The 288,358-nt window shown below is 38.6% G+C and overlaps 3 protein-coding genes and 3 long non-coding RNA genes across 11 annotated transcripts in view; 4 read left to right on the top strand and 2 right to left on the bottom strand.

Moving 5' to 3' along the window:
* The first annotated feature begins 91,412 nt into the window (after positions 1-91,412).
* On the top strand, positions 91,413-113,553 carry LOC116041215. Its single transcript, XR_004102869.2, has 3 exons — positions 91,413-91,599; positions 99,823-99,827; positions 113,543-113,553. It is a non-coding gene; the product is annotated as an uncharacterized LOC116041215 (long non-coding RNA).
* Positions 113,554-120,172: 6,619 nt separating this feature from the next.
* fam135b (family with sequence similarity 135 member B) lies at positions 120,173-185,337 on the bottom strand. Of its 2 annotated transcripts, XM_031287181.2 has the most exons (20): positions 185,109-185,337; positions 175,078-175,174; positions 168,991-169,070; positions 152,507-152,646; positions 148,302-148,372; positions 146,817-146,990; positions 144,444-144,570; positions 137,970-138,129; positions 137,271-137,320; positions 135,690-135,845; positions 132,909-132,982; positions 132,670-132,824; positions 130,602-132,579; positions 128,582-128,748; positions 128,010-128,101; positions 127,777-127,874; positions 126,463-126,614; positions 125,098-125,208; positions 124,397-124,510; positions 120,173-121,779 (listed from the first exon to the last, which is right to left on the bottom strand). In XM_031287181.2, exons 2-20 carry the CDS (start codon positions 175,152-175,154, stop codon positions 121,574-121,576), a joined length of 4,182 nt encoding a protein of 1,393 aa, XP_031143041.1. In that variant the 5' UTR covers positions 175,155-175,174; positions 185,109-185,337; the 3' UTR covers positions 120,173-121,573. The 2 variants fall into 2 exon arrangements, with proteins under 2 accessions (XP_031143041.1, XP_035849072.1); XM_035993179.1 differs by lacking the exons at positions 175,078-175,174; positions 185,109-185,337 and adding an exon at positions 172,738-172,813 and having other exon boundaries at positions 121,574-121,779.
* LOC116041289 lies at positions 146,906-161,722 on the top strand. Its single transcript, XR_004102894.2, has 3 exons — positions 146,906-147,014; positions 159,781-159,909; positions 161,611-161,722. It is a non-coding gene; the product is annotated as an uncharacterized LOC116041289 (long non-coding RNA).
* On the top strand, positions 177,322-178,186 carry LOC118493430. The gene is made up of 2 exons (XR_004895384.1): positions 177,322-177,490; positions 177,956-178,186. It is a non-coding gene; the product is annotated as an uncharacterized LOC118493430 (long non-coding RNA).
* Positions 185,338-190,245: 4,908 nt separating the features above from the next.
* On the top strand, positions 190,246-230,624 carry LOC116041288 (collagen alpha-3(IX) chain-like). 3 transcript variants are annotated; one of them, XR_004895382.1, is made up of 39 exons: positions 190,246-190,448; positions 194,548-194,633; positions 197,594-197,665; positions 198,636-198,765; positions 200,556-200,952; positions 201,935-202,015; positions 204,380-204,397; positions 205,210-205,299; positions 205,399-205,434; positions 207,016-207,087; positions 207,184-207,228; positions 207,332-207,367; positions 207,469-207,492; positions 207,595-207,648; positions 209,277-209,348; positions 210,292-210,330; positions 210,469-210,525; positions 216,746-216,799; positions 217,070-217,123; positions 217,229-217,282; positions 217,425-217,478; positions 218,720-218,773; positions 218,863-218,916; positions 219,014-219,067; positions 219,480-219,533; positions 220,079-220,123; positions 220,585-220,638; positions 220,748-220,801; positions 220,946-220,999; positions 222,216-222,287; positions 222,396-222,431; positions 222,545-222,589; positions 224,322-224,354; positions 224,650-224,796; positions 227,612-227,666; positions 227,782-227,976; positions 228,474-228,560; positions 229,708-230,209; positions 230,242-230,624. XR_004895382.1 is itself a non-coding variant. In XM_035993180.1 (38 exons), the coding sequence occupies exons 1-38, from the start codon at positions 190,420-190,422 to the stop codon at positions 229,908-229,910; spliced, it is 2,850 nt and encodes a 949-aa protein (XP_035849073.1). In that variant the 5' UTR covers positions 190,246-190,419; the 3' UTR covers positions 229,911-230,624. The 3 variants fall into 3 exon arrangements, 1 of the variants encoding a protein (XP_035849073.1); XM_035993180.1 differs by having other exon boundaries at positions 229,708-230,624; XR_004895383.1 differs by lacking the exons at positions 190,246-190,448; positions 194,548-194,633; positions 197,594-197,665; positions 198,636-198,765 and adding an exon at positions 199,968-200,115.
* A 46,247-nt stretch (positions 230,625-276,871) lies between these two features.
* col22a1 (collagen, type XXII, alpha 1) overlaps positions 276,872-288,358 on the bottom strand; it is an 89,428-nt gene continuing 77,941 nt past the window's right edge. For all 3 annotated transcript variants that reach the window (XM_035993219.1, XM_035993218.1, XM_035993220.1), the window contains 6 exons: positions 288,110-288,154; positions 284,135-284,314; positions 283,583-283,649; positions 283,293-283,475; positions 279,805-279,882; positions 276,872-279,712 (listed from right to left, as the gene is read on the bottom strand). In XM_035993219.1, coding sequence (XP_035849112.1) covers positions 279,519-279,712; positions 279,805-279,882; positions 283,293-283,475; positions 283,583-283,649; positions 284,135-284,314; positions 288,110-288,154 — 747 coding nt within the window. In that variant the 3' untranslated portion in view covers positions 276,872-279,518. The remainder of the gene's footprint in view (positions 279,713-279,804; positions 279,883-283,292; positions 283,476-283,582; positions 283,650-284,134; positions 284,315-288,109; positions 288,155-288,358) is intronic.

Below are 288,358 nucleotides of genomic sequence, written 5' to 3' on the forward strand. Positions count from 1 at the left end.
ACGTTTCCGTGACACGCGGGACAAGAACGGGACACTAACCCCGGCCTCCGTGGGGGAAAGTCCTGTGTTGTTTGACCCATCCACCACACTAACCAACCTCCCTACGCGGAATTTCGGGCTTTCATACTACTCGCTACCGTTGTCGCTCTAAATACTACGTCATCTTAAAGCGCCGCGGAGCTGCTGCTCTGCTGCTGCTCTGCTGCTGCTACTCTGCTGCTCTGCCCAGTGCGTTCCAAACACACGCTGAAAGGTGCTTATTGCGTCGAATCTGACGCTGAGAGACACTACCCAAGCGTCTGTATTTTATGATTTGGGAGTGAGAACGGGTTGTCCAGACACAAAGCCAATACATAAACACACACTGAGATTTAACCATCATGTGCAACAAACATTTAAGTGGAATTGCTCTAACAAACTTAAACTGTGTGTGAGCAAGTTTACAGTGTTAATGTGATTTGCTTTGATACAGACTGTCAAGTAAGTAAGTAAGTAAACTTTATTTATATAGCACCTATCACAGACAGAATCACAAAGTGCTTTACATGCAGCAAGATTAACAATTTAAAAAACATCATACAAACATAAAAACAATGATAGCTCAGTCAAGTGAAAGCTTGTCTGAATAGGAGTGTCTTCAGCTGTTTTGTAAAATAAACGATAGAATCGGTCACACGCAGCGACAGGGGCAGGGCATTCCACAATTTGGGAGCAACTGCCTGAAAGGAGCGGTCTCCCCGAGTTTTGAGGCGGGTTTTTGGGACCATCAGGAGATTTTGACCTGAGGAACGAAGCGTGCGGAAAGAGGAGTAAGGGGTCAACAAATCAGCGATATATTTCGGCGTCTGTCCATGTAGTGCTCTAAAAGTTAATACTAAAATTTTATAATCAATTCTGTATTTTACTGGAAGCCAGTGGAGAGTAAACAAAATCGGGGTATTGTGTGCCCTTCTGTTTGTTCCTGTTAAAAGCCTGGCTGCTGCATTTTGCACCAATTGAAGGCGGCTCAGCGAAGATTTATTAAAACAAGTAAAAAGAGAATTGCAGTAATCTAACCGTGAAGAAATAAAAGCATGAATGATCATCTCCATGGTAACTTTGGGTAGTATTGTTCTCAATTTAGAGATATTTCTCAAATGATAATAACAGTTTCTGACCAACTGTCTAGAATGACCATCCAAAGACATCGATTGGTCGAACAAAACACCAAGGTTTCTTAGGCTGAACTGGAAGGAGGAGTCCAAGGAACAGAGGTGTAGTTTGATTTGGGGTAGTTTTTGTTCTGGAGCAATGATCAATGTTTCAGTCTTTTTTGTATTCAGTTGTAGATAATTGTTGTATAACCAAGTCTTAATGCTATCTAATGCTGTCAGTGAGGAAATTAAACAGGCAGAGGAGGGAGACAACTCTTGGCACGCGTTGGATAAGTTTGCATGCTTTCTGCCTGAACACCTGTTCAATCAACACAGAGATAAGCATTGCACACCAAAAAAAGAGTAATTTAAGAGCTGTATATACCAGAAAGACGGTGACCATAATACGTTCGTCCGCCTGTCTCTGTTGCAGTGTTTTGGCGTGATAATTGTTTGGGTAGCGTGAGAGCATGAGACTGAAGGTGAAAGCTTGTGTCACAAGCCAGAAGCATTAGAGTTGGAAACCCTGCTCTAACCAGCGCCACCCCTTGCCTAATCCAAACAAAGTATTTCCAGGAAGTGAGAACGCATCTGACAATCTCTGCTTGTGTGCTACATGTGTGAAAGGGAAACTCCGGACTTTGTAGGGACGTGATTCGGCTTACTGGTTTTACGTGAGAAAACAGCTTAAGTGAACGCATCACTGTTCGTTGCAACATATTCTTACTCCCAACTCGTCCAATACTGACGCTTGGTCAGGACCCCTTGGCGTCACTTTTTAACACCCTGGGTCAGGGGTGGGGCTAGTAAGGGGACACAGGGTGGCACTGGCCCCCCCTGAAATATGTTGTTACTCTCTGCTTCTCACCACAGGGATTCTCACTAGCGCGCTTCGGAGTAGGGTCTGGCAAAGCGAGACTACAAATGTATGTTTAAGTGACAAACGGGACACAACTGTGTTGTTTGACCCATCCACCACCCCACCCAGCCTCCTTCAATACTACTCGCGACCGTTGTTGCTAGTAGTCAAACGACGAACGCCGTGCAACCAGTAACGAGTAACATAGCTCAAACACAGCGTTCATGATTCGACTGCTCATGACTGTTATCCAAAATGGCGGCTGCATGTAAACATTAACGCTACTATCTTTATAATCTATCTTTGTAATAAACTGTCTGTACACTTACAAAGTTCTCAATGCTTCGGTTTGCATGTACGGACCCTCATTATGCTACCGTTTAAGTGTGGTGCTATTTTGAGCCTTGTTAGTGGTGTAGAAATAGTGATTTACCCTGTGCCCCGAAAGCTAGCTAGCTAAACACCGGTTTGCGGTAGCTATTTTCAAGCTACATACACATTCGATTAGCATGAAAACATGTCCCAGAGAACGTTCGACTCGGTACACATATGTTATTAACCCCTAGATTCATTTTGCGGCGGAATTGTCCTTTAAGTTATGAGGATGAGTTGGAGTTATCAGATTCTGCTTGATTCTGTGCCTTTAAGGGTCTTTTATGTATATAACCGTAATGAGGAAGTAACATAGTGTGCATCACACTGAGCCGTAAAGCCAATAAGTGAAGCTCCACTGCTTAAACTGAACATACTGATTCCATCTGTGACTATGATGTTTCAGTAAAGTTCACGTTGAAGATTGGGTTTTAAAGATGTGTTCACACATGTACCTCTAAATTAGCGACTAAAATACTTGGTTAAAGGAACACGCCGACTTATTGAGACTTGAGCTTATTCACCGTATCCCCCAGAGTTAGACAAGTCGATACATACCCGTCTCGTCTCCGTGCATGTCGTAACTCTGTCTGACGCCCCCACCGCTAGCCTAGCTTAGCCCAGATCCTGGAGGTAACCGGCACCATCTATCCTACTGCTCCCAATAAGTGACAAAATAACTCCAACATTTTTCTATTTACATGTTGTGATTTGTATAGTCACAGCATGTACAAATAACAAGGTCACATGAGACACAGCCATCTTCTAACCGTATACATACTGGGAACTATATTCTCTGAAGGCGAAGCACTGCTACTTCTGCTACTTGGGCGGAGTGATGTGCTCGCAGCACCTGAGAAGCCCCGTGGTGAGAAGCAGAGTAACAACGGTGCTTTTCAGGTGTTGCGCTAATCACTCCGCCCAAGTAGCAGTGCTAAATCAGGAGGTATAATTGTCCAATATGGTCGTGATTCCTAGGGATGCTGGGCTTGAATCACTTGTGCCCTAAAAAGCCAACACAGTCTCACGGCAGTTCGTGTAAATGTCACGTTATTCTTAATCTATTGATACGTGTTCACGGAGACGTTTTTATCGTTTTTCTCGGGGAAAGGACGCCGCGAGGCGGCCGAAAAGGATGCTCCATAAGCCGGGAGGCGCCCGTGAGGCGGCCCACTAGGGTCGCGCCACAATAACAGGATGGCGGAGGTTGGGTTTAGGTAAAACCTTACGGGGAAAGGGCGCCTTACACACCGGGAGATGCGCCACAGTACCACGCGGGACAAAACGCCACACGCAGGAACGCCATCCCCGGGAAACAAAGCGCCACTATCCCCGGGAAACAAAGCACCACACGCGGGACGCGGTCCCCGCTCGCCCGGGTGAAAGTCCTGTGTTGTTTGACCCATCCACTACCCCGACCAACCTCCCTATGCGGATTTTCGGCTTTTTATATTACTCCCTACCATTTTTGTGCTGTGGCCACGAAATATGCTTCCCATTGAAATACATTACTTCACATTTTCGTGCTGTCCACCACGTAAAAACCGACAAAAACGTCTCCGTGAACACTTTTCAATAGATTAAAATAACGTCACATTTACACGAACTGCCATGAGACGGGCTGAAAAAGCTGAAGACATTAAATCCATGACCAATTCCAGTGCAAACCCATTTTGGCAAAAACTCTGTATTCAAATAAGTGTCTGACACAGTCAGCACACAAAGGGAGTGTTTATTCTCAACTTTCTCCTATCACACCTCCTTTCTTTTTTGGGGTCTTATTTACTATGGTATGTATAACAGTAAAAGCACAATTTCTACAAAACACCTACAGATGAATCCACTTCAACTCATGCTAGGGGCTTAATGACAGAGCAAGCAGACATCTGAGAGGAGACATTATCATCCCGGAGGACGAAAACGCTATTATGAACTGATTAGGTGGAGGAGAGCTGGATGGAAATCACTCTTGAATCTTTTTTTAACCATTAATTAGTGGTTCTGTCAGTGTGGTTCATCCGGCGGGGATGACTAATGCATAGAGCTCTCCCACTGCTCTTCATGACCAGTTGGTACATTGCTGTCACATTTGCATATGTAGCTCTGACAGCAAAAGAAAAATCCCATCGCCTAATAATGTAGCTGGAGTTCTGTGTGCAGTCGGTGCATTCCAGTACAGACGTAGCACTTCTCTCTCTGAAACAAGATGACATAGCCTACCAAGCAATAGGATAACCGCCTTACATCACTAATTGGTTGGCTGTAAAGTGACAAGTTAACAAATGCTGCAAACGTGCTCCTTTTTTGCACCTGCACTCCTACACTAAGACATGAAGTGTTGTACCAAACTCTATTTAGATTTAATATAAAGTTGAAATATAATCTGTTTCTTATGCTCTCTGACAAATAAACATTTCCCTCTGGACCCCATTAGCTGAATTATGAGTCTGAGAGGGTTCCGAAACCCAATGAAAAACATTGCTTAAACCTACTGCACAACACACTCACTGCTGTCCACATGTCTGATGTAGGATTTCTTCACGGACTACATCAATAGACTCTTGCTGTGATTTTATTTTTTAGATCTGCAAAGTGTTTTAATTAATCAAATTCCTTTTATCCTTAGCTTTGACTGTGCTTTAAAAAACCACTGAACTCAAAATTGAGTTTTTTTCTTCTTTGGATGTTGAACTTTAACTATAGAATACTTTCTAAATCACTGTTCACTAGATGTTTTCTTTTTACATCCCTCTGCTGAAGATTGAAGGCTTCTCTAAAATTCAGTGAAATCTATGTTGGTGTATTTGTGACAGCACAAATGGAAGCAAATCGTGGTCCACTGTGCAAATACATGTACATTATACGGAAGACTTGATACCCCCCATGTACATACACAGACTTTTGAGCGAAGTGAGAGTGGTATAACAAGTAAACATGACAGTTTTAGGCAGATCGTCCTCAGCCATAAAACGGCCGCATACGTCGATTGTGGAAGCAGCTCATAGAGACTTATATTTACGTTTGTTGTTAGGTGGCGACCTCGCGAGAGCAAACGAGGTGACAGAGTATAAGATCACCAAACTTTGCGTAAGGAAGCAGGTTGGGTTGGTTTATGGTTAACAAAAAACACAGGACTTTCACTCAGGAGACCAGGGTTCATGTGCCGTGTGAAACTAAAAGTCAGCGTTAAATAGTTGAACAGTCATGTGTTACAGTCACGTATTTAAAACTGCCACCGTGCGACCGTAAATAGAGCATATATTTTGTTTTGCCATTGATCTTGAGCTTGATCTGAGACGAGAAATTTAGCAAACAACAAAAAAGTAATAACACATTTGCAGAACAAGCACACTGCAATTGCCGACTTACAACAGTTTATACAGCAGAGGATAACTGAACAGTGGCTGTTGTGTGTGAACAAATGTGTTGGCAACACCATGAAATAGATCAGTGATATTATAAAATGCTGCTAGATGTTTGATTTAGGTGTGAAGAAATGAATTACCCAATGGAATTTAGAAGCTCACCGCACAATTTCGAGGGGTTTATTTCTTAATCTATTCTTCCCAAAAAACAAGTTGTCAGTGGCAATACTGACATAGTTGTGCCTTTGCTATGTCTGCATATGCACAATAACTACATTTCTGATCAACTAGCTTTCAAATCTTTGACAGAAAGGTGACCAGAGATCTTCTCATTTATAAGTTTTGCATTGATTGCCCCAAGTAATGAGGGTGCAAATACATTGTGCCAGCTGTGTGGTCCTATAATGGATGGATAGATAGATAGATTGATTGATTGATTGATTGATTGATTGATAGATAGATAGATAGATAGATAGATAGATAGATAGATAGATAGATAGATACAGCAGGGAAAATAAGTATTGAACGCGTCAACATTTTTCCCAGTAAATATATTTCTGATGGGGCTATTGGAATGAAATTTTCACCAGATGTCAGTAACAACAACCCCCTATTAGTGCAAATTAATATGGATTAGTCATAATTGATGGCGTCACTCAATGATGGGTAAGAGCAAAGAGCTGTCGCAAGCTTATTGTAGAAAAACATACGGATGGCATTGGTTACAGAAGAATATATAAACTTCTGAAAGTTCCAGTGAGCACTGTTGGGGCCATTATCCAGAAGTGGAAAGAACATCATTTCACCATTAGCCGGCCACGACCAGGTGCTCCTCGGAAGATTTCTGACAGGAGTCCATAGAATACTTAGAAGAGTTGTCGAAGAACCAAGGACCACTCGCAGAGATCTTCAGAAAGACCTGGAAGAAGCAGGTACAGTTGGGCCCAAGTGAGTCTGTGATATAATCACAACATATCACAGACTGAAGTGAGCTATTGCCTTTATAAAACGGTCATCAAGTATGGCAATATGAAAGTTATAGTCACATTCCAATTGAAATAGAGTTTTGTTAATACATAATAATGTTCACAATAAAATAGGCCCTCCTGGGCTGGCTACCTGCACATACCTACCGAGGCGGTTGCTATGGAGCGCAGCGCAGGTAATGTTAGCCTTTACTAGCAGCTAGCCCAGACTTTTGGCACAGACTATTTCCCATGCTCAGCGCTAAAGAAGGGCACACAATACCAAAAACACAAACAAACTAACCGATCCAGACAGCAGTAGAAGAGCAACTTCATGGCAGTGTGCGTGCAGATGAACGTTCTGCCTCCGTGGCACTAGCTCTGTTTGTTTTTCAAAAAAAAAAATTATCAGACACAAAGTTATACTTATTGTGCGAAGGAATTTGAATCAAAGCCGTTGTATGTGGTTATTATATCACGGCTACAAACTAATCAGATTGCTTGAGTTAGCTAGCCGTTTTAAAATGCAATTCTAATACTTATAAGGTTTGAACCAACATATATCAGATCAGACACTGACTGGTACCTGATGACTAACTGCGGATCCCAGGGACCCCTAAGCCTGTGCAAAGCCACAGTTTGTGTTGTCTGTATAGCCTCAGGGTCTGGAAAAATTCACTGCAATCCCACCTGCCAGGTGAAAGAAGCAGCATCCCTCTCATTATCCTATACAGGGACAGCTTTATTATAAACCAGAGAGCTGTGTGAAGATAAGCAGGCCGGTTGCACATCATGGCTCTGTGTGCTGGCTGAGACATTCCTGACAACCCGCCAAATAAACACATTCACTGAATCCATACAGTACTGTCTCAACATGCTATCAGCACCAAATCCCAATGGTTTGGTTTAATATGTAAGGCATACACTGTAATACATCTGTGATGGTATGGTGGTAAAAAGAGATTTATGACAGACAACAAGCTATTAAGGAGCTGTATGTGGTGGGGTAATCAGGAGGGGAAATGGGGTGGAAATTCTCTTCTTCATGCCACATTGATTCATCCTTCACTGAGAGAACCCTCCCCATTATGCACACCTCATCTAAAAGGGCCCTAGGATGATCATTGCGGGCCCACAGTACACTGATCCCAGGTCTGCTGTGAGGTCAACGGAGGTCCTCCCCGCAGCATCTGGACTCTCGGGAGGCGGCCATAACTGCTTGATCCATGGAATGTGTTTATAATATCGCTGCATGACCAAAGAGTGCGAGGTGCACCAACATGCATCATGTATTTGTCGGCAAAGGGAAGGGAAATCTGTCTCACAATATCTTCGCCTCATGTTGTAGTCAATATGAACATTTCTCATACAAGGTGCATTTAAGTTAAGTCTTCTTTTTAAAAATAAAGTTTAGTTTTTTGTTTCTTGAGTGCACAAAATGGTCATAATGCAGTTGAAAGTGGGTAGTCACTGACTCAATGATTACTGTGTCCAGTGCAAATCCCTTTAACATAATTGGCTAATTGCATGAACGGTTTCACCCACCCGTCTGGCTGTATTGGTGTATTGGTTTCACATTCTTGAGCAACTAGCAGCAGTTAAATCTATCAAGTGGCCTTCAAGAGTCCTCACATGCTTATTCACCAGTTCCATGTAGAGCATTTGTTTTGATTAGTGAGGTACAGGTTGTGTCCAGGGTGTGATGGGTCTGCAGTGATGTTACCAGCCAGTTTCCTGACTCTGGAGGAGTATAAGTCCTGGATGGAGGGTTTCTCTGCCGTCCTGTGTGTATGTCTTTATGTATGCGTGTGATCGACTAACGGCGCCTATGGTATACTCTGCATCTCACCCAATGCATGCTGGGGTAGGCTCCACCGCCCTGTGACCCTGCACAGGTTTTTTTAAAATAGATGGATGGATTGAAATAATTTGTGATATTTATTGCAATTATGAATATTGTAACAGTGTTTTGAAAAAACAGACTAAAGGGGTACGAATGCTCAATGAGTTGTGTTGAGCATTTCTGTATGTTTTTTGTTATCAGTCTGACACAGCTTGTAAAAGGAAGTATACATTCCTGGAAGATGCTGAGTGTCATTAGTCAAAAAGAATGTATGTATCATGATTCTTGTCATGGGCTGAACATCTTACTCAGAAGATACATGTTGGTATGTCCATGTGGTTTAGCATATATTGGACAAACCAAAAGACCTCTCAAACAACGAATATCGGAGCACAAAACTGCAATCCGAACAGACAATATGGATTATGCAATTGCAAAACATTATGCTGAAGCAAATTCCAGTTCAACCTCTTCATTGACATTCTGTGGGATTGAGAGAGTTACAACGCCTAACTAGCCAAATGTTTTGGTTATACACACTTACAGGGTGTGATTTGTGAAAAAAGCAGAGGGGGGATGTTTTTTTGTTCATGCACAACAAAACAAAACGTGCAAGAATGAAATCCCCCTTTCAATACCATGGATATAGTGCCACTTGGCCGGCCATGCCAACAATTATTTATGAACTTCAACATCCAGTGGAAAATAATCTCAAAATGAAATAGCACAACGTGGTGTCAACATAAAACACAGCGCTTTCAAGCCGGAGAGTGGAGTTCAAAATACTTTTACCCAGGAAATGCTTGTTTGTTCCTCAGGAGGGTTTTAACCATGACCTTTTTCCGAAACTTAACTAGTTGCTTTTGGTGCCTAAACTTAACTGTCATCGCCACACGACGCTCACTTTTTCTGGCTAAACTCCACTACCATGGCCTGTCATACCGAAAGGACCGTCATCTGGCGGTGCCTGTAGCCAGCTCGCAGTAACCTATTGACGGCAACAGCCGCTGGTAGCCGGCGTCCTGGAGCTCTGTAGCAAAAACTGCCGCTGGTAGCCGGCGTCCTGGAGCTCTGTAGCTGCTAAATACAACCAGCAACTGCCAGGTGGATTATATTGTTTTATATATGGTCTATTGGTAAGGTAGCATTGATCACATTGAGGGGGGGGATACATTTTGTTCCCACTGGGGATAAAAATAATTCAGCAGAGGCAGGGATATGTAGACTATATCCAAACCGCACCACCAAACCAACAAATCTCACCCTGCACACTCAAAACCATGACACCAAATGGACTTAATGATGACTATAATTTGAAATGCTTTCTGGGTTAAGTCTTTTTGAAATATACTGTATGTCTATTTAATCCCAACCAACATATGGTCCCAATGGTCAGAAATTGTGGGCTGTAGAACTTTATGCTCAATTGTACGTAATGGTGTTTGAATCACAGGGGTGGTGATGGCGCAGTGGATATGACACATACCTTTGGTGTAGGAGATCTGGTTTCGATTCCCACTGCGACACATCAACCAATGTGTCCCTGAGGCACGGCCTCTGACATACATAGCAATTGTAAGTCACTTTGGATAAAAGCGACAGCTAAATGACATGTAATGTAATGTAATGAATCACCTGTGATTTCCCTGTGTCTCTATGGAGCAATGGGATGGGATGAGGGGATTGGTTGTTGAATAATTAGGCCCCAACTCCAAGCTGTAGTGACTCTGCCCTTGTATGTACATCTCTGAATTGAACCTGACTATTTTAAACGCTCCGAAGAAGGCTTTGTTCCAAAACGCATCAGCGTTGATTTATTGTGACGTGTTGTCAGATCCCTGTCAGAAACCTTTTGTTTCGGTGTGCCAGTTTATTTTTTGGGATGCCTGGTCTTTTGGTTCCTCAACGGTTTTTGGTACCATTTTTGCCTGCTTTTTTCAGGACTCCTTTCTTTGTATCGCTTCTTTATTTTAATAAATCGTAACATAAACAAGTGAAATGACAGTATGTTGTCCTCCTTAACTTGGAAACTTGACATGTGCTACCTTTTCCTTACTTTTCTGGAATTAATCTCATTCAATATTTCACTGACTCAATTTGCAGTATGTCCTCCCACTGTAGAGAATAGCGGCAGTAAATACACTTCACTCAAAAATCTAAGCCCTGTGGTAAAGACCATTCTCTATCCACTCTGTGATTTGACATTTCATTTTATTATTTTTTGCCACTGGGTTCGCTGCACTGTGATGGCAGGACGACATTGGAGGGGTAATACTGGCACAAAGTGGCCCTCGAGCACATCGATGGCCAAAGCTCAGAGCAGAGCGGCCGCTGCGGTCAAGGTTACGATGCAATGAAAGCCATTTGCCTCGTATCCCTGCGCTTTAGGCCACTGTGGAACAATTCCAGGGCCATGCTGCTTTGTCCCAGACCCCTAACATGTCATTTAAATTCTGACTGTGGAACCAGTCAAAAGCTGCTAAAGCCACAACCTTGCAGGACTAAACTGACAGATTCAGTTGATGATGGCACCATGATACTGATTTGTAGTCAGTTCACTACAAAATGCCTCACTGTTGGAATTCTGAATAACATCCGGTGGCTTAATATGATCTACTGTTGTTTCATTCATCTAGTTTGGAGCCGTTTACTGCTTCAAAGTTTCTAATTAACTAGATAGAGATAGAAAAAAAAAAACACTCTTCAAAGTGAGTATCTTTAATTAATACTGGAGAATTAGGAGAGAGGGACCAGGAGCTTTATTGATCTTTTACCACTTTTAATTAACTAAGTGACTTATTTCGGCTGCTGTGTTACATTCCTTAAAGCAGCTTATTTATATAGCATAACACCTGATTAGTTTTTAGGTCAATCTCATATCTGATAAAAGTATTTTCAATTTCCTTTTGTGTTCTGTTGTTGTTATTCCTAATGTTAACTATGTTCTTTTTTGTTGATCTGAACTAGTGGGATTATGGGTGGATATGGAGCTACAGTGTTATCTGTAAAATATTTTACGTGTCTATTAAACAAATCAAGTTGTCTTTGCATATTATTCCCAATTTATATCATGCCTTTTTTTTGGTATGGAATCTAAACAGCAAATGTGGCTTTTATGGATAAGGCTGGCTGTATTTTATATTTTTCTTATTGCCAACAAATCTCATGAACAGAGCAGAACCAACAATCATATAATGTGTTTTTACTGCTTACTTACTTACTTATACTTTTGGACTTTCCCACTCTGTCGGTGGTTGTCATGATACTTGGCTTTTGTTAAGTCTGTTTCCTCTTTTATTTTGAAGGTTCACTCATGTGTCATGTCTTGTTTGACTTCCTGCCTTTAGTATTGGGAAAGGGTCATCAAAGAGTCGACAAGACCTTGTATATGATATTCTTCTGGCAATTACAGATGTGAAAAGGAGAGGGGTAGAAATATTATTAGTATGGGTCCCAGCTCATTTACTGTAGGTATTGCAACAAATGAAAAGGTTGATAAATTGGCCAAGGAAGCTGGTCAAAAGTAAACCATAGACGTCAACATAAATCTATCCAAGGCGGAGGGTAAATGTATTGTGTGGCAGGAAACAATTTTAAAATGGCAACAGCTCTGCGAGCAAGAAAACAAAGGGAGGCACCTATTCTCAATATCTAGGTAACAGACTCAGTTAATGTTTGTAAAAGAGGGGAGGTTAGACATAAGGAAGAGGTTATTATTTCTAGAATGAGGATTGGTCACACGTTTCTGAACAGCACTTTATTTATTTTAGGAAAACACCAGAGTGGCTTATGTTCATGTCAGGAATCTGAGACAGTGCAACAGGCCGCAGGTGAGATCTTCTCTGGACCCTCTACAGTTTGCCTACCAGCCTCGTCTGGGAGTGGACGATGCTGTCATCTATCTTCTGCAGCAAGCTCATTTGCACCTGGATGGCGATGGCAGCACTGTGAGAATCACATTTTTTGATTTCTCCAGTGCATTCAACACCATCCAGCCACTGCTACTAGGTGAGAAGCTGCAGATGATGGGTGTCGGTGCGTCCACAGTCTCCTGGATCACAGTTTGTCCGCCTGGACATTGTTCTGTCTGATGTGGTGGTGAGTGGTACGGGGGCTCCACAGGGGACTGTGCTGTCTCCTTTTCTGTTCACCTTATACACCACAGACTTCCAGTACAACTCAGAGTCATGTCACCTACAGAAGTTCTCTGATGACTCTGCAGTTGTTGGGTGTATAAGGAATGGACAGGAGGGAGAGTACAGAGCGCTGGTGGACCACTTTGTGGAGGGGTCTGGTAAGAATCACCTGCTGCTGAATGTGGAGAAGACCAGAGAGATGGTGATTGACTTCAGGAGGAAGGGAACGGCTCCGCAGCCCCTTTGCATTCTGGGTGGAGATGTGGACATGGTTGAGGAGTACAGATACCTGGATGTCAACATCGACAACAGGCTGAACTGGAAAGTCAACAGCACTGCTGTTTACAAGAAGGGGAGGAGCAGACTCTATTTCCTGAGGAAGCTGAGATCCTTCAACGTGTGCAGCAAGATGCTGGAGATGTTCTACCAGTCTGTTGTGGCCAGCGCTCTGTTCTCCTCCGCCATCTGCTGGGGCAGCAGCATCGGAGCCAGCGACACAAACAGACTGAACAAACTGATCAGGAAGGCTGGCTCGGTTATTGGCTGCAAACAGGAGACATTTGAAGCTGTGTTGGAGAGGAGGTCACTGAACAAACTGTTATCTATCATTGATAACCCCGACCACCCTCTCCACCCCACACTGGTCCAACTGAGGAGCACCTTCTCTAAGAGGCTCCGACAGCTTCGATGTCGCACGGACCGCTACAGGAAATCATTCCTACCACAGGCAATACAACTTTTTAACACGTCATCTCTGAGTGTTAGATAAGACTCATATACATCACAACAGCACTGAATGCACCTTGCACAACCTTGCACAATCATTACCAGTGAAACAGTTGTACATTTTTACTCCCCAACTTGCACGTTAAGTTTATCTATATATCGAAACAGTTGTACATTTTATTTCCAAATTGTATATATTTTTAAATATTGCTAGTGTATTATTCTATTATTATTTCATGTATATTGTTTCCTATTATTTAATGTTTACTCTGTACGTGTGCTGTGTGTCTGAAATTTTGCTGCTGCAACAACGTTATTTCCCATTTTTTGGGATCAATAAAAAATCTATCTATCTATCTATCTATCTATCTAACCAGGTAAACTACCCAAGCACCACCACTGATGTGTTTCTAATAGTTTTTAGACAACAATGGAACTCTACGGCACAGAGGAAGAAGATAAATCAGGCTTTGATACACACACAATATTTTCTTAAAGTGCCCATATTATGAAATTTGGGATTTGGGGTGTTATTTTGTTTCTCTGGTGCTTCTACACACATACAAACTTTGAAAAAAAAAAACATCCATGCTGTTTAGAGTGAGATACGGTTTCTGAATGTGTCCTGCCTTCAGTCTCCGGGTGAGCTGTTCAAAATCTGCACGGCTCTCTACGTAACTAGCCGAAATGAGGGGCCTAGGGGGCTAACCGTTAGCATGCTAGCGCTAGCATGCTAGCTTGTTCTCAATGGCAAAACACTGCTACAACACACATGAATTCACCCTAATTTACAAAATAAATTGTATAGAACTACTTACATGTCCCTGTTCTGCAGGTATTCCACACACAGTTGGAAGTGCGCCCTTGTTTAGAAGAAGTCTCCCGGCTAATCCTGCCTTGTACAGGCCGAAGTTGCACAAACACCTAGCTAGCTCATGTAATCCTTACCTAGCTACAGGACATGTGCAACTGACAACAAAGATGTTAGAGAAGTTGCGAGGTCTCACTCTGTATCTAAAACAGAGACCTGAACACAGGGTGAAAAGAGGTTCTGCAGCAATGTGCAGTACAACAAAAATATGGTGTTTTTTGAAAATTAAACCATGTAAACCTATTCTGATACAATCTCAAATTACAATTATGAACCTGAAAATGAGCATAATATGGCCACTTTAATACATTTATTGTTAGTTTGGTCTTTTCATGGTACTTGAAAAATAATACTCGACAATATCACAAGCTTTATATTATGAATGCATCCTACATCCTACAGGCAGTGTCCTATAATAGTCTTCAAATATAGCTCAGGTGATTGACAGGTGGTCATTTGTGCTTTCTTTAATAAAATGTAATAATCTGCTTTTTTTATATTGCTGTATGTATAACATAAAGGGATACATAGCAATTGGTGATAAAGAACACTTCCAAAACACAAATCATTTTGGTGGCATGAGCTGTTTCAAGCTGCTCAATTTGAGACAGATATTGCATTTGTGGTCATGTTCGTCATGTCGCTCCTGCAGAGATTCCCCTCTGTTTCAGGAGCCAGCCTGCTGAGACCTTTGTAAACCAGAACCATAAATACAGCTGGACTCTGTGAGGGGTTACTGCCAAGCTGGAGCCAAACCAGGCCTGAGCTGTTCATGCTCACTGGGTTTTCTATCATTTTTAGGGTTTGGGTAAATAAAAACAAAGGCAGTAAACTATCAACTAGTGGATCAGTCAGTGAATACCATTAGGCTTCACGTCAAAGATTTTGAATAGGAATGTTCAAAAACAGTGTTTTTAATCTGACCAGTGGTCATAAAATTCAAAGGGAAAGCATGAACATTTAATGGCCTATTCCATCATTAAACTCTGTATCTTGTGTTACAAGTAGAAGTTTAGTTCTGAGGTTGGTGCTACAAAAAAAGCTCACGGAGAGTCCAAAAAGAAAGGAAGAAAGGATTTATCCTCTGGCGAACATGAATGGCAATCTGACACTGAGATTTTGACATTTCTCATGTACAATTAGAAATTCGGACCCAATGGTAGCACAAGATCTCAACAGGACAGGTCAGGGACGTCCTCTTGGAACCATGATCTTATTTAAAATGTGATGGCCAGTAGCTGTTGAAATACCTTTCTTTGAACCAAATGTTGGACGTTGTACGTAAATCTGGCCAATAGACCATTATTGGTGTCTTTAGCATCAATGGTAGCAAGACAGTGGGCTCTATTTTAAGGATCTAAGCACACAAAGTGAAGCGTGTGGTGCAGGTGCATTTAGGGCGTGTCCAAATCCACTTTTGCTAGTTTGACGGCGGAAGAAAGGGTCAGTGCGCCCGACGCATGGTTCAAAAGGGTTGTACTTAGTCTCTTCATTAATTCATAGGTGCATTTTGGGCGTAACATGCAATTAACCAATCAGAGTGTCATCTCCCATTCCCTTTAAAAGCCAGGCGTGTTTGTACCATGGCGCAATGCTGTTATAATGGCGGATTTGCACCGTAATAGTTGTAATCTTTTGCATGTTTGCGTGCTGCTGCGCTTCCCTGTGTGTGTGTAACAAGTATAGTGTGCGCATGCTGTGCATAAACCTAGGCACATTTTACTAATGCGCTGTTAAAATAACAATGAAATGCTGCACTTTTGACTTTAGACCAGGTTTTTGTTGGTCAATGGCGCGATCACTTCCCGCTGCCTCAAGATAGCAATACGCCAAGAATGCACCTGAACACACCTCCCTGTAAGACCAGCAAGCCCATGGGTGCAAAGATGGGCGCAGGTGCATTTGCTATTTAAACGACGTGGCCGCTGGACGGTCTTAAAATAGCAAAGACATTTGAAATTGAAATTGAAATTTATTGTTAAGAGGATAACCCCTTGAGATGAAGCATCTCGTTTTTGAGGGGGTGCTTGCGTCTGGCTTTGCGCGTGCTGCGCCAAGTGCAAGATAGGGCCCAGTGAGTTTAGGGGGGGGGGGGTTCACTAAATCCCATATTTTTGTTACCTCAAACACATGCTGAAGTCAAGGCTTAATTAAACAGTGTAGTAGATTTGCTTTCAGTATATTAAATCTGCTTGAGACAGAGATTTATCACCTGAATATGCAACTCCTCTTACTGTACATAAGAGAAGTTGGCCAAGGTAGCAGTACAAGTCTAATTAGAACCCAAAATTCCAGGACAGATTGGTGGAGTTTGGTGCGTGTGGCTTCTTACAGCATTCTACATCGGATACACCAGAAGTCCAAAGTGAGCTCTGAGGTGGACTGTCACGCTGACTTCCTGCCTCCTGGAAGCATCATCGCACTCTGCTGTCAGCAGCCTTCTTGCTCTAGAGGAAGACATCCACTGAGCTGAACAAAACTTAACAAACACTCCTCCTTTAGTCTGGATCAACAACAGTTAATTAATCGGATAATCGCCAGAACATCCCCTCAACTTCAACTCCAACTTTATTTGTGTACCCGAAAGGCGATTGGGTGTGCAGCAGGTATAAAACGCATACAAGGATATACATACAAGATAAACACACAGTCACAAGTGCAAAACTCTGTTTGTTTCAGGAAAAAACAAACTTCGAGCTAGCAAGCTACATGCTAAAAAGGTTTCGAAGAAAATTTGGATCGGGCAACAACGCAGTCCTGCTTGGTTCTTTCGGGGAATGATCGTAAAAAAAATATGTTTACGGCATTTACTCTCTAACTGGGATGTTTTGGGAATGATTGGTGGGGATTGCTGTGGACGAAGTACACACAGCGAAACACTGGTAAGAGCAAATTACTTTTAACCATGTATCCAGCTGATTTAAACAGCTCCTGTTAGTGTATTGTGTGAACAGTTAACTTCATTTAATATTGTATGCGACGTTTTCTGTTGCAGGGTGCAAATATTCCACCAAAACAAGTTCCTTCCTGAGACTATTTTCGCTGCGATTGTAATTCGTTTAAAGAAATGCAAACAACCCAGAGCGTTTTTTTTCTCCTATCCTGCAATGTATTTGTGGAGGGGCCAGACCTTTCTTCACAGCGCTTTGGAGTAAGATCTGGCAATGCGAGACTACTCCTTAAATCCTCCAAGCCACATGACGAGGAGCTGCGTACTATGCAATGCTTTTGAGACACGCCGAGATAAGCCAGGTAAATAAAGAGCACAAACGGTGGCTTTGAAAACCCAATTTCCACCAGGAGGCTCCATTAATGTGGGTCATCAGCTAACATCAGAGCATCAGCTCTGCATAACTAATTCAAGCTTTGCATTTATTTGCAAATGTGTGAATGTTTTCAGCCAGCCTGCTCTAACAGGAAACAGACCTATCAGATCTAGGTCATTTCTTTTTTGACTCATTTCTTGCTCATATCTTCTTATTTGAAGGGATACAGTATGAGAAAGTTACTACTACATATGTTGTTGTGTGTCTGTTTTGACTGGCAGTATGACGATGGATAATCAAGTGCACTATATATACTGTGGCTTAATGTAGACCATGTTGTCATTCAGAAACACATATTAGAAATGCCCATGTTCATTATACAGCACTGACTTTACAAATGCATTTCAAATCTCCCAGCAATCACAGCGGCTGACATTGTGGACGTCCACTATATAGCAATATATAAAACTAGACAAAACGAATAGAGACACCAGGGGGCTAGTTCACAAAACCTAGATAGGGGATTAAGCCGGGATTTCCCAGTTATCTTGGCTCAGTTAAGCCTCGACTCGGTTTCACAAAAGCAGAGTTACCATGGAGATTTATTCTGTGCAGCTATAGCCTGCTCTGGACCAGGCTAACAGCCAGGATTTATTCATCCTGGAGCCTTTTCTCTTCACTCAGTAGTGCTTTTTACCTTATTATTATTATCAGCCCGCATTAAAATACAACAGGTCCATATTGTTGTTCAGTAAAGCACTGTTATATAAAGTTGTGTGAAGTTTTATAATTATTCATGTCACAGTCATCGTTAGTGTTATATTGCTGTATGAAACGCTGTTAACATGTTGTTAGAAGTTTGATGGATATATTACGGCAGTTGTTGAGCTAATTAGAAAAGGCTAATGAAGTCGCAAATGTGTTTTAAATGAAGTCTGTTCCTAAGGGCAATACATAAAATGCTGTACATGTGTGTTTCTATAGTGGACCAATGCACCTTCAATTATTTTAGTTAATCAATTTTTTTGTATTCTTTAACAATAAAGGATCATGTTTGTTCCACTTTATGTGCATTGTATTTGGCATTCTTAGCACACAATGTGTGTTGTCCAGTAAACTGGGACTATAATTTGGAAGGATTTTACAATTTAAAGAACATATCCTAATTGTAATCCTCACAAATTATAGACTTAGTTCACTGGACCAGTAACTATATAGCGTAGACTACTGTACATTCATGTGACAAAAGGGAGAGGACACTCCAATGGTTTTTAACCGTATATTTTGCTGGATGAATATACTCTGTTACATTCATGTTTATAGTGTGCATTAAATTTATCACTTAATTATCTTTATAGTTTCTAGATTTTAGAGTCCAATTTCTTCAGTGTCTTTATTTTCTATGTTCATATATACAAGGGAGCAAGGCATATAATATGTAGAGAAGGAAACTCGGCTTCTGTAAAAAAAAAAAAAACGAGAAAAAGCGTGGCAGATAATAGTGGACCGACTGATATATCTAAAAATATACATTTATGAACTACTGCTCTTAACTGAAACCATTCACTGAATCACTTGACATTTGCAAAAAAACAGTTTACACTTTGCATTAAAAGCGAGCAGTGGAAGTTAATATGACTTAGGTAATTTATATTTTAGCCCATGAGAGAGAGGGAGAAACAGAGTGAAAGAGATATTTACGTATCATATTCTAGCGTTGTAGAAAATTGATCTTCACGATAAATTTCCTGAGTAACATTATCTTCTGCTTACCTTTGAGGGCAAAGAGTACAACGGTTAATTTGTGCAAATGATTAGTAACCTAATCCTTGAATGGTATGATTATGATGGTTTAAATTCAGAGCAGTGGTCAGTTAATGTATATTTTTAGGCTGCTTACGCATTCAGTCGGTTTGCGATCGTCTGTTACGCTTTCTCTCGCTGTTTCATTACAGCGGCCGTGTTTCTTCTTTTCTTTTTCTTTTATTTTCAAATAATGTGTTTCACGTTATCATACTTCCACAAGAAACTGCTGCTCACTCTGTATAAAGTATGAACAATGCGTATTCTCCATTTTAGCATCAGTAAATCTGTGATCAACCTCGCGGTCTGTTGAGGAAAACCGTGAATGCGTATCTATCCGAATGACTTCATCCTGGCTCGACCTAGTCGCTCCTCCTCAGCCTGACTCGACCTAGTCGCTCCTCCTCAGCCTGACTCGACCTAGTCGCTCCTCCTCCTCAGCCTGACTCGACCTAGTCGCTCCTCCTCAGCCTGACTCGACCTAGTCGCTCCTCCTCCTCAGCCTGACTCGACCTAGTCGCTCCTCCTCCTCACCCTGACTCGACCTACTCGCTCCTCCTCAGCCTGACTCGACCTAGTCACTCCTGCTCAGCCTGGCTCGGCCTTCGGGAAACGCACCAAGCCAGGCTGCACAGATTAGACCAGGTCAAGCCTGGCTTTATCGGTTATCCTGGATTTATAAATTCTGCTTTTATGAAACAGCCCCCTGGACAAAGATTGTCTGAAAGTAAACATATTGAAATAAATTGTTAAATATTTGGATCACTGTGTCACAGCAAACTGTCTTGTCTTTAGCCCTAGTTTCAATGCAGCAGTTAGCCTAAACAAACAAGTTAATAAGCAAGAAGGTAGTGGCTAAGTGAGGTACATCATGTTTTAACTGAAGCCGTAATAAAATCTTTTTTTATGTCCATGTTCAAATTTAACTAGAACTGCATGCAGTAATGACGGGGTCAGAAAATATTTCAAGGTGTAAGCTGCAAGGTCTGTAGTAAATTGAAAATGCAAACACCCCATTTACATTCATTTTACACATCCATTCTAAAAGCATCAATGCATTTTTTTGGGGTGTAATAGGCCACACCCATTTTAATCAGTACAACATTGTAGGCATGGCCTCTGCAGTTGCATGGCAAACACGAATCTTAACTTTTGCGTTGATAGCATTTACTTTGGCCTAGATATGCAACGGTTTGTGTGTTGGTCGCTTGCTTATTAATGTGGCACACCCAGTATTGCTGATGCACACCCATATGGCTTGAATGTAATGGTTAAAGGACAGTGAGAGGAAATATGACAAATGCAGTTCAAGTCTAACTGATTACACTTGATGAATGCAGTACTTGTACCTTTTCTAGTTGTACTAGATCTACATTGTACTATAGTGAATGGGCTGGGCCACACAGTGGCACCTCCCACTTTTGGATCCACTGTCCAATAGATTTGAAATCCTGTTCAACCAATTATCCAAGTTGAATATCACTGCTTTGGCTGCATGCAACTGGAAGAACTGCAGAGAGCCCTGTTTCGGCGCACAAAATCAAGTAGGTTGTCACATGTTGTGACATTATCTATATTATCTTGTCACAAAACCAACTGTATAATTGTTCATGCGTATTTTCACAGATCTTGTTTATTTTGTCTGCCTAGAACCTCTTGTGAATGAATGAAGTAACCGCAATGTGAGCTCCTTCCTAATTCCTAAGAGCAATGTGTTTGCTGTGTGTTTGCTGTGGCATATGAAAGGTAATCTGATCCAGGTCTAATGAACCTCTGTGTAGTTTCTCTTGTGCAAACCATAAAAAAAAAAAAAAAAAAAAAAAAAAAAAAAACCTGTCCACCAAGTATACTATCATTGAAACCCACACTGTATCTGAAAGCTGCCCCAACAGATAGGAGTCCTCCATTATGTTGTTGAGACGCTGTATATGATAACCTCCCCGTGCCCAACCTGACCCTTTCTGCTCCCTAGATTGGTTATTGATCCTGCTTTCTTTACGCATATTGCCGCGTGCCCTTTTTTTCTCTCGGCCCGGTCTTTTATGTGGAGACAGTCTAGCCGTTGGGTAGTATCTTGTTGCATGAAAAATGCTGAACGGGATGAGCCATGTCACCTTCTCCGGCTTGTCCCCTCCCATGAATAATGATCATTTCAGAAGTCCGTCAATTTAGCTTTGTAGAGCAATATTTTCAAAAGCATTTATTTTTCCAGTTCAATAGATCCTCACATTTCATTACCCAAAGTGGCATAACCCCCCCCCTCCCATTTTCTCCTCTCTGAAAGGACAGTATGGCCATGTAGCTTGAATCCACAACACACCGAAATCCAATCAATAGACACGATAAAGAGACTCTAATCAATCAATACCACTTTTCTCCTGAATCAATCAGATCATAGGATTAGTATGCAATGGATCTTTTCTTATAGATTTTCTCATTCTTAAACATTTTACAGAGGGGGTGGACACTTAGTAATGCAATCCAGTGCAAAAGCTTAATAATAAATATATTTCGAGAGCTTACATTGTGCCATTTTTGTTTTTATGTTAACCCTTGTGTGGTGTTCGGGTCTGTGGGACCCATTTTCAATGTTTGCTAAAAGAAAAATTATGCTATTTATTATTTCTTCTAACTCAAACTCATTGGCCTTGGCTCATTTTCTGTGAAGAACATAAAAAAATGTCAGTGACTGCACAACTATGTTGTCTTTCTGCACCTGCTATTCCCACACAAAGTTACCAGATTGTTACATTTCAAGCACTTTCACCTGTTCTGATTAAGTTCTAAGAAATAATCACCAATAATGATCAAAAATCTTTTCTATTTTTTTTTACCTCTTTTATAATTGAATTTCCTTATTTTCTCACAAAAAACGAAAATGATCATATGATCATAAATGTGATCTCACAGGGATAAATGGCAAATATGAACCACAAATGATGTATATATCATTGGTAATTGAGCTAAAGTAAACATCTATTAAGTATCTTTACATAGATTTTATGGCTGTATTGATTTAAAAGCCTAATAATGTGGTGGGTCCATCAGACCTGGGAACATTGGCTGTGTAACAAAAATATGAACACCACACAAGGGTTAAGCCCTAGTTGGTGCTGCTGTTGTATTACACTGCATTGCAAGGGGGGGGATGTTTTAGCATTTCAAACTTTAATTATAACACACTATCTTTTTTTTTTTATCATCCAACAGCAGCTATCTACAATGCTAACCTTTTGTGGAGTGTAGCTTTATTGTGTTTTCTCCCTCTAATGACTGTCTGTGCTTACAATGAGCTATGAGATTGTATGTGTGGGAGTATTCTTGCATTCCAATATCACTCTGCTGCACTGTAGTCACAGCATTCATTAAAATAAGGGAGGAAATGGATGGTGATTGGATGTTGAGGTGGTCCATTCTCCGGCAGACAGAAATTTAGATCCTCAGTGTTTTGTCACTGAGGTATCTGGAAAAGTAGCTGGACTTTGATCATGAATGAAATGATTAATAATGTTGGATTTCCTTTTGGGAATCTTGCTTGGTAGCAGAGGCACGTCTTTTGCTTTAACCTCACTGTAGAGGAGCCATAAAAAAACCCCAAAAAGGCACAAATGTGTGAAAGAGATCAACAGTCGTGAGCCGAAAAAGGTCCTGGATGTGCTTCACTTGCTCGGATAATGAGTGAACAAAGATGCTAGCGAGCACGACAGTATCACCTTGCAAATGTGGGCTTTTTTTTTGCTTTGTTTTGAGCGAGCATACTCATATATCATTCAGCCATCTCCTCTTGACAGGCAGCCAGCTGTGTGCATGTCAGTATTCTGTCAGAACAGCAGTTCTCTTCAATCAATCATCTCATTACCCATTCCAACATTTTGAAGATGAAAATGACGCAGGGCATTAGATTGGAATTGGTGACTCCGGTAGAATTAGCGAGCGCTGAAAGGGCAGGGGAGGGGGCTCCCGCGACTGGCCTGGCAACACCGGCTTATTACAAAAACATAATTGGGCTGCTGTGACACTTCACGGTGCCCACCCCCTCTGTTTGTTGGCGCCTTGCTGGGAACGTCCGTGATGAGGCGAAGCCTCGCCTTGTGTCTTTTGCTGTCGTACAACAAAATCAATGATTCGTGAACGGCGCCCGGTGACCCGGAACATGCAGCAGTCGGCGCTGGGTGTCAGATAGGCACCCCTGCCACTACGCGCAATATGATTATACACAGCCAAATGAACACCCAAGTGATTCACTTCAATGAAAAAAAAATGTGCGACATGACACACACACACACACACACACACACTCAGGAGCCCTGAGTGTGTTCAGTAATTACTTGATCTTGCAGTTCACAGCCTTTGGTAACACACAGGCGGTAAGCCACCCAGACATCCATAGGGTAAATGATCGCTCTACAGCACAGTGTGGAGCTTCATACTGAGCAGCCGCTGTGCTTCGTCTCTCCTCCTAGTGACTCTCAAAAGTCCTTTGCACATCCTAACTTGCCCTAACTGACAGACCTATAGTATGCTCTCTCTCTTTCTCCCTCTCCCCCTCCCTCCCTCCCTCCCTCTAAGACCCTGGAGGAATGGAGGTCTGGCAAATGCTGCTCTACGTTGAAAGGGATTAGAAAGATTTGTAAGTGCTCAAGCTGACTACTTCATGTCAGGATTGCAGCGCTAGCTGGAGGGCTGGGGTCGGACTCATTTATTTTTTTTTAAATGGCGCATGCCACTTCTTTTATCTGCCTTGCTTATCTTGGCCGTCCTGCTGAGGCTAATGTGAGGCGGAGAAGCAGGCTGACAAAAGCCACAATACCTCCAGGCCCTGGCATTCCTCCGGCGCTATACATCTCTATCTGCTATCATTGGTGGATATGTTTTGTCTGTGGGGTTATGATGTTGTTAAGACACTTTTCCTGCCGTAAAGTGGCTGCGCACCGTGGTAATAGTCTGTTCACTTGTGACTGTATTATTCCTCCCCTGAGGAACTTTGCGTTCAATTCCACTCAAAGGCATACAGTATTTTGCACAGGCTTGGTAAAGTTTCAAATCAATTTTTCAATTCTACGCAGCCTGAAATAGTTGTCAAGCGGCCTAGTTTGAAAATTCCACTGTTCCCAGAAGAAATGCAGGATGTTATAAATACAGGAAAAACATATTATCTATCTTACACATGCAAAATGCAAGATTTATCCTGACTGAAGCCCTCTGGCCTGCGCCTAAATCAAATGATTACATGTGCACCCAGAAAACCTATTTGTTTCCCCTCACTCTAACAGTCCTACCCATGGCTCTTTCCAGCCCTGTGATCACTACCTTCAATTTCATACATGGCTCTCTGCGACAGCCCAGGTTGTATGAATAGCATGGGTCAGGCACATCCCATCCAGCGTTTCATTATTCATTGTTCTCATTTTCCTAGAGAGATTCATTTCTTTTCAGGAAGTCATCTAGAAAGCATTGAATGCCTATTTCCTGCCGGCCGGTGCGAGAAGGGGGGCTGTGGGCACAGCAGGGGCGGGGGGTATGGAAATCTAGCAAATGGAGCTGACAAAAAAAAAAAGGCTGCCTCTACACAAATTGCCTGCATTTCCCGTTGATAGGAATCACAGCGTGTTTTTGTTGACCATGGTTGTTCATTTCTACATGCAGAGATATCTGCTCACCCTAATACCTCAGTTACTTCATCCCCCTTACATTCTCTGCCAGAAAAACAAACAAACATCTATTTTTATATTTATAAAAAGAACCCAAATGGGGCTGGGCATAATATATTAGCTTGGTCAGCATGCTCATTTTGTGATTGCCTCTAGATAGCTGAATAGTAGCTGATTTGATACTTGTGCATGCTTGTCTACAGTAAGACTGATGCATTGTGGGGACATGCACTGTATTTCAGTTGACAAGACAGGAATACATCAGCAGACAGCAATGTGACAGTTGAATTTAACCAATGAATGAATCATTGTGATCTTGATCACAAAATCTGCTGGAAATATTAAACATGTTAGAGCAAAAGTAGCACAGAGTATTGGAGTAATGGGGAAAGCAAGGCATGCATTGAATGAGAAAGCACTTTATATTTTGTACTGTTTACTTGTGTAACCGTTTTTTTTTTTTTTAAATGATTGTGTTAAAGTATGAGGCAACGCCTACAAAACCACCTTACTATCCCTTAGCACACTTCAAAAAGGAGCAATTAGGATGGTAAAAAAAAATGTAGGACAGCATGAGCATACCAATATACTGTATTTAAAATTACACACCTTAAAGTTCAAAGATCTAGTAGAATTTAAGACTGCACAAATAATCTATGAAGCAAAAAATAAAATAAACAGCTGCCTGGAAACATACAACAGCTGTTCACAGATGAAGGGAGGTTATAACTTTGATTTGTGGGGTGCTTTTGTGGAATAGTCTGACTTCCACCAACTAATCAAAGTATTCTTGTTAGCGTAGAATCTGGTCTGCAGTTAGTTGTCACCCATTTCACAAGAGCTGTAGTAATTTTTTTCGCATTAATCGCATGCCGGCATTTATTAATTTATTTTACACTTCACTCGGCTTTGCGTCGTGCCTAACAGGCTACTATTTTGACTCTTTGCAGCACCGTTACTTATCATCAAGCTGCCAAACTTCCTCCTGCTACAGGCTGCAAGCCTGATGGAGAAAGACGGCAGCAACACAACTCTGAATGGCGCTTTTTATTTTCCAAAACTCCCAGACCGCTCGTAGACAAGTCGAAAGCCAGCACATTGTGTAAAGCCGAATTAAAATATCACCGAAGCACGTCAAGCTTGAGCTACCACCTACGAGCTAAGCAAGTACAGTTAACGTTGATGCTAGCCGCTAGCATGCTATCCACTCAGGCAAAGAACTATTTTGGAGAGTGCTACTTGCCGACCTGTGGATGAAACCAAATCCAAAAAAATTACTACAGCTCTTGTGAAATGGGTGACAACTAACTGCAGACCTGTCAACATCGTATAGAGGACTCGGGTCTTAAAGACGTACTACGGTTGGCATGTTCTGACCCGTCTTATACACTACCATCGAGGGGGACAGTAGTTTCACCATACGCAGCCTGTACCACACGGAGAAAGCAGCCACACTGGAACTGCTGCAAGGTGCAAACGCTGTCTCATTAACCGGTGATCACTGGACGTCAGTGAGTAATCAACATTATTTAGGAGTTACTAAACACTATATTGACTCTAGTAAGGATAGGGATGTTTAGTTTTTTAGTTAGGTACTTGGAGGAATTGTGCAATAATGACAAATTCACACATTTTTCTTTTGTTTACAGTAAATAAATAATAAACAAATACAAATCTTAAAGTCAAGTTCATAAAGTCACTTTCTTTGTATTCATTTGATTCCCAATCAAGATCCACTGGTAAGAATGGCTTTCCATTGTTAATATGTACTGAAAAACAGTTCTGAAATGCAAAATGATAGAATTTTAATCATGTGTTAAAACATGCGATTAATCGTGATTAACATTAAAAATTTTTTATTGTTTGACAGCCCTACTTCAGTGCATTGATCCATGCCCAGTGCTGTCATTGTCTTTACACTATCTAAACATGACTTCTTTGCAGAATGCATCCCTCTCTGTCCTTAAACCTACATTGTGTCATTTTTTGAGTTGATTCTTAACAAAAACCCCTTTGTTCTTCCACAAATATGTGCTCATTCATGTGCAATTACTTCCACCAACTAATCAAAGTATTCTTGTTAGCGTAGACTCTGACATTTAGAATCATTCAGAATACATACGAGCGACTCGCTCGAATGACGGCCGCCATGTAGCGCCTCAATCTTTAAAATACATTAGCCAAAGAGGGACATACCTCCGCCTTTCGCGCTTTTACACTCACACGCACCGTGACAAATGCCAGGGAAGGGGAGAAGATTACTCGCGACTGCCGGCAGATTTGAAAGCCTGTTGAAGATGGAGGATCACACCTATTCTCGAGGACACGTAACAGAGTAGACAAGGAAGTTAAAAAGATAATTAAAACGACAACAAGACCAAAGTTAATGTTGGAGTGGCTTTTCCAAGATGGAAAGAGCTCATAAGGAGCAAGGATTTTAAAAAGGGACGCCGAAGTTGCCTGCTTTCTTCTCAAAAGGTAATTCTGCCTATTTGTGTAAATTCAAAGTTTCATAGTTGCTTGGCTAGCATGGTTGTGCATAACGTCGTGATTTCCCTGGCAGACAACTCACGTCATGCAGTTGTAACACAGACAGCTAGAACAGCTGCGTGTAAACGATGGAGATACTAAGAGCTAATTTCGGGTTTGGCCACCGTAGGAGTTAGAACGCGCTCGGAATGGGGGTGGCGGCTAGAAAGTAATATTCAGTTGGTTGTCATATACAATTTCACCACTAGATGGGAGAAATTCTTACACAATGTAGATTTAAAGATGCAGATGGCCACTAGTAATCTTCAGTTGCTTTCAATTTGAGGCTAAACTAGCTGTTGGATGGTCAGTAAATCCCCTCCAAGTTGTGGGATTGCCTGCTTGTTCAACCACAATGTCTTGTTTTCTATTTCTACATGTTGTTAAATTCCAAAGATGCAACTTGTGGGTGATTTGGAGTTGAGAAATGAATGTAAAGTAACAAGCATGAGTAATTAGTAATGTAATTAGTAGGGCTATCAATCGGTTACAATTTTTAATCGCGATGAATCGCATGCGTGTCTTAGTGAACTCTTGATTAACTGCAAATGAATTGCACATTTTTTTTATCTGTGCTACATGTGCTTTTAATAGGGATTTTTTTCAAGTTTTTAATGCTCAAGTGTTATTTGAGACTTGACTACTCCGGTGGTAACTCAGTTCACATCGACAGTACATGCAAATAACTTTAGTCTTGTCGTGAGACCCATCTGGAAGGGCTTTAAAACTAAACTTGCCATTCAAAACCCTTTTTATTTATCCATTTCTGCTCAAGGAGGTTTGTTTCTGCTAGCTATCCACTCCCGTTCATGGATGTATTATAAGCCCCGTAAAACCTGCTCCCGTTCCGCCGTCTGTATGGCTGCAGGCAAACCCACCCTACTTGACTGCCTGTACAGTGCTGCTGCACAAAGGGACAGAGGGGGAGAGAGCTGTGCTGTTTAGTGTTTAAAGGTCCAATGTGTAGGAATTTCTCCCATCTAGCGTTGAGATCATATATTGCAATCAACTCTCTCGCACCACGCGGTTCAAAGTACGTATTACAGCTACGGTAGCCTTCACGCTTCAAAAAGCCGGTCTCTTGCTCTTTTCAATATCCTTTTTCTTTTTCTGGGCGAAGAAGAAGACTCCTGTTCCTGAAATTTGGATTTTGAATACGTGTGTTCCTCCATGTTTCCTGCTTCAAACTTGCCGGGGCCGGGAAGCTACGATACCCATTAGTACGGTGGCCGACAGGGGCAAACGCCCTGCAACTTAAGAAAACACACGCAAATAGACAAAACACAAGCAAATTAAGAAAACAACTTCATTCATTTGACAACACATGTGCAGCATTCAGCAAACGCGCTGCAAATACCACAACACAACCAAATACATAAACGCACTGCAAATAAAAAACAATGCAAAAAGAAAAGCACGCAAACCCCGAAAAAAGAAGCGATGCAAAAAGAAAAACTTCATTAATTTGACAACACATGCGCAGCATTCAGCAAACGCACTGCAAATATGAAACGATGCAAAAAGAAAAGCACACCAACCCAGAAAACAAATGCAACAAAAAACGCTGCATCCAGATTACACAACGGAAGTTCTCCAGACCTCTAGAGGGAGCAGCTAAGTGGAACAGCTGGATTTTCGACCGTTATTAACCGATATTAAATTCATATTATTTTTATTATTACTATTAATAACATAATATATTATTAATATACAGTCTATGCTCCCGTCTCATGCACTCCTGGCTGGTGCCGTCCCCGAGCTTCGGCTTTTCAAAATAAAAGCTCGCGTCTGGTCCGCTATGTGTTTGTACTTTGGTGTGTTGGGTGTTTGTGAACTAAACAGTACGGCAATCATGCTGATGAATACAATAACTCTAACTCTAACTCTCTCTCTACAACACGTTGGAGTTAGCAAAGCAGTTTTGTGTTTATATGTGCGGACGGGATTTATTCAGTTTGATAAATCCCACGGTAAATTGGCTGGTTTACTAACAGGGAGGGACTAGAAATCCTGTCTGTTTTTTGTATTTCAAGAGCGAATTGCTCCACAATATGAATACAGATTGATCACTTATTTTGTTGGTAACCGTTGTTGTATAATCACAATATTACACTTGAGGAGGCCTATACTTCAGTAATTTCGGACCTCGAAATTAAACCCTCTCATGTGGCTTAAACAAACATCAACGTTAAACGCTGATGCAGTTTTAAATGTTTTATCACCACGAGTTTACAGACGTCTCTGCTGATTGAGTATCAGCTGGGACCTGAGCCGAGACACACCCACCAAACAAGAGAAAACATATCTCAAACATAGATTTAATATTTACAGTCTATGCAGTCTATGCAGTTTCTCTCTCTGTCTCTCTCTCTCTCTCTCTCTCTCTCTCTCTCTCTCTCTCCCTCCCTCCCTGTGAGGTCGAAAATCCAGCTGTTCCACTTAGCTGCTCCCTCTAGAGATCTGGAGAACTTCCGTTGTGTAATCTGGATGCAGCGTTTTTTTTGTTGCATTTGTTTTCGGGGTTTGTGTGCTTTTCTTTTTGCATCGTTTTTTATTTGCAGTGCGTTTATGTATTTGGTTGTGTTGTGTGTATTTGCAGCGCGTTTATGTATTTGGTTGTGTTGTGTGTATTTGCAGCACGTTTGCTGAATGCTACACGTGTTGTCAAATTAATGAAGTTGTTTTCTTAATTTGCTTGTGTTTTGTCTGTTTGTATGTGTTTTCTTAAGTTGCAGGGCGTTTGCCCCTGTCGGCCACCGTACTAAACAACTACTTAACATTTACTGAAGTAGAAGTGATATAAAACATGGAGCACAACTTCTTTAAAAGGTCCCATATCATGCTCATTTTCAGGTTCATAGCGCCTATCTCCCACTCTGCTCGGATTGGTGAGCGTTTCTGAGTCTTTTGTATCTGGGCTCTCAGCGTCTCCACACCATCATTGCAGCCAGGGAATGAAAAACTGTTTTTTTGTTGCATTTGTTTTCGGGGTTTGTGTGCTTTTCTTTTTGCATCGTTTCATATTTGCAGTGCGTTTATCTATTTGGTTGTGTTGTGTGTATTTGCAGTGCATTTATGTATTTGGTTGTGTTGTGTGCATTTGCAGTGCGTTTGCTGAATGCTGCGCATATGTTGTCAAATTAATGAAGTTGTTTTTCTTTTTGCATCGCTTCTTTTTTTGGGGTTTGCGTGCTTTTCTTTTTGCATCGTTTTTTATTTGCAGTGCGTTTATGTATTTGGTTGTGTTGTGGTATTTGCAGCGTGTTTGCTGAATGCTGCACATGTGTTGTCAAATTAATGAAGTTGTTTTCTTAATTTGCTTGTGTTTTGTCTATTTGCGTGTGTTTTCTTAAGTTGCAGGGCGTTTGCCCCTGTCGGCCACCGTACATTAGCAGTATTAGCAGCGCCTGCGAGTTTATCATTGACAGCGAAAACGCAAAAGGCGGAGCAGTATATCCTGTATGTCCCTTACTGGCTAACATATTTCAAGATGGAGCATGAATATGGAGCGTCTACCCCAGTTCATGCAAATGAAAATGTAAAATTTCAAGCCAAAAGGAATACTTGAATTGATGGTGGTGGTAAATATTCATGAAAAAGGACATGTTTGCGTACGGGCAACACAGATTTTGATAATGACCAACTAAACACGTTACACACCGGACCTTCAACCGAGGATCTGTGGACTGCATGCATGGGAATGAAAATATATATATATATATAAGTCGCTAGTGAGAAAGTTGGCAACACTGTCCACAACATTACTGCTGCATCGCTTCATGTGAGAGTGAGTTAACCCACCTTGGGTGGTAATATGACATTTCAAAACTTTTAAAGTGTGTCAATATGCAAAATTTATGGAGCAGCCCAAAATATCCATGTAGGCTCAGTAATGTTGCGATCCACTGACACTGATTTACTGTAACAGAGAGAGACCCCACTTCCCTTCACCTGCACTCACCATTGGCTCAGCTTCGGTCAAAATGCATTACTGAAGCTACTGCATACGGTATGTTTAATAAAAAAAAAAAAATTACTATTTTAAAAAAAGGAGGTCAACCGATTTGATTTTTTTCACTGTTAAAAATGGAAGAAAATAGGTGTTATTAGGGCCAATAAAATGGGACTACCTTTAATGAATGCTGCCTTCTCCGATTTACATTATGCTTGACATGTTCTTCCTCTTTCTAAAATATAAAAAAACAAAAATGACCAGTTCAATTCAATTACATTTTATTTATAGTATCAAATCATAACAAGAGTTCTCTCTCGAGACACTTTACAGATAGAGTAGGTCTAGACCACACTCTATAATTAACAAAGACCCAACAATTCCAGTGATTCCCCCAAGAGCATGCATAAATGCGTAAATGCGACAGTGGCAAGGAAAAACTCCCTTTTTAGGAAGAAACCTCGGACAGACCCAGGTTCCTGGTAGGCGGTGTCTGACGGTGCCGGTTGGGGATGTGCTGAACAGTGGCAATAATAGTCACAAAGATAGTTGAACAGTGACTACAAATGGTAGTCGTAGTAGTTCATGTCATAACAGGGCACTGAAGGGCATTACAGGATGTAGCATGGCACAGCACAGCATGGGTGGGTGTAGCAAGATGCAGACACTTGGCAGGACGCAGCCGGAAACGGCAGAGCATCGCCAGACACTGCAGGGCATTGCAGAGCGTTGGACCACAGTGACAGCTCAAACCAAGATCGCGGTGCCACCCTAATCCAAGGGAATATTCTGTGCGGGAAAAGAAACATAAGGACTCCGGGGAGTAAACTTCCCAGAGCTAGGTTAGTAACAAGCATTTCTGGGGCAAGGATGCACACAAATGGAAACAAATGGAAAGAGAGAGGAGAGAGCAGCTCAGTGTGTCACAGGAAGGAAGGAACCTACCCCGTAGTCTAGAACTATAATAGCATAACTAAGAGAGGCAGGCTAAAGAGAGGTGCCTGGTCGGGCTAGAACTCTCCCCAACCGAATCGGGCTGTACCAGTGGACTCAGTTCCATTGTTTTCAGCCCTGCCACTGAGTCACACGGCATTATCAAGGAGAGAGAGACTGACTGTCAATGTGTATATAAATGCATATATGCTGCTGCTACTTTAACTGAAATTGTCAAACTTTTTCAGCTTGCCGCCCCTCACTGCCCACCATGTGACCATAGCAACCATGGGAACCATGGGAACCATGGCTGGGTTCATCTCAAGCTTATGAGTCTACAGCATTCTGAGTTAGCCAAATCAGATGGTTGTGTTTGTCCATGTAGTAACACATTGGTTAATTGCTGACGTTGTGTCTCAAACCTATGAATATTGTATTAAGATTAGAAAAACGTAGACCCCAAATGGGAAATAAGTCAACTGAATTAGCTCAATTGCACAAATGTACAAATATATCAATAGAAAAGAGGACTTTGAGGAAAACCACTAACAAGGTTGGATTATTTGGTGTGGGCCAATAAAGAACATTTTGGCAACATTATATTGGAAGGTAACATGCTGGACAGGTGGTCGGGCTACAGGACTGACACATGTACACATTACATGTTGAGATAAGAACAGGTGGAAAGATAGCACAATCCTGTCACCTATAATTACATTTACACTGAACAAAATTATAAACGCAACACTTTTGTTTTTGCCACCATTTTTTATGAGCTGAACTCAAAGATCTAAGCCTTTTTCTATGTACACAAAAGAACTATTTCTCTCAAATATTGTTCACAAATCTGTCTAAATCTGTGTTAGTGAGCACTTCTCCTTTGCCGAGAAAATCCATCCACCTCACAGGTGTGGCATATCAAGATGCTGATTAGACAGCATAATTATTGCACAGGTGTGCCTTAGACTGGCCACAATAAAAGGCCACTCTAAAATGTGCAGTTTTACTGTATTGGGGGGGTCCGAAAACCAGTCAGTAAACAAAAAAAAAGAAGTTTCTGGATATTGGCAGGCCTCTCTAAAATGTGCAGTTTTATCACACAGCACAAAACCGAGTGACTCTATTCACTCCCTTTTTGATCTACAGAACATGACACATCCTGGATGGGTAGATGGAGCAGATTTGGGGTATCAAAGTAGAGTTGTAGCAAAGGTGATGTGGTGACGTTCAAGTAACTGATACCCCATGAGAGCCAGCTTCTGGTCTGTGAACTAGACAACAGCGTGGATCTGATATCAATCAAAGTCACATTGAAAACAATCAGCTGATATGATACACCTGGAGCAGACCGCAGGAGAGATCGGAGGAAGCGGCTAAATGGTCATGCCGCTGGTGTCTGCGTGGTGTGGGGATCCATTATCGCATCACCTCTTCAGAGGATGTCACCTGCCATTTTACACTACTCAGGGTATTGATCATTTTGCACCACATTTAGAAGAAATTCCACCCAAGGTGACACCAGAAAACACCAGAGAGAGGGTAGGGGTAGGACTTAATCTTTTCCTTTGCAAATGAGCTCTTAGATGAGTTAATTTAATCCCTGAACTAAACAAATTAGAGTTAGGATGTATCATGTTCTCTGCCAAGTCCTAATGGCCTCATCGCTTCTGAAGCACCATGTGAGAATGGGAGAGTCCCTCAGCACTGCCTCATAAAATGCATCCACAGAAGAAAGTAAGTTGCTTTCTCATCCATTAGTCACACAGCTCTATCTAATGGATACGCTATGAATAGACAGGAATTGCTGGCAACCAGTGTTTAAGAGAAACACACTTGATACTTGTTTATGCAATGAATAACTACGTGAAGATGTTTCTAAAATTGCTGTTGGTTAATACATACTGTTATCCAATTACTAGCTAAAATGACACTGTTTTCCATACAGATATTTTACTTGGCTGATTAGTTTATTATTTCATCCTGTCAGAAGCACCTTTCACGGGGTAGGGGCCACCAAGAGCATTCAAATAGTCTGTCAAACTATTTATTCAGACAACGTTAGTAATGTACTTACAGCATAAATATAAATTTTTTTTAATGAGCATGCATATACAGTAAATAGGCTTCTTGAGGGCCCGGCCCATACCGGGGCCCTGTGTGTGGTAAGAACAGCATCTCTCTAAGACCTATGGTGTATTTAACCAACTCAGTGGTGGCCCCACATTTGGTAAAAAAAAATAAAAATAGGCTCAGTACTCAAATACCAAATAAAAGACGGCAGTGATCGGAAGCACTCAGAAGCATTTGGGAGCACTCAGACAGCCACAAGTGCACTACTCAAATCACCGATAACTGCTTTAAGATGCTGGGACTCTGGGAAAACACAGCGTTTTCTCCCTCCTCTGTAGCAGTGTGAGTGTCTCTATTGCAGGCTAAGTATGAAAACATACCAAAATGACTGCAATCTCTAGATCAACATGAAAAGGTGTAGTTGTGCCTTTCAAACTGCATGAATCACAAAAGTAGTTGTGTGGCAAATGTACATTATAACCTCCCTGTTAGATCAGAGTTTAGACGTGCATTTAGAGTTTCAGTGTGGGATTTGGTGACAGCTGATAGAGGTGAAAACTGTTGGCTTTGGATGGAAAATGCATCACATTGTAATATTTCAGAAAAATCTCTCTTTTCATGATCCTTTTGTGGTTGATAAATATCTGGGATATTTTAAGGAAACGGCAGGACTTGGGATTTTCGTACATGCTGACGTTAATTTTATATCCATAATGGGAGGGTCCGGCTCAGAATTTCTTCCTTATGTTAAAAAAAATGTTAATGCTAGAATTTTATGCTAACATTACTTGTGTGAGGATGGTTACTTGGGTGATGTTTTGGGGTACTCACGGTTCTCACTACCTGTACAGCTAACTTTGTGCAGTCTCAGTTAGCATTAGCATTGCTACTGCCTGGCGTCTGTCACTGGAATTCCATGACTCATGTTGGCTAATATGTGTGAGGTGAAAAGGTTTGGAATTCAAGAACAACTGATCCATTCAAATTGTACTTCAAATAGCGGTTTCAACTAGTTTCAAACAAGTTTCTTCATTTCTAAATGTCGAAAATGTTAATAATCCGGCTATCATGACATATTGGCAACGTGCTTTCTACGCCCCTGGACTGTTTGTGAACGGGCAGGGGCGGATCTAGAAAAATATTTATGGGGTGGCGAGATGGGGGCAGGAATTTTTGAGGGGTGGCAACATATGGCAGGTATATATACTGGATTTTATCACAGTTTGATGAGAAATAGTATGTACACACTACAAAAGGGCACAGGCTGCCATTTACAAACTCAGACAGACAAACTTAATCTCATGCAATCAATATCTTGCATTTGAGGTTTTTTTTGAAACAGTTCATATTAGGAATAAATGACCATACAATGTGATCTCACTTAATAGGAGAGAGAAGTATGATAGAAGTAAGGGGCATTATCACAGGAAAGGCATTAAGGTAAGACCCAGGTGATGAGTGGCAGATGTGTGAGAGGGGAAGCAAACAGTTTTGGACTGTGTCAGAGAGGCAGCGTTGCAGGTAGAATTTGTACAAGATTAGGAACTGTCATTGATTAGTTATAACCATCAGACTGTGTTAATACACACTAACATGTTAGCCTGGGAGAGTATTTTTAGGTTAATTTGTTTAATTTTTTAATTTAATCTGAGCAATAGATCTAAAATACATTCTAAACAAAATATAAAAACTCATCTCCCCATCTCATCACACTTTCACACTGACAACTTTCCCTAATTATTCATATTTAAGCAACCATGAAGTTTTATATTTATTTGATGTCTAAGCAATGTCTCTTAAATTTTATAAAAATGTCCATCTTTGTCATTTGTTGTTCTTATTCATACGTAACTTAGTATATATGCAGCAACAGTTTCCATACCATGTGGACCAGCTCGACTGGAGATCGTTGGTGATGCCCCAGGCACTCTGCTTTCCCTTTCACTGTCTGAGCCCTGCACGGTATCTTGTCTCTCGCTTTCTCCCTCCTCATCTTGGTGATGCTCTCCCTCCATATCTTCACCGCTGTGGTGTTCTCCACCTCCTCCTGTCCCTGGTCGCCTTGGCCTTGTATTCTATCTCTGTCACTTTTCTGTTCTGTGCCCTTTTCTCTCCACCTCGTCTTCGTCTTCTCTCTCTCCTTCCACCTCTTTTCTCTCTCCTTCCACCTCATCTTCTCCGTCTACCTTGCTCAGTTGTTCATTTTCTATTTCTCTCGCCTTTCTCTTTGGTGAGAAAAAAACTACATATGCTACCTTTCCTCTTCATTTCTGTAAGATTAAAAGTAATTTTACAATGTTTTCCTTGACAGATGTTGAATCAATATTAGCTTTTGTAGCCTACTTTACACGGAACAAACGTCAGACCTAACTAACATTATATGTATAGTTAGCAAAATAACGTTCTTCAACCCGATTTTTATCATCTCAAAATCAGCATCGCAACTATGCTAGCACTGTGCTTTTGTTATAATTTAATTTCTTGATAGATAGTTAATCCGTTTTGACCTCTTTCCTCCTGTGTCTCCTTTCCTCACGACTCCTGGCTCCCTCGCTTTGCGCCACTCAGTTTTCCAAACAAATCAGGCTCTTGCCGCTCTGGCGTCATCTCGTGCTGCATTCACTGCAGTTGGACATTGGAGATTCGCGCTCATAAATTGTCAAATTGGCCATAACCTTTAATTCGTTGCTGCCAACTGGGGTGGCAGCAGGGGTGGCAAGGCTTTCTTTTAGGGTGGCATTTGCCACCCTATGCCACCCCGGTAGATCCGCCCCTGTGAACGGGAAATGTCTATAGAACATACTTTAAGTAAACCTTGTGTAGAATGCATCACTTTTAGTGCAAAGTCTAAAATGTGGAGAACACAAGTTACATCAATGCTTTAATTAAAAGACATGAAGAAGTCCCAGTTTATGAAAAATGTATCGGGTACGAGAGAATGTTCTTGAGCTTTCTCTCTGTGGAACGATTTCCATCTTGCTTTGATGAAAGGAAATTCTGTGCTCGGAAATGTACTGTACTTCTCTTACTTTTACTGCAGAGCATATTTGCATTTAAAGGTCCCATATTGTAAAAAGTGAGATTGCCATGTCTTTTTTTTAATTATAAAGCAGGACGCGGTGCTGTATAAATACTGTGAAAGTATCAAAATGCTCAAACCACAGAGAAATGCACACAGCCCGTATTCAGAAATTGTGCCAGGACTTCCGTACGGTTCTGATGGCACAACTATACTATAGTGTATATACTGTAGGTAGAAAGTTCCGCTACAGTGACGTTACAGTCATTCCCTGGCTGCAATGATGGTGTGGAGACGCTGAGAGCCCAGATACAAAAGACTCAGAAACGCTCACCAATCCGAGCAGAGTGGGAGATAGGCGCTATGAACCTGAAAATGAGCATGATATGGGACCTTTTAAAGAAGTTGTGCTCCATGTTTTATATCACTTCTACTTCAGTAAATGTTAAGTAGTTGTTTAGTACGGTGGCCGACAGGGGCAAACGCCCTGCAACTTAAGAAAACACATACAAACAGACAAAACACAAGCAAATTAAGAAAACAACTTCATTAATTTGACAACACGTGTAGCATTCAGCAAACGTGCTGCAAATACACACAACACAACCAAATACATAAACGCGCTGCAAATACACACAACACAACCAAATACATAAACGCGCTGCAAATAAAAAACGATGCAAAAAGAAAAGCACACAAACCCCGAAAACAAATGCAACAAAAAAAACGCTGCATCCAGATTACACAACGGAAGTTCTCCAGACCTCTAGAGGGAGCAGCTAGTGGAACAGCTGGATTTTCGACCCCACGGGGAGAGAGCGCTCTGCCTTTTTATTTGAGTCAGGTATGGCTGCATAGTAAAAAGAGAACTCCCGTCTCATGCCCTCCTGTCCATAGACTGTATATTAAATTCATATTATTATTATTATTATTATTATTATTATTATTAATAACATAATATAATATATTATTAATATACAGTCTATGGTCCCGTCTCATGCCCTCCCCATGCTGTCCCCAAGCTTTGACTTTTCAAAACAAAAGCTTACTGGTCCCTATGTCTTCGTACTTTGGTATTTTGGATGTTTGTGAACTCGACAGTACGGCAATCATGCTAATGAATACAATAACTTTTTCAGCAGATGACTTAGTTACAACATGATGGAGTTGGCAAAGTAGTTTTATGTTTATGTGCGGGCGGATTTATTCAGTTTGATAAATCCTACAGTAAATTGGCTGGTTTACTAAACAGGGAGGGACTAAAAATCCTGTCTGTTTTTTCTTTTTTGTATTTCAAGAGTGAATTGCTCCACAATATGAATATAGATTGATCACTTATTTTGTTGTATAATCACAATATTACACTTGAGGAGGCCTATACTTCAGTAATTTCGGACCTCGAAATTAAACCCTCTCATGTGGCTTAAACAAACGTCAACGTTAAACACTGATGCAGTTTTAAATGTTTTATCACCACGAGTTTACAGACGTCTCTGCTGATTGAGTATCAGCTGGGACCTGAGCCGAGACACACCCACCAAACAAGAGAAAACATATCTCAAACATAGACTTAATATTTACAGTCTATGATCTCACCGTTGCACACCGTTTCACACCGGTGCACACCATTCTGAGATTGAACGTGTCCCGGCTCGCTCTCTCTCGCTCTCTCTCTCTCTCTCTCTCTCTCTCTCTCTCTCTCTCTCAGGGTCGAAAATCCAGCTGTTCCACTAGCTGCTCCCTCTAGAGGTCTGGAGAACTTCCGTTGTGTAATCTGGATGCTGCGTTTTTTTTTGCATTTGTTTTCAGGGTTTGTGTGCTTTTCTTTTTGCATCATTTTTTATTTGCAGTGCGTTTGTGTATTTGGATGTGTTGTGTGTATTTGCAGTGCGTTTATGTATTTGGTTGTGTTGTGTGTATTTGCAGTGCGTTTGTGTATTTGGTTGTGTTGTGTGTATTTGCAGCGCGTTTATGTATTTGGTTGTGTTGTGTGTATTTGCAGTGCGTTTATGTATTTGGTTGTGTTGTGTGTATTTGCAGTGCGTTTATGTATTTGGTTGTGTTGTGTGTATTTGCGGCACGTTTGCTGAATGCTGCGCATGTGTTGTCAAATTAATGAAGTTGTTTTCTTAATTTGCTTGCGTTTTGTCTATTTGTATGTGTTTTCTTAAGTTTCAGGGCGTTTGCCCCTGTTGGCCACCGTAGTTTAGACTTCTGTCTACCCCTGTTCATGACCGATGAAGAGTTATTTTATATTATATCCTATACTGTAAATAGGGGATGGGCAACTGGCGGCCCCTGGACCGCATGCGGCCTTCGTCCTCACTCAGTGTGGCCCGTGAATCAATTTCCATTGTTGGTTTCACAGGTATTCGTAGCAAGCGGCCTATTACATTCCAATTGTAATTATACTGTATACTTATAATATATAATATAATTACTATATAATTATACTGTTAGATGGCGCTCCTTCGAAAGGCAAGAGGTTTGTTGCCAAGCAACTGCGGCCTCGTCATGGTCTTGACTGGCAAACCTCATCCGCGACCACAAACGGCACGAAGAGAGACATAAGCTGCCAAAAAAGATAACTGGACCAAGAGAATTGTGTCTTCCAGGCGAGACGGGAAACAGATGATCATTTTACGGAATTCAAAGGCAAACCTATGGGCTTAGTGTGCCTGGAAAATAGAAAATAGTTGTACCATTATTGAATGATGATTTTTGTCATTGGACTGCAATAATTGTAAATCACTCAGGAATGTGGATGTTTTGTTACTGTGTTAAGTTCATTAAATCAATTGAAGCATTACTAAATGCATTTGAATATGAAAAATCAAGATGCTGGTTAAATAAACTTTATTAATTAATTAATTACCGGTACACATTTAGTTGTTTTCATTAATTTAGTAGCTATACTTGGCGAATGATAAGGATTACAGTATCCTACAGGTGGAAGTGCACAGTCACAATCTGGCCCTTAGGTAGTGAGGATAAAAATGTTGTGGCCCTCTCTATAATCAATGTTTGCCATTCCTGCTTATATGGTTAAATATTATAGCAACCTAAAACTGTGAATACAGTATGTTAGGCCCTCACCTGCATGTTAAGCCTCAAGCAAAAATTCACAAATAGACGCTACACACCTCAGCCTGCTCAAAATGTCACTGTCTGACAAGTTTAAGCAGCTTTCAGCATCTTTTTTCTGAATCGAGCCGACACCTGCCGTCTTGATTAAAGAAATAAATCAGTCTCTCATATTCTAAAAATATGCTGAATGAACATAACTGCTGCTTCCCAAGATCTATAATTAATGTGGTCACATCCAGCGCGGGACGAGGAAATCTGATGTTACCCTCTCCCTCTTCTCCTCCTCTCCAGCGCCGTCGTCCTCGGCAACCCAATAATCCCTGAGAGAACAAAGCGAGCTGCGAAAGCATAAATATAACCGTAGTATCAAAACTTTCAAATCTCTGCTGCTACTGTTCTGACAGCTGCCTGCACTAATTAGCCATCAAAGGTCTCCCTCTTCCACCAACAGCTAACGCCAGTTCAGTATCATTGCCGCTGTCAGAGAGTGTTTGCATGTTGTGTCTCTTTATATCGGCAAAATGTAGGTAAAGGCAAAAAAACACATTCTTTAATGACTGGGAAAGCTTGATTTGACTGTGCTTTTATAATCAAATATGTACCCCAGTCAGGAGTCAGGATATGAATGGATAAAAGGATGGTAAACCGTTAACGGATTGAATTAGTACATGTTTATTGGGGCCACAATATGTGTAACCACCTTCTTTGTCATGGATTATTAATAGGCAAATGCGAATCACTGTCAGTCCAAGCAAGGCTAAAGTGATTATTTGTTTGCTTTGACTTTATCAAAGCGTCTCCCGCTGTGCCAGGTAGACCACATCCTGTACATTTGTCACTGATGATAAATATGGCCCATTTAATCCCAGTCATCCCGGGGAAACCAAAGAGGAAGACAAACGACGCCAGAGTTCACTACTCTAAAACTGAAATCCTCTTACAGGTGGTGATTCACCTAACTCGATTTAGAGTCTTTGATGGTCTTGACGCCATCCAACTCTGGGGCCACGGGGGGAGTAAAAAAACGTCGCATTAAATCAGCTGCTCGAATTCCTGAACCCGCCGCATCGCCCTGCGAAACCTCTCATCTTAACAACTGTCACTTTCTATTAACACAGCCTGCAGACAATCTGATCAATTATGTAAATAGTGAATAATGGATTCTATTCAGCATGAATTTCTCATAATATATGTCACATTGACAGAGAGGCTCCTGTGTAACTACTGTAGTCTGGTTTGCACCTATCAAAAGCTAATAAGAGCATTTAGAGATCCACCCTTTTGATTTCTCCTGTGTGATGCAATACAACTGTCAGAAGCCATGATTGTTACTGCTTTAGGTATTACACTGAATTTGATCTAATTGCTTTCCAAATCTAATGCACTTTATGCAGTGTGCACCAGTTCTCTTTTTCATGATGTCACACTGCAGATGACAGTCAGTCCAATTAATAGACGGGTGAGTTAATGTCCCCCTTGGCCCTCTATTATTCCTATACATGTCATCCCAGGCTTCATGCTTTTATACTTGGCACATTACAATGTGTTGACAAATCAACTTATGAAGGCTTAATGGCATGCAACAAGATAATGTCACACTCAACAATAATGTCAACCACACTGAAAAATAGGGGTTCCAGAAAGGGAGTAGGAGGCACAATATGTTTCAGCAGTTAGGAAACTAGATAATCTTTTCAGATGTTAATGATTAACAACATTTCTCAAGAGCAATTTTTGAAGCGGACACAAATATATATTACAGCGAAGATTGTACTTGTATATATGTGTAGTTTTGAAACTCCAGTACTGTAAGTAGGCTGGCAAAGCTGTTTTATTATTTTTTAACATTGGATGAAGTGATTCTTTTCTCTAATACATATGATGCTAAGTCATTGATAAATTGGTCATTAAAGAAATTATGATAACCAATGTATTTTTCCTTGAGTCCGCTATGTTGGCAAATACAACGTTGCTAGCTTGTTTTGGGACCTTGTTTAATAGCTCGTACCACTACATACTAACACGGCGATAAGCCACGGAAAATATTGCAATACTATGCTGTGTCTATTTTTTTCCTCACCCCTACTCAGCAGGCAGCTGCTTTCAGCAAAAAGCTCTAAACACTATGTATGGCAAAGTTAGCTACTAGCTGGTGACTACAGTGCTGCATTAAGCTAACCCGTTCTCACTCCCAACTCATTACATACCGCAACTTAGTCAGGACTCCTTGGCATGAGGTTTAACTCACCCAGTGAACCTCACCCCTTTAGCATCAGTTTTTCACATGCAGGGCTGCCTCTAAGGAGGAATTCAGGTGTTGTAGTAGAAGGAGTCCGGGGTGGATGGATGGGTCTACCAAACACAGCACTTTCACCCATTAGACCGCCGTTTGTGTTCCATGTGAAACCAAAAGTCAACGTTGACTTATTATAACCCAATACATAATTTGAGTTACGTGACATACGGTATGTACTTATTCTATCCTATACCACAATCTCGCTCCGGATCTCATCTCTCTCGGCGGCCTTCCAGGATACCGCGCCATGGGACCCAGCTGCCTGCCCACGCCCATCGTCCTGCTCGACACCGGTTATCAAGCCACCCTGGACTGAGGTGGTTTGCGGCCGAAAGAGAGCCTCGGGTAGGGCTCCATCGCCTCCTGCCCTCAGCCTCTCCAACCGCTTCAATGCTTTGTCGGAGTCGGAGCCGGTGGTGGCCAGTGCGGCTCACCGGGCTCGCCCCGCTTCAAAGCAGACTGACCAGCCGTCGTCACGGAAGACGATTGCTACCGCGCGGCGAAAGCTTCTGAGGGATGCGGTAGTCAGACGGTCCGGTGGCCTACACTGCCTGGATCGGCCAAATGACAACGTTCCTCAAAAACAATCTCCACAACCGAACGGTAAGCATTCTTCCTCTTCTTTTCCCTGCCCATCTGAAACCGACACTGACTGTTTTGCTCCCGTCACCGGCTACCCACACCCCCCCACTCCTCGTCCGCTCTTCCCCCTAACCACAGTAATTATTGGGGACTCCATCACTAGAGACCTACGGTTTCATAATGCTGTCACACACTGTTTTCCCGGAGCCAAAGTTGCAGACATCCTGGCTAAAGTTATGGACCTGATACCCTCATTTCCGACCTCTATCAAACGCATCGTGGTCCATTGTGGACATAACGACATGTCCACTCGGATTCAGGAGTGTGAGCGCACAAGGCGAGACTTTACCACTCTCATTGAGGCTTTAAAAAGCACTGGGAAGTCGGTTTTTATTTCGGGCCCACTTCCATCTCTAGGTCGCGGATCAGGCCTCTTTAGCAGACTACTCTCCCTTAACACCTGGCTCCAGCTCACATGCAGTATTCACAGGATAGGTTTTATTGACAACTTCAATCTGTTTTGGGAACGTGGCTCCCTGTTCAGCAGGGATGGGATTCATCCCAATACACGCGGAAGCCAGATGCTACGTGGAAATTTGCACCACGCCCTGCATACCCAGACCTCTGATTGACTGTTTACATCCCGTAAACACTCCCACAAGCACACTGACCAGACACACTCTCCCAAAGTCAATAATCAGAGATACAGCGCTATACGCCCCTCTGTGCTCCCTTCAGAGCAATCACCCATTCATAATCCCATAACCACCGTGTCTGTCCCCCGACTGAGACCGTTTAAACCAAACGCTAACAAAAGAGGTGCTATACTAAACAACCTAATTGGAATTAAAACAACCACTGCAACGACAGAACAGAATAGGAAAATCAAATGTGGACTATTAAATATTAGATCTCTGTCATCGAAAGCATTATTGGTAAACGAATTGATATCAGATAACCACATTGATTTATTCTGCCTCACCGAAACCTGGCTGGGCCATGACGAATATGTTAGTTTAAACGAAGCCACTCCTCCCAGTCATAATAATACCCAAATTCCACGAGGCTCAGGCCGAGGAGGGGGAGTTGCAGCCATATTTGACTCGAGCCTGTTAATTAATCCTAAACCTAAACTAAATTATAACTCGTTTGAAAGCCTTGTTCTTAATCTTCAACACCCAACATGGAAAACAGTACAGCCAATTATATTCGTTGTTGTTTACCGAGCACCAGGTCCATATTCTGAGTTTTTATCTGAATTCTCAGAGTTTTTATCATGCGTAGTCCTTCAATCAGACAAAGTACTTATTGTAGGTGATTTTAATATCCATGTGGACATTGAGAGCAATAGCCTTAGTACTGCTTTCAATTCACTGCTAGATTCTATTGGTTTCAGTCAGAGGGTGCATAAGGCCACGCACTGTTTTAACCACACCCTCGACCTTGTGCTAGAATATGGCATCAAAATTGACGATTTAATAGTATTTCCGCAGAATCCTTTATTATCAGACCATTTTTTAATAACTTTCGAATTCCTACTACCAGACTATACGAAATTAAATAAAAGTTTCTACACTAGATGCTTATCTGACAGTGCTATAGCTAAATTTAAGGAAGCTATTCCAACAGCACTTAACTCAATGTCATGCCTTAATATAACAGAGGACTGTTATGTTAACTCTAGTCACTCCCAACTTGATAACTTTGTAGACGCTGCTACGGCCTGCCTACGGACTACTTTAGACTCGGTTGCTCCTCTCAAAAAGAAGATGATGAAGGAAAGGAAACTAGCACCTTGGTATAACTCCCAAACTCGCAAATTAAAACAAATCTCACGAAAACTTGAAAGTAAATGGCGTTCCACCAAACTGGAAGAATCTCGTGTGGATTGGCAAGATAGTCTAAAAAATTATAGGAGGGCCCTCAGAAATGCCAGATCAGACTATTACTCAACACTAATAGAAGAAAATAAGAACAACCCAAGGTTTCTTTTCAGCACTGTAGCCAGGCTGACAGATAGTCACAGCTCTATTGAGCCATCTATTCCTATAGCTCTGAGCAGTGATGACTTCATGACCTTTTTTAATGATAAAATTATAACAATTAGAGAAAAAATTCATCACCTTCTGCCCACAGCTTCCAACGACTCACCATTGGGCGCAGGAGGGCTAGAGAGAACGATAAGACCTGATACTTATTTAGACGGCTTTTATCCTTTAGACCTCCAACAATTAATGTTAAGGGTCTCTTCAGCTAAGCCAACTACCTGTCTCTTAGACCCCATTCCAACGAAGCTACTTAAAGAAGCACTACCCGTGGTCAACACCACATTACTAGATACGATCAATATGTCCTTATTAACGGGTCACGTACCGCAGTCTTTTAAAGTAGCTGTGATAAAACCTATTCTGAAAAAACCCACCCTCGACCCTGAGGTCTTAGCCAACTATAGACCTATATCTAACCTCCCGTTTCTCTCCAAAATCCTTGAGAAGGTAGTCGCTAATCAATTGTGTGACTTTCTGCATAGAAATAGTCTATTTGAAGACTTTCAGTCAGGATTTAGAATGCATCATAGCACAGAGACGGCACTGGTGAAAATCACTAACGACCTTCTAACTGCTGCTGACAAAGGACTTGTCTCCGTACTTGTCTTATTAGATCTTAGTGCTGCATTCGACACTATTGACCATACCATCCTCTTACAGAGACTGGAACATTTAGTTGGCATTAAAGGAATCGCACTAAGCTGGTTTAAGTCCTATTTTTCTGAGCGATCCCAATTTGTTAATATTAACGATAAACCATCCAAATACGCTAAAGTTAGCCATGGCGTTCCTCAAGGCTCAGTGCTTGGACCAATTCTATTCTCTTTATATATGCTTCCTCTAGGCAATATTATTAGGAAACACTCAATTAACTTTCACTGTTACGCAGACGACACCCAATTATATCTGTCAATCAAGCCAGACGAAAGCGGTCAGTTAGCTAAACTTCAAGCGTGCATTAAAGATATAAAATCCTGGATGACCCACAATTTTCTGATGTTGAACTCAAACAAAACGGAAGTTATTGTGCTGGGACCCAAGCACCACCGGACTTCATTATCTAAATATATAGCTACCCTAGATGGTATTGCCCTGGCCTCCAGCACTACTGTCAGAAATCTAGGAGTCATTTTTGACCAGGATCTATCCTTTAACGCCCACTTAAAACAAACCTCAAGAACAGCCTTTTTCCATCTTCGTAACATTGCCAAAATCAGGAACATCCTGTCTCAAAACGATGCTGAAAAACTAGTCCATGCATTCGTAACTTCCCGGCTGGACTACTGTAATTCTTTACTATCAGGCTGCTCAAATAAGTCCCTCAAGACCCTCCAGCTGATCCAGAATGCTGCAGCACGTGTTCTGACAAGAACTAACAAAAGAGATCACATTTCTCCTGTATTAGCTTCTCTGCATTGGCTTCCTGTAAAATCCAGGATTGAATTTAAAATCCTTCTCCTGACCTACAAAGCACTAAATGGTCAAGCACCATCATACATAGAAGAGCTTTTAGTACCTTATTGTCCCACTAGAGCACTGAGCTCCCAGAACTCAGAGCTACTTGTGGTTCCTAGAGTCTCTAAAAGTAGAATCGGAGCCAGAGCCTTCAGCTACCAGGCTCCTCTCCTGTGGAACCAGCTCCCAACTTGGGTTCGGGGGGCTGACACCGTCGCCACATTTAAGAATAAACTGAAAACCATCATCTTTGATAAAGCTTATAGTTAGGGAGTGAGGAGTTGCAGCATAGTAGAGTAGAGTAGAGGGAGGCAGGAAGTACAAGCCCGTTCCGGCAGGGGAGAGTATGAGCCCGGTCCAGGGCCCCTCTCTTTAGCCTGCCTCTCTTAGTTATGCTATTATAACTCTAGACTGCTGTGGGAAGCTCCTTCCAAGGACACAATGAGCCGCTCCCTCTTCTCTCTTTTCACTTGTCTCCTTTTGTGTGCATCTTAGTCCCAGAAATGCCTGTTACTAACCTAGCTCTGGGGAGTTTTCTCCCCGGAGTCCCTTTGCTTCTTCTTCACCCAGAACATCGCCTTGGAATTGGGTGGCACCTACACCGGGGTCCTGGGTGCAGCTGACGCTATGGACTTACTACACCCTGCTACGCTCTGCGTTTCCCCGCAGTGTCCGACTGCGTCCTGCCGCGTCCAACCGCGTCCACCCAGGCTGCTGTGCCACACTACACCCCGTAACGCCCTGCTGTGCCCTACTATGACATGAACTACTATGACTACCATTGTGATCACTGCTTCACTATCTTTATTATGACTATTATTGCCACCATTCACCACTCCCCCAACTGGTGCCGTCAGACACCGCCTACCAAGAGTCTGGGTCTGTCCGAGGTTTCTTCCTAACAAAAAAAAGGGAGTTTTTCCTTGCCACTGTCGCAATAGCTACTGCTAATGCTTGCTCTTGAGGCAACCACTGTAATAGTTGGGGCTTCGTAAAGTACAGAGTTTGGTCTAGACCTACTCTATCTGTAAAGTGTCTCGAGATAACTCTTGTTATGATTTGATACTATAAATAAAATTGAATTGAATTGAATTGAATTGAATCTCTTCCTAAGCCTAACCAAGTAGTTTTGTTGCCTAACCTAACTAAGTAGTTTTTTGTGAATTTACAAGTTGAAACAACAACAGAGCAACATTTGCATTTATTTAGGGTTGTGTGCTAAGCCACCTGACAAATGTAATTCCAGTATTCGCTCTCGTATAACCTCTGTTTTTGGTCTCCACCAACTCCTGACGGAAATATCTGGCTATCTGCTAAATGCTTGACTTTCGTCACCTTCGTCTGTTGCTTGGTGCTGGGCAGGTAGTGTACAGTAGGTTGCTGCGCATTATGCAATGCATTGTGATATTCTGATGGACTGCCACTTGGTCACTTTAGGATTTTAGAATATGACTTTTTTATATGATACGTAGTACTGTCAGGATATAGTGACAGTTTCAGCAAATAGGTCAAAAAGTTTATTTTTTTAAATTTACTTACTACACCTTTCCAAGAGAGAGATTTCTAAAGTAGTGACAAACTGTCAAGTGGCACCATTTACAGGCAAGCAGTATTCCCAGTTTAGACTCATCTTATTTATATTTATGTACCTGTAAATAAGCAGAATATGTGTCTGTCTGTGCCCTCTGCCAATGACTAAGCCTGCACAGTAATCTTGTTACTGCTGGAATGGAACTTCTTGTACGATATTGAGTCTTGGCTGCAGAATATGATCTCTTCAGAACTTTCCACTGCAGCCCGCCTTGATCAGTAGCTTAGTTGTAGAGGAAAGAATCTTACAACAAACTTCAATAAATTGCTTCCTCAAGCAGGAATATTTAAGTCTTTTTCCTTTTTAAGTTTCATTTGCAGTTTAGAGGTAAGACGACCTGGACCTGGCTATAGCCATAACCCAATACATAATTGAGCTTGTCTAGAATACCATTAAAGGTAAACTTTGGGTTACTTCTTTGAAGAAAATAAAAATAAAAACAAATATCATCTACAAGATTCTTCAAGAAAAGATTTCAAGAAATTAAAGACATGCTTATAAAAGCTGCATTAATCAATATTCTTTATATTTCATCAGAATACAGCGTAGAAAATCTCCTTAGAAATATAATAAATATTGGATAGGATAGAACAACACAATGTAATTCTGCTAAATAAAACACCACAGTCATTATTAGTTTCACTTGTTATCATTTTAAACAAATTGTATATCCAAATACAATGCACATGTTCTATAGGCTCAGTCTGCCACACAAACATTCCAGTACTGGTTCCATGGTATCAGAGTTTTGGATTGTCGTCATGGAAACATTAATTGGTCATATGACAAGGGCTGGGAAAATTGGCAGGTACAGTAGCCAAGTGACCAATGGAAATCACAATTGTCTTTAACAGCACTCTGGCCCAATGGATGGGGGGGGGGCAATCATATTTCAGGGGGGGTCGGTGCCACCCCATGCCCCCCTTCTAGCCCCGCCCCTGACTGCTGATAAGAAGCTCTTGTGGTTGTGCAATTAATTACGGTGAGGAATGAGGTTGTTATAAAGCAAAAGCATGTCTTAGAGAAGAGATCGGGGTGGATGGTTGGGTCAACAGAGTATTTGTTACTTTGAGACGGAGACTACTGTTCTAGCATCATGGCTTTAGAGTCGGCATTTACGGTCAGTCGCTCGGTCAGTCAGTTGGTCCAGCACTTTCCTGGCTGAAATATCTCAGCCATAATAGGAAGGATTGTCGTGAAACTTTGTACAGACATTCATGGTCCCCAGAGGCTGAGGCCTACTAACTTTGGTGACTTTTCGTCTAGCGTCATCGTGATAATTTTGGTTTGGTGAGACCAGGGGCTGCACGGAGCCAGTGCAGACAGTAACATAGATTTGGAGAGCGTATCTGATACGTGTGCGATCTAGGCAATACTTTGCTTAAGTACAACCTGTCACACGTATAAGCGCTTTCTGTTGGCTTGGAAAAATAAATCTGTATGAAATATACTTAATGTGCCTTTTAAAAATTGAACACATTCTTAAAGGTATAGCTGTGGGGTTGTTTGTATGTTTGGTAAGTTTAGTTTCTCAACTGAATGTTCATGCATGCATGCGTGAGTCAAGAGTGAGAAACGGCTTCTAATCTTCCCTTCAGATACCAAGGTGAAATGAGACTGTAAAATAAAGTGTTTTTGTTTTTTTCTCCCATGACATTACAAGGTTATTGGCATATCCTTTACACATCCACAGCAAGAACGAATAAAGCAAAGACCTGGGATAAATATACAACCTGAATATTCCTTCCCAGCTACTAAAATGTGTTTATTTAATAGTTACAGTGTCTGGAGGTGTGTGTGCGTGTGCGTGTGCGCACAACACAGCAACAACATCCTTGGAGAGCCCAAATGTTTGAATCCTTTTATTCTCTTTGGCATTTACCCTTGTATGCAGCAGATCCTGTAACAGTGCAGGGATGAGCTGCTTTACTCAGAGTGTAGAGTCTGACAGCAGGATGGGGCTTTTGAGCAAATAAAAGCCAACACATCCAGATGTAAGATGACACGGCGCTCATTTGCTTCAGAGGTGAGAAATACTCAGGGCCACGGTGCCGAATGACTCTGGCAGTTGTGTCCCCAGGGAGAAGTGAATTAATTGCTAACCTTTAGATTACATCCTCTACTTCTTTCTCTTTATTTTTCCAGGAAAGTATTTGCTTTTTATACAGCAGTCTAAAGGAATTTGTTTGATAAGTTTACACATATTTTAAATAAGCTTTCAAAGACAGACTTTACCTCGACTGTGATAGTCTTATGTAAACATTAGGGGTGTAACGCAAAGCAACGTTATTAGAAATCATCTTTACTGCCATTTACACTCATTTAATGTTAATGGTATAATATACTAAATAGTATATTGTATTAACATGTATCTAAATTGATCAAATAATCAAACATGACTTTTATCTGAAATCCACCCATAAAGAAGAAAAGAATCAAGGGGTTTTAAGAGTGGAAACATACAAAGTCAATACAATTAAGTGCAGGGTTGTTAATGTTGAAAGGCTAGCAATATTTGAAAGTAGCATCTCCTTCGGGCTCTGTCCAACCCCTCCCCATGATGCTCTCGGGGCTCCGTCTAACCCCTCCCACGTGCATGAGCACCGCTGCATCGCTGCAGAGCGGAGAAAGAGCCGCATGTCTCATTTACCGGTAAGCAAACACCTGGTCTGATCATCCCAATGTTCAAAACAAACATGAGAACTGTTAGCAATGTAGCGATGGTGCGCTTTGAGCTCACGCTCGTACACGGGAGGGTTGCCTAATTATGGAACCCACTGCAGTTCTAGGCAAGACCCGCCCTATGAAGCAGCCTGATTGGTTGAGGTTAGGCATTGACCTTGAGTAGTTAAGGTTAGGACAGCTGATTGGTCAGGGGGTAGGAACTGAACAAATCAGGTTCCGTTACCTCACGTGAGCATGGACGCCTGGCCAATCGTAGCACGCGAATGCTATCGAAGGGCGGGTCTTGCCTAGAACTGCAGTGGGTTCCGTAACGCGAGAGGGGTAGAGTACGCTCAGCAGGGCGAGGAGGCATTTCATTGGTTCTTTCCAAGCATTATTATATTTATTTATTTATTGCAGTCGGGGTGTAAAGACCATTTCAAACGATGTATAAAAAGAGTGTATTGGAAATAGTTACCAACCCTGCCTTTAAAGGGCCATATTGTGTGAAATTTAAAAACTGAAGGATGTGTATGCAATGGGAGTATGTGACACCACAGCAAAACCAGTATGTTGACATGGCTATGCATCAGTGTTGACTAGTGTTTGGGTAGGGGAAATCGTATCCCCCTTCCCCACGGAAATTGGTTAGAGTGGTCGCAATGTCAGAGTGAAGAAGGAAACCGTATAACAGTTAACAGTTCTGTCTGATGACAGGCAATCATAAAAGGTCATGCTACTTCAGCTTAGTAGCTGCTGTTGGCACCATAATCATTTTGCATTATTTTGATACTGAAGAAAAGTCTGAGATATTTTTTTCTATGATTTCCTTTATCCAGGTTGGATATTCACAGTGAAGACTGAATTCAACTTGTTTTGCCTTGTGTAGAGGAATTACAAGTCAAATTATGTGTTTCAGTTTGACTCTAAGAATACATGATGTGTTTGTGGCAAATTGTGTCAGCAAAATTCATATGCTGTTGGTATCTGTTCAGAGTGCATTAAATGTCCATATCCAAATAATGTATTTGCTTTCATTTACATCCCTAGTAACTACATATACCGTAATGAATAAGAGCAACAAAGCTCCTGTAATTCATCCTTTTTTTTTTTTTCTCCTTCCCTATTGAGAGTTTGGCTGCTGACGGCCAACCCCCGAACCATAATGCTTCTGTCACTCACCGCGCTGATTCAATTTACTCTCACTTCCCGGTGTGTGGATGCCAAGGACATAAAAAGGATCAGATCAGTCCAGTGGCAAGCGTCTCTGAGCATAAAAGAAGCACAGTCAACGAGCACAATATCAACTGGGAACAAAGGAGAGGCAGTAAATGACATCACATAGTAATACATGGCATGGAGTGACATTTATGTGCAATATGTCACAGGTGATAAAACAAATCTTCCCCTCAAAACACATTTTCAGGCAGGAATCATCAGGATGTCATGGCATTCACTGGCCTCTCAAGTCATCATCAGTAGGCTACTAACCCTAACCCATAATGTTAACATCACACCATGTCCTACACTTCACATGTAAATATTTAACCATGTATTTTGCTCTTACTGTCAATATTTTATTGATGCAAAAGTGGGTAAAGTTGTCGAGATTGATCTGAAAATGGGGCACCTAGACGGCATTGGGGTGAAACTGAGTTCACCAAGACAGCAGGGACAGATGGGAGTTTTTCCAGAAAAACACTTCCATTATTTATCAAATTCATTTCCTTTACTGCTCAACTGCTTCTATACAAAGTCAGACAGCCATACCTGATTTCACGTAAGGGGAATCACAGCAGGTGAATAGGCAAAATATTTTAACTAATCGATATCACCATGACACTTCCCCAGTTGATTACTTACATTAAGACAAATATGTTTTATATTACAAGTCTTCTGAAATGGTATGTTTAAATGTGCAAATTAGGCATCATCTTGTTAAATATGCGCCTATTTGCGTACATTTCCAGAACACAAATCTGAACATTGGATAAAGCCAGGTTCGAAATTCTCATTTTATTTTGTTGACATATTAAAGTCAAAGGTTTTTACATAGGTTTTTTTTTTTTTTTTTTTTAAACTGCAGAATTTGGTGTATGTAAGTGCTACTGAAGTGGAGATTTCTGGCTCAGATTCGGAGAAAAACTTATTTTTTATATATATATATAGATATGGATTGTAAAATTCCATACATTTTGCAAGACAGTACAAATGAATAGGTTATAGAATTTTAACTCACAGAAATCAACATGACACTTCCACAGTTGATTACATACATCAGGACAATTATTTTGTATTAAAAGTTTTCTGAAATGTTTATGTTTAAATATGCAAATAAGGCATTATCGAATGCTAACTTTTGGTAAATTTAGGAGCTATTTACAGGCACAAATAGACAAAGTGTAGTAAAATAAACATCTAAATGTGTATTGTGTACTTAAGGTTTTTCTTCTTTAATTCCCATAGCTGGGGTTGATTCAACTTCTTTGTTTTTCACTACACCTTGTTACCCTGCTGGTATTTCCCTCTACACAAACTCATATTCACTTAGCTATAGATGTTTCATTGCAGCCGCGTCTAGGAAATATTTTGCCCTTTAAAAGAGAACTAATGCAGGGAGTGGATGAGGGTTCTGCTGCTCAAATTTGCTTCCCCTTCCTCTCCACTTTTAACAGAACATTTGCATAACATTTTTCTAGCCGGTGTGGGGCTCTGATGAGTCGCAGGTCACTTGTGGAGAAGAATATGGCAAGTGAAGTGTGAAATAAATCAGCAGATGAGATCTTGTTACATCGAGGTGGGGTTACAGGTACCTGGAATACAAACTGAGTAAATATCTAGGCAATTTCTTTCTGTGAAAAAATGTATTACTTTATTAAGTCACACATCTCTGAGGAAAGAAATATCAGCAATGTGTTGTGAGCAAACAATTGCCTAACTGTACTGTGATCATACTATATCCCCATGTGGAGTCTTTGTAATAAAAGTAATTAACCCATTTTCCCATTGTGTATTTTAAAACGAGATGATGCTAAAGATATACTGGCAGGTCTATTTTTATCCAACTCGAGTCATGAGGGGAATGTGAAATCTCAGCGTAGTTGCACTGTGTAGTCACGTCTGTGTGATTCACACTTAGATCATTTTTAGTAGCTCATTAATCATATCAGCGACTACCAGCAAAACCCCTCAACTCCAATATACATTTATGCTTCTATCTTTAAATTCATATCTTCATCTTCAATTATGTGTCTCTAATCTTCATCTAAGTTTGGACTTTCTGGTGTTCACATTTCTTTTTAGATGCTTGTGATTTAATTTCTACTTTCCAATGTCAAAAACAATTTCTAAGTGGTGTTAGCTAGCTAAATTTGTAAGTGTTAGCTTGCATGCTAAAATGTTTTAACTACTGTTACAAGTCTTATTACGGTGATGCTAAAGTAGTACACAGTATCATGAAGATGACCCCTGTTGTAGTTTTGTAAAGAAAGTTAGCTTCAGGTCGCTATCTAGCTAAAATGGGTTGTGCTACCAGTGTTTTCAGGTAAGCTAGCTAGCCACACAAATAAATGAACAAATAAATTAGCTAGTGGAAAAAATGGAAGAGGTTAATGAAGTACATTTAACTACATGTTTACACTCTGTTTAAATATTTAAATTTTATATATAGGCCTATAGATTTTTGACTTGTCTGATAACCCGTTCGTACATTGTCAGCCTTGGGCTTCATATACTTAAAGTATTTTAAGAAAGAAAATTGTGTTGAATACAGAATTCAGTCATGTTTCTATGGAAGAAAAAAAACATAGCAAAGGTGCACTGCAAAAAAACACAATTTTCTATATTTCTCTCTCAATTAGCTCAAATAAGATGTCATAATAGTGAATAGGGGGGGGAACTAAAAGTCGTATGATGACTCAGGAGCCATTATGTGATTAGACCACATACGTGCACATTAAATGAAAATTATGATCCCCTGTCATTTGTTCTTTGAATCGAGAGAAAAAGGGTCGAGATTTTCCTACAATGCACAAGTGCGAGGGCCTGTCGAATGGGCACTGCTCTCTAATTAAAGAGTCACTGGTATCAATCACCCTGCAGTGGCAGGCTAATTTTTTCATCATCAATTACCTTGAGCATGTTGGACGCTGATCAGACGAGACCCGTCTTAAACCTACTGCCGAGCTGTCATTGACACTAATGGAATTTTAAATCCTCCCTCACAGTGGAGTTCTACTTAAGTACAAGTCCCAATTATGGGGAGGGTAATTTAGCTAATCTCCTCGAAAAGCGACGATAGGCTGCGATCAATATCAAAACATGTGCCTTGTTTAGGAGCAGGCACATTTCCTTCTATTCTAACACACCAGGTTGCCACTTCAGAGCTCAATGCAATCCACAAAAGGTAGGGAAAATGTGGAATCAAATGGTTTTCTGTTACATTTTCTTTGTGGTTGTTTTGCCATGGGTAAAGGAGTAACATGGCATTTGTATATCACCAAATGCCATGTGATAGGGGAAAAGAAAGTTCCACACTTGAGTGTAAGCATCATGATATTGGTTGGTGGGTCTGAGGACTCCCAATTACTGATCAGATTGCCTTGAAATTTGGAGAGAATAATAATTGTGGTACCTAGGAAATTATTTCAAAGATTTTAGGGACCCGCTGACCTATCCTCTAGCACCATAATTAAAATGTCCCCTGGGAAGGCACTGTTTCTCAAAAACAAATAATAAGAAGATCCATAGTCCCCAGAGGATGAATCCTACTGTTCTTTTTTCCAACTGTGTCCCTGTAAACCTTGCCCTAGTGCTACCTTCAGGCCGACATTTCCACTTGTGCACAAGGCAATGCATTCTCATGAATGCGCTCGTATGATATCGTGTGAAAAGTTATAGCCTACACAATAAAATGTATGATATGTGAAAAATAGGAGACCGCCGGCTGGTCACGTGACATCTACACCCCCCAACCCCCACCCCCATTTCAGAAACAGTCATTTAGACTATGCAGACTGTGTCAAGGGCTCAATGATTATTGCAAAGTTACCATTCTCTGTGCAGCCTCAAATATCTCCATCTGTGATTTTCTTTTTATTTACATGTTGTCGTTTACCACAACCGAGTCTTTTCTGCTTTGATTAGCAAAATTATCAGTGTCTAGTTCTTTCTGTCTACTACCTTTTTGTATTGCTTTGGACATTTCAACATGTCACCAGCATTGCTTTCTGCTGCTAGTAAGGCTTTGGATTCTTAGTCTTGTTAAATTACATTTTATATCATGATATCAATAATTTACAACTCTTAGGAGTGAAATATTATAGGCTTCTCAGTTTAGTAGCTATTATATTCCTTATTTCTCAACATGACAAGCTACTGTAGAGCTTCTCTCTATGAATAGACGTCATATCATCTCTCATCTCTATTTCTGTTCCTCTTAAATTGAGCATCAGGTTCTTTTGATATGAATGCACGATTGACTCTCTGTCTTCTGTCAGAGTTTAATATTTGTAATCCATAACCTCCGAAGACGCACCGATTTATAAATGTCCTCAGCATTCTGTCTACAGCCGAGCTTTTTAGTTATTCCAGACTCGTTTTGCCGTCCGAACCACATTATATTCTGCTTTTAAGAGTTTAAATACTGCCTCGAGGAGATGTGAATCACCTTAGTGAAAAATCCTTGAGTGTGACCTGTTGGCGATGGCACAGAGTCACTGCCGAGGCTGAAAACAATAAGTCTGGATGTTGTGGCAGTCAATAGAAAGGAAATTATAAAAAGAAATAAAATTTAAAAAAAATACATAAAAGAAAATATATTTGTATGAGATGTTGTTTACTTCTGGAAGGAAATTGTGTTTACATGGTCACAGTAACTTAGCTACTGGCTCAATCCAATGTAGGTCTTATTCAGGTTAAGCTGTTTATGTGAACTTTCGATGCCCTGTTATTGAGTGTCTCTATTTCCATGAATAAACCAATGAACACAATATTTCCTTCCCCCGTCTGACTGAATGATAGCTCAGTCTGTATACAACATATCCTAGCAGTAAAGATATGTCCAGTGCAAGTGTGCAATGTGGTTTTGTTGGAATGGAAATGTGTGTCTGCCTGAGCTCGTGCAAAACACAGAATTGAATAGATGTTTATTCAGAAACCAGTTTATTAATGTTGACAGAATACTCTCACCACGAGGTACGTATAGAAGCCATTATGGAGCTTTCTGTCATATGAAATCATTTTCATTATTTTTTTTTTTTTTCATTCTCATGGAATTATTTATGAGCACTTTAAAGTGGCTACATGTAACTTTCAGTTTGTGTTGATTCTAGGGGGCCGCTTTGGACTTTTCTTTACGGTGCTGTATTGCCCACTGTATATTACTGAGTTAGCGTTACCGGGAGGTCATATAGTCGTGGTGAATGTTTTGCTCAACCATAAAATCATTCATTTACAATAAGAGAATAAGTTACAGATGCATCGTTGCATTTCAAGTGTTGCATACTTATGCTGGATGTATGGTGAGCTAAACTGGGTATCACTGTCACTGTGTCAGGAGCCTAAGCATTAGGAGTTTGTTGAAGGAACCAACGTTATAATAACTTAGATTAATACAGCGCATTATATGAAACCCACGGACACTTTACACAAGTGCAGGGGGGACAAGGGAAAAGAAAATGGTAGGCCAACACAAACACGGAGTAAAAGGAATAACACATCTGCGCTAAATGGAAGGGGGACGTCATTTAATGTCGGCTACTGACGTACAACCACACGTCCATCTGAAGTTATTTTATGAATGAAATAGACATATTACATACATGAGGGCCAATTCGGGGACGTTTTTGAATCATTTACAATCCTGTAACTGTCTCCATCTGTTGAAAGCCTGACTGAAGTTGACTCAGGTCCCCCCCCCCCCACGTTGTCTTTAACTGTCACTTTCCCTTTTAGCTTCACTTTCCCTTTTTTTTTTATCTTTTAGTTGTTCTTTGTTTAAGTTCCTTCTTTCCTGTCATGATTCTGCCCCAGTATCAGCCATAACTACAACAGATATCTTCTAAAATAACATTAAAACACAATAAGGCCTAGCCTTGGATACGGTAACAGGCTTTTCCGGTCAGCCGAAATCAGTGACCCATCAGAATGTGTTACTGTAGGGCCGTCTACCTGCCGCAAATCATTCTGTGACTACGCGGGGAAAAATCAAACCCGAGCAATGGCACTAATTAAAACTATATAAAAATAGTGTTCTTTTCACTGTTAGTCTTGTTTGCTGTTACAGGTCATTTAAGACCATTGTATGAAAAATGTCAGAGCTTCAGAAAAACTACAAAGTTACTAGGGCTGTCAAACTGTCAAACGATTACATTTTCTTAATCGCAATTAATCATTGAATTTCTATAGTTAATCGCAATTAATCGCATGTTTTATCACATTATTAAAATTCTATTATTTTGTACTTCAGAACTGTTTTTAAGTACATATTAACAATGGAAAGCCATTCTTACCAGTGGATCTTGATTGGGAATCAAATGAATGCAAAGAAAGTGACTTTATGAACTTGATTTTAAGATTTGTATTTGTTTATTATATATTTAATCTAATCACACATTTGAACAAACAACTTTGAATGCACCACGAGGCTGTAAATTACCAGTTTCTTGAACGCACCGTCTGTGTTTTTCCGACAACAGCAGCTGCAGATTGTTACATCCAGGTGTCGGAATCCTCTACAGTGAAATGCAGACAAACTTTACACCGTTTAGCGTTAGCTGTCAGCATTGTAACCCTGTTTAATCCAGCTACTAGCTAGCGGTAGGGTAACGTTAGCTGCTGTTGAGTATAGTGTTAACTAGCGTCACGTGCTGCAATGTTTGTGTTTCCTGTAACGTCTGTTTCAGAGCATCAGAGAGAAGTGCAAGCATATCAGTGGCACCAGAATGAGGCACCGAAATCCGCGTTGCTATTCGAGCAGGATGTGTTACGAGGAAGTACGGCAAAATAGTAGCCTGTTAGGCACGACGCAAAGCCAAGTGAAGTGAAAATAAATGAATAAATGGCGGCATGCGATTAATACGATTAAAGAAAATTAACGCATTATGCTCGGCCCTTAATCGCATCGCGATTAACGCGTTAATGCTGACAGCCCTAAAAGTATAGTCACTTTAAGGAACTTTCATCAACATTGGCTTCAAAGTTGAGCTTCAAAGATGATTATTGTTGTTGGAAAGAGCAGTTTACCTGATAATGATGAATATCATGTGATTTAAATGAATGTTGTGTTGAGATTAAACATCTCTGCTGGTCAGACTTTGCAGGAAGGACCTACAAGACAATTGCAAAAGCTTTCATTGATCATTTCAGTATTGTGCTGTGTATTTGTGTTTTCTTTGGAGTTTTATATAAAAATGTTACTGATTGCTGTTAACCCTTGTGTGGTGTTCGGGTCTGTGGGACTAAAAGAAAAAAAGATGCTATTTATTATTTCTTCTAACTTAAACTCATTGGTCTTGGCTCATTTTCTGTGAAGAACATAAAAAATAACTTATTTTCAATGACTGCACAACTATATTGTCTTTCTGCACCTGCTATTCCCACACAAAGTTACCAGATTGTTACATTTCAAGCACTTTCACCTGTTCTGATTACGTTCTAAGAAATAAGCACCAATAATAATCAAAAATCTTGTTTCAATTTTTTTTTAATCTTTTTTATAATTGAATTTCCTTGTTTTCTCACAAAAAAACGAAAAATGATCATATGATCATAAATGTGATCTCACAGGGGTAAATGGCAAATATGAACCATAAATGATGTATATATCTTTATGGTTTATGGTGGAGGAAAAAAAAAAAGGAAAAAAAGCAACATGGAGGCCAGTGGAAATGTTATGGTGCTTACTTCTTTTTTATATTTTATACTTGTTCAGTCTCTCTTTCAAACTCTGTGCCGACTAATTTCAAGCGAAGTTCGAACGCTGCTTGCGCAATTAAACGGACCAAATTTGAGATAGCAAAGAGTTGCAGAAGTGATTGTCCACACGGGTGTCATTTGTCCAACCCTGCCGGACGGAGCTGGCGCCGATATATACCCGTGACTACTACAGTTGTTTGTGCTGTGAACGAATGCTGATTTTAACATTTCCTGCTAAAAGAGAGCCAAATGTTAGTGGGTGTGAAGGCTGATTCATGGTTCTGCAGAGGCTCCACGTAGAGCTTTTGGCATAGCTTATGTAAGTGGCCTGAAGTTTATACTTGTGCGTTGGTGTGTGCGTCGATCTCTTTAAGAGAATAGCAGGGTCGGCATATGTGTGTGCATGTGTTGTAGAGCGAGAATTAATCTCCGTTTAAACTAACACGCCCAAACCGCATAGCTCATCAACTTTCTCATATACTGGGCAAGCCCATGCCGGGGTAAACAGGAGGCAGCATGTACTGTATACTCCGCCTGTTGCTCGTAGTAACCATCGTAACGTTAGTAGCTTAGTCTCAGAGAACGAGACGTCATAACCGATACAGCCTATATCCTTGACGTTCCACTTCCGGGATTGCTCCGGTGCCGCAGGAAATTTCGGCGGATGCATGCATTTTCCATTTCCTTACGCTTTCTTTGTGTTGGAATTTTAAACTCTGGTTAACTGTTCCTCAGATCTCTGCATGGTAAATTGAGACAGCTAGCTAGACTATCTGTCCAATCTGAGTTTTCTCTCGCACGATTATTTTACAGCGGCTCCGTGTGGAGTTTAGCGCCGCCCATGACGATTCTGATTGGTTTAAAGAAATGGCAATAAACGAGAGCACGTTTTTCACCCATCGGAGAATCCCATAATGCTGCGTGGAGTAGCCAGACCCACCTCCACTCTGCAGCGTGTGGATGGTCTGGCACGCGAGACTATGACCAATAAGACCCAATCAGGCGGCGAAACATTGGCGTCAGTGTTGGTAATGCCAAAGGTCTCTATTGAGACTGCAAGTCAACCCCGCAGATTCCAAACCAAAACGGGGTCAGAAGTGTCTCTGGTTTAGAGGCTCTGAAACGCCAGAGCAGTGGGAATGCAAGGTGTAAAAATAGCAAAAGATATTAGTTTTAAACCAAAATGTAGCAATGTAAATGTAGCCCAATAGATACTAGGAGTATCTTGAAAACAAGCCATTCTATGGTAGATAACTGCACTAGAATTAATGCAGTGACACAAAGGCGATTTACATTGGGAACAAATAAAATGATCTTTCATCCGAGGAGTGGATGACATTAGAGAGTAGTCAGCCGGATGAGGCTAACATTTTGGGTCATTGAGAGAGTTGAATGGTGATTGAGCACAGTGGGAAGGGGGGGGTCCGACAGAGAACGTCGGCCCCCGGGGCTCCTGCTGGGATAATCCATCCTCAATAGCAGGAATGAATATTATTCTGATCTCCTCCTTATCTGCGCTGACTCTTATTACTATTTGGATGTATGCAAAACACATTTTCTCCTTTATGCACCTTAGGTTCAATTCACAAAGTCAGCATGAGAGTATTTAAAGTAGTTAATTAAAAACACACACGCCGTGCACACGTGCGAGCACACACACCAATGCTAGAAAATGAACGTAGTTAGAAAATCATCACGTTATGCTCGATCAAGCAGAATCTCACCCGATTGAAACTTATTTGTGTATACTGAGGTATTGATTTTGTAGATCATAGATGTAAAATGCAGAGAATGGCTTAGTTTGTTACTGGTCCTACTTCAGTTACAGTTACGCACCTTCTGAACGTGTTCCCATTAGTAAAGGTTGCCGTCGTCATTATGCAGCCCTTGCTAATGAGTTTTGAAACTGTGAAAGTAATCACGAATTGAAGATCCCACAAATTAATACCTCAATCTCACTTTTTTTTTACATTGCTCTCATGCGCTGCGTTGTCAGCCCTTTATATAAAAATGTAAAAAAGATCACTTGCTTAGAGGATTAGAAAATCTTCGCAAAAAATCAAAATGAAGTAAAAAGTGCCAAGATGTTTTCTGTTTGGATTTCTGAAGAATGTTGGATTGTACTGTATTAATGAGGTCATTTTTTTTTATTTTTTTTTATAAACCTTGTTAGAAAGCCTAAATAGTTGAATATGTAGTGTAAGTTGCTCTGGTGTGGCCTATGTTATAATTAATTATTATAATTAATTGTGTATGCTATCTTATTGTTTTATTTTATTATATGACTTGTTTAATCATAGTATTTATTTCAAAATAATGTACTATTGTTTACACTTATTAGCACAAACATTTTTATTTAATTACACTCATATTTGCTTATGTAATGAATTAGTTTTTAATGCCTGGTAACCATTGTGTGTCATTCGATTTGGCGTTAAGTTTATTGATCTTTTTTTTTATTTAAAGCTTTAGTGCATAATGTTTTGATATTAATGAACGTCCGTTACATTTAAGCCATTACCTTACATTATTATTATTATTATTATTACATTATTATTATGAGTTGCTACAAAGCTCATTAAGACTATCAGCTCCACACAACTCTCTCTGTATCTCTCAGTATGGCAGCATGTTTAGAAGATTGTGGCATCTGGCGACTTTCCTGTGCAGAAACTCAAATGAAGATAATTACCTCTTCTGGAGAGTCTATCATGTTTTTTTAATCCTCCATGTCCTCCTTGGCTACTAGCAGCTATGTGGAGGAGGGGTGGGGGTGCGTGCGTGGTCACGGAAGGCTTGTATCATGTGGACGCGCCGAAACTGTTGTTGTCGTTACTTAGAATTCCTCATGGGGGCGACAGAAACTACGCACTATAGGTTTAAAAGACCAATGTTTTAAAGCAAATGTGCATCGTCTATCTTGTCACATGTAAATCGGTAAACTATGTGTTTATTTCAACCAAAACTAGAGTTGTGATGGTTGGAAAAGTGGAAAGACCATCCAAAACGACGTTTTGTAGTTTTATTTTGTTTTGGTCGAACTTTGAATGAAGTGTATTTTTCGATGCTAAAATTACTGTTTATTTACGTGGAGTCCGGTGGGTTTAGCGAACGCAATTCCGCGGGTGTTTATGTGTTTAAAAAAAGGATCTTACTCTTTAACAGAAAGGTCGACCTCCTTACAAATCCTTTCCATAAAATTGTCAGACACTTTATATTATTATTATATTAATCTGAGCCTGTCAGCGGCAAAACGAGGAACTTTTGTGAACGTAAATAGAAGGTGCACTATTGGCCTATTAACTTACATTGTAGCTTGTTTCGCGCTGCCGACTGCAGCGATCTCGCTTAAAACTGGACCAATGTCAAAGATTGTTGTTCCCATCAGTCACTTAGACACAAAAACATAGGAAAATAGGGTGCAGGTTGATGCAAAACAACAAGTGGGTCATTGAATGCTGTCTTTCAGTAAAAAAAACACACACACATGCAGAGTGAGAGATCAAAATAAAAATGTTCCCCATAAAGACTTATTGAATCACTGGACCTGTCCATGCAACACACCTGCTTTACAGCTGAAGTGTATAACTGTCATTTAGCAGGACCTCGGGCTATAAATGAAATGTAAATTGTACTCGCATCCAAGGGAGGTGTAGCTCATGCTGAAACATGCGAACACCGGGAGGACTATCTCCTCGGTATTGGCAGCAGAGCAGCGATCAATGCTGGAACACCTCACAGGTGGATTCCAGAGAGAACAGAAACAGTAAAAAAAAGCCTCACTCCAAATGTGCAAAGGTATTATCACACAATGTCTGCTATCATAATCTCCATTATTCTATTAATGGAGACTTGGGCGGACTTCTGATTAAAATGTCAGCGCCACGAAGGCAAAACCTCGCCGTGACCTCCCTGAATTTGAATTAATGAGATATTTAGAGTGTGGTTTTCTTTCCCCGCACCGCCCCGAGGGCTGTGTGATTATCCTAAGCTGTGGAGTACATCTGTGTCTATTAATTTTTATCCGACACTAAGTAGGCAGGCACGTCTTCAGCAGACATGATGGTCACACGTAGCGGAGCTTTGAACCCACACGCTGTGGGTCAACAGACAGTTTGGTAAAGCGGAGGAGCTCCGAGAACTGTTGGCCGCTCTGACATTTCTGCACCCTGAGCACGACGAAGCACTGTAGCTTCTAGCTGACTTTTTTAAGCACATGTCTCGTCACCTTTAGAGGATTGTATCGCTTGGCTGTTATATGATTCTTAGGGCTTGTTCCCACTTGGCATCTTTTTTTGACACGAAAAAGTTGACTAGGGCGCTTTTGTAGTTAAAATAGCTTTAGCTGGCAACGTTTTGGTTCCAAAAAGCAGCCCACGGTGTCTTTTGTTGCTATAACAACAGATACTGCTTCAGTATCCATGTTAGCTTACGGGCAATAAAGTTTTGTTAAGATGAACCAAGGATCTGTCAAATTTGTGCCCACACAGCCATTATGGTACAGTTTTGCGGTCATATCATTTAACTCACTGTGCTCCGACACTAGCACAACTAGCCTTTCTTTCGCCACCTTTCCAATTTTTCTTGTTGTTATGGAAACGACAGAGCTTGCTACTCTCGAATTGATCAGCTGTCAAAAAAGAGCTTGGCATTTTTTTTTCAGAAAAGTCAACTTAAAAAGACACCTTGAGCTGCAGAAAAAAAAACGTTGCCAGTGGCGTTTAAAAAGGCGCTCTGGACTTTTTTGAAAACATGGTTTAATCCGGATAAAGGATAACAATGTAAAACAGACGCTTCAAAAAAGATGCCAATTGTGATCATTGCCTTGCTTATGTTCTTATAATATCACAGTACTGTACTGAATTGATGATATGAATGGAAGCTTCAAAGTTTTCACTGTACAGGAGAATACTGAAACGGATCAATGTTGAGGTAAAACTGAGGCCATGATGTGAATCCACAAGGATTACAATGGACAGCCCCCACTGCATGCCTGTCTCCTCCCTGGCACTAACAGCAATCACAAATCACCTGAAACGGGTCCACCAAAAGAAATGTATCACAAAATGCCATTATAAATGTATTTCTTGCAAGGAGTGACATCATTAACTCCATGTGTCTTCCTGCAGTGGTCCTCCTGCATAATAAGCCTGCAGGGCAGCACTGAATTCAGGCTGCAATCATTAGGCTACATTGTGCCACTTATAAGACCTTAAGCCTCTATGTGACTATTGTAACACACTGCCATTGTAATGTTAGTTATTAAAGGTCCCGTATTATGCTTATTTTCAAGTTCATATTTGTATCTTGGGTTTCTACTAGAACATGTTTACATGCTTTAATATCAAAAAAACACTTTATTTTTCTCATACTGTCTGTCTGAATATACCTGTTTTCACCGTCTGTCTGAAACGCTCCATTTTAGCTGTCTGTCTCTTAAGCCCCCCTCTCGAAAAAGCCCAGTCTGCTCTGATTGGTCAGTGTTTTCCGGGTCTTCCGCATCCCCGCTCTCAGTGTCTCTGCATTGTCACTGCAGCTGGCGCATGACTGTAACGGCACTGTAGCGACACTTTCTACCTATATACAGTATAGTACGGTTGCGACATCACAACCGTACGGAAGTCCTGACGGCTCGTTTAAAGGCACAGTTTCTGAATACGGGCTGTTTGCATTTCTCTGTGTATTGAGCATTTTGATACATTCTCAGTGTTTATATAGCGCCTCAACCTGCTTTTATAATTAAAAAAAGACATGAAAACCCCACTTTTTAGTAGCCTGGGAAAACCCTGACGAACTTCCGGCAAATTTAAGATTTGCTGTTCAAGTCCGTCTGGCCAACAGCCCATTCAAGCCCATTTCCAATTTTTCCAAATCGAGGCACCAATCACAACCGTTGAGGCGGGCTTTACACGATGACGATAGCGCAGCGACGTTGAAGCGTCATCTCCTTCATTGCTCTGATTGGTTGAAGGACTATCCAATTGCGGCCAGAGGAATTTGAGCGCCGTCCGTTGGTGACGCCCCTTTGGAAATGGGCTGTGAATGAACCTTCCCCAGACCCACTCTCAGTTACAACTGAGAAGGGTCTGGTGTCAACCAGGCTAACTTTTTACAATATAGGACTTTCACTGAAAGGTTTGCCCACTCTAACATCTAAGTCTGCATCTGCAAGTGTTTGTTTACTAGTGGGGAGAAATAACGGCCATTGGTGAGAAATAGTTTTGCTTCTTCAGGGCATAGCTTAAAATGCTTACTTTTTCTTAGAATTGTCTGTTATGCTTAATCTGTCACAATAACACTTAACTGACAAAAGAAAAAAGGGAACAATAATTATGTTTCCCCCAAAACGTTTCAGGCACAACTATTTTTTGTATGTAAAGGTATTTTTCAGGAGAAGGGTTTGTAAAGTGAAGTGTATCAGGGACCCAGTAGCAAAATGGATTCTTGCTGCAAACACATTTAAGGGTTTCGGATCTCTGAGGCTATTCAATAATAAAGTTAATTATAAAACTTATTTTACATTCTAATTACATTTCTCTTTCCTGAAGTTATAAAATGTAGATTTAAAGAAGAGATATCCCACAAAAGGTAACAGGCGTATACAGTTTTCATTTCAAAGCATTTAGCCTCCTCGCTCCACTGCTCACATTCTGAACCGTAGACTATTTTTCAAAGCTATTAAACTTGTAACATGAAAGGCAGCACTGTAAATGGGCCAAAACATAAGCATTATGGTCATATTGATATGAGGACTAGCATAAATCAAATCCTAAAGAGAACAGCACCACATTGACTACATTTACATGCACATAATATTCTGGTTTTTGCCTTTATTCCAAAAAAGACCAAAGATAGTAATAATAAAAAATATATACATTCCACTAATATTCCTAATTACATTCAGCCGGGCAGAGTTTTCCATTGGTGGCGGACTTGTTTGACCATGCCAACACAGCGTCGCTCTTTCATTCCTGCAACCATCTTCTTGAAACTGTCGGCGTTGCGATGTTTGTGCATATCCAAAAACCTGTTGATATCCTAATAATCATAATGTTTCAGTATAGCTGTGTTTTGCCTTCTTTTCTTTTGGGCATGTATCTGTACTGCAGCCTTGCAAACTGTTGGCTAGTTGGTTTGTGTACAACAACCATAGCAACGCACAGAGCTGACTGTAAGGCGTAAACAGGCAACTGGCCAAAAACTGCGGTAAGATTGAGACGCATAATCCAAATGCGCAGTATACATGTCAAAAGAATACTCCTGAAACCTGAATAATAACGGAATAACATACATGTCTTAATCAGAAAATGCTAAATTCGGGAAAAAGGCCTTTTTCAGAATATCCAAATGAAATATGCTGTTTACATGACCCGTATCAAATTCGGAATTTTGTCATATTTGGAATAATAGTGAAATATTAGTGTGCATGTACACATACTCACTGTCATTACAGAGATTCTCTCACTGAATGTTCTGCAACACAAAATTCCTGTGTCATGTCACTGCAACAGTTCATCAATTTGTGATGGAGCCACAACAGTGCTGTGTTTTTGTGCTGACTTTGTTCGCACCTACCGACTCACTTACCTAGAATAACCCTCTGTGTGAGAGTGTATTCTTACTAGCTTGCGTGAAATTTTTTTTGCAATGTTTTCATTTTAATTTTTCATCCTCTTGTTAATCACATATCCATAACCAGGTTTTACTTTAGTTTGTTAAATTTGATCTATAAAAGAAAACGAAATATTGAGAGGCAGAAAACCCACACAGGCAACGTAGCTTTCCTCTGTTCAATCCACAAAAAAAAATGTCTTTGGAACAGTGAAGTTATACAGTACAATCCTGGCCTATTTGTCTATTGATTTCCCTATGGATGCCAACACAGTTAATTTTCTAACGTGAGAGTCAAAGGGAGAGAGATAAAGAGCAGCAAAGAAATGGAGAAGTAGGAGAGGAGAAAACAAGCAGCATAGTGCTGAAGTTAGTTGCCATTGGTTTTCCAGTAACATACTGTTCGTTTGATGGCAACCGCTGCTAATTTGATACAGAGTTCCTTTCAAACACATCATTATGTTGCAGAATGTGTCATATGGTGCAGACCAGAGGTAAATGGTTGTATAACAATGAAACGGGCATTCATTGTTCAGTTTGATTGAGACCTTGAATGCCGCAAAGGTGGGAATACTTAAAAGATGAATGTGGAGTCTGTAGAGAAATACAGACAGAGGTTCCCTTGCTGATCCAAGAAGGTTAAAAAAAGAAGGAAAAATTGATTGGAGCATGCAATTAAAGAGGATCCTGAGCAAACGAGAAGCTATTCTATTTACTATTTATTTATCTATTTACCTGACTGTCTGGCTCACAGTGGGAGTCGGAAGAAATGGAGACAACAAACCCCCATTGTATATACTGTCTATGAATGAATTGAAGCCAAGTATTTACAGGGTTTCCCGCAGCACTTTGCAGCTAAGGCGGCCGCCGAAGCAAGACACGCCTGCCGCCTTAACTACGTCGTTGTCAAAAAAAAAAAAAAATGGTATATGAGCGATATCCGCCGTGTCTCCTTTTTATTCCAAACCACATAGCTGACAGCCTGCAGGAGGAGGCGGTGGAGACAGGCTCAGACATAAACGCCACGGGCTGCTGTGTACTTGTCAGCCTCGGAAGCGGTTTCAGGAAAGTGGCTGCATGTGTCCGACAATACACAGAAAATTAACCGGTACAAGCCTACAGTGTGTGGAAAATGTGTCAGAGTCTCCCGGACGTGTGAACTGAGACTCTGTTTCCTGCTTGTCGGTCAACGGTTAACGATTGGTTAACATTTAATTTCATTGTTCTATTTTTTAGACGGCTGGCTGCCAAAAAGGGTTATATTAGCCTGAGGTAAACGCTAGCTATCAGTAAACAGAAGTGCCGTGGTGGCTGGTGTCTGGTGTGTGCGCCAGTGTTTGTTTGTTTGTTTGTGTGTGTGTGTGTGTGTGTGTGTGTGTGTGTATGTGTGTGTGTGTGTGTGTGTGTGTGTGTGTGTGTGTGTCGGCCCGCCCCCAGCGAAGCTCCAACATGCAGACAGCAGAGCAACAGAAGAAAATATAGCTGCACCTTCGCCAAAATGAAGACTGAAAAACAGAACTATTTTGTACTTCACCGCCAATGAGGCGGATAGCCACATAGATATAGATCTAGATAAATAATAATATATAATTAATAAATAATATATTATAATCTGACGGCGAACCCCACCCTACCACCTTAACTAACTAATTTTCTGTAAATAACCCTGATTTATATTAAAAACTGGTCAAATATTGTGGCCCCGTTGGATCAGTGGGTAGAGCGGGCGCACATGTACTGACAGGTTTATGTCTCAACGCAGAGGTCCAGGGTTCGAATCCGACCTGTGATGATTTCCTGCATGTCTTCCCCCTCTCTCTCTCCCCTTTTTCACCTAGCTGTCCTGTCAAAATTAAAGACGGAAAAGCCCAAAAAAATAATCCAAAAAAAAAGTGGTCAAATCTTTAAAGCAAACTGAAATTTTGATGTGATGGTCATGCTAGAGGAAAAATCAATCACGGAGACCAGTGAAGGATATTAGAAGCACTTTTCCGGTGATGGCTGAGCGTTACTGCGCAGCCTCCACCTGAGAGAGACGACGTAAATGTGACGTGAGCAACCTGTCTGAAAGTTGGAAGTCTTCTGGTAGCTGTGCCAAGAGAAATCTCAGTCATTCCCAATCTTGCAGAGACGGAGGGCGTAGGTATATGTAAGGAGATAACATAGGCACAGGCTAATTATTGCTAACTAAAATGCTAGTTAACATTAGTAATTAAACTTAAACAGCTAATATAAGTCGAAACTGCCTGCGAGCTTCTCCTGTACTGGACAGTAATTCCTCTACTGTGCGACAGTAAGTCACGTGGTTATGACACAATCGTTAGCCTATTTTTATAAAAACGTCTACTACGGCGCCATAATGTGAGATAAAGGTAATGGAGCCTTTTATACAAAAAAGTCTTTAAACGCTTCAGATGTAAAGTTATTCGCTGTCAAAGTGGCGCCAAAATGAATGGCAGTCAATGGAATGCTAACGTCAGGTGATCGTTTGGTAGCATCAAAATGGCGCCATAGGAGCTACGCTTTCCAGACGTTCACTTAACCCCTTGGTTAAACCTCCCTCATGCCACGGTCCGGACCAAACAGACAAAAAGACGAAAAGAGGTGGTCCTGGGCCGGATCAAACTGAACCATGGTCTGGTTGGTTTCTGGTGTAAAAGCATTTTTTGGATGGTTCAGACTTTCGTATGTAGTGTGCGGTTGAGCAAGAGAGTGACTGTGGATACGCTCAGAGCAGACAGCTGTCGGCTATCAGAGCAAAGAATGTATCTGCACTTGTTAATTGGTAGTAAATGTACAGTGTAGGTTTCAGTTTGTCTCCGAATAATCACTGCAGCTCTTCAAAACCCAAGCAAAGTTCCTGTGTTATCCTCTTTTCTCAACAACGCAACAAAAGCCACGGTAGCACGGGGAGAGCAGCAGTCAGTTGGAAAAAACTCATAAAAACTCCAGAGAGAGAATACAAGAGGAAGGGGAAGTCGTATACAAACCAATTAATTCCAAGTATTGGGAGATGCATCTCACGGGTGTGATGATGACAGGACGTAGTTGTGTCATGTATAGTTCTTTAGTGGGCTTGCATAACTGCAGTGTGGAACCAAAACAAACTGGATCAAATGTATACAATGTAACAAAAACATGAAGCTTTCAGGTGTGAAAAGGCCCTCAGTCTTAATACAAGGTTCCAACCTATATTTTATTCAGGGTAATGATTTCCCTCACTGTGCAACCATAACAATATGATTTGGTTCGTTCGGTTGGCATACGCTATGTGAATGTGGCCTCTGTTTCATATGCAACTGAAGTTGGAAAAGAAGGAACGCAAACGGCAGTTACAACTGTACAGAGAGCGCATAATTTGATTAGGGGGGGGCGAAAGGTTTAACTGTTGCCAGTTATTGTGGATAGAAGAAGAGGCCATAGGGGGTCCAACCAATCTTATCGCTAAACAGAGACTGTGACAAATAGCTCTGACAATCCTGTCAGTGGTGCAGAGTGTGTGAAACTGAATGGAGACCCGCCAGGCCCTGCATGACAAATTGTCAGACTGACAATTTGTCTGCATGCCCACAAACTTTCAACTGTCAAATAATGTGGAGACAGTGCTCTGAGATTATGGAATAAATACCATTTTTTCAACCAACTTTTTTTCTCTTCCTGTTTTCTTTAAGAGAGTTGCTTTTACACCTTTTTACACAAAAACAGGAAGGCTGACTCAAATATTAGATAGAATAATTGTACATTATATTACATATAGTACCTAAGCTACTGGTAAACAACAATGTTTGGATTGATGGAGACATACAGTAATATCTAGTTTGCAATTTGGTTCAAACAAATATGTTCTATCTTTGGTAACACTTTACTTGAAGGTATCGACATAATCGTGCCATGACACTATCATAACTATGACATGACACTGTCATGAACGTGTCATAAACATAAACAAGTCTGACTTCTGTCATTAAGTATCATTCAGTCATGACAAGTTGACATTGTTTGGGTTGTCTTGATTATGACAACTTGACATTAATCAAAGTGACATTTTTTTAAAGGTCCCATGACATGGTGCTCTATGGATGCTTTTATATAGGCCTTAGTGGTCCCCTAATACTGTATCTGAAGTCTCTTTCCCGAAATTCAACCTTCATGCAGAATTACAGCCACTAGAGCTGGTCCCACAATGAGCTATTGAGGAGGAGAGAGGGGGGGCAAGGTGGAGGGTGGGAGTGTAGCCTTGACCAACTGCCACTTTGCTTGTTTAAAAGCCATGATGTCTCTCTCTTTCTCATGGGCGGGCCAAATTCTCTGGGCGGGCAAAGCAGAGAAAGGGGAGGTAACCTTGCTCCTTATGACCTCATAAGGAACAAGATTCCAGATCGGCCCATCTGAGCTTTCATTTTCTCAAAGGCGGAGCAGGATACCCGGGGCTCGGTTTACACCTATCGCCATTTCTAGCCACTGGAGGACCATAGGCAGGCTGGGGGAACTCATATTAATGTTAAAAAACCTCATAAAGTGACATTTTCATGCCATGGGACCTTTAAATTCTGAGCAATTTTTATAAAAATTTGCAAATGCCAAAAACTGATGAGCCGTAACCATACACAACATACAGACTGTAACTGCATAAGGAAAGAGAAACAGTGGTCACTATTTGAAGCTCACCAACTGGGAAGCAGATAACCGTCTGACTGCTAAATGCTTCAGGAAGCATGTATAGGTGCCACTGAGTAACCAGTGGTGCTGCTGGAGCCTCATGAGCAATGGATATAATGGAAGAGGTTACACATACCAGGCTTAAAACCAACAACAAATTAAACCACAAAATGCATTGTTTTTCTGATATTTCACAGCTATGGTTTAGTTACAAAAACAACTTGGTTGGGGAAAGTGTTGGTGTAGTAATAAATTACTATTTCCTTTTAAAGTTAGGTGGTATTTTAGCCTGACAAGCCAGACCCACATCAAGTGGGTCTGGGAACACACCATTGGCAGGGCTCAATCCGAGGGGCGGGATAAACGGTTGACTTCAGTGCCGTTCTTTGTTCTTTTCTCAAAGAAAAGCTTAACTCCAAGTCTTCCAGAGTCGTGGCCAAAGCCGATTCCAAAGACCGCTGTTCGCCAGCAGCAGCAGCCATCTTCTTTGTTTTCAAGTAGCAGGGAATTCACGCGGAACCGTCGTAACTGCCGTCATTATGTTAAGCCCGCCCACCGACTCTATAGACGATGTGATTGGCCACGCGTAGAGTTTGGCTTTTCCAGCTCGCAAGCCAACGGAGAGTTGCTAGACGACCCTGGCTGCATTTTACATTTGCTGCTGCTAGGATGCATCTAAATTTCTAGGCTAACGTCATCATGGTTACAGTAATGACCAACAGAAACAACAATGAAATGTAACCAGTTTAGTTTTAGTTTTAGGTTTACTAGTCTAACGTTTTGTTGACCCATCCATCCACCCCAACCTCCTCCATCTGCAGACGTGGTCGCTCTTTAATAACACTCCTTATTTCCCCCATTGATCTCGACAAACCCAGTCATCATCATCAGTACCCATGGCCACTAGAGGGCTTTACCACTTGAATGTAAACGTGGTGTTTTGGGGCATTTTCTCAGGAGGACAGTGTCATTAAACCACATACCAGCCCTGTCTCCTAAAAATTACATTCCCATAGAACGAAACTGCAGTCTTAATTTAGTTTTTAGGGAATGGTATTTTCCAGCGACTGGAGCATATTGTGAAACACATTAATGTTGTAAATTGAAAAGAAAGTACTTCGTTAGGTTTAGAAAAGGATTATTTTTGGATAAAAATAAGTACCTTTTTTATGTAATTCAAGTTGCGTACTTGAGTTAAGTTAGGTAGGTTATTTATGTGATGTAGGTTAAGTATGTTACGTAAACAAGTCAAGGTTGATTTTTGGTTTCACACAGGACACAAACAGCGGTCTCCTGGGTGTAAGTCCTGTGTTTGTTTGACCCAACCATTCACCCCGACCTCCTCCCTATGTGGACTTTCGCGAACTTTGATTAAAAACGTATTTGTGATACGTCAGGACAAATATATATTTATATATATATATATATATATATATATATATATATATATATATATATATATATATATATATATATATTTCCCTCTAAACGTAGTTGAGGATGCAGTTTTTGTTGTATGGGTATGTCATTTTTAGGAGATAGGGCTGCATATACCGGACCAGTGCAATGACTTTACTGGCATAAACAATTCCTGCAGAGCACTTTGCAGTTACATTAAGTACAAGGAAACGTTGTCAGAGGTTCGAAATGCGAAGTCTGACTCTCATTTTTTGACATTGTAAACAGCTGTTCACTGGATTTGAACCATAAACCAATAACAAGCCTCCCATTCTGTTCTGCAGCCTACAGTCAGTTAAATGCAACTCTTTATGCAAATAGTCACCTTTCTGTAGTAGAGTTATGTAAAAGTTATCACTTTATATTGTCACTGGAATACATACTTTATAATGGTGCAATTTACCTAGAAATGCCAAGTATATTAAGTGCATACAGTTTTTTTCAGGCTAGATGAAACCCTGAATATGTTTTGACAAATAAATGCTTTACATTTAATTTAATCAGAATCAGACTTTATCAGAAATGTGGAGGTAATACTTCCATTGTAGTATAACAAAAATCAAGGTGCTCATCCTCTACTTGTTAAAGATGTAACAGCAGATCTGTTTCCCAAATATTGTCTTATGAGTCTCACTCTGCTTTCAGACAATACTCCTGACTTGCAACTATAGAGCCATGGTGGGACAGAAAAATAACATTAGAATTAATTAAAGTCAATGTATTTGAATTAGAGGTACCACAGCACTCTTTTGAAAAACTCAACTGCAACATATCTTTATAGAAATAAATGGTAAATGGACTGCATTTATAAAGTGCTTTGTTAGTCTTAACGGCCACTCAAAGCGCTTTACATACTACATAAAGCCTTGGTTAAGCTGGAAAATGCACTCTGGGCAGTTTTTACTAAAAGAAATAGTCCAGGATTCTGCAACAGCAAACTCTGTTAGGCAGTGTTACTTTACATAGCAACACTATCTAGGTTCCCCTGTGTTGCCATAGCTGGCGATAATCTTAGGAGATATGTAATGAAGGACATTCAGCTTTCCGCTCACAGGCTAAACAAAGCCTATAAACTCAGTCTTGAAGGACCAGAGGCATTCACTAGCAGTTTTTCTTTCAGATTAAGGAAAAATCATTCACTGAGTAAATGAAAAGAAAATCCAAATAAATACATAATCCAGAATGTCATAATGGAGGCACAACTTAAGTCTGATATAATATTGTCCAAACAAACGTCTCGGTGGGTTCTCTACTAATAAAACAAAATGACACATTTAAAGATAATAACATCAATGAAATGCATGGTCAAATAAGAGCAATGATCATCATCAGCAATGAAAATGACTCACATTAGCAATGGAGACAAATGTGAAAGAAGAGCTTGTCAGAGTGAAAGCTGTATGAGTGTCGGAGCCTAAAGGATGGATTTCCAATATAGCACAATGACATTAACTTGAGACTAACGTCTGCATTTCCATAGATATGAATGGTTTTAATAAAGCTTTAATGTAATGTGTGTTACACAGTAGCAACACAGATGTTTTTTCTCCATCAAATTAGAGGAGGCCTCATTCTGTGCACCCTTTTGCAGATTCAAGATCTGGAGAATGCCCTTTGTCATTAACCCTCTGGGGTTGAGAGCTCCGCCGGCAGAGCTCAGCAGGATTAGAATAAATATGTCATGTATTTAGATTAATAGCGCCACGAGTTTTTATCATACAACCATGGTAATATTATTGACATAAACCTTATATTTTACACTTTACTAAGTGTCCACTGCCAAATAATATGTATTTTTTTATTTTATTACGTGACTTAGATAAAACATAAAACTTTTCACATGATTCAGTCACAGCATGTAACATTTTACAGGGAGAGTGCAAACCCCAGCCCCCTGTATTTGCATCTCTATTTACATGCCGATTAGTTTTGGTATTACGGGAGAATTTACGTCACACTGGACTACGCCCATGGGCAACCAGATAAAATGCCATGCAGCTTCAATCATAATTCATTTGGATACAAGCGTTGCGTTTTGGAAGATGGACGGCATTCTGAACGACATTGTCCGTGTGTGACAATAATTTAATAGCGGTGTACTGCTACTTCTAAATGTATATAGTGGAAACACAAGGATACATGTATGACCCTATCATTGGCATACATCTAAAAATATGTTGCAAGACATGATCCTTGTAAGTCATAACCTGAAGAGAAATGGGCCAAAAACAGAACCCTGTGGGACTCTTTTACTCTCTTAGTAACAATCCATAAGGAGCCATTCAACATGGCCCCAGCATGCTTGCAGCATACAATGTTGAGGCTACACAAATTTAGACTAGTCCAATCCAGCTGATACCTCCAACTTTGCCTGTAGGAAATCTTCAAATACACAGCTGCCAACAGCAGAGAGAACCACTTAGTTGCACCATTCATAAAGGATGACCAACATGTGCGTGCAGCATCCAAAATGAAGTGAGGGCGTTCTTTGGTTTCCCTGATGAGCTGACTGTTGAGACCAACAATCGACTGAAAGGAAACAACAGTTACTATATACCTAAATCACTGCACTCAGAGTACTTGGCAGTGTTAAACATATTATGACTCAGAGGAGTGGAAGCAACAAAGGAAGGACATGAGAATGTCTTCTGGCCATCAATAAGTGATGACATTGAGAAGGCATCCAGAGTTTGTAACAGCCAGAAGCTCCATCAACCAAAGCAACGGCTGAAAGTTTACCCAGTTCCTGACCTGTACTATCCTGTGCTTCTTGATTCATATTTGGCAGCTCAAAGGTCCTCAACGGTTGTACTGTTTGATGGCACTCGATAAGTCCCTTACAGACAAGATGTGGACTTATTTCAACCAACATTTTTTTGCAGCAGATTTTTCAGCACATCACCTATGTTTACACCCCAATTTTGCAGACTCCTTGACAGCCGTCCTCTTAAGGATCTTACACCTCTAACACAGGCGTTTCAAAATTAAAGCTTAAACAAAAATGCTCTGGAATCTATATACTGTATGCATCCAACTACATACAGTCACAGTTTATATTCCATTTTACAGTCAATCATACACTCTTTTCCTAAACAAATTTACTATCATCAGCTCTTGGTCCCAGTCTGATTGTATCAGTAAAGATAAGAACAATACATATTGTGTATTTTTTTCTTGTAAAATTGTGACTTTATTCTCTTAGTATTATAGCTAATTCTCAAAATTACGTCTTTAATATGATATTGGAAGAATATCTTTAATATATATATGTTTTAATTTAAATTACATTTTAAAAACGTACCTACTTTATTTTCCAAAACAAATGGACATCCAACTTTTTTTAAATGTCTTTCAACTTTATTCATCCAACATTATGATGTTTTTTGTTGCAATACCGGTATATATTTCTTATATAAACTTAGCACAAAAAGTAAGGAAATTTGTGTTTGGTAGATTATTTCTCTGTGGTAACAATGCTTTTTGGCAATAAATCTTATACCGTTGGAAAGCCCCATTTGTAAGGAACATGTATTTGTGGGATGAGCAGCAGTGCTGAGTTTGTGGAAAAATTTGCCAAATCTTCTCTGCCAATGCTAAACAGCTTATTCTGCCATTAACTCGTTTGGTGGATTGCATGATTGAAGTTTGAAGAAACAAGACATATTGGCAATTGAAAAATGTATTCATTTCACAAACAGGAGCCTCAGTAGCATGTGGAAGAACCATACACAGCCACAACAGCCTGGCACCTCCTCCTCATGCTGGTCACCAGCCTGGTCACACACTGCTGTGGGATGGCATCCCATTCTTCAACCAGCATTTGTCGCAAGTCAGCCAACGTGGTTGTGTTGGTCACTCTGGCACGAACTGCACGCCCAAGCTGATCCCACAAGTGTTCAATGGGGTTGAGGTCAGGACTGCTGGCAGGCCATTCCATCCTCTCCACTCCCACATTCTGGAGGTAGTCTCTGATAAACCCCGCCCTGTGGGGGGCGAGCTTTGTCATCTTGGAGGATAGAGTTCGGTCCCAGACTGTGGAGATATGGGATTGCCACTGGTTGCAGAATCTCATCTCTAAATCAGGCACCTGATTGGCAGCACCTGGGGGGTACCAGAAGCTCAAAACAAGTGTCAATAGCAACAGCAAAATAACCTGTTTGGCAATGGCAGAGAAGATTTGGCAAATGTTTCATGGGCGCAACCCATACACTCAGTGCTGCTGTTCATCCCACAAATGCATGTTCCTTACAAATGGGGCACCATTTGAAAGGGAACTAAACAGGCTTTCCAACGGTATAATATTTATTACCAAAAGGCATTCTTACCACAGAGAAATAATCTACCAAACACAAATTTCTTTACTTTTTTCAAGTTTATTATTCCGTGTTATATTTTTTGTTTTTAATATTCCTTCTTGGTATCACAATTTTACCCCTAATTAAGTTTTCCTCCAATGGTGATATATTATTTTCATAAAAGTCCAATTGTCATGTATTACCATGTAATTTATTTTTGAAAAAATTGAATTTCATTCCGCCAAGATTGGCCCTAATACTCCCAGACAACTTAAAGCTGTCTAGTCCATTATAGCTGAGTTCCTCTTGTTTGAATATCATGTGTTGCAGCTTATCCAACTGAAATTATTTTTGTGGATGTGTTAGGTTTAAACGCACATAGACTTTAAAATTAGTGAGGGTTATTCATACATGTAAAGTCAATGGAAGGTATTTTACTACACTGTGTTTTGAAAGATTTGTGAGAATAATGAAACTGTAAGAAGACAGAATTTGTTGCCTTATATTGAGAAATGGATATTCAACAATGATATTTCATAAATAGCTTTTTGAAGAATGATGATGTTTTGGTATCCAAGGTGATTTAAGGAAACCGGAAACAGCCTCATGGTGTAATCCTTTGACTTTCATTAGACATTGTGTGGCCTTACATGTGATATGATCAGCGTAAAATGTGAGGATTTGGAGAAAACAACGTTTAATGCAGTGTACTCGTACAGCAATACTAAGCAAATCATTTTATTTTTTTGTATTTATTATGTCCTTTTAAGTCTAATGTCCTTTTTTTAAACTCACTTGTCTATGAATATGTAAGCTTGTCTTACTCTCCCTCTAGTCCAGGAAGTCGAGCAATTATTGAGTTACTTAAAGGAAAATTGAACAAACTGTTCTAAATTGCAGAGAGAAAGGCAACTTAACAGAAGGTCACATTTGCATACAATTTCCCTCTATTGACTTGTAACCTGAACGTCAGTGGCTCCGAGAGGTGAGCGTTTCCACCGGCAGCGGCAACATGCTTGAGTGCCGGCGAGGAAGCCCTCGGCTGGGTGAAGTGTTTTTCACACATGCTGAAGCTCCATTTTGTTTTTTTCACACAACAGGCCTTCCCTTTTCTTCAGAGCGACACAGGCATGCACACCAACAATAACAAAAGAGTGTCTTTGGTGCAGAAATGTCATGCAAATTGATTCGTTACTGAATCTGGAATATGCAGCCACAGTTGCTCAGGTAAAAAAAAGGGGCAGAAAGGCAAAGCCATTTCCAGCATGTCTCTGCAGATGAGGAAAATGGGGCATTGATGCCCGCTGCCCTCTTTCTTTTCTTGACACAATTAGATCCTGAAATAAAACTCCTTAAGCAAATTGACTTTTGCATAGCAGCCGATTTATGATTTAAATTTTCTGAAAAAAAATTCCCTATTATGGCCTGGGTGTTGTCTTTTTCCCCCCTTATTATTGAGATGTATTTTGAGCTTCTTGCCCCCCCCCACAAGCAACATTTAACCGTCTCCCATTAATTTAGTCATAGACTTCACCCATGGTACTTATCGGTGGGTCATGCCCCATTATAAATACAGTTTTCTCTATTCATGCACACAGGGATTCCCAGAAGGGTTGAAGAGTATGTGATTAATATGATTGGCTTTCCCCTCCGGCGGTACAGCCGCAGACTTGGCGAGAGTTTTTTCATTGTGCTGAGCAGATGGGAGCTGCTGCCGTGCTCCTCGTGAAATTTTATGCAGGTACAATCTCACCTCTGTGCAGCTCTCCTGGTGTAACATGTTTTTTTTTCTAGTGATGGAACTAAACACTCTAATATGTAATAATAATAATAATAATAATAATAATAATAATTTATACTTTATTAATCCCACAAGGGAAATTACAATGTTTTCACTCCGTTGTTATTATTGTATGCATTACACACAGGCCTGAATTACACACACATGCTCAGTACCTATACATGCACTAATAGAGAGCTGTCAGAGTGAGGGGGCTGCCCATGGAAAGGAGCCCCGAGCTGTTGGGGGTTCGGTGCCTTGCTCAAGAGCACCTTGGCAGTGCCCAGGAGGTGAACTGGTACCTCTGCAGCTACCAGTCCACACTCCGTACTTCGGTCCGTATAGGGACTTAAACCAGCAACCGTCCGGTTACTAACCCAACTCCCTACTGACTGAGCTACTGCCACCCATGTATAAGAAAATACTGTAATTGCTTTGCAAAGACTTTAACGTAACCCCATGTGTATAAACTGGTAATTTATTTGTTAACACTCAGAAAATCGTCAGCAAATATATTATATATCTTTTTAATTGCTTATTCAAATACTTATTAAAAATAAATGTCAATCCATATCAGGACATTATAAACCATTTTAATGAAACTAAATCAGGCCAAACAGGGATAGACGTCCGTGTGGTAGAATTGAGCACAAGTATAGCGTCACTACTCAGGATTACAGACTATACATTTCCTTGTCTGTGAATGACTTTTTGGCATCTGTTTGTTCGGACAAAGCCCATATGATGTAAAAACATGATATATCTCCATATCTTGAGTAATAACAATTTGCTATACTAGAATTATAGCATTATACTATTCTGTCATTTTATTTTGCCACCTTCATAAATGTGCAAGCCCCGTGTTGTGGCAAAGGGAAGAGTTGCCATGTCAATATTGTGGTAAGGTCAGAAGAAAAGATGAAATATTTAAAGTGAATGGCCGAAATTGCAATCATTATTATCCACACATGACTTATAGCAGTAAGAAAGTAAAGCCTATCCAAAAAAAAAAAAAACAAGGGTTTATTTTGCCATGCTCTTGAAATTCAAGGTTGTGTCCTGTGTGAAACCAAAAATCAACCTTGACTTGTTTACGTAACATACTTAACCTACATCACATAAATAACCTATCTAACTTAACTCAAGTACGCAACTTGAATTACATAAAAAAGGTACTTATTTTTATCCAAAAATAATCCTTTTCTAAACCTAACGAAGTACTTTCTTTTCAATTTACAACATTAATGTGTTTCACAATATGCTCCAGTCGCTGAAATTCTGTCAGCATTATGAGCGTTGTCTCTACAAAACGGCAAAGTTATTCCGATAACTCAGTAGACCTGATTCTCAGAGTCAGCAGAAAATGCACTCTGACTTGGTGTATAAATAATGATTGTCCAACAGAAAACACTCCTGGAAAGTATTTTACATATACATATATACATACAGACATAGGCGTCATATGAAAATTTAGGCCAAAAATGTTCTCTCTTTCTACAATTTTCTAGTATTTTATAGTGGGCAATTTACTAAATGATTGTGGACATGCACAAATAATTAAAGCGATAAAGCAGTTTAGAATGAATCCCAATCAAAAGATATTTATATGAATGATTCAACCAAATATTTAATATTGTGTCATGTTTTATTAATAAGCCCAGCCCGCATGGGCCTATAAGCCAGGACCAGAGTGCAGTGTATACATTTTCAAACAACAAAGTCCAAAAATAAAGAAACAGCGAAAGTATCTTTCACGATCCAATCGTCAGACCATCCTTGAGTGCGACAAAATGTATAACCACTGGCAGAAACCTTTACTATGTGAGACAGGAATAATATAAATGAATACTAAATAAATTGTCTATTTTGCCTTTTTTTCAGGCTTGTGAGACAAAGTTACCTATAACTTAAACACGTTTTGCTTATCTGTACACCACCAGAATTGTTCAAGGTTTTATTTTATCGAGTCATTTCATTAACTCTTTTAAATCATCATATGTGCAGTACAAAAAAAATATCGGAACCCACTTTCTACTTCACCCAAATCATATAGCTCCCACAATCGGCATATATTGACTTTTAACAATTCCACAATGTGGTATAAAGCATTTATTAACTATGCACATCAGGTTAACAACTGTTATATATGTTTCAAACTGCAAGACATACAATTTCATACATTCACAGTCACGCGTTATCTCACTTTGAATAGCTGTTCATACACATCTTATGGATGCTTTATGGGTTATGTGAAAGTAATCTACAAATGCATTGATACACTTAAAAATATCTCCTTATGTCTACTTACAACAACACTATAGTGTGATAAGAAACATGAATTACTTATATACTTCTTAATATCATAAGCAGAGAGTAAAAAGTGCTTGTGTTTAATTAGGATTGAAGGATTGTTTCCTATTTCATTCATCCTTGTCAGCCTGATGGCCAGTTTGCTTAACCCAAAAAAATGCAAAAGGCTGCCTCATGTAACATGACACCGTCAATGTTAACCTGAAGAGAGAGATAGAAGGAGGGAGAGAGAGACACCTGCATCTATGCATATCCCATTAATCTTGCTACAGTCCGGTCCTCTCTCTTACTGTTAAATATGCATTAAAAAGAATGGAGTCATTGAGTATATTTGGCATATAAAAGATATGGGCTCATCATTAAAAATCCATGTAAGCCCTTTAAAGCTGAAGAGAGGTGATTTCATGCTTGACTGCATCCTTTCCTAGCTGCTACACTCCACCGCCATCGCCACAATACAAAACACACACACACACACACACACACACACACACACACGGGAACACACACACATACACACACACACACACACACACACACACACACACACACACACACACACACGGGAACACACAAGGCATCAGATAGTGACGTCCTTGGTTCTGCCTCCCCCGTGCGAGGCTCGGCGGGATGGATGCCGTGTCTGAACTAATGGAGCAGGGAGAACACAGGCTGGCTGTGAATAGAAGGAGGTGGAGGAGAGATCAGGGTGCTCTTGAAGCGCCTCTTTGCGTTCGCACAACAGCAGGTTACTGTCATCATGGGGTTTTTTTGGAGAGTGGAGGAATATTTAGTGGCGAGAGCTTGCCGGATCTTCCCCTGGGGGTTTAGAAGCAGGGGGACTCTCCCTCTGGACTGGGGAGCAATTAAAAAAAAAAGGAAAAAAAAAAGGTCCCTTTGGTTTGTTTACATGCGACTTTTACGCTCATACATCAACTCATTGCTGAGAATAGGCTGCTAAATCAGACTGGTGCGCTAATGATACAAATGTGCCAACAACAAAAAACAAGTCCCCCTAAAGAACATCTGCGGTTCCATAACCATAAAAAAATCATTTTGCTTCTGATTAATGTGGTATTCTTAGGCTCATGGCTCTCCTTAGCAGACCACCAGACGAGATGTTCAATCAACTATGCATGACTTGACCTTAATGGATTTTTCACTGGAAGGCTTGGGTTGGTTATTAGGGAACCAGCTCATGTGGAACAACCTTGTCCCCTTGGGAGGGGAATTACACCAGTTCAGAGGAAACCCACATTACGGCATGAGGAGAATAGAGGAAAGCACCATTTCCTCTTGGCTCGCATACATCTTTCAGTTTTAAAATGGGCCTACTGTGTGATCTCAAAAGAAAATGTTCCATCTGCTTGCTTGATTACCAATTCCCAATGCTTTTCTCTTTGGTTTATAGTTAGTGCTGCTGGCCTTTTGACTGTGGCACTGTTTTGTCTTCCCAGTGTTTAATGTCAACTATTGTGACTTGCTTGCCCCATCTTTTACTAGATATTTCTGACATTAAAATCAGCTCCTCGTTACATCGTTACGTGCTATTACGTGCTCACGATTGACTTTAATTACCCGCATGCGTACAAATTCCACCTGTGCTGATTAGACCTTGTGCATTTCTTTTTTTTTAAAGTCGCTGTGGAAATGAAATGGTGGCATTGTGCATCTGGTTAAAGCGAAGTGCGTTATTGCAGCGCCAACCAGAAGCCCTGATCGCCAAGCTCTGTTTACCTTCCATTCCAATTGGCACACATCGGTAAATAAACAAACAAAATAGCCCGGCGTTGAATTAATTTTCTCCTCCAGCTGTGTACTCTAATTGGGATAATAAGCTGAAAGGTTATCAACACTCCGTGAGGCATTCAAGCACCTAGCTCAATCTCTGGTCTCCCTCCCCTCGTCCCTCTTCTTCAGCATTGGAGTGGGTCTGTGCTACAGAGTGGGAAATGACAACATCTCCATCTATGCAACCATACAATAAACATTAAAGGAGGGGGGGGGGGGGATAAATGCTTATTGATTTGAGGTTGGAGAGTCAACTGCATCGATTGGAAAAGTGTGAATCAATCAATTTCTACCTACTGATAAGAAACCTATACCAATTATTTTAGAACTACTGGGCTGGACTAGCTAATTCTTAGGAAATGTATGTGGATTATTTATTGTGCAGCATGAAACATGAAGGCAGGAACGTGTAGGCCTATGCCATCTACACATTCACAGTATGGTAGGAATAATCATAAGTTATTTGTAGTACTAGTCTATATCCTTGACGTTCCACTTCCGGGATTGCTCCGTTGCCGCCAGATATCCGACGGATTTCACTCATTTAGGCCGAAAATCTGTTGCCTTGGGCTTCCTTTGTGTTGGCATTTTAAAGGTCTTTGGTGTTTTTTGCTCCCAACGTCTCCTTCCAGGCAACGCGGCAATGGTTATGTTTAGGGTTAGCTGCCTGGAAGGCGCTGTTGGAGGCGAAAAACACCATCGAGCCATTTTAAACTCCGGTGGATTTTAGAGGACTATGGTTACCTGCTCCTCAGTTCTCTGCAGGGTAAATCCAGACAGCTAGCTAGACTATCTGTCCAATCTGAGTTTTCTGTTGCATGATTAAAACAACTTTTAAACGTACACGTGTTCCTCCAAAACAAGTTCCTTCCGAGCCTATTTTTCAGCGGCGATTGTGATTGGTTTAAAGAAATACCAATAAACCAAAGCACGTTTTCCTCCCATCCCAGAATGCTATGTGGAGTAGCCAGACTCTCCTCCAGCGTGCTTTGGAGGACGGTCTGGCAAAGCGAGACTATTTGAGAAGGGACATTTACATGTTTAATTACACAATGTTAATTGACATTCAAACAAATATAAATGTACCCGAGTTAGCAGAAAGGCTAGTTTTCATCAGCAGTGCTTTTGCCTGATGTTATTGGGCATCCTAGAATAATAAAAGTAATGCAATTTGCACGATAGTTAAATTGCTGTGTTCTCTGCAGCTAAAGTTTTGACTTGAAAATAGGTCTAAGGTTTGTGTGTTTATGTTACCTGAAACCATTCAGTTAAGGAGTTTATATAGGGTAATATAAACTGGTAAAACGCATCACACGAGCTGCTGCGCACAAAAGTCGCCGGACTACACCATTTTGTAAACCTAGCCATACTGAGAAATACAGAGAGCGTTTTGTGGAGCCGATAGGCTTGATTAGCTTTGTATCAACTAATATGGCAATGGGTTGAATGTAACAGACGGTCATTAATATAAAATAGGCGCATATAGCTTTAACGTGCTATCGTTAGCGTGTTAATATGCACGATTGTCTAGCATGTAACATCAAAAGTCACATTTCATCTAAAAAGTGGTGCAAGAAGAGACTAATATAGCCACATTAGCAGCCCTGTAGGGCTATAATGCTCATTACACACCAGAAAACCAAACTGTTGTTTGCATGAAAAATTGCTTATCTTCTATCCTCACTACTACAGGTTGGCGCCAGAGAAAAGGCAGTATCTCTGGCCTGAACCGTGTTTTGCCAACATTAGCTGTACTTACAGTCCTCATCAATGTTTCCCTACCTTTACATAAAGATATTTCCAGCATAAATTGCTTCAGAAAATGGTAGAAAAAGGTGCATAAAAATTCACCAACACTGCAGGAAATTAAGTGTTTAATGGTCAAAGTTTACTGGGGGAAGACCCCCACACCCCCCAGATCATATGTCACCCCACAAAATCTGGAAACAACACCTATGGCTTTGGGTTGCCAGGCAAGGTGTGATTAGGCCAAATGTTGTGCCATCTAACTAACATTTACAAACTGAGCAGCTGAAATGACCATACACTGGCTATTGTGAGCTGGCTACAGGCACCGCCAGATGGCGGTCCTTTCAGGGGCCACGATAGTGGAGTTAAACCAGAGAAAGTGAGCGTCATGCTGCGATGACAGTTAAGTTTAGGCACCAAAAATGACTCGTTAAGTTTAGGAAAAAAATCGGATTTGGATTAAAACACACCCCAGGAACGTGTGTCCTGGGTGAAAGTATTTTGTTTTCCCGTGTAATGAACTCCGCTCCGCTGTGTTTTATGTTGACACATTGTGCTATTTCATTTTGAGATTATTTTCTATTGGATATTGAAGTGCATAAGTGTTTTGGCATGCCTGGCCGAGTGGCACTATATCCATGATATAGATTTAATTCTTGCATGTTTTGTTTTGTTGTGCATGATCCAAACCCCCCCCCCTCTGCTTTCTTCACAAATCGCACCCGTTCAGCCAACATTATGTTCACTGGGTCTTGTGAATAGCTATCAACAGCGGCTCTGTTTGATGAAGTGATACTAACATGATAACAGACCACCCAAAATGAGGTACATCACTTATGAAAAGACGCGAAGCTCAGTTGCATTACATGATACAAATCAGAGACATGGCATCCTCCTGCTGCTGTAATTATACACTGCAATGGTGCCAATGCATGTAAATCAGCCACATTATTACAACTGACAGTAGACTCATCTCTTCATCACTTATTCAGTGAGAGGCAATTGTCCAAGGCTTCCCCAGATGGTTGTCAATTTAATGCAAAATTGGAAAGAGATCCAGTCCAGCCAAGCTCAAATTGATATCTCCAAGTCATAGGTTGGATAGTTATGTGAAAGCCTTGAAAGAATGTATTGGGTCTTGGTCTAATATCTATCTGACAAAAGTGACAAAGGAAAATACATGTTTTCCCACAGATATCTAGATTTTTTTTTTTTTTCAAGGATGACAAAACATCCTAGCTGGCTTTTATGGAGCCATTTATTCCACTTTAACATCACCCACACTTTTAAGGGTCACTTAGATTGCCTTAAAAGTGGCCATTAGCGCAGCTTTCAGAGACAGGGACCTCTTGTATGAGAAGCACCACTTGATACAAAGAGCTCTTGTCCTCTGATCTTTCTGTCTAAATGCAGTGCTAAAACAACACTAAAACAAACAAATCACGCAGGGTTAAATTAGAATGTGTCCAGATAACTTATCTCTCTATTGAAATTCGTAAACACTGCACGCATCAATGTATTCACTCTTCAGCAGCTTTATTTTTTTTGTATTTATTATTATTAAGTAAGACCTTCACACTGAGTGCGGTGCTTGATGATTTCTATAAAAACCTGACACTGAGTCTTGCTGTGCCATTCTTGCACATCTTCTAATTGTAGCTACTTTATGACTGTGATTTGTTTTCCCCCTCTGGCTTTTTTAACTATGTGGTCTTTTTTGAGTCCATTTGTGTCAGACTCCTTTGCTTAAAAGCCCATAATGAATATGTTGGACTTGATCTGACTGAACTGCTGCTTTAACTGACATCCAGTGATTTGAACTAAATGGACCACTGTAATGGAATTGCTTTTCTCAATTATGTTTGTTGTAGCAAATAATTTAAAATTACTTAGCTCTGTACATTTCAAATTGTGGAAGATTGTAACAAATATTCAACATCCCGCCAAACCTAATCATACAACATGGCACACATTAATCAGCAAGGCCATAGATAAGAAATGGCAGCGAAATTGGGGCAAAAAGAGAACCAAGGCAGTACAAGTTTTTGCTCAGCTGTGATTGGTGTAGTGATGGAATGAGGTGGTGCTTTGGATTGGTCAATTGGCCCACAATAATACTAAAACAAATACAGTCGCAACGGATTACCAATGGTTATGTTAAAGTAGGATTTAAGTTACCTCTGTATTTGCTCATGGGTGAATAGACGTTTCTAATTTTTTACATTTATTTAAAATGTGACAGCAGGTTTACAGAAGCTGGACCGTGTCTTAATATCACATATGCAATAACATACGATGACTTGGACGAAACTGCAAAAGATTCTCAACTCAGTTTGTACCCAGGAGCTCTTTGGAAAAAAACTGCTGTAAGAGAAAGCTAAATTATCAGTATTAAGTGGACTAGAGTGAATTCTGTGCATGCTGTATCTGAAGCAGAGTAGTTTTGATGTTGAGTTAGTCACAGTAATATCGGAATTATACTTGCACAATCACCAGGAATAGATGGAATTTTTCCATTGGATGTTGGATTGTTGCAAAAAATAGTCTGTGGCAAACAAAAGTTTATGATACTTGCACGTTTTGTTCAGCAAGATAATCTGTACCACTTTTATGATTTTTGACGAATAAATACAATCACCAGAAGTAAAAAGCTAACGTTAGGCTATTACGAAACTACACAACTAGCTTTCAACCGCTTGTAGTTAGCTGCTTGTTAGCATCCGCCTGTTTAAAGACGAGTACAAGCTTCAACATTCACGATTGGGGTATTTATGTTGTAGAACAAAACAGGAACAAAAATGAAGGTTGTGTTAACCACAGACCTTATTTCAGTCATCTAACCAAAAACCCATTCAAAAAATTCTTGGACTTTGAGACAAGAGAACCGGAAGTGCAAAACTGCAAACTTGTTTCCGGGTTTTAGGTCTCATTCCTGCACCACTCTATAGCTGGCTAATATTATATTGCATGTATTTTTACTTTGTATTTACCCAATATGCATCTCCAAACAAACAAACTATAGAGGAATAGATGTTGTATAGACTGTACATTTTCCCACACACAAATCAGACATGTAGGTCTAATCAAGCAATATCAAAAATGATTTCCACACCTTCATTAAGTATTTTTGTGCATTCATTTTGTTGAAACAAATCTGTTCCATCTTAGCCATAGAAAGCATTTCATTGAGCCTCCTCCTGAAACATGGGGACAGTGATCTAATAATTGCCTTCTGATGTGGAGGAAGGACCTCCGTACAAAGAGCAACAAAGAATAGCCAGATTATATTCCGGCTGAACATTTGTCTGGCATTATTTGGAAATATGTCACTCCAGAAATGACTTAAAACTGGACTGTGCTAGAATACGTGTGACAGGGATGCTTCTGCAATACCACATCTGTCACACAGGGAGGGAAACTAGTCTCGCATTGCCAGACCTTCCTCTACAGCGCTGCAGAGAAGGGTCTGGCTAGTCCACACTGCATTCCGGGATGGGAGAAAAATGTGCTCTGGTTTATTGGCATTTCTTTAAACCAGTCACAGTCGTCTTGGGCGTCGCTATGCGCCGGACAGAGCCACGGTGCCGCTGCAAAATCGCCTCTGGAAGGAACTTGTTTTGGTGGAACGTGTGTATGTTTAAAAGTTGTTTTAGTCGTGCAACAGAAAACTCAGATTGGACAGACAGTCTAGCTAGCTGTCTGGATTTACCCTGCAGAGATCTGAGGAGCAGTTAACCATAGTCGACTGGAGTTTAAAATGCCAATACAAAAATAGCCCAAGGTAACGGACATCCGGCCTAAATGATGGACATCCGGCGGAATTTTGGGCGGCAAATCCGGAGCAATCCCGGAAGTGGAACGTCATGGATATAGACTAAGGGGAAACTGATTAAAAAATCTTGTTAAGTTTGGTTTTGGAGTAATGCAGTCTGTGTAAGACTTTAAAATTTAATTAATCTCAAGCGTTGCTTTTTGACACGCTGGGAGTGAGAATGTGTTATTGTCTCACTCAATAAAGCTGTTTTTATACCAACCTCTCCAGTCATGCTGTTGACCTGTGCTGAGCCGTGACCAAACATAGAATTGTTAGTTCATAGTGACCATACTAACAGGGTTAACATAGAGTAACCAAGGCAATCCTGCGCAGACCTGCACACAATATGCAGCTGGCGAGGACTGGTTTGTTTCAGCAGTGCTCCGTAATGAAAGACTCTGCTGAGAGCCACAGAGGTTTATATATCAATGCGATGGCTATAAAAGATGCTGTACCCTTTGCTTTGATTTATTAGCTACTGTTCAATGTAACTGTACCCACATTTGAAAGGTACATATTGGTCACAGCAAGCTATCGATTTTCTTCAACAGTTGAATGGATGACTTTGTTTAGCAGTGAAAAAGTGAGCAATTCAAGCTGTTTAATAGTCCCAAATCTATATTTCATTAAAATTATGACACATTGCACCCCTAGCCCTCTCCTACAGTAACTCTTGTTCTATTGATCTCCAACAGTTTGGGCCTTGGAGAGAATAATAAATCGTCCCGGCACTCTTTTTTAAACACTCACCTTCCATTATACATGTAATGAAGCACAGGAATTACACAGTGACATGAGAGAATTTGAGGTCACCGTGCAATTAATCTCTCAAGATGTGTTACTGTATAGAGCAATTTCTCCCTCATGATTGCCATGCACAGCAGACGGACAGTAAATACCATCTAGGAATGTTCTCGCATGATATACTGTATTTTCACGAACAGAGGAGGAGAATCCATCTCACTTAGCTGCTCACAGTTCCCTCATTTTTTTGTGGATAACAGCAAGGAGCGCCACAATCAATTGTATTTTCTCTATTTTCCTGTACTCGAGCTCTTCTGCTCACACGTGCCTTGAATGAGCAAAGGGAAAATCCCCTGCTTTTTTCTCAGAGGTAGAAAAAGTAACAAATTACAATTACTCACGTTACTGTAATTGAGTCGTTTTTTATATACTTTTACTTTTAAAGTAGGTTTTAAAATCTGTAATTCTACTTTTACTTTAGGTGGCTATATGTACCTTTCAGTTTGTGTTGATTCTAGGGGCGTGGTTTTATCACGTCTGCTGTCGTAAAGATCTTTTCTTTACGGTGCTGTATTGCCCACTGTATATTACTGAGTTAGCGTTACCGGGAGGTCATATAGTCGCAATGAATATTCTGCTCGGACAGAAAATCATTCATTTACATTAAGAGAATAAGTTACAGATGCATCGTTGCATTTCAAGTGTTGCATACTTATGCTGGATGTATGGTGAGCTAAACCGGGTATCACTGTCACTGTGTCAGGAGCCTAAGCATTAGGAGTTTGTTGAAGCAACCAACATAACAATAACTTAGATCAATATAGCGTATTTCATGAAACCCACAGACGCTTTACACAAGTGCAGGGGGGACAAGGGAAAAGAAAATGGTAGGCCAACACAAACGGGAAGTAAAAGGAATAACACACCGCACTAAATGGAAGGGGGACGTCATTTAATGTCGGCTACTATAAGCGTTCTTTTCACTCTTAGTCTCGTTTGGTGTTACAGGTCATTCATGATCATCAGATGAAAAGTGACACAGTTTCAGAAACATTAAAAGTTATTTATTACATGGCTTGGTTGAATTCTAAGGCATTCTGCCATCTGTTATTTTCTTGACAACAGACCATTGGTAAGTATAACACACCGTTGCCATGCATAGCAGAGCGTTGCCATGGACGCAATTCTGTTCACTCTGGAGGACAGCTATCAATCCGCTGAAAGAAGTCCGGATAATTTATCAGCTGTGGCAAAAAGTGGGGAAACGTAGATCAACTTCTGTCCTCTAATTCAAGCAACGACAGCAGAGCTGGTGAGCGTCTGTCGCTACATCTTTATATATGGTCTATGATCGCTGAACTTCAGCCGTAGGGACAACAACGCTAATTAGTTAGCTTACATTGCAACATGTTTAACGTTACAGGTGTGTCAACTGCAACGGCTGTGCAAGAAGGAAACAAGATGAATGAGGACATAAACGTCAACATGAATATTCCCAAAGAAGTCATTCACCGTCACTTCAATGTCAACAGAAATGTTCAGTTTAATGTGAATTAGAGCAGTCGATAGCCCGCTAGCTCAATGCTTCAGCTAATGTTGTGTCAATTCCTACAGTGATTAAAACAGCAGCTGGGTAAAAATATACGGCTACTACCACAGCCCATAAGGGGGATAAAATGCATGCCCGGACCGGTGGCTTTTGCCAGAAATGTATTCGCTGCAGGAGGGGGAGATACTGTGGTGTTGAGTAATAGACGAAGGTTTTGCATTAAACAGCTACAGAGTTTCCGTTGCTTTGGACACAGGATTCCAACCGTAGAGACGAAACAGACTATTTTCTTTAGCGGAGCAATACAATCGTATTTAAATCAATAAACTCCTTCTTAAATCAATATTTTGTGTCAAATTATTGATTTATTTGGTAAGTAGCCATGTAATAAGCGGGATAATGTAGAGCGAGGCGGTTGTTATAGCGAATACAACCCCTTCAGGCTGATTCAAGTCCTGATCACCCTGACGGGGTTGTATTCGCTATAACAACCGCCTCGCTCTACGTTATCACTTACGTATACCGTTCATTAGGGCTGGGCGATATGGAGAAAATCAGATACAGCGATATTCTTGTCCTAATAGCTCGATGCCGATATTGTGGCGATATTATAGGGTTGACAATTGGTGCTTTAACAAAATATCTTCACAATGAGATTTAAGAGAAATAATCTTCAGTAATGTAGATATAGGTGAGTTGTGCCAGTTTTTACTCAAAGTGACTTTAAAGTGAGGCCATGACAGTAATGCCTTTAACTTAAGGATGTACATATATTTGAGGATGTATGCATCCCTGAGAACAATAACTTTGGATCTGAAATAAATTGTTTTAGAAATATAGCTTTTGGGAAAAAAGTGGTCTCGTGGCACAACTTGCCCCTGGTGCGGGGTAGGTTGTGCCTTTGGGGGAATACATTGCGGTAAATTGTGCCAGTGATTTCTGAAGTAAAACAAAACATTTTAATGTTATGAACTGTAATGCTATATGAAAGCAAGACAAATTCAATACAAAATTACTCAGTTAAGGTTTATTTAGATATTGTCACCCTATTAAACTGTTGGAATAAGTCATATTTTGTAAGTTTTGGGAAAACACAAAAAAACTTAAATACACAATATATGATATTTGTGAATCATTTCAGGCAAAAAGGCTTTGGCAATAGATGCCTGTTGACATACATAGAACGCTGTCTGTCAATTGTGTAACATATAAGAATAAAGTGACTAGGCTAATTTCTAAACATCCTATTGTGACTTAGGCCACTTAAAAACTTAATAAAACTTCTCTTAAATAACATAGTGCAAACTCAAAACTGAAATCAGTGTTAGCTAAATCAAACAAATGGCAAGTAGGCCTAAATCAAACACTGATGAGGCATGCCAATCTCCTCACTTCTCCAGATTATCCCCTGTGAGTATATAGGTCTATGTGGTCTGGATCTAGCCTACTACTTAACATCCCACTTGTCAATGCTGCAGGGGAATATAAATGTCTGCTCCCTTCTGGCTGTACCACCAAGTTTTTGGGGTGTGGGTAGTTTCTTGAGCACATCACCTCTAGGGATGACTCCTTCATCACTGGGACAACTTAACCCAGGCCCTTTGGCACAAATCACCCCAGACCTACAAGTTTGAAAAACTAGCATGATCCAGCAGTTAAAAGCTAACATCATGCTAACTCTATAGACTCATTGTGTAGCCTGCTAAAGCACTAAAACATGTGTGAAATGTTTTCAAACTTGTCTATAATTGTTCAGACACTACAATCAAAAAACCTTAATCATAGAAATTTTACTTTGAAAGGAAAAAAACAGTTTTTTGAGCTAAAATGTGCTTAGCTCTCATGCCATGTGTCTCTTTTCTTTGGAGGATGAGTAAAATGGATGGCTTTTCAAAATGATGTGGTCACATGACCAATTTCTTCTATGGTTTTCCAGAAACAAGGAGTGGATCTACTTCCCCCCCTGGCACGAATCACCCCACTCTTCCCTAATGACTAAGTGGTAAAGGTAAAAAATAATATTAGAGCTAGAACAGTCTGGTAACACAGAAGATGACATCACTTTACTGTAATTCAGCTTTTAAAACCAGGAAAAGACAACACTTAAGCCATTTATTGATATTACGATTTCCAAAATCTAAGACGATATCTAGTCTCATATCACGATATCAATATAATATTGATATATTGCCCAGCCCTACCGTTCATTTTACTTGTACTTCAGTAAAAGTTATTCAAAGTAATAGTATTTTATTTAAGTAGAATATTTGTGTACTCTTTCCACCTCTGTTAAAGCAACACTATGTAACTTTTCCCGCTTTGGCCCCCCTACAGGTTGTCTCGTTGGAACTACAGCTTGCGCTAAAAGTTACATAGTGTTGCTTTAATGTTGTAGGCTTGCAATCTGTCGTTGTTCATGACTTCTACTGTCCCTAAACACTGTGTAGCGTTTAGCGGGAGTTTTCCTGCAACTCTTTGCTTTCATTTTTTTTATTTTCACACAATTAAACCCGAAGGGGCCGGAGCGTCTCAATATGGGATGTGAGGGAATGTTTCAGTAATGGGAACCTGTTGTGTTTACGATGAATACTGGCCAATCTGTCGACCTCTGGACGGCAAACACGTTTGACAATTGCTGTTGACCTTATCTCTTCTATTAGGCTGCTTGTTTTTCTGACGGAGATGGATAAGGGTTCTGTTTCCTCATTTCATCATATAGAATGATGCTGGTTAAAAATATGTCCTTGTTAGGTCAAGGCATGTTCATATTTACATGTTTCACTGGGACTGTCATATTTGTGGTGTGCTCATAATGAACAGGAGTTGTTCTGACTGCAGGTCACCTGAAAAGAGAAGACAGCAATGTAAACTTATCTTTTTTCCATTTGAAACATCAGTGTGTCATGATTTTAAGCAAATGGCATTTTGATATAAATGAATATTTATTTTGTAGGGGTGTAAGGATACATCGACCTGGATCGATATATCGATATATCAATTAAATGATCCACTTTCCAATATCATTGATGCAATGTGAAAATATCGATACACATCTGTCTGTAAGGGCCCTGACACACCAACCAGACGGGCCGACCGTCGGCAGAAAAGCCAGTCGGACTGATCAGTCGGGTCCCGAGGTCCAAAAAATGCCTCAGAACACACTGAGGCGACGGCGACTTGAGCGTACGCTCTGCGCGTGCGCGAAACGTAATACGTCTCCATAGCAGCAGGCGGCGCTGCTCTGTATTGTTTCCATTAACAGTCTGATTATTTCCCAGAAAATGAAAACCGGCAGCTGATTGGACGAACGCGTCACGTGGTTCTTTTTTCTCCGGAAATTCACAGCCAGACTGTCATGGCGGCTTGTTGATCTCATATTGTACTAAAATAGTTCACCGAAACGTGTTTCTGAAAACATTTTAAGCGAGAAATAGGCTGTGCAGTTGCTGAATCTGTCTTCATTTCAGATTGACAAAGGTCAGTTTAAAAGATTTTCGTCAGATTTTGAGCGGCTCATCCGCTCCCCATTTCCGGGTGAGTCCCGACTGCCCTGTCTCCGACTGAACATGTCGGGTCGGCCCAAATGAAGGCTGACGGCTCCTCGGACGGCCGATGGCACGGGACACACAGAACAGACTCGAGTCACGGACCTCGCCAGACGGCCCGACGCCCGATTATCGGGCTGGTGTGTCTTCTCTATAAGATGCCCATTTATTTTAGATTCCCACTTCATATTTATTCTTTTAATTAAAACAAAAAAAGTAGTTTGTTTTTAATTTAAATGTCTGGAAGAGCGCAAAAATAAAATTGTCAAATCATATTTTAGTTGCTTTTGTGAGTTACTATAAATGTAACTGTGTCAAATGGGCATATGATATTGTCTCATTTCACTCACAGCCCCTTGAATTGAATCGCATCGAAATCGTATCTTGACAGACTTTAAGATATCAGCAAATATCGCATCGTTGTCCAAACAATCGAATCGTATCGTGATTAAACGTGATTTACACCCTTACTATATGGCCGTTAAGATAAAATATGGACCAAGGTCATACAAAGCTTTCGCTGGATTATGGTTGACTTTTACGTTGAAAACCCCTCAGATGCACAGGGAATTAAAAAAAATGCAGAATAGCCAGTTGGCCTGAGCAGCAGAAGCTACTTTAGCTGAACACAGTGAAAGAAAAAAGTGCTGCTACCTTCACAAAGTCAGAGAGTTAATCAAAGAGACATCCCAAACACACTGCTTGATTGACAAGTGACCTCTGGGAGGTGCAGTGCAGAAACGCCACAGCCAGATGCTAATCAGGATTAGCACCTGAGGTCTGTGGCGTGCAGCGGCAGATAAAAGAATGGACGTGGAAATTTGACCCTGACTCACCCAGACATACTCCACCAACCATCACATAATATGGAACACAGTATTATAAAAACTTATGGTGATTCATATATCAATAAAAAATACATCAATTAATCAATTAATTTGTCACATTAAATCATATGAAATACAATTCCATGTGTGCATTAAAACAGTAATAATATATGATTGGAGGGGGTGTTGGCCTGAGGGTAGAAGCTCCTTTTGAGCCGAGCCTCTCAGTGCTGGCCTGGTGTTTCCAGTGCCTTCTTCCCAACCTCAACAAAAGGCTGTTACCCACCGAGTAGTCTATATCCACGATGTTCCACATCCGGGATTGCTCTGTTGGTGCCAGAAATTCCACCGAATGTCCCTCTTTTCGGCCGGATGTCCGTTACCGTCCCGCTTTCTTGTGTGTTGGCATTCTAAACTCCGGTGGATTTCTGAGGACTATGGTTAACTGCTCCTCAGATCTCTGCAGGGTAAATCCAGACAGCTAGCTAGACTATCTGTCCAATCTGAGTTTTCTGTTGAATGACTAAAACAACTTTTGAACATACCAGTACACTTTTGATCCAGCATTTGACAGGTGGATAGGTCTTTGGGGAGAAAGTTACAAATTAATCAAATTCCATGAGTCCTCCCCTGCAAACTTTACGCCGCCTTCACATTGGCACAGTAGATACGGCTGCGAAACAAGCGGAAGTCATTCAATTCCTATGGAGATTCGCAGGCCGCATGCGAATGGGTCCGAACCGATGTGAACGAATGCGGTGCTTTTAAAGGACAACCCATCAACATAGCTCAGTGGTTCCCAACCTTTTGGGTCTGTGGTACCCCAACAGCCCTGTCAGATGGACTCACGTACCCCTTCATCGATTCCCAATGTATTTTCCAAATGTATGACACTATTCATATAAAAGTGGATATTGTTTCTCATACAATTGAACTGTTGGTTTGGTCAGCAATCATACTACTAGCCTAATAGGTTACTCCTACTTAGACTGAAATTGAATATTTGACCATTTATCCATTAACATTACATTTTTTACTGTAAACAACAATTACAACCATTTATCCAGCACTTATAACTAATCATTTGAACTGTTAGCCATTACTTTTAGCTACCTGTTAAAACTTCTGTGCTCGCTTGCTAACCAGTTTTCTCTTACATAACTGCAACATGTTACAGTTGACTTAATGTTAATATGTGGATATATTTTTTTTTAATGAAATCATAATTTCAAAATTTGGCAACTGCAGAAGTACCCACTGGGGTACACATAGGGCTGGGCGATATGGAGAAAATCAGATATCGCAATATTCTTGTCCTAATACGTCGATGTCAATATTGTGGCGATATTATAGGGTTGACAATTGGTGCTTTAACAAAATATCTTCACAATGAGATTTAAGATAAATAATCTTCAGTAATGTAGATATAATGACTAAGTGGGTAAAGGTAAAAATAATAGAAGAGCTAGAACAGTCTGGTAACACAGAAAATGGCATCACTTTACTGTAATGCAGCCTTTAAAACCAGGAAAAGACAACACTTAAGCCATTTACGATATTACGATTTCCAAAATCTAAGACTAATCTAGTCTCATATCACAATATCAGTATAATATCGATATATTGCCCAGCCCTAGGTACACGTACCCCTGGTTTGGAATCACTGCCTTAGTGAGTTAACTGGCTTGCTAGCTGTGTGCCTACATATGCTCTCTTTAAAATCTAGCATTAATCAGCTCAAGTGCATCTTTGTTAAATGAATGTAAAATGGAAGAGTAGTTTGTGTACTTAGTTGATTCATTTGTGTTCACAATGTGGAAAATTGTTTCCAAAAACATGGCATCAACAAAATGGCATGGAAGCAGCCTATTCAATGAAATAAATCATTATAAAATATAGACGAGGAAGCTGCACAATATAGCGTAGTTAGGGATAGTTTCTGTGTGTTTTTACAAAATGGCATATCCACTGCCATGAAACTAGCATAATAGAGAAAAAACTTTAGTGCCACATGTGAACATTTTATTTCAGCCCAGTCTCATGGCAGTTCGTGAAATGGTCTAAATGGAAATAGGCTTACGTGTACAGGGACACGTTTTTCTGTTTTTTATCGTGTTGGTGAGCACGAATTTTAAACTAATGTATTTTAATGGGAAGCATATTACGTGGTAACAGCACGATTATGGTAGCGAGTAGTATTGAAAAGTCGAAAATCCGCGTATGGTGGTAGGTTGGGGTGGTGGATGGGTCAAACAATGCAGGACTTTCACCCCGGAGACCAGGGATCGCGTCCGGCATGTGGTAGTTCCTTTACGCATTCTTGTTCTCCTAACCATAACCTTTCCACGTCTCTCTTTTCCTAATCACAACCATCCCGTTGTTGTAGCGCGTCCCCCGTTGTTGTCTCCCTTTGTTGTCGCCGGCGTGCGGCGTTTAATTTCTCCGTTGTTGCGTCCCCCAGAGACCGCGTATCGTGTCCTGGCGGCCGTTGTTGTCACTGTCTACCGCATGTGGCGTCACTGTTTTTGCATCCCCCAGAGCAGGCCAGTGTCATGGCAGTTGTCGCCGCCGTGCTGCGTTTAATTTCCCCGTTGTTGTGTCCCCCAGAGAACGCGGATTATGTTGTCACCATCTCCCCCAGAGAAGGCTGCAGCCCAGTGTCATGGCAGTTCGTGAAATAGCAACGTTCCAATTTTGTGGTGACCACCACGAAATAAAGTAGAAAAACGTGTCCCTGTACACGTATCAATAGATCCAAATAACGTGACAATTTCACGAACTGCCGTGAGACTGGGTTGTTTATTTGAGTACTGAGTTTTAAAGTCGGAATTTAAATAAAATCCTTTCATAGCCCTAATCCTTTTACATACAAATGTCACTGAAGATGTATCAAATAGTCTATATTTTTCAATGTATTTATTTTTTAAAGCTGCATGAATTGATCATTCTCTGTGGGTTGTTACTAAGAGACTACCTTGCACGGCAGGTAGATTCCTGCAATATTGTGAGAACACTTGAAAATCCATCCTGTCATGCGTTTGTGTTCGGATTGGCTATATAAAGACTATCTAGCGTAGATGCTGCAATAGCATGAGCTATATCAGAACTGAATTATCTTGAAACAAATAAGTATACAATTTAACAACAAGAAACAGGATAGATTTACCAACTGGCTCTGCTCGTATAAGAAAAACTACATCACCTGGTTCGTAGGTATGACTGGTTGAAGTTAGCTCTCGATAGACAGTAATAGACAGATGCTTTATCCAATCACCTGCCATGTATTTTTTGAAAGTGCCTGCCCTTTTCCAAACAGTTTCCAATGACGTCTTTTCAGATGGTTCTATGTGACAAACCATCTGGAGCGTCAGGTTAACTCACGCCGCCTCTTGTCTTTATACATAGTCATTTGATCCATTGATAAAATCTAAATATTAATCAGAGCAGCTTTAAGGAGCAACACTAAGGCATCAGGGTCATTTCAATTGGATTTAAGTCAAATGCCTGTATTGATTTGGATTATCTCTATGCAGTTACAAACAAAACTAAACAATCTAGAAAAGGTTTGTATAAGTGCTGATGAAATAGTGGGCATTTTCAAGCATTCTGCCATGTGTCATACATTTATCATGCACTACAAAGACTTAGAAGTGAGAACTCTCAACAAATGAACAAAGAAAGGTTTCACAACCTGAGATCATCATCAAGGGGAGCATTCAAGATAAAAGTGCTTAGAGAAATTGTAGTTTAATGACGTACAATTAATAATTTAAATAACAGACAAAATATGTTTTAGTTATGCCAATTGTATAACCCTTGTTTGAGAATTATTGCTGGTTATGTCCATATTGTACTGTATTGGCCAAGGTTAACATTCCTGATTCGCTTGCACTTTTCCAAGCTTTTTGAATGATAAACATCTTTCTTTTGTCAGTTCAGACTCTGGGCCCTATGAGAACACATTACAAGGCCCGTGCTTCCACCTGAACCCTGGCTTCGATTACAGAAAGGAGCAGGTGTGAATTAAGCGGGTGCAACAGGATAGCTTCCTGTGAATAAATGCATTTTGATTATGAGCAAACATTGCCCTCCTTTGGCCCTCATTATGCAAATTAGGAATTGTATTTTAGGGTAAGGGAAGGGATGGAGGGCGAGGGTGATTTGTTTGCAAGAGGATTTTGTGCAGCCTGGCAGTCACATATTGTTGATTAACGGACTAATGGACAGGCAGCAGAGTGGGGTGAAGTAATTTCATACCAATCACTATTCATTACTTAATGAGAGATGATGACTTGGGGCACTCTCCGGCTCCCAACGGCAGCGTAAGGCAAAGTTGATGAATCGTAATAAAAAAATCATATCATTATTTACCTCTTTAAATTCACCGGGGCCAAGGAACATAATTAGGAGGCACATGGGAGAAAGATGGAACCGTTTTTTCTTTACAGAAAGACAATCATTTATCATGACCTAATAGGATTTTTGTTTAGAGCTCGGGCTATCAGAACAGCTATAGTCTTTACCTGTTGAACCAATGCATAATCAAATCAAATACACCCAGCTACAATATACTTCACTTTTGTAATGCTGCTCAGTAATGTGAGGCTTCCCATTGACTTTGGAGATGAATGAACCAGAAAGAGTAATCTTATTTAATGAATTCACTTAATTAAATTGTACAGAATTTTATTTTAATGGCATGTTATTTATGGAGTTTGTGCAGTGGATAATGAAAATGGCTGTAATCTTAGCAATGATACATGGGAACATGTTTATTTGATCTACTGAAATGGACAATTTTGTCTTTAGTTAATGGATTGATAAATGAAGCAGAGCTCAACTTTTGGTCACAATGTTATATTACTATAATGAAAACATTGTTTGCCATGCAGTGGTTGTAGTTATTATTATAGGCTGTATCTGTCTTATCGCTTAGCTTTACCCCACACCCCTGAAGCCCCGGAAACTAAAACTACTTGGTTATGGTTAGGAAAATAACCACTTTAAAAGACACTGACATTTATGCAATGCAAATGCTGTTGAAGTTTGCCTAAAGTAGTCTGGATCATTTCAGGATAAAGCCTGACAGATGTCTAGCAAGTTACACGCTGAAAATGGCAAGTTTTGAAGACAATTTAGATCGTGCAAGGCAGGCCTGCTTGGTTCTTCCGGGGAATGATTGTAAAGATTTACAAAGAACATGTTTGCTGCATTTACTAACTGGGACGTTTTGGGACCGATTGATGAGATTGCTATGGACGAAGTACAGGTGGCGATAAACCAGTAAGAGAAAATTACATTTGACCATGTATCTAGCTAATTTAAATCACGTTACTGTATTGTGTGAACAGTTAACTTCATTTAATATTGTATGTGGCGTTTTCTTTTGTCGGGTGCAAATGTTCCACCAAAACAAGTTTACTTCCCAAGACTATTTTGCAGAGCCACCATCGCTGCGTCCAGAGCTTAGTGCCAACCAAGACGATTGTGATTGGTTTGCAAAGAAATGCAAACAACCCAGAGTGTTTTATTTCTCCTAACCCTAGAATGTATGTGTGGAGGAGCCAGACCTTACTCCACAGCGCTGTGGAGATAGGTCTGGCAATGCAAGACTAGTCTAAAGTGAAGTCTTTGAATAGCTTTTGACTGACCAAAAGTCCAAAAACCCAAAGACATTCATTTCACAAAAATATACAACAGAGAAAAGCAATATATCCAAACAGTTGGGAAGCTAGAACCAAAATGGCTGTTTGGCACTTTTGCTTGATCATTGACTTAAATTAGTAAGTATGAATTTGTTTTCTGTGGGCATTAGGGGCCCACAGTTCATTTATGCCCCACAAGCAGGTTAAAGCTATAGTGCGTAGTTTCTGCCGCCCCCATGAGGAATTCTAAGTAATGACAACAAAACTGTCGCGTCAACATGATACAAGCCTTCTGTGACCGGGCTCCGCCCCCAGTCCCCCCAACCCCCTCTCCTCCACACAGTTGCTAGTAGCCAAGGAGAACACGGAGGATTAAAAAAACATGATGGACTCTTCAGAAGAGGTAATTATCTTCACTTGAGTTTCTACATGGTAAAGTCACCCGACACCACTATCTTCTGAACATAGCCATACTGAGAAATCCAGAGAGAGTTGTGTGGAGCTGATAGTCTTAATTAGCTTTGCAGCAACTCATTTGGCAATGGCTTAAATGTAACGGACTTCCATTAATATTAAAACATTACGCACTAAAGCTTTAATATGGTATTTTTTAAATACATTATTTATAAAGTAATGTAATGAATGTCCTCTGTGCTGAGATCAGTGAGTAACTTGTACTCTTAAAGACACTGTGAAATTTAAAGCAAAGGTGCCTTTTCCAGAACAGATGTCTAATTTCACCTGCTTAAATCCAAAAAGCTATTAACGTGCCATAACTCAGTTTCTGTTTGTTAAAGGTCTTCAGGCATGGTGCCGTTTGCAGGGTTTAAAAAAGATTTGTGTTTGATGTCTCCATTTTTATCATTTTTGTTTTGTTTAAGGAGAAATATGGTGGATTTTATGAGATTTGAAGCAGCTTTTGTGTCTTTCCTGCTGGTTTTTATGAGTTTTTCTTGGAGAGCTATGTGTAACTCAGATTCAGAAGGCGCACAGATGAAGTGCCGAAGGGCATATGGTCCAATAATCTAATCCATATGGGTGAAGTTATTCCTCATGTAAACATCCAATTAAATATGCTCTCTCATTCTCCTCACAGTGTTGATCTATCATTACTGAACAGGTGCTGTTTGAATAGTGAACTGTGTAAATTTTGGAGCTTGCTGAATCTCCTCTCCCTTGACAGTGACGTGCATGTGTGTGTGCGTGCGTGTGTGTGTGTGTGTGTTTGTGTGTGTGGTTGTTGGTCTGAAAAAGAAAAAGGGAAGTAAGTCATTATTCGGATCACTTCACCAATGCTCAATATTGCACAGTGGGAGGGAGATGGTACGCCCACACCGGATTGATTTTGATCATCACAGTAGATCACATTGCAGCCTCAGTAAATCTGATTTATGCTGCCACAGTATAACCCACTTAAGACTCCCAACTGTGGTGCCGCCCGCTTTACACTGTCCAAGTCTTTTATGTCTAAAGCCCAGTTCAGACCAAAGATTCTTGAAGAGACAAATCCATTTTAGAACTTTGCAGGGAAAGGTTTCAGCGGTCTGAACCGGCCCGTCTCAGCTAACCCTAACCCAACCCATCATGCCACCTGATGGCGTCACCTCCGACTCAGGTTGTCAAGTCGTCAGTGGCTGGTTTTAGAACGTAAGATATGTCAACTGTTTCAACAGCCAATAGCGAAGTCAGTTTGTAAAGTCAGTTACAAACAATAGAAATAAAATGATCCACAATCCATTTTATTTCCATGTCTACAAACTGTCAACTGGTCGAAATCGCAGAGTTTTAGACAGTGGCTCAACTGCCACCTACGAGCACGGTATGTGGTCGAGAAAGCTATAGATTGACTGTAGAGAGCGAGCGGCCTTAGAGCAAAGCAGTGAATCAGAGAAATAAAACGTTTTGCCGATTCATCACTAGAAATGCAACTGTAGCAAGTATCTCACTATCACTAACGTCATCCACATTCATATCTAGATGCAACAACTGATATTTCCAGCTGCTCTATATATCGTTGGATATATACGTAGTTGTTGCTATGGAGATGATACACCGTCTCGTCTCGTCGCATTGGTGTAACCTGGCAGGTTTTAGAAAGTTGCAAGTAGTTGCAAGTTTCAACAAGTAGATTGTCTGATCACTGCAATTCCATTGGAATGAAGTGATTTCACCGGAAACATTCTGGTGTAACTATGCCTTAAATCTTTGTATTTAATCAATTCTAACTGTAAGTGCCCGATAAGCATTTTTATTTGTAACCTGTATGTATTAAATATTTACACTGGAATTGCTAAGCTGTAAACTAAAGCACTACCACATTCTCTAGTTCAATACTTGTGCAGATAATAACTGATGGCAAACAAAACAACCTTTTAAGTGAGTGTTACTCTGAATGTTACTGCTCTGCATTGACTTTAGAGCAACAGGTATCAGCCTGCATGTGCTCAGCCATCCTCGCTGAAGCTTTGCAGAATTAAAAGTTTTTGACATCCTTCCACAGTAAGATAATGAAAAATGCATCAACAGTGATCTCCTCTCTGTTGCAAATCTCGCACAACGTCGACTCCCTTGAACAAACTGTCCTCATTTATTTCTGTTATTCCCTCTTTGTCCTACCTGGTCGCCATTAAAATGTAATCCTGACAGTTAGATACCCCAACATCAAAGCCGCTTCTACCCAAATGAGATGAGGCCTCCTTTCAATTAAAACCGACTACTGACTGTTCCTTTGTTGGACATTGTGTATTCCCTGTAACCCTTTCATCACCTGCTCCTCATTAATTCACCTCACAGGGGTTTCATTCTATTTCTTCTTCGTTTGCTCGTGGGCAGCACCGTAGCTTAGCCTAGAAATTATAATGAAACATAGAGTGGTCACAACAGGCCGCTGTCCACATCAGAGTGCGTAATGTGGGCTCCGCCTCCATCAGCAATTCCAGCAGGTCACTTTGCTCTGCGAGAGTACATTGAAGCCTGTGCTGAAGAGGCCAAAACAGCTCTCTGTTTTACCCTCCTTTCAAATTCATTAAGCAATCTCCCGCTCTAGTCTTCGCTAGAATCTCTGCTGGATGTCTCCACTGAGAAAAAAGGCTTCATGTTTAATAACGATCATTTGATTCCTGTTGCAAGCATTTCCGCCAACAATGCAAACTGTTGCAAGAAATGGGAGGAAGCATCTGTATCCTGGCCTAATGCAGACCTGTTGCTTTAACCTCTGTAATGATGGAATGCTTTGAAAAATCAGCTAAGACATACCTAAATCTTAACATTTCATCCAACCTCAATCTGCTAAAGTTTGCTTATCGTCAAATAGATCTGTGGGAGATGCTGTATCCACCATAGATTGTAAAAATAATGGACAAAGCTTCCAGGCCTAAAAAGTGAAGCCAAAGCCAAATCCGAAGTGCCTTCAACCTGCATTCTATCTAACTTGCAGCAGGGGGCAACTGCACTGTTTTCAAAAAGTCAGTTTCTATAGAAGTCTATGGGAAAATGACCCTACTTTTACCTTGGTTTATTACCTCAGTAAATGTTTTCATAATGAGTCGCTATTTTCAAATCTTCTTCAATACAGCACGATGTTCATTTCGTAAATTATGGTCCCATTTATTTCAAATTTATTTTATAGATGATAAAGCAGCCGATTATTTAGGACGCTGACTAGTCAATCAGGACAGAGGCTTAGCAATGCTAACCATGGCACTGTGTACATTTAAATAACCATTAACTTGTTTTTGAGTGTTGTCCGTGTTTTCGTCTTAAACTTGGACCCTCTCTCTGTGTGTTTTTACTTGATCAAAGTTAATTGGAACATTTTGGTTGCCGAAAAATGTCTTGTTCAGTGTTCTGCCAACCAAGCTAGCTAGCTACCGCTAGAGTGAGCTGGTAATCTAAGAGAAAGTTTTCTGATTTTCTGTACTGCCGTACATGAAGATGAATGGCGGCAGTACCCAGAAATCCGTGTTTACCAGCAGGTAAATCTCCGCTGGATGACTCGCTTTAGAAGGGTTGAAAATCTGCAACTTTCCCTCTTTAGCGTTTAGCTTAGCGCAGCGCCATTGCAACCATAAACAACACTGGCTTGGCCACTTCATCCTACCCAGCCCAACCTACCCTCTTGTCAAAAATTGTCACATCGGGTTGCAAAAAATGAAGATGGCAGCACATGTATCGCCAAACTCGACACTTCAAAGCGGCAATCCACAAACCAATGGCTGATATCACGGATGCTAAGTCCACTATTTTTACTGTCTATGGGCCCGACCCTTCATAAACCTGAATAGTTTCTGTCCAAGCCCAACCCGAGCTATATATCGCATATATAAGTCAACTTAAGTCTTTTTAGTGCGGTAGGAGATATTTTTGACACAATCTCCGACACACGCCTTCTCGAATGTTGCTGTCATATGCCATATTAAATAGAGATTGTATAATATTTCTCCTCATTAATGAGAGGCAAAGTCGAGAGTCTCTGGACTTTTTATCAACTGCTGTCAGACTTGCGAACAGCAGCGAAAAAACTGTGAGACGATAGTCAAATGTCAATACTGACATTATGTAAAGTTGTTCATTATAGGAAGAAAAATAGAAATTAATAAAAACACTGGCACATTTGTGTGAAAATGCCCATGTCATGAATGTTGTTTGTCGACTATAGCTCTGCATTTAATACCTTTCGAAATCGATGTTAAAGCTTAGGGACCTTGGTCTGAAAAATGATAGGAACATCACTGCCACAGCTTCAGGACATTTTCACTTTCTGCTGCAGAAGAAAGGCTCATGGTCTGTTCTCATTCCTTCCCTCAGGAAAACATTTACAGAGCATCAGAGCTTGGTCCTGCCTCCTCAAAGAGGTTCCCAGGCGGTTAGATTGTCTTTTATTTATGTCACATATATACATTTTAGGGCTGAGAGAGCCAGGGCAGATGCATTTCATTGCATTTGAATGTAAAATTGTACTTTTTAATATGACAATACACTTAAACTTGACCTACATCACACGGCCGCAAAGGAGGACATTTAAAAGTAATCTCTGGTGAAATCTTTTGACTCGACTATCTTTACAGGGAGTCCACATCTGCTAGTGATTTAACGGTTCTATAGCTTTTAAAGATTAGCTCAGAATCATATTACTTTTTATTAATAGACTTCTCCCTCGTAGACTCGAGTGAAAAAAACTGTTTCTAAACTGGAAAATGGAATGGAAAGGATGAATAGCCAACGTCTCAATTCATTTCTGAAATTTAATCAAATTGCCAATTAACTGTATTAGCAGGGGAGGCTACATGTTTGGAATTGATGGATTCCAATTGCTCCTCTTTATTTTTCTTGATGTAACTGTAAGGCAAGTGAAGTCTTCTGAGGATGACCTTCCTTCACTGAGTAATCTGAATTAGACTTTGATGCTTTATACTTTACCTGCATATGTACAGCTAAATATCCACAGATTATGGGAGGGGAGCACACAGTAAAGATGAGCAAATTTGTGTACCTTGTCTGATCAAGAGGTCGTGCAGACTCGACCACCCCAACACATCTACAGAAACCCAGGCTACAACTATTACGCCTCATCCTTCCCCATCTGTCCCTCACTCCATCTCAATCCACCCTTCCCCCATTTATCCCTGTCCTAGCTCATGTGTCAAAATGAGGTGGACAAAAGCATTGAGTAAAAAGACCAAAACTCACTTTCACATTTTCTTTTCATTTGTCCTTTTCTCTCATGCCAAAGTTCAGTTACAGGCCTGCCATAATGCAATAATTTTATTTGCACATATTTAATTTTGTGAGATCATTATTTGTATTTGGTAGCGAGTAGTATGAAAGACCAACAATCCATGTAAGGGGGTTGCTTGGGATGGTGGATGGGTCAAACAACACAGGACTTGTGCCGCATGTCAGTTAAACTTATGTCCTGACCCAGAGTGTCGAGACGACACAAGACTTTTTTTCTATTGTCTGGGACTTTTCTTGGACTCGTTGGTATTTGCACTCTGACTCAAATATTCTAGTTGGTCTTGATCAAGTCCAGCACTACTGTATATGATGAAACGCGCTTGTTCAGAAAACAGGTATTGGTTTAATTCAAAACTGTCTCTCTCATCAGAGAAAATAAAATTAATTTAGGAAATTAGAGTTATTATTATTTATTTTTTGCATTATTACGATTAAGTTGGTAGCAAACTGTCTGTGTAGAGTTTATTTGTAGTTGTTACAGTTTTGAGTTTTGTCCACCCCTAATGTGTCAAAATGGTTTGGCCAGCCAGGAGATATTGGTGCATTCCATTTGAACTGGGAAGTCGGAATTTTCGAGTTCCCAGTCAGAATTGTCAGCTGGAATGCCCGTCTGAAGTCGGATTTCCGACTCGGAAAGTTGGGAGAACCTCACCATCCCCGACATTACAATCCAACATGGCTGCTCCAGGCAGCAACAGTAGTGAAACCTGTATGAATATACTGTTTATTAACACTTCTATCTTATTTGTTTCTCATTAAGTCAGTCGTGCACACAGTACTGTCCATCTTCTGTCTGTGGACATGTTGCTACGGTGTTTGCAAACATACCACATAATGCGTTTCTTGCTAACAATAGCTAACCTGGCTAAAGTCTCCTTACCCCATTTTATCCGACATGTTACTGGACCGCGTTTAACTCAGGTTTGACGTCATCCCCAGTTCTGACTGCCGAGATAACGCAGCATATGCTCCCCTGTTTTGTCTTTACGTTATGGTATGGTATCATTGCTGTGGTACTTCGTACTAATATGCATATGACAATAAACATGAACTTGAACTTGGTAGTCAGGTTTTCACTTCTGTTGCAGTTTAATTTGCTGTATTTTGCATCAAGTTCTGCTTTATTGGTCTCTTGCAGGGCCTAATATAGTTAATATTAGCTTTTGCTTCATCTTTAATCTTATTATCTGGGTAAATAAAAACCCATTATTTTGAAATTTAAAACCTGAGTCCTTGTGTCTACTCGCTGGGTCCCATCCACACTGACTGAGTCATCTGGTATAGGAAGTATAGTTCCTTCTGTAATCCCAGGCAACAACAGATCAAAATCTCCGCGAAAAACAAACTATATTATACAGCAGTGAGCAAGTACTGTATCCAGAAAAAAGCTGGACTCATCAACATTAGATCTGTCATCTCTTTCCACCCTTTGTAACACTTGTAAAAAAGAAAATTTGTATATAAAGAAAACAAATAAGCCACAATTTGGTTTTGATGATCTTTTGAAGTTTGATCTTTTCAGCCACGACTTTTGGGTTTCTCCTAAAATGGCATATATAAATGACATGCTGATATTATTATGTCATTGTCAATTATCATCAATTTCCCAATTAAAACCCTCATTTTCAGTCTTTCACCTGTTCCCCCTCACCAGTGTCTGCAGCCTGAGGCTGGCCTACAGGGCTGACTGCTGCAGCTCCATTAGAGGGAAGTTAAAGGAGTTTACACCTTTTGCAGCTTCCACATCACCGGGGAAAGAAACAGGTTTGAGACTGCAGCGAGAAACACAAGTTTAACAAGAACGCATCTGGAGGACAAATGTCGCGCGAGAAAGGAATCTGATTGTGCCTCGGAGGAGTTTTTGCGATGTTCAGAGAAGGATCACAGCTGCCACTGACATCTGAAGACGGCGTCGTTCATTCCTGAGACTCCTAGCACTGCTCCAGATCAGGAGGCAGATCATGATGGGGGAGGAGGGGGCGGTGGGAGAAAAATGGGTATGAATACATGTGGCTGTGATGTTGGTTTTGGATGCATTTCAGAAAAGCACACCATATGCACTTGTCACTGAGTGGATAATCCAGAGATATGTGGGATCGAGGTTAATCTGTGGTTAAAAATGAAATGGATTCAGAACATATCAAGACACAATATCTCTCCCTCAGCATGTTCGGGTTTTTTGCCAGTGCAGCACATTTTGTTGAAGGGACAAAGTCACGACGACTTACTCGAGAGTCCACACATTAAAGCCCATATGGATATTCCTTCCTGCACAGTATATCCTCTTTCACCTTTCTTTCAGCCTTTCTTTTGCATGATAGAGAGTGGATCTTTGGAAGGATCATCTATCATTATATGGGATTACCATTTCTTTGCATGCTGGTATCTCTTGGGATTACAGGGAGATTACTTCATTTTTTTTTTTTTTATTAACCCCCCACCCCCCGTGCCAGATCTGTTTTTATCTTTTCCATCCAGCAGTTTTTGGTAAGACACTGAATCTCCACCATCCTGAATGCTTCTCAGAGTTTTTATTTCCACTTCCTCAGCATTAGTAAAACCTGGGATTTATGTGCATCCCTTTCTTTATTCCATCTTTTCAAAGACCAATATCAATTTACAATATATAAATTTTTTATACTGATTAACCAAATAAGCTTCAAAATTCCCTCAAGACTCAAACGCTGTGGCTTGTTATGTGTCCCTAAGGCTTTGAATGAGATACAGTAGCCGTGCTGTGAAACAACGCATCATTAACAATGCAGCAAGCTATAATGGGCAAATGTTAAGGACATGTTCTGATGACATTGCCATTATGGACTCGACATATTACATGGAATAAAGAGAATAAAATACGATGCATGGAAATCTTGTCACCAAAAAGGCATGTGAAGCCAACATAAAATACAAACAAATGCTACTTGAAGCAATAATTGAACATTTTGGGAAATACGACTATTTGGCTTCTCTCGGACAGCGAGAATATTAATATCAATGTGTGTGTTCCTGGACTTGATCTGACTAAAATATTTCAAGTGACTACAACCCAGTGCTGTAGGGCATTTTTCTATTGTCTCAGGCTCGAGGCACTGTGGCTCCGTCCGGCACTTAGCGCTGCCCAAGACGATTGTGATTGGTTTAAAGAAATGCCAATAAACCAGAGCACATTGTTCTCCCATCCCGGAATGCTGTGTGGACCAAGGGGATAAGCGAGCATCCGGAAAGCGTACCTCCTATGGGGAGATTCTGAGGCTAACAAGCCATCACCTTCCGCTAGCATTCCATTGACTCCCATTCATTTTGGCGTCACTTTGACAGCGAATAACTTTAGATCTGAAGCGTTTAAAGACTCTATTTGTCCATTGTTTATTTCTAAAGAAACACGACAATGTATAAAAGGCTCCATTACCTTGTATCTCACGTTATGGCCCCGTAGCAGCAGTTTTTGTAAAATAGGCTAACGATTGTGTCATAACCATGCGACTTTCTGTCGCACAGTAGAGAAATTACCATATAGTCAGGAGAAGCTCGCAGGCAATCGGGGGGGACATGGAGGCAAGGAGTCAAGGGAGAAGCCCATAGAGAGTCCATGAAAGCATCGGAACAAAATATTTCAGCAACGTTTTGCTCCTGCTCCTACGCTCATGGACAGCTCCTACTCACGCTCTCCGTCTCTGCAAGATTGGGAATGATTGAGATTTCTCTTGGCACAGCTACCAGAAGACTTCCAACTTTCAGACAGATTGCTCACGTCACATCTACGTCTTCCAGCTCAGTTTGAGGCTGCGCAGTAACGCTCAGCCAACACCGGAAAAGTGCTTCTAATGGCTTCACTGGTCTCCGTCGAAGTCTATGGCGTCGCTGTGTCCGTTTATTTTACTGTCTATGGTGTGGACTAGCCAGACTAGCCATGCCCTGACTCTATCTTCATACCCAATGCCCAAAACGAGATTGATATCCATCTTCTCATCTTACTGTTGGAAATAAAGCAAATAGCCTATTTCCCAACATGCTAAAGAATTTCTTTAAAACTGCCTCGTTCAACATAGTAGTAACCATTTCTTTTTCCCTATCTCTGCCTCTTAGCTTCTCTCTGTCTTGACAGCCTGTCATCTCCTACAGATATATATCTTGTTTCAGGATTCACTGACCTCTACAGTTACAGCACACCCCATCAGAGAAATGATATGGATGTGACTGGCCAAGTGTGTTTACCAGGAAGGCTACAAAATTGGTGGGTATTGTCGGAATCGCTTTTGCAAGCTATTTTCCAACACCAGAACAGGTTGATCACCTTGAGGAAAAGGTGAAAGGAAAAGTTCAGTTAACGGGCTCTCACTAGCTTCCTGATGCCCTAGGATCGATCGATATGATGTTGGTTTTGTTTGGCCTTCTACTCCCACTTTTGTTAATCACAAGTTTTTGCTTGTCCTCTTCACTACTTGCTGGAGAGACGAGGCGGCATCTTGACACTTTATTGCCAGTTAGGATGCTACAGAAAATGTTAAACGTCTCTGGGTCGATATGGTTGTTGCCAATAGCTCTGCACTGTACCGGGTCTCTCACACTGCTCTGCTCATCAGACATGTGTCTGACCTATAGGCAGACATCAGCTCCCTGGCAGCGGATAAAGCTACAGTACCTGTAGCGCACATACACGTGCATTGTCCTGCAGCTCATGTGTCCAGCTCCAAAAGTGCCAAGACAGGATCTACCTAACGATAATCAAGCAAGACAATCTTCACATCACAACTTAAAGGTCATTGTGTAAATTTGCTGTCTTATATTACTGACAAACTCATATTACTGACAAAATGGCTTCATTGCTGAACTGCAGCTTGTTTCACATAACGTGTGAACAGAGAGTAGTACCACCATCTGCTGGAGAGACTCCTCATATCAGATTATGGCCATGGCAACAATGTTATTAGAGTTTTGAATTTTCAATCAGTTCTCTATCTTATTTCAGTTTTGACTTTTTTCTATTTTATTGTAGTTAGTTTACAGAGTGTGTTTGCTAGTTTTACTTTAGTTTTCAGTTTTTCAAAATATTTAGTTTTTGTATATTTAGTTTTAGTAGTTTTAGTTGGTTTTGTTAGGGCCGGATAATGTCTCAGACGTGTGTAGCTATACGTACAACATACCTGCTTGGAGTACTTTATAGGAATGGCCTTGATGATTAATGTCTAATCTTTGATCTACTTTAGTGTCCAATGGGAAGCAATTGCATCACAGCACAATCACCTGGAATGTCAATGCCAAGTCTGTTCAATTTTTGTAAAAAAACAACTAAAACTGAAATGACTTACATTAATTTTTATTTGTATTAGTTTCTTAGTTTAAATGTTTAGTTTTCCTTGAAAGTTTTACTAAAAAGATTGTCCACTGCTTATTTTAGTCTTAGTTTTAGTTTACTATAATAACCCTGCATGGCAAGTGTAGAAATGGGAGAAATAATGGAAATATTTATGACCTAATATGTTGCAGTATACTGCATATGTGAACGTTTATGAAAGATGCCACCATCTAATGCTCATTCACAATGAATTCTGACAGACCCTGGTTTCAAAGAGGAAATGAAAAAAAAGTGCTATAAAAAGACTGATGGACATGACATCTCTGGAATATGCAGAATAATCTCTGGCAATTACAGTCCCTCTTGGAATTGTACTTTCTCTGTGAAGATTACACTGATAGATTTCCTGTAGGGGGCTAGACACTAATTGTGGAGTAGACATGGACTTCTGTCTGAGAGGATCTCAATCCATTCCAGTGATGAGTGAAGTTTCCATTTTTAAGAAGCTGGAAGTCCTCTACTTTATAACAGGCTGGACGTCAGCAACATAACATCTGGTTCAGAACAGCTGGAGTGATCTGGTTGGTAAAGTCTAAAACAGCATGTTTTAAAGTAAAAGTCAAATTCTTTAACTGAGCTTTTACAATATTAATTATTACATTGGCAGGGAGCATAATAACATCAGTTTATTAGTGATGAGTCACTAGTCACTACTCAGCCTGTATACGCTTTTGTAAAATATCTGAGGCTCGGCAAGAACTTCAGAGTCTTAAAATGATCGGTCTACAGAAAACATCACACCCAAATTTCTCTCATTGGCATCAATGCAGGTTGAAGTTTTTGAACACTTTCTTTGAAATGAACTATGATATTCAAATGGCAAGGCAGACTTTCTTGCCATTTGAACATCATATCAGAGTAGGACAGAAAGTTAAAGGTTACTTGCTAGTATTAATTTACATCCCTGTCATCCCCCATTATGGTCACTTTGTGTTATGGAGCAGTGCCTTATATGAAAAAGGAGTCTAGTCTTCACTGTCTGCTGGTCATAATAACACACTACACTTGTTTTTGAAAGCATCTACTTTGTGCCGGGGTTTTGATGTCCTCAGTCATCAACGAACAGCCTTTCAAAGAAAAGATTTTCCAACAAACATAATTGTGCAGGAAGATCTGTGGCGATTCGCTGTCCCCTGTTGCATCTTTCACTCTTCCAGATTAAAAAGACATCTTTCAAAGCAGGTTCGGTTCTGCTGTATTTGTGCTGCTTTATCCTGGTGATGTTTAGGTGTGAAATCCTCCACATTAGTGTCATGGGAGATAATGAGACCATGTGAGATCTGATTACCTTCAAACACTGACAGTTTCATGCAGCAATAATTACTCCCACTGGCAGCTTTCTCATTGACGATGCCTGCCCAAAGTATTACTCTGGGACTAATGGTCTCCCTCCTTCACAAGGCAAACAATGGAATGAACACCGCTTCAATCAACTCAGAGTGATGGATTTAATGACAAAATCATTTTCCCTCCACTTTACGGGCGAGGAGGAGCATCCCATGCAGAATAAGATCGGTCTCGGAGGGGATGTGTTTGCGCGAGAGCTGAGCTGTAAACAAGCGCACTGCTTTTATTTGCCGTGATTTCATTGCGTTTGATGATAAGTGAATGTGACCAACCAATTGCTGTTAACTTGTAGCAAAATGAAATGCATTACTATGTGTGAGCGCGGCTCCCTCATCAGTTTGCTCCGACGGAGTGATGTCTTTAGGGTCCGGGTGGAAAAATGAGCTTTATTGATTTCAGGAAAGGGAGGAAAAAGCAAGTAGAGGGACTCCAACTAGCCTCTGTTGGATCGTGAGTTCAACATGCAGTGACAAATGGACGGCGGAATGAGAAAGAACACCCTGAAATCAAATTGAGTATGGATTGTTGTGGCCTAGATTTATAGCACTGGGGTATCCCAAAACCTGGAAGTCATAAATTGATGCAGTTGAAATGGGGCATCAGTGGGGGATTGCTGCTATGATTCGTTTACTGCGCGTGTCACTGACCGACAATACAAATAGTGAGTCATTGTTGTCCCATAACAGGGCTCGTTAATAGAATATACACAGACGGAAGTTAAAGGCCGTGACAAATCTGCCTCTGTGGACCCTGTGGCTCAGGGAGCCAGGAAACTTCCAAATACCTGCACACGGCACAAGCACCACTTAGGGACTCTGACACTGACAGGGTGACAGCCTGGGTGGGACCGGTCTACCTGCAGCTAGAGCAGGGGTCTTCAACATTTTTTAGGCCAGGGACCCCTTAGCTGAAAGAGAGACAGAGCAGGGACCCCCTACTACATACGTATATTGTATACAATTGAGTTGCATCCAATGGGCCGAATAGATGAAAAATAATATGAATACATCATGTTTTAACGTTAAAGATACAATACATGTACTAGTTACTATTACTATCTCTCTATCTCTCCATGTATAGAGGTATTTACCTATGCACATTTACCTGTCTGGAAATGAAACTTGCAAACTGCTGACCCATGTATGCCCTACAGTATATCAAATAAATATCAATGAACAAAACGATGAAGAAAAAAAAACTATAACCATGGGTAGGCCTACAATATGTTGGTTTAACTCAGATGTTGTCCCATCAGGTTAAACTTCTCAATTGGAACAATGTAATACTTAGACAACGTGTAATACTTAGACAACGTATACTAATATGAGTTCAGAAGTTGAGTGATTTTATTCGGAGGCATCTTAAATGTGCATGGTTGTATGTTGCCTGTGACAATAACCAACAACTGTAGCTGTATACTCTAAAAGTACAATATTAGGAACTACGTCAATTTGAATGGCACTCTAGACTGATATATATATGAAGATATGTGCAAATTAAGTTCATTTAGTATGTTGATATTTTAACCCAGTCCAAGAAAGTGTTAATCAAGTTTCTTAGTTTCTAGATGAAATGTCAATTTTTTATTTTTTTTTAAACTGCATTTTAATTGTCTGAGCCCATCAATATTTGTTATAAATGTTAAACTAGATTGAAAGTGGAAAGGGAAATGTCATAATTGATAGGAATACTGGCTAATATAAAAATAAATAAAAACAAGTTCAAAATGTTTTGAAGCAGACCGGAAACTGAAAGCCGTTGCACAAACCCAAACAGCGAACAAGATAATTATGCAAAAGGAACATTTTTATTGTAACATCATATCAGTTTATAATAATACTATACTATACTATATATATATATTTTTGTATTTATATTTTTACATAGAACACAAGCTACTAAGGAATACATACAGTCAGCAACATAGAAAAATATTTGAGTAGTATTGGCACGGATGAAGTAGTATTTACTGTACTTTATTTACATTCAGCAAAAGAAGTGCAGAATGAAATAAATACATGTTCCTCACAGTGAAGTCAATTTTTTTTTTTTTTTTTTTTTTACATTCAGTTCAAACGCATGAAGGATGTTCCAGGAACGAGCAGACATTGATAGCACGCACGCATGCACACAAACACGCACACACGCACACGCACACGCACACACGCACACGCACACAAACAGGACTCTCAGTAAAGGGTAATCAAATACAAAAAGGTTCAAGTCAGCTAGTTTTGAAGGTTGACAGCACTTGCAAGGATCTATTGGATTTATGGATCACCTCTAAATTCACTCTCAGTTACAGACATTCTCAGAGACACATTTAGTCATTCAAACGAAAACAGCATGGAGATCAGCGTAATGTAGGAGACTCTCCTCCCCCCCAAAAAAACGCTCGCAGACGTCGTTTGTACAAGCAGCAAGAAATTCCGACCCATATTTACGTTTCTCGTGGCGGGAGCAAAGCAGGACGTAATGCGACGAAATACAAGAGCGCCGAATTTCCGCGTAACCTTAAGGAAGTGAACTACTGTCTTTTTTTTTAACCCAAAACCACGACCGTTTTCTAAACTTAACTAATTAGTTTTGGTGCCTTAACATAACCAAACTGCGACGGTGGACAGTTTTTTTTGTAACTTTACAAACGTCACATTGAGCGCCACGTGCGTAATCGGAAGTAAAGGAACGTGTGATTTTAACCCAAACCATGACCTTTTTCTAAACATAACCAAGTAGTTTTGGTGCCTACACATGACCAAACTGCGACCATTTCACAACGTTAAAGACGTGTTTAAAATCGCGACCTTTACGTTCAAAACCGCGACCGACCTTCTCTGGTTTAGATATGAGGTTGTATTCCTGCTACCCCTAGGGGTGCTAATTTATGAAATGCTCCAGTGGGGCGTATTAGAGGGTGGGAACAAACAACTCATATCGTCTTATGGTTTGGAGGACTTGTTGTAATGTAGATGCAATTCTCTGTACTTATTCCTAGGGGTTTGACGATACATTGATCTGGGTCGATATATCGGTTCAATCTTCAACGATCCAATATTATCGATACAAAGGGAAAACACGATACATATCGTCATCTTTAACAAGCGCCTTTATTTTGGAATTCCTGCTTTATATTTATTCTTTTTATTAAAAGAGTAGTTTGTTTTTAATTTAAATGTCTGGAAGAGCTTAGCAATGGAATTCAAAACAATCACATTTTAGTTGCTTTTTGTAAATATATATAAATGTAACTGATTGCGTTAAATAGGCTTATGTATCATCTCGTATCGGTCCTAGGGCCCTGAATTGAATCAAATTGAAATCCTATCATGGCAGACTTTGTGATTATCAGTAAATATTGTATAGTTTTCCAAAGAATTGATACAATATCGTATGGTGATAAAACGTGTGATTTACACCCCTACTAATACTGTGCCTTCAAGTGAGCCCTTCCAACACATAGCCATCCATCTCATGAAAAAATTTCAAACCTGTATTTGCCCTTGAAGGGGCCCAATCTCAATGCCACAAACACTTTTTCCCTCTATCGATTCCCGCTGACCCCGTTGGGTAAACACGCGTGGCCCTAAACGCAAACAAGCTCAAGCCTCATCCATATACAGTGTGTGCTCGTGTTGAGAAATGATGCATGATGCACGGCAGCTCCCACAGATTGCTTACGCAGCTTTGCTTAGTGGCGTTTAGAGAATGATCTCTACGTCCTGAAGGAGCCCATTTGATTACAGTCAATCACGGTGCCACACTGCTTACTGTGCAGCGCCACAGCAACAGCTCCGGAATAGAAAAAAAAGCACTCTGCATTGCCATCTTTTGTACTCTTTGAAGACGGTACAATGCTTGAATGGCAGAGAGAGACAGCCGTGGTCAGCTTTTACAACGCATGCAGGATGCAACCTTCAGAAGACTAATAGCTATTTGGATTTTGTAAAGCTAGTAGGGCTGCTCGATTATGGAAAAAAAATCATCATCACGATTGTTTTGGTCAATATTGAAATCACGATTATTTAACTCGATTACTCATTGGCTTTTAGAAAAAGATGTTGTGGATCAGTGAAACGGTTAAATAAATCAAGCGTGAAAACACCTCGAACTGTGAAATTTCCCTTAATACTTTTTCCATTCAGAACACGAGACAAAATAAGAGTTTACTTGCAAAACATAATGTGCAAAATAATCGTTTTTCGCTGTTTTAGTGATTGTTACGAGCCGGAATCGTAATCACGATTAAAAGTAAATTAATTGCACGGGACTAGAACAATGGTCGAATGTCCGAGACAGACAGCCGTGGTCAGTTTTTACAACACGTGCAGGATGCTACCTTCAGATCTAAAGAAGCAGTGCATGTATGAACCAAAAACAAGATAGCTGTTTGGATTTTGTAAAGCTAGTGAAGGTTGTCAATAAAGTGCACTTACGATCAAACCAGTGCAAAGGTTAAATATAGCTCTCTGTATGTACATAACTACATATGCAGCAGATGTGCAACCATTGCTGGATATGAAACGTCTGTGGCAACACTATGATTAAAGTTCGCTAATGTCAAAATGTAAACATTTGATGGACAGCTCAGTAATGAGTGAACAGTCCTCACCAATTTGCTGGAAAACTGCTTTTACGTCACGCTTGAATTTGACAGCAAAGGTTGTGGAGAAATGACATGATTTAGCCGATGAGATGATCAAAATATGGCATCGTATATATGTTCAAAAACATAAGACAGTGTCTGCTACGACGGTGCTTCCCTGCTATCATCATGCATCATATTGGTTTATAGAAAATGACAGCGTGTGAGGGAGAATCTTGGCAGTGGGTCCATATTATGCAGTTTTCCGGAACACAAAGGCAATGACACCCTGATTTAAACCATTTAAAAAATAATGAGTGCCTTATGAAATCCATCCTTGTGTAGACAATTTTAATCTACAATTTAAAACGGCTCATCAAGAAAGTGATGGACATTAGACCAGAAGATTGTACTGTGGGCATCGTTCGCGTTCTACGTATAGCAGAGTTGCTGTTAATTATATCGGTAGGCCTGTTTTCTGTCTCCCTGTTCCATAATTTAAGGATCAAAATGTAAATAAGTCATGTATATTACTTGTTATAGTGTTATAATGCTGTAGATTTGCTTCAATATTGTGCGATGGCTTATCAAAAGAATTGACCGTTTGCTGACCCCCCATCCCACCAACAACAATTGTCCAATCCAATCATAGTTTAGCGACTGCATATGCACAATAGGCCTGTCAAGTTTTCCTTTCTACCCTCCTACACGTGTTAAAGCGGTGTACATGGGACTATAGTCAGAGAGATGCTCGGCATTCGAATAGTGCCAAGAGTGGTGTCCGTTTTTAGCTTTTCCAAAACCAACAACACAAGAGCGAGAGTTTAACGTGAGCGGCAAATGTTAGCATGTCCAGCTATTTAGCCTACAGCAGAAACCGAAACACCTTAATTCCAATGCCAAGGAGCTTATCATTAACTAACTACTGTACTCATTAGTTTGTGGGTTACAGGTACATAAGCTCATGCAGGACTAGCACACCTTAACTGTGTAGTCAACACATTCTCAATCCCAACTTGTCAAATACTGACCCTTGTTCACGACCCCTTGGCGTCACTTTTTAATGCTCTAGGTACCCCTTTGGCGTCATTTTTCAACGTGCAGGGTAAAACCACTTAGTTAGGGTTAGGGAAAGAGTGGCAGTCGGGCTAAAAAAATCACACGCGGGACAACAACAGGACACAAATCCCCGGTCTCCTGGCTGAAAGTCCTGTGTTTTTTAACCCAACCACCCCTTTAGCTAGCTAGCTATAGAAAATGTGGAGATGACGTCATGCTGTGTTTTAATTTTGGTAGGACTTCGGGTTAGATTTGACTGTTTCAAACAACTTTTAGCCAAACAAAACACGGTAAGCAGGTAACATCCGTAGTCAGGCACATGGAAACAGATCGTGTCCTCACAAAATGGCGGCCCTGTACCAAAATTCAACACAGCATGACTGTGGCAACAACTTCACATCCTCTATAAGCTGATCTAATCGGCATGCAGCTATAGCGATCATTTCATTAAAAAAAAAAACAAAGCAGAGAGAAATAAGAAGCCTGCTTTTGTCTCTTAATTCAATTACCAATTGTTTTAAAAATGACTACGAATTTGAGTGTATTTAAGTTATGACCATAAACTATATGTGCCATGCGGGTCTGGAAAGCTTGACAGGCAGTGGAAGAGTAGCTGATGTTCTGCATCAGCTAATGGGGATCCTAATAAAATCATATCATAGCAACCTTAAGTTAGGAGGGCAGGGCAAATGATCAATAATAAATACATTTAGTCAATCAATCAGTGCAAACAATTGAATAAAAAGTGAAGGCTAATACAGCGGGTAGAGCCAATACAAAGATACTGTATTGCCCATTTATACTGAGCCTTATACTGAACTAATCAGGGTCAATGAGTTAGATTGTAGTAAACGTGTGAAAAAAGTCGATATCCACTATACTGAATTATTGGTGTTATATGGGGTAACACTTCAGCCTACTTTCATTTGATATATTTGATGATAACAACACACAAAATATCACATTAAGATAGACTTACACTGTAGATACATGAGCAGATAAAAAATAAATAATTGTAAACAATATATTAATTTCTGTATGAAGGAACATATGTTTTGTACAACAAAATACTTCATGTACAATCAAGGGGTTAAATGCTGCCTATCTATTGCCTCGGTTCTACGGATAGTTTAAGACCATCGACGGTGTAACCCTTAAAGGAGAACTGAATCAACCAGCAATACTGAAGGCTTTAAACCAACTCTAAAGGGAAAGTAGTTAAATGCTTTCGACCACAATTAGCATCTGTTAGTGTTCTGGCTGACTATGGTTTTCAATAAAGCCATAAAACATCTACAGTCAATCCTGTGATGGATGTCAGATGTTTTGTTTTGCATGGCTACACGTCAAACTCAGACTTCTGAGTTAGCATTTTCAACAGTCACAATACATGGATCCTTTAATAACAGCTGCTAACAATCCTAACAAATGTGATATACACGCCCTTGCCTCTTTGATACCAGGGAATTTATACATTGAATATACTGTACAAAGTGAAGATGAGGACCATATTCTCCAAATCAGCTCCATCAGCAACACCGCCACCAACAGCTCCTGTCCTGTAAGCCTGCAGTACCAGCACCTTTACTTGAAGTAGTTGAGCCCTGCCACTAAGAAGAACTTCTCCAGGAAAAGCTCAGAGTCCAAGACAGCGATGTGGGCGGCGCGGCCGATCAGGGTGTTGGCTGTGTTGGGCAGAGCGTGAAACACATTCTGGCGGATCAGCCGGCACTCTTTAGCCTCCACAAGTGGCTGCAGGAGGTTGTTGATCATCTCAGTGTACACGGGCCCTTCAGTGCAAAAATGTTAAAAGTTATGGTGAGTCCTACTTCTTAAACTGTGTTTTGTACATAACATAACATATATATATATATATATATATAAATATATATAGTGAGCTTTAAGCCCCTGACACACTAACCCGACGGCCGACCATTGGCAGAAAAGGCAGTCGGACTGATCAGTCGGCTCCCCAAGGTCCAAAAAGTGCCTCAGAACACACCGAAGCGACGCCGACTTGAGCGTGTAATATGTCTCCATAAGAGCAGGCGGCGCTAATCTGAATTGTTGCCCAAAAAATAAAAACTGGCTGATTGGAAGAACGTGTCACGTGGGTCTGGCTGCTCCCGGATTTTTCAACCGGGCATAATGGCGGCTCGTTCAGAATACAATCTCATATTTTACGAAGATAGTTCACCGAAACGTGTTTCTGAAAATATTTTAAGCGAGAAATAGGCCATGCAGTTGCTGAATCTGTCTTAATTTCAGATCGACAAAGGTCAAAAAGAGTTTCGGCAGATTTTGAGAGGCTTAGGGCCCTGACACACCAACCAGATGGGCCGACCGTCGGCAGCAAAGGCAGTCAGTCAGGTCCCCGAGGTCCAAAAAATGCCTCAGAACACTCTGAGGCGACGCCGACTTGAGCGTACGCTCTGCGCGTGCGCGAAACGTAATACGTCTCCATAGCAGCAGACGGCGCTGCTCTGTATTGTTTCCATTAACAGTCTGATTATTTACCAGAAAATGAAAACCGGCAGCTGATTGGACGAACGCGTCACGTGGTTCTTTTTTCTCCGGAAATTCACAGCCAGACTGTCATGGCGGCTTGTTCAGAATACGATCTCATATTGTACTAAAATAGTTCACCGAAACGTGTTTCTGAAAACATTTTAAGCGAGAAATAGGCCGTGCAGTTTCTGAATCTGTCTTCATTTCAGATTGACAAAGGTCAGTTTAAAAGATTTTCGTCAGATTTTGAGCGGCTCATCCGCTCCCCATTTCCGGGTGAGTCCCGACTGCCCTGTCTCCCGACTGAACATATCAGGTCGGCCCAAATGAATGCCGACGGCTCCTCGGACGGCCGACGGCACGGGACACACCGAACAGACTCGAGTCACCAACCTCGCCAGACGGTCCGACGGCCAATTATCAGGCTGGTGTGTCTTCTCTCTAAGACACGCTCATCCCGCTCGTCATTTCCGGGTTAGCACTCCACCAATCAGATTGGTCGTGGAGTCCGACTGCCCGCCCTCCTACGCAACATGTCAGGTCGGCCAAAATGAAGGCCGACAGCTCTTCGGACGGACGACGGCACGGAACACACCGAACAGACTTGAGTCACTGACCTCGCCAGACTGTCCGACGGCCGATTATTGGGTTGGTGTGTCACTGCCTTTAGAGATACTGTTTGGTAGATTTTGTTAACTTCGGACAGAGCTAGGCTAGCTGTTTCCCACTGCTTCCAGTCTTTAAACTAAGCTAAGCTAACCGCCTGCTGGTTGTTGCATACACCTTGATAAAAAAAAAAAAAAACATTTGACGCTTGGTCAGGTGCCTTTGGCTTTTGTTACAGACGCAAAAAGACCCCTTAAGCGTCTCAATTAGACACAGTGGGGCTTTCAACTAATTCACGTTTGGTCCGGACTCTCTGCGTCACTTTTTGGCGCTCTGGGTCACGACCAATTTGGGGCCAAAGAACGGGACTGTTGGGTTTAGGAAAAGAGCGTGGGCTGGGTTACAAAATGTACGTTTCAGTGACACGCGGGACAAGAACGGGACACAAACCCAGCTCTCCTGGGTGAAAGTTGTTTGGCCCATCCACCACCCCAACCTACCTGCTTATGTGAATTTTCGGTCTTTCACACTACTCGCTGCCATTGTAATACTACGTCATCTTACAGCGCCACGGTCGAGCAGTGCGTTCCATACAGACGCTAAAGGGTGATTTTTACGTCGGTATCTGACACTGAGAGCAACTGACCAAGCGTCAGTATTTGACAAGTTGGGAATGAGAACGGGTTGGCCAAAAAGAATGTTGGTGTATCCACTTATGCTGTAGTTAAGAAGTGGCGTTTAGGTTTAGGAGCTCTCATGTTACGTTACACTTAGAGTGCTCTTTGTAACTTTTGTTAAACAACGGCCATTGTGGTCACATGTGCCAATAATGGGCTAATGGCATATGTGTGTATAAGTGTACCGGTAGTTGAAAAGAGCCATACTACTGACTACTGATTACTGAGTCAGCGTACTCAATCAGTAATATCCGTTACACAGCAATATTTATCTGAAGCTTGCTAACATTAGCCACAATAACCTACTGGTCATACAAGACCAAATACAGCTGTAGCAGCAAAACCAATAGGTACATTAAATTGAACAAGGGTGCGTTTTATTGCTTATTAGTTTGACTTTTAATTTGAAAGAGGAAAGATGTGTTATTTCTTCTTTCAAAAATGACGTAGTGTCACTTTAAATAATGCTAGATAGTTCCACCGACTGATGTTTACAGACACACTGGTATGGGATTGGTACTCAGTACTCCCACAGATATTGCGAAAATAAAACAAATTGTTTTTCTAAAAATATTGGAAGATAATCAAATAGAGCATTAATGCATGCACTTCTGACCTGTGGTCCTGTCTTTAAGAGCAGTTTTGCACATCTCTATTCTGGCAGAGTGGAAAGGAACATAACGGTCCTGTGGCGACGCCACCAACACCACGTTCTTGAAGAACTGGAGCCCTAAAAGGTAACAAAACAAATGAGTAAACAAGGTGTGTGTGAGTGCGTGCGTGCATGCGTTTGTGTGTGTGTGTGTGTGTGTGTGTGTGTGTGTGTGTGTGTGTTTGTGTGTGTGTGTGCGTGCGTGGAAGACCGAGAAAAGGAGAGTGAATTGGTTGTAAAAACGCAAAGTACAATCACAAAGTACAATGACAGGCTTGATACGATATAACCGTGTTTTTTTCTCAAGTCTCCTGTCAGTGTGCTTTTAAGAGAGTGCGCTGGTGGGTTTCCAATGACAGGGTTTGGATCATTTTGTCAGCCTGCCACAGCTCTGGAGGGGTAAAATAGTGTGTTCAGGCTTATCGTCTTCAAGCCTGTGTGACAAACGACTGCTTTGTTCCACTCAAACAGTGGGGAGGCCTCTCGCAGCTTGCTGGCAGGGGTTTGAGTGTTAGTGAGATGACGCGTACAAAAAAATTGACAAAAAAAGATGACAACATTTTCATGAATATTTGAATAGACTCTCTTTCAAGTAAGAGTCTGTAAAGTGAGGCTGTCAATGCGCTCTCTGTTATATACTGTATTTATTCGCTTTGAGACAATACCTGGCTTCTGACTCAGGAGATAGAGGAATGTTTTCCGTGGATCAACGTGATCTCTGAAGGTGAGCTGCAGCAAGGATCCGGATTTTTTTAGCTTCTGCATTAACCACAGACCTAAGACACACACACACACACACACACACACACACACACACACAATCAGGACCCCTGCTTTTTGGACACCCTGCATAGAAGCAGAGCAGTATGCATGATATTCTTAGGGTGTTTTCACATTTAGTGTTTTTTTAAACGTACCAAACTCTGTCCTCTTTGGGTGTTTTCACACCTATAGTTTGTTTGCTTTGGTCTGAATCAGTTAATGAATTTGGTTCAGTTTCGTTTCACACCTGCAACGATCCAAGCGTACCAAAATGCGGCATTACAAATCACGCAAGAACGTTCACTCCGCTTATTGGTCGGATGTGTCTGGGGGCGGGAGCAAGAAAGTAAATACAGGAAGAAGGTCCTGTGTTCCGGACTTGTGAATATTTTACTGCATCTCCATGGTCAAACCAGCTCATTTCATTTAAATAATCAGACATTGTCACCGAGACTTTCGCTCTGCTGTGCCGGCGTCTGTCTCCAACTATAGCCGCTGCTGGTTTGACCACAGAAATGCGAGTGACGGCGAGCTTGACCGCAGTCTATTTTTGTCAGAGAAAAACTGCAAGCTGCTACAGTTTGCATGTTCTGTCGCGTCGCAGATTGCTAACCACACCTGACTACAGGAGACATTAGCTCAGACTTGCGGAGTACACATACAGTAGTAGGTGCGGTTCGAGGTCGGATCACGTTCTCACCAGAAACGAACTGATTCAGAGTTCGACTGAAAGTGTACCGAGACCACATCATCAAGCAGGTGTCGGTACGCTTGTTTGGTCCGCTTTTGGTGCGCACCTGAGTGCAATTGCTGCGTTCTCACCTGCCCAAACAAACTGCACCAAGGGGGAAAAGGAACTCTAGCGTGATTCAACCAAACTGAATGAGGCAGGTGTGAAAGAACCCCTTAAAGTGGACCAACAGTAAGGGGACTCAGTTCTTTTTGTGTTCACATTGTCAGTTTACTTGAGAGAGGACTCAGTTCTCTTTCTAGTCCACTTAAGCTCTGATGGGGGCCTCAGGGCTAAAATACATAGGCAAAAGGCAAAACGTACCTGAAGCGTGTTGTGTTCACAATGTCCGGTGAAGAGAACCGCAACACGAACTTGAAGCGAACCGTACTTGGAGAGTTCCAGAGGGGTCTGAGTCCCTTTGGAGTGTTCACATATGTGCAAAAAAATGCTAAGAGTTCTTTTGGATGGCTGAAACGGACCAAGTGTGAAAACACCCTAAGATGAAAGATGCTGCTGAGGAATAAAAAAAACTCACCTGTGCTGACCAATGTGCTGTTGTTGTACAGCGTTCCCAAGTGTGGGCCTGACAGCGAGAGGAAAGTGTGCAGTTTGGGCAAATAGCAGCGGAAGCGAGGCCTCGTCAGCACAGAGCGAATGATGACGTTCCCCAGAGAGTGGCCGATGAAGCTGTTGGCCGGAGACAAACAACTTTCAGAGCTCAACTCGAGTGGGCGGCTGGGAAAAAAACAGTGCCTCCAACACTGCTGACCTATGACATTGTGCAATATCTTATTATAGACTCTTCTGTACGGAGGAACTAGTTCCAGCGGAGCGGTGGTGGAAGAAGTATTCAGATCCTTTACTTAAAGTAAAAGTTTACTAATACCACACTGTAAAAATACTCTCTTACAAGTAAAAGTCTTGCATTGAAAATGTTATTTAAGTAAAAAGTATGTATCATCAGGAAAATGTACTTAAAGTATTAAAAGTAAAAATCCTCCCATTTTAGAAACTGGAAACGCCACTGCAGCTGAGGCTATTTGGAGATTTTGTCTACAACATTAGCAATTGCAAAAAAAATTATTAACTTGTTAAATGTTTAAACATTCTCAAAGGCAATGACAAGTTAATGATGCTAACATAGAGGACACATACCACACAGATGAATAGTCTTCCCAGCACAGGGAAATATTAGATTCATAAAGCTATATGTCTGTCACTTAGTTTAATTACTGTACTGTTACAGCTTTACCCCAAATCCCTCATTACCATGTCGGCTCCTTTTCATCTGTCTCCTCCCAGACTAAATATAGAAGTAATATGGAAAGAGCCAGATGCTGTTGTGGCACTCCAGTGCTTTTTGTCTTTGATACTTACTCTCTAGAGAATACGCCACAATAAAGAAAGTTAACAAACTTGGGTTAGAAAACTTCTAACAAAAAAACAAATTGGCACATCGAGGGCAATTAGGCGGGAAGATGAATAGCTTAATTTGATGGGAACTAGGCAACACACTGCTGCATAAAGGACTACAGTCTATCAAGTGAAAGTCAGCAACGTATTGGCACTGTATGATAAGAGCTTTTCATCCATTTTGTGCTGCTTATCCATTTTGAAGTTCGTACAGTCTATATATTATCATGAAACAGTGATTCTCATGAGTTAAAGCATTCATGCTGAGTCCAAGTATCAATGTGCAGTCTCTGCTGCCATCTGGCGTCCAAAGAAAATGCTACTTAAAGTTAATGACTGCCCCCACGTTCTGCCTCAGAATAATCAATCAAAATCAATCACAAGCAGAGTTGTCAGTAATGTGTATGTTGCACAGCATTAAAGTTGAGCGACTGACCTTATCCTGCCTACGGTGAGATTGTAGAGCTGGATATGCTGAATGATCTCATCCAGCAGCCTGTCTGTCATGGTGTCGAAATCTGCAAACGTGTCGGTCTGCATTGGAAACATCAAAGAAAAGCACGGCCGTCAGCGCTCCACATACTGCCTAAAAAGCACTTTCAGAAAATGTGACTGCAGGTACATGTAATCAGTTTGCTCCCATCGCCGTCATGTCATCTACGAATGTACCTGGTTCCTTTCAGACATGAGGAAGTCGAGCCTGGACCCTGGCAGTCCTAACTCAATGAAAGTCTTCACCAGACGAAGGTCTGCGCTGTTTCCTGGAAGCAAAGAGGAAATTATACACAAAGTTTCTAGATAGATAGATAGATATATAGATACTTCATTGATCCCCAAGAGGAAATTATACACACAGTTTCTAGATAGATAGATAGATATCCTGGAAAATCCTGGAATCGCCCCTGCTAATAGGACACTAAAATAAAAATTAAACAAGGATGTACAGTACGCTGTAGATGTGTCTGTTTAATAGCTCTATTATTTTAAAGATAATTTTTTTGGGGCATTTTAGGCCTTTAATTCCACAGGACAGACGAAGATGTGAAAGGGGAGAGAGAAGGGGAATGACATGCAAAGGGACGCAGGTCAGAGTCAAACCCACGGCCGCTGCGTCGAGGAGTAATCCTCTATATGTGCGCCTGCTCTACCAACTGAGCTAACCCGGCCACAAATAGCTTTTACATTCTTGCGGTGGAATTGGACCGCAGTGAACCAGAACCTTCCGCTGTATGCAGCCTTACCATCAAGCCCGTGGACACAAACCACAAGGTGTATGCCATCATCAAACTCCTCATCGTCCTCCTCAGGCGGGAAGTAGGGCAGATCTGATGCCAGGAGAGGAAGGTCGCTGTACAAGCTGGCCTCAAATCTCAACTCTTTGAGCAGGTCCTCTTTGGCTTTGTAGAAACTGGAGAAAAAAAAACACAAGAGATTATATTCTGTATGTTAGCAATAAATTGAAACACACCTTTCTAGTAATGCGCAAAGACAAGCAAATAATGTACAATCTTAGTTACACATAGGGCTGCACGATATGAGGAAAATATCTAGTTGCGATTGTTTTGTTGACTGATATTGCGATTGCGATATGATTTTCTGGAGGGAATGATCATTTTTTGTGTCATTATTCTCATTTTCATTGGAAAATATTAAAAGTAAAAAAAAGTAAATGATTATAAGTGTGATTTTTGCGAGGATCTGTACCAAACAAAGATAGTCTGTAGGATAGGATTTGTAGGCTGCGACGTCTCTGCAGCACCACAATACTTCATTCAGAATGGCTTGACACATATGTTGCCTTTGACAAAGCCCTAGTTATACACATGAAATGCTGATCTAAGATGTCATTTTACAGAAAGGTTTGTACGCATAACACTTAAAGTGCATCTCTTAGAGGTGAATCACTTGCATTTTTTTATTTGATTAATTTCATTTCACATTTGCCCCCTTCCTAGTTAAAGCTTTAGTGCATAACTTTTTGATATTAATGAATGTCCGTAACATTCAGTATGGCAGCATGTTTAGAAGATTGTCTGGCGACTTTTGCGCACAGAAACTCGAGTGAAGATAATGACCTCTTCTGAAGAGTCCATCATGTTTTTTTAATCCTCCGTGTCCTCCTTGGCTACTTGCAACTGTGTGGAGGAGGGGTGAGGGGGGTGCGCGATCACTGAAGGCTTGTATCATGTAGACGTGCTGACAGTTTTGTTGTCATTACTTAGAATTCCTCATGGGGACGACAGAAACTACGCACTATAGTTTTAACCAAAGCGTAAAAACAAAAAGTCCCACAGCCTTACAAGTAGCTCCTCTAACTTTTATAACCCTGACATAACTAAATTGGTCTAACCTGATCAATGTTGACATTTGCAGGTAAATTTAAGCTGCTGGCAAACAAATGTGTTAAATTTTAAACAGATAACATATGAATCATAACATGACTTTGTTTGCCTTTTCATTCTCTCTCTCACAGCTCTTCTGTGAACTAAGTTAAATAAACAAAAACAAAAAAAAGGGGGGGTAGGGGGGGGGTTTCGGGATAACGAGCCATCAGACTATTGGCTTTCGGTCCAATTGGAAGTTTTTTAAATATTGGGGTTTCGCAATAATGGGCTGTCGACTTAAATGCATGGCCCCCTATTTTGCTATGTAGTCTGCTAACATCTTTTCCCCTCTGGCACTTCCCCCCCCCCCCAGAAATTTGACTGGTAGTGTGTGGGTTGCATTTCACACAGTCTGTGGCTTTTTTATTGTGTGTAGCAGGCAGGCTGCTGTCTGGCTGTTAGTCAATGTCACCGCCTGTCTACGTAGACAGTGATGCAATGACATTCTGCCTGCTAGAAAGCTAACGTGGGTTGCAGTTCACAGTCTGTCTTTTGTTTTTGTGTGTAGCAGGCTGCTGTCTGGCTGTTAGTCAGTGTCACAGAGATGCAATGATATTCTGCCTACTAAAAAGCTAATACTAGCTAGAAAGCTTGTGTGGGTTGCAGTTCTAAGTATGTGGCTCTTTTTGTGTTGTGTAGCAGGCTGCTGTCTGACTGTTAGTCAGTGTCACAGAGAGGCAATGTCATTCTGCTTGTTCATGCACAGACAAAAGGTAGACATACATTTCTTCATTTTTAGTACTTTTTTCAGGGGACCAAAGGAAGTTTGATTTGCAAAGCAGACCTGTATGGTGAAGCAGAAATAACATGCTACGTGATTTAAATTGGGGTTTAAAACACATTTACAGCTCGGTTTGTCGTTAAAACATAAACTCACTTTAGCATTCGTTCATTGGTCTCGTCGTCCATGTTCAGGGGATTGAGCGAAGACGAGGATATTATACCAAAGGAGCCCAGGGGCTGATGGGTGATAGGTGAGGTAGTTTGGCGAGGGGACATTCCACTGACGGATGGAGAGTCTCGCAGAGCAGAAGAAAATGGCAGGCAGGTCGGGGCACAGGACACTGACATGTTCACCACCTCCACCATCTTCTTATTCATGAAGGCCAGCCCGGAGTTGGGGATCTTAGAGGGCTTAGTCTGGCAGTCTAAAGGCTCCTTCTCACTGGCTAATATCCCAATGAGGTCAACAGGTGATGCAATATCATTGGCTATCAGCCCTGTAAGGTCACTTGGCCTCTTTGTGGTGGTACTGCTGGGGAGGCCATTGGTGTGTTGAAGCCCTAGAGGTGTTCGAGAGGGATCCAGACACTCCTGGTCCCTAACTCTAAGCAGTTCAGTCTGATGGAAACGCAGGCACTCATCTCCAGGGTTAATTCTCTCGTGAGCTGCTGGACTTTTATGCACACATGGTTTATTTCCACAGCTGCAGGGCACTGCTTCCGTTTCAACAAGATGCACATCCTCCACTGAGGCGCTTACTCCACTGATGTGTGTTTGATGGTTTGTATTCTCCCCTTGGCTGCCAATAACAGCGCTTTCCTTCACATGAGGGCTCTCTACAGACACTTGTAAAAGCTGCACATCAGACACACCACTTAACACTGACTTGGTGCTGTATGTCTCTGACAGGTACTGTGGAGGGTTTGACTTTTCAGAGCTAATATTCTCCTTGAGGATATTGCCAAGATTTTCCATTGAACTCGGGTCTAATAGAGATGATTCAGATTGCTCCAAATCCAGGTTGCTGTTCAAAGAAGAGCAGTTTATCTTCAATGAATCCTGTTGTTGCACTAAGCTATGATTATCTGTTTCCTGGGTGAGCAGCACATGGTCCTCATCAGTGTCTTCAGGGCTGTTTATCTGCGGTGCAGAGACTGACTTGGTCAGTTTGCTGAGCTGCCTCTGCTGCTGGTCCTCCTCGTAGGGCAGGGAGCTAATAGAGGTGAGGGAGGCCTGTATACCTCCACTGCCGTTGCTTTCCATTTGCAGGCCTTCCAGAGAACTCCGATGGGCCGGGTGGCGACGCACTATTTGCTGTGGGATCTCCCGTTCACTAGAGAAGTCTAATGGAGGTCGGCCTCGCAGTGCGGCCTCCAGGGGCCAGGCCACAGAGCTGGGCTCGCTCTCAATACCTGAGTCGGAAATAACTGAGGAAGAGCGCTTCATGATCTTGGAGCCGACCAGACCTCCACGTTGAGTCATCTCTTTTCTGTGATCACCCGGAAAGGGAGGTATAATTGGATGCCCATAGGCAGCAGGTAGGCTGTTGAGAGGAAGATCCTCACTCTCGTCATCCATGGAGTGGTTTAATGGCATGGCAATATCAGACTCCTCTTCATTGTTTTCACTCTCTCTTGCATTGCTGTCTTTTGTGGCATCAAAAAGTGGGACGATATTTTCTGTTATTTGATAAGCAGGACACTCATCACAGCTCTTATTGGAGACTGTGAGGGGATTGTGGTTGGTGGAGAGAACCTGGACTGCTTCTCCTCTACATGGATCCACATCACAAGGCTTAACTGCGATGTACATTGGGCCTGGATTACAGCTTTCCTCAACCCGGCCTTGTTCTTCGCCTGGTTCCTTTAAGTGTTCTTCCTCTGCTAGAGAGGGTTCAGCACTGTCCGCGGTACGGATGAGGTTCTGGGTACTTCTGATGTTGGTACTGGTCTTACTCTGCTCTGCCATGAGTGAGACATATGTGGGCAGGTCCATGCAGTCATCACTGTCCAAGGGATCCTGGGGAATTGCTGGTGATCTGGCTCTCTGGCCATTTTCAAAAATCTCAGCATGAGTGATGGCGGGACGTGAGTTGGTCTGCCCATCAGTGGTTGGCACATGTAATACTGACTCTGGAAAGACAAGGACATTGGAGTATACCTTTTGTCTTGAAAAGAAAAATCTTTGATTAGGTTTAAATATGATAATATTTTTAGCCACACCTGCTTGAGGAGACTCCACATATCTGTCCTCAAAGATGATGGGAAGGCTGTTCCAGTCTCCATCGATGTCTAGGCACTCAACAGGTAAAGGAGGCATCTTGGTCAGGTAGTCTGAGCTTCGCACTTCTGCAGCTATCTGGCCATGTCTGTTGATTCTGAATCAGCAGAATACTATTACAAACACACTTCTCTCGATTTATAGAAGGAATTATACTTTCCCCGAGAAGTCTGATACTTACAGTTCTTCTTCAAAAGTCAGAGATATCTCTTTGGGGTGTTCGGTGAAGAAGTATGCCTCTGAGAACCTCCTGACCTGGGTGTTATCAGAAACATAGTCTGGATCAACGGAAGTACGTTTTCAGGATAAAGCCTGACTGATCTGGCGCGTGATATCAGCCTTTGCCCCTCATCTTCCGCTCTGTGTGTTGCCGTTCTCAAAATACCTTCGCTACTGGAAACAACAACAAACTTTGAGCTAGCATGTTTCATGCTTAAAATGGCAAGTTTGAAAGGAAATGTGGATTGTGCAATTAGGCAGGCCTGCTATGTTCTTTCGGGAAATGATTGTAAAGACTTAAAAGAATACTGTATGTTTACGACATTTACTATCTAACAGGGACGTTTTGGGACGATTGGTAGGGGTTGCTGTGGACAAAGTACACATGGCTATACACTGGTAAGAGCAAATTAGATTTAACCATGTATCCAGCTAATTTAAATAGCTCACGTTACTGTATTGTGTAAACAGTTAACTTCATTTCATATTTCATGTGGCCTTTTTTTTTTTTTTTGCGACAACAAGTTCCTTCTCAAGACTAATTTGCAGAGACACCGGAGCTTAGTGCCACCCAAGTCAATTGTAATTGGTTTAAAGAAATGCAAACTAATTTTCTTCTATCCTAGATTGTATCTGTGGTGTAACCAGACCTTACTCTACAGCACTGTGGATATAGGTCTGGCAATGCGAGACTATCAGAAACAAGACAACAAAACAGTTTTCAACAGTCAGTCGCATTGAGTCAAACATTCAAGGTCTGCACACAGAGGGATTCAAATCACTTCTTCTGGTCTCTGACACAAGCTTGATCCAAAAGCTTTTTAATTCTCTAGCTCCAATTAGAAATCCATCATCATTGAAAGTCAGCCACTGTGAACAGGCATATCACCAGGAACACTCTTTCTGGTGTATTTTCACCCCGCAATAATTACAGAATAAGTGTTAATTGAAATCCTTACGCCCCTGGTGGGTGGAGGCATGCCAATATCCCCTTGGGGTAATCTAATATCAAAGCAAACATGTTCATTATTTTCAGACAACTGAGATGAAACAATGCCACATGTGAGAGCCTTGAGAGCTACTCCACTGTGAAGCACATATTCATATGAAATAGCCCAGTGATTGGATAGAAATTTAATTGAAAATCATATTAGCTTGCTCAGTTGGGTGTAAGCTACTGAGGATTAGAATTGCATCTTATCATTTCCCTAATTCCCTGTGTAGCTCGCAGATCACAGATCACTCTGAGTTCCAGAGTCTCCAGAGTTCGGTCAGTTTAAGTCATACATCTGACCTTTGACATTAAAATTCATATAATACCCTTTATGTGGTCCAACATCGAGGTTTCTTTCTCATCACAGCTGTTTTAAATGTTATTTGTACTCTTTTTAGATCATTTCAGTTTGACGAGAGAGAACCTTATTCAATAGCTTGCAGAACATTTAAAGGTTCCATATTGTAAAAAAATGAGATCACCATGCCTTTTTTTATTATCAAGCAAATTGAGTTGCTAATTAAATACTGTAGTATCAAAACGCTAGCCTGGGAAAACCCTGACGAACTTCCGGCAAATTTGAGATTTGCTCTGCAAGTCCGTATATATATGTATATATATATATATATATATATATATATATATATATATATATATATATAATAGTACGGAAGTACTGGAGTCCTGATGGACGTCCTGTGTGCGTTTCTCTGTGGATTGAGCGTTTTGATAGCCTGGTTGACACCAGACCCTTCTTAGTTGTAACTGAGAGTGGGTCTGGGAAAAGTTCATTCACAGCTCATTTCCAAAGGGGCGTCATCAACGGACGCCACTCAAATGCCTCTGGGCGCAATTGGATAGACCTTCAACCAATCAGACCAACGATCCGGGTGACGTAGCAGCGACAGCGGCATCAACAGGTTGCTGCGCTTCGGTAGCCGTCATGTTGAATGTAAATAAAAAGCTGCTCGCCGTCGCTGCGCTATCGTCATCGTGTAAAGTCCGCCTCAACGGTTGTGATTAGTGCCTTGATTTGGAAACATTGGAAATGGGCTTGAATGGGCTCTATATATATATATATATATATATATATATATATATATATATAGAAAGTGCTGCTACAGTGCTGTAATGATGGTGCATAGATTCCATGAGCGGAGATTTGAAGGACCCGGGAACACTGACCAAACAGAGCAGACTGGGCATTTCAGGAGGGGGGCTTAAAGAGACAGACAGCTAAAATGGAGCGTTTCAGACAGAGGGTGAATACAGGTATATTCGAACAATATTAGAAAAATAAAAATAAAATTGGAACGTTAAAGCATTTAAACATGTTTTAGTATAAACCCAAAATACAAGTATTTTTATTTTATTTATTTAATTAGTTTATTTGTCAGGGACAATGTACAATACAGAGTTAGCTAATGCTAGTTTCCATCTGCAGTCCCCGATATTTTGAATCTGAAAGTGATCAAAATATGGGACCTTTAAGAAGATAGGTGACAACATGCGTTAAGGAGCTGTTTACAGAGCTCAAACCAATGGTTATGAAACCATTTTCATTGTTCTGTAGTATTTTTGTATTTTGGTGCTGAGGATACAAATGGCTAAATTTAAACACATCAGCACAAATGGTCATCACTGAACTCTAATATGGAGACTATCTGGACTGTGGCTCAGAGAACACACAGGAAAATGTTGGCGTTTGAGCATTGTATAAGCATGCCTTTGATGAAGTGTCACTCTCACCCTGAGCGTGTGGTGCTCCTGGGCCAGATAAGAGAGGATGTGTGGGTTGAGCACAGCGGCCTCCAGGAAGCGGCTCCACAGAGCAGCCAGCTGGGAGCAGAGCTGGCTCACATCCCTGCTGATCTGCTCCGCTACCCTCTCATGGCCATCCTGCAGCTGAAAGGGACAGAGAAGGGCGAGATGAAATAAGATTCCTATAATATCAGCGTGAATGCATCAGTCTTCCCAAAATACAGCATTCTATTCTAGGATCCTTGGGTTTTCTGCTAACATATTTATACCTACAAACAATATACAGTAGTGTCTCTAGTCTGCCTGAAAACTCGCGTTAAACTCATCAATCATTCAACCCATGATGTTCTCTGTGTTATAACAGCTGGGACATCATACCAGCCTAGACATAGATTTGATTTAAGTATTTTAGAGTAATGATTTTTTTATGTCTCTTTATGTCTTAATTATTATTTTTTTTTGTTTTTCTATCCATTTTTTCAAACCAAAACACGAAACATACAGCTCACAACATGAACACATCCCCCCCCACACACACACACACACACACACACACACACACACACACACACACACACTCATCATCCTAAGATGTCCTAAGATACAATGAAATAATAACCATAATATTCAAGACAATGCAATAAAATAATATCAAAATAGACAACAAACTGTAAACCAAATAAACTATGTATATGTGATAAAATTCAAAGCACATAGTACAGTACATGCCTTTCCACAGCACATGGCTTCTTAGGAGCCCTCCAGAAAGCGTAAGTACTTTCCCCATTTTCTAGTGTAAACACTCAATCTGGCAAACCGTTTATATGAACTTAATTTCAAACGCCGCCACCCTGGCCATCTCACAAGCCCACTCCTGGATTGATGGCCCCCCTTCATTCTTCCATCCCCTTAAAAGACTCTGTCTGGCTGTCATTAAACTAGTCTGGACCCAGCTTCTTATGTGCTTAACCATCCTGTTTGGGATTGATCCATCTCCTAGAACAATAGTTTTAAGCTAAATGGAACCTGGGTTATCATGCATCTCGGTCCAAAATTCCTGGACCTTATCACAGGACCATAGGACATGAAGTATTGCCGTCCTCTGTCTTACATACCAAAACATTGTGTTTAGTCACCAATAATATATTGTAATCATATCCATCCCCTTAAACTAATACCACTGTCTAAGATGAAATCTACTGTCCTACGATAAAAAAAATACAGCACCATTCCTTTTTTCAATTAATCCAAATTCATCCTGAGTTGGTGAGCATGCCAACATTAAATTATAGTTTTTTTCAGCCACACACATCTAGATTAAGGCATTAAATTTGTCTGTGCATAGAATTTACTGTTTTACATACACGGTACAGCATGTAGGCTAAAAAAGAAAATGTTTTTTTTACTTCTAAATTTAAAATGATAACAAAACAAAAATGGAAGAGACAACCACAGAGAATCATAAAAATGGGGATGTAACAATAGAGTTAGAATCCTTTATTGTTAAAGAAAAACTTGTCTTTCAGGTGGCACTTTAACATGTGGATGTAGTTTGTTGAATGAACATACCTGTAACTCTATTGTAAGCTGATTTAGAGTTTCTTCTACGGGCAGCAGCTCTGTGGAAACAAAAGTCATTTGCGGAGCTTAGTGCAAAGGGTTTGAACACACTATGCGTGGGTCTGGCAATGCGAGACTAAGGGCCTTTCCCATTTCCCAGTTTGTGCATCCCCGATTCCTCTCCTCGATTCCCGGCCACAGGAGATTGGAGCCGAGGAGTCGAGGAAGAGCCTCGAGGAGAGAGGAGTCGAGGCAACGGGCATTTAACAAACACGAGACATCTCTGCCTCCGAGCCGTCATTAAAAGCGACGTCAGTTAAATATGACGAGCAGCACCATACATACATACATACATCAGTGTATCCTCGATTTTAACTCCTCGGAGGAGCCTCCTTGATGCTCGATCCTCACTCCTCGATGTGGATTTTAGGAATTGGGACATCCTTCAATATGGCACGCTGAGAACTCCGGCTTGGTCACAAGCCGGAGGATCGAGGGTCAAGGAGTCGAGGAGGTACAAATTTAGGAAATGGGAAAGGCCCTAATTCTCAATAGACCTTAAATATACATATATATATATATATATATATATATGTATATATATATATATATATATATATATATATATATATGTTTATATATATAAACAATATTTTCAAGGACCAAAACAAAAAGTTTGAATGCAGAGCTTTTTTCCCCCATGCTCACCTGGGTCTAGTGGAGTCTGCTGGAGCTGTGGGATCTCCTTCATGAGTGCAGCGTGGTAGGTGTGCAGGCCCCTGTGTGCGACCAGCAGGAGGCGACAGAGCCTCCGGTGCCACGTATGAGCTCTCTGCAGGCAGTTTTCACTGGGCACATAAAAGCTCCCCTGCAGAGAAGGAGACACATAGGAAAAGTCAGCCCGCTATGTAGGTCAGCAGTCACCTCTCAGCAAATGGCCTGCCTTAATAACAGACATGTACACATACTTGACCTTTATAGTTCAAGTATACACGTGCAACGCTTGTATAGGCTCGTCGCTGACCCGGTGTTAAAAGGAGCGTGTTGTCTGAATGGGAACGGATAAGATCATTACTTGGAAGATCAAATAGGACGTTAGAAAACAAATGGCCCCTAAACACAGCTTGCTGTGAAGCTGTAAAAGCAGATCAATACGTGTATGTGGCCTGAGGAGGATGTAAGGCATCCCTGCTATGAACTTTTAAAAGTTCACAAGTATCGGAAGTTGACCCGGAATCCAAGGCGTTTCAACGTTTGTCTGGGGCATGAAGGGTAAAAGGAACAGTAAATTGTGGACATAAAATTATGTGTAGATGAATGGATAGTTTATTTCGGACGACATACAAAAGAATAAACTAAGAATTTAAAATGCAAGACACAAAAGTACTTCACTATGAAAAAAGAAAAGGCAAGAATAAATAATAATAAATAAATACTCTTGTCCGAAAGGAAGTTAAGAAGAAGCAAAATGCTTTTCACGTCCTACCCTTTTTCTTTTTAAATATCCAGCCTTTAACATCTTTAATTTCAAAAATAATGAAAGCTGAAGATCAAATTTGTTGAGCTAAAATCATACAATGAAAGATTCAACAATGCCAAGTGAGGTACAAAGCTGAAGGAAGCAAGTGGCTTGATAAGTAACATTAAAATCAAAAAGAATTCCCATAGCTCAAATACAATCAGCCCCTGCTTTTGAGTGTTCTAAATACAGTATAAGCTGTAATATGGACCATTTTTCCAGTAGGTGGCTCTCTAACAATGCACTAGAAGTATTAAGTGGATTCCGCCATTGCAATTTAGAATATGTGTTGAGTCCAGTGGTGGAAGAAGTATTCAGGTCCTTTACTTAAGTAAAAGTACTAATACCACACTGTAAAATTACCTAATAATATAAGTCCTGCATTGAAAATGTTACGTCAGTAATAGTATGTAAGTATCATCAGGAAAATGTACTTAAAGTATTAAAAGAAGTATTGAAATTTCTCAATGCAGAAAATTTAGAAACCATTTTAGAAACTGGAAACGATCCAAACAGTTCTGTCAATCAACTAAGTGTTTAATGGTCTAATCATTTCAGCTGGACTTGTAGGCTGTTATATTGTTGGGTAGTTTAATTTATAATAAAACATTGTATTTTATAAACTGTGTGTGTTTTGTGTGCAAAAATCCTAATTTGTAAAGAAACTAAGCTGTCAGATGAATGTAGTGGAGTAAAAAATACAATATTTCTCTCTGAAATGTAGCGGAGTAGAAGTAGAAAGTGGCATGAAAACAAAGTACCTCAAATTTGTACTTAAGTACAGTACTTGAGTAAATGTACTTAGTTACAGTACATTACACCACTGGTTAAGTCCAAACTGCCACAAATTCCCAAAGCCTTGATATAGCTGTATAATCATGTCTCTCATTCATCTTCCTTGAAGAGCTAATAGCATTCTACCCAAACAGCTATCATTGTAGCAGCTGTCCTAATCTGGAGCTAGGGATCCTTGAATGTGACCAGTGACTAGGTCTGCTATATAGTGGAAAAAAATCATAATCACGATTATTTTGGTCAATTTTGAAATCAACTTGGTAACACTTGAAGGTATCTACATAAGAGTGACATGACACTGTCATGAACACATGACACTGTCATGACACATGAACCCTAACCCTAACTCAAGTAATTCAGACAGTATTTTAGACCCTTTAAATATTTTTATTTTTATTTTTGAGGTTAAATAATATGTTTTTAATACTGGGATAGAATTTCTTTTGTATTGCGACGCCGGGCTATTTATTTACATAACTCTATATATATATAATTTATTTTAATTATTTATTTTGTAATGTCTCTAGGAGAGAGACCAGGACAGGTGTGGAGATGACCTTTTATTTAAAGTTTTAATCTTCCACTGTCCGTCCTGTTCAGTGGTTCTTTTAACCTGCTTTTAATATCTGCCATTATTTTAAACAGCTTTTATATAACCGAACCCAGCTTTTTAAGGAGGTTTTTAAGTGTTTTATTCACACCAGTGGTCCCCTTGTGCCCCTGCCTCTAGCAGCGGCCATCCCGGGCGGTGCGTTTTAACCCAAACCTAACCATAACTTGTCATAACAAAAACCGAATGACACTAAAAGAAGCGTTATGTCATAAACGTTCATGATTTGTTTATAATGTTTATGACACGTTCAAGACAGTGTCATGTCACTCTTATGTAGATACCTTCAAGTAAAGTGTAACCAAACAGTTTAACAAATCAACAGTGAAATCAACTTGAATTGTGAAATTTCTCTTAGTACTTTTGCTGTTTGAAATTTTTCTTAATTTAGAACACCAGACAAAACAAGAGTTTAATTGCAAAATCTAATATGCAAAATAATCGATTCATCTGTTTTTATGATCATTACGAGCCAAAATCTTAATCGCGATTAAAATTTCAGTTAATTGCCCAGCCCTACCAGTGACCGCCCTCGTCCGCTGGTCTGCTACCCAGCGACACCTCCTCATGTCTGGGATGTTTTGGCAGCGCCAATGGGGCTCTGAGCTTTGAAAGGCATGTAATGCCTGAGTATCTGGGGATGTACTGTAATTTGCCCCTAGCAGGTAAAGTCTCCGGCCCTATCATCATACCTGCGTGCGCTCTGTAATTGCAGCAGTGCAGGATACCCGAAACCAGGAAGGAACATCTGTATGTTTAGTTTCATAATTCTTTTTACCTTTTATAGAGGCCTGCCTGGATCAGTCTGCGAGCGAGGGCCAGAGAAAAATAGCTATTTTTCAGTATGAACTAGTCATTATCCTGAAACCAGTGAGAAACTAGTTTCTCACTGCGCTGACAATGTCCGGGATGCCCTTCAGTCCTATATTTCACCTGACCTGAGAATTTATGCTTTTGTTGATACAGCTTTTGCAATTCACCGTCGCACTGGATAACCCCGACCACCCTCTCCACCCCACACTGGTCCAACAGAGGAGCACCTTCTCTAAGAGGCTCCAACAGCTTCGATGTCGCACGGACCGCTACAAGAAATCATTCCTACCACAGGCAATACAACTTTTTAACACCTCATCACTGGATGCTAGATAAGACTCTTAGACAACACATCTGCACTAAGTGCAACTTGCACAATAGGTTTATCTACATCTTTATCATTACTAGTTAAGCAGTTGTACATTTTGTATTCCCAACTTGTATATATTTTAAATATTTGTTCTTGTATTCTATCCTATTAATATTTCATGTATATTGTATGTATGTATATTGTATCCTATATTTCATGTATATTGTATCCTAGTATTGTATGTATATTCTGTGCTGTGTGACATTTTTGGGATCAATATCTATCTATCTATCTATCTATTTATCTATCACTATGTAGTGGTATCTTAGCGTCCAATCAGGACAGCATATTTGACATGATTTCTGCATTATCTTCAGGCGCATGATTTATTTCCACCAAAAAGACCAGAGATTGTCAGGTGTATGCCTTCTGACAGCATCATTTTCCTCTCAAATATATATATATATATATATATATATATATATATCATCATTTATACTTTGGAGGCAGTGGTGGAATGTAACTAAGTACATTTACTCAAGAACTGCACTTAAGTACAAATTTGAGGTACTTGTACTTTACTTGAGTCTTTTCTTTTCATGCCACTTTCTACTTCTACTCTACTACATTTCAGAGAGAAATATTGTACTTTTTACTCCACTACATCCATCTGACAGCTTTAGTTACTAGTTACGTTACAAATGAAGATTTTTTGCACACAAAACAGTTTATAAAATACAATCTTTTATTATAAATTAAACTAGCCAACAATATAACAGCCTACAAGTCCAGCTGAAATGATTAGACCATTAAACACTTAGTTGATTGACAGAACTGTTTGGATCGTTTCCAGATTCTAAAATGGGAGGATTTTTCTGCATTGGGTACTTTTACTTTTAATACTTTAAGTCAATTTTTTGGATGATACTTACATACTATTACTTAAGTTTTCAATGCATGACTTTTACTTGTAATATAGTATTTTAACAGTGTAGTATTAGTACTTTTAGTTAAGTAAAGGTTCTGAATACTTCTTCCACCGCTGCACAGAGGGAACTTTTCCCTTCCTTTTGAGATGCAACGGCTGATATCAATGGAAATGTACAACATGTGATTTATTTTTTTCATCTTCCATAAATAACATAACACTTAGAGGCAATGCTGTGGTGTGGGAAAGTGCTGAAAACGTAGTGTAGCCGCAGATAAAAAGCTCTAAATAAATAAGGATGAAGGAGGAGGCGGCGTTCTGTGTACATTTCACCTGCAGCTATGTGGTACGTGGTGCTTGTGAGCAGATCTCATTACTGTGATCAAAGGAAACCCCCCTGCTTGGCTAAACACAGAGCTTATTAAAGTGCCTAGCCAGGGGTGGGAGTGAAAACGTGTGTGTGTGTGTGTGTGTGTGCGGAGAGGTGGGGGGGCAACCATTGCGCTCATAAAGATTTAAAGTGTAGAATGTGACGTCCGGAGGGACTCAAGAGATGCATGGAAAAAATGGAACCGACGCTTTTACAACTGTACATAAGTTGGAATAATTGGAAAACTAATGAGATGTTGATTGAAGAAAATGGCTACATGGTTTACAAAATGAAAACGGTGCATGCAGTCCAGAGAAGAGTCCAAACAAGAGGTTCTTTTCATATGGACCATATGTTTCAAGACTATAGGCTACCACATGTAAATTCTAAGCAGGTTTTGAGTATAGTATGTTGATACTGGTAAGCCGACTAAAGTTATTGTGCTCAAAGATCAGCACGCAAACTAAATCCACTTCATTTCAAATGTGTTAAATACTCCATGCTGATTCTATACAGTGAGTACTACATACGGATCATCATACAGCAGTATACTGTTTCAGCAGTTAGTATGCAAAGAAAAACATTACCATTTCATGCTAACAGGATCTAAATCAAGCTGTCAAACTATTATTTTAATTTGTCCAAGCTGTGAGCAGCTCCTGCATGTCCTTTGTAGAATGCATTGTGGGAAAATAGTGTACATCAACCAAAATGGCTTCCGTCTTCTGTTACGTCTACTTTCTTTCCTCACGTTTCCTGTGTGAACACACTACGTACAGTACTCAAAACTTGATAATAATTTGTGTGTACTATGGATTTGGAACATGCTGTATTTTCCTTTAATGCAATGCAATGCACATGGAATGGGGGAGCTCACAGCTGCAAAAAAATTCGGAGAAGGTTATCTTAGCTTTGCATAGCTAGAGAGTCTGGAAACAGGGCAACAACTGGCTCTGAACAGAATGGATTGGCCAAACCAGAGAGACAAAAGCTGGAATGTAATGTTACTTCCTGAAACTGAATTCTCACTTGTCACAAACCAGTCAATGCAAACCAGATCAGACTATGTGCCAAGTTTGTCTAAACAGCTTTCTAAACTAAATAAAGTACTACTACTTAGGAAATACTGCTCTGAGAGCAACTGTGTGTTTAAGTGATTAAAGGGTCATATTTGTAAAATCATTTAGTTCCTATAAAGTAAGACATATATAACCACGATTAACAATTATGATAACAGTTATTTGATTATCATTTCAGTCATCATGCAATTGTGCAGCTTAACTACACTCTACATGGGCACAAAGGCATGAGCGGGAGGGGACAAGACTACACCATCATGTCCAGTGAGAGCTACTATCACTTCCAGATGCAAAGAACGGAGCCTACACGCCTTGGCAGGTGGGTTAATCAGATTTTATTAAAAAAAAAGCCACGGTGCAGCGCAGTAATAATCTCTGTGTTGGCCTCTGGTCTTTAAGCCTTACGACTCCACGGAGCCCCTACAAATTACAGATTCGGAGGGACAGACTAGTCCAGGATCCGTAATCCAGATCAGAATGACTCTCTGCTCGGCTCTTGGGCTGAATCCTATTGCTTCTGCGTGACACGCCAAAACAAATCACAACTAAATCCATCGGCCTCTGTCCCCAAACCGAGATCACATTTACGTCATCACTTGGCATTTAGCTGCATGCTTGCAAAAAAAAAAAGGGAACAACCAGCTGAACGGATCCTGGCTCATTTTGAGCTGTTTTTTTTAGCTTTGTGAGACAAAACGGGCTTTGACTGTCTGTGACTTTCAATTTGAGCACAGCTGAACTGCTAAAGGTTAACATACCTCAGAGATGACAGGCTTGCAGTAGCCAGCTCCGAACACAAGGTTCTCTACAGACATGGCAGATGGGTCGCTCGGGCTGTCTGGCGAGCCCTTCCCCAGCCAGGAGCCCTTCCCTGTACGTGCAAAGCTGCAGAGAGAACAGGAAGGGACACATGCAGGGACAAACCATTAGTGTGTGTGAAGGAAGACAGATAAGCTGAGAGACAGGAGCTGCTACTGTTCCAATCAATCAGTTCCTGCAGTAATCTATGTAATGCATGGCTTAACACGGAGTATATGATGTTGACAGCTGAATTAATCAGATAAGTGTTTGGAAAACTATCCATTCAAGCAGCTAACGGATACAACTCTTAATTGTGACTGCCAAAACTAATAGGAAGGAGGAAAAAGCTGTGCTAGCAGCTCATTCACTCGAGTTCTTCTGTTCTTGATATTATGGATTGCAATTATAGTTTTCACTCTACATCTTCCCAGTGTGGCCAGTTTCTAAAACTCTACAAGTCAAATTTGACTGTTTGCTAAACCCCTGCAACGAATAGCAATTGTCCTATAGATTAGCAGCCATAGCTAGGCACAGCAGGCCTATCCAGGCCCCCAGGAAGTGTGCCAGGCAGTGTTGCCAACTTAGCGACTTTGTCGCTAGATTTAGCGACTTTTCTGACCCTCTTAGCGACTTTTTTTTACAAAAGCGACTAGCGCCAAATTTGGCGACTTTCTGTAGAAAAGATGCCAGTATTGTCCAGTGAGCACGTGGGTTATTTCTCTCTTGTTGCAGCCAAAACAGTCACCTCTCTTTTCTGTTCTGTGACTGAGAAGTAAAGGAGCAGCTCTTCCCCTCTCTGCTCTCTCGTCATGTGCAGCAGCACTGCGCAGGCAGATAGAAGGGGAGAAGGGACAGGGTGCCGGGGCCGGTGTAGGTACCAGAGACAGCGGGACGCGACGGGAGAAAGACGCCGCTGAGCTGGCCTGGCCCTGGGCAAACCAGCCTTCTTTGAGAATTCTTTATCGATCTTCCTCCCTCCCTTTGTAGAATTTCTTCTTTTACTTCAAAGATAGGCTACCTTACTAATATTTATAATGTAATATTAATTTCTGTAGTGAATTTGTGATTATTTGGCAAAAGATTTCTATTTCTTTCTATCTACCTTGCTGACACAACCACTAGGCTTTATGAAAATTATTGTGTAATGACGTCACAAATATGCAAATGAGCTCATCTAGCTACTTTTAGCGACTTTTGGAGCTGGTGCTGCTAGCTACCTTCATTGGAAAAGAGTTGGCAACACTGGTGCCAGGCTTTAAAGCCAATTTGACACAGCCTAGGGACCAAACAGTGGAATTTCAATTTCTGTGTTTCTCACGTGAGCATTACAACCCCCGGGAAATGACTCGTTTCACTATTAGGATTTGATCCATTCGGTCCGGTAACGTTTGGAAAGTCTAGAAGAACCACAGGACAAATTAGCGGAGCGCTAAACCTGAAGTAGCCGGCTCGTTTTATTATTCATCCTTGGGCCTATCAAGCTTTAGATTTCTTAACATGTTGAAGCAATGTGCATGGGGCTATAGAGTGATACCCACAATTTAAAGAATTTGAAATGTGGTGTTTTAGTCTTAAGGAATGGGTTTAACAGTGATTAAGTGCTCGAATGCAAGCTGTACTTGTCAGTGTCTGTGTAATGAGCTCACAACCAAACCAAGCATTACTTCCCGGGCTTAAAAGAAGCACATCATTAACTTATTTGGTTACATTTTGCTTGTAACAGTTGCAGTTGCCTTTGCCTTTTTTGCCTTTTTATTTCGAAGGCAGTCCTGGATGCTACCAGAGTTTAGGCTAATGTTAGCGGCTCTATCCTTCCCTTTATTGAATTCAGAGAAGTTTAAACATCCTAAAAGCCTTTTTCTCTTGTAATATAAAAAGTGAAATAAATGTTAGCTAAGCCGCAAACAGGGTAAGGTTAGAATGGAAATTTCTCAGCTGGAAACATTAATGATTCAGCCAGAGAGTTGTGTTCAACCAACTCATGGAGCTGGCGTTAGCTTAATTAGCTAGCTAGTTACAATTCTTAAAATCTGCCAACCGTAGTTGTCAGCTTTCAAAACAGATGGTCGTTAGCTAGAAATGAAAAGCTGCTTTTGTCTGTCTATGTCTGAAATCGAGGACCCATTGTTTTAAAAATAACGTTATATTTTGAGTGATAAATATGCCACTGTTATGAATGTAAACTGGATATGTTCCATATAGTTACAAAGGAGGACAGAGCTTACATTCAGTTGGTGCCCTGTTTTCAGATCATACCAAAAGGGTTTTTCTGCTTTTTTTGTGAATTCAAGGTCTGCAAATAGTCTGCAAAATGCCCCTGTGAACTCTACCTGATTAGTGGCTGATGTAAGGCAACCAGTGAAGCATGTATGGAGACAGAAATGACGGACAGGTGGAAGTAGTCGAACATGACAGGGACGTGGTGGTGGAGGCCTCTCCGCGGGTGGAAGTGGAGGGTGAGGGTCCGACTGCTGATCAACGGGACAGTCGCTATCTCTGCCAGCCTGAGGAATGGAAGAAGAGCGACAGTGAGTTACATTAATACAAAAATGACAAATACTTCAACATACTCTTATAGGAGTAATCTGCAGAATTCTTGTTTTTGGTAGGCTTCTTTCCCCATTTTTAATGCCTATTCCAGTTATACACACTCACCAATGGACAGCATTAAATTATATATTATATTATACGTTTTTTTTTTAAGGTAACAATATGTAAATCCAAACACTGTAAAACAACTAAAACTCGCTCAAACTCTGTATTGCAGTGCTACAGTGCTGATGCAAAACTACAGAGAGTACCGATTAATAAAATGCATATTAACTGATTTTATTGCACACATTAAAAAGAAATGTTATATCCATTTAGTCTGACTCTGGAGAGCCTGTAGCTCAAAGCAACAGCTCTTTGCGTTTTACCAGACTCTTCTGATGTCTGAGAATGTGGACTACTGCTTAACAATAACCTAACATCATTATTGAGCCTATATTTACGAAGGACATGGGGGAGCAAAAAAAAAAGAAATTATTTTGCGTTCTCCCAAGAAACTTTTGTGTTCTCTCGCAAAACTTTATCAAAATAAAAAAAAAATATCTTTCTTTTTTTCCCCCATCCATCTGTTTTTTGCTCTGTATACTGTATATTGTCCTGTCCTTAAGAGCTATGAAATAAAGTCAGAGAGAAAGAGTCTGAATCTTGACTTTAATTGAAATGGAGACCTATATATTCTACAGCCGTACAGACTCTGAGTAAAGGCAACCAGTGCCCATGCTATGATATCGACAAGGGGCTCCATAACTCAGTCCTGTGTAGTGTGGACAAGTACTATAATCACACAGGTATGACAAAAATGGGGAATTAACAGTTTAAGCACACCAACACTCTTCACTGATGTGCAGCTGCTGGTTCATACAAGAGCAGTTCCCCAACAAAAACATTGCCTTTTGCCATATGCTAATGCAAACCACCTATTTATTCTTCTATTTGTCCCAAGCAAACAGACAAATCACAGTAATTGTGTATTGTTAGCAGATAAGTTGTGATCAGGTGCTTAAAAAGATGGCTATGGCCCAAAAGACATAATAGCCCTTATTCATGCCTAGTTTGCATTCTCACTCTTGCATAAAAGCTGCACAAGGAGAAAGTCTAGTGCTCTCTCTCTCTCTCTCTCTCTCTCTCTCTCTCTCTCTCTCTCTCTCTCTCTCTCTTTCCCTCTCTCTCTCTCCCTCTCTCTCTCTCTCTCTCTCTCTCTCTCTCCCTCTCTCTCTCTCTCATACACACACAAACACACATTTCTGAACTGCTCAAAAACCTACTGTTGCTCATTGTCGGTGAAATGAAGATCCAGCTTCAACTGAAAGTCCACCTCACTCAAGGCTTCCTCCACCTGCAAAACACAGGTACAGCTGTGTTGTTAATGCATTAACATTATAGGAACAAGGTGTCATGACACAAACAAAATAATGAAAATGCCACATGGAAACATACTTAAATCGTCCAGTTGTCATGGAAATAAGACAAGCACTACTGCTGTTTTAGCTTGAATGCCAGTTCAACATTTGTTATTTGTTAGTTTTCAACATGAGACAGCAACTAGAGATGCAAAGAGAACAAATAATTTCCGCTGAGGAAATCTATGAAATGTTTAAAGGGATACTTTGCCTATTTTAGACCAGCTCTCTGTGTCATGTTTGTGTGGGCAGTGTGTTTAGATGAACGATGTTTGGCTTAAAGGAACATGCCACCGTTTGTTGAAATAGGGTTATTCACCGTCTCCCCTAGATGTAGATAGGTAGGCAAATGCATTTTTGTCTCAGTGCATGCGTTGTCTTAGTCCAGCAGCGCCGCCACTAGCTTAGCTTAGCATAGTGAATGGAATTGTTTGTTGCCGGTTAGCATGTCGTGAGTAAAAGTGAGCCAACAACAACAAAAAAACAACCTAATTACTTCTTGTGGCCTGCGTATTTACAACGAGTAAAAATATCAATGCAGATTAAGACTAGACGATTTTCCTAGGCAGATATTGATTTGGGTCTATATTGGGGCGAAGCACTGCTACTTGGGCGCAGAGATATCACGCAGCAACTCTGTGTGAGTACAGGTCTAATATGGGTCAATCTATCCCATAAAATAACCACGCGTCATGTTTACAATAATCACTTACTCTATTTCAACAAACGGTGGCTTGTTCCTTTAATATGACTACACAATAACAGATTAAAGGAAGCTCTAATGCTGGTTGGCATAGATTCCCTAGAACATAGATTCTGATTCTCATTGAAACAAATTATATTTTCTAATTTGGTGTGGGTTTTTTTTACCTTTTGTTTTTATTAATATGGTCCACACAATAATTCTTCATCTAACCTATTGCCAGACACGAATGGAAATATTGGATTCCCCCCAATATCCACTCTCATATTCTCTGCCTTGCTAATTAAGGGGCGACACTTCTTCCTGCATTGGCACTGAACATTGGCATTGGATGTAAATCAAGAGGTGTGGAATCTTCCAATATGGACGTAAATCCATAGAATTACTGGGCTGTATAGGCAAACACAATACATGTTAAAATGTTTCCGTCAGTGATGGAGTACTCGAGTCCTGGACTCGGACTTGAGTCGCTATTCACTGGACTTGTGACTCGACTTGGACTCGCACAATAATGACTTGGATTCGAGGATTTCCGGACCTGACCATTTATGACATGAAACATGAAATAATGAATCAATGAAGATCTCCAACGATCACCAACAAGTGGCCAACATATGTGACATATGATGGACATTTACACTATATACTGTATGGTGTGAATGAATTTAGCTATTTGGCATAGAACTTAATGTGACCGACCTTGTTTGCAATGCTGATTTAGTTCTTTTTAATAATTCACTGTGTGATCTACAACCTGTAATCCTGCCTTTCTTTGAATCTGATGTAGATCGAACTGAATTGTATTACTCTCATGTTCAAAGAGCCATAGAATACCATGGTGTATGGAAATACAGAGCACCTATTTGAATTTCAAAAAGAAAGTGGAAAAAGGTTTGGGTGAACTACAAAGGCAGTTCCATGAGTGGAGTCTTTTGAAGACTGAGGTGCAGTGTTGCTAATTATTATAAAAGGCATACACAGTTCTTCCTCTCTTTTTTCTTACATTTGTCTAAAACGTACTCGCATATTGTACAGCAAACATACAAATCGTTGCAGTTCTGCCCGATATTGATGTTCAGATTGATTAAGCATACAGTCTATGGGTGTACACAGGGGAAACGAGGGGCTATTTTTGTCCGTGCTATCTGTAGCTGTGAGCGGCAGATAACCTCCGGAAGGTTAATGAGCGGGGAGCCTTCGGGAGAGCTTACAGCTGAAATCTGATATGCCTTGAAGCTCCTCCACACCTCCACATGAATGTCTATGTTTAATGAAATCTTCTAAAATTAGGAGTCATGCAGAGCCATGTGAGACAGACTATCCACATTCTGACTGCAGCAGGGATCTTTCCACAGTAACCCAGCCATCCGTACTGTAGACATATGTCAGAACAGCTGAGCGATGGTGCAAGGTAATGTCAATTTCTGAGCTATGGCTATCACATGGATGATTAGCTTCGAGCAGAGGCCATCGCTACTCCCCCGCATCGCAACCTCGAGCCTGTCTCATCGCTGTCACCAATGATCAATTTGAGTCCAACAACAAAAACAGGCAGAGTGGATTTTCGGGGTTTTGCCCATGGTGAAACCATAAAGGACAGAACATCAATAACTGTCTGGCAGGTTTACACACCTGACCATTTCAACTGAACATGGGCAGTCAGGGGACACGGCAATTTACATTTGTCTGTCAACTGAAGCACATTAATTCCTTGAGGAAAGTTGTTGAACTCCATAAGCCTCATACTGTTTCTGTGTCTAGAATAGTTCAGACTGAATTGTTTTGAAAAAGGAGATTACCTTTGCTAGCTAAGAATTAGTACAATGCATTTTTCTTGATTTTTTTTTTGGTCGTCAGGTCCAGCCTTAGAGTTAGGGTTAGGGTTAGCCCCTTGCACTATTTTGCTTTGGGGGCCCAACCTACAGCCTACAGTCATTTCATCACCTTTTCAAAACCAGTGATATCTCTGGTTAAAAAGGAAACAACTGCAATAAGGTACGCCCAGGAAAGGATGAGGGCCTGGCCCTGTTTGCAGGTCCAATCATTACTAGGGCCTTTACACCTACTGTGTCGGTTGTTAAGTATTTTTCCTTTAAGAGTCTCTTTAGGGCCGGTGGGCTATACTGTTGTGAAGAGCTCACCAACTTATCATCAATTTGCTTGTGCCTAACTGTATATTTGCTACAGTTTCTGCACTTTCCTGAGGGAAGGGCGATGCAGTGTTTGTGTAGCACAACAATCAATAGTTTTCAGGCTGGGGGTCAGACTCTAAACCCCCATCAGAAGCTTAAAAGATAAATCTGATGGGATGTGAGGTGATTAACGGGATGGAAAGGAGTAAAATAATGTTATGGCTAGTCTGTTTTTTCTGGTAATCCTGTATTTTTCAGACTTCTGTCAAGTCAACATCAAAATTAGGTTGAACTGCTCACCCATAGCAGAACCTAACAAACGATCACTGTAGTCAGCACAAGTCTCTGAGCAAGTCTGTCCAAGTCAATGGTCAATGCTGAGCTTAACATGTTGCCAACATATCAGGGTGCTTTAGGTAAAATATATCAATACTACTTCTACCACCGAAGCTTTATATATACGCACATAAACTAATGAACAAAAACTGTCCCTCGTAGACATTTCACGCCACTTTAAGCAAATTATTTACATTATTTCCAGTATTCAGCATGATTATATGACTTCTTCATTACCAACCTTGATAGCAACGTAGGTATTGTTTTCACCTTTTGTGTGAGTGTGTGTGTTTGTGTGTCATCATGGTAAAATGTGATCCTGGAGACACAAGCGGAAACTACCACAGAAGTGGATTTGAGTACTTTGCCATGTGTTTATACAGTATATCTCTGTCTACGGACAGATTTTGTCACCGCATTAGTGTCACAACTTTACCGGTGTGTAGTAAAAGAAGGCTGAGTTTGGGTGTGATCCGAGCAAGGGCGCCGGAAGTAGGGATCAGCCATTGGACCCCCCACTTTACACCCCTGGCCCAATTTGGCATCGTGACTGGTGCGATCCCATCGCAAGATAGTCTATAGTAATGTTAGATTTCTGCTTTAATTAAATGGCTTTAATATCTCTGTCATGAAAAGGAAGTATTGTTGATTTGGACAGGCGGAGTGGGGACCAGAAACGTGTGTAGAAGAGAACCGTGGATGATAAAATGCATAAATTAATGGCAGTTTAATTCAACTACATGCATCATACATCTGTTTTCAATGTTACTACTGATAAAATGCAAGCAGCCTTTCTTATTCTTCTTTCTCAACCGGAAGTTTGTGTGTGTGTGTGTGTGTGTGTGTGTGTGTTTGTGCGTGCGTGCGTGCGTACAGAAAATGTCACTGGCTTGACTCACCCTTTCTCCCTCCAATAGCAGGTGGACTTTGAAGATCATACAGTCATTCACCGTAATCTCCTCATTTCTGTAAAGGATCTGAAATATCCGGCTGAACACGGCTCCGTCGTAAACCCCTGCAGAGCTGAAGTTGCATTCTCCTGGTGTGGGACACAACAACATGCACAATTAACACAAACAACAACAGTATCACTGATTCCCTGTAACAGTCAGTAATGTTATTAAATGCAGAGCTTTTACAGTACTAAACTAAATTAATAGTTAAATGGTTTAACATGGAGTTGTCTCAGAAATACACTTTTTTTCATAACCAGAAATAAAATTAGGCCTTTCATTTGGCAAATCCATCCTGATATTTGCAGTATGTGCTCAGATTTGTGAATATGTACCCAGATTTGCATAATGAGTCTTGCAAATGTGTGACCTAACATTTGCAAATGTTTACTGGGATTGGTGAGGGATCGGAGTGTGTATATTTAGATCGAGGAACATGTGCTAAGATTTATGAATATGTGTATTAGTATTTCAGTGGCAGCTCATGTTTTGTCTAACTGATATTCAATGTCCCTGCACTTTCAATGCAGCTAGTAGCTTTCTGTTTGTCCAATTTGTATATTGAAAAGTGCTATGATGAAATCAAGCTAATATCCGGTAGAGTTAATAACATTAAGTGAGCCATCCAGACACCATATCACTATGCATAGATAGAAGAAATAATAAAATGTGGCATAGGAAATGTCCATGCGTGCAAGAAAGTTGGACGTTGTCAAACATGCATTCTTTACTTCCTTACGCCTATCCAGTCCTTCCAGAAAAATACAGAGTTTTTTTGTGATTGTTGCGGGCAAAAATCCTTGATTATGCGGCACGTTTTCTTAAAAAATGCAATGGAATATGCGGGATATTTATGGAATTTTATGCGATGAAATTGTGGAAACATGCAAAAATTGAAGGAACTTGCAAAAATTGAAGGAACTTGCAAAAATTGCTGGAACTTGCAAAAACTGTGGTTTCATCATGGCTTCATCGCGGGGTTTGCAGCTCTTCGATGATGTTCACGTCACGTAATTACGTCATTTCATAACGTTCCCATAGCAACAGGGGGAAATGGCAACATTTTTCAACTTTCTGCTAAGATATATGTGACTTTTTTGCAACAAAAATGCGGGGATTATGCAAGCCCTGCATATTTTGCGCGGAAATTGGCAATTTATGCGGCGAAAGTGCGGCGTATTTGAAAAAATGCGGTCCCCGCATAAATATGCAGACTTTGGCTGATTATGCATTGAATTATGCGATCGCATAATCCCGTTTTTCTGGAGGGACTGCCTATCGCTCCATGTTCATGGAGCATAGGTTGTTGACCACAGTTCGCCAGAGTCTTCTGTCTTGGGCTTGTCTTTCCAGCTCTTTCCATGTCAGCTCGCTCTGCTTGATGTCTGTCTTGAGGTCCCTTCGCCACATGTTCTTGAACCACCCTCACTTTCTTGGGGGCCTTGTGGGGGTTCCATCTAAAGGGTCTTCCTGGAGGTGCTTGTATTTGGTTTGCGGAGTGCTTGGCCAATCCATCCCCCATATTCTTCTCTTGATCTCTTCTTCCACTGGATGTTGGCCCATTCTCTGCCAGAGATTATTGTTACTGATGGTATCTGGCCAGTGGCTGTTCAAGATCCGCCTCAGGCAGCTGTTAATGAATGTTTTAACTTTCATCATTGAGTTCCTGGTTGTCCTTTCACGTCTCTGATCTGTAGAGTAGCATAGGCTTTAAACCTCTGCCCCCTCAAGGACGGCAGCTAACTCCTTCTCAACAGACTGATAAGTATGCTTGTGTACAGAATGAAACAAGCTTTAACTGTTATGTGCTGGGCCCAGGCTGCATGCCTAGTGGCACTCATGACTCTTTCCAGGACAAGCCTGGGCCCTGTGTATTCAATTCTTCGTCAATCTATGTTGTGAAAAGAAGCACTTAACTGCCAACTTAGCAAATTTAGCATCCATTCCTCATCAGCCACAGCCTGTCCCAAAAAACGAGACAGATAATTATTTTAACACACTAACATTAGCCTTACTAAACATCAGGTCTTTGGCGGGTAAATCATTTTTAATCAATGATTTTATTATTAAACACAATCTTGATTTTATGTTTTTAACTGAAACCTGGTTAGACCATAATAACAGTGATGCTGTTCTCATTGAGTCAGCTCCCCCTAACTTCAGTTTTATGAGTGAGAATAGAGCGAATAAGAAAGGAGGTGGAGTCGCCATTTTATTTAACGACTCGTTCCAATGTACTCAAATAGCTTATGAAAACTTTGCTTCTTTTGAATATGTGGCTCTTCAGCTAAAGTCCCCCTCTCGACCTATATTTCTAATTATCTACAGGCCACCTAAATACTGTGCATCCTTCTTTGACGACTTTAGTGTACTGCTGTCTTTAATCTGTATTAACTTTGACTGTGTAGTTATTGCTGGTGATTTCAACATTCATGTTGACAACCCCCAGGATAGAGGGACTGTGTTGTATTTTTGAGAACTATGGACTGACTCAGCATGTGACGGAGCCCACACACAACAAGGGGCACACTCTGGACTTGATTATCTCGAAGGGTTTGAACATTTCCAAGGTTGTGGTGACTGATGCTGCTCTCTCTGATCATTCCTGTGTTTTCTTTAATGGCACTATCTCTGTGCACAAAAGTGTCCAAACAAAGTTAATAAGAAAACGGTATATCACTGACAACACCAGTGAAACATTCATTCAGCACACCCACCCTCTCAGGGGTCAGTCACTGAGCTTGTAGACAATTTCAATTGTAAAATTACAAATGTTATTGATGCCATTGCTCCCATTAAGGTAAAAACTGTCTCTGATAAGAAAAGATCTCCATGGAGAAATGCCATACTGGTAAGAACAGAAAAAAGAGAGTGTCGAAAAGCAGAATGCAGGTGGCGAAAAACTAATCTCCAGGTCCACTACAACACCTATAAAGAGAGACTTCGCACTTATAATTTGGAACTGAGGAATGCAAGGCGGTCCTTCTTCTCGGACATTATTGCCAAAAACAATAATAATTCACATGCTTTGTTTGCTACTGTCGATAGGTTAACAAACCCTCCAGTACCAGGAGCATCTGAACTTTTATCCACAAAGGCCTGCAATGATTTTGCCACCTTCTTCAATGACAAAATTCAGAAAATTAAACAAACAGTCAGTGCTTCCATATCGAGTACAGGATATGTGTTGTCACAGTGTCCAGGCAAAACAGATTCCAATATGACCCAATTTCATATGATTAACCGTAAAAACATTATACAACATCTGAAAACCTCCTCCTGCTGCCTTGATATTCTACCAACGGGCCTTTTCAAAAATATTGCAAATTGTTTGGCTACAGATCTTCTACAGATTGTAAACACGTCTCTTCTCTCAGGTATCTTCCCACAGGCCCTGAAAACTGCAGTCATTAAGCCACTCTTAAAAAAGAACAATCTAGACACGTCACTAATGAGCAACTATAGGCCGATATCAAACCTTCCATTTTTAAGTAAAATCATTGAAAAAACGGTTTCTCAACAACTGAACCTTTTCTTGTCACTAAACAACAGTTTTGATGCATTCCAGTCGGGTTTTCGACCACACCACAGCACTGAGACAGCTCTTGTTAAAGTCTTTAATGACATCCACTTAAACACAGATAGTGGCAAAATTTCAGTCTTGGTATTACTTGATCTCAGTGCTGCATTTGATACGGTCGACCATGACATATTACTAGACCGATTGGAAAACTGGGTTGGCATTTCTGGCTCAGTACTAAAGAGGTTTGAGTCTTATTTAAAGAATAGGGACTACTTTGTGTCTATAGGGAATTATACATCTGAGCATACAAATATGACGTGCGGAGTTCCCCAAGGCTCAGTTCTGGGGCCTCTCCTGTTTAACATCTACATGCTTCCACTGGCTCAAATTATGGAAAACAACAAAAGAAGTTACCATAGTTATGCGGATGACACACACATTTATATAACCTTATCGCCAGGGGACTATAGTCCAATACAACAACTGACTAAGTGCATTGAACAAATTAACGACTGGATGTGCCAGAACTTTCTTAAATTAAATGAAGAAAAAACTGAGGTGGTTGTTTTTGGAGCAAAAGAGGAACGATTAAAAGTCAGCACTCAGCTTCAAACGATAACGTTAACAACAACAGACAAAGCCAGAAATCTTGGTGTAGTCATGGACTCAGACCTGAATTTTAACAGCCACATTAAGACAATTACAAAGTCAGCCTATTACCACCTTAAAAATATATCAAGGGTTAAAGGACTTATGTCTCAGCAAGACTTGGAAAAACTTGTCCATGCTTTTATCTTCAGTAGACTAGACTACTGTAACGGAGTCTTTACAGGTCTCCCTAAAAAATCAATCAGACAGCTGCAGCTGATTCAGAACGCTGCTGCTCGAGTCCTCACTAAGACCAAGAAAGTGGATCACATCACTCCAGTACTGAAGTCTCTACACTGGCTTCCAGTGCATCAAAGAATTGATTTCAAAATACTTTTGCTGGTTTATAAATCACTAAACAGTTTAGGGCCAAAATACATTTCTGATCTGCTAGTACACTATGAACCACCCAGACCTCTCAGGTCGTCTGGGACAGGTCTGCTTGTTGTCCCCAGAGTCAGAACTAAACAGGGGGAAGCAGCATTTAGTTTTTATGCTCCACATATCTGGAACAAACTCCCAGAAAACTGCAGGTCTGCTGCAACTCTCAGTTCTTTTAAATCAAGGCTGAAGACCTATCTATTTGATGTTGCCTTCCTTTAAATAACTTCATTTCTTATACTGAAGTTGCATTGTTGACACTGTATGACAAAGCTGAAGCTTTGTCAGCTGGCTGATTTCTTTGGAGCTCCAAAATGTGGTCTTTATTATCCAATCTATAACCAGGATGAAGAGGAAAGTGGACAGTAAACAGCCTAGTCTGATGCCAGTCTTCATTTGGAAACTTTGATTGAGCCGTCCACCATGGATAACTCTGCAGCTCATCCCTTCGCAGGAGTTTCTCATCATGTTGTTCAATTTCCTGAGGTGCCAGGGTTTCTCGGTCGATTCTGTCTAACGCCTTCTCGTAGTCTATCAAGTTGATGTACAGCAGAGAGTTCCAGTGATTGCTCAACTATGATACAGAGAGTTGCAATGTGGTCCACACATGATCTATTCTGCCGAAAGCGGGTCCACGGCTTCCTTTATTCGTTCCATGAGGACACTGTTGAAGATATTGATATTGAGAAGCATGATTCCTCTGTAGTTAGGGCATTTGCTGAAGTCTCCTTTCTTGGGAAGCTTGACCATATAGCCTTCCTTCAAGTCTGTTGGTACTTCCTTCTTCTCCCAGATCCTCTCAAATAGTGGGTGCAGCATCAAACATGCATACTCACATGTAATGAACAATGATAAATCCAACCTGATCTTACAGAAATGCATGAAATGACAACGAGCTCTTAACACAGCATGACGTGGTGGTGCTTAAAATTACGTGCCAGCAGTACGGAGACAATTTAGGTTTAGGCAAAAAAAAACTACTTGTTTAGGTTTAGGCAAATATCATGGTTTGGGTTGACATACATTCTGTACGTGTTGTATGTTATGTAGGCTCTGTGACGTAAGTTAAATACGTTACGTATTTTTATCTTGCATACATAAGTTAGAAAAAGTCAATGTTGACTTTTGGTCTTACACACAAACAACAGTCTCCTGAGTAAAAGGCCTGGGTTTGTTTGACCCATCGATCCACCCCAACCTCCTACCAATGCAGACTGTTTTTATACTACCTCACCTGTCTTTGAGACAGGGCTGTGTTGAACTGGGGAACTAGTGTGTCCACCATGACAAAGCGTCCTAATTGACTTTCTATTGGCATTATTTTCCGTGATGCCAGCACATAATTCTGACACATTACTTGCCACCAGTGTTGGGTGTAACGTGTTACGAAGTAATGCGTTACAGTAACGTAACTACTTTTTGGGATAAAAAGTAGTGTAATGCGCTACTACGGAAAATTTGGTAATGAAACGTATTTCCTTTTTGAATTCGGTGCAACGCTGCTTTTCCCAGGGACAGATTTGACAGCGACACTGCCTTTTCAGCTGCGCGCTCACAAGCTCCACACGCGACATAACAGAGGTAGCAGAGTAATCATGACAAGCGAGAAGCAGCCAAAGCTAACTTTTGAGAGCTTTTTAAGCTTTGTGGCTTTTTGCTGGATGGTGCTCTGAGCCAGGCAGACTCAGCTGACAACCTCACAGATGGATGCGGTGGAGATGGCCTCATGCATACACGCAGTGGACCGCTGTGTACTCTGTGGATTTCCAGAAAAGAGGCTGCATGTGTCTACGACAATGCACGGACCCCGGTACAAGTCGATACAGACATTACATAGTATACACTAACACCGTGTAACGCCGATGACCTGCTGATGTGCATTCAACCCGCGTTCGACTCGTTCATAATGAATCAGCCGTCACTCTGTGAGGAGAGAATCCAGTCTGCAGTGGAGTTCAGACACTTCACTGATAAACCATATATTGGCTTTATGTCAAAGATAGTTTTTGTATAATTAACTTCAGTCTCTGCCAGAGATGCCTGCTTTTAAAAGTAACGTAAAAGTAACGAGTAAAGTAAAAAGTTACTTTCCATAGGGGGTAACTAAGTAAAGTAACGGATTACTTTTTTAAGAATTAACGAGTAACGAGCAAACACTACTTTTTAAAAGTAACTTCCCCAACACTGCTTCCACCAACCACGTAATGCAGTGTTAAGAGGTACGTATTTCTATGGGATTAGGCTGGATAAATCTCATCTACTCTACATATGTGTCTGTGCATGCTCAACCTTTAAATGTCCTAGTAACATAAAGGAAAAATTTAACATTTTGAGACAAACACTTGAGAGACATGAGAAGGTCAATACCACTCTCATATCTTTGTACCAAATATGAAGCTGCAGCCAGTGTCCACTTAGCTTAGCCTAGGATAACATAAAGACTGGATGCATGGGGGAAACAGATATGTGTTTTGATTTTCAACATTTGCCATGCTACAACACTACAACTACACTGCAACACGTTTGTGTGCAATATAATTATTCCTACCAACTGACACATTCTCCCTGGCTCCCCTGCTGTCCAGCTGCATGCCGTGATAGGTCTCTGAAATCCCCTGCTGAGGTTGTGCTCTTTTCAGTCTCATTCCTACTCTTCCTCTTTCTGTAGGCCTCCTCCTGATAACGCTGTCACTACTAGCAATATCAAGCAGCTCCTGCCAGGACAACAGATGTGTGGGAGCATGACTGTTGTCAAAGACTTTGTGGATGTGTGACAGAGACAGCGTAATCCCTCTGGGTATGTATTGTATGTGGAAGGAGTTGTGTCTCCGTGTTAGCACTGTCGCCTCACAATCTGACAGATATTTTTTTTACATGTCTCCTTGTGTTTGTGTTTTCGCCGACTGTACAGACATACAAGTTAGCAGGGGTCCAAATCACGCGTTTCATCACAATACGATATTGATTCTTTGGAAAACGATACAATATTTACTGATATCACAAAGTCTGCCACGATAGGATTTCGATTCATTTCAGGGGCCTGTACTAGCCAATACATAAGCCAATTTAACACAATCAATTACATTTAAATATATTTACAAAAAGCAACTAAAATATGATTTGACAATTTCATTACTAAGCTCTTCCAGACATTTCAATTAAAAACAAACTACTATTTTTAATAAAAATAATACGTATAAAGTGGGAATTTTAAAATAAAGGCGCATCTTAAAGATGAGGATATGTATCCATATTTTCACTGTATCGATAAGATTGGATCGCTGAGGATTGAATCGATATATCGATCCACATCGATGTATCGTTACACCCCTACAAGTTAGGTGGATTATAGACTGTGAACTGAATTAACATAAATGATTGACCTTTGAAGGACTTGTGATCTCCCCCAGGTGCTTTCATGCCCTCTTTCCTTTGCTGGGTGGCCCTTCAGTTTGGCCAAATTGACTAAATCAATGAAGTGTAGCTGCTGCAGTTGTCCTTGCTACACTCACACATACTCTATTCCCTTTGAATGCCAGTTTGTTTAACAGGATTGATTAAACAATACATTTAGTACCAAGGGAGCAGAAGCGATAAGACCTTGATAAGAAAGCTGCTTTGCTGAGATTTCGGCTTTGACATTGATAGCAATGTTGTTTGCATACAAGGGGAAGGCAGCACCTGTACAATGCAATGCAGTCTAATACAACAGCCATACTCAGGCACAGGCATAGGCGTGCACTCCTATACTATTTACTAATTATTTAAATTTATTTTATCGTAATTAATACATACTGTGTGTATATGTTTATACTTATATTGTTTATATTCTTGACACCATAACAAATTCCTCGTATGTGCAACGTACTTGGCAATAAAGCCCTTTCTGATTCTGATTCTGATTCCCCCTCCCCCCCCCCAATAATCAAAACTTGCCGCGGTAATGAAGTCAGAGTTTAAATGCTGTGGCAAGCAAATATTTGTTATTAAGATGTGCATAATTTCTAAAACAATACATATATATATATATATATATATATATATATATATATATATATATATATATATATCTCATCCCAAAACATGAGTAATGTTTTGAATCTGCAGAAAGTTTTGAACAATACAGCAGATTCATTATTTAATTAATAATAATAATATTTACATGAATAAAGAAGTTTGCATGCAGAAAAGGCACAAATTGAAAAAATCACCAGAATGCAGGAAATAAAGCTTTTAATGCTCAAAATGTCCTTGGAGGACAACCACCAGACCCCGCCGGTTATAATGTGTTGGCCCTAATGTTTAAACAAGCAACCCCCCCCCCCTAATGTTGAACCCAAAGTTACACCCTTGCTATGAGGTCTACTTCTGTAAATGTTATGTTAGATTTCAATTGAGACAGAAAGGTGGGCATTGTTAATTTTGAGATTGTTGTGTATGTTGGTGTTGCATTGAATTACTGTAAGTTATACATGTAAGTTATATTTTCTTCTCACAGAAGTGTCTCGTCTTTTTCCATGTTTGGATTAAAGAGCCCAGCAATCTCTCTCCAAAGTTTGCCTACATTAGCCAACATACTGCAAGTTACAAGTCATACCAGACCAAGTAAGTAATTTCTTCTTTTTTTTTGGCTTATGAATTAAAATTCCAACATGAGGAATGTGTTATTTCTTCGTCTATGGAAGCCCATTTCTGCCAGGAAAAGAAAAAAAGTAAGTATATTATTTATTAAAAGGATGCCCATAAGTCAGACTTATAAAATAAGATTTAAACAATTTCTCTTCACTTCAAATGTGTAATGTATATAATAAATACTTATCCAAACCTTTGACTTAACAAGAAAAAAAATTATGACAGTAAGTCAAAATTCAGCATTATGAAAAAGGAATAATATGAAGTAATTCCAGTTGCCCATGACTTAGTATGTGTCAATATCATCACCTGTACGACAGAGAATCTTCACAGACTTCACAGATACTGGTTTCTTTTCCTGGCAGAAATGGTTTTCCGTAAATGTCAGTAGACTCTGACACCATAATGTGTGCCAAAACTATTAAAATATTTGTAATGTTTAATATTATGTCCACACTCGTTTGGTTCCCGTTGGTTATAAATGCGTTACAAAATACATTTCAGTGCTCTCATTCATGTTTACAGTGAGTTAGACCAAGAGAAATACATCAAACCAACCCACATGTTGGGTACAGTGCAGTTCTCACAGGAGTTGTGGAGTTATCACATCCTGCTCTTTAAAACCTGCTGAAATGCCCTTAAGCTTTAGCCACAGCCAAATCTGTGCTGGAAATAATATGCTTACAGCTACTGGTGCTCTGCATCTGATGTGTGTGTATGTGTGTGTGTGTGTGTGTGTGTGTGTGTGTGTGTGTGTGTGTGAGAGAGAGTGTGTGTCTGCTAGTCACTCCCTATCAGTAAAACACAAAACTCTTCAGGATGCTAACATGAGGGAGTATTTTAGTCCGTGCAGTAGGAGACAACTTAAACAGCAATCCAATTCAGAAAAAAATCACTGTTTTTTGTGCGTGAATCACATTCATTAAATGCTTCAGTTGAGAGTCTGGCACACACAATTCATTTGTCTGAGGGGCTCAGACAATTGAAATGTCAAGCATACACTTTCACAGAGAACGCAGTAAGGGATTATTTCCTGCGTCTGTGTATGATGAATGTATTTCCTCCCGTTGGCTTGCCGGAGAGCTGGCTGGTGCATTTATTCTCAGCATTCTGCCTGGGAGGTGTACAGGCTTAATACATGACCTTGTGAAAGGAGCTGCAAAGGGATGGAAGGGGAGGGGAGGGCTGCAGCCTTCCAATTACAATATGAATGTGATGGATTGCAGTCATTGGATTACATATACAGCAGGCTGCATTGCTTTAGAACAGCTTTTGAATATGCGACTTTGTTTATAGAGTTGACAACGGTTAAATATAGGATTGTAACACATGCATGGTAGAGGACCACAGAAAGATATATTGCACGCAAGAATGTAGTGGAGGGTGAATCTAATTAAGCTGCAATTTACCTTACCTAAGGTTGACGGCCACCCAGATCTTTGGTCTGATTGGTTGAAGGACTATCCAATGCGCCCAGAGGCATTTGAGCGGCGTCCATTGGTGACGCCCCTTTGGAAATGGGCTGTGAATGAACCTTCCCCAGACCCACTCTCAGTTACAACTGAGAAGGGTCTGGTGTCAACCAGGCTACATAAAGACTGCAAGCAGTGGAAAACAGCTAGGTTTCTTCTGTCCAATGTGAAAAATAAATATGCCTACCAACACCTCTAAAGCTGACTTATTTAAGATGTATTTTGTTACACTGTCACTTCACCTGTTGTTGTAGTTATAGAGTGTAACACCATAAAAGAAAACAACATTTTAATTGCTGTTTATGTATGGGTTGAACAAAAGACATACACTGTCTTAAAGGGGCTATATACAACATTAAGAGTCTGGGCAGGGATTGCCTACACATGGCTCTCACCGCTGACGTCACAATCAAACATCAAAATGGCTGCGCCTGGCATTTTGCGTTAGCATTTGCTCTAGCATGCATGCACAGCTGGCCCAGCTACTAAAACAAAGAACAGAGAAGCTCAGTTTATGAAACACACAGAGGGAGTATGACTTCATTCTCTGCACAGAACACCATTACTCCACTATATCTTTAGGTAGTTGTTTGCTGCTATATTAATGCTTAGAATGTTGTATATAGCCCTTTAGATTAAACAGCTTTCGAACATGTTTTGCCATATAAAGATGAGAGGTGTGTTTTTTTGTTTTCCCCCTGCATCCAGGCTTTATGCTATGCTAGGCTAAATGCATCCTGTTTTCAGCTCGAACCAAAACCTTCATTCACTGATTTTTCTGGCAGCAAAAACAAGCTGCGACCACACAACTAAAATATTATCACCCTAACGGTGAACTTTTTTAGTGAACTGTTCCCGTTTACACTTCGAGGACAACATTTTCATTATTTTGGAGTCATGTTTCTGGCCGTGATGGCTTCTGACTCAACATGGACTCGCACACTGATTGATGACTTGGATTTGGACTCGAAGATTTATGAAATCGAACTCGGAAATTGGATGAAGTTTCTGACTACTTTTATGTTTAATCGGCAGGGCTTGATTACTCGAGTCCTGGACTCGTACTTGAGTGTGACTCGAGTCGCTATTCTCTGGACTCGTTACTCGACTATGACTCGACTTGGACTCTTTTTTGCCGACTCTGAGTGGGACTCGGACTTGAAAACTGGGGACTTGAGACTTGACATTGACTCGCAGTTGGTGACTTGAATACACACTGGTTTCTGGCCACCTGATGAGTCGTATATTCACTCTCCTATGGTCCTATGATCTCCTTTGGTCTAACTCCTGAGGGAAATATCTGTCTCTTTAGCAGCTGAATGCTCCTCTAAGTTCACCAGCTAGGGGCTAACTGTGTCTGTACTGTTTGGTGCTGGGCAGGTAGTATGCAGTGTTTTTATTGGAGCCTTTATCCAGAAATAAGCTGCCTGATACGTCAGAAGAAAGCAAATAAGTGTATTTCATAAAATATTGAATTACTCAAGTGGTGTTTAGCTGAAGAGAATAAATGTGGCAAAGTTTCAATTATATCTTTTCATACTGGATATTTGCTTGTGCTGACTCACTCAAGGTCAGTTTCCTTGACATCAGGCTGAATAATTCAAAGAATGAGCTAAGATGAATGAATACATTAGGCTATATTATGGTAACTGAAGCAAATGTGTCTGTTCACACATACTCTTTTAAAGCATGTACAGTACTCAGTTTAACTGAATCCTCCTCCAGCTGGACTTTGCTCTCCCTTCTTTTCCTCACCTGACATTACGTAAATCTGCACCTGCAGGATTCAACTCCTAAAAATAGACTATTGAGAGCAAGACTACTCAACTGCTATTTTTATCATTTCCATTGAAATCTATTAATATTTTGACTATTCAGGATTTGTCTCCATCCACGAACTAATGACGTAAAGGAAAATATTTTTTTCCTGCTGGTATTCCTCTCACTGTTTCTGGATAAAACACTCCAAATTACATGAATCACTGTCAAATAGCTCACATTACTGTATTTTGTGAACAGTTAGCTTCATTTAATATTGTAAGGGCCGTTTCCTTTTGCGGGGTACAAATCTTCCACCAAAACAAGTTCCTTCTCGAGACTATTTTGCCGAGCCACCGTCGCTGCGTCCGGAGCTTAGCGCCGCCCAAGACAATCGTGATCGGTTTAAAGAAATGCAAACAACCCAGAGCGTTGTATTCCCCCTATCCTAGTAGCTGTGGTGTAGCCAGACCTTTTACATGCCTAAAACCAAAGCCTAACCTAGCATTAATATAACCTGAAACTGAGGCTGAAATTATAATGTGGGACCTAATGTCCTTACAAGGATAGTGGGCTGCACTGTCAGGAATTGGTCCTCACAAGTACATCTAAATCAGGCACGCACACACACACACACACACACACACACACACACATACACAGCGCTCCAGTCATGACAAGCTAAAAATAGCTCTTATTACTGTGAATCAGTATTGCCAGTAAAACGGTTTTCTGCATTGCCAGAGATCCAGATTTTACACTTGGGTAGGTTCAGAAATACTGTGTCACAACCTATGAATACAAAAGAGGACAAGACACGAGGTATCTTTTATGATAGAAACCATCTGCAAGTAATTGTATTCAGGAATTAATGGATGTAGAATGCACAGAGCATGAAGTAAAGTGCTGTTTTTATTCCTGTTCGCCTCGTTGGTTGCATATTTTGTTGCTAGTTATCTACAGCATTTTATTTATTTAAGAAACAAACCTTTGACAAAAGGACCTTTTACAAGTGGAAATTATTCAATTTAAATGTTATGGCCACAAATGAACACAGTTGTCTTTGAAGTAAGGAATTTTAAGATTAGCTGTTCTATTATGGTTTATGGTGCACTGCAAAAAACATTCAGCTTTAAGCCTGTTCTGTCATATTCTTAAATCTTAAATCCCTCATTATAAGACAAGACAACCCAGTCTCACGGCAGTTCGTGAAATGGTAATTGAATCTATCGATTTGTGTACACTGACACGTTTATCTCGTTTGTTTTTTATCAGCATGTTTTTTTAAACTAATGTATTTCAATGGGAAGCATCTTTCGTGATCACAGCACGACAACAACGCAACGGTTGGGTTTAGGAAAACAATAACGGGACAGGTTTAGTAAAAAAAGAAAGTGACGGTTGGGTTTAGGAAACGTGACACGCGGAACAACAAACCCTGGTCTCCTGGGTGCAAGTCCTGTGTTGTTTGACCCATCCACCACCCCAACCAAATTTCCTACGGGAATTTTCGGCTTTTCATACTACTAAAGAATCATGCTGTGCTCACGAAAGATTCTTTCCATTGAAATACATTAGTTTAAAAAACGTGCTGATATGACGGAAAAAAAACAAGATAAACGTGTCCGTGTACACGAATCAATAGATTAAATTACGTGACCATTTCACGAACTGCCGTGACGCTGGGCTGGACAAGAGGAAAATGTGGAGCACAAAAATATGCAAATATTTCGAGACAGCATAGAAAAAATGAAGATCAATATGGATCAAGAAAATGACACTAGGTTTGAAAACTGAAATTGATTTACTTTTTGAAACAAGTTGAATCATCTTGCCACCATTTGGCTTTGGAAGATATCAGAGATGGAAGATTTTCTGCAGAGTGCATCAGTCAGTGTTTAACCCAAAGACCAAATGTCTTAAATCACTGAGACAAGGTAAAGCCATAAAATCCCCACACGCCACTCTCTTTCTCTGGTGCATATCTTTTAAAGCTGGGACAATGGTAGGAACACACCAATAGATGAACTTACTGTGCACAGTTAATTGTTAAAACAATCTATTTGGTTATTTTTATGCTAGGACTTGTACGCACAATAAAAATGAAAGATTCTGGCCCATTCCAAGGTAAATCCATTGCAGCTCTGTCTCCACATCTGTGGATTGCTTTATTTTAAGAAAAGCCTTTGTCATGTCTCTGATTGAAGCTCTTTTTGAATCCACAGATGTCAGAAATACAGCCATGAGACATGAAGGAACAAATCTGTTAGACGACTATAATCCAAAGAAGATTGTAGAGAATGTTCATATTCCACATCCACGTGATATGCTTACTAGTTCCAGGAAAGGCACAGAATAAGAGCACTTCCTGCACTACAGTACCATGTACTTTACCACAAAACACCGTGACGGATTACTGTTTTCACACAGACTTCAAACACAAGCATGTACAACACAATGTGTGTAATTCAGACGCAAACTGTGGTCATGAAACGATTCCGTGTGTCACTTGAGATTTTCTCACACTCAGTTCCCTTTGGACTTGGACCACTGTGGATGTAAAGCAAACTGTACAGACTGATGATCAAGATGAAGCTCTTATCATCCTTCGTCAATATTTGAGACCCAGAATGACATTTAATTAAATCAACTGTTGGCCAGTCAGTGTAAATAGTACTAGATAGTATTTATCTAGTATAGTATTTATTTATTATTTGTATATTTGAGTCAAATAGAGTCATATTAGAGTGTCTTTAACCTGAACACAAGTACAGTAGCAGGATGTATTACTGCTAGTAGTAGTGGGAGTATATTTGATTGTACTTTTCTGGTTTCAAATGAAGACTTTTCTTTCACCACCCTAGAAACGTCTCTGGAAAAAAAACACCTGTACATTCAAATTTAAATGTATTTAAACTGCTGTATTTCAAGTAGTACATTGTGTCTGACACATATCCTTATATTTGTCCTTCTTTATTACATATAGGCTACATACTGTAACTGAATACATGGATGGATTACTGAATGGGCCCTCCAGGCAAAGGCCCTGGGGCCCAAGTGGCCAGGGGGTCCCCTGCAATCCAAAATGACCACAAAGAGACCAAAGAAAAACACAAAGAGACACAAAATGTCCATAAAGAGAAAGAAAAACAAAGAGATGCAAAATATCCATAAAGAGAAAGAAAAATACAAAGAGACATAAAATGTCCATGAAGAGAAAGAAAAACAAAGAGATGCAAAATATCCATAAAGAGAAAGAAAAACTGCAAAGAGACACAAAATGACCACAAAATTACACAAAATGACTATAAAGAGATGCAAAACGACTACAAATGTCAGACACAAAAAGACACAAAATGAATACAAAATGAATACAAAGATATTGAAAAATGACCACAAAGCGTTGCAAAATGACTACAAAAAGATGTGCAACACAACTACAAAGAGACAAAATGACCACAAAGAGACAGAAAAAGCATTTCAAAGAGACACAAAATGACCGCAACATGACCACAGAGCAAAATTATTACAAAGAGAAACAAAATAACCACAAAACAATGCCAATTAACTACAAATAGAAGCAAAAACAACTACAAAGAGAGAGACACAAAATGACCACAAAGAGACGCAAAATAACCACAAAACGATGCAAAATGACTAGAAAGAGATGCTTTGTCTTGCTCGATGTTGGAGGGGTGGGGGCCTTGAACATGGCTGTGCCCAGGGGCCCATTGTCTCATAATCCATCCATGATTGAATATCACTTCTGGCCTGTAAATACCTTAAAAATCTTCAGTCTTAATGCATGCTTCAAAAAAAATTGTCATTTGCAGAATAAATGTATCAGCCCACGGGTTCAGCAAAAGTGCGATTACAGAGAACCAATATAGCAAATAGGGAGCTTATCTGCAGATGAGGATGAGGATAATGTTGTCTGACTGGTAAAAGTCTATGCAATGCCTAAAAATATCATGTGTGAGTGTGTGTGGTGTAAACTCTACTTCCCCTTACAGTACCTGTATTGTCTTGTGTTGTCGCTATCAACCTGTGGGGCACTCGAGGCGAGACCTTTAGCCCTGCTCGTACCTGGTAGAACCTGTCGGAGAGGATACAAACATAGCAGTCACACTTAAAACTGCACTAAATAAATAAATGTATACTGATGTCTCCAAATGGCCTGGGGGTATCAAGAAAATATATAACGTGAATAGTAAAATGTACATGCTGGTGTTCACCATCAGGGGTAGATGCAGAGACTGTATAGGTGAAGCCAAAACATCTGGATCACCCCCTGGTGGCTGGCTGCAGTATAGGTCAAAAAAATCCCGCCCCATTCATGTAAGCAGATGGGATATGGACTAAATAAAAAAAATCAAAGTACACGTCAAATCATTTTTTCCCAAAGATGGTTTCTGTCATTTTAGGTAGTTCTGGTCACGCTGGTGTTTTTTCAAGCATTCATTTTATAAGTTTGGTTTTATTAGTGATGTCCCTCACCTTCCGCTTTCTTTTGTGTTGGCCAACTCCGGTGGATTTCTGAGGACTATGGTTAACTGCTCCTCAGATCTCTGCAGGGTAAATCCAGACAGCTAGCTAGACTATCTGTCCAATCGGAGTTTTCTGTTGCACAACTAAAACAACTTTTGAACGTACACATGTTGCGCCAAAACAAGTTCTTTCCCGAGGCGATTTTGCAGAAGCACCGTTGCTCCATCCGGCGCTTAGCGCCGCCCAAGACAACTGTGTTTGGTTTATAGAAATGCCAATAAACCAGGGCACATTTTTCTCCCATCCCAGAATGCTGTGTGGACTAGCCAGACCCTCCTCCACAGCACTGTGGAGTACGGTCTGGCAATGCAAGACTATGTAAACCTATATCCTAATGTAATCACTGAGGCAGATTTTTCAGATATGCGTTTCTTGTTAAACATGTGAAGTGGTGCATCCTGTTAAAAAACATGAGGAAATATGCCTTAGCAAAATAAAACGTGTTTGCTGACTAGGACAGATGTATTGGAGTGTCATGTCTAAATGGAATACAGGATGCTCAGCACTGACAAGTGCAGTTCTTAAGCTTCATAAGTGCTCTTCATGGCATGGACGAGAAGTTACCAATGCCATGTTAAACAAAATACAAATCCATGAATTGTACACATGTAGCTAAATAATTAAAGGAATACAGCACTTGGTTATTAATAATGAAAAAGACATACTAATGTACCTCTATTCAAAGGCTGTAAAGTAAACTGTGCATGGTGTTCGGATGAGCACTGGTTCTAGAAATCTACAGTTCTGTCAAACATTACAGGTTGGATGAAAATGTATTGATCCCAGGAAAATGAGGCTATTAGCTTCAAAGTAATTTTAGTCACAAGAAAGAAAAATATCAGCACAGAGCTTTAAAATGGAAAACAGAATAGAGTAGTCTTACTGACTTATATAAGGGTTATTGACATGACATTCCAGACCATAGGCAGCGATGGAAAACATGTCTTTGAAAAGCTCACTTTGACAGTTTAAGTCAAAGCAGCTTTGTGTAAAAGCACATCCCCAGGGACCCATTGGCAATCTGAGAGACCAAAGTGTGGCTGTGAACACAGTCATCACATCAGTGTGTTAGCGACAGCGCTCATAAAGATGGAGTCTTGACAGAGAAGAGCACGGAAAAAGGTTTTGAAGGTTGATAAATAAATAAGGGATATTTATGGAATGAAATAGGTCACTCAGTGGCTAAGAGCTGGTCAGAAACATCTCTACTTCTACCTCTAACAGCAGAGATGTAAAGACTTGTGTGCTCAATGTTTAATTTAGCAAAACTGCATTATTAGTGCTGTCAGTTAAATGCGTTATTAACGGCGTTAACGCAAACCCATTTTAACGGCGTCAATTTTTTTATAGCGATATTAACGTTCTTTTTGGCATAGCAAACTTTGTAGTTTTTTCACATTCTGTTGCAACAACTAGTAACGTTAGAAAAACTACAACACCACACCGGATCTAGCTAGACCGGAAACTAAACAACAGGCACGCCGCACACACTTGTTTGGGCTTGCGAGCCGGCCAAAGAGTAGTAGGCTAACGTTACGTTTTGAGTGGATGGCGAGTGCGAGACGCCGAAATGGATGCCAATAAGATTCTGAATGGAAAGTTTACTTTTAAAAGTTGCCAAATGGTTCCATTGACAAGACCAAAGTGATCTGTGTGTTCTGTCGTTGTGAACTGAGCTATCATCGCAGCACGTCCAGTCTGAAATACCACTTGATGGCCAAGCACACAGCTGATGTGAATTCTCCGCCCCCTCGTCAAAGCCAGGCGACAAAAGCACAAAGCAAGCTGATCCACTTTTCCATGTTGATAAGAGCATTAAAATGAGAAAAAATAATGGGACAAAAAGAAATCAAGGGACATTTAGAATAGATAAAAATGTGAGATTAATTGCGATTAATTGCGAGTTAACTATGACATCAATGCGATTAATCTTGATTAAATATTTTAATCGTTTGACAGCACTATGCATTATTATTTACTTTAGATGCCCACATCTGCAAGATTTTGTGGTAAATTGATTTTTTTTTTGCACAACAAAATAAATATATAAACAAAGAGATACAAAAACCACAAAAAAGACCACAGAGATGTGAATGACCACAGACAACCAACAACTAAAAAATGGACGCAAAATGACCACAGACATGTAAAATAACTACAGAGATGCAAAATGACCACAAAGAGACAAAAAAACAACTACAAAGGGACACCAAATGTCCACAATGAGACACAAAATGACCACTTAGAGATGCAAAATGACAACAAAGAGATACAAAATGACTACAAAGTGAGTTAAAAATGACTAGAAAGTGACATAAAATGACCACAAAGCGATGCAAAATGACTACAAAGAGAATCAAAATGACTACAAGTGATGTATGTTGTTATTTGTGTGCTTAATGTTTAATTTTCAATTAGTCTCGCTTTGCCAGACCTTCCTCCACAGCACTGCGGAGGAGGGTCTGGCTACACAGCATTCCGGGATGGGAGAAAAATGCACTATGGCTTATTGGTATTTCTTTAAACCAATCACAATCGTCTTGGGCTGCACTAAGCGCCGGACGGCACCCCAGTGACATTGCAAAATAGCCTCGGGAAATGAACTTGTTTTGGTGGAACATTGTAAGTGTAAAGTTTAAGTTCAAAAGTTGTTTTAGTTGTTCAACAGAAAACTCAGATTGGACAGATAGTCTAGCTAGCTGTCTGGATTTACCCTGCAGAGATCTCAGAGGAGTTAAGAATGCCAACACAAAGAAAGAGGAAGGTAACGGACATCCGGCCGAAAAGAGTGAAATACGACGGAATTTCCAATGACAACGGAGCAATCCCGGAATTGGAACGTCGTGGATATAGACTAATTTTCAATAAACTACTTTATCATTTTCTTTAAAAGGCACACATCTGAAATACTTTGTCGTATATATACTTTATGCTGAAGGAAAGTTTTCTTTTTTGCACATTTAAACCAGAATAAATGACGAAGACGAAAATCAAGAAAATACAGCTCGTAATCTGAATATCTGAAGCAATCCAAGACTCTAACTTTGCCAACATTAGTGAAAATTAAAAGGGTTATGCTTATCGCCTTCTTTCAAATCAAATGCAGATTTAATCAGTATTTTCAATGAAATCAGTGTACAACTGGGCCCTTTAAAGTGTACGGGTGCATGGCCCCCCAGTCTGGCACAGAGATTTGTATTGATTTCAGTAATTACATTGCTGTGTGGTGAGATGCTCAGGTCCTGGAAAAACTAAACTGTTCTTATTCTGCAGTGCATCATCTTTATATTCGGGGATCCAGTTCTTCTTAGTGTCCACATCACATCTTTGCTGCTATCGAAAGCAACGTGGCAACCAGTAAAAACAAACATATTAGTGCACTCAGCTGAAGGGATTACCATGATAAAGCTTAAGCCCACCCTATTTGGAGTGGGAAAATCATTTTGATAAAGCTGGCATTTCAGCTGACCAGATGAGAGGTTTTAATCTTCCTGCAGACGCAGCAGCAGTATAAACATGGCCCTTTTTTGGAATATTGGAATATTATAAAGACTCAACTAAAGACTCAACTGGAAAAGTAAATAATTAGATTTTAGCTCTTTTATTTACACTCATTCTTCTTCTTATTGGTACAGCCCATAATATATTTAAATTTGTTACTTCTTGTGTATGTTTGTACATTGTAATGTTGTACTCAGGTTAGCGCTGACCTACAGAAGCAGAAGGAAAACTTGTAATGCCTTCATTTTGGGGGCTGATTATTTAAACCCCCAAAAATATTAGAACCTCCATTATGAAAAAAAAAATCCACGATGCCTTTTACTGTAACGCTCAGGTTATGTGGAGAAAACAGTCTCTCCAACAAAATGTGTTCCTTTAGATAGTTTTAAAAGAGTATGGTTTACATTATTCTGGTTGTCTGGTTTGTTGTTCTAGGAGTCGGTTCATCTTCTAGATCTACTAAATGATATTTATATAGAAATCAATACAATAAATTGATTTACAATTAATATATTCCAATATGTGGTTTAAAGGGAGCTTAACTTAGCCAAATCACACAAACTCCTCTCAAAGAGTCAAAGTCAAAAGCAGAGATAGCAGCTTCTAAAATCTGCTAGCTAGTTACCTTTTAGCAGTTTCGCTTTAGCTGGTGTGTTTTTTGCTGCCTCATTTACTTATGTGGAATAACAAACTGGATTACCAAGATCTCTCTAAACCTCTCTCTTCCCAAGACTCTATAAAAATTGATATTTTAAAATTACAGTTAACAGCTATAGAAAAATCCGTGGGTATATTTAGCTTTAGCTAAGGCTAGCCCTCTCAGCAGCTAGCTTTCACTTGATGAAGCTCTCGGTTTTGTAGTTTCTGAAAATTGAACACTATCACAGAAATCATACATTTTTTATGGTATAATGTTTTTATATGGCAAGGTAGATGCCAAAAATCCAAATAAATATACTGCGTTTTGCTTTTTAGGACAGGGGTCTTAAATGTTTTTTTTAAGCCAAAGACCCCTTAACTGAAAGAGAGATGGAACAGAGACCCCCTACTACATACATTGTATCAAATTAACTGGGCCTACAATGCCGTGTAGGGTGGCCAAAAGCCTTTATACATCCCTTTTTTGCATATAATTCTAAGCTATTAAAATAGCCTAATAATTGTTGGCATGATTTTATAAATCATGTTTTAACGTTAAAATATACATGTGGCACAGCGAATCCTTAGGATTGTATGTGGATGACCTTAGTGACTACCTTACCTATAGGCCAGTAAGCAGTGAGGATTTATATTTGCTAATAATATGTTGGATTCATGTTAAGACTTTTTTAAGTTTTGAAAAAACAATAATTTGGTTGCCCCCTTGCATTGACTCGGAGGACCCCCTAGGGGTCCCGGACCCCCTGTTGACAATCTCTGTTTTAGGGTATCCTGTTGTCTTAATGTTGATGACAGGCGCATTCAACCCATGCTAAATTCATTAGACCCCATGATTTCCTGACATACATTTTCAGGGGATTATGGGTACTTTATGAAACATGCCTGACAACATACAGCTCAGATGAAGGTTGTTCAACACCGTTTTTTCTTTCCAATGTAGTACATCAGTTTTACAGTGTAATCTATGTCCTAGGCCACAGGTACACAGGTGTTTATTTAAAACGTAGCTATATGAGTTGCCAAATTAAAGAAAATATTCAGTGAAAAAAGTCAGCGAAAGTCACTTGGTGTGACTGGTTATATAAGTAAACTCAGTTTGATTTTCAAAGAATTGTGCTAAACTAAAAGAATTGTATTGAACTTCTATGTATCCTATAGTCTGGATCGAAGACGTTCATTTACTGGATAATGTGTACATATTCAGTTCAAGTACTAAAACACAACAAAAAAAGAATAAAAAATTAATTAACAATTAATAAAATGCGTGGATCCTTTGTCAGCAACATGAATATGCACTGGGAGTTTGCTGAGTTGCCAGTTGTGAAGCCAGCCAGGTAATCTAAACAAATATCATGACTCTGGAAATGTGATTTGTGCAGAGATAAATTGCTTACCCCCTTTGAAAGAGATCCACATTGTGAAACTTGTGTAACTCTACAGAAAACTCCAGTGTTCCCTGTACTTCAGACATGATTTAATCCCACTCATCACCTGTCAAAAGAGAGGAAGCACAGAAAATATGACGTATTAGACAAATAAGCCGAATCCACAATGAAAGATGAGACAAATGATGACATTTCTAAAACTAGCTCACACTGTTATTTTCAGTTTGCCGAGGTGATATGACTCATACAGTCCAGTGTGGAGAGCCGACTCTATAAGACAGACAGAAATGTTGGAGAAAAGAGCACCAACCGATGATAATTATGTCCGAGTAAAATCATGTGCAGCTGCTCTCTTTGTTGTATCTCTCTTAATAAGGGAGATTGTGAGCTGATTTTATTTCAGCTTCTATTACTGTCAATGCCAGCCCTTCGGTACAGTATCATTATTACCTGTATAATAAGTAGGATTAGATCTAGCGACTGTATAGTTCTGCTGCTTTAATATATTACCCTTTAATTAAATATCAAATAGCTGCAAAACTGGTGCTTAAATGTTGTAATTATGTTTTTAATGTTTTATTTCAAAGGCCTCATGTATCCCAGAGCTTTCTCCGTGTTAAAGATTTAGTGTGCCATGATTTTTTAAATGCTTTTTCAGAGACTCCTGTACCTAGACGAATATGAAAGTCTGAGGAAACGAAGGTCTCCTTATCCTGTTTCACACGAAAATTGAAATTTGGGACATCAAATGTATGTTTGATGTGGCACACAAAGTTTGCGTTGTAGATTCCCATTTACACAAGAAAAAGAATTGATGTGTCAACCACAATTTTGTCTGCCTGTTGCTGGTATTTTTTCTTGCTGTGCGCTTTTAGTTAAGTTTACCCGAAAACCTCTTTTATGATCACACAGTACTGATGCCCATTATCTTGTTAAAGGAGATGTCTAAACACATAACAACTAACTAAACTGTGGAAAAATGTTCCCATCCAGTACCTATTAGCCTTTAGGATTAGGGGTTCAGTTCAGTGTTTTATTGTAGTTAGCAATGACTAAAATGACTAGGGCTGGGAGTCACAGGGTACCTCACGATAAGATACCATACACGATACATGGCTCACGATACCAATAATATCATGATACAGCAGTTCAGCGATAATCAATATACAATCCTATAATGATGCATCTCGATATCCGTCTAACTATGAATACAAAATGCATGTGAAAAGTTTAAGTGCAGGTTTTCTCTCTTTATTCACTGCAAGGCCAAACTATTAGAAAACGGCACAATTTTGCAGCACCAGTTTTTCAGTCTGTAAATTAAAGAAGATTACAGAACTAGAGAGCAACTATGGGCCCAGACTTTGGACTTAAACGTGGCTGGGGCATCTGCTATTTTCCTCAGACTGCTGTCCGCCATCTCGTTGAAAACCTCTTTGACTATAGTTCACTTACATTCAAGTTTCTCTCATTCGTGTGTCGAGGAGCCATGAAGTAGCGAAGCTCGGAGCAGGGAAATCTATTAAGAGCGCCTTATGTTTTGAATTAAAATATTAATATTTGGCGCCAGCGTATCGATTCTCGTATCGCACGAAGGACAATGATATATTGCTGTAGCCTATAGATATTTTGTGTAAAAATGACTATTATCTGGACAAAGACATAAATACAGGCCTAAACATGGTCATTACCTGAGCTCATTTAGCCAACTGCAGGCAAATTCTCAATGTGCCTCAATGCATCAGACCACTGAAAATGGATGTACCTTAAAGAACCTGTGATCAACGTATCCCAGGCTAGCTGAAGCTCATTCCACACCCATGTGAGCAGTGTTTTCCATTAGCAGCACGTCCAAACACCAACCATTCAATTTGACTTTAAATCCTCTAACCATTAAACGAAGATGTGGACTTATATACTCTGCATCATTCACAGACAGTGCAGTGGAAGCTGAAAGTAAATACTGAGCTGCAACCAAACAAAAGGAGATAAAACCCTGACACTGTTTACAGTAAAGTGTCTCAAATAACCCCTCATTGAATGCTTTGGAACATAATCCTTGCATGTGTGCTGCATGTGGGTAGTGTTCCTGTAAGCGTTGTAAAGAAGGACATGGCGAGTCCTAACTAGAAAGGAAGGTGCACACACTGTGCATCTTCACTTGTGCATTACGACCAGTCCTTAGCTAATGCTGGCCCTGTATATACTAGATTTTAGGTCCGATTCGCCCCTCCAGACAATCGCGGGGTTGTTCATGATTTGAGGCTGGTCTAAACAGATTATTCTGACAGACATAATCTTAATGTTACCGACTGGATCAGAGTCTCCCCCGATTTCTGACTGGAAATCCTACAGTGTGAAAGGAACAGCGATGGATTATTGAGCAAAAACCCGCAATAGTCAATGAGAGCCAGCTGATCGGGTAAGCATCACCAACTGAATGTTGCTTACTTGTGTAGAACAGAAACATGGCTGCCAACATATAGAACCATTAAAAGAAAGAAGTTCATTTATAAAGGATGATAATGTAGAGCAAGCCGGTCATCATTGCGAATTAGAACCCCGACATGGAATCAGTGTGTAGGGGTTGAATTTGCAATAATGACCAGCTCGCTACATTATCCCGCTTATTACACACCGTTCAGGACGGTTAACTTTACAGCCAATGAGCACGGCTCTCCAGATTGCCCCAGTGAGTGTGCTAACTAACTAATTCTCTGTTTGCGATTGCATTAGCGATGTTAGCTACACTTGTTTCCTCCACCCTCTCTCTCCCTTGTGTGATCTGCTGATCAGCGCTATAAGCAAATATGGATTTTAAAAAGTATTGATTGATTTTCCCTCTATTGGACACACAAATTATCTTTTCTTTTGTCTCCCGAGACAGGTGGACAGAAGAAGAGGAAGACAAGCTTGTGAGACATAGCACACACAAATGCAACCATCTGACGACAGTCCACCTCCATGTTTTTCACATATGATCCTGCCAGTTTCTGTGAGAGCCCAAGTCCCTGAAATCGGCACTCTGAAATAATTTAGGATAAGTGTGTGTGATCCTGAGTCTTGACTGAATCGTCTTGTGTGTGCACTATTACGATTAAAATATTAGCAATCTGTTGAACCTGTCGTTATATCCGTGGTCTCCCACATTTTTTTCAATCAGTTTGAAAATCCTCTTGTGTGCACCAGACCTTAGCTGCCTGAAAAACATGACGCAGTTTCAGTCCACTTTCTTTAAGGAGTGAAGATTGATCTAGACAGGCTGGTTTTATTTCACCAGAGGTCAGACACTGGGGTATTGCGAGACGTTAATTTGCTGTGACTAAAATGCAAAAGCTACTGCTAATTACAGTTAACTCCAGCATACAGATATCCATTGAGTACCACCAATCTTCCTACCATGGCCTATAGCTAGCTAGCTAATTAAGCTAACGTAAGCTCCAATAGTTGGTTGAGAAATGTATTCCAGTGTCCCTTCCTTACCAACACCAGAATGTAATTTGTGCAAATAGGGTGCGTCCAAGGTGTCTCAGTTGGCAGTAAAACATCCTCCTCCCCCTCGCTTATAATGCTAATACTATACGTATCTTGCCAAGTGTAGAGAAAGAAGGGCCAGTAAATCTTCAGTAAAACCTGAACATCTGCCTTACAAAGCCAGCAGTGTAGAGGACAATAAAAAGGTGACCATGTCCATGTAAAGCAAGCAAGCAAGCAAGCAAGCATTGAAGCAGTGCTGAGACACATCATAACCTTCTCTAATGTAGTACACTACACTGCTACAAATGGCCCAAAGAGACAAGAAATGGCTGTTTTTGCCTCTTCTTGCTGACTCGGCATGTGGTGCCACATTGACGCACAAATGCTTGCAGCTCCGTAAGCTTTGTGCGTGTCAGGGTGACCACAGATGACGGCGGTCATCATAATGCCGTGAGCCAATTATTGGCAAGTTGGCATGAGACTGCGAGACACCGGAGTTTGTACAGCTTGTTATTTCTTTAGCGTTGATTACGCTAGCCCAAGATGCTTCACTGCTTCCCTAATTCACTGAGTTGTAAGCCAACATCCTAGTTATCTGTTATCCGCTGTCTCAGAGGTTCAAAACAGGAGCTGCTCACTGCTCCAAGAATGTGTTGGCTAGGCAGTAGGGAGTAAAATGAACACAGTGTACTAAATAGAAGCTCACAGTCCAGGGACTTAGGACTTAATATGCTTTATTTCCCACCAAAACAATCTATGGCTGGAGCATGCAAACTATATGTACACGCATCAATAAGTTCATCAAATCAGCGAGTCACACTCTGGCAGCTTCAAAGGCATACAACTGTCATACAGCTATGTAGCATACACTGTTTCCCTTGATGACGATGATGATGATACAACTCATCAACTCAATGCATTGTCGTGAACGGGTTCGTGTGATATTGTACGAAAACCAATGCTCACCAATTCGTATGATATCCTAAATGACAATTAAGTTGAGGCTTTACAGTTAAATTTAGCCGAGAAAAGATGACTGTGAGCCAGGTACAGGGCACCGCAAGGTGACGGTACTTTCAGGGGCAGTTGCAGTTGAGTTTAGCTGCCAAAAGGTGACTGTAATGCGGCGAGGCACCAAAACGACTAGTTAAGGTTAGAAGAAAAGATTGTAGTAAGGTATTAAAACACCGGCCCCATTAAGTAATACTCCTGGGACACGAACATGCGTTTCCTGGGTGAAATTCTTGTGTTTTTTCTGGCTTGAAAGTAGAGCTGGGCAATATATTGATTTTATATCGATATCGTGATATGAGACTAGATATTGTCTTAGATTTTGGATATTGTGATATCGTAATATGGCAAAAGTTGTTGTCTTTTCCTGGTTTTAAAGGCTTCATTACAGTAAAGTGATGTCATTTTCTGAACTTACCAGACTATTGTAACTGTTCTATTATTTGCCTTTAGCCTCTTAGTCATTATATTCACATTACTGATGATTATTTATCAAAAATCTCATTGTGTAAATATTTTGTGCAAGCACCAATAGTCAACACTATAATATCGTTGCGGTATTGATGTTGAGGCATTTGGTCAAAAATATCGTGATATTTGATTTTCTCCATATCGCCCAGCCCTACTTGAAAGCCCTGTGTTTTATGAGCCACCTATCCGACCCAATCTCCTCCCTACACAGACCGGAGCGATCTAGTACAGCAGCGGTCACTGTGCTGCATACAGCAAGAAATACATGGAATACATATGAATTACAGTTTGTTTCTTTTCGTAGCTATATGTAAGAATGGTTTATGAGAACAGCCTTATCAACTGCAGCATACGCTAATGTCTTTAATGGGCAATGTGGGGTTACTCCGATTTTCATATGAACAAATCCAATGAAAAGACTTATACTACTAACAATGTGTTTGTTCCTCTCTGTGTAAGGCCTCCCTGTGGCACTCAGCCCTTAGCTAATCCTTGCCTTCTAAAGATTTTTTTTACCAAATCCCAAATGTCTTGGTTTTTTTATAAAGGCTTAGGGCTACTCTGACAATACTTGTTGAATGATACATTCTTTGTTGGTTTTGGTCTTTTCATTTGATTGGTTGACAGAAAAAGAAAATCATAGAATATTGGCAGCCTTATCCAAGCAGCATTTTACAGATAGAAACCTGTTTTAGGCTGATACCAGCAGGCCTATTTTTAGACTATTTCAACCAGGATCCAGTATTTCCCCACCTGGATTTTACAGGGCTTTGAAACAGAATGTATGCCTTTGTGTTGGTGTAAAGTATAGAGTGATAACACTTCACATTACGTGTCTGTTATTTCATGATCATTTCCTAATAATTTTCAGGGAAATTTCCCGGAGATAACTATTTAATCAATTAAATGGCAAACGGAGATAGTGTTTATTAAGATGTACTGAATTAATAATAAGCTGTTGGATTTTAAAAGAATTCCCTTGAAATAAACTTTTTTGTTTGTTCATCTCACACATAATAATAAAAGATTGATACTTGCCGTCCGTGTGTCGATACAGTATTGTCACGGAAAATATCGCGATACTATGCTGCATAGATCCCCCCCCCCACCACCACTACTATAAAGTAGTTTTCATTATTAGTGGAGGAGTCCGCCATTCCCTCCCTGGATTCAAATTGCTTACATTCACTTACCTACGACGTGCATTTGTTTGGCTGGACTGTAAAAAGATAAATGAGCTGCTTTTCTATGTGCTTAAAGCAAACTAGCTGCTCAATAAGCGTTTGCTGCCCCCAGAATTCTGGAACTTGTAGTATTAAACCACACAATTAACAATACCACCAGTACGGGGGACACCAAATCAACCAGTATTGAAATCATTTAAAAGGACTTTAAATCAACTTTAACTCTATTTCCTAAAAGCTGTAACTAGCTTGTTTCTGAGCTCTGTGCCTTTCTCAGACTGCAGTTGGCATGAAAGACTGCCGAGCAATTTAGTTACATAGAAAACATACTACTCGTGGCTGTTCAATCAATTGGTCAATACAAGTAATTTTTACCTAATCAGGGATTTCCTGAGCCCTGCTAACCTTTCTATTGTCGACAAATCCCAGTTAAAATGCATTATGTGCTCAGATAGCTGCACAATGCTGCTGTCCCACACAGATCTGCACAACCTGTAGCCTAGCTAATGTCCTTAGAATTCTCTGCTTGTGCATTTTCATAAACTATCTTTCTGATTTTCTACTTGTAGCAAATCATTAAATGCTAATCATTACAAAACAGCCATCTGGTGTCTGTATATTATGTAATGCAGGCCACACACACACACTGGCTTTTTTTTGAGGGCTAGAGTTTGCAGTAATTCATCCACACAAAAAAAAACTAAGACTTAAAGGGTAACTTTGCTATATTTCAACCTGGACCCTATTTTCCCAGGTTTTTGTGTCTTAGTGACACTGTTAACTTCCGTCTACTAAAAGTGCTGTTTTCGCCACTGACAAGTGTCTGACAACATTATTGAAAGGATCCCTACAGAGATAGACCCTTTTGGTAAAGAGTAAGATAATTTTTGTTTAACCAGAAACAGCCCCGAAATCACTATCGCCAAACCCACCAGACTCCATTTTAATGAACAGTACTTTTAGCGTATATAGAGCCAGCTTTATTTCACATGTAAATGTGTGAATTAAGGGTTTATTTCAACCTAACCACAGTGGTGGAACTTGTTGGAACAGTGGAAAGATGAACGAAGATGACTTTTGTTTTGTTTCTGTCGACTTTGAATAAAGTGTGTTTTACGGTGTAAAATTACAGTTTTTTTAAAAGGAGTCTGGTGGGTTTTGCGATAGCTATTTGGGGGCTGTTTCGTGTTACCCTTTAACTGTAAAGGTCGATCTCTGTAGGGATACTTTCCATAATGTTGTCAGGCACTTAGAATAACAATATGACCATTTCAGTGGCAAAACAAGCACTTTTAGTGGACATAAATTGAAGGTGCGCAATTGCCCATTAACTTTACACCTTGCAGCTTGTTTTGCAGCTGCCGACTACAGCGGTCTTGCTTAATACTGGACCAATTTCAAAAACTGTTGTTCCTATCAATCACTTAGACACAAAAATATGGGGAAATAGGGTACAGGTTGAAAAATATCTGAGTTACCCTTTAAGCTGCCCTCCTCCCTTTTCAGCCGCTCCTGGTGGTGTCAGCACAGTTGGCAATGCAGACTGACACCTCCAATCTCAATTTGGGGAGGACGAAGAGGCAACATGTTCACAGTGACTGAATGTGGAATGAGCAGATTTTTGCAGGCTACGTAGGCGTAGGTGTCATTGTAACACTGAGCGTCATTGTGTGCCACGACTGGGAGCTGCTGTATGTGTGCCCAGCTCCAAGGGCCAGAAATTAATCTCAGGCATTATTCCATTCATTAACATCTAACTCTTTCTCTGCAGAACACAATAACAGAAACAGGATTATCACCAAAATTAAGGGATACGTGACAGAGGGCCAATGGCTTACAGCACCTCCTTGGAGCTAAAGAAATGAAAGGAAATAATGCAATGCTGGGAATTTCTGTCCAGGTTATGAAGTATTTCAAGGATATTAAGATAAGTCAAATCAAAGCGGCAACATTTCTTTTTCACGATGTCTTATTTTATTGGAAAGGAATCTGCACACTGGATATGTGGGGACAGAGTGCCCTTTAGATGAAAGCACTCAGCCAGCAATCATGTGAGGGAATAATCTAGCATTAGCTAAAACCCTCCATGATTCTGTATTATTGTCTTTGTTGTCAAAATTACAAAGCCAAATCCCTGCAAAGGCAAAAAGAAAGAGGGACCAAGTGGAGTTATCAAGTTAAATGAGTCAGAGTAGGACTTTGAGAGGATGTTACCGGCATGTGTGTTATCTCCACATGAGATTCTCTTATGATCAAAGAGCTTTTATGCAAAAAAACAAATCCTACATCCACTACGTCAGAAGTCTTTTGTAGTGTTTGGAGAGCTGCTGGAGCGTGCAATCTGCACTCAAGGTCCATAAACAGACTCACCATGTATCCACAACTCTGATTCACTGTTCATTGGTCTGCATGCGAACCAAGTGCAGGTGTGTGTGTGAGCTACGTGCTCTTTAAAGACTTCAAAAAGTATGAAGGACATTACCACTAGTTCAGCTTTACAATAACACACTCTAGCACTCTTGTGGTTTTCTGCTCCGAATGTTTACATCAGTCACACGAGGGCCTGAAGTCGTGCTACATTACGGTGTGAACAGCCTTATTAATAGGGGTGTAAGAAAAAAATCGATACACTTGAGTATCGCACTATTTTATTTTGCAATACTGTATCGATTTTCAAAAACACAATATTGATTTTTTTTTAGTTTACATGCAAAAATATTCATGTAAGACAGTAGTTCACGTTCATGTTGTGTTTAAACCCCCTACCGCTAGATGGCTATGCTGAGACACACCACTAGTGTCCTTGCCTAACAGTGCCTAGCAAGGCCTGAATTTTAACAACGTAGCTATGGCTAAACTTTGGCCTACTTCAGCATATAAAAATTTGCTCACTAAGAACCTGTGAACCACAAAACTGGCAGTTTGATTTTCTGTGTACTGAATTGTTTACCTAAAGTAAACTTCTTTGACTTTTATGCACATCATGTCTTTTTTTAAATATTAGTTTTTCTAAACTTATACTTAAAATAAATCCCAATATATCGCCCTACGCACAGTATCGAAATATATTGCAATATAGTGAATCGTGACCCGTGTATCGTGATACGTATCGTATCGCCAGATTCTTGCCAATACACAGCCCTGCTTATTAACCATGATGCATTTAACCCTGCGTCGTCGTTCGGCTGCTGCTCTTCTCCTTTTGAAGCCCGCCGTGACGACCCTGCATTGTTTCGCATATTGCTTTGTTCATTTCAGACAGCATGTGGGACTGTTTCAGACTACAGCTTCTGTGAAAGACTGATAATGAACAGTACCACTGTAGGCTACAGTGTCAGCAGCTTTGACAAACATCCCTGCTTGCCATGAAGATGCAGAACTGCACAGGCGCACAGTTGCCAGTATAGTTTGTCACTCTTAATTCAAATACTGCATTCATTCAGATCTTTTTTTTATTTTTTGATTATTATTATTATTATTAATACCTTTATTTTGAAAGGCTTAGCCTATTTGATTAAACTGGTCCTTTCTGCTCTGTTAACTTCTCAGTGTGGAGTGTTGTTATGTCTGTTTACACAAGGACACATGCCCAGTAACCACACATACAGTAGGCTACAATAATCCGAGAAAGACCCAGAAATGCTGCAATAAAGAAGTATGATACTATGTATTAAGCTTAATCTCCCATTAGACTCTGTTTCCTATAACAAGCCATCCTCATTCAGCCTGACGTACAGCGCTGTAACCAACCAGCGACTACAGTAGCAGCTTTCTCTACTGTAGGCTAATGTAAAACAACGAGCTCCTCTCGTGTTCAACACACACACACACGCATGCAGACAACAGCCAGCCCAGCTAAAGCAGAAGGCTGTCACATGTAGAATAAAACCGCCTCACCTTCGCAGTGATGAAGCGTGGTTATCCGCAGAGGGGTTCGGCTCCAGTCTTTTACCGAGTAATCCGCTGTTTGCGGAGGGATGCGCGGATTGCAATGTTTATACCGCCACTACTCCTGCTGCTGCTGCTGTTGCCATGGTTATTCATCCAGAGCCTGTATGTTCTGCAGTCCCCCCCCCCCCCCGCCCCCCCTCCCTCCTCTTGCTCCCTCTCTCTCTCTCTCTCTCTCTCTCTCTCTCTCTCTCTCTCTCTCTCTCTCTCTCTCTCTCTCTCTCTCTTTCAATTCTCTCCTCCCCTAGTCTCTCACTCTCCTGACGGCGATTTTAATTTGGGGAAGTGCGGCAGCGTCTGTCGCGGAATCTGGCTTTCCCGGTCCTCCCGGCCTTTTGCACACAAAACAGACTGTGGGTATAGGTTCATAAGGGGAATATTAATAGTCGGCACCCAGTCAGTGTGTGTGTGTGTGTGTGTGTGTGTGTGTGTGTGTGTGTGTGTGTGTGTTCTGCTGCTGCGCTGTCACACGTCACAGCCTGCCCCCTAAAAGCTGAAGTGAACCGTGCTGTCAGAAATGACCATTTAACACACAAAGGGTGAGTGTTAGCTTAGATGCTAACAAAACATTAATGCAATAAATGCATGGACACAATAGGAGCAAACTAACTTTTCTGACTCTGGTTAGTGTTAACACTGTTCAGAGAAGAAATTAATCAAATCAGTATGCCATTAAATAGCCTCCCCCCCAATCTGTCTGGTTGATAGGTGACCAACAGATAACGCTCATTTACTGTCCATTGTTGAGTTCATTGTATCTGCAGTTGGTATACAATTGTTATGGAACTGTGAAGGTTTTTGTCAATGGGAACCCCATCTAAAAGAACTGATGCCGCAAGTTACACTAAATGTAGGCCTAACTATCTACAAAATTATAAAAAATATTCCCAAAGTGAGCAGAGTCTATGTCGGTGAACCTTGAAGCTGGGATAGGTTTTTTTTCCCCCCGTTCTTGGGCAAAAAATCTGCAATTATCAATTCAGTTTCAATTCAATTTTTATTTATAGTGTCAAATCATAACAGGAGTTATCTCAGGACACTTTACAGACGCTCTATAATTTACAAAATCCAATAATTTGCCCCCAAATAGCAAGCATGTGGTGCGACAGTGGCGACATTTAATCTGTCTTCAGGCTTTAGAAAATCCAGCCTGTGACAGGAAACTTTGGCCAATCACAGGTCATTTCAGAATGTAAGCATTCCTATTGGCTATTCTATGCAGATGCGCGTGCACGTCCCTTCAGACGACGTGATCTAACAGATTTTATTCTTGGAGAGAAACAGCATATGAGCAAAGTAACAATGGACAACCATTACAGTATCCTGCAATGTCTCGTTTGTTCCTGGCAGACAGTGCAATTGAAAAGGCCATCTGTCCTGGTTAAACAACCCGTCACTGACTAATCACAAAGTCAGATAAGGGGGAGGGGAGGATTATGTAACTACAAATAAATCAAAAAATGTCCATGGCCCATAAGCTGTTGCCGTTGGTAATGTGTTTTACAGTTGTCAACAATAAGAAATTAGTTTTCTCTATCTGTCTCTTTGGGTGGTTTGTGTCTCTGATGCACCACATGAACCCGTGCGGGATGACCCTCCTCTGTTCCCTGCTTCACCTTCCTCCTTAAAACCTCAAAGTCAAGTGCTGCTTTTCTCTCATGGCGTTCTGCCATAAGCTCCAAGCACTCTTGATTAAGAGAGAAGCGCTATCGATTTCTTTTTCTTTTTTTTTCCCAACCGTTGCCAAAGCCCGGATGACCACATAGTCTGGAAACACAGCAAGGACACTCACTTTTACATGGTCCAATATCAAATTTAGATGATTAAATCTGGTCTACAAAAGTAAGACCGTAGAGGTGATTGCTGTGGTTGTTTTATCATTTGTGCTTTTAATTTGATTTGGCAGAAATGTAGAGCAGTGGTTCTTAACCTTTTTGAGTCGCAACCCCCTCAGAATAATGAGGTTGGTATTCTCCCCCACCACCACCACCCTCGACGACGAGAAAGAGAGCTGCAAACCGATATAATCAGCTTTTTTTACGCGCCTCCCCCTGCTGATTTTAAATGATTATTTTAAATGCTGTGATTAATTCATGTCAACAAATAATGCTTTGCTTTAATGACAGTATAGTTTACTTTTAGCAGCTAGCACCTAGCCTTGTCCATTGTTTGTGTCTTTTTCTCTCCCCCTGACCCGCCTTCAGACCCCTTTCTGTGTTCCAGGACCTCCTGATTTACAAATGAAGTTCTGAATATACCGTAACACATGAGATGTACCAAACTTCACATAGTCATGTAAAAACATTCCCAGTCTAGAATATGTTATTTCATCTTTTTCTCCCCAACAATCTGGCAGCCCCCAGAAATTATCTCGCGACCCCCTTGAGGGTCCCGACGCCCCAGGATGAGAACGACTACTCTAGAGTGGAGAGTCACAGACACACCCACCTTACCCTAAACGTAGTTCATATTGTCAACTATGGTTTTACTCTTGGCGGAGTTGGAAATGTTGGTTTTGGTTGGTTTGAAGTGGATTGAAATGTGCATTAATTTGCATTTTCTTTTGCAAATGTTCTAGAGTTCAAATTTGCATTAAATTTAAAACACTTTACTAAAGGCACTTTAAATTGAGTTGTCCTTTAATTTGTCACCTGTCTATATCTCATTATTATACATGTTTGTCAAATACTCAGACTTAAACTAAAACTGCCGTTGAAACAATGATCTAGCAGCAAAATTGGAAGTCTCAACGCTCAAGCAACAGTAAACAGCTAAACCGCTAAAGTGGAATATATCAGAATTGAATACAGTAAACTGTTCATTTTGTGTGAAGATAAACAAACCATCACTGTCTTCGTGTTACATTTACTCTGCCTGCTAAGTGGTAACTACGGCAGTTTCTGGTGTATTTTTTTCACTTCGAACAGTCCCGAACTAGCGGTTTCCTTCTGGTTTCTCATATTATCTTAAAGGTCCTATGTGTGAGAATTTCTCCCATCTAGCTTTGAGACCATATATCGCAATCAACTCTCTCGCGCCACGCAGTTCAAAGTACGTATTACATCTACGGTAGTCTTCATGCTTCAAAAAGCCGCTCTCTTGCTCTTTTCAATATCCTTTTTCTGGGTGAAGAAGAAGACTCCTGTTCCTGAAATGTGGATTTTGAATATGTGTGGTCCTCCATGTTTCCTTCTTCAAACTTGCCGGGGCCGGGAAGCTACGGTACCCATTAGCAGCATTAGCAGCACCTGTGAGTTTATCATGTGACAGCGAAAACGTGAAAGGCGGAGCAGTATGTCCTGTATGTCCCTTACCGGCTAACGTATTACAAGATGGTGCATGAATATGGAGCGTCTACCCCAGTTCATGCAAATGCAAATGTAAAATTTCAAGCCAATAGGAACCCTTGGAATTGATGGTGGTGGTAAATATTCATGAAAAAGGACAAGTTCGTGAACGGGCAACACAGATTTTGATAATGAACAACTAAACACGTTACACACTGGACCTTTTAAACTTGCTGGCTACCTAACAAGGCTGTCAGCCAGCTGTTTGTTCAGGTCACCTGAGCTGAAAAGCTACAGCTCATAATGGGAGCAGCAAGAGCTAAAGACACAACAGTTGTACACATTAATTAATCATTTTAGAAACAAATGATTCTCGCCGGTCCATAACATTAATCTGCACCCATACCACATCGGACTCTGCAAGACTTTACTTCATCCAAATCTACCGGCTCTGTGTACATAACACTCCTGTTTTTATGTTTCCACAACTTCATCAGGGTGTATTCTGACTGGAGGGCCAAGGCATATGTGATGCCAGGTCACAAGTGTGCTAGTCATGGGGCCTGCCATGTGGATGAATAATCCCAACTTGTTTCCTCATTCTCTCTGCCCGCACTGTCTGTGCCTGCTCTCTCATTGAGAGCATGAGCTCTCAATTATCCAGGCTGGACACATGATCTCTCTGCCAGATCTCTGAGGAGGCCCAGTCACTGCATTAGGTTTCCCTACACACAGCTCTCTCAGATGAGCTTTGTGGTGTAGCTACAAAAAACAATCAATTCATGCAATTTGATACAGTAACAAAAAATGTATACTTGACCTTTATATTATTGGTTGTAGTAAATTGCAGAGTATCAGTTGACTGTGAGGTTATTGATGGCGAATAATATATCATATATCAGGGCCAGCAACTGCCAGGATCAATAAACCAATGTGTTCAAGATGTACACACAGGCAAACAGACTTAGGAATACAAATACTTAATAGAAATACTTAAGTTTTACGCTTTGGCATTCACCATTATAAAAATATGTCCAATACAAAGTGATCATTATGCCAGTATGCCGCTGCCATTATGGACAGCGGTGGTAATCACTTTTTCCAGATTTACTTTAAAGAAGGTGTTACAAAAGTCTGTAGCACATTCATGCTTTTAAAACGCAAATAATATTTGCTTCAGACGCTTCTATACCCACAAGCAAAAGTGCTTCCTGTCACATCAACATGGCTGTGGACCGTCGGAGCCGACAAATCTTTTTTTAGGATGAGACAGTCGTACCTGTAAGAAATGTCAAAGTGCCTACATGTACACGCAAAATAAAGTTCAAGTGATTTCCTGCAAGAAATACGCCCCGCGCAGCTCGTTTTAGGCTCTCAGATCTTCCAAAGCGCAGCAAAAATCAAAGATCAAAACGCCACAGAATCAATTACACAACACGCAGGATACAGACAGCGTGTCTGCCTAAGGCCCTCCTGGTAATAACAAGGCTTTCTCCATGTCAACACAGGCTAACATTGCATTCTTCACCTACACTGATGAGTACACGTCATTATGAAATCCACATTTCATCACTCGCTCGCTGCTTCTTCCCCCTATCCTGACGATAATTATTAAGAGAATTGCATACAGGCATACGTGTCATTAGGAGGGACTGTAAAGAAAAGAAGCAGAAGGAGGGGGGAGGGGGGGGGGTGGGGGGGGTTTACACATAGAGGCCCGTGGGCTTCTGCATCTTTTTAAGTGTTGGTAATAAAAATGTAGCCACCACCTCCTGAAGAACTTCTGGCCAATGGGAACCCATTGAACTAATTTTTATGTGTCCTCAGAAAATGCTTGACATCCCCTGAGCCTCTTCTCTCCTTCAGTCCTCAACATGCGCAGGTAGGACTGACTTCAGGGGGGAATTTTGTGTCTACCGCTCCTTCTGCTTCTGCATCTCACCGCTGTCTCCCGTCAAGGAGGCGAGAGAAACATGGCCTTTCCCAACTCTGGTTTGAAGAGGTAAATATCTCATGTTGAATTTCTGTCAGGGCTCTTTATCTGCTACCTTTGTCCTTGAGCTTTTTGTCTAATTTCAATAATTTTTTTTTTAAATCTTCATTTAGAAGGATGAAACATCTACATGTTCCCTCTGATAACTGGTTGCAATAAAATGTGTAGCTTAGCATGGATAGAAGAAGATGGCCATTTGACTTTTAATCTGGCCCACACATGCAGCCTACAGTATAAACCTCTACTGTGTGACATTCAGCCCTTCAGTGTTTCCATTCAGTTTGTTGGGAAATAGCCTTAATTAATGAATTTACATTGCATTAATGCCTACAGCGTCATCATCTGCAAAGAAATGTTCAAACATCTATTGCTTAAGGTCTTAGTCTGCACATTTTCTGCAACTTTAATATGACTGAATTGTACAGCTAATTGCTTCATGCGGAACAGCGATCCATTTTGGGGTAATTAAGACAAATGAGAGAGCAGAAATCATGCCAGAAGTGTTGGCTCATTTTTAGCATTTTGGGAGCACCTAAGGGACTTTACAACATGGGTGGCAGTGAAGGGGAAAGTCCCATTAAATGTTGATAAATGTCAGGAATTAAAGTAGATGACATGTGATTATCTAATTGTCTTGACTGATTGATTTTATGATGTGATTTAACTGGAATATATTTTGGGGATTTCTGTTGTTGTCTTTGCAAGTATTTTCTTTACCTTTGAACTGTGGCAGCACATGAATACCTTTCTGTGTGGAAGCACAACTCTTAAATAGGACCTTTAATCTTGCAGGATGCAGATCACACACATTTATAATTACAGCGAATGTGATATGGATGCATGTTGAATGACGTTATGTTAGTACGGTGGGAAGCTTGCTGCTTAAAGCCTACATTAAAACAGCTGTAACAACTGTAACAACTCTAAGTCCTTCAATTTTCAAATAGCTTGGCGTGTCTTTACTTTCAGTGAAAACTTAGCCCTGAGGATCCCTATACCTGCTACACCAAAAACTTCAAGCAGCAATTGTTTTGCAACGTTGTCTCTGTATTAGCCGAGTGAGGACAGCCTGAAAAGAACTATATTCATTTTGCACTAAAGGAACAAACAAGGCTTTTGTTGATTGTATTTCCACTCTTTCCTTTTCAGTTGTCATAGACAGAGCTGGATATTGTGAGAAGCTTATTGTACAATTATGTTTAGGAGATCCTTTAAGGGAAAATGGTACAAAATCACACTTTGCAGAACATTTCTTTAATTTGGTCCAAATTAGTGTTCATTTTCTTCTCACCTCAGTTACCAATCTTAAAGGAATAGTTTGACATTTGGTATACTGGGAAATTATCAGCTTTCTTGCCAAGAGAAGATTGATATCGCTCTCTTATCTGTCCATTAACTATTAAGCTACAGCCAGGAGCTGCGTTCACAAAGATAGACTTTGACTATGGCTTAGGTCAAACTAGATATATAGGCTCCTGGTTTTCTTAAATGGGACCAATTTCCCATGAATTCTCAGTAAATTAAGACTTTTTTTAAACTACAAAAACATGGCTAAAACTGTGTCAAACCACTCCAGCAGAACATATTTGCTTTCTGGAAGAATTCAACAGTTACAAGGTCATTTTACAATTCAGTGAAGAGTGTTACAATACAAAAATCATGCATATTTAACCCTGTCTCCTAAAAATTACGCTATCATACAAAAAAAAAAAATATTCTCAAATACGTTATTAGGAAAAGTTATTTTCTTCAGGATTAAGTTTGTTCAACATGTCCTTGTACCGGCGACAGGAACTCATATATTAGGTACGACTTACTTAACTTATGTACATGAGTTAAAATAAGTCACCGTTGACTTTTGGTTTCACACGGGATATGAACAGGGGTGTCCTGGGTGAAAGTCCAATGTTTTTTTGACCCCTCCCTACACAGACTTTGATCAGAAATATGTTTGTAATAGGTCAAACTGACCAGTCTGAAATATCGGAAATCAGCCATAGACGGTAACATTAGCTTATTATAAAGGAAGCAGGGGGAAAAGCTAGCTAAATGCTAGCTAAAACAAATATGCCTACCAGCACCTCTTAAACACGAATTAACACATAGGATCTTGCTTGTTTAATATGTACAAAAGCTTCAGTGAAAAAAACATTGGTGGATATTTTACCTTTGCTAAGCTAAGCTAACTAGCTGTCTCCTGGCTGTCGCTTGATATTTAAAGGACAAATATGATCGATCTTCTCATCTAACTTTCATCAAAAAAGCATATTTCCCAAAATGTCAAACTATTCCTAAATAACTAGGGGTTTGTAATTTGGAAGAGTTAAACATTGAAAGCTTCCCTCTTGTCACATCTTATCAGTGACATGTAGCTGCACCTGTCCAGACTGAAGGCAGACATCCAATCCCACTGGGGCTCTGAAGATGCTCCTCTAACGTGAAGGGCAGAATGTTATAGCCCAACGGCTTCTCTGAAGAGACCTTGCTGACTTAGCCATTAGTCATTTCTCTGACAGTGCACTCACACAGACACACACGAGCATACTTCTCAAGCAAACACACACACACGCGCACACACACACACACACACACACACACACACACACACACACACACACACACACACACACATTTGCAAGAGAGTTCACACACCGGAGATGGGTTACGACCTCAGTAACACCACCCCTACCTCATTTGTTTCTCCGATTGATGAGCTACAACCTTTGCTTTTGGAAAAGAGTCCTCGCTATCACTATCAGTCATGTTGATGAAGGATTTGGGATTACTGTGGAAAGCTGTCACAACTCAGGACACACATAATAGAACACAACATAGAGAACCTGAAGGAGGAGGTGTGCTAATGCTAGTGTAAAGTGTGGACAAAATGTACCACTGCTTAAGTACCCACTTGTTCTGCTGTCTAAGATCACCGTGGAAAAGCTGCATGGCTATTATTGCCATTTATCATCCACCTTCTCTAGGATTCAATAGTGCACATACAGACATAAGGCTACTTGTGTGGAGCAGAAATGCCACTTATAATGCAGGCAAACCTCAGCAAGCAAGCTATCCCGAAGACAGATGGGAGTTTGGAGAAAACACCAATCTGCATCTGACTTCGTGATAAGGCTGCTTGCAGTGGAAGGGGGGGGAGGCAGTAATGTTAGTTGAGGCCCAGTGAAAGGCAAGAGGTCAAGAGGATCCCAAGTCTAAATGACCTGGCCTTAAATCAGTCTAACTACGTTTTAGGTAGTCTCGCAGTTCCAGACCTATCTCTACAGCGCTGTGGAGTAAGGTCTGGCTCCTCCACACATACATTCTGGGATAGAAGGGGGGAAAAAACACTCTGGGCTGCATTTCTTTAGACCAATCATAATTGTCTTGTGCGGTGCTAAATTCTGGATGCAGCGCCGGTGGCTCTGCAAAATAGTCTAATAAAGGAAGTTAACTCTTGACACAATACAGTAGCGAGAGCTATTTAAATTAGCTGGATACATGGTCAAATATAAATTGTTCTTACCATTGTATCGCCGTGTGTATTTTGCCCACAGCAATTCCGGCAATCGGTCCCAAAACGTCAGTAAATGCCGTAAACATATTCTTCATAAATCTTACAAATTTTCTTCAAAACTTGCCATTTTCAGCACGTGGCTTGCTAGCTCGAAGTTTGTTGTTGTTTCCCGAAGCGAAGGGATTTTGACATGGCAACACACAGAGAGCCGAAGGGATACAGGCTAGTTTTTAGCAACAGTAAGCGAGCAAAAAAATATCATTGCAGCTTTAACATTTTAACCATAGTTCATTATAAGCTATTTCAGATGACCAGTTTAGCTAAGTGGCATTAAACAGTGGCTCAGATTCCTCCAAAATTTAACTTTTAGTTAAAGTTTAACTTGATTAGTCTGGTACAGAATGCAAAGCAAACACAATTTGAAGGAACCGTGTGAACCTCTTTTTTTCTATTTATGTGCTCATGAAGATCACAGAGGACACCAGCAAAGTGCTTCATGTCATCCCTTTGGTGTTTTATTGATTCAGACACAAAGAAACTGTCAAAGAGTATCAGATGCATGACTGAATACTGATGTTCTCCATCTTTCCTGAATAGAAAGCAACCGTGGCATCTATCGATGTCGGTGTGCTCCCCCGTCTGTGTGGCTCTCCTGTCCCTCCTCCTCGCCCCGGCACTTGGACGTAAGTCACCCACAATGCAATGCACAATCATTGCCACATCATAAAATCATTGTACCGTACATTGCATGTGCATCACATTTTTCTGTGAAACTGTTTGTCCTGTGAACACAAAGAGGAGCCAGGTTCATGTTGACGCCTGCATGTTGACTGTTGCTAAGTCATTCTCTTTATCAGAACACACAAAGCAAAGGCCAGAAATAGCAGACGCACTGTGCCTGTGTCTGTGCTGTAGGACTAAATCAGATTAAATGTCCCCTCTGATAATCACAACAAGCCAATTCTCTGCTGTTGTATCGGGGACATAGTAAATCTAACGTTAACGCGCAGTTAAGTGCCAGACACAGTAGGTGTACTGCTTTTTGAAACCTCGCCTCATTATTACAGCACACACATGCAACTGCATGTGACATCTTAATTGTGGTTCATCTCCCGCTCATTGCACTAATGACTGGCTCTCTGAGCGTAATGCCGCGGCAAGCAGTAACTTTTAACTACTTGAGGCCCACATGCACAGTCAGATAAGTGTTTAGTGGTTGTAAATATGGCATTATAAATACCGTCTCACCACTTTATCTCATTTCTCAGCAGTTATGTGGGATCTGGGAACGGCTTCCAGATGTGTTGTGTTCCTCGCTGCTCACTGTAAATGAGCTGACTCAGGTTATTGACTGGGGAGGCCCCCTGGCTGTCACCATGCTCGTTTCATGGGGTTTTTCTGAGAGGCTTTTCTACTTATTGGCAGCAGAGATAGCCCCCTCTTCTGACACATTCAAGGAATTGATTTTTTTTTGTACCGTATCAAATTGGGGGGCGTTTTTTTTAATATGTCTAAGTTGGAATCTGCAAAATATTTAGTACCAAGTACTAAACAGCTGTTCTATTGAAACCGGATGAGTTTCTATTACATCAAGTTTAAGCTTTTCTAAATAAAAGTTTCTAAATGTATCAGTGCAAACGCTAGGTCTTTTACTTTGTAGAATAAAAAAAAAAACAGTATAGATTTAGACAACTGATAAAAAGTAATGATGAAAGAGCAACTCAAATGGCAATGTGATGAATTGCCGGTTGCCGTTTCCACCAAACGAGACTTCCATCTTGATAAATCCTAAACATAAATAAAACGGAAAGCGGCTCACCTGCCACATTGACCTTGTAAAATGTTTCCCATGATGTATGGCTTTGGCCACAGTCATGCAACACTAGCTGCCATATTTATCAACATTATGTTTCCATCTCTGAGGACCTATTTGGATCACAAGGGGGTGTATGAGCCGTCTGCATTATAAATCTCAAACATTATGTTGATTTGTGTTCATGCTTTGAAATGTGTGAATATGTGAACTACTGTAAGTGGAGTTGTAAGAGAAACTCACATTAAAAATGCAGCGCAGTGCACTGTGATGTTAATCCCGTCTGACATTAAACACCATGCTTTTCCCTCTTATTTGTCTGCAGAATACTCCAATGAGTATGATGAATTCAACTGCCTGAATAAAGATCAACAGTGTGGTTCCGGAAGTGAAATTCCCAATTATTTTCTCCATAAGGATTTTGATTATTAGCCATAATGTCTTAACCATCCAAGTTAGACTCACCACGAGCTACGAGATTGGGAAACAATGATGTATACCCCTGTGGAAGCTAGAAGTCTGTTTAAAATCAACCTTGTTTTAAGAAAAACATGTCTTATACGCAATGTCACAGAGAAGTACCACACTACCCACTATTCTAAGCGTAACAGCGACATCTCTATATTGGTGGAGCTCCCTGTTACCATGGCAATGTGTATCCCACTCGTTAAACCCCGAGCGGCTAGTGAGCTCCTACCACTGAACTCTATTATCGTTTATGTACACGGTCTTCTACATTTCCCTTTTTTTTTACATTTCAACATGTTTTTTCTTAGCGCCAAACTAAATGTTTTATGGTCACAATTCATCTCGTAGCTGGTTGGCTTTGGTTCAGGCTTAAAACTATTTTTATAAGCATTTTCTTAAACGCCAATGGAGATATTAAATGGGGATTATCACTTCCTGAACCTGAGCTGTTCAAAAAGTGGGCGGTCAATGTTGAGTTCTATATATTGCATATGTTAAAGGAGCTGTGTGTGGGATTTAGGGGGATCTTTTGGCAGAAATGGAATATAATATTATTATGTCATTATTATGTTTTCGAAACTAAGAATCGTTGTATATTCATTAGCTTAGAATGAGCAGTTTATATCTGCATAGGGAGTGAGTCCTCTTCCACAGAGTCCGCCATGTTGCACCGCCATGTTTCTACAGTAGCCCAGAACGGACAAACCAAACACTGAGAGTGCCTTTCGCGGTTTTACGTTACCAGATAGGCCACCGTAGGCTCTACTACATGCTTGGAAAGGAAAGGTTAAGCGGAGGGCTCGCATTGCCAGACCTTCCTCCACAGCGCTGCGGAGGAGGGTCTGGCAAGTCCACACAGCATTCCGGGATGGAAGAAAAACTCTGGTTTATTGGCATGTCTTTAAACCAATCACAATTGTCTTGTCAACGGCGTCTCTGCAAAATAGGAACTTGTTTTGGTGGAACATGTGTACGTTCAAAGGTTATTTTAGTCGTGCAACAGAAAACTCAGATTGGACAGATAGTCTAGCTGTCTGGATTTACCCTGCATAGATCTGATAAAAGGTTTACTGCAGTCCTCATAAATCGACCGGAGTTTAAAATGTCAACACAAAGAGAGCCCAAGGTAATGGATATCCAGCATAAATGAGTGAAATATGGCAATGGAGCAATCCCGGGAGTGGAACGTCGTGGACATAGAGTAAGCGGAGGTGTATTCAGTTGGCCACAATCTGTAACCTCACTGCTAGATGCCACTAAATCCTATACACTGCTCCTTTAAATTCAGCAAAGAACATGATGATAAGGATAACAGGGATAGCAAGGATAACAAGATAATTACTTTTTGTTTTGTCTTATCAGAACTAGACCTCAACCGATTGGATGGCGATACAGTCTGCCCACCAATGAGAAGTGGCCAAGATGACCTTCCAGGTAAATTATCTATAGTCGGGTTGTATCAAACAAAATTAAAAGCAACGGGTGAAGTTGTCATAAAATCACAACTCTTAAGCCTCGAAAAAATCCCTAACGGAGAAAATAGACTATCCAAGGGAAGGTGGTGAGTTTAATTAGTTGAACAGGGTGGGCCGCCTAATGCCTCAAAACCCCTCTAGATTTCAAATGAGGCAAATAAAATGTTCCACTTGAGCTTTACGGAATTTTAGTTGGAACAATCTGAACTCAGCAAGATTGTAATTGCTCACCACTGCCCTGTTCTAAACACATGTGGTCATTGCTCTCATGCTGCTCTGTGGTTTGGAAAAGTAATGCATTGCTATTTAGAAAAGTTAATTGTGATTATTATTTAGTTTCCTCATAACCTTTATCATACATTTACAGTAACACTCATAAAGTCATGATTGCTAATAATATATATATAGTATCAATATCGTGATATGAGACTAGATATTGTCTTAGATTTTGGATATCGTAATATCGTAATATGACATTAATCTAGTCTTTTCCTGGTTTTAAAGGCTGCATTACAGTAAAGTGATGTAATATTCTAAACTTACCAGACTGTTCTAACTGTTCTATTATTTGCCTTCACCCACTTAATCATTATATCCATATTACTGATGATTATTCATCTCAAATCAAACTGTGTAAATACTTTATTAAAGCACCAATTGTCAACCCTACACTATGGTCGCAATATTGCTATGGAGGTATTTGTCAAAAATACTGCGACATTTGATTTTCTTCATATCGCCCAGCCTATAGTAGTGTGTACTATGCTAATCACAGGCTAATGCTAATGTCATTTTTACTTCTGCTGTAACTTAAAGTGCTACCACTGCCAACTTTTTTTTACTTACTGTAATAAGAACAACAGGCATTAAAATTACACACTTTATCAGCCTCTGGCACCATCCCATACGTCATACATTATCCTCCGTAGGTTTTGATCTGATCACCCAGTTCCAGCTGGATGTGATCCCTCTGAAAGGTGTGAGGAAGGTGGACGGCTCCACTACCCTGCAGGTGGCCTACCGCCTTGACAGGGAGGCCAACTTCCAAATTCCAACCATGTAAGTACAGTAAAGAGGGTTTAAAAGAAAACAGATAAAAACACACAAAAATCCTGATGCAGGTGTTGCGTTATTACAGGTCCGCCACAGATGTTACTGCATTGCGAGCAGCATATAATTGGTAGAGAAAAACATGTCTGAACCTATTTGGCATCTCTTAGACACAAAGGCAGAGTAGAGGCATGTTTGTGTATGTACACTATGTGTTTGAGGGAGTGGAGGATTGTCAAAGCACCATTTGGACCCCACTTTGGACTTTTGGATCTACAGGAAATATACAGTAAAGAGACATATTTCACCATGCCTTTTGGCAATGATTTGTCTTCTGTTGTGCATACCCCTTTAAAGGTTTAGACTGAACAAAGACAGCGCCGGCTTCATGTTAGGATTCCCCCTAGTTTTTAATTAAAGGTTAGCTGTAACAATATGGCCGGATTATCCTGGTTGGGACCTGGGGCAAAAATAAGCTGTGAGCCCCTATTGAGACAACCCACGCCCCTTTGAAAAAAAGGTATATTATTTTGAAACAAATCAATTTATCAAATCTACTAGTCTAAACAGAAAATGAACAGCAATTTTGATAATCATTAATTAATCTGTGTTACTCGATATAAATTGGTATTTCACTTTCATAAAGTTGGGTGACCTACGAGAGTCCGATTTTTAAAAGGATTGTCGGAATCAAAGGCAGAGATTCAAGCAAGTCAGTAGTATACAGTTGGGATGCATTGAGGGCCTTCTGTAAGTTATTTCGGGGTATAATGGTTCTGGAGAAAGCTACAAGCAGCAATACCACAGGCCAAGCAATTGTCTCATTCCAAACAAGCACGTTTTCAACGATCACTGCATTGGTCAAAAATAAAGACATTTATATCTTTTTGCACTTTATTAAACAAGTGAAAGACATGCTGTTCAAAAAGATAATTTCACAAAACTGATTTCAGCACAAAGTGTTTTGCAGTGTTTTACATAACCAAAGGCGTCTCCTGGTGTTTCCCTGTGTGCCTGCTCCGGTCTGTTTTGGCTAATCTTTTCCTGCAGGCCAGCTTTTCTCAAAAAGCTGTTATGTAACTCACTGGCACCCTGCACCTCCGCCACCCGGGCCTGTCACACTGAATGTAAATACATGTTTATTTCCTCCACAAGTCCCGTGGCACAGACTTGTGCTTTGAAGTCCGTCCCTGCCAGCAGGCTTTATGCTGCACTCCCTCCCTTTTTTTCTGCAGGACAAAAGCATCACATACTTTAGACTTTCTCACCTTAGGCTAGGCTAGAGAGTGGTCTTCATTTGTTTTATTGGCTCACAGGAAACTTTTTTTTTATTGGCTCACCTTGATCGTTTACAAGATGGTAAAAGTCCGGCTGGAGCGCCTATCTATGAACGCACCACCTACTGAGAATCTGGCTTGTTAAAGACACAGAAAGCACCAGACTGTGGATGCTAACCAGGACTGCATGTTGTAAATGAAGCAGTGATTTATGCACTAAGGCGGCCTCTTTCACAAAATCTCATTTTTGATATAAAAGCATGCCTTGTTTCTTTGAAGCATGTAGCTTCAAATGATGCCAATGATGGCCTTTTTTGTTGTTGATATTTTTATCCACATCTTGTGCTTGATTCAATGCTAGTTTTGCTGCTTTGTGTTTGTTTTGTTATCATGAATTCACTTTGACGTAAATATATTTTGAGAATAACCTTTCTTTGAGCTTTTCCTTTGAGTGCCATTCAATAAAAAAAAGTGCATCATTGTACCCTGACACCTCACCCTTGTGCTCAATTTCCCTCTCAGGCTAAACTTTCCTCGCGGTTTCCCCGACGAGTACTCCTTCATGGTGACTTTCCGCATGATTAAGAACACAGTGAACAAGGTGTGGAACGTCTGGCAAATAGTGGACGAAGACGGCTACAAACAAGCCGGACTGAGGCTGAATGGAGACCAGCTGGCTCTGGAGTACTTCCTGATGGGTGCCGACGGCAACCTGCAGACTGTCACCTTCCCCGGCCTTTCTGTGCTCTTCAACACCAAGTGGCACAAAGTGATGATTGGCGTAGAGCGCGACCAGGTTACTCTGTACGTGGACTGCCAGCCTGTGGATCAGAGACCCATCAAAGGCAAAGGCCCCATCAACACAGAGGGAGACACTCTCATTGGCAGGCTGGATGCTGATCCTGATGCCTCCGTAGTGGTAAGCGGGGATGGAGAAGTGCCTGCTGCATTTAATCATGATCACTGACTCTACGGTACTGATATTGGTCCCACACTGGGGATATTCCCTTGTTACTTATAGGCTCTATCAGTGAAACGGTGCTCTCTGTGAACAAACACGTTAAGGTTTTATGTGTGCTGAGCTCTGCTATAATTCTCAAGTGTTGCTGTCACAGCAAAGCTGCTCAGCTTGGTTCCAGTGGAAAAAAAGAAAAACCTAATCCCTGCAGAAAATAGCATTGGTGGAATCTCAGTCTCGCATTGCCAGACCTATCTCCATACCACTGTGAAGTAAGGTCTGGCTACCCCACATATAGGAGAAAACAATGCTCTGGGTTGTTTGCATTTCTTTAAACCAATCACAATTGTCTTGGGCAGTGCTTAGCTACGGACACGACGGTCGCTCTGCAAAATGGTCTTTGGAAAAAATATTAAATATTAAATGAAGTTAACTGTTCACACAATACAGTAACGTGAGCTATTTAAATTAGCTGGATACATGCTCTTACCAGTGTATCGCCATGTGTACTTGTCCACAGCAATAATCCAAAACGTCCCAGTTAGATAGTAAATGCCGTAAACATATTCTTTGTAAGTCTACAATTATTCGCCGAAAGAACCAGGCCTGCGTTGATGCACGATCCAAATTTTCTTCAAAACTTACCATTTTTAGCATGTAGCTTGCAAGCTAGAAGTTTGTTGTTGTTTCCCGAAGCGAACCGAGTTGAAGAACGGCAACACGCAAAGAGCGGAAGGTGAGGGACATCAGGCAATTATCCTGGAAATGAACTTCCGTTGATCCAGACTAGTGGAAGCTCAACAATCCATAGAGTGAACTGATTCAAAACTACAAAGAAATAACTGCACCACGATGAAGCACTTCAACATTTATCATGTCAGTGTTACATCTGAAAACGAATGCATAGTATTGTGTTTGCAGTAACATTAGCATCTCCTTTCAGTTTGAACTCCAGTGGATGCTGATTCACTGTGACCCAAAGAGGGCCCAGCGAGAGAGCTGCAACGAGCTGCCTGCCACCGAGGTACAGTAACAAGGACTCGGATCTGCTCAGCATCTGCTGTGGTTTGTGGTTTTATTCAGGTTGGTAGGGCTTCCAGCATGCTGAGAGAAAACAAGGGCAGAAATGCTGAGAGGGTGTTGCAGAAGTATAATACAAACTGCCAAGTAGTTTCCTTTAGTACACCCAGAGGTTGCTGTTCATCTAAAACAATTTGGACAACAGCAGATTGGAGTTGTAGTTGCTACAAACATTTCTTGGAGGCAGAGCTGTTAGGCAGCAGGCAGAAATTATCTCATTGGCTGTGTTAAACCTCATTGCACGGAGCCAGAACTCTAATGTTAGTTAACTACAGAAGCTGGCAAATAACAATGAGGAAGTTTGAACAATTTAATAGTGTGAGATCAGAAACCCAACCTGCATAGTGTGCATAGTGCAAGATGTTTGTGGTTACCATTTCTTCTAAAGTCAGCACAGAATACAACATGTGCCACTTGGGTTGGCAGCTGCTGCAACATGAAAACAACATGAAGCCCAACAACAATATGGTTTTGCATAGTTACATCTAAACCGAAAAATTATTGTACTGACTTTGCACACACACAAATTGGGATAAGATGAATTAAAAGGTCTCGGTAATGGGTACATAAAATGTAGTATAATTAAAAATGTTTTAACAAGTTAAGTATGTTTCCCTGCCTAAAAAATACTTCCCTAATACAGGCACACTACCTGCTGCAACTTGATTATCAGCTGACAGGAATGAAATTTAACACCGGCCGCCTGCTGTTTCAGACATTTAAATGTGTTTTTGTCCACCGTTGTTGCTGAGGATTGCACAGCAATCTGGCAACACTAAACAGTGTTCTCTGAAAAAAAGCTATCTATGGAAATAGCATTTTTATCAGTCATTTATACCTTCTTTACTGTATTTGCTATGATGGAGCGTCAGCAGGCTTACTAACTATAGTATAAATGACTATTACTACCTCCAATTTAGAAGGTCAGTTAGCTTAACTAGCTAAGAAAGATTGTTTACCTTAGCATGAGTTATTTTAGCTAGTAATATGGGCAACAGGCTTCATAAGTTAGGCTAAATTTCCTTGTATTTCTTTGCATTTTTCACAGGGTTTCTGTTAGACAGAAAAAATTTTTTTTAGCTTCAACATTAAATAAATAATATTCTCAAGGTGTGCTCAGACAGAAAGAAAAGCACATTTTGGCCTCATTCGCACAAGTTTGACCAGTGGATGATGTATGCAACAGCTAACACCAACTGTAGACATTAGCTGTAAGCTAGCTAGAAATGTATGCAGCCTCTATCTGAACTCAGAACTTCTGGATTTCTATTGTTTCCCTCCAATCCCTCTCCTTTTTTCGTCTTGTACGTTTCGTACATTTATGAGGTCAATTTATAAAGCCCCCGGAAGCTCAAATGTATTTGCTTGGTTGACACATTTTTCAACAGACTTTGCACAACCCTTGGCGTCTTGTACACAATTGCGCTGCCGCCATGTTCTGCCTGTTAAGTGATTTCCTGGTTATGCTGAAGTCATGTACATTTTTTATTGTAACTACCAGATTTGACTTGGCAAAATCGTTCATGTCAACAACCAAGTTGTAACTATAACTGGAAAAGTCAGATTTTTATGAAGGTCAACTTGGCACTTAGTAGTATGGAAGTGCACATGAAGTTAAACAAATACGGATGTTCAATGAAAGTCAAAATCCCTCATTGAAAGTAATGACATCTAGATTTACTTGATAAAGTGCTATATTCCCAATGCTCAGTACGTTTTAACCCTCACACATCCAATTCTGCCAATCTTACAACTGTCTTGTCTGATTATGACTACAAATGAAGCGTGTGGTAACCAGTAGGAAAGTTCGGACAATGCAAAAAACACATTATGCAAGGCTGCGTATGGTTTTTGGTATTCATGACTAAATATTATCTTTCATTTCAGTGTGGCTTTATCAAAATAATAAGATTTCTGCCTGAGAGAAATACTTGTAACCTATAATGAAAATGTCACTCTGCTGTCTCACATCTCGTTCTGTTTAAAGTCTGCAGTGCAGTAAATCAGAATTAGCTCAAGTGTTTTTTATTCAATCACTTGTATCAAGATGCAAATATTCCTTCCCACTACAGACAGAAACATTTCCTGGCCTGGTGCGCTCTATTAGATTGTAGGCCAACATTCCTGCATCACGCTGTGAGCTGGTTCTATACATGGGAAGTGTTGGTACTATGGGCTGTATATTCAAACGACAGCATGATATACTCACTACTATGATCATGAACAGGCTTCTGCTGACACTTGTGGTGAGGGTGGTGTGACTACTTTCACTAACTCTCCCTTTATCTGATTTCTCTTGCTTCTTCAGATGTATGCCAATGCTGAGGTATTTATTTATCTACTCTACTTCTTTTTGCTTTGTGATTTTAAGCCAATAATCTACTTCAGTGCTTTGATTGCCTACTTGCCTCAATGCTTTGTTCTGAATCTCATTTATGGTGGTGGTTTTGCCTGTTTGCTTTTTTAGGGTACAGAGAGTAGAATTATACCAGAAATATCCCAAATTTGAAAAATATGCCTGCAGGCTGTAAAAAGACACATGTACTTTAAAGGTGCTGTAGGTAGGATTGCGAAGATCCAGGACTTAGCCAAAAAATTTGAACATCGACAACTTCTCAGTCCCTCCCCCCTTTCCACAAGGGAGAATGAATTGAATGATTGACACGCAGTTAGACACCCCCCCTGGCCGTGATTGGTGCATCTGAACAGGGAGCTGTGGATTTTTGCAAATCACACTACAGGCTGTAGATGGTACCAGAGGAGCCAGATTTCTTTTTAAATGACCTGCTTCATATAGTTCTACTGGAACATAGGGTCAGTTTCAGCAAACATGACAGAAAGTTAGTTTTATAAGTCTTACCTACTGCACCTTTAAGAGTGTTACATTAACATATACAATACAATACAATACAACATATACATTTGTCCAATTTACTGTTTTATTTCTTGAAAAGCATACTATATCAAATAACTTTTGGTATAATCTAAAAGAAGTTACCATTCTGGAACAATGATTTGATAAATCCAAGTTAGACATTGTGATTTCATAATTTGTTTTAAAATCAAGGTTTAATTCATAGTTTTTAAGTCAATAAGTCATTTCACTGTCATTGGCTGACTTGTTGTCTCCACTCTCAGCCTGACAAATCAGTCCAAGGCCCCCCAGGAGCCCCTGGCCCAGAGGGCCCCCGAGGGCCCGCAGGAGAAAACGGCAGAGATGGAAGAGATGTAAGTATTTCCTCATGGATAACTCTCTTTCTCTCTACAAATATTCTCTTTATGTCTCTGCTTTTTTTTTTAACTATGTTGTTTTATTCATCTCTCCAGGGTCTTCCAGGTTCTACTGGCAGTCCAGGCAATCCTGTAAGTATGAAATGCTAAATGATTTACTGCCAAAATACTCTGCAGGATGTGGATCCATTCTCCCTCTTTTTGTGTGATACAGTACCTCAGGGAAATGGTTCACTTTACCTCTGTGGTCAAGCATTAGGGAATGCTCTGGCTTGTATATATTTCTTTAAACAAATCAGCTTCTTCTGCTGATTTATCATCTGTCTTCTGTTCCTTTCTCACATAGTTTATCAGGACTTTCCACGTGCCTTCTTTTTATTCTTTAACTGTTGTGACTTGAAATGTAGCGAAGTCAGATAATTGTGATTAAAAGCACTTAACAATTTAATATCCCTGTCTTCCAGGATTACAAAAATATATGACACAAAGTCAAAGAAACTCTCAGAGAAAGTTGTGGGCTGCTTTTTTAAACAATGTGTGCTAATGAGCAAGCTTACTTCTAATGGGTCTTCACCTTTCACTAACATAGCCCAGACATCCTAACCTGACATGCCAGATGGTTAATTAAACAGAACCATCTGATAAGCCGTCATTGGAAACTGTTTGGAAAAGGGCAGGCACGTTTGAAAGAAATTCCCTGGCAGGTGATTTGATGAACCGTCTGTCTATCGCGTCCGCCATCGTTTTGAACGAACAGGCGTGACTGTCATGCACAACAAAACCACGCTTGAGCTGCCACTAGGCGAATTTGTGTTATAGGATGGCGAACGCATGTCCCGCCCTACTCTGCCTTACTCTGCCTCTGATTGGCCTACCCTGGTATTCTTACCCTAACCTTAACCAATCTCACTCCTCATTCCTAAACCTAACCAATCCAACCAACAAAGGCAACAAGTATTAGCCAATCAAAGGTAGAGTAGGGCGGGACATGCCTTCGCCATCCTAGGAAACGCAAATTTGCAGCCAGTCGCTCCTCCCCGGACCACGAATGGTTCGGTAAGCTGGTAGTTCAGACACAAATGCATTACTTGAAGCCTGAATAAATGGATTTTTTTGTGATATGTTATCCTGTGAGAACCTAGCTGCCGTGCAAGGTAACAGACATCCCACTCCCCATCTATGTCCCCATCAAAAAAAGAAAACAAAAGAAATCTGGTGAAGGAAACAGATTTCTTCAGATCTACTGTAACAATTTCTTATCTTTCAAATGAAAATACATGGGATCTAGACATTCTTTCTTAGCTCCAAGACGGACAATGTACTGTACTATATAATGAATGTAACACCATTTAGTTTTCTTTTCTTAGTCATTCTTCTTACAGATAACACATATAATGCCACACCATGTCTTTGCAATGACACATAACAGACCTGAAACGCTTGAACAATTGTTACTGGTTAAACATGAGGGTTAACGGGAGGCTACATGTTTACTGGTGCCTCTGTCGTTTATTGTTGCTCTGTTCCGGTCCAACCCACTCGTTATCTGCATAGCCTTACACAAGCATGGGATGTTTTATTTTAAGAACGAGAGCGGCCCACCTTTCATTGATTAAATGTTGACTGTCACTGCCTCTGTGTATCTTAGCAACGGTGCAGAGAGATGCAAGAAGAAGATAAAGCGGTTTTATTCCTGTTGTGTCTGTTTCCTAGGGCAGCAAAGGGGAGAAGGGGGAGATCGGTCTTCCTGGACAGAGAGGCCTGCCTGGCCTTCCAGGAGCTGGTGTAGGAGACATTACTATATCCCCTGACACACACACTCACAGTCTTTCTAATATCTGCCAGTATTGTTTGTGTGTGACTATTTGTTTGTTGTTGCAGGGTTCTTCTGGTCCAATGGGTCCCATAGGGCCTATAGGGGAGAGAGTGAGAAACCATTTATAGTACTCTGAAATCATTCAGTTATAAGAATTGTAATTCTTTACAAACCTAGACAATGTTTCTGATTTATTTTACCTCCTGACTGCAGGGACTTCCTGGCTTTCCAGGACCTCCAGGTCCCGCTGTAAGTATCTTATTAAAGCAACGTACGTGGAAATGACACTGCATTTGACGACCGTATGGAGAAACTGCCAATACTAATCTCTTCTGTCTCTCCTTTCACAGGGCCCAGCAAGTGAAGGCCCCGCTGTATGTGTTTGCTACATCTTCTGTTGCATTCTGACACATTGTTGAAATGCTCATACAGTACATGTGCTGCTTTATTAACTGCTGTGTGTCTGTCTCTGACAGGGACCACCAGGGAAACCAGGAATCCCAGGAGATGAGGGAAACATCGGACCTGAGGTCAGACAAACAAACATTTTAAGTTTGAATACATGTTGATATGAATCAATGTGAAAAGTCAGTTTTGAAAAGTACATTTACCAAGGTATTATATTTCTGTAAAGTTCTTGTGCGTTACTTGTGTATTTTTATTTTATGCTACTTTATACTTCTACTCCACTACATTTCAGAGGGAAATATTGTACTCTTTACTCAACTACCATTCCTGTCCCCTAAAAATGACGCCCCCCTACAACTAAACTGCATTATCAATTGCATTTCGTGGGAAACATATTTTCTCCCGGATTATGTTTGTTTCAACACGTCATAGTACCAGCAACAGGCATACGTTGTGAGATGGTTGCAGTTTTAAACGTAACACACTTCAGGATTGTGAAGATCCAGGACTTAGCTAAAAAATTTGAACATCAACAACTTCTCAGTCCCTCCCCCCTTTCCCTAAAGCCCAAAACTGTCTCCTAAGCCCCTCCCCCCACAAGGGAGAATGACTGCGTGTGCATGAGCAGTGATTGACACACAGTTAGACACCCCCCCTGGCCCTGATTGGTGCATCTGAACAGGGTGCGGTGGATTTTTGTAAATCTCACTACAGGCTGTAGGTGGTGCCAGAGGAGCCAGATTTTTTTTAAATGACCTGCTTCATGTAGTTCTACTGGAACATAGGGTCAGTTTCAGCAAATATGACAGAATGTTAGTTTTATAAGTCTTACCTACTGCACCTTTAATGTGAATTGAAACAAAACTAGGTTAGGTTGGATTTAGGAATCCAAACTATTTGGTTAGGTTTAGGAAAATATTGTGGTTTGGGTTTAAAAAAAAATAATATGTTTTTAACGTATTTTATAACTTAAGTTATATACGTAAGTTAAGTGCGTTACATCAGTTTACTTTACGGACGTAAGTTAGAATGAGTCAATGTTGACTTTTGGTTTAACATGGGACACAAGCACCAACCTCCTGGGTGAAAGTCCCATGATTGTTTAACCCATCCATCCCCCTTGAACCTATCCCTATGCAGACTTTGATTAGAAACATTTTTTTTTTTTAGAAAACAAACTGGGACAAAATATGTTTCTCTAGAAACTCAAAATACGTTTCTCTCGAAACATAACTGAGAATGCAGTTTGGGCTGCCACCACATGTATATGAGAGCTACAGTTACTACTTTCTTTAAGATTTTACCTACAAAACATACGCTCATGAAATATAACACACCGTTAAAGATTAAACCGGTGGTTCCCAACATTTTTGGTTTGTGACCTCTTGACCTATTGGCTGGGAACCGCTATCAGTCACAGGAAACATTTTTTACTGCAGTACTAGTACTTTTACTTTGAAAACTTTAAGTAAATGTTGCTGATAATACTTTAGTACTTTTACACTGGGGATACTACTTACTTGTAATGGAGTATTATTACATTGTTGCATTGCTACCTTTACTGAAGGACCAGAGTTATTCTTCCACCACTGAAAATAGTTGTAAACATAGTTTACACACAGTGACACATATTTTTACAGCACCATAAAAACAGTTTGATATTTTAAGGATTTTGTCATGGTCATATAGCAAACGCTTGCTCATAAGTGTTGGATATAAAATGTTATGATAATATTTCCTGTACTTGCAGGGTCAACCTGGACCCAGAGGGAAACCCGGCACCGCAGGGCCTGTTGGCCCTCCTGGTCCACCAGGGCCGGCGGTGAGAACCAAATCTAACCCATGTTTGGTTTACAACTACTACTTTATCATTTTTATACATTTCATACAATACAATACAGGCATTTTAGATCTTCAATACTTGGAAGCTTATCTGCAGATGCTAATATTTATGTTTACAGCTGCTAACTGTCGATATTACTGTGTTTGAATTGGACACTTTTCACGCCAACGATTATAAGTATATTGTAAGCAGACATTTATTATTTGGAAAAAACCTTTGAGACAGATATTAGACATTGGGATGCTAAATGACTCCAGTGTCATCAGACCTTGTAGGTCTGGTCAAATCACCATCACAAATCACAAATTACAAATCAGAATCAGAGAAGGTTTTATTGCCACAATAAGTACACTTATGTGGAATTTGCCTTGGTGAAACGGGCATATAAAAAACAAACAAACACACATATTAAACATTAATATGAAATAAACAATAAATACCAAAAAACAAATATATACATACAAAGTAACAGTTGCATAAGAAAAAAGGCAAAATAGGTTGAGTGCAAATTTTGCAAAGAATATAAGTATATGCAATGGACAGATGTGAAGTCCAGGATGAAGGTTAGTGACAAGTGTAGTGACTAGGGTTGGGGTTAGGAGTCAGTGTCAGTGGGGGTTTTGGGGCCTTGTTGTCATGCCAAAGTTGACTAAATGGAATTATCAGTATCTGCATGCCTTTTAATTAAAGCTCAACATCAGCCACATACTGCATCTTGACCACCTGCTGAACAGATGCATAACCTCCATACTAATGTGTCATCTCTTTGGATACTCATACAATCACGAAATCACGAGTGCATGGTGACCTTTCACGCTGCAGTCTCTTTTCACATTACCTCTCTGGGGATTTCTGCTGGTGGATTTTATGTGGACATCTAAACGCTCGCGGCTGTTTTAGATGTCACTCTGCTGTGTTTTAGGGACCGCCTGGTGCCAGCAATGAGGGAAGCGGGGAAGCTGTGAGTGTTTTACTGTCTTTCACACTGCCAAATGTGTCCTGGATGCATGGCAATTGGATTGGTGACAGTAATTATCTGATGAAACAATGGAGTCATTAAAGTGTCTCTGAATCTCACTGTTTTTTCTTTCATTCGTAGTGTCCTGCTGCCTGCCCTGCAGGCCCACAGGGACTGGCTGGGCTACCAGGAATGAAGGTGAGGAATGGCAATGTCATTTTAGCTTTAGAGACACTTTAGATTTAGTTTTATTTAGCTTTGAGTTTAGTTTTAGTTTTGAGTCCATGTTGGAAACTGTTCCCTCTGTAGGAATCCCAAGGATCAGATTTTATTAGCTAATTTAAAGTTAAAGGGATATTTCACCGTTGGAAAGATGAATATGTATTTAAATTGGGTCATTTATGTAGTAGAAATGTGAAATAACTTTAGAAGTTGGTGCCTTCTAGACCGAGAAAAGCCAGAAAATGTATTTTTGGCTCATGTGGATGAAAAACAACAACTCCCAGAATGTACTTGCTTCGCTTCCCTATGAAGCCACGCCCAAGCGACACGTACCGGTTACAGAGGGCAGTCAAGTGGGTTTTATTGTCATTTCAACCATATACTAGTGAAACAAAACAACGTTTCACCGTGGCTCAAGTGGTGTTACACATTTAAAATTATAAAAAAAAAAAAAAAAAAGACATTTTATAAAAAACAACATTATATAAAAACGACATTATATAAAAATGACATACGAGACAGGCTACATTTAGTGCACACACCTGACTATACATAAAGTGCAATTACTACTTAAAGTAGAGCATTTAAGACAGACAAGGGACAGGACAGATAACAGACAACAAAAGACAGGGCATAAGTAGACTTGTAACAGCACTGATTGTTATTTGTTAGGTTCACCGTGAGGTGAAGGTAGAATATAAGAACTTTCTTGAGATTTGCGTGGTTGAAATCACCAGCAACAATAAATAGTCCATCCGGATGTGTGCTTTGGAGCGCACTGATAGCTCTGTAAAGTTCAGCATTTGTGCTTGGTGGGATGTAAACACCGAGTACAAACACAGCCATGAATTCGCGTGGAATGTAGAATGGTCGGCATTTAACAGTCACAAACTCCACCAGCGGTGAGCAGTAGTTGGATACAAGCACCGCATTTCTGCACCAGTCTGTGTTAACATATATGCACAGCCCACCTCCACGAGTCTTACCCGACAGAGCAGCATCTCTATCTGGCGAAGCTCGGGTAGTGTGTAGAGTATTCCGTCTGTAATAAAGTGTCCTGCATATTCTCCGATCTGTACCAATGTATCCCGGTGGTACACGTGCGGTAGTTTGAATGCACATAATTGCAAGGTTGCTGCTGAAAAGAGTGAGAGCCTGTTTGCTTAGCTTCAAGATGGCTGACACTGTTTGGACATACCGGGAGTGAGGTCCCACCCACTATGGGTGGGTTGAAAACATGCAGAACTAGCTCCTACTACTGGCTGTATTCTCTAACCTTTGCCTCTGATGATGCAAAATGACGAGTTTTGCGTCATCAGAGTTTATTTTCCAGACACACAATACAGAGATCTCTAGTCTCAGGGGGACATGAGGGAGGGAAGCACAGTCATTTGAAAATACTACCAGGTTTCTACTGATACAAAGCTTAATGCTAATCGGTGAAGTATCCCTTTAATAAGGTAAAATAGTTGCTGCTTATTGTCCGACACAACAAAGCATTCCTGAATAGCCCATTAGCACTGTATTCTATTGCATAATATAAACTTTGACAAAATATTTAAATAAAAAAATGGATTTTTACAGAATGAAATATCTCAACTACTAATGGATGGAATTTTGTGCAGACATTCATGGTTCCCAGAAGATGAATTGTAATAACTTTGGTGATCCCTTAACTTTTCATACATCATCAGGTCAAAATCTCACTTTGTCCAAAGTATGTGGTTCATGACCACATACCTCAGCCTGTCCTCATATTGTACATGTGATTTTTTTAAGGCAATCCCTGATGTTTTACTAACCTTAATTATTTTTGTTGCCTAAACTTAACTCGTTCCGTTCTACAACGTTTACTACGTGTTTGAAACTACAACTGTTACGTTAAATAGAACTGTCGCATGATTACGGTCTATCAAGTCCTACAACCAGGGCATGAAGTTAACTTTTTTGACCACCAGCCACTGTGGCAGGTGGATTTTTAAATCCACCTGCCACAGGGACTTTTTACCAGCCACTTTTTTTTTGCGTCATAAAAGGTGAAAAACAGGAATTGCTGTGACTCTATGATCCTGTCCTGTCCTATTGATGGTAGCCCACCTTGATAATCCTGCATAGGGGCCCGGTGTTGGCATTGTCATTGGCTTGTTGATCTTTACATTGTTTAGTTAATTTCCTATCCTGGCCTGGGACACACATTCATACGGTTTAATAAAGTACTTATTGGACTTTAACTTATCATTGCACTTACAATAACGAGTGTAGCTGTCCTCAATTTAGGTCATCCTGTAGGTCTCATCTGCGTTTTTTCCTGCATCCACCGTGTGCGTTTGTGTGTGTGTCTGTGCGTGCGTGTGTTTGTGTGTGTGTTTGTGTGTGATTGTGTGTGCGCGTCAGTCGCGGGGGAAACGGAGCAGCCCCGCCCGCTGCAGAGAGCCGACAATTTGAAACAGCAGCCGCTGACTTTAGAGTGAAAAATCGTTACAGCGTACACTGATGTTAAAATGTCTACAGGTTGGCAGGATGGTCTGAAATGTTTTGCACGGTCTTTCGCTGTACGTTTTGTTTGTAATGTGAGATGTTCGAGTCACATACACGTCTCGTCTTCATATCAGAAACTAGGAAATGAATTTGACCCGTTCTCACTCCCGCTTGGTCAGTGGCTGCACGTGGGATGCTGGGATTGTGTGAGTAATGAAAATGCGATAGGGGGCCCCGGCTGTCAATCAATGTCCTCCAGTGATACGGGCCCCTGATTGGACCAGGCCCGTAAGCAACCGTGTACCGATAGTTACGAGTCTGAATCACTCAATTCTCATTGGCTACCCGCCAATGTGGCAGGTAGATTGACAGTTTCACCCGCCAATCACATGCCCTGCCTACAACCGTATAGGTAATTTATTCCTACCCTCTAATATGACCCACAGGATCTATTTCACAAGTTAGCGGCCCCAGTGGAGGCAGGAAATATGACCCACAGCAGAATTTTCATTCCTCATATCTTAAGCAAAGAACATAACGTGGTGGTTTTAAACACATTAATGGTGTAAAACGTTAAGGCATAAAAACTACTTAGGTTTAAAAAGGATCGTGGTTTGGATTAAAACCAGTACATTTGTTAAGTAACTTCACTTCCGGTTATGATACTGCATTGCTCCCAACATAATTACTACGGCCACTAGAAGGCGCCACCTCATTAAGCGTAAATATGCATCGTAATGGCTGCTTGAACAAACGACTTATGGGGGCATTTTAGAAAGTAAATAAGATTGGTTGCATATGTCATTTTGGGAGTCTTTGGAAATCAACCTATGATTTGATGATGTTGTTTAGGTATGAGGATGTGTTGAAATACCTGCAAAGCTAATGGCATTTCCAATAGCCCTAGCTTTGTGTTTAGTGCTAACAAGCAAATGTGAGAACTAAACTAGTAAACATTGTAAATGGTGCTTGTTTGACATCATCGTGTTAACATTGTCGTTAGCATGACGTTGGCGTTAGCATTTAGTGCGAAACACAGTTGTGTCTAATTACAGCCTCACAGAAGTATGGCTATATTAGTCGTTTATATATTATGAGAAGAATGGAAAACAGCAGGAAACTACACAGGGCTTTCAAACGGGATTTTGTATCCTGGAAGAAATTAAGGAGAAAACAGAAGATGTTTACCCAGGAAACAGATGTGCATGTCCTGGTCCTACTTAAGTGGACTGGTGTTTTTACCTACACCAAACTTTTAACTGTAATAGCCACCATCACGTATCCGGCTCACAGTAACCTTTCCTTGACTAAACTTAACCGTAACAAACGCTGAACCTAACTGTCATGTAACAATACGGCTACATTTTGTCACGTGCCCGGCCAGCACTCCTCGTAATTTCGTAGGACATCATACAAATTGGCGTGCATACATTTTCGTACAATATCATACGAACCCGTCCATGAGAATGCTTTTTGTGACTGCATCTTGTACGGTTGTGATGTTATTGTGGCGAACAAATCTGGCCACACACATATAAACACCTGGCAAAGTACCTGAAAACGGCCTCTGTGGTAGTTCCCGCTACAGTAGGTGTCTTTAATGGATGTATTATAAGAATGGCGGTGCCCTGTTCATTCCTATGAGAGTTGCTCAGTGGCGCATCCGCCACAAAAGTTCTGGTTTTAATTCCGTGATACGCGGCCCACTGAATATGCGCTGGAGTGTTTTTCTTGCTGGCCCCACCTTCGAGTTCCTGCTCAGCCAATAGACATTGTGGTGACATCACAGGTTTTTAAATCGCTTTTCTCAGCTAAAGGGGAGTTTTTCAAATGTTAAAAGTTCATGGATTAAAAATATAATAGAGTCATAACTGACCTTGTTTGCAGTCTAAAGTGACCTTGCAGCAGTTTTGCAGACATCTCTTTACAGGCATGGATTGGCCATCGGGTGTACTGGGACATTTCCTGGTGGTCCGGTCTATTTTTGTGGTCTGAATGGGCAGTGGCTGCACTCCGGTCGAAAACGTTTTATTTATTTTTATTTTATCGGCCCAAAAAAGACTGTTGACATCATTGGCAACTGGTTTGTCTCTCATCTGAACACTGGTCAATCACATCCCACTATCGCCCACTTCCATCCTATCATAGAGACACAGCGCATTTAAGTACCGCCCCCACCGGCGGCAAAAATAACCGCATAGTGCCGGTAGCTAGCTAAAAAACACGAGATTTAAGCATGTCACACTATTATTTTAGCACCCTTTGTCTGCCAGAGAGGACAAGTTAGCTGTTAGTAAGCTAATGTTAGTACTATTTTAGCAAGCTAAGGCACTTGCAAACATTGTACTATAACTTTCTGATTTATCCACATTCTATTAACATAAGCTGCATACTGTGTACAAAATGCAGCTTTAGTTTAAAGGTCCCATGACATGGTGCTCTTTGAATGCTTTTATATAGGCCTTAGTGGTCCCCTAATACTGTATCTGAAGTCTCCTTTATATAGGCCTTAGTGGTCCCCTAATAAAGTATCTGAAGTCTCTTTCCCAAAATTCAGCCTTGGTGCAGAATTACAGCCACTAGAGCCAGTCCCACAATGAGCTTTCCTTAGTATGTGCCATTTCTGTGTCTGTAGCTATTGAGGAGGAGAGAGGGGGGGCAAGGTGGAGAGTGGGAGTGTAGCCTTGACCAACTGCCACTTTGCTCGTTTGAAAGCCATGATGCCTCTTTCTCATAGGAGGGCCAAATTCTCTGGGCGGGCAAAGCAGAGAAAGGGGAGGTAACCTTCCTCCTTATGACCTCATAAGGAGCAAGATTCCAGATCGGCCCATCTGAGCTTTCATTTTCTCAAAGGCAGAGCAGGATACCCAGGGCTCGGTTTACACCCATCGCCATTTCTAGCCACTGGGGGACCATAGGCAGGCTGGGGGAACTCATATTAATGTTATAAAACCTCATAAAGTGCCATGGGACCTTTAACTTACAGGCTTGCCACTTGTTTACTATACAAGACATCTTGATGACAGCCATGCTCCACCCTCAACCTTTAGCCATCTTGCTATCAGGAGCCAGGCAGCCTTTTTGAATCAGTGAGTACATTATCATACTCTCTTACTTAGCACTCAGCTAAGTGAGAGTATTAGGGGCTGGTATACAGGGTTCAAAATTAACTTTGCGTCCACCATCCAAATGGCTAGTGAATTATACTTTTTTTGGGGGCTGGTGAGTCAAGCAAATCTACCATTCAACCATTGCTGAAGCCTGCTGGTGTTGCTGCTACATGTGTTGAAGGGGAGTGCAAGATTTATGTCTGGCCGATTTTGGTGTGCTGGTCTGGGTCTCAAAAGTCCAGGGCTGATTTTTTACCCTAGTCCAGCCCTGTCTCTTTTACAATGGTGGCCTATGGGGAAAATCCTTTCTGGGTCTCAGAGGGATTTATTGTTGCAATACCGCCAGTGGCTACTGGACAAAATCAGCCAAAAGACCTAATTTTGCCATGATGACACACACAAACACACACACACACACACACACACACACACACACACACACACACACACACACACACACACACACACACACACACACACACACACTTACAAGGTAAAAGCAATCACAGTGTTGCTGTTGCAGCTGGTAATCAGTAAAAGGGTAAACCCTGATACATTTGTTGATAAAGTTGTATAATATTGTTGATACAATTGATTGTTGCCTTCAGGGACACACAGGTTTGCCTGGTGAGCCCGGAAAAGATGGGGAACCTGGAGCAAAGGTATGTGAGAGAGTAAAAACAGAAAGATATCTAGTCAACAAATGAGGTTCCTGCTTAATATCCCTCCTTTACTTTTGACACTTGACAAAAATAGGGTCCCTTTGCATTAACAAACTACTGTGTGAATTCCCATTTCCAGTAACAGCTCATAGGTATGGGAGCAGTTTGATACCAAAAATAACGTGCACAAACATGATGTGATTGCAGCCAATAAACAGCTTAATATGATTATCTCTGGTGTCACAATTTAATTAATCTTATTTTCCACAGGGAGATGCTGGAGAGGAAGGTCCTCAGGGGCCACCAGGTCGCATGGGAGATGATGTAAGGGAACTTAATACTCAATTACAGTGTGCTATTACACAACTGTATGTGACTCTATGAAAGGAAGTGATATATATATTTAAATATGCTGTTTTGTCATTTTAGGGTCAAAGAGGGCCCATTGGATTCCCTGGAAGCACGGGGGAAAAGGGAGACAGAGTATGTTAAAACAGACCTTCATCACATTTTTTCTACTAAGGGCTGCTTGTAAAAATAAAATAAAATAAAATAATAATGTACTAAGCTTAAACATTTGTAGCATTATGTTTGCAGATAAAAACTGACTCTTCTCTGTACACAGGGTCCTCCTGGTTTCAATGGCGTCCCAGGACCTACCGGCCCACCTGGAGCTCCTGTAAGCAATTCAAATCAATTTTATTTATAGTGTCAAATCATAACAGAAGTTAGCTAGAGTAGGTCTAGACCACACAATTGCCCCGAAGAGCAAGCATTGGGTACGACAATAATGATAGCAGTGGGTAAAATTGAATTATATGATGAACAGTAGCAATTATAGTAACAGTAAAGATAATAGAACTATGACTAATAATAGTAGTACCAGTGCGGGCGTAGCAGGGCGTCCGGCAGGAGACTGGGGTTCTGTGTGTTACATAAGTTTTTAACCCCACATACAATCTATTCCTAACCCTAACTGAGTAGTTTAGTTTAGTTCAGCAGATGCAACCACGATCCAGGTGCCACCACAATCCAAGAAAATCTGCGAAGCAAGAAAGCACAAGGACTCTGGGGAAAGGGCTTAGTTAGTTGTTTCGCATTGCCAGACCTTCCTCCACAGCGCTGCGGAGGAGGATCTAGATAGTCCACATAGCATTCCGAGATGGGAGAAAAACCTGCTCTGGTTTATTGGCATTTCTTTAAACCAATCACAATCTTCTTGGGTGGCGCTAAGTGTCGGACGGAGCAACGTCGTCTCTGCAAAATAGTCTCTGGAAGGAATTTTTTTTGGTGGAACATGCACGTTCAAAAGTTGTTTTAATCGTGCAAGAGAAAACTTTAAAAAAAAAAAAAAAGAAATAAGAGAAAGAGAAAAGATTCGACAGCTTTCTTGATTTACCCTGCAGAGATCTGTGGAGCAGTTAACCATAGTCCTCATAAATCCACCGGAGTTTAGAATGCCAACACAAAGAAAGTGGAAGGTGACAGATTATCAGTCGAAAATGAGGGACATCCAGCGGAACCTCCGGCAGCACCAGAGCAATTCCCTAAATGAATCATCGTCGAAATAGACCGCTTAGTTAGTTAGTTAGTTGCATTATTGGGACATGAATGCACACAGATGGAGAGAGAGAGGTGGAATGAGGAGCTCAGCGTGTCAAAGGACATCCCCCGGCAGTCTAAACCTATAGCAGCATAACTAAGGGCTGGTCCAAGGCAAACCTGGGCCAGCCCTAGCTATAAGCCTTATCAAAGAGGAGAGTTCTAAGCTTACTCTTAAATGTAGAGACGGTGTCTGCAAGCAGTCTTAGTTTGGCCGGCTCTATGTCCTCTACTCGTTGGCATTCACTCTAATAGTACTAGGGCAGGATGTAATTGAAAACTCTAACTCTCTTCTGTACCTCTGATCTCTTCTCTCAGGGTGTGGAGGGAATCCGTGGACGTCAGGGTTTGGAGGGTGCCAAGGGCGATGAGGTGAGTTCTACACTTCAACTTCTGGATTATGTTGCAAAAAATATTACCTGAAAGACTGTTGAAAAATGTTTTTGTGTGACTTTGATTAGGGAGCTGTGGGACCTCAAGGAGAACAGGGTCCTGCAGGGGAAAAGGGAGACGTTGTAAGTACGCTGACGGGATTGGGTGAACTCGTTCATTCTTTAGCACACTGTGGTTAAGAGTGTGGCCGGGTTCTAACTGTGTGGTGTGACACTACAGGGAGAGCCTGGCAAGGACGGCTTGGATGGACTTCCTGGAGTTGATGGAGCCAAGGTGACTTCTCAGTTTCAACAGCAAATATTTTTTTTGTTACAGTATTAAATATCTTTAAATATTTTGACCAAAAATATCCACATATTGAGTCGAACGTTAATTTCTGCACCCTGGAGACAACGCTCAGACCATCACGGTACGCTGAAACTCGCTTTATGCACTTGTATCAGCAACGTGTGTATGTACTAAATTGAAATTTTCATTTGTCAGAGACATTTATCATTTATTTTGGCAAAAGATACAGCGTCATGTTAATTTACAAAAACAATGAACAGTAAAATGCAAAGTTTACGTTTCCAAAGATCAAATCAAGTGTGCCCCATTATGTCAGCAGTAAATGTGTATGGACTCATAACTACTAATCTAACCCTATTCATTAATGTATTTGTATGAATACACTTGTACTCAACAGGGAGAGCCTGGTACTGCTGGAGCTAGTGGTGTCAGGGGGATTGTGGGTATTCCAGTAAGTCCAACTTTCTATGTTTCTATAAGTGTTTCTATATATATATATATAAAAAACTGCTACATTCTGGTAAGTTTGAATAGTTTTTTTTTTAAGTCAAAGCAAGGAAAACTAATATAGGAGAAGGTCCTCTCTGAAGCAACAGAGCAGGGCAGATCAATAAAACATTTAAGTCAAACAACCAGCACAAAGACAAATCTAATACCAACAGCACATCTACAGTACCTTTCCCTCTGAGTGTGTGAGGTGAGAGGATACAGATATGGTCTCTCACTCAGAATTTGTTTAACTGAGTCTACAAAAAAGTATGTTTTAGACCCTTATCTTCTGAAGAATAAGCTGTGCAGTCTCCTCTTTTATTTCCTGGAGAGAGATTTTCACAAATTACACAAAGTGCACACTGGGGACTTTTCCTAGTAAATAATTCGCAAAGCCACCTTAGAAATATTCATTTTGTTTTACAGAGCCTCCACTAAATACAGTATATATTCTTCAATAACTCGTTATTTTCCGTTTCTTTTCAAATGATGTGTCGTTGTCCCTAGGGGCTGCCAGGGAAGCAGGGAGTAGTTGGACCCTCTGGTGCAAAGGTAATTGGAATCATCTCCTATTTAATGAGGCATGTCCACATAGTGCCTTCAACATGTTATTGTCGCAGCATTAGACCTTAACAGAACTCACTACATATACTACACTACCTTCCTTTTTACATTCAGTCTTATTCATTTGCAATACTGTCTACATACATGTATGTATTATATAATTATATTACTTTATTCATATTGTTTTTGTTTATTTTTTAGCCCTTTATCTTAACTTGCACTATTTTTTTCATTTGTCTTAGATTTAGGTTTTGCTTGTGCTTGTGTGTTTTGTGTTTTTTTATAGTTATTTAGTGAGCATTGTTGGAACTTGGACTAAGATTTTCATTGCCAACGATTACTTCTGTAATTGTGCACATGACAAATGAAGAACATTGAACCTTGAACCAACCAAGCAGACTGAGCGGATAGAAATGCAACGACTAACACGATTCCTGTTTTGGATTTAGGGTGATGCTGGTGCTGAGGGACCCGTTGGGCCAGTCGGACTTCCTGGAAAGACTGTGAGATTCTCTCATCAAGCCTCCTATCACACTCTCATTATATTCATGTGCTAGTTTGATGAATGTGCTGCAAGTCTTATTATCAAACCCAACATCTGTTTTCATACAGGGGGAGCCTGGAAAAGATGGAGAAGATGGAAAACCAGGAAGTAAAGGATCAACCGTGAGTTTATATTTACTTGTGTGTTGGTCATTTTAAGCTTTCAGATGTATTCATTTGGGTGTTTAATGTTTTTTTCGTGTGTGTTTAGTAGTTTAGTTATATTACTAAGTTGAAGGGTAAACTGTATCTATAATCAATTTCCAGGGTGAAACAGGAAAACAAGGGCCAGTTGGGTCTGCAGGTCCTCCAGGCATCCAGGTGAGACATTATTATAATTTATGACACGGCTTGGTTGAATACTTGATTCTGATTGGTCTATCACAGCATTCTGCGGTCTGCTATTTCTGTGTACAGTAAGGAGACGGTTGCTAAGTATAACAGACCGTTGGCATTGACAAAGTTTTGATCATAGACTCTGGCGGACCATTTTTAAGTCAATACATTAATTTTTAAATCAATATTTGTGCGCATATGGAGATCATACTGCTGATCAGTGAATCAACAGTGCAAACGCAGCGTAAGTTAGCACCATGTTTAGCTCATTCACTGGGTCGATGCTCATCAGCGGTAGCCTGGTCCTACATTTCATTTGTACAGAGAGTCTGGCCACTCTCCATTGACAAGTGTTAACTTCCTTGAAGGCGGGTACTCTGTTGAAGTTTAAAACTATTGGATCTGCCCAGAGCCACTCTGGATCTGCCATAACCAATCGCTAACGTTTGGTTGTGACGTCGGCTTAGAATCGCTAGCTTTCGCCTTAGCCAACTCCTTCACCACTAACGGAGCGAGCTGGAAAATCAAACTTTTCCCGAACCCCGTGGGGAGGAGGGCAACAACATCATGGCCACCAACAAAACTCAGCAAAGATTGTTCTTGCTCGGGCTTTAACTTCTGGATATTCGGAAGCGTTGCCACAAGGGACCGAATGGCTTCGCTCGCATCTTTCTCTGCCGCCATTACGGAACTCACCGAAGGTTACCGAACCTCAACGTCATCGTTCTCAGCCACTCCCTCTGTTCGCTGATTGGACCGGTAAAGATTTGACTGGAGAAAACCCAAGAATATACCGCAAACCCAGACGTAGTACTGAAGGAAAATGAAAATTGAACGGAAGTACGTAGGAGGGCGGAGCCAGGCTACATCAGCGGTAAAGTTAACAGTGTTATCAGTGGGTAACCTCTGTATAAGTAGCCGTGTAAAAAGCCATGTAATAAGGGGGATAATGTAGAGCGGGCCAGTCATTATTGAGAATTAGAAACCTGACAGGGTGATGCAAAAGTTCCATAAACTGACCTTTTGATTAATAAATCATAAGAAACCGTATTTACAAAGCACATGTAATACTAGCCCAATATGCTTTACAGAGCAGTTCACAATAATGATGAAGAGAGTTTATAGAAAAAAAGATATTCAACATTGCAAAAAAAAAGATGAAATGAATAGAACACATTTATGTAAAATGTTGTATTTCCAGGGTGACAAAGGAGATAAAGGTAGCACCGGTGCCACAGGACTGAAGGGTCATACTGGACACAAAGGTGATCAGGTTAGACAAATCTCATTTTACCAACGTTATGTGTCTCCACATCCATAATGATGAGAGTCCTTAGGTGTGGTGAAGTAAATACAATAAAATTTCCCATGTGTTGTCTAGGGACCTATGGGACCAATGGGACCAAAAGGAAGTTTGGTAAGAACTATTATAACCTCTGTATTTTGTTTAAAATGTGTCTGTGAATGATGTCTCGCAGCCATTTCATTGGTCCAGAAGTGACAGACTTGGCACGTTGTTTTTGTTTACAGGGGGACACAGGTATAGCAGGAGATCCTGGAGTCAAGGGTGACCAGGTATGTGGAGCTAAGTTTGGTTTTGAGAACGTATGTGTATAGAGAACATAGACTGTAAAAATAGCTTTGAGTTTTGGCAATATGGCCGTCGCCATCTTGGTCGGATGTGACAATTTTTGATGAGAAGGTTGGAGCTGGGGATGATGTCAGTGCTGTTTATAGTTGCAATGGCGCTGCGCTAAGCTAAACGCTAAAGGGGGAAAGTTGACTCTTTTCAACCCTTCTGAAGTGAGTTATACAGTGGAGATTTACCTGCTGGTAAACACGGATCTCTGGGTACTGCCGCCATTCATCTGAATGTACGGTAGTACCAAAGAATTTCTAATAAGGGAAGATGTTTCACTCTCTCGAAACTTCCAGCTTCTGAACTGGTTGCAGTTCCACTCTGATTCCATATAGGGGGCGCTCACAGGCGAGTGCAGAATGAATGGGACTCTATGGAGCTATACCCCTCAAAATCCACTTTTTTTGTCTAGTAATTTAAATGTTGCATTTGAAAGGGGAGGCTAAGAAAATACACACTGCTGGGTGTTAGATTTTTAGAAGAAGTGGCTTTTTTGTTCTAAAAAGCCTTTTAAAATGTCAATGACGTAATACACATCGTACGGCCAGAGATACTGCTTTATGGCAAACTCTGAGTTGCTTCCTTTTTTCTCTCGAGGCATCGACAACACAGCTGACAGGTTAGACTCTCCCTGTCAATACACGTGCTAGAAAGAGGTTTGCTAATGTTTTAAAGACCACGCCGAAATATTCACTCTGACATTCTGGTTCTGCTTTGGATGCCATCAAGTGGGATCTCTTGTCGTAGTCAGTCCTTCACTGACCAATCAGCATTCATTAGCAGAATGCTAGCGTGTTATGGGCAACGACTCAACCTGTAAGAAATCGAAAGGACATAAGTACTCGTTCATTCAACTTTCGACCTATAATCCATGTTGAACTACAATCAAATCTGAGATTTGTCAACGGCAATCAGGCGAAAGAGACAAATGTAGTCGTCTAGCTCCATAGAGTCCCATTCATTTTGCACTCGCCTGTGATCACCCCCAGTGGAACTCTGGTGGAACTGAAACCAAATTTGGTACAATGGGGCTTAATAGGAAGTGAAATGGCTCTCCGTAGACCGGCTCTGGTAGTACAGAAAATCGGCAAACATTACCTTAAGTTACCAAGTAACTAGCTAGCTTGCTTGGCATAACGCTGAACAAAACAATTTTAGGCAACCAAAATGTTCCAATCAGCTTTGATGAAGTGAAACACCCAAAAACAAGTCCATGGCTATTTTAATGTACACAGGGCATGGCTAGCATTGCTAAGCCTCTGTCATGATTGACAGGTCGGCGTCCTAAAGCATCTCTTGCTTTATTGTCTATTTTAAAATAAATGGGACTATATTTTACATAATGAACATCGTGCTGTATTGAAGAAGACTGGAAAGTGTCAATTGAGGCCATAAACTCATTATGAAAATGTTTATTGAGGTAATAAATCAAGTAAGAGGTAGGGTCATTTTCCATAGACTTTTATAGAGACTGACTTCTTTTTGCAACCAGTGGAGTCGCCCCCTGCTGGAAATTAAATAGAATGCAGGTTTAAGGCACTTTCACATTGGCTTCACTTTTCAGGCCAGGAAGCTTTGTCCATTGTTTTTACAGTCTATGATTGAGAATGCAACACTGTGTCTGTTGGTGGATTTGAAAGACGTCCACTAATATTTGTGTGTTTTCAGGGCCCTCCTGGTGTTACTGGAATCAAAGGAGAGGTATTAAAACTACAGACTGTAATGCAGCTAACACACTTCTGTTTCTGTTGCCTAAGGATATTTTCCCCTTAAAAATTGATAACTCCACCACTGCGCTGTAACACCTGCTATTACTAGTGGCTTGTATTGTATGTGAACAAAACAATGTAAACTAGTTGAACTATCTTTATGAAATCCCCACAAATATAACAATAATAAGGAATTGAGACTTACCAGTTAAAAAAATGAATGGACATAGTTGTAGTCTTACTAATGTCAGAAGGGGATAGTAATTGTTTTTTTTTCTCACCTTAAGCGTGGAGAGAAAGGCCAACGAGGAGCTACAGGAGACGAGGGCAGACCAGGCCAGCCGGGCCACTCCGGTTTGTCTGGTCCAATGGGAGCTCGAGGGCTAGAGGGAGAACCAGGCGTTCCTGGATCACCAGGCCCCAGAGGTCTACCTGTGAGTGTTTCCATTGCCAACAGTGTTGGGCAAGTTACTTCCAAAATGTAATACATTATAGATTACTAGTTACTGTCATTTGAGAGTAATTAGTTATATTACAATATTACTGTCTCTGAATTGTAATGCGTTACACTACTTTTGCATTACTTTTGAGCTACTTTCACCAAAATAACAGGGGATGTTTGATTTGGCAGCTAGCTTGTGAATTTCACCACCGGATCAATAAAGTCTCCTATTTATCCACTTTAATTAGATTATTCATATTTTTGTATAATTAATATAAATATGCAAAGTAACTAAATCTATAAAAAAAATAGATAAGTAAAACGTATAATAGGCAAGTAGGAGAAAATGAAAATACTCAATTAAAAGTACAGCATTGTTGTAAAATGTTTGTTTATAGCACTTGAATAAGAAATTCATGTTGTTTAGTTTAAAACACTCTAAAGGAAATGTTCAATTATAGTGTGATTAAAACTCACTATTTACATTATTTACAGTACTTGATTTACAGCTGGTTTGTGAAAAGGTAGCCTACACAACCTTATTTAACAGTAATTTAGTTTTACTGCGAACCGTCACAGGAAGTGCTTTTATTTTGAAGTATGCTACACGGAAGTTATCTGTTGTGTCGCCTACTCTTGCTAGCTTACTGAGATGCAACATGTCCGTCAGGCTCCAGTTGTTCACTTTCTTGTTTATAAAACTGCAACATATTGAACAGTAAATGGTCACAGTAAAAGACAAGCGCTTTTGGTCGTCATTCGAAGCCATTCCACTACAGGCAGAGTTACTCTCTACGGCTGATAAAATGCAATGATATTTACGTGTAGCAAGCCTCATCATTAATTCCCGAGATGTTTATATCTGTCAACCGCTGACGTACCGTCACCTGTTGGGACATACATGCTGTCCGTACTGTCTCTGGTTCTGGCTCTGACCACGGGAACAGAAACAGGACAGCTCACTTCAATGCAGCGTAATAACTCCTGAAAATAATATCCATCTCGCAAATGTATTTGTCTCTGCAGTCATCTCAACCATCGAATACAGCGACAGGAAAATAATACAGCTTTTTTTTTTCCTGTGAAGAAATGTGAATTCTTAAAAAAAACAATGCACCACTAAATGTTGCGTTAAAATGCGTTGTAACTCGCGTTACTGAGATTGTAACGAGTATAATATTACCGAAATTTAATTAGTAATGCGTTATATTACTGCGTTACAGCAAAAAGGAATACATTACTGTAATTGCGTTACTTTTGTAACGCGTTACTCCCAACACTGATTGCCAAAATACAGAATTAACACACTATCCTCAGCAGCAGCACGTGTTCTACCCATAGTGGCCTTCAAGAGCTAAACTTAGACAGTTCAGCCATAAGTGGAGATGGAATGACTTGATTACTCTAATCAAGAGTCCACATGTGATGTATCCTAATGACTTTGGTGATCCTCTGACTTTTCATCCATCGCCATCATCAGGTCAGCATTGTAATTTGTCCAATGCTCTGGGACATTCCACTCAGCCTCAGCTATACTTTGAGCTTTAAGGAGTACTTCACCCTCAAAATGATCATTTGTATATCAATTACTCACCCTGTGTTACACACGGGATTCCACGGTGAACTAAGAATCCAAAAACAGAGAAAATGTGTGATGAATTAATATGTTGCCCCCGATTGCTCTATTATTCTCTGTTTTTGGATTCTTCGTTCACTGTGGAGGAAAGCCAAAAAAACTGTTTCATCAAGATTCAAGGTAACACGGGGTGAGTAATTGATATACAAATGACCATTTTGATCCTTGCCCATCATATTAAATCACACTTAACCGTCAGCTAGTGTGGCTAGCTAGCAGAGTGATCTCAAAATAGGAGTAGAGTATTTAATAATGCCACTTTGACCCTGCTCCTCCTGATCTAACAATGTAGGGGAGCTCTCCAGCTCCGTTTTGCGCTGTATTCGCTAATACAGTGATTCCCAACCAGGGGTACATGCACCCCAGGGGGTACTGTGGAAAGATTGGAGAGTAACTCAACTAATAAAAAATAAAAAATGATGATTTGATTTAAAGAATATATCCACATATTAACAGGGTTAACATTGTAACACCTAAACACTACAGTGTACTACTATTGCAGTTATGTAATAGTGTTTGAAAAGTAGTCAGCAAGTGAGCTGTTGCTTGAGCACAGAAGCTTAAACAGGTATTCAAAAGTAGTGAATAAAAAGTTCAAATAATTAGCTAACAGTAACGGTAATGGGTAAATTATTGAAACATTCAGCCTCGCCCAATGTAGCAATAGCCTAGTAGGCTAGTTGTAGGATTGCTGACCAAACCAACTTAAATATTCAGTTCAATTGTATGAAAAAAATTGTATTGCATTATGGGTTACGTGAGTTCATCCGACAGGGCTGTGGGGGTACCTCAGAAAAAAAAAGGTTAGGAACCACTGCGCTAAGCCACCACTTTGAATTTTTCAATCAAATCTGAAGAATTGGATTTAAATCACTCTTGCAGCTAAACCCTGCCCGCCCACATTACACTCACTTCGCTGTCTCTTTGAATGTCACGTATTGTAAAAAGTGAGATTTGCTTTCTCTTTTGTTATTATAAAGTAGGTTGAGGTAGAATATAAATACTGTGAAAGAATCAAAACGCCTAATCAAGAGAAATGCACAGCCCGTATTCAGAAACTGTGCCTTTAAACGTTGCTTTTAAGCCATCAGGATGCAGTTTGCAGGTGAGATTGAAATTGCACAAATATATGGTCACATTGAAGAGTTAATTTTTATTCATTAATTCACAGGGCCCAAAAGTGAATGACGAGAAGCTTCGGGAAATGTGCTCAGCTGTTGTTGAAGGTGCAGCTTGTTGACTTTAATTAATCACATCCATATCTTCACTTATATTCAAGCCATGGTAAAACTATTCATGGCTACTTCCTGTTTTATGCTGATTTGTTCTTTGTCCTTTTAGAACAATTAGCAGAGTTTATGAAAGAGTTTCTTAAGAGGCCAGCAGCCATTGGTTCCCCTGGCACTCCTGGACCGGCAGGACCTCCCGGCCCCCCTGGACCAGCTGGAGAGGCAGGAGCAGCAGGGACCCCAGGTCCGGCAGGTGCCAAAGGCCATCCAGGCTTCTTTGGGCTTCCGGGCTTACCGGGCAAGAAAGGTCAGTGAGCCTTTTTAAATTACTCAATACTCCACCAAAGCCAGTGCTAAGATAACCCAAGCTGCTGCCTTTAGCAACCTCTGGCAAAGCCTTTAGTGCTTTGTAAATACTGCATGTGTTTCCCCAGCACTGTGATAGATAAGCTGTGCCGCTGTGATAGCTTTTTGCTTTCCCTTTATTTCCCTGGAGAGCCTCCGGAACCCATACAGTGGAAGTAATGGCGAGAAAATAAGTGGAGCCTTATTTTAGAGAAAACAAGGCAGTACAACTTTGTCTTCATACTGCCAGAGTACACTGAAAGAAGTTATGCAGAGCGCTCTGTGGATGGAAGCGCTTCACCCGCGCATAACAATATCCAATTAATTACTCACTAAACAAGGCCGAGTCAGAGGCATTCAGTTTCCTAATTACATCCCCATAACTGTGAAAACAGTATGCCTCTCTATTTCATCCTAGCATGTATTTGTGTGTCCTCTACATGCTCTTCTGTTCTGCAGGTGATGCAGGGGAGAAGGGAGACAAGGGAGACAAGGGAGTGGATGGTGTAGGAATCAAAGGAAGCCCAGGCGAACCGGGTGCACCAGGTGAGGCTTGTTCTTGTCATGATTATAGCACATTGTTGATGAGAATGTTCCTCTTTATTAACAACTGGAACTGAAATTCTCGGTGTTTGGTGTTTTAAGCCCCCAACGTCGTCTTCCAGGCAGCGCTGCCTGGAAGGCACTAGGATTTGGCAATGGTTAGGGTTAGGTGCCTTGAAGTCGACGGTTGCAGCGCTACCTTGAAGTCGACGTTGGGGGCTTAAAACACCATTGAGTGAAATAACATTACATGTCATTTAGCTGACGCTTTTATCCAAGACGACTTACAATTGCTACATTTGTCAGAGGCCGCACGCCTCTGGAGCGATTAGGGGTTAAGTGTCTTGCTCAGGGACACATTGGTTGATGTATCGCAGTGGGAATTGAACCAGGATCTCCCACACCAGAGGCATGTGTCATATCCACTACTCACCTTTGTGTAAGGGAATATAAACCATAATGATATGATCTCTTTGTGTAGATTTTCCATTTTTCAAAAGAGGAAATTTGGACATTTGGCTATTTGTGGTAACAGCATCTAGGCTCCAAGCCTCTGGGTGGAAATCCATGGCAGTGGTTGGCTGACTTTTTAGGGAGAACTTTGCTTGGCCAGACTTTCTTTTACATTGTTTACATTGAGTGTTACACACTAAAACGCTTGCTGAATGCATTTCCCTCTGGATAAAACATGCTTTTTGAAACATTTTACATCCTGCATGGATGTCTGCTTGCTAGCAGTTGTCTTTTTTCTGTCCTTTGCTGTTGCATTACTGCGCTTTTGGCATTTAATTAATAATTACAACTGGTGATCCTAACATAAACCTCTAGGATCCTTATATTATACAGGAGGGTCTCTGCTTTCTATGTAACTTCAGAGACAATGAGGATATCATGTAAAGAATATTTGAAATGGGAATCTAGAATGGGGAAAAAACATTCAGCTATTCGTGTAGCCATTGGGATTTAAGTGATATTAAGAATTATTTTGAGGGCCCATCCACACAGATGTTGCACCAATCAAATTACAGTACCAACGTTGTCTTCTTTTTGGTAATTAAAATGTTCAGTGAAAACTAACGTGATATATTTGTATATACTTTAAATTTGAATTTTAACTTTAATATTTAACCATTTGTATTTTCCCTATCAGGTGCACCGGGCGCTCCTGGCATCAGCAAGGATGGCAAGAATGGAGAACGCGGTGAGACAGGAAGTCCTGGTGTCCCAGGAGAAGCCGGTCCAAGGGGAGCTTCAGGTCCGCCCGGGCTTTGTGATCCATCAACCTGTATAGGCAGACTTCCACCTTTCTACATGGTCAGTGGAAAGAAGTCCGACGGCTACAAAAACCCATGAGACATCACAGCTCGTTGACACACTCCAGATCTCATCCTGCAGCGACCACGTTTCAGGGCTACTCAGAAGTGCGGGCGACGTGGTGATCTTTGGGAGTCCTTCAATGTCTCCATCTGAACCACGGATCTAAGAGACGCAAAGGGAAACAGAGACAAGGCACAATTGTAGAGTAATGTATAGACGTTTTAACTTGTTGGTGATTACAGTGAGAGCTTATCTAATGTTCAAAGATAGCTGCTACTGATGCCAAAGCGACTTCTTCCAGCCGACGACAGGCACGTATGCCCATGAGTTGACCCGTACAAATCTGTGCCCTGACCCCTTATCTTAGGGAAAACTAATATGACAACTTGTACTCACAACTCTCTCTGATTTCTCTCTTATGTGTGTGCCTTTTCATTCCTTGAATAAGCTCCCTGAAAACATTGCTTCTACTCTTTTAGCTACATGTAAAGCCTACAGCATACCAGTTGCCATTTTGAACCACTGATTCACCACTGCAGTCACAAGCCAATTAGGAAGTGGAACTATGTTTTGAGGCTTTGCTTTCAAAACAAAACTACAAAAAAGGTTCACATTAACATTTACAATTGTGCAGAACTGACATGTCCAATAATGTGCTTTTTCTTTAGGATCATACATTTGTTTTGCCAGATTTTGTCCTATGAATTTGTTCTTTTTCAAACAATGTAATAAAGTGATATGTTTTGGAAATGTTGCACATTACTGTATTAAGTTTCCCATTTAATGGTGCATAAAATGTATCTTAGAGCAGCTGCAGCTATGATTTTAAAATTCAAAGATATGCAAGTGACAATGAGTCACATTATTACACAGCATGATACAGAGGATTAAATAGATTGGTATGCACATGGAAAAGTGGTTGATCCATTTCACTATAGATGGGCTGTGGAATTTCATTAAATTCCACAGCCCATCTATAGTGAAATGGTTTTGTTCAGGAGGGCATTTACTGTTGCCTAGTTACAAAGGACAGTCAACATCATCCCTACCTCTGTCTGCACAGCACAAATACATTCACAGATCAAATATGACCTTTACCAGGCCGCTGGAAAGAGTTAGCATAGCAGCCATCCCAGTAGGGATGTCCTAGATTGTATCATTGTATGGAGCCAGTGGATTTGAGGTTGTATGGAAAAGTGAAAGGGTGCACACGTTTCCTTGGTTTACATATTCATCTTAGATAAAGAGGGTTCAGGTATTAAAGGGGACACATGCTAATTTTCAGGTTTATACTTGTATTGTGGGTTTGTACTAGAACATGCTTGCATGTGTCTGTGAAAAAAGAGTATGTATGAGTATGTCGAAAATAGTCAAAATAAAGCATGTAGAAAAAAAAGTCAAAAGGTGAAAGTATAGTATGTCGAAAAAAATTATAAAAAGCCATAGTACAGAATGTGGAAAAAAGTCAGAGTATACTATATCGAAAAAAGTAGGGATGTTCAGATCCGATCACGTGATCGGAAATCGGGCCCGATCACGTGGTTTCAGACTCGATCGGAATCGGACGTTACCACCCGATCAGGACTCGGATATATATGTATATATATTCTCATTATTTTTTAACACATCTATAGTTATGCGGTGGCACAGAGTTAGACCCTTTTGACTCCACACAGAAACAGCAACGCATGCGGCATGACATCACTTTGTTGCAGAGGCGCTATTGGTTAAATGCCGGTAAAGTAGAACACGGAAGCAGCTTGAAGCGGAAAGCGCGAGTATGTCTGTGGTCTGGAGGTATTATAAAGTTGAATTATTATAGAAGTATCGGATCGGGACTCGGTATCGGTAGATACTCAAAATCAAATGACTCGGACTCGGACTCGAGGGCAAAAAAACCTGATCGGGACATCCCTAGAAAAAAGTGATAACCTTGCAGGTATGGGCAAACGTTCTACCTCCAAGACACAAGCCACCCAGTTAGTATGTGGGAAAAGTCATATTATAGCATGTCGAAAAAGGGATAGAAAAAGCCATAATATAGTATGTCAAAAAAGTGAATAAAAGGCCATAGTATAGTATGTTGAAAAAGACAGAATTTTAGTCGAAAAAAGTGATAACAAAGCAATATTATGGTATGTTGAAAAAAGTAATAAAAAGTATATCAAAAAGCCATAGCATGTCGAAAAAGCCATAGTATAGTATGTTAAAAAAGTGATAAAAAAGCCATAGTATAGTATGTCGAAAAAAGTAATAAAAAGTATATCAAAAAGCCATAGCATGTCGAAAAAGCTATAGTATAGAATGTCAAAAGAGTGATAAAAAAGCCATAGTATAGTATGTCAAAAAAGTGATAAAAACACCATAGTATAGTAAGTCGAAAAAGTGCTAAAAAAGTCATAGTATAGTATATCAAAAAAAGCGATGAAAAAGCCATAGCACATTATGTCGGAAAAAGTGATAAAAAAAGCCAGTATGTCAAAAAAGTGATAAAAACGCCATAGTATAGCATATCGAAAAAAGAGATAAAAAAGCCAGAATATTGTATTTTCGAAAAAGTGATAAAAGGTCATAGTATAGTATGTTGAAAAACTGATAAAAAAGCTATAGTATAGTATGTCAAAAAAAGTGATAAAAAAGCCATAGTATAGTATGTCGAAAAAAGTCATAGTATATTTTTATGTTTTTTTCACTTTTTTGACATACTATACTATGACTTTTTTCGACATACTATACTATGGCTTTTTTATCAGGTTTTTGACTCCCTATACTATGGCTTTTTTCGACATACTATACTATGGCTTTTTTAACACTTTTTTTGACATACTATACTGTAGCTTTTTTTATCAGGTTTTTGACTTGCTATACTATGACTTTTTTTATCAGGTTTTTGACTCACTATACTATGACTTTTTTCGACATACTATACTACGGCTTTTTTATCACTTTTTTTGACATACTATACTATGGCTGTTTTATTACTTTTTTCGAAATGCTATACTATGGCTTTTTATCACTTAAAAAATTGCTTATTTATCACTTTTTTGATATACTATACTATATATATATACTATTGTATATGGATGATCTTTCTAGGACATTAGAAGTGTGTAAGACTGGCTGTATGGTGGGGGATAGGCGTATTAATCATCTGATGTATGCAGATGATTTAATTGTTATGTCTCCGTATAGTGCTGGCCTACAACAACTGCTTAGAGTCTGTCCAAACTATGGACTACAGTATGACATCAAATTCAATGCAAAAAAGAGTGTTGTAATGATTGTCAGAACTAAGGAGGACAGGAAGCTATGCTTTCCGTCTTTTTATTTGACAGGGCAAGAGCTAAACGTAGTTACTAAAACAAAATACCTGGGCCACATTATCAGGGATGATTTTTGTGACAATGATGACATAGTGACACAGTGCTGTGAATTATATGGACAAGCAAATATGTTGGCCCGCAAATTTCATATGTGTACTCCATCCATCCATCTTCGTCCGCTTATCCGGTCTCGGGTCGCGGGGGTAGCAGCTCCAGCAGGGGACCCCAAACTTCCCTTTCCCGAGCCACATTAACCAGCTCCGACTGGGGGATCCCGAGGCGTTCCCAGGCCAGGTCGGAGATATAATCCCTCCACCTAGTCCTGGGTCTTCCCCGAGGCCTCCTCCCAGCTGGACGTGCCTGGAACACCTCCCTAGGGAGGCACCCAGGGGGCATCCTTACCAGATGCCCGAACCACCTCAACTGGCTCCTTTCGACGCAAAGGAGCAGCGGCTCATACTTCATATGTGTACTGAAGAAGTTAAAACGTCTCTTTTCAGAGCATACTGTACACCACTTTATACAGCTCACCTATGGTGCAGCTATAGTTAAGCAAAGATAAATAAGATAAAGGTGGCATACAATGATGCACTTAGAATTTTGTTGAAGTGTCCAAGATGGACCAGTGCTAGTCATTTGTTTGTGACGAGTAATGTTCCCACCTTTCATGCTGTGCTGAGGAATCTTATGTACAAATTCAGGTGCCGATTAACAGAGTCAAAGAATACAATTTTAACTGCCTTTACTAACCCTGCACTGACTGATACCAGATATACTTCCAAACACTGGAACACACATCTGCATATGTTTTAAGTATTGTGCATAACCATCTTTGTGTCTGTATATGTATGTCTGTATGTATGTATGTTTTGTATGTTGAGTCTGTAAATAAAGTTATATATTACTTTTTTCAACATACTAAAGTATGTATTTTTTCACTTTTTTCAACATACTATACTATGGCTTTTTTATCACTTTTTTCGACATACATATCCGGTTTTTGACATACTACACTATGACTTTTTTCGACATACTATACTATGGCTTTTTATCACTTTTTTCGACATACGATACTATAGCTTTTTTATCAGGTTTTTTACACACGATACTATGGATTTTTCACAACTTTTTTAGACATACTATACTATAACTTTTTTCGACATATTATACATGGCTTTTTTATCACTTTTTTCTACATACTATACAATGGCTTTTTTTAATCACTTTTTTCGACATACTATACTATGGCTTTTTTATCACTTTGTTTGACATAATATACTATGGCTTTTTTATCCGGTTTTTGACATACTATAGTACGGCTTTTTTATCACTTTTTTCGACATAATATACTATGGCGTTTTTATCACTTTTTTCAATATACTATACTATGGCTTTTTTATCAGGTTTGTGACATACTATACTATAGCTTTTTTATTACTGTTTTCGACATACTATACTATGTCTTTTTCATCACTTTTTTCGACATACTATACTATGGCTTTTTTATCACTTTTTTCGACATACTATACTATGGCTTTTTTTTATCACTTTTTTGACATACTATACTATGACTTTTGTATTACTTTTTTCGACATACTACACTAAGACTTTTTTCAACATACTATACTATGGCTTTTTATCACTTTTTTCGACATACGATACTATAGCTTTTTTATCAGGTTTTTGACATGCTATACTATGACTTTTTTCAACATACTATACTATGGCTTTTTTATCAGGTTTTTTACACACGATACTATGGATTTTTCACGACTTTTTTAGACATACTATACTATAACTTTTTTCGAAATACTATACAATGGCGTTTTTATCACTTTTTTCGACATACTATACTATGACTTGTTTTGACATACTATACAATGGCTTTTTTATCACTTTTTTGACATAATATCCTATGGCTTTTTTATCACTTTTTTGACATGCAATACTATGGCTTTATCGAAATACTATACTATGGCTTTTTTATCACTTTTATCGACATACTATACAATGGCTTGTTTTGACATACTATACTATGGCTTTTTTATCACTTTTTTGACATAATATCCTATGGCTTTTTTATCACTTTTTTGACATGCAATACTATGACTTTATCGAAATACTATACTATGGCTTTTTTATCACTTTTTTGACATACTATACTGTGGCTTTTTTTTATCACTTTTATCGACATACTATACAATGGCTTTTTCATCAATTTTTTGACATACTATACTATGGCTTTTTTATCATTTTTTTCAACATACTATACTATGGCTTTTATATCCGGATTTTGACATACTATGACTTTTTTCGACATAGTATACTTTGACCTTTTTGTCAGGTTTTTGACATACTATAATATGACATTTTCGAAAAACTATACTATGGCTTTTTTTATCACTTTTTTGACATACTATACTATTACTTTTTTGACATACTTTACTATGGCTTTATTATCACTTTTTTCTACATACTATACAATGGCTTTTTTTAATCACTTTTTTTGACATACTATACTGTGGCTTTTTTATCACTTTGTTTGACATACTATACTATGGCTTTTTTATCTGGTTTTTGACGTACTATAGTATAACTTTTTTCGAAATACTATACAATGGCGTTTTTATCACTTTTTTCGACATACTATACTATGACTTGTTTTGACATACTATACAATGGCTTTTTTATCACTTTGTTGACATAATATCCTATGGCTTTTTTATCACTTTTTTGAGATGCAATACTATGACTTTATCGAAATACTATACTATGGCTTTATTATCACTTTTTTGACATACTATACTATGGCTTTTTTATCACTTTTATCGACATACTATACAATGGCTTTTTCATCAATTTTTTGACATACTATACTATGGCTTTTTTATCATTTTTTTCGACATACTATACTATGGCTTTTATATCTGGATTTTGACATACTATGACTTTTTTCGACATAGTATACTTTGACCTTTTTATCAGGTTTTTGACATACTATAATATGACTTTTTCGAAAAACTATAATATGGCTTTGTTATCACTTTTTTCTACATACTATACAATGGCTTTTTTTAATCACTTTTTTCGACATACTATACTGTGGCTTTTTTATCACTTTGTTTGACATACTATACTATGGCTTTTTTATCTGGTTTTTGACGTACTATAGTATGGCTTTATTATCACTTTTTTCGAAATACTATACTATGGCTTTTTTATCAGGTTTGTGACATACTATACTATAGCTTTTTTATTACTTTTTTCGACATACTATACTATGGCTTTTTTTATCACTTTTTTGACATACTATACTATGGCTTTTGTATTACTTTTTTCGACATACTACACTATGACTTTTTTCGACATACTATACTATGGCTTTTTATCACTTTTTTCGACATACGATACTATAGCTTTTTTATCAGGTTTTTTACACACGATACTATGGATTTTTCACGACTTTTTTAGACATACTATACTATAACTTTTTTCGACATACTATACTATGGCTTTTATCACTTTTTTCGACATACGATACTATAGCTTTTTTATCAGGTTTTTGACATGCTATACTATGCCTTTTTTCAACATACTATACTATGGCTTTTTTATCAGGTATTTACACACGATACTATGGATTTTTCACGACTTTTTTAGGCATACTATACTATAACTTTTTTCGAAATACTATACTATGGCTTTTTTATTACTTTTTTCGACATACTATACTATTGCTTTTTTATGACTTTTTTCTACATACTATACAATGGCTTTTTTTAATCACTTTTTTCGACATACTATACTATGGCTTTTTTATCACTTTGTTTGACATACTGTACTATAGCTTTTTTATTACTTTTTTCGACATACTATACTATGGCTTTTTCATCACTTTTTTCGACATACTATACTATGGCTTTTTTTTATCACTTTGTTGACATACTATACTATGGCTTTTTTATCCGGTTTTTGACATACTATAGTACGGCTTTTTTATCTCTTTTTTCGACATACTATACTTTGGCTTTTTTATCAGTTTTTTGAAATACTATACTATGGCTTTTTTACCACTTTCATCGACAAAATATACTATGACTTTTTAATTTTTTTTTATGATGTACTTTACTATGTCTTTTTTTCTACATACTATACTATGACTATTTTCGACATACTATACTGTGGCTTTTTTATCACTTTTTTCGAAACACTATAGAATGGCTTTTTTATCACTTTTTCGACATACTATTCTATGGCTTTTTTATGATTTTTTTTCGATGTACTATACTATGGCTTTATTTAAACATACTATGCTATGTCGTTTTTACCACCTTTTTCAACATACTATACTATGACTTCCTTCGACATACTATACTTTGGCTTTTTTATCACTTTTTTCGACATACTATACTATGGCTTTTTTATCACTTTTTTCGACATACTATACTATGGCTTTTTTATCACTTTTATCGACATACTATACTATTGCTTTTTTATCACTTTTTTCGACATACTATAGTATGGCTTTTTTTCAGTTTTTTGAAATACTATATTATGACTTATGTCGACATACTATACTATGGCTTTTTTATCACTTTTTTCGACATACTATACTATGGCTTTTTTATCACTTTTTTCAACATAGTACACTATGGCTTTTTTATCACTTTTTTCAACATACTATACTTTAGCTTTTTCATCACTTTTTTCGACATACTATAGTATGGCTTTTTTATCACTTTTTCGACATACTATACTGTGGCTTTTTTTATCACTTTTATCGACATACGATACGATGGCTTTTTTATGATTTTTTTCTTCATACTATACTATGACTTCCTTCGACATACTATACTATGGCTTTTTTATCAGTTTTTTTGACATACTATACTGTGGCTTTTTTATCACTTTTTTCGACATACTATACTATGGCTTTTTTATCAGTTTTTTTAAATACTATATTAATGCTTATTTCGACATACTATACTATGGCTTTTTTATCAGTTTTTTCGACATACTATACTATGGCTTTTTTATCACTTTTATCGACATACTATACTATGGCTTTTTTATCACTTTTATCGACATAGTACATGGCTTTTTTATGACTTTTTTATGATTTTTTTCGATGTACAATACTATGTCTTTTTTCATACATAATATACTATGGCTATTTTCGACATACTATACTATGGCTATTTTCGACATACTATACTATGGCTTTTTTCTCACTTTTTTTGACATACTATGCTATGGATTTTTTATAATTTTTTTTCGATGTACTATACTATGGCTTTTTTTCAACATACTATACTGTGGCTTTTTTATCACTTTTTTCGACATACTATACTATGGCTTTTTTATAACTTTTTTCGACATACTATACTACTGCTTTTTTATCTCTTCTTTCGACATACTATACTTTGGCTTTTTTATCAGTTTTTTGAAATACTATACTATGGCTTTTTTACCACTTTCATCGACAAAATATACTATGACTTTTTAATTTTTTTTTATGATGTAGTATACTATGTCTTTTTTTCTACATACTATACTATGGCTATTTTCGACATACTATACTGTGGCTTTTTTATCACTTTTTTAGAAATACTATAGAATGGCTTTTTTATCACTTTTTCGACATACTACACTATGGCTTTTTTATGATTTTTTTTCGATGTACTATACTATGGCTTTATTTAAACATACTATGCTATGTCGTTTTTACCACCTTTTTCAACATACTATACTATGACTTCGTTCGACATACTATACTATGGCTTTTTTATCACTTTTATCGACATACTATACTATGGCTTTTTTATCACTTTCATTGACATACTATACTATGCCTTTTTTATGATTTTTTATGATGTACTATTTGTGTCTTTTTTTCTACATACTATACTATGGCTATTTTCGACATACCATACTGTGGCTTATTTATCACTTTTTTCGACATACTATACTATTGCTTTTTTATCACTTTTTTCGACATACTATACTATGGCTTTTTTATCAGTTTTTTCGACATACTATACTATGGCTTTTTCATCACTTTTTCGACATATGGCTTTTTCAGGATTTTTTTCGATGTACTATCCTATGGCTTTTTTTCGACATACTATACTGTGGCTTTTTTTATCACTTTTATCGACATACGATACGATGGCTTTTTTATGATTTTTTTCTTCATACTATACTAGGACTTTTTTATCAGTTTTTTTAAATACTATATTAATGCTTATTTCGACATACTATACTATAGCTTTTTTATCAGTTTTTTCGACATAATATACTATGGCTTTTTTATCACTTTTATCGACAAAATATACTATGACTTTTTAATTTTTTTTTATGATGTACTTTACTATGTCTTTTTTTCTACATACTATACTATGGCTATTTTCGACATACTATACTGTGGCTTTTTTATCACTTTTTTCGAAATACTATAGAATGGCTTTTTTATCACTTTTTCGACATACTATTCTATGGCTTTTTAATGATTTTTTTTCGATGTACTATACTATGGCTTTATTTAAACATACTATGCTATGTCATTTTTACCACCTTTTTCAACATACTATACTATGACTTCCTTCGACATATTATACTATGGCTTTTTTATCACTTTTTTCGACATAATATACTATGGCTTTTTTATCACTTTTTTGACATACTATACTATTACTTTTTTGACATACTTTACTATGGCTTTATTATCACTTTTTTCTACATACTATACACTGGCTTTTTTTAATCACTTTTTTCGACATACTATACTGTGGCTTTTTTATCACTTTGTTTGACATACTATACTATGGCTTTTTTATCAGGTTTTTGACATGCTATACTATGACTTTTTTCAACATACTATACTAAGGCTTTTTTATCCGGTTTTTGACGTACTATGGTATGGCTTTTTTATCACTTTTTTCGAAATACTATACTATGGCTTTTTTGTCAGGTTGGTGACATACTATACTATGGATTTTTTTATCACTTTTTTGACATACTATACTGTGGCTTTTGTATTACTTTTTTCGACATACTACACTATGACTTTTTTCGACATACTATACTATGGCTTTTTTATCACTTTTATCGACATACTATACAATGGCTTTTTCATCAATTTTTTGACATACTATACTATGGCTTTTTTATCATTTTTTTCGACATACTATACTATGGCTTTTATATCTGGATTTTGACATACTATGACTTTTTTCGACATAGTATACTTTGACCTTTTTATCAGGTTTTTGACATACTATAATATGACTTTTTCGAAAAACTATAATATGGCTTTGTTATCACTTTTTTCTACATACTATACAATGGCTTTTTTTAATCACTTTTTTCGACATACTATACTGTGGCTTTTTTATCACTTTGTTTGACATACTATACTATGGCTTTTTTATCTGGTTTTTGACGTACTATAGTATGGCTTTATTATCACTTTTTTCGAAATACTATACTATGGCTTTTTTATCAGGTTTGTGACATACTATACTATAGCTTTTTTATTACTTTTTTCGACATACTATACTATGGCTTTTTTTATCACTTTTTTGACATACTATACTATGGCTTTTGTATTACTTTTTTCGACATACTACACTATGACTTTTTTCGACATACTATACTATGGCTTTTTATCACTTTTTTCGACATACGATACTATAGCTTTTTTATCAGGTTTTTTACACACGATACTATGGATTTTTCACGACTTTTTTAGACATACTATACTATAACTTTTTTCGACATACTATACTATGGCTTTCATCACTTTTTTCGACATACGATACTATAGCTTTTTTATCAGGTTTTTGACATGCTATACTATGCCTTTTTTCAACATACTATACTATGGCTTTTTTATCAGGTATTTACACACGATACTATGGATTTTTCACGACTTTTTTAGGCATACTATACTATAACTTTTTCGAAATACTATACTATGGCTTTTTTATTACTTTTTCGACATACTATACTATTGCTTTTTATGACTTTTTTCTACATACTATACAATGGCTTTTTTAATCACTTTTTTCGACATACTATACTATGGCTTTTTATCACTTTGTTTGACATACTGTACTATAGCTTTTTTATTACTTTTTTCGACATACTATACTATGGCTTTTTCATCACTTTTTTCGACATACTATACTATGGCTTTTTTTATCACTTTGTTGACATACTATACTATGGCTTTTTTATCCGGTTTTTGACATACTATAGTACGGCTTTTTTATCTCTTTTTCGACATACTATACTTTGGCTTTTTTATCAGTTTTTTGAAATACTATACTATGGCTTTTTTACCACTTTCATCGACAAAATATACTATGACTTTTTAATTTTTTTTATGATGTACTTTACTATGTCTTTTTTTCTACATACTATACTATGACTATTTTCGACATACTATACTGTGGCTTTTTTATCACTTTTTTCGAAACACTATAGAATGGCTTTTTTATCACTTTTTCGACATACTATTCTATGGCTTTTTTATGATTTTTTTTCGATGTACTATACTATGGCTTTATTTAAACATACTATGCTATGTCGTTTTTACCACCTTTTTCAACATACTATACTATGACTTCCTTCGACATACTATACTTTGGCTTTTTTATCACTTTTTTCGACATACTATACTATGGCTTTTTTATCACTTTTTTCGACATACTATAATATGGCTTTTTTATCACTTTTATCGACATACTATACTATTGCTTTTTTATCACTTTTTTCGACATACTATAGTATGGCTTTTTTCAGTTTTTTGAAATACTATATTATGACTTATTTCGACATACTATACTATGGCTTTTTTATCACTTTTTTCGACATACTATACTATGGCTTTTTTATCACTTTTTTCAACATAGTACACTATGGCTTTTTATCACTTTTTCAACATACTATACTTTAGCTTTTTCATCACTTTTTTCGACATACTATAGTATGGCTTTTTTATCACTTTTTCGACATACTATACTGTGGCTTTTTTTATCACTTTTATCGACATACGATACGATGGCTTTTTTATGATTTTTTTCTTCATACTATACTATGACTTCCTTCGACATACTATACTATGGCTTTTTTATCAGTTTTTTTGACATACTATACTGTGGCTTTTTTATCACTTTTTTCGACATACTATACTATGGCTTTTTTATCAGTTTTTTTAAATACTATATTAATGCTTATTTCGACATACTATACTATGGCTTTTTTATCAGTTTTTTCGACATACTATACTATGGCTTTTTTATCACTTTTATCGACATACTATACTATGGCTTTTTTATCACTTTTATCGACATAGTACATGGCTTTTTATGACTTTTTTATGATTTTTTTCGATGTACAATACTATGTCTTTTTTCATACATAATATACTATGGCTATTTTCGACATACTATACTATGGCTATTTTCGACATACTATACTATGGCTTTTTTCTCACTTTTTTTGACATACTATGCTATGGATTTTTTATAATTTTTTTCGATGTACTATACTATGGCTTTTTTTCAACATACTATACTGTGGCTTTTTTATCACTTTTTTCGACATACTATACCATGGCTTTTTTATAACTTTTTTCGACATACTATACTACTGCTTTTTTATCTCTTCTTTCGACATACTATACTTTGGCTTTTTTATCAGTTTTTTGAAATACTATACTATGGCTTTTTTACCACTTTCATCGACAAATTATACTATGACTTTTTAATTTTTTTTTATGATGTAGTATACTATGTCTTTTTTTCTACATACTATACTATGGCTATTTTCGACATACTATACTGTGGCTTTTTTATCACTTTTTTAGAAATACTATAGAATGGCTTTTTTATCACTTTTTCGACATACTATACTATGGCTTTTTTATGATTTTTTTTCGATGTACTATACTATGGCTTTATTTAAACATACTATGCTATGTCGTTTTTACCACCTTTTTCAACATACTATACTATGACTTCGTTCGACATACTATACTATGGCTTTTTTATCACTTTTATCGACATACTATACTATGGCTTTTTTATCACTTTCATTGACATACTATACTATGCCTTTTTTATGATTTTTTATGATGTACTATTTGTGTCTTTTTTTCTACATACTATACTATGGCTATTTTCGACATACCATACTGTGGCTTATTTATCACTTTTTTCGACATACTATACTATTGCTTTTTTATCACTTTTTTCGACATACTATACTATGGCTTTTTTATCAGTTTTTTCGATGTACTATACTATGGCTTTTTTTCGACATACTATACTGTGGCTTTTTTTATCACTTTTATCGACATACGATACGATGGCTTTTTTATGATTTTTTTCTTCATACTATACTATGACTTTTTTATCAGTTTTTTTAAATACTATATTAATGCTTATTTCGACATACTATGCTATGTCGTTTTTACCACCTTTTTCAACATACTCTACTATGACTTCCTTCGACATACTATACTATGGCTTTTTTATCACTTTTTTCGACATACTATACTATGGCTTTTTTATCACTTTTTTTGACATACTATACTATGGCTTTTTTATCACTTTTATCGACATACTATACTATTGCTTTTTTATCACTTTTTTCGACATACTATACTTTAGCTTTTTCATCACTTTTTTCGACATACTATAGTATGGCTTTTTTATCACTTTTTCGACATACTATACTGTTGCTTTTTTTATCACTTCTATCGACATACGATACGATGGCTTTTTTATGATTTTTTTCTTCATACTATATTATGACTTCCTTCGACATACTATACTATGGCTTTTTTATCAGTTTTTTTGACATACTATACTGTGGCTTTTTTATCACTTTTTTCGACATACTATACTATTGCTTTTTTATCAGTTTTTTCGACATACTATACTATGGCTTTTTTATCACTTTTTTCAACATACTATACTTTAGCTTTTTTATCACTTTTTTCGACATATGGCTTTTTTATGATTTTTTTCGATGTACTATACTATGGGTTTTTTTCGACATACTATACTGTGGCTTTTTTTTATCACTTTTATCGACATATTATACTATGGCTTTTTTATCACTTTTTTTCGACATACTATACTATGTCTTTTTTTCAGTTTTTTGAAATACTATATTATGACTTATGTCGACATACTATACTATGGCTTTTTTATCGCTTTTTTCGACATACTATACTATGGCTTTTTTATCTCTTCTTTCGACATACTATACTTTAGTTTTTTTATCACTTTTTTCGACATACTATACTATGGCTTTTTGATTACTTTTTTCAACATATTATACTATAGATTTTTATCACTTTTTTCGACATACTATACTATGGCTTTTTTATCGCTTTTTTCGACATACTATACTATGGCTTTTTTATCTCTTCTTTCGACATACTATACTTTAGTTTTTTTATCACTTTTTTCGACATACTATAGTATGGCTTTTTTATCACTTTTTTCGACATACTATACTATGGCTTTTTTTATCACCTTTTTCAACATACTATACTATGACTTCCTTCGACATACTATACTATGGCTTTTTTATCACTTTTTTAGACATACTATACTATACTGTGGCTATTTTTTATCACCTTTTTCAACATACTATACTATGACTTCCTTCGACATACTATACTATGGCTTTTTTATCACTTTTTTCGACATACTATACTATGGATTTTTTATGATTTTTTTTCCATGTACTATACTATGGCTTTTTTTCAACATTCTATACTATGGCTATTGTCGACATACCATACTGTGGCTTATTTATCACTTTTTTCGACATACTATACTGTGGCTTTTTTATCACTTTTTTCGACATACTATACTCTGGATTTTTAATGATTTTTTTTCGATGTACTATACTATGGCTCTTTTTTCCACACACTATACTATGTCGTTTTTATCCCTTTTTTGACATACTATACTGTGGTCTTTTTTTATAACTTCTTTCGACATATTATACTATGTCTTTTTCATCACTTTTTTAGACATACTATACTATGGCTTTTTTATCAGTTTTTTAAACATATTATACTATAGCTTTTTATCACTTTTTTCAAAATACTATACTATGACTTCCTTCGACATACTATACTATGGATTTTTTATGATTTTTTTCCGATGTACTATACTATGGCTTTTTTTCAACCTTCTGGCTATTTTCGACATACTATACTGTGGCATTTTTATTAGTTTTTTGAAATACTATATTATGACTTATGTCGACATACTATACTATGGCTTTTTTTATCAGTTTTTTCGACATACTATACTATGGCTTTTTTATCACTTTTATTGACATACTATACTATTACTTTTTCATGATTTTTTTCGATGTCTTTTTTCATAAATGCTATACTATGGCTTTTTTTCAACATACTATACTATGTCGTGTTTATCACTTTTTTTGACATACTATTCTATGGCTTTTTTATCACTTTTTTAACATAATATACTGTGGTCTTTTTTTATAACTTCTTTCGACATATTATACTATGTCTTTTTCATCACTTTTTTCGACATATTATACTATAGCTTTTTAATCACTTTTTTCGACGTACTATACTATGGCTTTTTTTATCTCTTCTTTCGACATACTATGGTTTAGTTTTTTTTATCACTTTTTTCGACATACTATACTATGGCTTTTTTATCAGTTTTTTCGACATACTATACTATGGCTTTTTCATCACTTTTTCGACATATGGCTTTTTTATGATTTTTTTCGATGTACTATACTATGGCTTTTTTTCGACATACTATACTGTGGCTTTTTTTATCACTTTTATCGACATACGATACGATGGCTTTTTTATGATTTTTTTCTTCATACTATACTATGACTTTTTTATCAGTTTTTTTAAATACTATATTAATGCTTATTTCGACATACTATACTATGGCTTTTTTATCAGTTTTTTCGACATAATATACTATGGCTTTTTTATCACTTTTATCGACAAAATATACTATGACTTTTTAATTTTTTTTTATGATGTACTTTACTATGTCTTTTTTTCTACATACTATACTATGGCTATTTTCGACATACTATACTGTGGCTTTTTTATCACTTTTTTAGAAATACTATAGAATGGCTTTTTTATCACTTTTTCGACATATTATACTATAGCTTTTTAATCACTTTTTTCGACGTACTATACTATGGCTTTTTTTGTCTCTTCTTTCGACATACTATGGTTTAGTTTTTTTTATCACTTTTTTCGACATACTATACTATGGCTTTTTTATCAGTTTTTTCGACATACTATACTATGGCTTTTTCATCACTTTTTTGACATATGGCTTTTTTATGATTTTTTTCGATGTACTATACTATGGCTTTTTTTCGACATACTATACTGTGGCTTTTTTTATCACTTTTATCGACATACGATGGCTTTTTTATGATTTTTTTCTTCATACTATACTATGACTTTTTTATCAGTTTTTTTAAATACTATATTATGCTTATTTCGACATACTATACTATGGCTTTTTTATCAGTTTTTTCGACATAATATACTATGCCTTTTTTATCACTTTTATCGACAAAATATACTATGACTTTTTAATTTTTTTTTATGATGTACTTTACTATGTCTTTTTTTCTACATACTATACTATGGCTATTTTCGAAATACTATACTGTGGCTTTTTTATCACTTTTTTCGAAATACTATGGAATGGCTTTTTTATCACTTTTTCGACATACTATTCTATGGCTTTTTTATGATTTTTTTTCGATGTACTATACTATGGCTTTATTTAAACATACTATGCTATGTCGTTTTTACCACTTTTTTCAACATACTATACTATGACTTCCTTCGACATACTATACTATGGCTTTTTTATCACTTTTTTCGACATACTATACTATGGCTTTTTTATCACTTTTTTTGACATACTATACTATGGCTTTTTTATCACTTTTTCGACATACTATTCTATGGCTTTTTTATGATTTTTTTTCGATGTACTATACTATGGCTTTATTTAAACATACTATGCTATGTCGTTTTTACCACCTTTTTCAACATACTATACTATGACTTCCTTCGACATACTATACTATGGCTTTTTTATCACTTTTTTCGACATACTATACTATGGCTTTTTTATCAGTTTTTTCGACATACTATACTATGGCTATTTCATCACTTTTTCGACATTTGGCTTTTTTATGATTTTTTTCGATGTACTATACTATGGCTTTTTTCGACATACTATACTGTGGCTTTTTTATCACTTTTATCGACATACGATACGATGGCTTTTTTATGATTTTTTCGTCATACTATACTATGACTTTTTTATCATTTTTTTAAATCATATATTAATGCTTATTTCGACATACTATACTATGGCTTTTTTATCAGTTTTTTCGACATACTATACTATGGCTTTTTTATCACTTTTTCGACAAAATATACTATGACTTTTTATGTTTTTTTTGATGTACTTTACTATGTCTTTTTTCTACATACTATACTATGGCTATTTTCGACATACTATACTGTGGCTTTTTTATCACTTTTTTCGACATACTATACTATGGCTTTTTTATCACTTTTTCGACATAGTATACTATGGCTTTTTATCACTTTTTTCGACTTATATGCTTTTTTTTCTCTTTGTACATACTATGTCTTTTTTTCTATATCAGCTATTTTCGACATACTATACTATGGCTTTTTTACATTTTTCGACATACTATACTATGGCTTTTTCATCACTTTTTTGACATACTATGCTATGGATTTTTTATATATTTTTTTTTCGACTACTATACTATGGCTTTTTTTTATCACTTTTATCGACTATACTGTGGCTTTTTTATAACTTTTTTTCGACATACTATACTACTGCTTTTTTATCTCTTCTTTCGACATACTATACTTTGGCTTTTTTATCAGTTTTTTGAAATACTATACTATGGCTTTTTTACCACTTTCATCGACAAAATATACTATGACTTTTTAATTTTTTTTTATGATGTAGTATACTTTGTCTTTTTTTCTACATACTATACTATGGCTATTTTCGACATACTATACTGTGGCTTTTTTATCACTTTTTTCGAAATACTATAGAATGGCTTTTTTATCACTTTTTCGACATACTATTCTATGGCTTTTTAATGATTTTTTTTCGATGTACTATACTATGGCTTTATTTAAACATACTATGCTATGTCGTTTTTACCACCTTTTTCAACATACTATACTATGACTTCCTTCGACATATTATACTATGGCTTTTTTATCACTTTTTTCGACATGATATACTATGGCTTTTTTATCACTTTTTTCGACATACTATACTATGGCTTTTTTATCACTTTTATCGACATACTATACTATTGCTTTTTTATCAGTTTTTTCGACATACTATACTATGGCTTTTTTATCACTTTTTTCAACATACTATACTTTAGCTTTTTTATCACTTTTTTCGACATATGGCTTTTTTATGTTTTTTTTCGATGTACTATACTATGGTTTTTTTTCGACATACTATACTGTGGCTTTTTTTTATCACTTTTATCGACATACTATACTATGGCTTTTTTATCACTTTTTTTCGACATACTATACTATGGCTTTTTTTCAGTTTTTTGAAATACTATATTATGACTTATGTCGACATACTATACTATGGCTTTTTTATCACTTTTTTCGACATACTATACTATGGCTTTTTTATCACTTTTTTCAACATACTATACTTTAGCTTTTTCATCACTTTTTTCGACATACTATAGTATGGCTTTTTTATCACTTTTTCGACATACTATACTGTGGCTTTTTTTATCACTTTTATCGACATACGATACGATGGCTTTTTTATGATTTTTTTCTTCATACTATACTATGACTTCCTTCGACATACTATACTATGGCTTTTTTATCAGTTTTTTTGACTTACTATACTGTGGCTTTTTTATCACTTTTTTCGACATACTATACTATGGCTTTTTTATCACTTTTTTTAAATACTATATTAATGCTTATTTCGACATACTATACTATGGCTTTTTTATCAGTTTTTTCGACATACTATACTATGGCTTTTTTATCACTTTTATCGACATAGTATACTATGGCTTTTTTATGACTTTTTTATGATTTTTTTCGATGTACAATACTATGTCTTTTTTCATACATAATATACTATGGCTATTTTCGACATACTATACTATGGCTTTTTTATCACTTTTTTCGACATACTATACTATTGCTTTTTTATCACTTTTTTCGACATACTATACTATGGCTTTTTTATCACTTTTTTCAACATAGTACACTATGGCTTTTTTATCACTTTTTTCAACATACTATACTTTAGCTTTTTCATCACTTTTATCGACATACTATAGTATGGCTTTTTTATCACTTTTTCGACATACTATACTGTGGCTTTTTTTATCACTTTTATCGACATACGATACGATGGCTTTTTTATGATTTTTTTCTTCATACTATACTATGACTTCCTTCGACATACTATACTATGGCTTTTTTATCAGTTTTTTTGACATACTATACTCTGGCTTTTTTATCACTTTTTTCGACATACTATACTATGGCTTTTTTATCAGTTTTTTTAAATACTATATTAATGCTTATTTCGACATACTATACTATGGCTTTTTTATCAGTTTTTTCGACATACTATACTATGGCTTTTTTATCACTTTTATCGACATAGTACACTATGGCTTTTTTTAGACTTTTTTATGATTTTTTTCGATGTACAATACTATGTCTTTTTTCATACATAATATACTATGGCTATTTTCGACATACTATACTATGGCTATTTTCGACATACTATACTATGGCTTTTTTCTCACTTTTTTTGACATACTATGCTATGGATTTTTTATAATTTTTTTTCCGATGTACTATACTATGGCTTTTTTTCAACATACTATACTGTGGCTTTTTTATAACTTTTTTCGACATACTATACTACTGCTTTTTTATCTCTTCTTTCGACATACTATACTTTGGCTTTTTTATCAGTTTTTTGAAATACTATACTATGGCTTTTTTACCACTTTCATCGACAAAATATACTATGACTTTTTAATTTTTTTTTATGATGTAGTATACTTTGTCTTTTTTTCTACATACTATACTATGGCTATTTTCGACATACTATACTGTGGCTTTTTTATCACTTTTTTCGAAATACTATAGAATGGCTTTTTTATCACTTTTTCGACATACTATTCTATGGCTTTTTAATGATTTTTTTTCGATGTACTATACTATGGCTTTATTTAAACATACTATGCAATGTCGTTTTTACCACCTTTTTCAACATACTATACTATGACTTCCTTCGACATATTATACTATGGCTTTTTTATCACTTTTTTCGACATAATATACTATGGCTTTTTTATCACTTTTTTCGACATACTATACTATGGCTTTTTTATCACTTTTATCGACATACTATACTATTGCTTTTTTATCAGTTTTTTCGACATACTATACTATGGCTTTTTTATCACTTTTTTCAACATACTATACTTTAGCTTTTTTATCACTTTTTTCGACATATGGCTTTTTTATGATTTTTTTCGATGTACTATACTGTGGCTTTTTTTTATCACTTTTATCGACATACTATACTATGGCTTTTTTATCACTTTTTTTCGACATACTATACTATGGCTTTTTTTCAGTTTTTTGAAATACTATATTATGACTTATGTCGACATACTATACTATGGCTTTTTTATCACTTTTTTCAACATACTATACTTTAGCTTTTTCATCACTTTTTTCGACATACTATAGTATGGCTTTTTTATCACTTTTTCGACATACTATACTGTGGCTTTTTTTATCACTTCTATCGACATACGATACGATGGCTTTTTTATGATTTTTTTCTTCATACTATATTATGACTTCCTTCGACATACTATACTATGGCTTTTTTATCAGTTTTTTTGACATACTATACTGTGGCTTTTTTATCACTTTTTTCGACATACTATACTATTGCTTTTTTTATCAGTTTTTTCGACATACTATACTATGGCTTTTTTATCACTTTTTTCAACATACTATACTTTAGCTTTTTTATCACTTTTTTCGACATATGGCTTTTTTATGTTTTTTTTCGATGTACTATACTATGGGTTTTTTTCGACATACTATACTGTGGCTTTTTTTTTCACTTTTATCGACATACTATACTATGGCTTTTTTATCACTTCTTTTCGACATACTATACTATGGCTTTTTTTCAGTTTTTTGAAATACTATATTATGACTTATGTCGACATACTATACTATGGCTTTTTTATCACTTTTTTCGACATACTATACTATGGCTTTTTTATCACTTTTTTCAACATACTATACTTTAGCTTTTTCATCACTTTTTTCGACATACTATAGTATGGCTTTTTTATCACTTTTTCGACATACTATACTGTGGCTTTTTTTATCACTTTTATCGACATACGATACGATGGCTTTTTTATGATTTTTTTCTTCATACTATACTATGACTTCCTTCGACATACTATACTATGGCTTTTTTATCAGTTTTTTTGACATACTATACTGTGGCTTTTTTATCACTTTTTTCGACATACTATACTATGGCTTTTTTATCACTTTTTTTAAATACTATATTAATGCTTATTTCGACATACTATACTATGGCTTTTTTATCAGTTTTTTCGACATACTATACTATGGCTTTTTTATCACTTTTATCGACATAGTATACTATGGCTTTTTTATGACTTTTTTATGATTTTTTTCGATGTACAATACTATGTCTTTTTTCATACATAATATACTATGGCTATTTTCGACATACTATACTATGGCTTTTTTATCACTTTTTTCGACATACTATACTATGGCTTTTTTATCACTTTTTCGACATACTATACTATGGCTTTTTTATCACTTTTTTCAACATAGTACACTATGGCTTTTTTATCACTTTTTTCAACATACTATACTTTAGCTTTTTCATCACTTTTATCGACATACTATAGTATGGCTTTTTTATCACTTTTTCGACATACTATACTGTGGCTTTTTTTATCACTTTTATCGACATACGATACGATGGCTTTTTTATGATTTTTTTCTTCATACTATACTATGACTTCCTTCGACATACTATACTATGGCTTTTTTATCAGTTTTTTTGACATACTATACTCTGGCTTTTTTATCACTTTTTTCGACATACTATACTATGGCTTTTTTATCAGTTTTTTTAAATACTATATTAATGCTTATTTCGACATACTATACTATGGCTTTTTTATCAGTTTTTTCGACATACTATACTATGGCTTTTTTATCACTTTTATCGACATAGTACACTATGGCTTTTTTTAGACTTTTTTATGATTTTTTTCGATGTACAATACTATGTCTTTTTTCATACATAATATACTATGGCTATTTTCGACATACTATACTATGGCTATTTTCGACATACTATACTATGGCTTTTTTCTCACTTTTTTTGACATACTATGCTATGGATTTTTTATAATTTTTTTTCCGATGTACTATACTATGGCTTTTTTTCAACATACTATACTGTGGCTTTTTTATAACTTTTTTCGACATACTATACTACTGCTTTTTTATCTCTTCTTTCGACATACTATACTTTGGCTTTTTTATCAGTTTTTTGAAATACTATACTATGGCTTTTTTACCACTTTCATCGACAAAATATACTATGACTTTTTAATTTTTTTTTATGATGTAGTATACTTTGTCTTTTTTTCTACATACTATACTATGGCTATTTTCGACATACTATACTGTGGCTTTTTTATCACTTTTTTAGAAATAACAATAGAATGGCTTTTTTATCACTTTTTCGACATACTATACTATGGCTTTTTTATGATTTTTTTTCGATGTACTATACTATGGCTTTATTTAAACATACTATGCTATGTCGTTTTTACCACCTTTTTCAACATACTATACTATGACTTCGTTCGACATACTATACTATGGCTTTTTTATCACTTTTATCGACATACTATACTATGGCTTTTTTATCACTTTCATTGACATACTATACTATGCCTTTTTTATGATTTTTTATGATGTACTATTTGTGTCTTTTTTTCTACATACTATACTATGGCTATTTTCGACATACCATACTGTGGCTTATTTATCACTTTTTTCGACATACTATACTATTGCTTTTTTATCACTTTTTTCGACATACTATACTATGGCTTTTTTATCAGTTTTTTCGATGTACTATACTATGGCTTTTTTTCGACATACTATACTGTGGCTTTTTTTATCACTTTTATCGACATACGATACGATGGCTTTTTTATGATTTTTTTCTTCATACTATACTATGACTTTTTTATCAGTTTTTTTAAATACTATATTAATGCTTATTTCGACATACTATGCTATGTCGTTTTTACCACCTTTTTCAACATACTATACTATGACTTCCTTCGACATACTATACTATGGCTTTTTTATCACTTTTTTCGACATACTATACTATGGCTTTTTTATCACTTTTTTTGACATACTATACTATGGCTTTTTTATCACTTTTATCGACATACTATACTATTGCTTTTTTATCACTTTTTTCGACATACTATAGTATGGCTTTTTTATCACTTTTTCGACATACTATACTGTGGCTTTTTTTATCACTTCTATCGACATCCGATACGATGGCTTTTTTATGATTTTTTTCTTCATACTATATTATGACTTCCTTCGACATACTATACTATGGCTTTTTTATCAGTTTTTTTGACATACTATACTGTGGCTTTTTTATCACTTTTTTCGACATACTATACTATTGCTTTTTTATCAGTTTTTTCGACATACTATACTATGGCTTTTTTATCACTTTTTTCAACATACTATACTTTAGCTTTTTTATCACTTTTTTCGACATATGGCTTTTTTATGATTTTTTTCGATGTACTATACTATGGGTTTTTTTCGACATACTATACTGTGGCTTTTTTTATCACTTTTATCGACATATTATACTATGGCTTTTTTATCACTTTTTTTCGACATACTATACTATGGCTTTTTTTCAGTTTTTTGAAATACTATATTATGACTTATGTCGACATACTATACTATGGCTTTTTTATCGCTTTTTTCGACATACTATACTATGGCTTTTTTATCTCTTCTTTCGACATACTATACTTTAGTTTTTTTATCACTTTTTTCGACATACTATACTATGGCTTTTTGATTACTTTTTTCAACATATTATACTATAGATTTTTTATCACTTTTTTCGACATACTATACTATGGCTTTTTTATCGCTTTTATCGACATACTATACTATGGCTTTTTTATCTCTTCTTTCGACATACTATACTTTAGTTTTTTTATCACTTTTTTCGACATACTATAGTATGGCTTTTTTATCACTTTTTTCGACATACTATACTATGGCTTTTTTTATCACCTTTTTCAACATACTATACTATGACTTCCTTCGACATACTATACTATGGCTTTTTTATCACTTTTTTAGACATACTATACTATACTGTGGCTATTTTTTATCACCTTTTTCAACATACTATACTATGACTTCCTTCGACATACTATACTATGGCTTTTTTATCACTTTTTTCGACATACTATACTATGGATTTTTTATGATTTTTTTTCCATGTACTATACTATGGCTTTTTTTCAACATTCTATACTATGGCTATTGTCGACATACCATACTGTGGCTTATTTATCACTTTTTTCGACATACTATACTGTGGCTTTTTTATCACTTTTTTCGACATACTATACTCTGGATTTTTAATGATTTTTTTTCGATGTACTATACTATGGCTCTTTTTTCCACACACTATACTATGTCGTTTTTATCACTTTTTTGACATACTATACTGTGGTCTTTTTTTATAACTTCTTTCGACATATTATACTATGTCTTTTTCATCACTTTTTTAGACATACTATACTATGGCTTTTTTATCAGTTTTTTAAACATATTATACTATAGCTTTTTATCACTTTTTTCAAAATACTATACTATGACTTACTTCGACATACTATACTATGGATTTTTTATGATTTTTTTCCGATGTACTATACTATGGCTTTTTTTCAACCTTCTGGCTATTTTCGACATACTATACTGTGGCATTTTTATTAGTTTTTTGAAATATTATATTATGACTTATGTCGACATACTATACTATGGCTTTTTTATCAGTTTTTTCGACATACTATACTATGGCTTTTTTATCACTTTTATTGACATACTATACTATTACTTTTTCATCACTTTTTTCGACATATTATACTATAGCTTTTTAATCACTTTTTTCGACGTACTATACTATGGCTTTTTTTATCTCTTCTTTCGACATACTATGGTTTAGTTTTTTTTATCACTTTTTTCGACATACTATACTATGGCTTTTTTATCACTTTTTTCAACATATTATACTATAGCTTTTTATCACTTTTTTCGACATACTATACTATGGCATTTTTATCACTTTTTTCGACATACTATACCATGGCTTTTTTATCGCTTTTTTCGAAATACTGTACTATGGCTTTGTTATCTCTGCTTTAGACATGCTATACTTTAGTTTTTTCATCACTTTTTTCGACATACTATAGTATGGCTTTTTTATCACTTTTTTCGACATACTATACTATGGCTTTTTTTATCACCTTTTTCAACGTACTATACTATGACTTCCTTCGACATACTATACTATGGCTTTTTTATCACTTTTTTAGAGATACTATACTATACTATGGCTTTTTTATCACCTTTTTCAACATACTATACTATGACTTCCTTCGACATACTATACTATGGTTTTTTTAACACTTTTTTCGACATACTATACTCTGGATTTTTTATGATTTTTTGTCGATGTACTATACTATGGCTTTTTTTCAACATTCTATACTATGGCTATTTTCGACATACTATACTGTGGCTTTTTTATTAGTTTTTTGAAATACTATATTATGACTTATGTCGAGATACTATACTATGGCTTTTTTATCAGTTTATTCGACATACTATACTATGTCGTTTTTATCAGTTTCTTCGACATACTATACTATGGATTTTTTATCACATTTTTCGACATGCTATACTATAGCTTTTTTATTACTTTTATCGACATACTATACTATTACTTTTTCATGATTTTTTTCTATGTCTTTTTTCATAAATACTATACTATGGCTATTTTCGACATACTATACTGTGGCTTTTTTATCAGTTTTTTGAAATACTATATTATGACTTATGTCGACATACTATACTCTGGTTTTTAATGATTTTTTTTCGATGTACTATAATATGGCTTTTTTTCAACATAGTATACTATGTCGTTTTTATCACTTTTTTGACCTACTATTCTATGGCTTTTTTATCACTTTTTTGACATACTATACTGTGCTCTTTTTTTATAACTTCTTTCGACATATTATACTATGTCTTTTGCATCACTTTTTTCGACATACTATACTATGGCTTTTTTATCACTTTTTTCAACATATTATACTATAGCTTTTTATCACTTTTTTCGACATACTATACTATGGCATTTTTATCACTTTTTTCGACATACTATACTATGGCTTTTTTATCTCTTCTTTCGACATACTATACTTTAGTTTTTTAATCACTTTTTTCGACATACTATACTATGGCTTTTTTATCACTTTTTTCAACATATTATACTATAGCTTTTTATCACTTTTTTCGACATACTATACTATGGCTTTTTTATCTCTTCTTTCGACATACTATACTTTAGTTTTTTTATCACGTTTTTCGACATACTATAGTATGGCTTTTTTATCACTTTTTTCAACATACTATACTATGACTTCCTTCGACATACTATACTATGGCTTTTTTATCGTTTTTTTCGACATATTATACTATGGATTTTTTATGATTTTTTTTCGATGTACTATACTATGGCTTTTTTTCAACATACTATACTATGGCTTTTTTATCAGTTTTTTGAAATACTATATTATGACTTATGTCGACATACTATACTATGGCTTTTTTATCAAATTTTTCGACATGCTATACTATGGCTTTTTTATCACTTTTATCGACATCATATACAATTACTTTTTCATGATTTTTTTCAATGTAAAATACTATGTCTTTTTTCATACATACTATACTATGGCTATTTTCGACATACTATACTGTGGCTTTTTTATCACTTTTTTCGACATACTATACTCTGGATTTTTAATGATTTTTTTTCGATGTACTATACTATGGCTTTTTTTCCATACACTATACTATGTCGTTTTTATCACTTTTTTGACATTCTATTCTATGGCTTTTTTATCACTTTTTTGACATACTATACTGTGGTCTTTTTTTATAACTTCTTTCGACATATTATACTATGTCTTTTTTATCACTTTTTTAGACATACTATACTATGGCTTTTTTATCAGTTTTTTCAACATATTATACTATAGCTTTTTATCACTTTTTTCAAAATACTATACTATGGCTTTTTTATAACTTTTTTTCGACATACTATACTATGGCATTTTTATCACTTTTTTCGACATACTATACTCTGGCTTTTTTATCGCTTTTTTCGACATACTATACTATGGCTTTTTTATTTCTTCTTTCGACATACTATACTTTAGTTTTTTTATAACTTTTTTCGACATACTATAGTATGGCTTTTTTATCACTTTTTCGACATGCTATACTATGGCTTTTTTTATCAATTTTATGGACATACTATACTATTACTTTTTCATGATTTTTTTTGATGTAAAATACTATGTCTTTTTTCATACATAATATACTATGGCTATTTTCGACATACTATACTGTGGCTTTTTTATCACTTTTTTCGACATACTATACTATGGCTTTTTTTATCACCTTTTTCAACATACTATACTATGACTTCCTTCGACATACTATACTATGGCTTTTTTATCACTTTTTTCGACATACTATACTATTGCTTTTTTTATCACCTTTTTCAACATACTATTCTATGACTTCCTTCGACATACTATACTATGGCTTTTTTATAACTTTTTTCGACATACTATACTATACTATGGCTTTTTTATCACTTTTTTCGACATACTATACTATACTATGGCTTTTTTATCAACTTTTTCAACATACTATACTATGACTTCCTTCAATATACTATACTATTGTTTTTTTGTCACTTTTTTGACATACTATACTATGGCTTTTTTATCACATTTTTCAACATAGTACACTATGGCTTTTTTATCACTTTTTTCAACATGCTATAATTTAGCTTTTTTCTCACTTTTTTTCGACATACTATTCTATGGCTTTTTTATCACTTTATTCAACAAACTATACTATAGCTTTTTTATCACTTTTTTCAACATATTATACTATGACTTCCTTCGATATACTATACTATGGCTTTTTTATCACTTTTTTCGACATACTATACTTTAGCTTTTTTATCACTTTTTTCAACATAATTTACTATGACTTCCTTCGACATACTATACTATGCTTTTTTGTCACTTTTTTCGACATACTATACTATGGCTTTTTTATCACTTTTATCAACATACTATACTATGGCTTTTTTTGATTTTTTTTCGATGTACTATACTATGGCTTTTTTTCAACATACTGTACTATAACTTTTTTATCACTTTTTTTGACATACTATACTTTGACTTTTTTCGACATACTATACTATGGCATTTTTATCACTTTTTTCGACATACTATACTCTGGCTTTTTTATCGCTTTTTTCGACATACTATACTATGGCTTTTTTATTTCTTCTTTCGACATACTATACTTTAGTTTTTTTATAACTTTTTTCGACATACTATAGTATGGCTTTTTTATCACTTTTTCGACATGCTATACTATGGCTTTTTTTATCAATTTTATGGACATACTATACTATTACTTTTTCATGATTTTTTTTGATGTAAAATACTATGTCTTTTTTCATACATAATATACTATGGCTATTTTCGACATACTATACTGTGGCTTTTTTATCACTTTTTTCGACATACTATACTCTTGGTTTTTTATCGCTTTTTTCGACATACTATACTATGGCTTTTTTATTTCTTCTTTCGACATACTATACTTTAGTTTTTTTATCACTTTTTTCGACATACTATAGTATGGCTTTTTTATCACTTTTTCGACATACTATACTATGGCTTTTTTTATCACCTTTTTCAACATACTATACTATGACTTCCTTCGACATACTATACTATGGCTTTTTTATCACTTTTTTCGACATACTATACTATTGCTTTTTTTATCACCTTTTTCAACATACTATTCTATGACTTCCTTCGACATACTATACTATGGCTTTTTTATAACTTTTTTCGACATACTATACTATACTATGGCTTTTTTATCACTTTTTTCGACATACTATACTATACTATGGCTTTTTTATCAACTTTTTCAACATACTATACTATGACTTCCTTCAATATACTATACTATTGTTTTTTTGTCACTTTTTTGACATACTATACTATGGCTTTTTTATCACATTTTTCAACATAGTACACTATGGCTTTTTTATCACTTTTTTCAACATGCTATAATTTAGCTTTTTTCTCACTTTTTTTCGACATACTATTCTATGGCTTTTTTATCACTTTTTTCAACAAACTATACTATAGCTTTTTTATCACTTTTTTCAACATATTATACTATGACTTCCTTCGATATACTATACTATGGCTTTTTTATCACTTTTTTCGACATACTATACTTTAGCTTTTTTATCACTTTTTTCAACATAATTTACTATGACTTCCTTCGACATACTATACTATGCTTTTTTGTCACTTTTTTCGACATACTATACTATGGCTTTTTTATCACTTTTATCAACATACTATACTATGGCTTTTTTTGATTTTTTTTCGATGTACTATACTATGGCTTTTTTTCAACATACTGTACTATAACTTTTTTATCACTTTTTTTGACATACTATACTTTGACTTTTTTCGACATACTATACTATGGCATTTTTATCACTTTTTTCGACATACTATACTCTGGCTTTTTTATCGCTTTTTTCGACATACTATACTATGGCTTTTTTATTTCTTCTTTCGACATACTATACTTTAGTTTTTTTATCACTTTTTTCGACATACTATAGTATGGCTTTTTATCACTTTTTCGACATGCTATACTATGGCTTTTTTATCAATTTTATGGACATACTATACTATTACTTTTTCATGATTTTTTTTGATGTAAAATACTATGTCTTTTTTCATACATAATATACTATGGCTATTTTCGACATACTATACTGTGGCTTTTTTATCACTTTTTTCGACATACTATACTCTGGCTTTTTTATCGCTTTTTTCGACATACTATACTATTGCTTTTTTATTTCTTCTTTCGACATACTATACTTTAGTTTTTTTATCACTTTTTTCGACATACTATAGTATGGCTTTTTTATCACTTTTTCGACATACTATACTATGGCTTTTTTTATCACCTTTTTCAACATACTATACTATGACTTCCTTCGACATACTATACTATGGCTTTTTTATCACTTTTTTCGACATACTATACTATTGCTTTTTTTATCACCTTTTTCAACATACTATTCTATGACTTCCTTCGACATACTATACTATGGCTTTTTTATAACTTTTTTCGACATACTATACTATACTATGGCTTTTTTATCACTTTTTTCGACATACTATACTATACTATGGCGTTTTTATCAACTTTTTCAACATACTATACTATGACTTCCTTCAATATACTATACTATTGTTTTTTTGTCACTTTTTTGACATACTATACTATGGCTTTTTTATCACATTTTTCAACATAGTACACTATGGCTTTTTTATCACTTTTTTCAACATGCTATAATTTAGCTTTTTTCTCAACTTTTTTTCGACATACTATTCCATGGCTTTTTTATCACTTTTTTCAACAAACTATACTATAGCTTTTTTATCACTTTTTTCGACATACTATACTATTGCTTTTTTTATCACCTTTTTCAACATACTATTCTATGACTTCCTTCGACATACTATACTATGGCTTTTTTATCACATTTTTCAACATAGTACACTATGGCTTTTTTATCACTTTTTTCAACATGCTATAATTTAGCTTTTTTATCACTTTTTTCAACATATTATACTATGACTTCCTTCGATATACTATACTATGGCTTTTTTATCACTTTTTTCGACATACTATACTTTAGCTTTTTTATCACTTTTTTCAACATAATTTACTATGACTTCCTTCGACATACTATACTATGCTTTTTTGTAACTTTTTTCGACATACTATGCTATGGCTTTTTTATCACTTTTATCGACATACTATACTATGGCTTTTTTTGATTTTTTTTCGATGTACTATACTATGGCTTTTTTATTTCTTCTTTCGACATACTATACTTTAGTTTTTTTATCACTTTTTTCGACATACTATAGTATGGCTTTTTTATCACTTTTTCGACATGCTATACTATGGCTTTTTTTATCAATTTTATGGACATAATATACTATTACTTTTTCATGATTTTTTTTGATGTAAAATACTATGTCTTTTTTCATACATAATATACTATGGCTATTTTCGACATACTATACTGTGGCTTTTTTATCACTTTTTTCGACATACTATACTCTGGCTTTTTTATCGCTTTTTTCGACATACTATACTATGGCTTTTTTATTTCTTCTTTCGACATACTATACTTTAGTTTTTTTATCACTTTTTTCGACATACTATAGTATGGCTTTTTTATCACTTTTATGACATACTATACTATGGCTTTTTTTATCACCTTTTTCAACATACTATACTATGACTTCCTTCGACATACTATACTATGGCTTTTTTATCACTTTTTTCGACATACTATACTATTGCTTTTTTTATCACCTTTTTCAACATACTATTCTATGACTTCCTTCGACATACTATACTATGGCTTTTTTATAACTTTTTTCGACATACTATACTATACTATGGCTTTTTTATCACTTTTTTCGACATACTATACTATACTATGGCTTTTTTATCAACTTTTTCAACATACTATACTATGACTTCCTTCGATATACTATACTATGGCTTTTTTATTACTTTTTTCGACATACTATACTTTAGCTTTTTTATCACTTTTTTCAACATAATTTACTATGACTTCCTTCGACATACTATACTATGCTTTTTTTGTCACTTTTTTCGACATACTATACTATGGCTTTTTTATCACTTTTATCGACATACTATACTATGGCTTTTTTTGATTTTTTTTCGATGTACTATACTATGGCTTTTTTATTTCTTCTTTCGACATACTATACTTTAGTTTTTTTATCACTTTTTTCGACATACTATAGTATGGCTTTTTTATCACTTTTTCGACATGCTATACTATGGCTTTTTTTATCAATTTTATGGACATAATATACTATTACTTTTTCATGATTTTTTTTGATGTAAAATACTATGTCTTTTTTCATACATAATATACTATGGCTATTTTCGACATGCTATACTTTAGCTTTTTTATCACTTTTTTCGACATACTATACTCTGGCTTTTTTATCGCTTTTTTCGACATACTATACTATGGCTTTTTTATTTCTTCTTTCGACATACTATACTATGACTTCCTTCGACATACTATACTATGGCTTTTTTATCACTTTTTTCGACATACTATACTATTGCTTTTTTTATCACCTTTTTCAACATACTATTCTATGACTTCCTTCGACATATTATACTATGGCTTTTTTATAACTTTTTTCGACATACTATACTATACTATGGCTTTTTTATCACTTTTTTCGACATACTATACTATACTATGGCGTTTTTATCAACTTTTTCAACATACTATACTATGACTTCCTTCAATATACTATACTATTGTTTTTTTGTCACTTTTTTGACATACTATACTATGGCTTTTTTATCACATTTTTCAACATAGTACACTATGGCTTTTTTATCACTTTTTTCAACATGCTATAATTTAGCTTTTTTCTCACTTTTTTCGACATACTATTCTATGGCTTTTTATCACTTTTTTCAACAAACTATACTATAGCTTTTTATCACTTTTTCAACATATTATACTATGACTTCCTTCGATATACTATACTATGGCTTTTTTATCACTTTTTTCGACATACTATACTTTAGCTTTTTTATCACTTTTTTCAACATAATTTACTGACTTCCTTCGACATACTATACTATGCTTTTTTGTCACTTTTTTCAACATACTATACTATGGCTTTTTTATCACTTTTATCAACATACTATACTATGGCTTTTTTTGATTTTTTTTCGATGTACTATACTATGGCTTTTTTTCAACATACTGTACTATAGCTTTTTTATCACTTTTTTTGACATACTATACTTTGACTTTTTTCGACATACTATACTATGGCATTTTTATCACTTTTTTCGACATACTATACTCTGGCTTTTTTATCGCTTTTTTCGACATACTATACTATGGCTTTTTTATTTCTTCTTTCGACATACTATACTTTAGTTTTTTTATCACTTTTTTCGACATACTATAGTATGGCTTTTTTATCACTTTTTCGACATGCTATACTATGGCTTTTTTTATCAATTTTATGGACATACTATACTATTACTTTTTCATGATTTTTTTTGATGTAAAATACTATGTCTTTTTTCATACATAATATACTATGGCTATTTTCGACATACTATACTGTGGCTTTTTTATCACTTTTTTCGACATACTATACTCTGGCTTTTTTATCGCTTTTTTCGACATACTATACTATTGCTTTTTTATTTCTTCTTTCGACATACTATACTTTAGTTTTTTTATCACTTTTTTCGACATACTATAGTATGGCTTTTTTATCACTTTTTCGACATACTATACTATGACTTCCTTCGACATACTATACTATGGCTTTTTTATCACTTTTTTCGACATACTATACTATTTCTTTTTTTATCACCTTTTTCAACATACTATTCTATGACTTCCTTCGACATACTATACTATGGCTTTTTTATAACTTTTTTCGACATACTATACTATACTATGGCTTTTTTATCACTTTTTTCGACATACTATACTATACTATGGCGTTTTTATCAACTTTTTCAACATACTATACTATGACTTCCTTCAATATACTATACTATTGTTTTTTTGTCACTTTTTTGACATACTATACTATGGCTTTTTATCACATTTTTCAACATAGTACACTATGGCTTTTTTATCACTTTTTTCAACATGCTATAATTTAGCTTTTTTCTCACTTTTTTTCGACATACTATTCTATGGCTTTTTTATCACTTTTTTCAACAAACTATACTATAGCTTTTTTATCACTTTTTTCGACATACTATACTATTGCTTTTTTTATCACCTTTTTCAACATACTATTCTATGACTTCCTTCGACATACTATACTATGGCTTTTTTATAACTTTTTTCGACATACTATACTATACTATGGCTTTTTTATCAACTTTTTCAACATACTATACTATGACTTCCTTCAATATACTATACTATTGTTTTTTTGTCACTTTTTTGACATACTATACTATGGCTTTTTTATCACATTTTTCAACATAGTACACTATGGCTTTTTTATCACTTTTTTCAACATGCTATAATTTAGCTTTTTTATCACTTTTTTCAACATATTATACTATGACTTCCTTCGATATACTATACTATGGCTTTTTTATCACTTTTTTCGACATACTATACTTTAGCTTTTTTATCACTTTTTTCAACATAATTTACTATGACTTCCTTCGACATACTATACTATGCTTTTTTGTCACTTTTTTCGACATACTATGCTATGGCTTTTTTATCACTTTTATCGACATACTATACTATGGCTTTTTTTGATTTTTTTTCGATGTACTATACTATGGCTTTTTTATTTCTTCTTTCGACATACTATACTTTAGTTTTTTTATCACTTTTTTCGACATACTATAGTATGGCTTTTTTATCACTTTTTCGACATGCTATACTATGGCTTTTTTTATCAATTTTATGGACATAATATACTATTACTTTTTCATGATTTTTTTTGATGTAAAATACTATGTCTTTTTTCATACATAATATACTATGGCTATTTTCGACATACTATACTGTGGCTTTTTTATCACTTTTTTCGACATACTATACTCTGGCTTTTTATCGCTTTTTTCGACATACTATACTATGGCTTTTTTATTTCTTCTTTCGACATACTATACTTTAGTTTTTTTATCACTTTTTTCGACATACTATAGTATGGCTTTTTTATCACTTTTTCGACATACTATACTATGGCTTTTTTTATCACCTTTTTCAACATACTATACTATGACTTCCTTCGACATACTATACTATGGCTTTTTTATCACTTTTTTCGACATACTATACTATTGCTTTTTTTATCACCTTTTTCAACATACTATTCTATGACTTCCTTCGACATACTATACTATGGCTTTTTTATAACTTTTTTCGACATACTATACTATACTATGGCTTTTTTATTACTTTTTTCGACATACTATACTATACTATGGCTTTTTTATCAACTTTTTCAACATACTATACTATGACTTCCTTCGATATACTATACTATGGCTTTTTTATCACTTTTTTCGACATACTATACTTTAGCTTTTTTATCACTTTTTTCAACATAATTTACTATGACTTCCTTCGACATACTATACTATGCTTTTTTTGTCACTTTTTTCGACATACTATACTATGGCTTTTTTATCACTTTTATCGACATACTATACTATGGCTTTTTTTGATTTTTTTTCGATGTACTATACTATGGCTTTTTTATTTCTTCTTTCGACATACTATACTTTAGTTTTTTTATCACTTTTTTCGACATACTATAGTATGGCTTTTTTATCACTTTTTCGACATGCTATACTATGGCTTTTTTTATCAATTTTATGGACATAATATACTATTACTTTTTCATGATTTTTTTTGATGTAAAATACTATGTCTTTTTTCATACATAATATACTATGGCTATTTTCGACATACTATACTGTGGCTTTTTTATCACTTTTTTCGACATACTATACTCTGGCTTTTTTATCGCTTTTTTCGACATACTATACTATGGCTTTTTTATTTCTTCTTTCGACATACTATACTTTAGTTTTTTTATCACTTTTTTCGACATACTATAGTATGGCTTTTTTATCACTTTTTCGACATACTATACTATGGCTTTTTTTATCACCTTTTTCAACATACTATACTATGACTTCCTTCGACATACTATACTATGGCTTTTTTATCACTTTTTTCGACATACTATACTATTGGTTTTTTTATCACCTTTTTCAACATACTATTCTATGACTTCCTTCGACATACTATACTATGGCTTTTTTATAACTTTTTTCGACATACTATACTATACTATGGCTTTTTTATCACTTTGTTCGACATACTATACTATACTATGGCTTTTTTATCAACCTTTTCAACATACTATACTATGACTTCCTTCAACATACTATACTATTGTTTTTTTGTCACTTTTTTGATATACTATTCTATGGCTTTTTTATCACTTTTTTCAACAAACTATACTATAGCTTTTTTATCACTTTTTTCAACATATTATACTATGACTTCCTTCGATATACTATACTATGGCTTTTTTATCACTTTTTTCGACATACTATACTTTAGCTTTTTTATCACTTTTTTCAACATAATTTACTATGACTTCCTTCGACATACTATACTATGCTTTTTTTGTCACTTTTTTCGACATACTATACTATGGCTTTTTTATCACTTTTATCGACATACTATACTATGGCTTTTTTATTTCTTCTTTCGACATACTATACTTTAGTTTTTTTATCACTTTTTTCGACATAGTACACTATGGCTTTTTTATCACTTTTTTCAACATAGTACACTATGGCTTTTTTATCACTTTTTTCAACATGCTATAATTTAGCTTTTTTCTCACTTTTTTTCGACATACTATTCTATGGCTTTTTTATCACTTTTTCACAACTATACTATAGCTTTTTTATCACTTTTTTCAACATATTATACTATGACTTCCTTCGATATACTATACTATGGCTTTTTTATCACTTTTTTCGACATACTATACTTTAGCTTTTTTATCACTTTTTTCTACATAATTTACTATGACTTCCTTCGACATACTATACTATGCTTTTTTGTCACTTTTTTCGACATACTATACTATGGCTTTTTTATCACTTTTATCGACATACTATACTATGGCTTTTTTTGATTTTTTTTCGATGTACTATACTATGGCTTTTTTTCAACATACTGTACTATAGCTTTTTTATCACTTTTTTTGACATACTATACTTTGACTTTTTTCGACATACTATACTATAGCTTTTTTATCACTTTTTTCGACATACTATACTTTAGTTTTTTTATCACCTTTTTCAACATACTATACTATGACTTCCTTCGACACACTATACTATGGATTTTTTTCAACATTCTATACTATGGCTATTTTCGACATACTATACTTTGGCTTTTTTATTAGTTTTTTGAAATACTATATTATGACTTATGTGGACATACTATACTATGGCTTTTTTATCAGTTTTTTCGACATACTATACTATGGCTTTTTTATCAGTTACTTCGACATACTATACTATGGCTTTTTTATCAAATTTTTCGACATGCTATACTTTAGCTTTTTTATCACTTTTATCGACATACTATACTATTACTTTTTCTTGATTTTCTTCGATGTCTTTTTTCATAAATACTATACTATGGCTATTTTCGAAATACTATACTGTGGCTTTTTTATCCCTTTTTTCGACATACTATACTCTGGTTTTTAATGATTTTTTTTCGATGTACTACACTATGGCTTTTTTTCAACATAGTATACTATGTCGTTTTTATCACTTTTTTGACATACTATTCTATGGCTTTTTTATCACTTTTTTCGACATACTATACTATGGCTTTTTGATCACTTTTTTCAACATATTATACTATAGCTTTTTATCACTTTTTTCGACATACTATACTATGGCATTTTTATCACTTTTTTCGACATACTATACTATGGCTTTTTTATCGCTTTTTTCGACATACTATACTATGGCTTTTTTATCTCTTCTTTCGACATACTATACTTTAGTTTTTTTATCACTTTTTTCGACATACTATAGTATGGCTTTTTTATCACTTTTTTCGACATACTATACTATGACTTCCTTTGATATACTATACTATGGCTTTTTTATCACTTTTTTAGACATACTATACTATACTATGGCCTTTTTTATCACCTTTTTCAACATACTATACTATGACTTCCTTCGACATACTATACTATGGCTTTTTTATCACTTTTTTCGACATACTATACTATGGCTTTTTTATCACTTTTGTAGACATACTATACTGTACTATGGCTTTTTTATAACTGTTTTTGACATACTATACTATGGCTTTTTTTAATCACCTTTTTCAACATACTATACTATGACTTCCTTCGACATACTATACTATGGCTTTTTTTATCACTTTTTCAGACATACTGTACTATACTATGGCTTTTTTATCACTTTTTTCGACACACTATACTATGGATATTTTATGGGTTTTTTTCAACATACTATACTATGGCTATTTTCGACATACTACACTTTGGCTTTTTTATCAGTTTTTTGAAATACTATATTGTGGCTTATGTCGACATACTATACTATGGTTTTTTTATCAAATTTTTCGACATGCTATACTATGGCTTTTTTATCAATTTTATGGACATACTATACTATTACTTTTTCATGATTTCTTTCGATGTAAAATACTATGTCTTTTTTCATACATAATATACTATGGCTATTTTCGACATACTATACTCTGGCTTTTTTTCGCTTTTTTCGACATACTATACTATGGCTTTTTTATTTCTTCTTTCGTCATACTATACTTTAGTTTTTTTATCACTTTTTTCGACATACTATAGTATGGCTTTTTTTATCACTTTTTCGACATACTATACTATGGCTTTTTTATGATTTTTTTCAACATACTATACTATGACTTCATTCGACATACTATACTATTGCTTTTTTATCACTTTTTTCGGCATACTATACTATACTATGGCTTTTTTTCAACAAACTATACTATGTCGTTTTTATCACTTTTTTCGACATACTATACTATGACTTCCTTCGACATACTATACTATGGCTTTTTTATAACTTTTTTCGACATACTATACTATACTATGGCTTTATTATCACTTTTTTCGACATACTATACTATACTATCTCGTTTTTATCACTATTTTCGACATACTATACTATGGCTTTTTTTATCACCTTTTTCAACATACTATACTATGACTTCCTTCGACATACTATACTATGGCTTTTTTATAACTTTTGTCGACATACTATACTATACTATGGCTTTTTTATAACTTTTTTCGACATACTATACTATACCATGGCTTTTTTATCACTTTTTTCGACATACTATACTATACTATGGCTTTTTTATCAACTTTTTCAACATACTATAATATGACTTCCTTTAACATACTATACTATTGTTTTTTTGTCACTTTTTCGACATACTATACTATTGTTTTTTTGTCACTTTTTTCGACATACTATACTATGGCTTTTTTATCACTTTTTTCGACATACTATACTATGGCTTTTTTATGATTTTTTTTCGATGTACTATACTATGGCTTTTTTTCAACAAACTATACTATTGCTTTTTTATCACTTTTTTTGACATACTATACTATGACTTTTTTCGACATATTATACTATGGCTTTTTTATCTCTTCTTTCGACATACTATACTTTAGTTTTTTTATCACTTTTTTCGACATACTATAGTATGGCTTTTTTATCACTTTTTTCGACATACTATACTATGGCTTTTTTTATCACCTTTTTCAACATACTATACTATGACTTCCTTCGACATACTATACTATGGCTTTTTTATCACTTTTTTAGACATACTATACTATACTATGGCTTTTTTATCACCTTTTTCAACATACTATACTATGACTTCCTTCGACATACTATACTATGGCTTTTTTATCACTTTTTTTGACATACTATACTATGGCTTTTTTTATCACTTTTTTCGACATACTATACTATGGCTTTTTTTATCACCTTTTTCAACATACTATACTATGACTTCCTTCGACATACTATACTATGGCTTTTTTATCACTTTTTTCGACATACTATACTATATGGCTTTTTTATCACTTTTTCGACATACTATACTATGGCTATTTTTTCGTTTTTTTCAAATACTATACTATGGCTATTTTCGACATACTATACTTGGCTTTTTTATCACTTTTTTCGACATACTATTCTATGGCTTTTTTATCACTTTTTTCGACATACTATACTGTGGCTTTTTTATCACTTTTTCGACATACTATACTATGACTTTTCATCTTCGACATACTATACTATGGCTTTTTTATCACTTTTTTCGACATACTATACTATGCTTTTTTATCACTTTTTTCGACATACTATACTATGGCTTCCTTCGACATACTATACTATGGCTTTTTTATCACTTTTTCGACATACTATACTATGGCTTTTTTATCACTTTTTCGACATACTATACTATGGCTTTTTATGCACTTTTTTCGACATACTATACTATGGCTTTTTATCACTTTTTCGACATACTATACTTTGCTTTTTTTATCACTTTTTTCGACATACTATACTATAGCTTTTTATCACTTTTTTCGACATACTATACTATGGCTTTTTTATCACCTTTTTCAACATACTATACTATGACTTCCTTCGACATACTATACTATGGCTTTTTTATCACTTTTTTCGACATACTATACTATACTTGGCTTTTTTATCACTTTTTTCAACATACTATACTATGACTTCCTTCGACATACTATACTATGGCTTTTTTATCACTTTTTCGACATACTATACTATGCTTTTTTATGATTTTTTTCGATGTACTATACTATGGCTTTTTTATCACTTTTTTCGACATACTATACTATGGCTTTTTTATCAAACTTTTTTCGACATGCTATACTATAGCTTTTTTATCACTTTTTCGACATACTATACTATACTTTTTCTTGATTTTTTTCGATCTTTTTCATAAATACTATACTATGCTATTTTCTACATACTATACAATGGCTTTTTTTAATCACTTTTTTCGACATACTATACTATGGCTTTTTTATCACTTTTTTCGACATACTATACTATGGTCTTTTTTTATAACTTCTTTCGACATATTATACTATGTCTTTTTCATCACTTTTTTCGACATACTATACTATGGCTTTTTTATCACTTTTTTCAACATATTATACTATAGCTTTTTATCACTTTTTTCGACATGCTATACCATGGCTTTTTTATCACTTTTTCGACATACTATACTATGGCTTTTTTATCACTTTTTTCGACATACTATACTATGGCTTTTTTTTTGACATATTATACTATGGCTTTTTATCACTTTTTTCGACATACTATACTATGGCTTTTTTATCTCTTCTTTCGACATACTATACTTTAGTTTTTTTATCACTTTTTTCGACATACTATACTATGGCTTTTTTATCACTTTTTTCGACATACTATACTATGGCTTTTTTTATCACTTTTTCGACATACTATACTATGGATTTTTATGATTTTTTTTCGATGTACTATACTATGGCTTTTTTTCAACTTTCTATACTATGGCTATTGTCAACATACTATACTTGGCTTTTTTATCAAATTTTTCGACATGCTATACTATAGCTTTTTTATCACTTTTATCGACATACTATACTATTACTTTTTCTTGATTTTTTTCGATGTCTTTTTTCATAAATACTATACTATGGCTATTTTCGAAATACTATACTGTGGCTTTTTTATCACTTTTTTGACATACTATTCTATGGCTTTTTTATCACTTTTTTGACATACTATACTGTGGTCTTTTTTAATAACTTCTTTCGACATATTATACTATGTCTTTTTCATCACTTTTTTCGACATACTTTACTATGGCTTTTTTATCACTTTTTTCAACATATTATACTATAGCTTTTTATCACTTTTTTCGACATACTATACTATGGCATTTTCATCACTTTTTTCGACATACTATACTATGGCTTTTTTATCGCTTTTTTCGACATACTATACTATGGCTTTTTTATCTCTTCTTTCGACATACTATACTTTAGTTTTTTTATCACTTTTTTCGACATACTATACTATGGCTTTTTGATCACTTTTTTCAACATATTATACTATAGCTTTTTATCACTTTTTTCGACATACTATACTATGGCATTTTTATCACTTTTTTCGACATACTATACTATGGCTTTTTTATCTCTTCTTTCGACATACTATACTTTAGTTTTTTTATCACTTTTTTCGACATACTATACTTTAGTTTTTTTATCACTTTTTTCGACATACTATAGTATGGCTTTTTTATCACTTTTTTCGACATACTATACTATGGCTTTTTTTATCACCTTTTTCAACATACTATACTATGACTTTTTCATGATTTTTTTCGATGTCTTTTTTCATAAATACTATACTATGGCTATTTTCGAAATACTATACTGTGGCTTTTTTATCAAATTTTTCGACATGCTATACTATAGCTTTTTTATCACTTTTATCGACATACTATACTATTACTTTTTCATGATTTTTTTCGATGTCTTTTTTCATAAATACTATACTATGGCTATTTTCGAAATACTATACTGTGGCTTTTTTATCCCTTTTTTCGACATACTATACTCTGGTTTTTAATGATTTTTTTTCGATGTACTACACTATGGCTTTTTTTCAACATAGTATACTATGTCGTTTTTATCACTTTTTTGACATACTATTCTATGGCTTTTTTATCACTTTTTTGACATACTATACTGTGGTCTTTTTTTATAACTTCTTTCGACATATTATACTATGTCTTTTTCATCACTTTTTTCGACATACTATACTATGGCTTTTTTATCACTTTTTTAAACATATTATACTATAGCTTTTTATCACTTTTTTCGACATACTATACTATGGCATTTTCATCACTTTTTTCGACATACTATACTATGGCTTTTTTATCGCTTTTTTCGACATACTATACTATGGCTTTTTTATCTCTTCTTTCGACATACTATACTTTAGTTTTTTTATCACTTTTTTCGACATACTATACTATGGCTTTTTGATCACTTTTTTCAACATATTATACTATAGATTTTTATCACTTTTTTCGACATACTATACTATGGCTTTTTTATCGCTTTTTTCGACATACTATACTATGGCTTTTTTATCTCTTCTTTCGACATACTATACTTTAGTTTTTTTATCACTTTTTTCGACATACTATAGTATGGCTTTTTTATCACTTTTTTCGACATACTATACTATGGCTTTTTTTATCACCTTTTTCAACATACTATACTATGACTTCCTTCGACATACTATACTATGGCTTTTTTATCACTTTTTTAGACATACTATACTATACTGTGGCTATTTTTTATCACCTTTTTCAACATAATATACTATGACTTCCTTCGACATACTATACTATAGCTTTTTTATCACTTTTTTCGACATACTATACTATGGATTTTTTATGATTTTTTTTCGATGTACTATACTATGGCTTTTTTTCAACATTCTATACTATGGCTATTGTCAACATACTATAATTTGGCTTTTTTATCAAATTTTTCGACATGCTATACTATAGCTTTTTTATCACTTTTATCGACATACTATACTATTACTTTTTCTTGATTTTTTTCGATGTCTTTTTTCATAAATACTATACTATGGCTATTTTCGAAATACTATACTGTGGCTTTTTTATCACTTTTTTGACATACTATTCTATGGCTTTTTTATCACTTTTTTGACATACTATACTGTGGTCTTTTTTTATAACTTCTTTCGACATATTATACTATGTCTTTTTCATCACTTTTTTCGACATAATATACTATGGCTTTTTTATCACTTCTTTCGACATACTATACTTTAGTTTTTTTATCACTTTTTTCGACATACTATAGTATGGCTTTTTTATCACTTTTGTCGACATACTATACTATGGCTTTTTGATCACTTTTTTCAACATATTATACTATAGCTTTTTATCACTTTTTTCGACATACTATACTATGGCATTTTTATCACTTTTTTCGACATACTATACTATGGCTTTTTTATCTCTTCTTTCGACATACTATACTTTAGTTTTTTTATCACTTTTTTCGACATACTATACTTTAGTTTTTTTATCACTTTTTTCGACATACTATACTATGGCTTTTTTTATCACCTTTTTCAACATACTATACTATGACTTCCTTCGACATACTATACTATGGCTTTTTAATAACTTTTTTCGACATACTATACTATACTATGGCTTTTTTATCACTTTTTTCGACATACTATACTATGGCTTTTTTATCTCTTCTTTCGACATACTATACTTTAGTTTTTTTATCACTTTTTTCGACATACTATACTTTAGTTTTTTTATCACTTTTTTCGACATACTATACTATGGCTTTTTTTATCACCTTTTTCAACATACTATACTATGACTTCCTTCGACATACTATACTATGGCTTTTTTATAACTTTTTTCGACATACTATACTATACTATGGCTTTTTTATCACTTTTTTCGACATACTATACTATACTATGTCGTTTTTATCACTTTTTTCGACATACTATACTATGGCTTTTTTTATCACCTTTTTCAACATACTATACTATGACTTCCTTCGACATACTATACTTTGGCTTTTTTATCAACTTTTTCAACATACTATACTATGACTTCCTTCGACATACTATACTATGGTGTTTTTATCACTTTTTTCGACATACTATACTATGGCTTTTTTTATCACCTTTTTCAACATACTATACTATGACTTCCTTCGACATAATATACTATGGCTTTTTTATAACTTTTTTCGACATACTATACTATACTATGGCTTTTTTATCACTTTTTTCGACATACTATACTATACTATGGTTTTTTTGTCACTTTTTCGACATACTATACTATGGCTTTTTTATCACTTTTTTCACCATAGTACACTATGGCTTTTTTATCACTTTTTTCAACATACTATAATTTAGCTTTTTTCTCACTTTTTTTCGACATACTATACTATGGCTTTTTTATCACTTTTTCAACAAACTATACTATAGCTTTTTTATCACTTTTTTCAACATATTATTCTATGACTTCCTTCGACATACTATACTATGGCTTTTTTATCACTTTTTTCGACATACTATACTTTAGCTTTTTTATCACTTTTTTCAACATAATTTACTATGACTTCCTTCGACATACTATACTATGCTTTTTTGTCACTTTTTTCGACATACTATACTATCGCTTTTTTATGATTTTTTTTCCATGTACTATACTAATGCTTTTTTATCACTTTTTTTGACATACTATACTATGACTTTTTTCGACATACTATACTATAGCTTTTTAATCACTTTTTTGACAGACTATATTATTACTTCTTTCGACATACTATAGTATTGCTTTTTTATCAGTTGTTTCAACATACTGTACTATGGCTTTTTTATCTTTTTTTGACATAATATACAATGTCTTTTTTATTACTTTTTTCGACATACTATACTATGACTTTTTTCTACATACTATACTATAGCTTTTTTATCACTTTTTTGACATACTATATAATGGCTATTTTATCACTTTTTTCGATACTCTATACTATGGCATTTTCATCACTTTTTTTGCTATAATATACTATGGCTTTTTTACAACTTTTTTGACATACAATACTATCACTTTTTTCAACATACTATACTATGGCTCTGTTATCACGTTTTTGACATACTATACTATGGCGTTTTTATCACTTTTTTCGACATACTTTACTATGGCTTTTTTATCACTTTTTTTCTACATACTATGCTATGGCTGTTTTATCATTTTTTTTGACATACTATACTATGACTTCTTTCGACATGCTATATTATTGCTTTTTTTCAGGTGTTAGTTTCAGACGTTATCAGGTAGATAATTGTAGGATTGTATGTAATGCAATGATGAAGCTTTGAGCCCAAAGAAGCCCATTTTTCAGATAGGTCTAAAATCAAATAAAAAAAATGTTCTCACAGGGATTACTTTTACATAATTTGTACTGCATTATTTGAAGATATGGCCGTGTTTTATATGAACATCCAACACTTTTATTTGACAGAAAATGAGCAAAATAGATTTCCTTAAAACCCAATTTTTATGAACTGAGCAGGATCTTTCAAATAATGTGAGACAAACATTGCCTATTCAAAAAACAAAGCAACGCATGTATTATAAAATGAATCCTTTCCAGTCTTTATTATACAGTACAGTACATGTGTCTTTCCAATACTTACAATATGCTACTAATATAAAATATCTTAGCACCAATTCATCAGGAAAAAAGGGGGGAAACAGATTTTAGTCAACGCGTTAAAACACACTTGTGTTGGTTCAACTCATGAATAATTTAGCAGTATAACTTAGAAAATCGATCAATTATCACAAACAGCTAATTTGAATAATGAAAGATGCTTTGCTTATATGCATTGAAAAAAATGTAAGCTGTGTGCAGCAACCTATTATCCCACCCTATAACACAAACATTTACAAAACCAAAAAGGGCAATACTGATATTGTTTGATTGTTCAATAATACACCACTGACAAAGAAGCAGCTAATATTAAATGGTATGCCATCATTGACAGAGCAGGTCTTTTATTCCAATCACACATTAGGACATATATTAGGACCACATTTGATTCTGAACCTATTGTAAATTGAACGTTGAAGAAAGGAGGCATAATGTACTGAATCTACAAACATTTGAATATTTTCAAAAATTACACCACCTAAGTGTAGTTTTAAGAAAGCCTGTGTGACATTGTTACTATATGGAACTTTTGACAAACAGAGGCCACACATGTTAAATTCAACCTTGTGCTAAAATTAGCTAATATTAGCCACCCTAAGCTAATGGTCTTAACAGACCAAGTAAGGCTGTAGCAACAAAACCCCTCAGTGTACTGAATTTAGCAAGGGTGCATTTTAGGGGCCTATGAATTCAACTTTTGATTTGTAAGACGAAAAATGTGTTATTTCTTCTTTCGTAAAATGACACAGCGTTGCTTTAACACGAGAAATGAAATGACTCGTGCCTGCAGAGCAGCTGAGAGTGGTCGGTCAAACTAAAAAAACTCTGCCTTACCAACATCTTCAAAACTAAGTTATGTCAGAGCCCCTTTACATTCTTCATGAATGGCCTTCTACTAGGTAAGCAGAGCAAGAGATGATAAGTATGACTGGCCCATATAGTGATCAACTTTGACCTGTAGCTCATACTCTATGTATTGGCAAGCTCTCATAAGATTTCTATATCCTGTGCTTGAAAATTGCCCCCCCCCCACTTCCCTTTTTGCTCTTGTTTGTATTGATGCGTTTCTTCGTGTTTTTGAAAGGAAGACAAATGTGATACCTTTAGGCTGTTAGAAAAGTTCTAGATGACCAGCTGGTCTGAGGTTGGGAAGAGGTGTAATTAGTCCATGAGGGACCTAAGGTGAAACATCTATCAAATGGTTAGCACAATGGTTTGGTCATCAGGATGCAGGGAAGCAACTCTCCAATTTTGAGGTTCCAGGGGACAAATAAGAAAAGCTGTGTGTTTTCAGAGCAGGGTTTGAGCTGCCCGGACCCTGCCACAGCGTAGGCACTTAATAAGCCTCAACCGAACAGAAAGGATGTGACACATTTAGAGAAAGCGCTGCGAAACAAGCAGCTTTTCAAGAAAGGTGAACAAAGGCTGCGATTATACCACCTCCTCAAAGCAGTTCACTGCTCAAGTCTATGCATACCCCAAAAAAAGCAGAGCAACTTCATTAAACATGAAAGCACAAACCTAACAGTGACATTTCTTCCTGTCTCGACTTCTGTCTTCTTAGACTCAGCTTTAATAGGCATCCTGTGTGCGAGCTTGGAACAAATCAATACACGGTATGTAGGAATTATACATACATGTCATGTACTATTTTGGACAGATTTTTTTAAGCAAATTCAAATGACTTTCATTTCAAAATTAGATATCCACCTTTAAATGATACAAATGTATACAAAATGATTAATAGCGTGTTTTCTGTGTTGCATTCTTTTTGACAAATAAACTGTTGTTTTGGCAAATAAACTGTTACAATGAAAGCCTTCCGGGTATTTTTTTTCTCCAAAAGGCTTCAAACACCGTTGCCAAGGAAAGGCTCTAATTTACGAGTTGTGACAGAAAGGTAATATCTGCTGCCTCCAGTTTATTCCCAGAATAAAATATTGTTTTGTTTCTGTCTAAATAAATCAGACATGTTTACAAAAGGGGGGGATTATTTTTCTAAAAGTAATTTTACCAGCGCGGAGGCAAGAAGTGCATACAAGCTGTCATTCGTTACTCTACACACTAACTCATTAACACTCCTCCTACACAACCCCCCCCCCCCATAAAACAGATAATTCCCCCTGACTGAGTAATTACCAATAGACTCTCAGCAAAAGATCAATTCAGTGAGCAGTAACTGACATCTTTTGCTTGACGTAGGATAGTGTGGGCTGTGAATGCTAATTGATGCAAAATGGTGGAGTGATAGGAGTTGCATCATCCCTCTTATCTCCCTATATATATTTTACAGGAAGCATGCGAGTGAGTAAAAAAACTGTTTAGCTGCCCTCATTACCCAATGTATGATCTGAAAAAAGATTCCCGTCGGTGCTTAATCCATCCCAAGCTTCTTACCAAAAAAAAAAAAAACCCACACAAAACAAAGAATCTGACCGGCAGCACATATTGCTTCAGCCCTCCATACTGAGGTTATCTTGACAATGTTAAAAAGTTCTTGATTCAGATCCAAGTTCATAAATACAGCTGGACTTCCAAGCTCTTTGTGTGTCGCTTTCGGATCTTAAGTCCCCTTGACATTTTTGGTGTGGGGTCTCTGTGCCAGGCTGGCGTAGTAGGCACACTGGGTGGGGTCACATTGGCCAGCAGGGCCTGGAGGTCCGGGCTGACCGTGGGGGCCGGGGTTTCCTGGCTCTCCCTGGGCTCCGGCTTGTCCCGGGCTTCCGTCTTTACCATAACCGGGCAGACCAGCAGGACCTATACGTAGGAAGAGGAACAATCAGGGGCTCCGGATTAGGTGAAACCGACTCAATAGGAATGGATGCAGTAAGTAAGAGAGTGGTTGTTACCTATTGGGCCAGAGGGTCCTTGCTCTCCTCTTTCGCCGATACCAGGTTCTCCCTTTTCTCCTCTTGTTCCTTTCTCACCTGGTGGGAACGGGGAAACAAAAGAGTCACTGTGATTCCTTAAAAGGTGCAGTAGGTAAGATTTATAAAACTAACTTTCTGTCATATTTGCTGAAACTGTGTTCCAGTAGAACTATATGAAGCAGGTAAATCCGGCTCCTCTGGCACCATCTACAGCCTGTAGTGTGATTTGCAAAAATCCACCACTCCCTGTTCAGATGCACCAATCAGGGCCAGGGGGGGTGTCTAACTGCATGTCAATCACTGCTCATGCACACGCATTCATTCTCCCTTGTGGGGGGAGGGGCTTAGGAGAACGTTTTGGGCTTTAGCAGAAAGGGGAGAGGGACTGAGAAGTTGTCGATGTTCAAAGTCCTGGATCTTCACAATCCTACCCACAGCACCTTTAAGCAGTTATATTTATTAATCAACACTAGGCCTGTCAATCGATTCAAATATTTCATTGTGATTAATCGCATGATTGTCCATAGTTAACACGTTTTTTTTTTTTTATCCATTCTAAATGTACATCAATCGACAGTACATGCAAATAATTTTATTCTTGTCGAGAGAACCATTTGGAAGGGCTTTGAAACCCAACTTGCCATTCAAAAGACCCTTTTCTTTACCCATTTCTGTTTTTTTTCAAGTTTGTTTTGGGTCTTGAGCTGCTTTTTCATGATCATTGCTTTAGTTCAAAATGTAAGTAATAAAGCCTGTAACTCAGAACGCCATGGCATGCCAGATGGTGGATGGCGGGGTTGGTGATACCCTGGATTTGCGGGTTTGTGCTAGCCGTCCACAACGTTACTGCGGCAACGCTTCCTGATTTCGCAAACTACGGCGCAACCGAGGCCCAAATCACAGAACGAGGGTGCGTTAATCGGCCGTTAGTCAATATCCTCGACGTTCCACTTCCGGGAACTTCCGGATGTCACTCTTTTCGGCCGGATGTCCGTTACCTTCCACTTTCTTTGTGTTGTTGTTAAACACCGGTGAATTTCTGAGGACTATGGTTAACTTCGCCTCAGATCTCTGCAGGGTAAATCCAGACAGCTAGCTAGACTATCTGTCCAATCTGAGTTTTCTGTTGCACAACTAAAACAACTTTTGAACGTACACGTTCCACCAAAACAAGTTCCTTCCCGAGGCTATTTTGCAGCGGCACCGTTGCTCCGTCCGGCGCTTTGCACCGCCTAGACGATTGTGATTGGTTTAAAGTAAATTCCAATAAACCAGAGGACGTTTTTCTCCCTGAATGCTGTGTGGACTAGCCAGAGCCTCCTCTGCTGCGAGACTAACTGTGTTGGCGTTAAAAGGAATTTGCGTTAACTTGTTATAATCACATTCATTTTGACAGCCCTAATCAACACATTTGAAAAACCATTTACTATAGGTTGAAATACATGACACATGGGTGGACTGTTTGGACTATCCGGCATGTCCCTTTGTGTGTTTAAGCTTTTATAGCAGTCTCTGCACAGCCTTTCTCCACTATCTCAGGATGAAAAAGTCTTAAAGTGATTAAAGGATTCCCTCATCCATTGATTTTATGTTGAAGCCCAAATCTACCAGTTAAGGACAGTGCTGAACTCCGATGTTTTATATCTTCTGTAGCTTTAGAGGAGTGTTGTCAAGTCTGTAAAAATAATTTGAACGGTGAATACCATTTATTTTTCATAGAATGGTGCGATGCATTACAAAGAGGGTTTGTTTGTTTAATCTGTACAAAAACCTCAGTGTAAAAACAACACATTGGGGTTTTACAGGGAGTTATGTCCCAGACCACTTCCTGGAGTCTCTGCTGGTTGCCTGGCAACCTCACAGTCACGACAGGATTTTAGGAAACAATAAAAAACATATAATGTGTTCATTAGTGAGCTTTAGCGGTGCTGGTAGTGGGATTTTGTTACATTAGAGTTAGGAGTCCAGTATACTCGCCGCTGCCGACCTGTCGCACGCCAGTGTGACGTCATGGAAGCGCCGTAACTGTTTATACTCGCGCGTGGTGGTCGCGACACTAGTTGCAGTCTGGCGCAACTGAGGAATGGCTACCGACTTTGCTATTTCTACAGACTAGAAGAAGAAGAAAAAGGTAAACAATGGCGAAGAGAAGAAGAGAAGCACTTTGAATACTTCAGAATGTCTGCACAACGATTCGATGACCTACTTCGTTGGATCAAGCCTTTCATTTCAATATAAAAGAACTCATCTTAACCCAGTAAGTTTACAAGAGAGACTTGCCGTCACTCTGAGAGTCCTGGCATCCGGTTGCCCTCGAACTCGTCCATGCTTCCTGTTTCCGCTTTGTCATGCGCCGCTGAAAAAAATAGAGTGGTGCACGACCTCTGGTCTCACTTAAAATCCTGACGCGGCAGCGAGATCTACGTATTTTGACGTCACATTGGCGCACGACAGGTCGGGAACAACGACTGTAAAGAGGCCTTTAGGCTAGCAGTCGTCTCCCCCCCCCACCTCACGTTTCCATCCTTCGTGCTAAACTAAGCTAACGGTCTCCTCACATGTATGTACAGACATAAGAATGGTATAAATTTCCTCATCCAGCTCTCCACACGAAAGCAAATAAAAGATTCCTATAAAACCCCGGACTGATGCAGTGTGCAGGTCTGTAATGTTCAGAGCCATCACAATGTGGAATAGCTTACCAACTATCACAGTGGAGGCACACAAGTAAGGCCAGCTTTATAAGGCCTAACCATAATCCCAGAGCGGGAACCCCAGACTCCCCAGCAGAAGAAAAACACCTCTGCTGGGTCAGTCAATGAAGATCCCGTTCAGGAGATAATTGCGCATAGAACCTTTATGTTTTAGAAAACACAAACAATAACTAAACATTATTGAATCTAACTATGATGGACTATAAATGTGATGTTATTCTATTTGACAATAATTTACGAAACATGTACACAAAGTGATATTCTTTTACTTGCACTATATGGCTTCTTTAAAATGTATGTACAATTGTATGTTTGGAATTTGTATGTACATATTGGGATTGTTTTATGTGTAGTCCAGGAAGAGTAGCTGCTACATTGTTAGCAGCTAATGGGGATCCCAATAAAGGAAAATTCAACTATTCCTTTAAAACGTCCCCCAGATGTCTTTTTAAAAATTCAAGAGATTACTTTCCAATTTATAATTACAATTTGGGCACAAATGTTCTTTCTCTTCTCTACTAGCTGATGTACGTCGTTTCAGGTCAGCCTGTAATGCAGTGAATTATATTTCACAAAATGATCTTGAAAACATCATGAATCATAAAACTAAGCAGTGCAGAAATAGTGAAGGAACAAACTCTTTAAAAAGAACACATAGACAGACACGCACACGCGCACACCCACCCATACACACACACACACACACACACACACACACACACACACACACACAGCTATGAGTCTATGTCTTACCTTTAGGGCCCATGGGTCCCCTGGGTCCTTCTCCCCCATTCTGTCCAGGCATACCGGGCTCTCCAGGGGGGCCAGGTCGTCCGGAATTGCCGTCCTTACCTGGAGGGCCTGGAGGTCCTGGACGTCCCGCTGTACTCTTCACATGGGCTGGCTGGATCTGAGCCATGAGGTAAGCCATTTTGGCTGGACACAAAAGATAAAGTGAATTCAATCTCATGTAACGCTGTTAAAGTTATCTCAGTGAGGCTGACAGGAAAGACCATAAAAACTAAGAGAAATGGCCTCCTCACCGTCTAATTGCTTTGCCAGCTCCTCCTGGATGAGCCGTCTCATCTGCTCCAGTGATACTGACTCTCCCTGAGAAAACAGAGATGTTCCCCATTCACTCAGTTATTAATGCCTGAATTTAAATCATCTGTGTATATATTTTACTCTGGCATCAACATTAAAGCTTTCAGTTAGAGCTGGGCGATATGGAGAAAATCAAATATCACAACACTTTTGACCAAATACATCAATGTCGATATTGCGGCAATATGGGTTGACTATTGGTGCTTTCACAAAATAATTACACAATGAGATTGTTAATAGATAGTCATCAGTACCATGAATATAATAACTAAGTGGGTAAAGGCAAATCTGGAAATCTCGAACATCTAGAGCAGTCTGGTGAGTTCAGAAAATGACATCACTTTACTGTAATGCAGCCTTCAAAACCAGGAAAAGACTTGACACTTGTGTCAAATCACAATATTACGATATCCTAAAGACGATATCTAGCCTCATATATCGATATAATAATCGACATATTGCCCAGCCCTACTTACAGGACTATGACTCACCCTTTGGCCTGGGAGACCGGGGTTTCCTGAGACTCCTTGTGCCCCGGGAGGTCCCATTTCCCCTGGTGGTCCTGACATGCCCATCATCCCTGTGTGGCCCTTTCTGCCGGGGGGTCCAGGGTTTCCAGGCATACCTGGATCTCCTGAAATTCCTTTATCTCCCTTCACACCTGAGTCTCCCTGGATTAGATGACAATTGCACATTCAGACTTGAAGCACCTTCAAATTAACAATAATAAGGTTTTTTTCTCTGCAAAGTGTTATTAGTCGACTAGATTGCTTCATTTTTTGCATTAAATTGCTTTCTACTGCCAATAATACTCCAAATTCATATTTGTGTACATTTAGCTGCCAACACAATATACAAAATAATAATATTTTAATGATGATTTAACCATATACCTAAATACCAACTGCAATGGGTTAGAGGACCACAACGGAAATAAGCCTTTGTATTTTTTTTTGGGGGGGGGCATTTCCGCCTTTAATGGAAAGGACAGCTAGGTGAGAAAGGGGGGAGAGAGAGGGGGAAGACATGCAGGAAATCGTCACAGGTCGGACTCGAATCCTGGACCTCTGCGTCGAGGCATATACCTCCAACTGAGCCAACCAAGCAAAAAATAAAAGAAAATAACTGTAGCTTGGTTGAACCCCACCATCAAAAACAAAAGAAAGTCAGTCCAAAGTAATGGCCGAATTAAACACATTGCTTGATTTTCTGGACCTCCGTCCAGACCAGATGAATGTAAAGTCGCTCTGAGGTGTCTGTGTAATAATTGAGAAAGCTATTGACAAACATCTGAAAAGCTCTTTATGCCATTTTGCATTCATTTTTGAGACGGTCCCTAACTTCAGGTCATTTTACCGCTGACTGTGAAGTCGGCGAGGTACCAGGCTTCAATATCTGATCCAGAAGTAAAAATAACATATCGGTCAAGCTTCATGCTAGCCTGGATGCCAGCCGAAATTAGCCCCGTCCACAACATTTGAGGTCAGGAAGTTCGTTCTGGACTTGATCCGTTGTGGAGCAACTATGCTCGAACCAGAGCTGTTCGGACCAATCAAATTGTCAAGGCGGGCTTTATACGATGATGGACAGATGATCAACAGTAACGTAATCAACCACGTCACCAAAGAGCGCTTGGGTTGAATTTGTTTACAACAAAGATGGCTGCCATCGCGTCTGTTATAGAAGATATCGACAGTGCATTAATTTTAAAAGAGGAACCGAGAACCGCATTCACGTATGTATACACATTGCCACACCCGTCCGCACGACACGGAAACGTCCGCCTCTGCCTTTGCTCTGTCGAAGCCTGCCTTTGACTTGCAGCTTCTGTGACATCTGTCTCCGTTGCTCTGATTGGTTGTAGGTCTATCCAATTGAGTGCAGAGGCATTTTCTTTCCTGGTTCAGTTGAAACACGCCCCATAATCACAGCCCAATGGAGCAGTATCAGACTCATATTCTGACTAGAATCTGAGTATGATGACACCAGGCTAGCTTCATGCTGCACTGCCTGTAAAAATCTGGTGAAAAAATTTAGGAAAAGTTGTTGATGAAAATACTGAACAATCTACACCCCTGTGTTTTAAGTCTATGGCATATTTGATTACATTTTGGCAAAACTGATAAGTCCTGCAGCTTTGGCTACTACTCTAGCAGGTCCTGGGTGCACTGTATTACTCCTATACTTAAGAAAAAGTCAGCGTTTTATTGCAACCTTCGTGGCTTAGGTGTAAAGCCATGACCATGAACCGCAATGGTTGGAATTCGGCCCAGGGAACATCTGTCATCTCTCCATTATCACTATCTAATAAAAGAATTACTGGCCCTTTTTGTATTTGGTTGTATTTTCTCACTTGCATATTTGTTTTCGGAATGATGTGTGGTCAGGTTGGTGAAGATGTTTTCTTCATTTATTTGTGTTTTGTCAAATTGCACACATTAACTTGAGTTGAGCTCTCAGGGCCACCGTAAGAAAATGCCACTCAAATATTTTCTAAAGTCTAAATCTGAGAATTATGAGCCAAGATAGAAAATTATAAAAGAAACTTTTTTTTAATATGTTTTATAAAAGTCCGTCAAGGACATTTATCCTTGATGGACATCAGAGATCTGACTTCTGAATGTAGCAGTGTGTGTATGATATCTGTGTTTTTCCATTTTAAGTTATGACTCATTAGCATCTCTCAGAGGTGTCAATCAGGTAACAGCTCTGTTATGAGCACATTATCTGTTCATATCTGAATAATGTAGTTGTATTTGCATCCAGTGGTTAAAAGTGATCTGAGTATTGTGGATGATGATGAGGAGTGGGACAGAATCTGTAAGAATATTAAAACTATGTCACGCGATGTCAGGGTGTGCCTCATTCAGTTCAAGAGCATGCATCGCTTCTATTGGACTCCGTCCAGATTGTTTGGAATTGGTCTGAAAGACACACCAAATTGTTGGAAATGTAAGACAGATTACTTAATGTCCTATGGTCCTGTGAGAAGGTCCAGCAATTTTGGACCGGGATACATGATAACCTACGTCTGATTACAGGGATCCAGGTTTCATTCAGCCCAAGATTATTTGTTGTGGGAGATGGGTCAATCCTAAGCGGGATGGATAAGCACATAAGAAGCTGGGTCCAGACTAGCTGAATGACAGCCAGACAGAGTCTTTTAAGGGGATGGAAGAATGAAGGGGTGCCGTCAATCCAGGAGTGGGCTTGTGAGATGGCTAGGGTGGCGGCATTTGAAAAAAATGTCTACGTTATACGTGTTTACCAGATTGTCTACACTAGAAATGAATCTAATTGGCAGTGTGGCAGTAACATGCTGCAGATCCGGTGTTTTGAGCTGAGCTAGACAGAGAATATTCGGTTAAAACAGATCGGTGATGCTGTTTTGCCCTCATTGTTCTCCGTGAAGTTAACTGGAAGTGAATGTAGTCCTCGGGCCCTATTTTAACAATCTAAGCGCACGATATGAAGCTCATGGCGAAGGTGCGTTTAGGGCGTGTCCAAATCAACTTTTGCTAGTTTGATGGTGGAAAAAAGGATCCGTGCGCCAGGCGCATGGTTCAAAAGGGTTAGTATCTTCATTAATTCATAGGTGTGTTTTGGGCGTAAAATGCAATAAACCAATCAGTGTCATCTCCCATTCCCTTTAAAAGACAGGCACGTTTGTATCTTGGCACATTGCTATTATGATGGTGGATTTGCACCAGAATATTTTTATTTGTAATCTTTTGCATGTTTGTGTGCTGCTGCGCTTCCCTGTGTGTGTGTAATAAGCATAGTGTGCGTGCGATGTGCACGAGCCTAGGCGCATTTTACTAATTTGCTGTTTAAATAACAATGAAATGCTGCGTTATTGACCAGGTTTTTGTTGGTCAATGGCACGATCACTTCCCGCTGCCTCAAGATAGCAATATGGCAAGAATTCACCTGAACACACCTCCCTGTAAGACCAGCACGCTCATGGGCACAAAGATGGGCGAAGGTGCATTTGCTATTTAAACGACGTGGGCGCTGGACGGGAAATTGACAACTGCGTCGGTCTTAAACTAGCAAAGACACTTGCGTCTGGCTTTGCGCTGCGCTGTGCTGCGCCAGGTGCAAGATAGGGCCCCTCATGTGTTATATGTGGACTGGCTGCGTCGGACTCTGAAATTATAAATGCTTGTTAGCAAGCGGCCGTACGTAACTTAAGGAGGCAATTTGGCCTTGTGTGTTCTGATTAATTTGGCATGCAGTTACCACACCAGTCATAATCATAATTTTGTTTTAATGAAAACTCAGGGAGTAGCAGGCGAGTGTTCTTTAAGTGCTGTGTAGTGGATCAAATGAATGCCGATGTGGTTCATGTGGATTCCCAAAAGTAACTGCTAAATATTGAAAGAAACTTTAAAGTGGTGGTAGAATGAGTGTTTAACCACCTGCCAGATCCCACTTTAAGCACCATTTGCATCTCTACTACACACCTTATCTCCTTTGAGGCCACGATCACCAACTCTGCCTGGCATCCCCTACAAAAACACCACAAATCAGTGGATGTGAGCAAGTAATCAGAATCAGAATTGTTTTTATTGTCATGGTAAGTACATACAATGAACTTAAAATTGCTACTCTGTGGTGCAAACTTAAACACACACACACACACACACACACACACATTAAACTAAGAACATGGATAGAGAATGTGAAGATGGTAAAAAGATTAAAACTAGAGT

The sequence above is a fragment of the Sander lucioperca genome, chromosome 16, assembly GCF_008315115.2.
Source record: "Sander lucioperca isolate FBNREF2018 chromosome 16, SLUC_FBN_1.2, whole genome shotgun sequence".
In the NCBI taxonomy this organism is placed as follows: Eukaryota; Metazoa; Chordata; class Actinopteri; order Perciformes; family Percidae; genus Sander; species Sander lucioperca.

Excerpts from the sequence above, each read along its gene's own strand:
- LOC116041288 (XM_035993180.1), top strand. The coding sequence starts at position 190,420 with ATGGCCTTTCCCAACTCTGGTTTGAAGAG. Across the intron at positions 207,229-207,331 it reads TAGGGCCTATAGGGGAGAGA|GGACTTCCTGGCTTTCCAGG; the intron begins GTGAGAAACCAT and ends TCCTGACTGCAG. Across the intron at positions 227,977-228,473 it reads GGGCTTACCGGGCAAGAAAG|GTGATGCAGGGGAGAAGGGA; the intron begins GTCAGTGAGCCT and ends TCTGTTCTGCAG.
- fam135b (XM_031287181.2), bottom strand. The coding sequence starts at position 175,154 with ATGTCTGAAGTACAGGGAACACTGGAGTTTTCTGTAGAGTTACACAAG. Across the intron at positions 148,373-152,506 it reads TGCTATTGGAGGGAGAAAGG|GTGGAGGAAGCCTTGAGTGA; the intron begins GTGAGTCAAGCC and ends TGTGTTTTGCAG. Across the intron at positions 125,209-126,462 it reads CAGCACATTGGTCAGCACAG|GTCTGTGGTTAATGCAGAAG; the intron begins GTGAGTTTTTTT and ends TGTGTGTCTTAG.